Source organism: Ovis aries, chromosome 8 (assembly GCF_016772045.2).
Source record: "Ovis aries strain OAR_USU_Benz2616 breed Rambouillet chromosome 8, ARS-UI_Ramb_v3.0, whole genome shotgun sequence".
Lineage (NCBI taxonomy): Eukaryota > Metazoa > Chordata > Mammalia > Artiodactyla > Bovidae > Ovis > Ovis aries.
The window spans coordinates 60,577,525-60,865,882 of record NC_056061.1 but is presented as its reverse complement, the minus strand read 5'-3'; the positions used below and the strand labels follow the sequence as shown (position 1 = coordinate 60,865,882).

General features: G+C 38.6%; 1 protein-coding gene, 1 long non-coding RNA gene and 1 pseudogene across 24 annotated transcripts; 2 read left to right on the top strand and 1 right to left on the bottom strand.

Annotated features, from left to right (window-relative positions):
• Positions 1-51,971: 51,971 nt before the first annotated feature.
• Positions 51,972-268,486, top strand: AHI1 (Abelson helper integration site 1). 23 transcript variants are annotated; one of them, XM_060419703.1, is made up of 28 exons: positions 51,972-52,092; positions 57,100-57,167; positions 57,962-58,057; positions 58,675-58,799; positions 64,992-65,092; positions 74,870-75,426; positions 83,646-83,827; positions 93,835-94,048; positions 95,299-95,491; positions 96,911-97,006; positions 101,022-101,207; positions 103,041-103,193; positions 106,025-106,157; positions 109,710-109,833; positions 114,596-114,825; positions 116,533-116,639; positions 119,083-119,201; positions 121,783-121,913; positions 123,473-123,613; positions 136,758-136,954; positions 139,782-139,847; positions 141,736-141,762; positions 155,104-155,221; positions 191,829-191,884; positions 225,208-225,370; positions 228,735-228,835; positions 255,186-255,235; positions 262,735-268,486. In XM_060419703.1, the coding sequence occupies exons 6-28, from the start codon at positions 75,239-75,241 to the stop codon at positions 263,021-263,023; spliced, it is 3,264 nt and encodes a 1,087-aa protein (XP_060275686.1). In that variant the 5' UTR covers positions 51,972-52,092; positions 57,100-57,167; positions 57,962-58,057; positions 58,675-58,799; positions 64,992-65,092; positions 74,870-75,238; the 3' UTR covers positions 263,024-268,486. The 23 variants fall into 23 exon arrangements, 19 of the variants coding, with proteins under 19 accessions (XP_060275686.1, XP_042109437.1, XP_014952908.3 ...); XM_042253503.1 differs by lacking the exons at positions 57,962-58,057; positions 64,992-65,092 and having other exon boundaries at positions 255,189-255,235; positions 262,735-262,837; positions 267,120-268,486; XM_015097422.3 differs by lacking the exons at positions 57,962-58,057; positions 64,992-65,092 and having other exon boundaries at positions 262,735-262,837; positions 267,120-268,486.
• LOC114116210 (rho-related GTP-binding protein RhoQ-like) lies at positions 205,661-220,985 on the top strand (annotated as a pseudogene).
• Positions 268,487-276,275: 7,789 nt separating the features above from the next.
• Positions 276,276-280,677, bottom strand: LOC132660250 (uncharacterized). The gene is made up of 3 exons (XR_009601650.1): positions 280,413-280,677; positions 278,858-280,012; positions 276,276-276,476 (listed from the first exon to the last, which is right to left on the bottom strand). It is a non-coding gene; the product is annotated as an uncharacterized LOC132660250 (long non-coding RNA).
• Positions 280,678-288,358: the final 7,681 nt, after the last annotated feature.

The window sequence follows — 288,358 nt, the reverse complement described above, 5'->3', positions numbered from 1 at the left end:
GAAACCTGATAGAAGGTTCAATATGTAAACAACAAATAAAATAGATGGCAGGGTCTACCACACATACAAGTGCTCAGTAAATGTTTGCAGAGTGATTAAAGGAATCAATGAAATTAAACTATCTCAGATAAAATTTGTTAATTATCATATTTCATTCAATTCTCAGATGCACATTTTTAACCTCTTTGAAGTTGAGACTTTACTTTCTATGATGGCATCTTACAATAGCTATGGATGAATTTGGTTGTTATTTTTGGTACCATGGCTGGATAACTACAACCCCTCCACATCTCCCTCAACTGCAACCATTTCAGAAACACTTAAGAAATGCAAGTTCTACTCACTGGCTGAGCTCCTTCCACTGTCACCTTCTAGTAAGACAAATACTATCATCAAAACATGCAGAATGGGTAGAAGATACAACTTGGAAGAAACTCCCAGAGGTGATAGTAGAGTTTTATTTTATGAAGTGTTATATCTTCATTTCTCAGTTGGCACAGAAAACAAGGTTGTGTGGAAAAACATGGCATCAATGAATTTGCCTCAAAGAGTAAATCAGAAAAAGTCAGACACTGGATATCAAGTTTCAGTAACTGTCTCCAGAACCTAACTCCATTTCCTCTCCAGTTTGTTTGACGCTGTAGTCAAGTTCCTGATATGGTAACACAACATGTCTCCCAGCACAAGAACCCAAACTGACTCTTGCATTCCTCTAACAACAATTCCACAGCCATGCTCTCAGACTCAGTCTGGTGCCTGGCATTCTGTATCCTCTGGGCTCAATCCTGGAAACTGACCGCCAGAGCTCAGGATGTCTGAGTCTCATTAGTCCTTGTGTCTCCAAGGCTGAATTCCACTCTGCTGGTGGAACACCCTAACAGGACTTTGATGTCAATATATCAAACTGTTTGCCAGAATGGTGACTGGAGATGACAATATCCTTGGAGTACCAGTCCTAGCCAAATCTCCTCCATGGTCTGGACTCCTCCATGTTACACAAGACCCAATTCACTAGAAATCCTCTGGCAAGATGTGACTCTTGGCTCCAGCCAAACAAAACAGTAGGAAGGAGTTCACACTTGGCATGAGACCCACACATCAGGGGGCTGAGAAGAAGGCCCAGGAAAAAAGTATTGAAACTATTTAAGTTTTCTAGGGCTATACACTGATACTCAGGGTTCATATTTTGAGTAAAGAGTAATCAAATGTTATAGTTTTAATATACATTTTTTTGCATTTTGAGAGGTTGAAACTAAAATAGTGGGCTGTAGAAGCTGTACTTTTGATGACAAACATTCAAATTGATGAATAAAATTGAACACTTTGGTAGCAATATGACCTTATCAATAAGCTAAGCTTTGCTGATAAGATCTCTATCAAGGACAAATAAATGTAGGTTAATAAAGCAATGGTAAATATTGTTTGGGAATAGATGGGGAAACAGTGGAAACAGTGTCAGACTTTATTTTTGGGGGCTCCAAAATCACTACAGATGGTGACTGCAGCCATGAAATTAAAAGACACTTACTCCTTGGAAGAAAAGTTATGACCAACCTAGATAGCATATTCAAAAGCAGAGACATTACTTTGCTGACTAAGGTCCATCCAGTCAAGGCTATGGTTTTTCCAGTGGTCATGTATGGATGTGAGAGTTGGACTGTGAAGAAGGCTGAGTGCCGAAGAATTGATGCTTTTGAACTGTGCTGTTGGAGAAGACTCTTGAGAGTCCCTTGGACTGCAAGGAGATCCAACCAGTCCATTCTGAAGGAGATCAGCCCTGGGATTTCTTTGAAGGGAATGATGCTAAAGCTGAAGCTCCAGTACTTTGGCCACCTCATGTGAAGAGTTGACTCATTGGAAAAGACGCTGATGCTGGGAGGGATTGAGGGCAGGAGGAGAAGGGGATGACCGAGGATGAGAAGGCTGGATGGCATCACGGACTCGATGGACGTGAGTCTGAGTGAACTGCGGGAGATGGTGATGGACAGGGAGGCCTGGCGAGCTGCGATTCATGGGGTCGCAAAGAGTCGGACACAACTGAGCGACTGAACTAAACTGAAATATTGTTTGATTGATATAGGAATCATTAAAAGCAGTATCAATATGATTTATTTACTTTTTTCTATGTAGGGATTGATAATTCAATTTTAGCATTCTTAACGGGAAAATTTTGATACAATATTTGTGATGATATTTAGAAATGTCCATTACAATTTCATGTTAGTCACTCAGTCATGTCTGACTCTTTGCAATATCATGGACTGTAGCCCGCCAGGCTCTGCTATCCATGTGACTCTCCAGGCAAGAATACTGGATCGGATAGTCATGTCCTTCTTCAGGGGATCTTCCTGACCCAGGGCTCGAACTCAGGTCTCCTGCACTGCAGGCAGATTCTTAACTGTCTGAGCCACCAGGGAAGCCCTTTGACTCTGTAAACCTTCCTCTAGAAATGTATCTGGCAGAAAATATTTGCATAAGTATACAAAGATGTATGATCAACAATATTCAGTGTCAGTCATTTCTAATATAACTAAAAATTTGGAAAACAAAAACAAATGATCTCAGTTAAGGATTGGTTAAACAAGTATGCTATACTCATTCAGTAGAATACTAGGAAATCAATAGAAAAAATTAGTAGCTCTTTATGTTCTAATACCAAAAGATGTCCAAAATGCACTACAAGATTTAAAGAAAAGAAGAAGAGCTAATTGCAGGAGTATGTACTATATAATTTTCATTTTTATTAAAAACACATATTCCTATATAGATATTTAAAATAAAGATTTAAATATCTGCTAAAATTGGTTCTTTCTGTGGAGCAATATAATATTTTTGTTTTCTGTTTATAATGGATCTTTTACATTAACTTATCACAACAATTTTTAAAAAGATTCATAAATAATTTTAGACTCTATTCCACTTACCTTTACTGAGCATTTTCTTATAACCAAGATGCCTGAAAAAGAAGACATCTGTGTGGTACTGCTACTAGAAGAACAATGCTGGAAATGTCACTTCTCTATTCGAACCCTCTGTTATGGGTTGAACCGTATCTTCCAAAACTTCACATGCTAAACTCTTAACTCCTAGTACCTCGGAATGTGAACTGATTTGGAAACAGGGTCATTGCAAGAGTAATTAAGTTAATTAGTTAATATGGAGTCATTAGGGTGAGACCTAATACAATACGATGGGTGTCTCTAAGAAAAAGGGGAAGCTTGGACACAGACACATAGAGGAAGAATGCCACGTGAAAATAAAGAAAGAGAGTGGGGTGATGGCATCTACAAGCTGAGGAATGCCAAAGATTGCCAACAAACCACCAGGAACTGGGTGGGAAGCTTGGAAGAGAGGGTCTCTCACAGCCCTCAGAAGAGATTCTGCCTCCAGATGTAGAAACTCTGTGTGAGTGTCAAGGCTTTGGACTCAAGACCAGAGCATTAATTCACTGAATTCACTGAATCTTCAACTTGCCAATTTGCTCTACAGATTTGGGATTTGCCAGCCCCCAAAATCATTTGGCCCGATTCCTTAAAGTCTCTCTCTCTCCCTCTCTCCTCTAGATAGATAGATGGATGGATGGATGAAATACATACCTTAGTGTTTCTGTTTCTCTGGAGAGCCCAGCACATCCTCTTCCTTCCCCTCATCCCACTTGTGCTGTGTGGACTCAAACTCCATAATCACTGTTGAAGACCATTCTCACCTGGCCCAGGATACCTTTTCCCTAGGGATTCACTGGTCTATATAGTCCAGCTGGGTGAAAATAGCCCCAGCTTTACCACACCCATATTTGTGTTTACAAATTATTTCCACTCAGTATAAAAATAAATTATACTCTGTAAAATGAGCATGACAAACTGTGAAACAAAATTGTGGTCTTGTTTTGTGCTTTTAAAAAACATAATATTGATTTCACAGGATTTTATTCTTTCCTTAAAAAGTAGATAACAACACACTCCATTAAGACAGTCTCCCTTTAAAATTCACCTCGAATATAAAAGAATTATCCAGCTCTTCAGATATTCCCTCCTGCCCTCCTTTTTCAAGACATCTATGTACACCCTCTCAGTCTGTAATCTTCCCTACCCAGGGATTGAGCCCAGGTCTTCCACGTTGTAGGCAGACATCTTACCCTCTGAGCCACCAGGGAGGTCCTCAATCTGTAAACACCCTGCCATTACACTAACTGGCTCGAATCATAACTCCTTTCCTGATTACCTCAACCTTGGTGTCTCAACCTTGACATAATTGTTGACATTTGTTGTTCAGTCGCTGAGTCATGTCCAAATCTTTGCAACCCCATGGACTGCAGCACACCAGGCTTCCTTGTCCTGTATCAGCTCCCAAAGCTTGCTCAAACTCATGTCTATTGAGTCAGTGATGCCATCCAAATATCTCATCCTCTGTCATCACCTTCTCCTCCTGCCTTCAATCTTTCCCAGCATCAGGATCTTCTCCAATAAATCAGCTCTTTGCATCAGGTAGCCAAAGTATTGGAGTTGATATCTGGGACTAGAGAGTTCTCTGTTGGAGGTGGGGCACTCCTTTGCTTTGCAGGATGTTTAGCAGCATCTCTGGCCTCTTCCCACTAGATGCTAGTGAGACAGTCAAGTCCTAGGCAGGCTGATAAGAAGTCTGGGATTCTCGAGGAGGAGACAGGGGTCTAGAATTCTCAAGGAGTAGGAAAGGATGAAGGAGTTGGAGAAGGAAATGGCAATCCACTCCAATGTTCTTGCCTGGAGAATCCCAGGGATGGGGGGGCCTGGTGGGCTGCCATCTCTGGGATCGCACAGAGTTGGACACGGCTAAAGCAACTTAGCAGCAGGAAAGGATGAACATTTTTTTCCCTACATTCCTTAGTCAATAAAACGTTTTTTTCCTTTAAGCCCACAACTGATGTTTACACAACAAACAACTCAGTTTAAACTCTGTTCTAAGGATTATATAACAACAGTGTATCCTGCTTGAGGACAGTTTCTCCTTCCTGAAAACCTTCTGGCTAATCCTGTTATCTTAAAATGTAAATTATGGGAGTGGGTCTAGTAAGAGACCACTTGTCTCATGGTTGTCTCATAGTACAACCATGAGACATTCTTTTGATTTATTGTAAAAACTAATTTAAAAAGTATATAACTCCCTTGCTTAGACTAGCGAAGGGGGCACTTTCTGTCCCCCTTCTGATGTCTATGTCAGAAATTTTCTCTGTCCGTTTTTCACTTTAATAAAACTCTGCTACACAAAAGCTCTTGAATGATCAAGCCTGGTCCCTGGTCCCAAAGCTAAATCTTCTTCAAAGATCATGAATCCGACATCCTTCACCGTAAGCTATCACTAGTAGCAACCTCTCCACTTTTTCCCGCCTGTAGGGATGTCCAAATATGTCTCCAAAAACTGTCAAATACCCTCTTCTACAAACTAAAACTGTGAGAACACATACGTTTTCCCTTGGACCAGAATAACATCAAGGGCTCTCTTCTGCTTTGCCAAAGGAAAGCTTTACCATAGCTCACTTATTTTCTCTGCTTGCTTTTTTCTCAGGTGAAGGATGAGAAAAACAATATTAGAAAACGGAGGAGCTCTTGGCATAATCCCACTGCTCTTCAGTTGGTTGAAGAATTATTCAGCACAGCTGTTACATTAATATTTCCACAAAACCTGCTACATATTAGAAGAGGGAAACAATTATATAAGATAAATGTGTTCTTGTTCTGTTACTTCATTGGTTCTATGTTAAAGAAAATGAAAATCTCTCTCAAGAGCTTGCTAATGAAACCCAGTGATTCACCCTGTCTCAATTAAGAATAGACTTCATAATCAAATGAATAAAAAGCACTTCTTCAAAATGAACAACAGTACATTGCAATGAAGCAAAATCTAGCAACACAAAATACAAATAACCCGTTCTAACACTTGCCTGCTGTTGGCTGCTGGTGCTCAGCCAAAATGTAACCGTCGTGCTTGGGATAACTGAGAAGTGAAGTCAGCTCTTGATTTTCCACACTGACAGAAATGAATATATCTGACCAAAAAGGTCATCAGTCTTCATCCATAAACTCAGGTGTGTGAGAAACTGTTTTATTTGACTCTGCCTAATTTCTACGTCAAACACAACAAACTCTGATGCTGCAGCAGGGGTAGAAGGTTGTGAAAATTCTATTCAAGAAATTTTGAATTTCTTTGAATCTCTCCCACAGTTCTGCCCTGGACCTTCAGCAATTCCCTGGGTTTCTGCCAAAGCAGAGCTCGTGAACTCATCTGTACCACCGAGGGAGAGAAGGAGGGGGACAAATGGAGTTCTGAGGGCTACAGCCCGTCTTCCCTCCCTGCACCCTCACACCGCGTGCTCTTGCCAGCTTCCCTGGGATCCACTCAGACCTGCATATTGCTGTGCAGCCCATGCATCACATGGTAGAGGTCAGAGAAGGTACAGGAAACTTCTTGAACCCAGCCACAGAATCCAAGAAAGATGCCCCAACCAGGCGTCCAACAACGCAGAAGCCCTCTGTCTGGAGGTCCCCAAATGTACTGCTATCACCTCCTTTCTGTTTCATTTTCCCTTCCTTTACATGGCTTCCCAGGAGGCACAGTGGCAAACAATCTGCCTGCCAATGCAGAAGACACAAGAGACATGAGTTCGATCCCTGGGTCAGGCAGATCCCCTGGAGTAGGAAATGGCAACTTGATCCAGTATTCTTGCCAGGAAAGTTCCATGGACAGAGGAGCCTGGGGGGCTACAGTCCATGGGGTTGCAAAGAGTCAGACACGACTAAACATACATGCACTAACTTACTTTATATACTCTAGAGACTCTTTTCCTGTCTAGTAGGAAAAACAACCTTTATCCACAATACTTCAGTCAAATAATTTGTCTACACCCAGAGAACACCATCACCTAAAAGATGTGAGCTTTTTGCCAGAAGTTTTCTGGGTTTGTGGGGTTTTCTGGTTTCTCTGTTTTGTTTTGTTTCTACCATGTCAAAACCTTTCCCTAAGATATAGAGCAGAAAGCAGTTTTGCAGTTTAAATGGCAGGGTGTAGAATTAATAAGAGGGGAAATTTGATTTACATTTCCAAAAATATTACCTGTCTTTATATTCTTTTTTGATTATGAGCCTATATCTGATAATGTCTAGTATTTTGAATATTCAATTCAAACAGAATAATGGAACATATTACAAAGATTTTCCCTCTTGAACACCTTCATGCATTTCATTTGAATTTAAAAAATACAGTAGTGCTGCTACTGTGTACATAAAAACTGAAGAGTCTATATGAGATAAATCACATATGGGTAGTTCCAATAAGACGATATAAGAATACCAAGTCCTGAAGTCTCTTGGTATTTATACCTAGGAAAGACACAGACTTGCTCTAAACTGAAAGTCTTAGACACTAATTGCATCTCTTGAGCTTTCAGGATTTCTCCCAGAACTAGACAAAGTCAGGTCATAGAGGGTGCTATTAAGACAGATTTCCTGTCTTCCACCAGGCATCTGCTGTTTTCACCATAAGGCAAAGATCTTGGGAACTAATTAACCCTGTACCCTACATACCTAAGGTAGGATTTCTTCCAAATGGCTTTATCACTTAAGATTCTCTGGCTACAAGCAACAAAAACCAATTCCAGCTAATTTAAAATGAAAAAAGAAGGTATTCACGTGCATCACTGAGGATTCCAGAGTTGGAACAGTTTCAGACAAACTTGATTAGGACCTCATCCTTAGGGGCCACCTGGCAGTTCTCAGCACTCTCAGGGTCTCCCCTGAGGCAGCAGAGGAGATAGCTAGTTTCCTCAATAACTTGTACAAAGGTCTGGACATGTAATCCTGGGTCTTCTGCTAAACCACCCACTGCAATCATGAGACTACAACCATATACTGATAGTCTAGGGTAGGGGAGAGCAAACATGTTCTGTAAAGAGCTATTACAGTAATAGTAATAAATATTACTATTTTTTGTAAATAGTAAATATTTTTGACGTCACAGATCATGTAGTCTCTCACAACTACTTCACTCTGTCCTTTAGCACAAAAGCCACCACACAGGAATGAATGATCATGGCTATGTTACCATGAAACTTTATTGTGGACACCAAAATTGGAATTTTGTATAATTTTCACATATCAGGAGATATCATTCTTCTTTTGATTTTTTTCTGACCATTTAGAAATATTAAAGGAACCCCCTGTTGGCTCAGTGGCAAAGAATCTGCCTGCCAATGCAGGAGACATGAGCTCAATCCCTGGGTCGGGAAAATCCCTTAGAGAAGGAAATGGCAATCCACCCCAGTATTCTTGCCTGGGAATTCCCATGGACAGCAGATCCTGGTGGACTACATGGGGTCTCAAAAGAGTTGGACACGACTGAGTGACTGAACATGCACGCAGTGATATAAAAACCATTCTCAGCTAACAGGTTTTTATGAAACAGGTAGCATGGAGGGCTTAGCCCATGGGCAATAGTTTGCCAACTTCTGCCCTGGGGAACCCACTCCCCTTGAAGTACATAGACTGAGAATGTGGGTCCCTCTAAGGAAATTAGGGTAATGAGTGCTGAGCAACAAACACAATATATCTTCACCTGACTACTGTTATGCTTCACAATTTTAAGCTAGGAAGGGTTAAGAAGCTGCTGTCCAATGAACTCTTAGAATTCATCCAAAAGCTAGTAGCTTAATGAATGGCCCATCTCCAGTTCCTCTATGCTGCTTCTAAACCCCCATCAGTCACCACTAGAGTTGTCCGGGAACCAGCGCACATCTAACTGTCTATTTTCTGTGGCATCAGCAAAACAAGAAAGTCACCAATCAGAATAGCTCTGCACATTCTGGACGTGGACCACGTGGTCAATGCCCAGTTCCCAGTGTTACTGACATCAAGAATTTGAGGCTAATCCAAGTATCCTTTCATTTATCCAACAAAGAACTAGTTATTGATTGCCACTCTTTGTTCTAGGCTCTGGGAATATACCAGAGAACAAAACAGGGGAAAACCCTGCTCTCTGGGAGCTTATTAATTAACAGTAAATGGGGAAAAACAGAAAAATAAAGCAAGAATAGGAGTTAGGGAATGCTGGGTGTCATTTTAAATAAGTGGCCAAGGAATGCCTTGCTGCAAAGACAACATTCAAGCAAAGAATTGGAGAAGAATTCTCCAAGTAGCTGGGGGAAGAGTATTTTAAATAATGAGATTAGCAAGTGTAAAGGCCCTGGGGCAGAAATGTGCCTGGCATTAAAGTGGTGGGAGCACAGTGAGTGTGGGCATGAGCAAGAGAAGATGAAGTCAGAGGAGTAGAAGGGAAGAGACCACAAATCACTAAGTGCCAGGGAGCCATGGTACCAACTTTGATTTTCACTCTGAGTAGAGGTAGCATAGAAGGGTTTTGAGCAGAGAAGACATGATTTGACTCACTCTCTTAAGTGATCATTTCAACTTCTGTGTTGAGAATGAAGTTGTTGCCAGGGTGGAAGTTGAGGGGGGCGTTGGCCGGGGGTAGGGGTGGGGGAGGGATGGAAGCAGGGAGACCAGCTACCAGACTATTGTAATAACCTAAGTGCTTTGGCTCCACTCTCAAGCAGAGAAAATTCCATGGGTTGAACTATAAATCAGTCTTCAAAATAATAAGCCTCCATGTGCAACCTATCATAGACTGAGGTGTCACACAGCTTTGAAGAAAAGATCACGCACAGCTGGCCCAGACACACACTACCTTAAGCTGGATCCCATGTGAGTGGACGTTGTCAGAGGGGCCCCAGTCAACATGCCCTGGCGCTGCACTCAAGGAGCTGAGAATAGCGATATTGGTAAGCTGTTGCCTCCCATTACCCTCCGCCTCTGCAAACCTCCTCCTCCTCTCATTCTAGACTGTCTGTGGCCAGCATCGTGAACATTCCCGCAAGTTCCTCACTGAGCTGTGTTTCTCACTGCTGGGACTGAGCAAGGTTAATCAACAGGAATTGTATTTGTGTCAAAAGGTAGCAGAGATGCCACCAGTCATCTCACCATGGATGAGTGCCCACTTTCTTACCCGGCACACATATGTCTTGAGCTTAGACACCAACCTTTGGCTATTTCCCTCCCCTGGAAGAGCCCTCTACTGTGTGAAAAGGAGGAAACGGGCTCTGCTCCCTCCACCACAGCCAAACCCTGACAGGACAACTAGCTCAGCAGCACCACCTTGAGGCCTTCTATGGGAAGTGCATCTCTAAGGGCCCGAGTGTGAAAGTTTTACATCCAAAACACCCCCTAGAGAGATCCGTAATCTTAGCCTGAGAGGATTTCAAGACAGTCAGAGACGTCTGGTGAATCCCAAGGCTCACAAGATAATGGCAGAAATTCATCCCCCATTCCTGTCTACAGTAACTGCCTTCATCTAAAGGGACAAGAATGTGCTATACTTCCTCTGTGGATGGGCGCTGAAATTCACATTTACAGCTCACCAGTTGCTCATCGACCCTAGCTCACTCTGATCCTGAGCCTGTGTCTTTAGAATAAGCTTCACGGTAGTATCACTGGGGAGAGGGTAAAGAATTCCAATGCCCATGCTTCTCCCCACTGCGGAGTGAACTCGGAATTTCTGTGAGTGCAGCCCGAGCACCACTGAGGGGGATAACAATGTGCAGACAGGTAAGCTGTCAAAACTAATGCTTCCGTTCCTTAAGTGAGGCCAAACTCGCTCAGGAAAGCCCACTGAGAGAGTTACCTTTGTCCCTGAACCTAATTCAACAGAAAACCGGTTTCAGGCAAGGTCAGGTCTCCCTGTGGGCTTGGGAGCTGTTAGCTACCAAAGCTGCCTTTGAGGTATGGAGGTGCTTCCTTCTGCTCTGTAACAGCAGCAAAGGTGAAACCGCCAGCTCAGTTTCCTCTGCTTGCATCTCTGCCCTCCCTACCCATTCCCCCCAGAAAAAACATTGCTTCCATTTCTCCATCTGCTTCCTGATCAGCAGGCTCATTGCCCTCACAGTTGTAACTCCCTCTTCTCGGAATGCTCCCCTTTTGGCGGGTCCCTCTGCATCACTCCCTTCTTCACCTAACTTCTGCTCAAGGCAGTAAATCTTCCCCATGACAACAGACAAGTCTCTTCTTTGCTCTAGAGCAGGCCCCGCTTCTTGCTATTATAGTACCTAGCACACTATGTTTTGCTGCTTTTCATCAAGTCTAAGACACCATCAATTATGAGATACACTATGATTTTTAAAATTTATTTATTTTTTATTGAAGGATAATTGCTTTACAGAATTTTGCTGTTTTATGTCAAACCTCAACGTGAATCAGCCATAGGTATACATATATCCCCTCCCTTTTGAAACTCCCTCCCATTTCCCTCCCCATCCCACCCCTCTAGGTACACTATGATTTTTAAGAAATGCTAAGGAATCAAAAAAAGCTGTCAATAAAATTACAACAATGCTTTCTTGTAACTTAGAATTTTCATTTCATGCATACTGAAAGAATTATTTTAGTGCAATTTGGAGATAAATCAAAAAGCCCAGGATTGGTTAGTCTTTCTTATTTAACCAACTTTCTTTAGTAGAATCACATGTCACAGAAAGTTAAGCAGCTGCTGTTCAAACTCAGCAGGAAGTTTCTGATATTGGTGTTTGATCTCTGAATGACAGTCCTGCCTGACGAATGAATTGATCACAACTCTTTGTTTTGAAATTTCTTCCATCTCTTCAAAGAGATCAGACAATTCCTCCTTCCTCTAGTTGACGGGCTTAGCATGTGATATCAGTATTTCTTAGAATTGTATGTGCAGATGAGTTACCTTGGCATCTTCAAATGCACTTTGTGATTTTGTAAGCCTGGCATGCAGCCTGGGATTCTGCATTTTTCACAAGTTCCCTGGTAATTCCGGTGCTCTTGGTTCAGGAACCACACGAGGTGTAGCAAGGTGACAGACAATTCTTTATGCATTATCTCATTCACAACACCTTACACAAGTAGTTTAACTTGTATTTCCCATTTTTAGGACCCATCAAGCATTTCATTAATTTGCAGGAAAAATAAGATATGGGGATCATCCTTCCAATAATAGTTACCTCACTGATATCAAATAGACATCCCACTGCATAGTTTCTAGCCTTTCTATACACACAATGACTTTTCGTTCTAACAATAAATAATAGTGTAATTTTTAAAAAGCATTTCCATTGGCAGTTAGCTCAGTCATACAGTATCAACAAAGTATGTATCAGTGAAGGAAAAACAAGGAGAACTGCTGTGGCCAAGCTTTCTCTTGCCTCTTTTCCCCAACTATACTATGAGCTACTTGAATGCGAGGACTAGGAAAACCTCTGTCCTAAAGCACAGAACTCAGTGCCAAGCAGCAGGTAAGTACATGAGACGTTAATGCAGTCCTAATACTCTGTTGACCATGTTTCACAGGCTAAGAGTCAGTGACCTGTGTTTATTTGTAACATATGTATTTGAAATCTTCTCTAGCTGTGCCAACTCAGGGATTTACTGTGAGTAAACTGGGACAAATAATGTGCCTTGCGAGCCAACACTAGTTTGGGGTGGTGGAGTAGATACGAGTGGTATTTATCAATAAAGAGGCTAATTGTGTGGTTCTTTGTGATTTGCTTTCTTGCACATTACGACTGGTTCACTCCCACTCTCCCAGCTAGCTTGTGTTTCATCTAGCCTTTTTTTTCTGGATGATGGCTCCAGTCAAATAGAATTCAGCATTCCTAGTCTACTGCCATACCACCCTGAACGTGCCTGATCTCCCCTGATCTTGGAAGCTAACCAGGGTAGGGCCTGGTTAGTACTTGGATGGGAGAAATCAGCATCCCTGTATTGACTACACTAAAGCCTTTGATTGTGTGGATCACAACAAACTGTGAAAAATTCTTAAAGACATGGGAATACCAGACCACCTGACCTGCCTTCTGAGAAACCTGTATGCAGGACAAGAAGAAACAGTTAAAATTGACATAGAAGAACAGACTGGTTCAAAATTGGAAAAGGAGTATGTCAAAGTTGTATATTGTCATCCTGTTCATTTAACTTATATACAGAGTATCATGTGAAATACCAGGATGGATGAAGCACAAGCTGAAATCAAGATTCGTGGAAGAAATATCAATAACTTCAGGAATGCAAATGGCACCACCCTTATGGCAGAAAGCCATACTAAAGTTACTAAAGAGCCTCTTGATGAGGGTGAAAGAGCAGAGTGAAAAAGCTGGCTTAAAGCTCAACATTCAAAATACTAAACTCATGGCATCTGGTCCCATCACTTCATGGCAAAAAATGGGGAAACAATGGAAACAGAGAGACTTCATTTTCTTGGGCTCCAAAATCATGCAGATGGTGACTGCAGTTATGATATTAAAAGATGCTTGTTCCTTGCAAGAAAAGCTACAACAAACCAAGACAAGCAGAGAGATTACTTTGCTGACAAAGGTCCATATAGTGAAAACTATGCTTTTTCCAGTAGTCATGTACAGATGATGTGAGAGCTGGAACATAAAGAAGGCTGAGTGCTGAAGAATTGATGCTTTTGAACTGAGGTGTTGGATGAGACTCTTAAAAGTCCCCTGGACTGCAAGGAGATTCAACCAGTCAATCCTAAAGGAAATCAACCCTGAATATTCACTGGAAGGACAGATGCTGAAGCTGAAGCTCCAATAATTTGGCCACCTGCTGCAAAGAGCTGGGTCATTGGAAAAGACCCTGATGCTGGGAAAGATTGAAAGCAGGAGGAAAAAGGGATGACAGAGAACAAGATGGTTGGATGGCATCACCAACTCAATGGATATGAATTTGAGCAAACTCCGGGAGATGGTGAAGGACACGAAAGACTGGCATGCTACGGTCCATGGCGTCTCAAAGAGTCCCCATGATTAAGCAACTGAACAACAACAGTCCCTGTATTATTATTTACTTGGGGTTTTTTAGTTTGTGAGCATCTTGATACAAGTCTCTGAGTCTTGTATACTCCAAAAAGAAATGAGGGAAGAAATTATGCTAAGCATATTACAAAAGCATTTCATGAAACAGCATATTCATTAACACAGAAATTGGAAATATACATTTAAAAATTGCCAAGGAAATCACTAAACAAATCTCAGTAAGTGTAGAAAATTAGATTTTCGTGATCTGAATTTTAACTCTCAAGCCAAGACAACTTTAACTCCCAAAAAGACAGCTATCCAAACAGAAAGGCACTTCACCCAAAGCAATCTCACTGAAATGGAAATGGACATTTTGTAGTTCAAAATATGGAATTTAAATAGTTATTATATTTCCCAGCTGGAAAGGATAAGGGAAATAATCTTATCTAAATCCCTTTATGTTCATAGGGTTGGAATCTTTACAGATCTTTTCCTCCTTACAATTCTAATTTTCTTTATAATTTTAACACTATTGCTATGAAAACACTGGGTTCCCTGGTGGCTCAGATGGTAAAGAATCCACCTGCAATGCGGGAGACCCGGGTTCAATCCCTGGGTTGGGAAGATCCCCTGGAGGAGGGCAGGGCAACCCACTCCAGTATTCTTGCCTGGAGAAACTCATGGACAGAGGAGCCTGGAAAAAGTCGGACATGACTGAATGAGCACACAACACACTTATGGAAATATTAGTGTTCAAACACTTGATTCACAAAAATAAAACTTTTCATATACATTTAAATTGCACTATTTTAAGTTAAATATTTAGATAAATATTCAAATATTTATTTAGATAAATAAAGTGAAAATGTCATTAGAGTAGGTTCTGCCTGTACCCCCAACCCCATATAATATATCCATTAAAAAAATATAACCAGTGACCCTGGCTAGGAAGATGTGCAGTTAATAATGTTACTATTCAAAAGTCCTAAAACAAATATCAATTCTTCTAAGATCTGGGGAATGGAGAAAGCAAAGATCTTATTTTTATATTAGGGTTCTATGCTTATAAGGGTGTGCAGGATATATTCAAAAATTAAGCTTACTTTTCTCTAAAATGCAATTTTAAGTGTGTTTTTTCACATTCTGTTTTGCTATGAAGAAAATAGAGGTTGTTCCTAAAAGAACATCTTGTTTTAAACCAAATTCTTTATAGGAAACTGACTGCATGTCTAAAAATCCTCCCAAGAAGTAGTTAAATCTAGCAGCAACTTTCCATCACTGAGAGTACTTTCTGTATTTCTTTATTCAATCTTCCCCAGGCAGTTATTCCTTGAGTTCAGGCTTCTGTTAGATCTCTGTTCTATCTTTCTGTTATGTGCAAGAATCTGGAATGTCAACCCAGGGCCTTTAAAAGGGTCTAATTTATGGCTAAAGGAGCTGAGTTGTTGAAGTCAGAAGGTGCCTGATTGTGTTTCCCTTTCTTTTCAAGTTAGTCCCTCCAGTGGGTCTTCAGACAATGGACAGCCCCATGGAATGGCAATGGCTGGCTATACATCTCCATTAGCTGCCCTGCCCCTAACTAAACCCTGCTTCTCAGTTACTTACCTTCAGGTAAAGCTGGAACAGACTAGCAGATATGCCTACTGAGTAGGCAGAAAACCAGGAAACAAAATCATTTTCAATTCCTTTGTAGGAAGGACGAAAAGTAGAAATATCACACGACAAAAAGTAGGAGGGGGGGAAAACAAATCACACTTCAAAAAAAAACTAGAGTTTTGGTGACCTCTTGTGGGATAATTTATTAGTGTTCTTATGTTATGTTTGGAGAAGGCAATGGCACCCCACTCCAGCACTCTTGCCTGGAAAATCCCATGGACAGAGGAGCCTCGTAGGCTGCAGTCCATGGGGTCACTAAGAGTTGGACATGACTGAGCGACTTAATTTTGACTTTTCACTTTCATGCATTGGAGAAGGAAATGGCAACCCACTCCAGTATTGTTGCCTAGAGAATCCCAGGGCTGGGGGAGCCTGGTGGGCTGCCGTCTATGTGGTCACACAGAGTCGGACACGACTAAAGCAACTTGGCAGCAGCAGCAGCAGCAGTATGTTATGTTAAATTCTCAGTTGTGTCCAACTGTTTGCAACCCTATGGACTGTGTAGCCCACCAGGCTCCTATGTCCATGGAATTCTCCAGGCAAGAATACTGGACTAGGTAGTCATTCCCTTCTCCAGGGTATCTTCCCAACCTAGGTATCAAACCCAGGTCTCCCTCATTACAGGTAGATTCTTTACTATCTGAGCCACCAGAGAAGCCCCTAATTTGTTAGTAAAAGTGAAAGTGAAAGTGAAATCGCTCAGTCATGTCCAACTCTTTGTGATCCCATGGACTGTAGTCTACCTGCTCCTCCATCCATGGGATTTTCTGGGCAAAGGTACTGGAGTGGGTTGCCATTTCCTTCTCCAGAGGATCTTCCTGACCCAGGGATTGAACCCAGGTCTACCTGCATTGCAGGCAAACACTTAACCCTCTGAGCCACCAGGGAAGCTAATTTGTTAGTAGTCTATAGTAATAAAACAGTTCCAGAATGGAATCTGAGACAAGTTTTCTCTACAGGTCTAGTAGACTGATGGGCCTGCTGAGATGCAATGGTCCTGAACTACCTATACATACATGAAGTGTTAATAATTGCATTAGGTTATATGTTCAAGAGGGCTTTTCTGTATATCAACATACACAGGGGAGGGGGGCAATTTTTTTTTAAGTATTAAATGTATTAAGACATCTTTAAAACTTCTATCCACAGGATAGGTAAGAACCTTCCAATCACCAATCAAATATTTGATGTTCGTCTGCAAGAGATTGAAACACAGGGGAGTTTGGAAGGAAATTGTGAATAAATCAAAGCTGAACTACCAAGCGTAAGTGCTCAGTAAATTAATTAATAAAAATAAATAAATAAAATAAATCAGCTTCATACTTAATGTTAACATTAATATCATTGGTATCATACATGAGGACAAGATTCTAGACTCAGTGAACCAGGGTCCTAGCCAGCAGCATAATCACTACGGTAATTCTATTGTTCTTTGTGATTAGCAAAATACATGCAAAATTTAAAGAATAAGTCAAATTTGGTTTTTCTTTCAGTTAATATTTAACCTGTTTGTTATCTTTACGAGGTTGCTAAGTTAAAAAAACAATTACTGTTAATCAAGAAATTTATTTTCAGACTGATTTGGCTTAAGTATGGTCACTTGGACTTTGCTCACTGGCATTTCATCAGAATATCTCAATTTTCCATATACTCTAGAATATCACATTTCAGAATCCCCTCTCAAAAGCGTTTCTTTAAGAATCAGATTGGGTGTTGGTTTTTTTTTTTTTAATTCTTGATTGAGAAATCTAAAATATACCTAAAGTTCAAATAATTAACTCTTTCTTCTTTTCTTTTCTCCGTAAAATCCATTTTAATGTCTGCTTCAGCTTTACATGAAGGGAAGTAACTGAGAAGCAGGGTTTAGTTAGGGGCATGGACTCTGAATGTATCAAGCAGATATCTGAAATTTGAGTATTTTAAAAGAGAGATAAGTAGAAGCAAAGGCTGTTGCAAGGCTAAGAACCAATTTATCTAATAAAGTTATTCAGTATTAACAAGTTTTCCTCTATTTATACTTAATTCTAAATCTGTTTATTGAAGAGATTATGCCTTCAATACAAGCCATTAGAAACTGCCTGAAAATAATATTTTCTATTAAAGGAACCTCATTTCAACCTTGGAAGTCAGAGTGTGTTAATAATTTATAGCTTAGTTTTAGAATTAACATGTAAGAAGAACAGTTTAAGAATTTAGTAATTGCTTTTCCTTTGCTTGGAGCATTTATGTTGATTTATACCAATATAACAATTTTAATATCCTAGTACTAATATTCGTAAACCAGTTCAAATAATTTTAATTTTTAATAATCTAAACTTCCAAAATTAAAAAGATCAGTAGATTTCACCACTGAAATATAATTATCTTCACATTTGCATATTACCTTTCAGTTCTTATTCAAAGACTCTCTTGCTTTTACAAGGTTGCAGTGCTAGAGCAGATACATCCCACTTCAAATAATTTATTTCTACTTCCATATTTTCTACTGTCTTAAGTCTTACTGTGGAGACAAGTAATATTTTACCCTGTAGATATAACATCATTTATTAATCATTTACTTTATGGTTCTTGAATGTATTTGCTATTGAATAAGCTGCTACCATGAGCATCTTTATAGTTTTGGGGGGGCTTTACTATTACCAATACTTTGTGCTATATCTCTTCTGAAATTGTTTAGGAGCTGTCAGAGTCACAGCAAAAAAAGTGATGGCACACTCCAAAGGTTTTGACTCAAGAGAATTTAATGAAAGGACTATGTACCAGTGTGGGGGCAGGATTAAGGGCGAATTGATGCTTTTGAACTGTGGTGTTGGAGAAGACTCTTGAGAGTCCCTTGGACTGCAAGGAGATCCAACCAGTCCATTCTGAAGGAGATCAACCCTGGGATTTCTTTGGAAGGAATGATGCTAAAGCTGTAACTCCAGTACTTTGGCCACCTCATGCGAAGAGTTGACTCATCGGAAAAGACTCTGATGCTGGGAGGGATTCGGGGCAGGAGAAGAAGGGGACGACCGAGGATGAGATGGCTGGATGGCATCACGGACTCGATGGACGTGAGTCTGAGTGAACTCCGGGAGTTGGTGATGGACAGGGAGGCCTGGTGTGCTGCGATTCATGGGGTCACAAAGAGTCGGACACGACTGAGCAGCTGAACTGAACTGAACTGAACAAGAAAAGTGAAGTACATAGAAACCAGCAAAAGTAAGATACCATTACCAACCTACTAAAACTAAAGCGAAAAGATGGGGAGCCTAGTGAGAAGTAGGAATTGTAGACAAAGGGATACCCAAAGATGAGCTGTGATTATTGAGGAACACAGACATTACTAGAACTGTGGTAGAGGTAGGAAAGGAGGGATAAACACAGCTTTTTCTCTCTCCTGCGTTCTCATCTCCTGCTTTGCTACCAACTGGATGAACTCAAATGGAAGCCAGGAAAGTGGGGGGGTGGGGGAGGAGAGAGATGGGGCCTGGTGATGCAGTACATAGTAGTTAACTTCCTGGGGCACAGAGAATTTATTTGCATGATGAGGTGGGATGGTAGACAGCAACTACTAGTACAGAAGCCCTGTGCTTAGTCACTCAGTTGTGTCTGACTCTTTGCAACCCCTTGGGGTTGCCCTTTAGGCTCTTCTATCCATGGAGATTCTCCAGGCAAGAATACTGGAGTGGGTTGCCCTGCCCTTCTCCAGGGGATATTCCTCACCCAGGGATAGAACCCATGGATTCTTTCCCATTTGAGCCACCAGGGAAGCCCAAGAATACTGTAGCGGGTAGACTATCCCTTCTCCAGGGTATCTTCCCAACCCAGGAATTGAACCGGGGTCTCCTGCATTGCAGGTGGTTTCTTTACCAGCTGAGCTACCAGGGAAGCCCTACAGAAGCACTGTATTTTATTTATTCAAAAACTGAAGCAGAATAACATTTACATTAATTTCAAAAGTCTCTCAATGCTCTCTGTCCCCTTTCCTGATTTATTTTACTGCATTGCACTTGTCCTGCTTTAACATATTTTATAATATATTACTTTATTTTATTTTCTAACTCTCTCACAAGAAAGCTCTTTGAAGGCAGAATTTTTTTTTCTCCACTGCTGTGACCTCAATATGACTTTCTTGAATGAATGAATATATTAAATGTGCTTAGTGAACTAAAGAAGAAATCTTCAGATAGGAATCTTTAAAAATATAAATAACTAAAAAGTAAAAGTAAGACTCACTCTGAATGTTTCAAAGTTATAATATGGATTTTTCAAAGTCAAGTCATTGTATTTATGCCTTTTTCAAATGCACTGTAACATACACAACAAATAAATGGACTCAAATTTAACATAACATGTAAAAATATCTCTACTACTACTACTACTAAGTCTCTTCAGTCGTGTCCGACTCTGTGCGACCCCATAGATGCCAACCCACCAGGCTCCCCCGTCCCTGGGATTCTCCAGGCAAGAACACTGGACTGGCTTGCCATTTCCTTCTCCAGTGCATGAAAGTGAAAAGTGAAAGTGAAGTCGCTCAGTTGTGTCCGACTCCTAGCGACCCCATGGACTGCAGCCTACCAGGCTCCTCTGTCCATGAGATTTTCCAGTACTGGAGTGGGGTGCCACTGCTCTACCATAGTAAAATCAACAGAGTGCTTTCTTACTCAAAAGCAATGCCGTTAATATAACATAATGCCAAAAAGAATTAAAAACAGTACAATAAATAAATGCTTTATGTGAATTGATTGTCCTTTAGAATGGCATATCTCTGAATTGAAAGTTAATACATACAGGGACTTCCCAGGTTGTCCAGTGGCTAAGACTTCACCCTCCCAATGCAGGAGACCCGGGTTCAATCCCTGGGTTGGGAGGATCCCCTGGAAGAGGGCATGGCAACCCATTCCAGTGTTCTTGCCTGGAGAAGCCCCATGGACAGAGGAGCCTTGTGGGCTACAGTCCATGCGGTCGCAAAGAGTCAGACACAATTGAGCAATTAAGCACAACACACCACAAGAGAACTAGGTCTCACATGCCACAGCTAAGAACTGGTGCCACCAAATAAATAAATAAAAGTTAAGATACAAATCACAGTTTTAATGCTATTGCTTTTCTGTGTAAGCTCAGATCTTCTGTTCATTTGTTTTTCATATAAGATTAAAGTTTTAAGAGACTAATGGTCCAGCATGAAGCAGATATATAATGTATATCCAGTCCCTACTATGTGCCAAGCACTCTGGTGGAAACACAGCACAATTTTGTGACAGACTGATGATAATTAATGTGTTTCCCATTTCACCCCCACCTTCACCACATCTCTAGACACTAGAATTTAAGCTCCATAAAAGCAAGACCTTATCTTTCTTGTTCACCATTGTATGACCGGTTGCTCCAGTTGCATATGGCCCACAGTTGATGCTCTGTAAGTATTTGTTTGATGAAAGTTTGCACTCTTTGGCAGCACAACTATATCAGGGAATTTGTAAGTCATTTCATTAATATCAGGATAGCAAATTACTTTGTGATTAAATCAGCAATAATATAATCAGTCTATGAGACTTTTATAATACATTAGGCAATAATCAAGTGAACCAATCACATTAGTGATCTTATTTAACCCTTAAGAAGTAAAAAAAATAACTATTACCATAAACTATTACCATATACCATAGCATATTTATCACTACATTTTTATTGACATTCCTTCCACCAAACATTTGTAGAATCTTACTGCACCCAAGGTAAGTGATGAACATTAAGATTTAACAGGAAGTGGTCTTTCCCTTCAATGAGCTTCTGAATTAGTAAAGATGAGACATATTTGTGTAAGAGAAATAGAAGCAAGATGCTGTTGGTTCAGAGGATGTTGAGTGAGATTACCTGGCTCAGAATCCCCAATTACCCACCTGGTAGCTGCTTGTCCTTACACATGCTACTTTTCCTTGCAGCAAAAAGATTCAGCAACATTAAAGCAAGGATAACAATAGCACATATTTCACAGTGAGAATTAAATAAAATATAAAGAATATAATGTGCTTTTTAGCAAAATACCAAATATATAGCGAGAACCTCAGTAAGTGCCAATCAACTGTTAGCGCTTCAGTTCCTATTAAAGGATTCTTCAGCTTAATTAACTTCCATGAAGTTTGTTTTACATAAAGTCAATAAAACATTTGCTAGTATTATCTCTGATAATTGATAATCAAGACCCATTCTTATGTTACTAATTATTAATAGTCTGATTGGACAAAAAGTAATCTGCATCTCAACTTCACAGTACATGTTTCAACAAACAAGAAAATTATTACTAATTAACATTATTGAGTAAAATGTGACAATATAGGAATAAGCAGCTTTCCCCACTGAATTATGGGGAAAGCAAAGCTTTCACTAAAAAGGGAGAATCATTAATGAAACTAGGAATCTTTGCTGATCTGTGGAAATTATCTTTAATCATGAAAGTTTAGCTCACTAATCTGCAGAAATGTCAATTATGTAATACTATTTTTCATATACTTGCTTCTGGCACTATTCAAGATCAAATGCCTTCTTCTACAAGGCAACTATGCTTTGATTTATAATAGTGTCTTTAACCATAAATGTTTGGGTCAGAAAGTCTTACAGAGCAAAATACTGTAGGAAACACCTTGGAATAGTATAATAATTATATAAAACATGGACCATTTATTAGTACTTGAACAAGATACTTTTCCTGGAAAGTAATAGTCTTATAGGTTTTTATGTTCACAGATGTAACATGTAAAGTACAGAATCAAAAGATTGATATTTCTAATTCAGATATCATCACATAAATATGTAAAACCATTAAAGAGATTTATCTGTTTTCTGCTTTATCCCACATTTCAATCTGTTTTCCACTAATGAAGAATCTAAGAAACAGAAACCAAAAAGTCCTAATTATTCAAGCATGCAATTAAAATTCAACATTAGAAGCCTTCTGAAAGAAGTTTGACAGTGAAACAACTGGCCTGGTTTTAATCCTATACACACACAAAAATGTTGTCTTTTCATTTATCTTTATTATAGTAAGAGTATTAGAACATGTGGGAGGGAAATGGCAACCCACTCCAGCATTCCTGCCTGAGAAATCCCATGAACAAAGAAGCCTGGCGGGCTACAGTCCATGGGGTCACAAAGAGTTGGACACAACTTAGCGACTAAACAGAGGCATTATAAAATGTAAATATGTGTTAGAACTGCTAAAAACCCTGGAACGATATTTTTTAAATTTATTTATTTTTAACTTAAAAAGTTAAAGTTGATTTATTCTAGACATCATTGATAGAGTAAATCAAAAAGAAGTAACATATTATGAGATTCTTGTTGCAAGTCAGATTCATATATACTTTCAAAGGAAAAGTGAGCATCTTTAAATGTCTTCAAGATTAATGGTAAGACACTTTGAATTGACCATGTCACAAAATAGCAGAGGAACGTGTAACTTACACAGTCTTCACATGTGTATGCTATGGTTTTTAGAGACAGTTTTCATTTTGGCTACTTATTCATACAGTAATATGCTCTGTTAGTCGCTCAGTCATGTCCATGTCTTTGTGACCCCATGGACTGTAGCCCACCAGCCTCTCAAAAAAATAATGTTTCATTTTATCATCTTGTTTTATTCAGATTTAAGCACATAGCAATGGCATGTTGAGTTTTAAGGAGCAAAGTTGGGCCAGTTTAATGAGTTTGGGCTTCTTATTCCATATTTGAATCTATTTTTCCTGGAAAGGAAAAATAGTTATAGCAGCACCTGGTATGGTGCCACAAACATAGAGGAGGATTGATAAATATGTGTCACTGTTGAAATTAGAAGAAGTACTGATCTGTACTCTCACGGGTATGCTGGAATAGGACCATACTGCTTGCACAAAAGTATAAATGTTTGGTGCGGCATCTGAATCTTTAGACAATTTTTGAAAATCATTATTTTGCAGGAGGGCTAATCTGCTACAGAAAGTTTAAAATGGTATTGATGACTATGATTAAGATATATTAAAATACAAAGAACTGTTTAGAAAAGCAAACTCCACAGTCTGCTGAGAATTCTTACTCTTTTGTGTTGTGATCTGACGGGCCTTAGCAGCAAATCCAGAAGAGAACCCCAGCTGCAGACCTGTAGGAGAGAGAGGAGTAAGCCAAGACTGTGGGGGCAGGGCCAGCATGATGGACAGAGCTCCCCCCAATTTCAGCCTTGAAGCGGACTCAAAAACTTGAGTCCAGTCCAGATGAATGTTGATAGCTATCATCTCCAAAGTGCTGAGGGGGAGCATGGCACTGGAGAATGGTTGTGTGGGAAATGTTATTATCCAACGGATGACAGTTTTATGTTTGCAGAGGAAGGGGATGTCTGGCTTGTAAGAGGGCCTCAGCCAGTGGGCGGCAGAGAGGAGAACATCAGGATATCATCCAGATCCCCCAGAGAGAAGGAGCTGGCAAGACGAGTGAGGCTCTGAGGCCCAGACGATTTGGCCAGAGTTCAGGGCTGCAATCCATTACCAGCAAAAAACGAAGTGCAAATGCAGAACAGAGGCAAGAGTCTAGGTACACAGTGGAGCTGGAGTCAGGACCAACGAGCTTACTACTGGTGGCCACATAGAAGTTTACACGGGTTCACTCAATGAATGGCAGGCTTAGGACAACAGACAAGTTCCAGACATTGTTTACTGACAGGAATGGAACTCCTGACATCCTGCCAAGCTTGAGTCTCATCTGAGTAACAACTTGATGGTGCTGTGTCTATAGGTTGGTGTCATGTAGTAGCTGCTTGTTGGGCATAGCTATGCAGGGGCTGTCGGTCTTCCTTGGTGGCTCAGCTGTAAAGAATCTGCCTGCAATGCAGGAGACCTGGGATTCGATCCCTGGGTTGGAAAGATACCCTGGAGGAGGGCATGGCAACCCACTCCAGTATTCTTGCTGGCGAATCTCATGGACAGTGGAGTCTGGTGGTTACAGTCCGTTGGGTCACACAGAGTCGGACATGATTGAAGCGACTAAGCAGCAGCAGCAACACGCAGGGGCTGTCATTAATTGTTTATTTTGGAATAAATTTAAATAAATCAAAAACTGTATTAAAACTGGAGACTCGTTTATACACTCGAACAGTAGATACACAAAAAGAATCTTTGCCCTTTTGTTCACTGAAGTATGCCATGCGCCTAGTCGGCACATGGTTAGCATTCAACACATATTTGTCAAATTAGAGAATAAATTAGACAAATATTAGGTGCTATGCAAATGACCTGCAAGCTTCTATGTGTGCCCTGAAGGCGACCCTTATCTCCTGTAGCCACAGGGCTGAAATCGCCAAAAATCAAACTCAGAACTCCATGGACAAAAGCAACGGGAAGGCCAGGTTGGCCATCCAACCTTATGCCACCTTGAAGAGATAATCTCTGATGGCAAAGACTAGTAAGGAAGGGAAAAATTAAAAGTTTTATTCTCCCTCAAGTTCATTTCAGTTGTTCCGTTTCAATATCAGATCTTATGATCAATAATCAGTCCTCTATAGTCAATCTAAGAAATCTGCAAACTGAACTTATTGATACTCCTATATAGGGCCATTCATCCATAAGACTGAGATGGGACCAGGAGATAATTTTTTAAGTGGCATAATATGAGCTAGAAAAAAGTATCATCACTACTTTATTTATATAAATTACTCACTTTTCTCACATATAGGTTCACATTTAAATGAATGGGGAAGAAGTAAGAATAAAAACTTTTCAACTTTAGTCCCAAGGCTAACCTTATACATCTTAATATTTTCAATCCCATTTGTTAAAGATTCATATTAAGGGAGGTTGAAACATCAGGGGTACCAGGCATCAGAAGGCATCATCAACACAGATGTACGCCACATCCATTAAAAGCAGCAAAGTTTGTCCAGCAGCAGTAAATTGGACCACATGGCATTTCTTCCATATGGCCTATTTCCTGTTACATTATTTTTCTTGCTGCTTCCTATTATTTAGATCCCATTTGGGGTTTCTGTGTTTTTTTCTATTTGACTTTCAACATTGCTCCCTCAATAACATAATTGCCTCTGAATCTATCACACAGTCACTTTCCCCTTACATTATTTCTGAGGGCACCAGCAGATTGCTAGGACTGATTGCAATGTGCCTAAGTCTGGTGTTGCTATGGTCTGTGAAGTATATGGTATTAGGATCCATGAGTGTGCCATGGAAAATATCAAGATGGGCATAAAATGTGAAACTGTATTACAGTGATCATTACACAATGTATACATACCATTGAACCATATACTTAGAACAGGTGTATCTTATGATTCATAAGTTATACCTCAGTAAAGCTTAGAAGCGATCAATGCAAAGAAATAGAGGAAAACAACAGAATGGGAAAGACTAGAGATCTCTTCAGGAAAATCAGAGATACCAAAGGAGCATTTCATGCAAAGATGGGCTCGATAAAGGACAGAAATGGTATGGACCTAACAGAAGCAGAAGATATTAAGAAGAGGTGGCAAGAATACACAGAATAACTGTACAAAAAAAGATCTTCATGACCAAGATAATCATGATGGTATGATCACTCACCTAGAGCCAGACATGCTGGAATGTGAAGTCAAGTGGGCCTTAGGAGGCATCACTATGAACAAAGCAAGTGGAGGTGGTGGAATTCCAATTGAGCTATTTCAAATCCTGAAAGATGATGTTGTGAAAGTGCTGTACTCAATATGCCAGCAAATTTGGAAAACTCAGCAGTGGCCACAGGACTGGAAAAGGTCAGTTTCATTCCAATCCCAAAGAAAGGCAATACCAAAGGATGCTCAAACTACCGCACAATTGCACTCATTTCACATGCTAGTAATGCTCAAAATTCTCCAAGCCAGGCTTCAGCAGTACGTGAACCATGAACTTCCAGATGTTCAAGCTGGTTTTAGAAAAGGCAGAGGAACCAGAGATCAAATTGCCAACATCCGCTGGATCATCAAAAAAGCAAGAGACTTCCAGAAAAACATATATTTCTGTTTTAGTGACTATGCCAAAGCCTTTGACTGTGTGGATCACAATAAACTGTGGAAAATTCTGCAAGAGATGGGAATACAGACCACCTGACCTGCCTCTTGAGAAACCTATATGCAGGTCAGGAGACAACAGTTAGAACTGGGCATGGAACAACAGACTGGTTCCAAATAGGAAAAGGAGTACATCAAGGCTGTATATTGTCACCCTGCTTATTTAACTTATATGCAGAGTACATCATGAGAAATGCTGGGCTGGAGAAAGCACAAGCTGGAATCAAGATTGCCAGGAGAAATATCAATAACCTCAGATATGCAGGTGACACCACCCTTATGGCAGAAAGTGAAGAGGAACTAAAAAGCCTCTTGATGAAAGTGAAAGAGGAGAGTGAGAAAGTTGGCTTAAAGCTCAACGTTCAGAAAACTAAGATCATGGCATCTGGTCCCATCACTTCATGGGAAATAGATGGGGAACAGTGGAAACAGTGTCAGACTTTATTTTTCTGGGCTCCAAAATCACTGCAGATGGTGATTGCAACCATGAAATTAAAAGACGCTTACTCCTTGGAAGGAAAGTTATGATGAACCTATATAGCATATTGAAAAACTGTCATAAAGAAACATTACTTTGTCAACAAAGGTCCGTCTAGTCAAGGCTATGGTTTTTCCAGTGGTCATGTATGGTTGTGCGAGTTGGACTGTGAAGAGAGCTGAGTGCCAAAGAATTGATGCTTTTGTACTGTGGTGTTGGAGAAGACTCTTGAGAGTCCCTTGGATTGCAAGGAGATCCAACCAGTCCATTCTGAAGGAGATCAGCCCAGGGTGTTCTTTGGAAGGAATGATGCTAAAGCTGAAACTCCAGTACTTTGGCCACCTCATGCGAAGAGTTGACTCATTGGAAAAGACTCTGACGCTGGGTGGGATTGGGGGCAGGAGGAGAAGGGGACAACAGAGGATGAGATGGCTGGATGGCATCACCAACTTGATGGACGTGAGTTTGAGTGAACTCTGGGAGATGGTGATGGACAGGGAGGCCCGGCGTGGTGCGATTCATGGGGTCACAAAGAGTCAGACACGAGTGAGCAACTGAACTGAACTGAAAGCTTAGAAAAAGTTTGTTCAGATAATGGATGTAGGTGGGACAAGGTTGGACTGATACTGAATTCGTCTGAAGAATCAGTCAACCTGCAGGATCTATCATCAAGACAAGGGCTGACTACACAGAAATCTAGCTTGTTGGAACAAAGCATGGGATCTGTCAGTTACATCAGTTCCCAGTCATGGGAAGATTGGGGAACTATTGAAAAACCCAATTGTTTCAGTATTGGTCATTCAGCATAGTTGACACTTGGACTCCAACACTAGGTCTCCGTCGCTGGGAAGAACAATACAACAAGAATAATGCATTTGCCAGTTTGAGCTTTGGTATGTAAAGCAACACTGTCTGATGTAAGGACACACACAAAATGATTTACTACAAAGGTATGTTGGGCTTCCCTAGTGGCTCAGCTGGTAAAGAATCCATCTGTAATGCTGGAGACCTGGGTTCAATGCCTGGGTTGGGAAGATCCCCTGGAGAAGGGAAAAGCTACCCACTCCAGTATTCTGGCCTGGAAAATTCCATGGATTGTACAGTCCATGGGGTCGCAAAGAGTCAAACACGACTGAGCGACTTTCACTCTTGTTGTTGCTGTTCAGTTGCTAAGTTCTATCTCTTTGAGATCCATGGAATGTAGCCCTCCACCAGGCTCCTCTCTCCTTGGGATTTCCCATGCAAGAGTACTGGAGTGGGTTGCCATTTCCTTCTCCAGGAGATTTTCCTGACCCAGGGGTCAGACCTGTGTCTCCTGCACTGGCAGGAGGATTCTGCCGAGCCACCAGGGAGGCTCCTTGCAAAGGTATGAAGTCATTCATAGAATGGAATACAAAGCTGAACAATCAAGCACTGGTTAGAACACTACAGGAAACAGGACAATTCCAATAATCCAGTAGTCAGAATTAATGAACTGTCTCTTTGGAGTATAGCCATCAGTCTAATCATCAGCAACTGTGTTACTCCATTCAAGATTTAATTTCCAGAGAGAGGTTTGATTGCCTTTGCTTAGTTCAGATGTTCATGTCTTGACCTTAAAAGGGTAAAGTTCTTTCACTGACATCCCCTCCAAAAGCACATGCAATGGGAGAGGCATGCTTTTCCATAAAGAAATCAATGTATTTTCACCAAAACAAGAAGGGAGAGGTGTTGGGCAGAAAACACACACATGCACATGTCCTTTATTCTAAGATATTTCCAGTGCATGAAGTTTGAAGTTTATTTTCTACATAATCTGACCATGAAAGTCAGGGCCTCTGCACCTAGTATAAGATTAGAAGAATTGCTCTAGTTTCTCAGAAAAGAGGCTAGAAAGAATACAATTAGGCCTCAGTTCTGTAAGAGTACTGGAGTTACTGCAAGAAAAACTAGAGGTTGGGGATAAACAATTTAACTTTATAAATAGGGTGAAGAAGAGTCATGGGAGGAAGATTCAGATGCCCAAATCTCAAGAGAAAATAAACGAGTAGCTATGACTCAGAGAGCAAAGACAGAATATGGTGATCATTCCAGGGCAACAAGAGTGTCCAGCATACGTTAGACCGGTAGTCAGCCCAGAGCACCCACATCTGTCCTCTCTCATTACTCCCAGCCAAGCTCCCAGTGGGTTTAAGTCAGTTTAATCAAGACTTTCTTCCAGTAGAATGAGCTCAGTAATTACGGATCAGCATTTATTAGTAAATTCAGTTGTATTTCTTCCAAGAAATTTTTAATGTGTTTAAGAAATTAAAGTTCTTGAATTTCTAAGAAGTATAGATTAAAATAAAAACCAGTGGTAAGGAGGTTTTGAGTTTTTAAGAATCTTTACAGAGGCTTTGACATTTTCTGAGTGATACAGAAAGAACAAAATTCAGTCAAGATAAAATTAGTTAGTGCCTGTTGTCTATAGAGCATTTGACAGATACTGGAAATATAAAGATGAACAACCACCATCATTACCCTCAAGGTACTTGTTAGAGGCTGACTGTTGGCATGCCTGCCTCCCCCACTCCAATATTCATATGCTAAATCTTAATGTCCAAGGTGACAGTATTTGGAGATTGGGCCTTTGTGGGTGATTAGGTCATGAAGATAAAAAAAAATCATGAACAGGTTAGTGCCCTTTTAAGGAGGCTCCAGAGAGCTCCCTTGCCCCCTCTGTCATGCATGGACACAGCAAGAAAATAGCAACCAGGGAGTGGAACCTCACCAGATATCAAATCAGTCAGCATCTTGGTCTCTGACTTTCTAGGCTCTAGAATTGTGAACCAGTCCATCCTAAAGGAGATGAGTCCTGAGCGTTCATTGGAAAGACTGATGTTGAAGCTGAAACTCCAATACTTTGGCCACCTGATGCAGAGAGCTGACTCATTTGAAAAGACCCTGATACTGGTAAAGATTGAAGGCAGGAGGAACAGGGGCCGACAGAGGATGAGATGGTATCACTGACTCAATGGACATGAGTTTCGGTAAACTCTGGGAGTTGGTGATGGACAGGGAGGCCTGGCGTGCTGTGGTCCATGGGGTTGCAAAGAGTCGGACATGACTGAGCGACTGAACTGAACTGAACTGAGAAATGTGAAAAATAAATTTTTATTGTTTATAAACTGCTCAGTCTCTGAGCAGTTTATATTCAGAGGAATTCCCTACTCTGGGAAATCAGGGACCATGTCAAAGGAGAGGCAACAGGGAAACATGGCAAAAGAAACAGGCATTTTTTTTACTGAGATATAACTGATGTATAACATAATAGTAGTTTTATGTGTAAAACATAATGATTGATTTCTGTGTATATTACAAAATGATCACTATAAGTCTAGTTAACTTCAGCCACCCATGTCATTTTTGTCATGAAGTTCTGTCCGATTTTTTGCAGCTCCATGGACTGTAGCCTGCCAGGCTCCTTTGTCCATGGGATTGTCCAGGCAAGAATACTGGAGTGGCTGTCATTTCCTTCTCCAGGAGATCTTCCCAACCTAGGTACTGAACCCACATCTCCTGCATTGGCAGGTGGATTTTTTACCACTGAGATACCTGGGAAGCCTTCTGTCATCATACACAGTTACAAGAACTTTTTTCTTATGATTATGAGGACCTTTAAGATCTACTTTTCTTGGCAACTTTCATGTATGCAATGTATTATTATTAACCATAGTCACCATGCTATACATTAATACAAAGGACTTATTTATTTTATAACTGGAAAATTTTACCTTTTGACTCACTTTTAATAGGTGGACAATGTAAGCAATAAGCATTCCAGCCAGAGCAAATAGTATGAAAAATTATGAGAGCATGTGGTATGTTCCTCCTTTAAATATAAAAGAAACTAACATCACTGAAAGGACATAAAGCATAATGTTTCTGGGGAAGGGATGAGGGAGGAATGATGTGGCCCGGAAGGCTCACTGAAGGTCTTGCACATCAAGTGGTTGAGGCATGCCATTGGAAAATACAGAACAGGAAAGCGACATGTTCAAGTGCTTTCAAAAACCATAAGGAGGATATTGATTAAAGGAGGATGAGACGTTCTGTTCCCAAAGGCTTCTTCATCATGCAGGTAAGACATGATGAGTGGATACAGAGAGAATGGAATAGATATTTAGTAGGTAAAATGGACAGTCATTAATATAATAACAAAAAAGTTAACATTTATAAAACTCTATTTGCTGGACACTGACACTGTGCAGAATGTGGTCCAATGGAGAAGGGAATGGCAAACCACTTCAGTTTTCTTGCCTTGAGAACCCCATGAACAGTATGAAAAGGCAAAATGATAGGATACTGAAAGGGGAACTCCCCGGGTTGGTAGGTGCCCAATATGCTACTGGAGATCAGTGGAGAAATAACTCCAAAAGAATGAAGGGATGGAGCCAAAGCAAAAACAATACCCAGTTGTGGATGTGACTGGTGATAGAAGCAAGGTCCGATGCTGTAAAGAGCAATACTGCATAGGAACCTGGAATGTCAGGTCCATAAATGAAGGCAAATTGGAAGTGGTCAAACAGGAGATGGCAAGAGTGAATGTCGACATTCTAGGAATCAGCGAACTAAGATGGACTGGAATGGGTGAATTGTTGGCAAAGTAATATCTCTGCTTTTGAATATGCTATCTAGGTTTGTCATACTTTTCTTCCAAGGAGTAAAGGTCTTTTAATTTCATGGCTGCAATCACCATCTGCAGTGATTTTGGAGCCCAGAAAAATAAAGTCTGACACTGTTTCCACTGTTTCCCCATCTATTTCCCATGAAGGGATGGAACCAGATGCCATGATCTTCGTTTTCTGAATGTTGAGCTTTAAGCCAACTTTGTCACTCTCCTCTTTCACTTTCATCAAGAGGCTTTTGAGTTCCTCTTCACTTTCTGCCATAAGGGTGGTGTCATCTGCATATCTGAGGTTATTGATATTTCTCCCGGCAATCTTGATTCCAGCTTGTGCTTTTTCCAGCCCAGCGTTTCTCATGATGTACTCTGCATAGAAGTTAAATAAGCCAGGTTACAATATACAGCCTTGACGTACTCCTTTTCCTATTTGGAACCAGTCTGTTGTTTCAAGTCCAGTTCTAACTGTTGTCTCCTGACCTGCATATAGGTTTCTCAAGAGGCAGGTCAGGTGGTCTGTATTCCTATCTCTTTCAGAATTTTCCACAGTTTATTGTTATTGTTTTCTCATTTAACAGATGAGTAAGCTTTACTATATTTAGATTAAGTTTTGGGTTGGCCAAAAATCCATTCAAGTTTTTCCATAGCATCTTAAGGAAAAACCCAAATGAACATTTTGGCCAACACAATATACCCAAGGATAAATATCTTCTATTCAAATGTATTTCAAACTTACATTTGTCTACTCTAGAACATGAACATACAATTTCTAGTAAATGACTCCAAGTCATCTAACAGACTAGTCTCAGTGATAGAAGCTTGAGAGAAAGCAGAAAATATCTCAGTTTATTGATTATCTGTGTATGATATGAATGTCTTATTCAGGTTTGGTCCTAACATAATCTGTAATGCTAAGGATTTATTAAAATACTGACTTTACCCTCCTACCATACTCTCTTCCAAAAGAACATTCCCTCTTCTCTAACAGTCCATGATGTACCCAGTTATAAACTAGGGGTATGTAACAGACCTGGAGGCTGCATTGGACCAACTGAATTTTCTTTCTTGAATATCTGCACTGAGAAAGTTAGTAGATAACAAAATAGATGGTGGATGGAACATGCTATTTAAGGGAGGGAAGCGAAGCTCTGTTTCAGGTTAATAAGATTAAATCATAGGCAAAGTATGGAAGGCAGACTAAAAGTTCTGATCTTATACTAGCAAGGGAAAAATCACCAAAGATTCTGAGTAGGAAAGTCACACTGTGAACATAAATAAGGATATTAAATTTACAAGGTACATAAGGTGAACTAAGGCCAAAGAGGTCAAGTTTATTTGGAACATAAATTCTTGGATCAAAATACTGCTCTGATATGCAAATAGTTGCAAAGGCCTTTCTGAGGGAGAATTTATAGGACTTCGTGATAGTAAAACATTTAAGGTAATTTAAAAAAGGAACAAACAATGATTAAAAGACTCAAGTTTAAAGTGCAAATCACTATAAATATAGAATCTAAGAACCAAAGATGCTTTTAGGGCATTGAGTTAAATTTTTTGACAGTTTGAGTTTCTAGTAATACTGGAACATTTGAGAGCAAATAACTAGTGGGATGCTTGACATTAAAGCTAGAAAGTATATTAGAAATTGTCATATCCAATTGCTTTACTGCTTAAGTGAGAAAACTGAGATCTAGAAGGATAATTTATCCGACACAACACAAATAAGATAGAAATAGGACTAGAATTCAAGCTTTTGCTCTTTGGAATAGATTGCACTGCCTTCTCTAACTGATTGGTAGGAATAGAAGATATATCAAAATTACACTGAGAGAGATCTACGGTGATAAATTACACTGAAGTCTTGAGATCTGCGGAGAGTTTAGAGCAGAGATGGCAGACAATTTTCAACTTATGTGCCAGTTCCAATAAATAAGAAATGACTGCATGGATACTGCAATGAAAACAATTCTGGAATCTGTGTTCAGGCTTACTGAAAACAAATGATAAAACCAGTAACAATCCTGGCCAACAGTAAAACTGAAGAGGTAAGCAGCTTATAGGCCACCTATTGCCATCACTGGTCAGAAAGAAAACTGCAGTCATAAACATGAGAAAGAACAGAAAACATTCTTAAAAAGCAACAGCCTGAAAAATATCAAAATGATCAGCTTTACATAAGGTGATAACATTTCCTTTCTATTTTCTAGTTCCTATCCTAAATGAGAAGTATTAGATAAACTGCTGAATAAGCTTATTGGAAACATGAAGGTTCTGAGTATTTGGGCAGTTAGGATGGAATAGGCTGAAAAAGATAAAGACAGAGACAGCAATGTAAATTATTGACTGAATTTTTAACATGAATTGACTTATTTTTTTCAGTATGTATCCAATTCTGTGTGACACTATGGACTGCAGCCCAGCAGCCTCGGCTGTCCATAGGATTCTCCAGGCAAGAACACTGGAGTGGGTTGCCATGCCCTCCTCCAGGGGATCTTCCTGACTCAGGGATTGAACCTGCATGTCTTGCATCTCCTGCATTGCCAGTTAGGTTCTTTACCACTAGCACCACTTGGGAAGCCCTAGTATGTTACTAAACTTTAGCTTAATTTGATTTTATATTAGAGACTACCTAAAGGAGTCAGACAGGACTGAAGCAACTTAGCGCAGCACACACAGAACACAATAAAAATTTATCTGAAGTTTTCGGCTTTTTACACATGCCAAAGTCAAGACTATGAACTGACCACACACAATTATCCCCTTTTTTTCCTAATAACCCAGGACATAGTTATGAAGAAAACACACACACCAATACACATTTATACATATGTAATATGTATATGAATATGTACAAAAAATCAATAAAGAAGCCAGAAAGGAGACCATCAACAGACGAGAAATGTCACCGAATTTCTTAAAGAGAGTAGCATTTAGAAGAGTAGTAGTGAGTTGAATGGTGGTCCCCTAAAAGATATGTCCATATACTAACTCCCAGAATCTGTGAATGTTACCTTATTTGGAAAGGAAGGCCTTTGGAGAGGTAATAAAGTTAAGGATATTGTGATGAGATCATTCTGGATTTTCCTGACAAGCCCTAAATCTAATGACAGTATCCTTCTAAGCTTGCAGCAGATTACCCAGACAGGAAGAAGGCCATGTGAAGACAGAGATTACAGTGATGTGACTACAAGCCAAGGAATGCCAACAGCCACCAGAAACTGGACAAGGTAAGGGACATATTCTCCTCTGACCTCTGAGAGAGCAGGGTCTTATGACACATTGATTTTTGACTTCTGGCCCCCAGATGTAAATAAAGGTGTGTTATTTTAAATTACCAAGTTTGTGTGAATTCATCATGACAGCCACAAGAAATCAGTACAAGTGATTTGTAAACAAGCTGAGAAAACTGGCCTTGCAGAAATATAGACAGGCTCAGAAAACAGCAATTGGCAGCAGGGAGTGGAATGTTGAGTTAAGATGGGGGAATAAATATAAAGTGAATATAAATTATAATTGTCCCTCCCATCACTCCCTCATTCCAACAGGGGGAATGCCCAGCAGGCAGCCAGTCTTCTCTACAGAAATTCCCCTGTCAAGAGAAGCAGGGCATTCCTGCTTAGTGGTCATTCCCCAGCTAAACTCTCTAAAGCAAGGTTGGCAAGCCTCAATTGGCAAGTCCAGTCCACAACTCTAGAGAGCTCATTGCCTTATTGTTAACAGATAACAAAGAATGAAAGTACACTAGCCATTTTTAAAGATTCTAGAATTAAAGATAGGGCAGAAGTAAACAGGGGGGGAAAAGTCCACAATGAAATTTGAAATAATTCAAGTAACACGAAAGGACTAAAAAAATAGAAGGCAGTCTATTTATGGAATATATTATGTCGTTATTAACTTATCGTCTCTCAGCTCCAAAGTATGTCAACATTTGAGTGTGGCTTGCTTGCTAGAACATTTTTAGGATTTAACATTTTGCACATACAAGTCCTTCTCCAGGGGATCTTCCCAATCTAGGAGCTGAACCCAGGTCTACCTCATTGCAGGTGAATTCTTTACCAGCTCAGCCACAAGGGAAGCCCAAGAATACTGGAATGGGTAGCCTATCGCTTCTCCAGGGGATCTTCCCGACCCAGGAATCGAACCAGGGTTTCCTGTATTGCAGGCAGATTCTTTACCAACTAAGCTACTAGGGAAGCTTTGGTTTAAAACTCAACATTCCAAAAACTAAGATCATGGCATCCATCCTATCACTTCATGGCAAATAGATGGGGAAACAATGGAAACAGTGACAGACTTTATTTTGGGGGTTTCCAAAATCACTGCAGATGGTAATTGCAGCCATGAAATTAAAAGACACTTGCTCCTTGGAAGAAAAGCTATGACCAACCTAGACAGCATATTAAAAAGCAGAGATATTACTCTGCCGACAAAGGTCCATCTAGTCGAAGTTATGGTTTTTCCAGTAGTCATGTATGGATGTGAGAATTGGACTATAAAGAAACCTGAGCGCCGAAGAATTGATGCTTTTGAACTGTGGTGTTGGAGAAGACTCTTGAGAGTCCCTTGGACTGAAAGATCAAACCAGTCCATCCTAAAGGAAATCAGTTCTTAATATTCATTAGAAAGTCTGATGCTGAACTGACTCATTGGAAAAGACCCTGATGCTGGGAAAGACTGAATGCAGGACGAGAAGGGGACGACAGAGGATGAGATGGTTGGATGGCATCACCGACTCAATGGACATGAATTTAAGCAAATTCCGGTAGTTGGTGATGGACAGGGAAGCCTGGCGTGCTGCAGTCCACAGGGTAGCAGAGTCAGACACGACTGAGCGACTGAACTAACTGACGCTTGCTAGATGTAGGCTCTGCCGATAGAGTGCGCTGTAAGGAAGGGAGGGAAGGTGCTTTTTGTTCTATGTTCTTTTACTCCTGTAAGGTCCTGCTGTGTGCCACTCTGGCAACCACACCTCCTCCTCACAAGTCTGAATCTCTGCCTCTGGACATCCTCCTCTGCAGGTTCCAGGTTCCTTCTTTATTAACTATTCCTTCAACTTTGGAGTAGTATGTGCTCTGCAGTTATTACTTCTGTATACCTTAGAGTTCTCTATTACTCCTTGCAGTAGTGAATATATCTTTTACTTAGTTCACAATTTACTTAGTTCACAGTTACTTTCTTAAATCAAATTACTAGTGTGGTAATTTTTGTCCCCTGACCATACCCTAAGCAACACAACAGTAAGGTTTTGAATCTTTAAAATCCTATAAAAATAAACACTAAAGATCAGGTAAAACTCTCAGACTGCTAAAGTAAAGTTTTCAATAAATGATTAGACAATAAAATTGAGAAAAGTTTCCAGAAAACAGAATATCCAGTTAAAAGATGGAAAATATGGGAAGTGAGACTGAGGTGTGTATGGAGGAGGGGAGAGTTGAGGGCGGGGGGTGAAAGGAAAGCATAAGGTTGCCAGGATCTTCATCCTAAAAGATGTGGTAACAAGATATACAAAACATACCTGACCAAAAATAAAGGAATATGGGGAATTCCCTGGAAGTTCAGTAATTAGGACTCCAGATTCCGCCCTTTCAGCTTCCCTGGTGGTTCAGATGGAAAAGAATCTGCCTGCAGTATAGGAGACTGGGGTTTGATCCCTGAGTCAGGAAGATCCGCTGGAGAAGGAAATGGCTACCCACTCCAGTAGTCTTGCCTGGAGAATTCTAGGGGCAGAGAGGCCTGCTGGATGGCATGGGGTCGCAGAGTCCGACACGACTAAGTGATTAACACTTTCACTTTCAGCTTGGTTCGATCCCTGCTTCAGGGAACAAAGATCCGATAAGCCACAGCATGACCAAAAGGAACATGCATACTATTTAAATTTACAAAGATAACAAAAAAGAAATTAAATATAATAATAGTAATATTTTCTTAGTACTTTATATATATTGGTCTGTTTATTCTCCTAATAGTCATTCTTAGGAATGAACTCCTATTTTCTCCATTTACAGATGAGGAAAAAGATGCAGAGAGGCGGAGTAACTTGCCTAAAGTCACAGTTTATAAACTGCAGAATTCCAGGGTGTCTTATCTATTATACTCTACTGTCTTGTTGTATGATGTATTGGGAAGAGATGGTTAAGGAAAGTAGAAGGTGATGCACGTGAGTTAAACTGTCTCTCTTAGCAGTAGATTAAGGCAATGTTTAAAACTGTCAAGTTAAGAAATGGTGATAAGACATAGAGAAGTAATCGCTTGGGAAAAAACAACACAGAAAATGTTTAAAGTGGTTTACTTTCAAGAGCAGCACTTTGGGAAGAAAGTGGTGAACCAGGGATTTGTCATTTTCCTTTGTAAGTCTTTCTGTGCTGTTAACACTCTAACAATAAAGTGGGAGGAAAGAAATTTTCCTCTATCCTTCTAGGTTCTGCTGCCTGGTCCAAGAATTAAACTGAAATGAGATAGATTAAGAGGACAAAATCAAACCAAAGTTCAATAACCTTTATGCATGGGAGAGACTCAGGAAAACAGAATAACTTACCAAAATGGCTAAAGTCCTCACTTTAAATATCATCTTCAGCTAAAGACAAAACAGGATGTTGGGACAGTGTTTTGGGACTTCAAAGAGGAGGAAGGCAATTGACAGGGAGATGAAAAAGCAAATGTTTGATATACATGGGACACAGAGTATTCTCTGAACTCTAAGTCCTACCTGAGTCTCCCCCACCACACAAGTCCACACTCTTGGCAGATATGCCTGGTGATTTCTGGGACAGGCCTTCCATCTAAATTTTTTTAGGCAGTTATGGGAAAGTCAAAAAGTTCTTCCTGAGTCTTTTGGGCCTTGATTGTTTTCAGCTTGAAATAATCCCCAAGCCAAAGAGACATTTTGGGATAGCAAATTTTGCTCTCCTGTATATAAAATTATAAATTATTTTAGTAAGTAGAGAAAAATAGGATCATGAAGCTACATTATACACAAAAAATACATATTTAAAATTTTATATGTGAAGTGTACCAAGATAATCTTACATCTGAAAACAAGGAAAGTCCCTTCTCACTTGCGGTAGAGGTATCTGACCTGAGGCCCTCAGAGGAAGCCTGCAATTAGTCATAGCAGGACTTGGGAAGCCCCTATTTTCACACTTCATAAGAGAGATGAAGCTAGTTTTCAGTCTAGTAAATGGACACCATTTGAACAGTAAGATAAAAACTTAAACATTAGCAACCACTAAAGGTCTTGTAACTCATGCAGAGGAATGAGTGTCCAAAATGTGCCTTTTATCCAACCAGAGGGCCTGTGGTCATAGATGAAAGATAAGCTTAGAGAGTGATCTTTAATGACAGGGAGGGCTCTGGACTCTTGTAAGTGCTGCTTAACAGACTCTGGTGTTATAAGCACCATTCTCTACAACATTTATTAATCCAGAAATTATATTTTCAGCCCTAGTATTAAATGCATCTCATCAACTCATAAATTCAAACTAGTAGTAGGTTAAACATCAGCAAATTGAGTTTTTTTGATAACAAATGGGTGCATAAGGCTTTATACATTTTTTAAACTGGGGTCTTTTAGGCATGGGTAATAATATAATCTGGGACTTCCCAGGTGTTTCAGTGGTAAAGAATTCATCTGCCAAGCAGGAGATATGGGTTTGATCCCTGGGTTGGGAAGATCCCCGGAGAAGGAAATGGCAAGCCACTTGAGCATTCTTGCCTGGAGAATCCCATGGACAGAGGATTCTGGCCGGCTAGAGTTCATAGGGTCACCAAACAGAGTCAGGCAGGACTTAACTAAACAGTGAATGATATAATATACATCTATTTGCTGCCATCTAGTGTTCACTGCACATGGAACAACAGACCGGTTCCAAATAGAAAAGGAGTACATCAAGGCTGTATATTGTCACCCTGCTTATTGAACTTATATGCAGAGTACGTCATGAGAAATGCTGGGCTGGAAGAAGCACAAGCTGGAATCAAGATTGCCGGGAGAAATATCACTAACCTCAGATATGCAGATGACACCACCCTTATGGCAGAAAATGATGAAAGTGAAAGAGGAGAGTGAGAAAGTTGGCTTAAAGCTCAACGTTCAGAAAACTAAGATCATGGCATCCAATCCCATCACTTCATGGCAGATAGATGGGGAAACAGTGGAAACAGTGTCAGACTTTATTTTGGGGGGCTCCAAAATCACTGCAGATGGTGATTGCAGCCATGACATTAAAAAACGCTTACTCCTTGGAAGGAAAGTTATGATCAACCTAGATAGCATATTCAAAAGCAGAGATATTACTTTGCCAACAAAGGTCTGTCTAGTCAAGGCTATGGTTTTTCCAGTAGTCATGTATGGATGTGAGAGTTGGACAGTGAAGAGAGCTGAGTGCCGAAGAATTGATGCTTTTGAACTGTGGTGTAGGAGAAGACTCTGAGAGAGTCGCTTGGATTGCAAGGAGATCCAACCAGTCCATTCTGAAGGAGATCAGCCCTGGGTGTTCTTTGGAAGGAATGATGCTAAAGCTGAAACTCTAGTGCTTTGGCCACCTCATGTGAAGAGTTGACTCATTGGAAAAGACTCTGATGCTGGGAGGGATTGGGGGCAGGAGGAGAAGGGGACGACAGAGGGTAAGATGGTTGGATGGCATCATCAACTTGATGAACATGAGTTTGGGTGAACTCCGGGAGTTGGTGATGGACAGGGAGGCCTGGCGGGCCGCAAACAGTCAGACACGACTGAGTGGCTGAACTGAACAGAGTGTTCACTGCTACAGAGACTTGGATTGAGTATGTTGATTTTTTTTTTTTTAATTCTTTCCCTAGTCTCTGCAGCAGTTTGTTTTTCATGGGGCTCTCTTAGACCCAAGTCAAAACATTTTCCTAATTAAATGGTATTCGTATGCAGACAAATCTATATATAGCTTTATACTCTGTGGGAAGTTCAGTGAATTCTGATCTAACCCATATCTGCAGGTTCATTAAATTTTCTTAGCATGTCACCACACAGAAAGTTTGTAAAGAATGCTCAATTACTTCAGTAAGTCATCTGCTAAACTTGAATGACAATCAGTTTTGCAAGGTACTTACTATTAACTCATAAAATTCCCTTCAGTGTGTACTAAGAATTGAAGGGGGAGGAATTCCTTTTTTGCCAAACATGTCAAAGAGATACTCTGTGGGGAAAAACTGTGAAAATCAGTGAGAAATGCTGAACTAAATTGCATTGTTGAACTCACTGAAAAGCAGATGAAATTTTCAAGGACTCAGAGAGAAGAGAGAACTGAAACAAATGTGGTAAGTAGGCGCTGAAGACAAGCCTACCCTTGAAGCATTTGCTGATACCCTGAATGTAGTCTGAGAATGAAATGGATTCCCAGACACATGAGATGAGGCCTTCTTCAGCATAGGAAGTAAAATCTTTGTTAAAACAAGCAAACAAAACCTGGAATCCTCAAAAAGTACATTAACAAAGTGAGACGAGGCTTGAATGCTTTGGCTAGATTCTGGGTAGAAAAAAAAAAAATCTCCCCTCTGAATTATAAATATAGCCTTTTAAGCATGTGTTTTGGGTTTAAATCTAAACTAACCTGATAGAATGCATATGGAGTATAAGACAAGGAGAAAGGTCAAAGATTACCTTTGGCATTTGGTGTTTGGCTTGAGTAACTGGAAAAAAATGGAGTTGCTATTGTGTGAGACGGAGAAACTGTCAAGCCTGGGGAGGCAGAAGATTAGGAGCTCAGTGTCAGAAAAGATAAATCTGAGATGCTGATTAGACATCTAAATGGAGATGTCTAGGATGAATTTGGACATGATGAGTCTGAAGTTCAGAAGAGAAGAATGGGCTGGGGAGCTATCTTTGGGAGTAGTCTCTATGACCAGGGACTACACAGACTGAAGGAAATCACCAATGGGGTAAGTATAGAGAAGAGGTCTAAGAGGTTAGTCTAGGATGTACCAATACAAGACGTAAAGAAGATAAGTAAAAACTAACAAAGGAGACCTAGAAGGAGAAAAAGCAGAAAAATATCCAATCAAGAAAATACACTAAGAAAATTTACTGCATTTAAAATGGCACTAAAATCATATGAAATACTGAGGAATGAATCTAATAATAATGTGAAAGACTTCCATGAAATTTCTCTCAAGTTTAAAAACCCACCAACATGAATGAAATAGATATGTATTACTAACGTAAAAAGCCTCTGGAATAATGTGCATGTGAGCTGTGTGTGTTAGTCATTCAGTCATGTCCGACTCTTTGCAATCCCGTAGATTGTATGTAGGCTGCCAGGCTCCTTTGTCCATGGAATTCTCCAGGCAAGAATAATACATGCTAAACACAAAACCAACATAGCAGCTAGGAAAAAAAAATCTATAGTATGACGTTGTCTTTATAATTAATATGTTTAGTATACATGAAACAAACTCTGGAAGAATGTATAAAAGACTAGGACCAGTGATTAACTTTCAGTTTCTATTATAAACATCTGGATGATTGAATTTTTTTGTAAAAATATATCTTTTAATAAACATCAAGCAGTACAGTGCAGTTTTATCAAGGTTTTACACTGTAGTTTAGAGCAAACATATTATCTATTATAGTGTATATTTATTTACAAATGTAGTAAACTCATGAGCTTTTTTCTCCCATGGCTGGATAAGTAAATCTGGTACATCATACTACATATAAGGTTTTCCAAGCTTCTGCAAAAGGCCTTTAAAATTAATAGACTTATAACAACACACAACAAAATCCCCCATCACAATGATAGCCTGATGAATGCTCAAAAGTTAATTTTAAAAATTCATATCAGTATATGGCAAAACCAATACAATATTGTAAAGTAATTAGCCTCCAATTAAAATAAATAAGTTTATATTAAAAAAAGAAAAAAGAAAAGAAAAGAAATCTGAAAAAAAATTCTATATAAATACTTGGATTCCTTTGATGGCTTTGAAGAATGGCTCCTGATAGCAAATCTGAAATATTAACCACAACAAGGGAAAAAAATTGTTTCTCTCACCAAATGAACCTATTAAAAAAATACTAATTTGAAACAAATACTAATTTGAAATAAATTATGAAAAAAATCCAAAAAATTCTTGTAGGAAAGGTTTAACATTTGATATATATGATCCCATGGACTAAAAACTGTCTAGAATATTAATGACTGAGTCTGCTTTTAACGTTGTTTATACAAAGAACAGTGGAATTCTTGACACTTCTGGACAAATTCAGTGAGACAGGGGATAGAAATTAATTAGCAAAGAGGAAAATTAATATTAATCTCAAAATTCTACCTGCTGTTGTCTTGGAATTATCAAGGGACGAGTTGAAAGGAGAACTGAAAGAAATCAGAAGCTATAGCTAAAAAACAGAGTTTTGCATGTTTTCAGCTGATGACATTTAAAAATTATACAACTGGATATACTTGCTACATACAAAAACCAGCATTTGGAATTAGAAACAAAAGTACCGCTTACATACACAAAAGTACCAGAAGCATACTCAGATTTGCAAAAGAGGCACAACAACCTGTTAATCATGCAACTAGTCTTTTTGTGAAATTTGTAATAGGCAATAGAACAAATTCTCCATGAACATAGTACTAATGTGTAATAAATTAAATCAAATAAGTAAACAGCTCCAATTCCTACAAGTATATACCCAATATATACCCAATTCAGGGATATTCAATATCCCTGAATTTCTAAGCATTAATCTTGGTGTTAACATGGTTTCCTCTAAACATTACCCCATCAAAAGAGATTTTAAATACTCCTCCTTCTTTAATACATCATCATATTTTTGAAGGTGAAAAGGGAGCAATTAAATTTTTTTTTTTACCACTTCTTCCCATCCATTCTCAAGAATCTGATATCCTGTTATTACAGCATCAAGGCTAAGGCAGGTGCTCTAAAGGGTCCAGTGAAGTGAATTTCTGGGTTCCAAATATAGCTGGTATTTATAGTAAGCCTGTCTGCCAGACAGCCACGTCTCTGGGTGAAATATATTCCTGGATCAATGATTGAGAAGTGAAGAGCAGCTGCCATGGAATCAGTCCCTGTGTCAGGAAGATCCCCTGGAGGAGGGCATGGCAACCCACTCAAGTATTCTTGCCTGGAGAATCGCATGGACAGAGGAGCCTGGAGGGCTAGTCTGTGGGGTCACACAGAGTCCGACATGACTGAAGCAACTAAGCAGCATACAACATATATAATTGCACAAAAATGAAAATAAAACAAAATATTAATTCAAGAAAGCATAAATAAACATCTTACATATGATATGACCAAAGTTCAAATATGTATGAGAAACAGACTGTAAAAAAATTGCCAAAAAAAAAATTTGAAATTGTCTTTGAGAATGGTACTGATTATTTTTTTCCTTTTGCCTTGGTTCTATATCTTTTAAACTCTCTGTAATATGACTTTTTCTATTTTTGTTTTTCCTGTTTACTAAAAACATTTCTAAACACACAAGGAAAAAGTATAATAAAATACCAGGAATCTATCAGCCAGCTTCAACAGCTATCAAAATTGAGGTGTGTATGTCTCATCTTTCCCCCATCTGCTTTTATTTTTTCTGGAATATTTTAAAACAAATCTCAGATATCTTGTCATTCTATATACTTTAAAAGATATTCTTACATAGCCACAATACCATTTTTGCATCTATTAAGAAATAAACAAGAACTTCTTCATACCCATAGTGGAAAATCTGGGATTGCCTAAGACATGTCTTTATACAGTTGGAGTTTTTTGAATGAGAATCCAAACAAGGTCCAATCACTGGATTCTGTAAGCGTCTTGAACCCTACTCTAGCAGTGTTAAGGGCTGTGTTGTCCCCCCAAATTTATATACTGAAATCCTGGTCCACAGAATCTCAGAATGTGACTATATTTGGAGACAAGGTCTTTAAGGAGCTAAGTTAAAATTACGTCATTAGGGTAGGTTTTAATCTAGTGTGACAGATATCCTTTTAAGAAGGGATTAGGGCAAGTACACACAAGTACAGAGGGAAGACTATATGAAGACTCAGGGAGAAGGCAGCCTTCTACAAGCCAAGGAAGGGGAGAGGCCACAGAAGAAAAACAACCTCTTGCTGATACGTTGATCTTGAACTTCTAACCTCCAGAACTGTGAAAAATTAAATCTATTGTTTAAGCCACCCAGTCTGTGGTACTTTGTATAGGAGCCTTAGAAAACTAATACAAATAGTAAAACCAACATTTCTTCTGATTGGTTTAACACGGTCCTGTCCTGGGGATAGTTTATATATCAACCATATTTATGTTTTATTCAGTAAATTCACTATTTTTATTTATTTATTGTTTGTGAAGTGAAGTGAAGTGAAGTCACTCAGTCGTGTCCAACTCTTTGTGACCCCATGGACTGTAGCCTACCAGGCTCTGAGGAGCCTCTCAGTCCATGGAATTTTCCAGGCAAGAGTACTGGAGTGGGTTGCCATGTTTTGAATACCCTACATCTATTTTCATGAATGATTGGCCAATTATATGGTAATTACTACCACCACTACTCATAATCGCTCATCTCTCCTAATTCTAATAGAGTGAGTGACCTCAGTCTTAACCTTGGTTAATGAAAGTAAATAAAAGTAGCATATTTGCTTTTTTCCAATTTGAATGGGACTCATGAATATGTTAACTGTATACTCAAATGCCTACTGGATATATCCTACTGAAAACATCTTTTCCTCCATACCTGCTGTTCTGCATTTCCATTGTTAATTAATTAGCCATTCTTCAACCAGATATCTAAGCCAGAAACCTCAGTACATTAAAACCATTTTCTATAATTTTAAAATGTTGTTAAATTACAGAAAAAAATTGCAGGAATAGTAAAAGGAACACCTTTGCACAAATTCTCCAATTGCTGATATATTACACTTGTTTCATTGTTCTGTGTGTCTGTATATATATAATTTATATTTTTATATACTTATAAAATTACATTATTATTTTTCTGAACCATTTGAGTAAGTTGTAAGCCTACAGCTTCATGACCTTTAAACATTTCTCTGTGTATTTTCTAGAAATGAAGGTATCTCCTAAAATCAGGAAACTAACATTGTTAAAATGCCACCATTTAGTTCAAGACCCCATTCACATTTTGTCAATGGTCCCAGTAATATCCTTTATAACAAACAGATCCAATTCAGAGTCATATGGTCCATTCAGGAGTCATATCTCTTTAGTCTGTTACAAACTGAAGATGTTTAGGCGTTCCTTTGTCTATCATGACCTGGACACTTTTGAAGAGTACACATCTATGGCTTTGTAGAATGTACCTCAGTTTGGAGTTGTCTTATCTTTCCTCGTCATTAGATTCAGGCTATGCATTTTTTGAGCAGAAATATCAAAATAGTGTGTTCTAAGGATCTTTTGCCATATACACATATTTATGCGTGTGTGTGTGTGTGTGTGTGTGTGTGTGTGTGTGTGTATCTCTTACAACTCTCACCTTCTAGTTTTAGCATACATTGAGGATTCTTGTCTGAATCAATCTGTACTATAAAGGTTGCTAAATAGTGATGTTTCTATCTAAATCATTCTTTCTACATTTATTAGTTAGCAATCTAATGTAAGGAAGAGACTTTCTTTATCCCCATTTTAATTTTTTTATTTTTAATAATTAAATATTATCTATCATATCCTTTATTATAATAAATTCTCTTTGTAGACAGCTTAATAATATACCTAACATTTCCATATAATTTTCTCAAATAGTCTTGGCATGAGCTGCTGCTGCTGCTGCTAAGTCACTTCAGTCATGTCTGACTCTGTGTGACCCCATAGACGGCAGCCCACCAGGCTCCTCCGTTCCTGGGATTCTCCAGGCAAGAGTACTGGAGTGGGTTGCCATTTCTTTCTCCAATTATCCCCATTTTTAAAAACTCATATATATTTATGTCAGTATGGGCTCAAGTATTCTTGCTGCTGCTGTTGCTAGGTCACTTCAGTTGTGTCCGACGCTGTGCGACCCCATAGACGGCAGCCCACCAGGCTCCTCTGTTCCTGGGATTCTCCAGGCAAGAACACTGGAGTGGGTTGCCATTTCCTTCTCCAATGCATGAAAGTAAAAACTGAAAGTGAAGTCGCTCAGTCGTGTCCGACTCCCAGCGACCCCATGGACTGCAGCCTACCAGGGTCCTCTGCCCATGGGATTTTCCAGGCAAGAGTACTGGAGTGGGGTGCCATTAGTGGATCATAATTTATTAACATTATTATACATATGCGCAGATTAACCCAAAGGTGGCAATGCAGGCCCTTTCAAGCTGAATTCCCTGTCCCTTTGATATGTTCTGGGCTTCCCTTGAAGCTTAGCTGGTAAAGAATCCACCTGCAATGTAGGATACCTGAGTTTAATCCTTGGGTTGGGAAGATACCCTGGAGAAAGGAACGGCTACCCACTCCAGTATTCCGGTCTGGATAATTCCAGGGACTATAGAGTCGGTCGGAGAAGGCAATGGCACCCCACTCCAGTTCTCTTGCCTGGAAAATCCCATGGACAGAGGAGCCCGGTAGGCTGCAGTCCATGGGGTCGCTGGGAGTCAGACACGACTCAGCGACTTCACTTTCACTTTTCACTTTCATGCATTGGAGAAGGAAATGGCAACCCACTCCAGTGTTCTTGCCTGGAGAATCCCAGAGATAGAGGAGCCTAGTAGGCTGTCGTCTGTGGGGTCGCACAGAGTCGGACACGACTGAAGCAACTTACCAGCAGCAGCAGCATAGAGTCCGTGGGGTCACAAAGCATCAGACACGACTGAGTGGCTTTCACTATTGATATGTTCCATCATTTTGTGAGAAGTTTTTTCACATCCATTTTTGTTTAATTTCTAGTGCAAGAAGATTTTCCAAGATCATGTTACATTTGCCAAGCTCCTGCTCTGGATTAGTCATTTCTCCAGGGCCTCTAGTTCCTATCAATGGAGAATAGTGTTAAGAAACCAAGGTCTGGGTGCTATGTACTCATTGCTTCTAAGGTATCATTGCTCCTAGAGATTCTGAACAGAGAGCTAGGGGAAAGATAGATAGATAGGAGATATATATATATATATATATATATATACACATGTACACAAGTACTTTATCTGTATCTCTGTATGTGTTTACATATATATTGAAGACTGTGAGTTCAATTCCAATCCAACAACACCATCATAAAAGTCATTCTGGAATTTCTCTTTTTCCTATTTGTAACTCCCTTCTTCATTAAGGAGAAGATTGCCTCTCATTAGCCCCAACACACTTATTTCTTTACTCCTCTGTTATGTAACCATTATGGCCCTGACATGCTCGCTACCTCTTCATCAGGCAAGGGAAAAAACTGTTTATCATTTTTTATTCTTTCCTATCACTCACTTCTCCATCCAATCAATCACCAAGTCCTAACATTTTCTACCTTCCAATAATGTCTTCTGTTCATCCTGACCACTTCTAGTCTTGCCCCTACCACTAGCATATCTTACATAGTCTACAACAACAGAATCTTAATTAATATTGCTGGATCTATATTTGTTTTCTTCCCATCCATTTTTCTATACTGCAGCCAGAGTTATCTTTCTGAAATTAATAGCTGACCATTTAACTGCATTGTTAAAACAACCTCAGATATGCAAATGATACTACTTTAATGGCAGAAAGTAAAGAACTAAAGAGCCTCTTGATGAGGGTGAAAGAGGAAGAGTGAGAAACCTGACTTAAAACTCAACATTAAAAAAACTAAGATCATGGCATCTTGTCCCATCACTTCATGGCAAATAGAAGGGGAAAAAGTAGAAATAGTGACAGATTTTATATATTCTTGGACTCCAAAATCACTGCAGACAGTGACTGCAGCCATGAAATTAAAAGATGCTTGCTCCTTGGAAGGAAAGCTATGACAAACCTAGATAGCATATTAAAAAGCGAAGACATTACTTTGCCAACAAAGATTCATATAGTCAAAGCTATGGTTTTTCCAGTAGTCATGTACAGATGTGACAGCCGGACCATAGCAAAGAATGAGTGTCAAAGAATTGATGCTTTTGAACTGTGGTGCTGGAGAGGACTTTTGAGAGCCCCTTGCACAGCAAGATAAAACTAGCCAATCTTTAAGGAAATCAACCCCGAACATTCATCGGAAGGACTGATGCTGAAGCTGAAGCTCCAATACTCTGGTTACTGGATGCAAAGAGCCGATTCATTAGAAAATACACTGATGCTGGGAAAGACTGAAGGCAAAAGAGAAGGGGGCAGCAGAGGATGAGATAGTTGGATAGCATCACCGACTCAATGGACACAAACCTGAGCAAACTCTGGGAGACAGTGAAGGACAAGGAAGCCTGGAGGGCTACAGTCCGTGATGCTGCAAAGAGTTGGCCATGACTTAGTGACTCAACAACAACAACAACAAAACCCTTCAATAGTACCTCACTGACTTCACAATACACTGTTTGGATCGCCTCAAAATTTGCTTATCTTTTGTCTTATTTCCTCCAAAAGCCCCCTTTGTCATTCTCACCATTTCAATAAGCCATGCTGAATTTACTTCAGTTCTTGGATTACGCCAAGCTTTCTTTTAGTGAGAAATACACTCCATCTTTTTCTACCCAGAAACTCTTCCTAACCTATATAACTCTACACATTGTTTAGATTTTTACTTAAATGTCACCTGCTGTGAATTTTCCTTGACCACTCTTCCCCCCTACCACCACATACACACACCTCTCTCTGCAAGTTGTTGTAAGGTTTAGGCAAGATACTTTATTTTTCGGGGCTCCAAAATCACTGCAGATGGTGATTGCAGCCATGAAATTAAAAGACGCTTACTCCTTGGAAAAAAAGTTATGACCAACCTAGATAGTATATTCAAAAGCAGAGACATTACTTTGCCAACAAAGGTCCGTCTAGTCAAGGCTATGGTTTTTCCAGTAGTCATGTATGGATGTGAGAGTTGGATTGTGAAGAAAGCTGAGCGCCGAAGAATTGATGCTTTTGAACTGTTGAGTTGGAGAAGACTCTTGAGAGTCCCTTGGACTGCAAGGAGATCCAACTAGTCCATTCTGAAGGAGATCAGCCCTAGGATTTCTTTGGAAGGAGTGATGCTAAAGCTGAAACTCCAATACTTTGGCTACCTCATGTGAAGAGTTGACTCGTTGGAAAAGACTCTGATGCTGGGAGGGATTGGGGGCAGGAGGAGAAGGGGACGACAGAGGATGAGATGGCTGGATGGCATCACTGACTCGATGGACATGAGTCTGAGTGAACTCCAGGAGTTGGTGATGGACAGGGAGGCCTGGCGTGCTGCGATTCATGGGGTTGCAGAGTTGGACACAACTGAGCGACTGAATTGAACTGAACTGAACAGGTATACATCTCAGCCAGTCTAATATACTGTGGAATGTGTTATTAAAATGCGTAATAATGAGCTAGAATTATAACCTGTCTTTGTAAAGTGAGTACTTACATCACAGCTGTGAGGATAGATGAAAAGTGCATAAAATACCTGAATTGTAAAGCCAATATATGTCATCTATTACTCATTCAAATATGTTTATAAAGTATGAACTACTTGATATGTATTCTGGTAGACACTAGGGCTTGGGAAATTAATGTATAATGTAAACAGTTAAAGTATAACTTATAGAATCAGCGTCCAAAGCATAACAAGATATATACCAGGAATACTTGGTGAAATTAGTTAACCTGATTAAGATTCAAAGCATGGACAACATTTGGGTTGAGACATGGAGGAGTAGGATTTTACAAGGAAGGATTCTTCAAGGAGACAGGACAGCATGTGCAAGAACTAGGGCATGAAAGAGTATGAATTATCTTGCGTGGTACACACAATTCAATATAAATTGAAGCATGACTGAAACAAGGCAATGAGAGATGAAACTAGTCAGGTAGATCGTGTGTCTTTTATTCTAGGCAGAGTAACACAACTTTCTTCTACCGATCATCTTTGAACAATTTCCAGGACAGTGGTATCAAATTCACATTTTCAGTGAGGTCAGTATGACAGCAGCGTGGAGACTGGAATTCAGGGATCAAAACTGGAGTCAAGGGACTGGTAATGAGGCCATCTCACAACATTCCCAATGAGAAGTGATAAAGCTGAACAGAAGGCAGTGGGAGTTAAGATGGACAGATCTTACCCTGGGAATGTTAGAAATGTAGAATGGACATGATTTGATGTTAAAAGCCATTTGGAAGGATCTACAGGGATTTAACTAGAAAACTGGGAGGATAAAGCCAAGATAGAGACCTGGAAAGAGAATTAAATTTTAAGTGGAAAGATGGGGATCTACTGGGTTGGTTAAAATTTATCACTAACTTCTCACAGGATTTGGAGAAACAAATGAGATATGCTTTGAAGTGTGTAGAGAGGCAAATGCGAATGGAAAAGCTGGACTCCAAATAAATATGCATAATACTCTTACCACACGAAGCAACAGGTTTTAGTGTGACTGCAACTGCAGGAAATGCAAGAGTCCTGGAGTGACTTGACTAGTATTTTTCCATCCCTGGTGACTCAGAGCTAGAGATGGCGCCTGTGGCAAAAATTAGAACGTGGGAGGGGGCACTGGGTGTAGCAGAAGATGACCTTTTGGGGGTTGCTGTTCTGTTTTAAACACATAGTTATCTCACTATAACTGTGATAACTCAGCCCCAGATGAATAATTTTTTTCCCTAAGATTTGATCTGTGGTACAATTCTGTATTCTTCACGCTTAAAAGGATGTTTCATTTCGTGGGCACGATCGCGTGGGGGAGGGTGGTGGTGGTGGTGGCTTGACAAGTGTATTTCTTTGCATCATTCATGTTTCTTTGCCTTGGCGGGTTCCACGACAGCGTTCGTCTGGCTTTGCCCCCTGCCGTTTTTCCCAGAGCTGGCTACAGTTCTGAAGAGCAGAGAGCTTCTTCCGGGTGACAGACCGGACGGTAGCAAGCTCCGAGAAGCACCTGCGTATTCCCAGGGTTCCTTCCAGCTCCAAGGGGAACAGATTCCCTTTCGCGGCCCGCACGGGCCCGAGGAGTCCAACGCGCAGCCCCCGAGCGCGCGCCCCACCATAATCTGAGGGCGCGCGCGCGCCGCCTCCGCCTACGCCACACAGCAGCGCCTCCAGACCCCGGAGAAGGCGGGGCTGCGGGAGGGGCGGAGCCACGGTGGGGCGCCGAGGCCGGCCGAGGTCCAAAAGGAGAGCCGGGCCCGCATCGGTTGTCATGGGGACGGCGCCGTAGGCAGGCGCTGACGTCGGCTGGAGGCGCGCTGCCAGCCCTGCGGCACCCGGCGGGTACTCAGAGTCTGGGAGGCGGGCGGCTGGGGTGGCTGGGTGGCTATCTCACTCCCAGCCCGCCCCGCACGGTCCGGGTGGTGGCTCCCTAGGGACCCGTTGTCGGCAGTTCTGCGCCCTCTTCTGTGTGAGTAACCTGCAGGCTGGTGGTGGCGGGATCCCGGGCCCGGGAACTCGGCCTGCCCTGCCCTCTCTGGGGACAGCAGCGTGGAGGGCTGCTCAGATCCGAGGGCGTGGGGGCGGTGGGCCCAGCAGGGCGGACGGGGGCCGCGAAGCGCCACTGCAATCTGACCGGCCCAGCGCCGCGGAGTGGAGAGATGTGGTTTTGAGAGTTACCTCTGCGTACTTACTTTTTTTCTCTTGTTCTGGGCGGATCTTCTCCGGAGCGTTGAGCGTGTTGTCCTGAAAGAGTGAATGCAGTCTTTGCCTTTCCTATTCCTGATTCTGGTTTCAGTTCAGTTCAGTCGCTCAGTCGTGTCCGACTCTTTGCGACCCCATGAATCGCAGCACGCCAGGCCTCCCTGTCCCTCACCAACTCCCGGAGATCACTCAGACTCACGTCCATCGAGCCATCTCATCCTCTGTCGTCCCCTTCTCCTCCTGCCCCGAATCCCTCCCAGCATCAGGGTCTTTTCCAGTGAGTCAACTCTTCGCATGAGGGGCCAAAGTACTGGAGTTTCAGCTTTAGCATTATTCCTTCCAAAGAACACCCAGGACTGATCTCCTTTAGGATGGATTCTGGTTTAACAGCATACATTTAAATCAGATGCTACATTTATTTCCTTTTAGGGTGTCATCTTGGTGCTGAATCTTGAACCTGTGAAATGCCTTAATTACATCTGAGAAAGGGTGATCGATCTGTTACGTTTCTAAGAGTCTAGCTACATTAATAGGGTTATTTCAATATGTATACAAATAAAAGGAAATATATACTATTTAGGAATCTCTTCCAAATGGCTGTGCTACTTTTCAGCATTACTATAAAAACATCTACTGATTGGAGTATATGACTTTTCCTTCTTCTGAGAGAAGGATACTAACAGTTTTTTCACTTGTTGCATTTGTGATTGCTGTTACTGCTTGGTCTTATGGAAGAAGATTGCTTGTTATGAGGACTCTGTGAACTTAAAAAGTATATATGAAAGAAATTTAAATGCCCAAAATTTTTCATTGTATTTATAATCTTACATATTTATAAATACTATCTTGATTTATTGATTGAATATGTATACGGGTTTTTGTTTCCTTTTTTCCCATGCTGTAAAATTCAGTAAGGAGTGAATCATCCAAGCCTCTGCCTGTTTTTTCCTTGATCTTTAGTCATTTATTGGCTGATAATGAGGTGTTTAGAGAAAAAATAAAATGAGATGAAATGTAACAGTTTGTTTTCCTATTTTGTATTAATGTTTCTTAGCAGGTCCTGTTAAAGGGATTATGAGGGAGAAGTTTTTAAATATAATGACATATATGAAGTTCACAATTTCTTTTTAAGTTTGACCTTAATTTTCCTTGATGATCTTACTTATCAAATATAAGTCATTATTTAAGGTATTTGCTATAGTACACATTACTGCTTAGAGATGATTATTTCTGTAATGTATTTGCTGTGTTCATCATTGAATAATATTAGTGTTTACTAATTGGATTGTACATTAGACTATTAAATAATAGTAAATAATATAAATACATAATTATGTTTTGTCTATCACATAATTGTCTGTTTTTGCCTGGAGAATCCCTGGGACGGGGGGAGCCTCGTGGGCTGCCATCTATGGGGTCGCACAGAGTCGGACACGACTGAAGTGACTTAGCAGCAATGCTATAATAATCACATAAAGTAATGGGCCATCCACTGTGCTGGTCACTTTTCCTTTTCAGTATTTCCTCTTCTCCTTATAATAAAGGAGGTGCCATTTTCATTTACCAGGCAAAAAAAAAGAAGCCTTAGTGAGATTAAGTAGCTTGCCCAAAGCCATACATTCAGTAATTATCAAAACAAGAGCTTATGCCTGACTCATTTTGACCCTATTACTGCCCCACCCCCTTTTAAAATGGGAATACAAAGATGAAGAGAGCATAGGCCTAGCCCTCTCACAGCTAGCAGTTTGGTTGGGGAGGGGTGGGTAGTTTATCAGAGTGAAAATTCAGGAAGCAGAAGGAGGAATGAAGATCAAGGCACTTCGAGAGCACAGTGTAGACCACTTCTTTCTTGAAACTCTTTTTCCTTTGGTTACTGCTCCCAGTTTTTCATTTTCTGCCTGATGTCTTTTAGTTTATTTTGTGGGCCCCAAATTTTCTTTTCAGCATTTTTTTCTTGCAATCATCACAAATATAAATAATGCCCAAATTTTCATCCTCTGTCTCATCACTGGATTGCTATATTCTGTTGTCTACTTAACATAAATGGATTATATGTATATGTATCTCCATCCTTACACACACCCACATATATATATATATATATATAGTAATAGCTATCATTTTTGAAGAGCTTGCCATACTGTAGGCATTGTGCTAAGTGTTTTACTTGCATATTCTTATTTAATCTTTATAGTACCCGATAAGTCATTTATTACTATTATTCTCTTTTGAAAGATGAGGAATTGAGGTTCAAAGAGATTAATCTACTGACAGGTAGAACCGGGAATCTAACAATAGAGCTAGTGCTTGTAGCTGCTTAATATCCATCAGGTATCAGCCCAGCATGTCCCACCAAGTTCACTGAGTGTCCCTGTAAGAAATATCTATTATAGTTGTGGCTAATGTTGATGTCTGTTCTGAGGCACTCTTTTAGCGTTTTAATCATTTAACTCTTAACAATAGTCCTCTGAATAGTTGCCCTTTGACTTTACAGATAAGGAAACAAATTGCCCAGCCCAACTCTTTGGTGGCTCAGAGGTTAAAGCATCTGCCTGGAATGTGGGAGACCAGGGTTCAATCCCTCGGTTGGGAAGATCCCATGGAGAAGGAAAGGCAACCCACTCCAGTACTCTTGCCTGGAAAACTCCGTGGATGGAGGAGCCTGGTAGGCTACAGTCCATGGGGTCGCAAAGAGTCAGACACGACTGAGCGACTTCACTTTCACTTTCTTTCTTTCATACAAGTAACTGTGGGAGATCACAGTAATTGTGTTTTAAGCAGCTCCGCTATACTTGCCGGTACTGTTGCTGCTGCTGCTGCTGCTAAGTCGCATCAGTGGTGTCCGACTCTGTGTGACCCTATAGACAGTAGCCCACCAGGCTTCCCCGTCCCTGGGATTCTCCAGGCAAGAACACTGGAGTGGGTTTCCATTTCCTTCTCTAATGCATGAAAGTGAAAAGTGAAAATGAAGACACTCAGTCGTGTCCGACCTCACTGCAGCCTTCCAGGCGCCTCTGTCTATGGGATTTTCCAGGCAAGAGTACTGGAGTGGGGTGCCATTGCCTTCTCTGACTTGCCTATACTGTGCTATACTCCAATTAATAATACTACTGGTCTGATTATTCAAGTCTGAAAACCATGAGAATCATCCTTGATTCTTTGTTCTCTTCAGGAGTTTTAATTTAATAAATTTTCTGCCCAGGATCAAACAAAAGAAGTAAGCCTTTCTTGATGGCTCAGAGTCATAGTTCAGCTGTCTTCCTGATTGTTGAATCACTATGCTAGTCCCTCAATTTTGTCTGACTCTTTGTGACTCTCTGTAGCCCCACCAGGCTCCTCTTTCTCTGGAGTTCTCCAGGCAAGAATACTGAGGTGGGTTGCCATTTCCTACTCCAGGGGATCATCCCACAGGGACTGAACCCAGGTCTCTTGCTTTGCAGGAAGATTCTTCACTGTCTGAGCCACCAGGGAATCACTATGGAATACTTTAAATATTAAATCTTTATTTGCTTTATATTTTTTCCTATTTCTGTGCGGCCAGGTTTCAGTTACTGATGCAGTTGGCTTTGCAGCCTCTCTATTTTCTAATCTGGGGTAGATTGGAAAGTTGATCAGCCTTATTAGATCTAAATCATCTAGAAAGAGTTAATGCTGGTCTGTATCAGTAAGGAATGGGAGGTTTTACTCTGTGGATTTAATGATATCTATTTTGTCTCTGTATTGGATAGTTGTTACAGAAGTTAACTCACATAATTAGTTTATTTGTATAAACATTCTTTTTAGCATTTCTTATCAGACTTTTCTGTCCAAAGTACCACTAATACTAAAAGAAAATGGATGTGGATCTCTGGGAGTCTAGAACCTTAACTGATAACTGTTGAACCAAATAAAAAGAATTTTTTAAGTCTTCAGTTTTATTCTTAAAAATATATGCACATTATGTTTTAATGTGAGAATTAATGTTTTTGACTCCCTCATCTTTTAAAAAATAAAAAATTTAAGAATATATATACTGAGCTTATCCATGTTTTAGGTACACAATGATACACACCCAGGTATTGATCTGAGAAGATGGAATGAATGCTTGTACTAAACCTTCTGTTGTAGCAGTATTTTCAGTGGCAGGCACAGAAATATTTAAATTCATTATCTGTGAATGTGCCACCCAGAAGTATACTTTACTAGTGCAATAATGTATGCACTTGGGAAAATCAATCCTGATATGGAGTTTAGTTTCTCAGAAGTACATAGAAATGTCCATTTATTTACTTAAAATACTTTAGTGTTAGTCACTCAGTCATGTCTGACTCTGGGACCTTATGGACTGTAACCTACCACACTCCTCTGTCCATGGAATTCTCCAGGTAAGAATACTAAAGTGGGTTGCCATTCCCTTCTCAGGGGATCTTCTTGATGCAGGGATCAAACTGGGGTCTCTCGCATTGCAGGCAGATTATCTACCATCTGAGCTACCAGGAAAGCCCAAATACTTTAAAAGCATACTAAGTTAGATACTTGTTGCCTTTCAATAATTAAAACAATTTTTTTCTCAATATATACATATTTTACTCAATTTTGATCCAGTTTGCTTCACTTTAAGACTCTAAACTGATTTAGATGTATTTGAGTTGTTTGTATAAGATAGGGATAAGAGAACTTAGTTTTATTTTTAACCTGTTGAGATAGTGGACAATCACATAATGCTGCATGAAGAATATTTTATAACTTTTATTTGGAAAATCCATTTTACAAATAAATCTCTTTGTTTTAATAGGATCCTGACTGAATCAGTGCTTTATACTGTCACTCAATGCTCTCCGTAAAGCTGAGATATGCCCACTGGTAAGATTTCTATTTTTCATATGCAGTGCATATTATTTAAAGTGTGGATTCTTTTAAGGGATTCTTTAACCAATTAAGGAGTAAAGTAGATATCATCAACCAAATATAACATTTATAGATATTTCATGGTTTGATATTTCTTTCAAATGAAATGTTGGTAATTAAGGTTAATATGTGTATTCAGTGGCTGGCAATTTGGGACTCAGCTGGGCAGAGTAAATAACATATGGTTAGTTTTTATTTTTTATTATCAAATGGATATTTGACTTTAAAGTAGACTTTGGTGAACTTTTTCCTAAAAGGCAAGCTAGTAAATATTTTAGATTTGGTCTCTGCTACAACTTCTCAACTCTGCCATAGAAGCATGGAGGCAGCCATGATAATTCTTAACAGAGTGGGTATGGCTGTGTTTCAATAAAACTTTATTTATTGAAACAGTTGACTGGCCTGCAGGTAGTTTCCCAATACCTGCCCTGGGGCATTCATTCATTCAGCATTTATTTGAAACATGTTTGAGTATTTACTCTGTGCTAGACCCCATGATAATAGCTAGGGATGTCGTTATGAACTACTGGGTATAGTGGGAGAGTCACAGTGTGTATATATATATATATACATATATATATATATATAATAGATATATATGTATACAAATAATTATACAAATTCAAGCTGGGTTAAGTGTTGGGAAGGAAAAAAAGTCTGCGGTGTGAGAAATGGAGAAATATAGATGAGGTTGTCAGGAAATGTTCACTTTACAGGCAACATTTAAAACAGGCATATATTAACCCCAGCCAGGTGTGAGGAGCTAGAAGACGTCTGCACAGGGCAGAAGCAGCTTCATGTGGGAAACTGCCTGTTCTGGCAGAAGAGCTAAAAAAGAAAAAAAGGTATGTCTGGCTAGAATGTAGGAATGTCAGGGGCTATTTTTTTTTAACTGAAGCTATACAGGTAGACAGGCCAGGAAATGAGAACCATGTAGGGCATGTGAATGACTTCTTTTATTTTGTTCTAAGTGAACTGGGAAACTCACAGTCTTAAGCAAGGACTAGCCTGATATGATTTATGTTTTAAAGGGGAAAACAACTTTCAGTTTTTAATATTTGTTGAACGCTTGATTGTTGGCCAGTCAAGCGTTAGTCATTTTTCATGAAAAACTGATCTTTGACTTAGGATTTTTCTGACTTTACACATAAGGAGAATGAAGTTTAGAGATGTTAAGTGACTTGTTTTAAGGCCACATAACTAACAGTGGCAGATGCTGTGTGCATGGTAAGTAAAAAGTTAACTTAGCAAAGGAAACTTTTGGAGGGAGTAGCACAAAAGGTAAGTGGGGTATAAGTGAGTTTGGTGTCACCAAATCCAAAAGAAATGTTGTTTAAGAAAGGACTCGTCAAATGTTTTAACTAAAGCAGGTATTTGCGAGGCTGTGGGGTTTTATTTTTTATCATGATGTATGTGATAGTAAAGTTGCAGAGAAAATGACATGAGTCATTATCATTTGTAGTTGAGAGTGAAGCTAAAGTGAAGACCAAAGTTCGCTTTGAGGAGTTGCTTAAGGCCCACAATGATCTAATACGTGAAAGAAAAAAAACGAAGAAAAAAATTGTCCAATCTGGAGAAAAAATCTCAGTGAGTAATTCATCATTTGGTAATGTTGAGTTGAATATCTGCCTAAAACCAAGAGTTTCATATGAAAACTCTAAGGAACTTTGGAAATTAAAAACAGCAAAATGGTCAACCACATGGTAAAACAAAGCTTGCCTTCAAATCAGCCTTACTCTTGGAATATCGAGTTCTTGAGTGCGGCCCTACAAGAATAACAGACCAACTGGTTGAAGTGACCAGGGATACCAGGGACATGCAAACTAGCCGTATTACACGGTCTTGCAGAAAACCCTTATTTTTAACCCAGAATTGTGAAGAGTTTAGGAAGTAATATCTTATTTCAGATACGTAATGGCTTATCTTCACATAGACTTCTTCATCTGATTCTACCCAGCAGAACCAGGGGAAATCAATGGAATCTTAAAGAAAGAGTTACCCTTTTGTACTTGAGGTACCCTTTCAAATGATAGAATTTTTTGGTCCCTTGAAGGGACTGAAAATACAGAACTCAAAGAAATACTAAACAAGTCAGAAATTAACTACAGTCTGATTCCCAGGGTATTAGAGTCTGTAATGGTATCCCAGTTAAGGCACTATTCACTCTTCAAACCTGTCTCGCTATTTCCGTTTCCATTTCATACAGTCCTTTGACCATAATCTCTGTGTACTCACAGATACACACACAAGCACAAATAAGTAACTTCATGCAAGTTCTGGCAGTTGGTACTTGCATGTTCCGGTAATTGATAAAAGGAATACACGCATTCCTTTAACAGGAGTTTTATGAGTTATATACATCCTACATTTTACTTGTAGCATGTTTTAACCTAGTCTGTATTTTGTCATGAGACCTGTTCATTTTAGTGTTCTGTCTAGCAGCCATCAGTGTAATAATTATTTCTTGAGTGAAACAAAAAATGTAATAACCTTGGTTAGGATCCAGCTGCATGCATGTAAGGAGTTCCTGGCACCACAGTATACACTGCATACGTATATACTCCTTACGAAGTAAGAACCACTGACAGTTCAGTTCACTCAATCATGTCTGACTCTGCGACCCCATGAATCGCAGCACACCAGGCCTCCCTGTTCATCACCAACTCCTGGAGTCTACCCAAACCCATGTCCATTGAGTCAGTGATACCATCCTGCCATCTCATCCTCTGTAATCCCCTATGTCCTTCCCAGCATTAGGGTCTTTTCCAATGAGTCAACTCTTCGCATGAGATCGCCAAAGTATTGGAGTTTCAGCTTCAACATCAGTCCTTCCAGTGAAAACCCAGGACTGATCTCCTTTAGGATGGACTGGTTGGATCTCCTTGCAGTCCAAGGGACTCTCAAGAGTCTTCTCCAACACCACAGTTCAAAAGCATCCATTCTTCGGTGCTCAGCTCTCTTCACCGTTGAACTCTCATATCCATACATGACCACTGGAAAAACCATAGCCTTGACTAGATGGACCTTTGTTGGCAAAGTAGTGTCTCTGCTTTTGAATATGCTATCTAGGTTGGTCATAACTTTCCTTCCAAGGAGTAAGCATCTTTTAATTTCATGGCTGCAATTACCATCTGCAGTGATTTTGGAGCCCCCCAAAATAAAGTCAGCCACTGTTACACTGTTTCCCCATCTATTTCCCATGAAGTGATGGGACCAGATGCCATGATCTTCGTTTTCTAAATGTTGAGCTTTAAGCCAACTTTTTCACTCTCCTCCTTCACTTTTATCAAGAGGTTTTTTTAGTTCTTCTTCACTTTCTTCCATAAGGGTGGTGTCATCTGTATATCTGAGGTTATTTCTCATAGCAGTCTTGATTCTAGCTTGTGCTTCCTCCAGCCCAGCGTTTCTCATGATGTACTCTGCATATAAGTTAAATAAGCAGAGTGACAGTATACAGCCTTGATGTATTCCTTTTTCTGTTTGGAAGCAGTCTGTTGTTTCATGCCCACTTCTAAATGTTGATTCCTAACCTGCATAAAGGTTTCTCAAGAGACAGGTCAGATGGTCTGGTATTCCCATCTCTTTCAGAATTTTCCACAGTTTATTGTGATCCACACAGTCAAAGGCTTTGGCATAGTCAATAAAGCAAAAATGGATGTTTTTCTGGAACTCTCTTGCTTTTTCGATGATCCAGCGGATGTTGCAATTGGATCTCTGGTTCTTATGCCTTTTCTAAAACCAGCTTGAACATCTCGAAGTTCACAGTTCACAAATTGCTAAAGCCTGGCTTGGAGAATTTTGAGCATTACTTTACTAGCGTGTGAAATGAGTGCAGTTGTGTAGTAGTTTGAGCATTCTTAGGCATTGCCTTTCTTTGGGATTAGAATGAAAACTGACCTTTTCCAGTCCTGTGGCCACTGCTGAGTTTTCCAAATTTGCTGGCATATTGAGTACAGCACTTTCACAGCATCATCTTTCAGGATTTGAAATAGCTCAACTGGAATTCCATCACCTCTACTAGCTTTGTTCATAGTGATGCTTCCTAAGGCCCGCTTGACTTTGCATTCCAGGATGTCTGGCTCTAGGTGAGTGATCACACCATTGTGATTATCTGGGTTGTGAAGATCTTTTTTGTATAGTTCTTCTGTGTATTCTTGCCACCTCTTCTTAATATCTTCTGCTTCTATTAGGTCCATACCATTTCTGTCCTTTATCGAGCCCATCTTTTCATGAAATGTTCCCTTGGTATCTCTAATTGTCTTGAAGAGATCTCTAGTCTTTCTTTCTTTGCATTGATCACTGAGGAAGGCTTTTTTATCTCTCCTTGCTATTTTTTGGAACTCTGCATTCGTATGGGAACATCTTTCCTTTTCTCCTTTGCTTTCCGCTTCTCTTCTTTTCTAGCTATTTTTAAGGTCTCCTCAGACAGCCATTTTGCTTTTTGCATTTCTTTTCCATGGGGATGGTCTTGATCCATGTCTTCTGTACAATGTCACGAACCTCCGTCCGTAGTTCATCAGATACTCTATCAGATCTAGTCTCTTAAATCTATTTTTCACTTCTACTGTATAATCATAAGGGATTTGATTTAGGTCATCCCTGAATGGTCTAGTGGTTTTTCCCTACTTTCTTCAATTTAAGTCTGAATTTGGCAATAAGGAGTTCATGATCTGAGCCACAGTCAGCTCTCTGTCTTGTTTTTGCTGACTGTATAGAGCTTCTCCATCTTTGGCTGCAAAGAATATAATCAGTCTGATTTCGGTGTTGACCATCTGGTGATGTCCATGTGTAGAGTCTTTTATTGTGTTGTTGGAAGAGGGTGTTTGCTATGACCAGTGCATTCTCTTGGCAAAACTCTATTAGTCTTTTCCCTGCTTCATTCTGTACTCAAGGCCAAATTTGCCTGTTATTCCAGGTGTTTCCTGACTACCTACTTTTGCATTCCAGTCCCCTATAATGAAAAGGACATCTTTTTGGGATGTTAGTTCTACAAGGTCTTGTAGGTCTTCATAGAACCGTTCAACTTGAGCTTCTTCAGTGTTACTGGTTGGCGCATAGGCTTGGATCACCGTGATATTGAATAGTTTGCCTTGGAAATGAACAGAGATCATTCTGTCATTTTTGAGATTGCATCCAAGTACTGCATTTCAGACTCTTGTTGACCGTGATGGCTGCTCCATTTCTTCTCAGGGATTCCTGCCGACAGTAGTAGATATAATGATCATCTGAGTTAAATTCACCCATTCCAGTCCATTTTAGTTCACTGATTCCTAGAAGGTTGATGTTCACTCTTGCCATCTCCTATTTGACTACTTCCAATTTGCCTTGATTTATGGACCTGACATTCCAGGTTTGTATGCAATATTGCTCTTTACAGCATCGGATCTTGTGTCTGTCATCAGTCACATCCACAACTGGGCGTTGTTTTTGCTTTGGCCCCATCCCTTCCTTCTTTCTGGAGTTATTTCTCCACTGATCTCCAGTAGCATTTAGGCACCCACTGATCTGGGGAGTTCATCTTTCAGTGTCCTATCATTTTGCCTTTCATACTGTTCATGGGGTTCTCAAGGCCAGAATACTGAAGTGGTTTGCCATTCCCTTTTCCAGTGGACCATATTCTGTCAGAATGGAGCAGATTAGGTGTACCATAGTGGATGCTGCTCTAAGATAGAACATGATGCTTTTGGTGTATGGTACGGAATAGTGGCATATGGACAATGAACATTGCTTATTGGTATATGCCCTCACCTTGAGGAAAGTGGTTTACATTTGGCAAACCAGAAAGAACCCTGGACTCAACCGCAGAGTATTTTTATGGACTCAGACAAAGTGGAACTCATACTTTCTCTCTCTGTCAGAACTGAGCTTTGTGAGCATAAACACGGTACAGTTTATGCCAGGGATGCTAAATTAAATGGATAACCAGAAAATGGGCAGAAGATAGGTCCACTTATCTAAGATCCAGTTTAGGTGTAGGAACACATAAGGGATAGGTGATTAAAAGTAATTTACCCAGTCTCTTGGCACACACCAGGCCATCCACAGTCTCTGTTAATTCAAAGGTAAAAGTATTCAGGAAGAATTTTTCAGCCGGACAGAAACAGATTATTCCTAGAAAGCAAAAATATTTCTTAAATGCTTTATTTTAAGAAATAGAGGCGAATACCTGTTTTATTTACTAAATAACAGTGCTTTCTTTCAAGCACTTCTAAATATTCTATGTATATTCACTAGTTTTTAATACAAACAATACAATTATGAAGCTTTATTTACATTTATAGATAGGGAAACTAGATCACAGAGAGTTTGAATAATTTACCCAAAGTTGCATAGTTAGTGATAAAACCTTGATTCAAACTGACAATCTGACTTCAGAATCTACTGTCTTTACCACAACCCAATAGGACACTGTTCAATAAAATAAGTGATAGGACCTCTTTAGAACAAGAACTCCCATGTGTAGAACAGGCTGAGACTAAAAAGGAAGCAGGCTTAGATAAGAAAATTAAGCAAAGGGAAAGCCATGGAAGAATTCATAATAATGGAAGGTTTATCTTACTGTTTTTCAACAGTGTCTATCAGGCACTCTGATAAGGTTTTTACAAATTATCATTTCTGATTCTCCTGTTAATCATGAAAGTAGGTATTAGAGGTCTTATTTTGCATATGAGAACCTGAATAGAAAACCACTTACTATCTCTGCCAGGTTCATGTAGCCAAAAATAGAGTAAGTTGGAGTTATTTATTTATATGTACGTGGTGCTAGTGGTAAAGAATCCACCTGCCAGTGCAAGAGACTTAAGAAACACAAGTTTGATCCCTGGGTTGGGAAGATTCCCTGGAAGGGAATGGTTACCCATTCCAGTATTCTTGCCTGGAGAATTCCATGGAAAGAGGAGCCTGGTGGGCTATAGACCATGGGGCTGCAAAGAGTTGGACACAACTGAGCACACACACACACACACATTTTTTAATGTATTAACATGTATCAAAAATTTTATTTAGCCCACTGATTAATGAGGGAACCAGTAAGATGTTATAACCAGCTCAAATGGATGTGATTTACAGAGATTTATATTATTTACCAGACAAAATTCAGTTGCATTATATATTAGTAGAAATCATTTATACAGCTTTCCCTTCTCCAGCGGATCTTCCCAACCCAGGGATCAAACCGTCTCCCATATTTCAGGAGGATTCTTTACCAGCTGAGTCACGGGAAAGCCCATATTATTATTTACCAGACAAAATTTAGTTGCATTATATTAATAGAAATATTTTACATAGATTACATATATTACAAAACTCTTTTACGTTCCTGTGGACAGGAAACATTTGCATTGCTATGAGTTTTCTACATGTTAACCCTTTTTCTCTACCAAGTTGTAAAACAGTCAAAGACAATGAAAGCAGAAATAACCAGAATGGATGAGCTAATTTTCACCCACTAGATTTTAAAGACTTTTACTCCACTAAAGTAAAACCAAAACAACCTGAATCCTTCTATTTAGAGATAACCTACATATACAAATTTTGTGCCATATTTTTTAATACCATGTAAGAATTTTAGAATCTGGATTTAAAACTATAGTCTCCTCTTGATTCTTTCTTCATTGCTGCCTCAAAAACTGTACCTCAGGCCTAAAATAATAGAATTGACACTAAGGAAAAATTTAGTGATTGGGCAACAAATATGAGAGAAAATGGCTGAAACTAAAATGAAAGATACAGTAAATAAGGACATGTAGAAATACTTGACTTACAAGTCTGTGTTCCCAGACAGCACTAATGGAGCAGGAATAATAAAAAGAGCATGAGGAGGAAACTTTCCCGAGAATGAAAAAGGATGTGGGAAGAGATGAATCCATCTTGCATTCCAGGTAAAGTTTGAGATGAGAACTCTATCTGGAAACTTAAATTTCAAGGGAGAGAGAAATTTTGCTAACGTCTAAACAGAAGAAGAAACATCTAGTATATTTCCAGCTTCTCTCCAAAAACACTTAAGTCCAAAGACAATGGAGCAATATCCATACAATATTTAGGGAAAATAGTGTTCCAAGGAATGTACTTGTGCCTACATTGTCAGTCATGTATGAGGGCAATAGGGAGCGTGTGAATTGGGAAAGAATTATGACTTGTGTTCCCTCCTGAAAGAATCAATAAAACTATGGAAGATAGATTAGTTGAGTGTGTAGTACTATCTCCAGATACATGAATGAAAACAAAGTATTTAGGAATAGAGAATTTATAATGTGAAAATAAATTTGGATGAGCCTTGAAACCAGTTATGTATGTAGAAATTTTTCCATTGTTTCTGCCAGGTGTTTCAAGAAGCTATGGTACAGGGACTAGTACTGATAACATTGCCTTAGCTTCTAGGGAAAAAGGTCATTTACAGTTTCATTTTATCTCACATTAAATTACGTCTCAGATATCTTAAAAAGTTAAATGTAAAAAATCTAAATTAATAGACAGATATTTAAGTAAGAAAATAGGAGCGGGCTGGTTCAGTTTTCCAGTGTGGGAAGATAATCTGATCTTAAATGAAAGACATCCCAAATAATAAGAATATTCAGTCTGCACATAGAAGACCAGTAAGTACTTGTTGAAGGAATAGATAAATCTGAGGTAGAAGATACTTTGAGTCAGAAACAAATACAACTTAAAGTTAGCTAGTTCATTAAAACTATGATTTTTTTTTTTATAGTCACAGATCTAGTACTAATAGCTAAAATTTATTGAACACTTGTATTCTGGAATCAGAGTTTCTTTTTAGCATTCTATTCCCCTATCAATCTAAAGAACAACCTATGAGTAAGTTCCATTCCAAATGTTAATAAATAAAGAAATGCTACAAATAAATGCTTTGAATAGTAAGATACTATATCTCTTAGGGCTTTCCAAGTGGTGCTAGTGGTAAAGAACCCACCTGCCAGTGCAAGAGACATAAGAGATGTGGATTCGATCCCTGGGTTGGGAAGATCCCCCGGGGAAGGGCATTACAACTCACTCCAGTATTCTTGCCTGGAGAATCCCATGAAGAGAGGAGCCTGATGGGCTACAGTCCATAGGGTCATGAAGAGTCAGACACAACTGAAGCAACTTAGCACGCAGGTATCTTAAGTGAGCAAAAGGTATGAAAAAAAATTAATTACAAGAGAAAATGACATCAACTAATAAAAATACAGGAACACTTTAAAAGCTATTTAGGTTGGAAATCAGAATGGTATTTTTACTTACCAAGGAAGTATTCAAAAGTTAATTACCAGGGTAGAGAGCAAAACTTTTTAATATACTGTTCATAAAAAGATGAAGCAGTACAAGTATGGACAACTTTTTCAGAAAGTTTAACTATAAAAAGGAGTATTTTCAGTGCTGATATTAGGGAAGATGGAAAAGGCAATGGCAACCCGCTCCTGTACTCTTGCCTGGAAAATCCCATGGATGGAGGAGCCTGGTAGGCGGTAGGCTGTGGTCTGTGGGGTCGCTGAGTTGGACACAACTGAGCATCTTCACTTTCACTTTTCACTTTCATGCATTGGAGAAGGAAATGGCAACCCACTCCAGTGTTCTTGCCTGGAGAATCCCAGGGACGGGGGAGCCTGGTGGGCTGCCATCTATGGGGTCTCACAGAGTCGGACACGACTGAAGCAACTTAGCAGCAGCAGCATTGGGGAAGATAAGGGAGAGATTTGATGATACAGGACAGGACAATTTTTTAGAACACAGGTTAAGACCCACCTCTTTATAATGAGAAAGAAAGAGGAAAAGATTGTTTAGAGTACATGAAAATTTGTAGATTTGGTTGTAGAAAGTTGCAGCTTTCCATTTGATGGCTTTTGACTCACCTGTGAAAGTGAGTCAAGAAGTGACAACATTGAACATCAGAGGTAAGTGAGGATAACTTGAAATAGCCAGTGTGCAGAAGGTGCAGAATAATGCATACAAACAGATTATGCAGCGTGGGAGAATTGTTTGTAGCTTTGAGGTCTCAGTTGAATTTATTGGCCATATCTTTATAATAGTATCAGTCTTTGAAGTGGTTCAGTTTCTTCAGGCAGGATTCAACAGCCTGGTTACAGATATAGAGATGAACATCGCTTAATTTGAACAGTGCCTGGATTTTTTTCCAGACAGGTGTGATGGATAAAAAGTACATGGTAATAGCAAATGATGAATGAAGTGACAGATTATGAAATCAAAGCATTTAAGAACTAGAGACGAGAGGCATGATAGATAAGGAGGATATATTGAGTTCAAACCATAATGAATGATTTATTGTGCTATTTATTTTATACCACTAAGTGGTATTTTATATCACTAGTGGTATTTATTTTATACCACTAAGTCTGGAGTGGTTTGATACTCAGTAGTGATAGCTGGAACTAATAAGCATAAATTGTTAAGTAGAGAATAAATACTCAAACTGTGGCTATTATTAATTTTGAAATTACATCTGAATTTTTTCCTAATTTAAAGGAAGGAATTTAAATCATTATCATTGTCAATCCTTTATCATCTTGATTTCACTCTTTGATTTTCTCCTATCTCATTTTATCCTAATGTTATTTCATAGAGGTGATAACTTCTTTTATGAATAACAGTTTCTAAAAATGTTTTATGTGTTAAATTAATTTTAAAGGGTGGAAAATATGCTAGATTTTCTTGTTGTTCAGTCACTCAGTTGTGTTCAACTCTTTGTGACCCCATGGCCTGCAGCATACCAGGCTTCCCTGTCCTTCACTATTTCCTGGAGTTTTCTCAGGCTCATATCCTGAGTCAGTGATGCCATCCAACCATCTCGTCCTCTGCTGCCCTCTTCTCTTGCCCTCAATCTTTCCCAGCATCAGAGCCTTTTCCAATGAGTCAGCTCTTTGCATCAGGTGGCCAAAGTATTGAAGCTTCAGCTTCAGCATCAATCCTTCCAGTGAGTACTCAGGGTTGATTTCCTTTAGAATTGACTGGTTTGGTCTCTATACTGTCCAAGGGACTTTTAAGAGTCTTCTCCAGCACCACAGTTCAAAAGAATCAATTCTTTGGCGCTCAGCCTTCTTTATGGTCCAGCTCTCACATCCGTACATGATTACTGGAAAAGCCATAGCTTTGATTCTGTGGACCTTTGTCAGCAAAGTGATATCTCTGCTTTTTAAACATGTCTAGGTTTGTCATAGTTTCTTCCAAGGAGCAAGTGTCTTAATCTCATGGCTACGGTCACCATCTGCAGTGATTTTGGAGCCCAAGAAAATAAAGTCTGCCGCTGTTTCCATTTTTTTCTCTATCTGTTTGCCATAAAGTGATGGGACTGGATGCTATGATCTTAGTTTTTTGAATGTTGAATTTTAAACCAGCTTTCTCACTTTCTTTCACCTTCACCAAATCTCTTTAGTTTTTCTTCACTTTCTGCTGTTCAAGTAGTGTCATCTCCCTATCTAAGGTTTTTGATATTTCTCCCTGGCAGTCTTGATTCCAGCTTGTGATTCATCCAGCTTGGCATTTTGCATGATGTACTCTGCATGTAAGTTAAATAAGCAGGATGACAATATGCAGTCTTGACATACTCCTTTCCCAGTTTTGAACCAGTCCATTGTTATACGTTCAGTTCTAACTGATGCTTCTTGATCTTCATACACATTTCTCAGGATGGAGGTAAGATGATCTATTATTCTCATCTCTTTAAGAAGTTTCCACAGTTTGTTGTAATCCACAGGGTCAAAGGCTTTAATGTAGTCAATGAAGCAGATGTTTTTCTGGAATTCTTTTGCTTTTTCTGTGATCCGATTGACTAATGCTGGCAATTTGAGCTTTGGCTCCTCTGCCTTTTCTAAGTCCAGTTATTCATAATATTCTTTAGTTAGTTCATGTATTCATTCACCTTTTTCAGGCTCAACATTCCAGAAGCTCAGAGCTCTATTCTCAGGAGCCAGCCAGAGCTGATCCTGCAAACAGGTCTGGGATTTGCAGGATTTGAGGGCTGCTGAATTAACCCTTTTCTTCACAACCTCTAACCAGACTGATCAGAAAAACAAGGAAAGAAGACAAATTACTAATACTAGGAATGTAAATGTAATTCACTGCAGATGTGTTAAAGATCTAAAAAGGACAATAAAGGAGTATAATGAATAACTTTATGACAATAAATTTAGCAACTTAGATAAAATGTATAAATTACTTAAGGATACAAGCTACTGAAGCTCACTCAAAAAGAGATAACTTGAACATTTTATATCTTTTTAAAAAATTTAATTTGTGGTTAAAAACCTGTGGGAAAAACTAGGTGGCTAGTTTTCTCAGCTGACTTTATTAATTTTACCAAACATTTGAGGAAGAAATCATATTAATTCTATATAAACTCTTTCAGACTGTGTAAAAAGAGGGAATACTTCTCCAGTCTTTTAGGGGGCACAATTTTAAATTGATCTAATACTAAGAGAGAAAGACATTACAGGAAAATTACACCAGTATCCCTTTTGAACCCAGAGCAGATATCTTCCACAAAATTTAGGGAGTCAGTCTTATATAAAAATAATTACATACATTATGTAATTTATCTCAGCAATATAAGTGTTGAAAAAAATCAATGTAATTCACCATAAAATTAAACAAAACCATATGATCATCTCAATAAATGCAGTAAAAGACTTGACAAAATTTGTCACCCATTCTGATAACTAAAACGGAAAGAGAAGGGAACTTCTTCAACTTGATAGAGGGAATCTACAGTAACTTACAGTTAAGATCGTACTTAGCATTAAAAAGCTGAAAGCCTTTGCTTTAAGCTTGAGCACATCACCATAGATATTCATAATTGTATAGGTAACCAATGCAATAATGCGATTTTTGAAAAAAGTATAAAGATTGTAAAAGAAGTAAAAGAATCTTATTCGCAGATGACAGAATCGCAAAAAAATGCTATTAGAACTATTTAATGAGATAGCAGAACATACGGTCTAAATATAAAAACCAATTGTCTTTTTGTACCAGCAGTGAATAATTTAAATTTTAAAATATCATTTGTAATAGTAACCAAATATGTATCTAGGATACATTTATCAAAATATATGCAAACCTGGATACTGAAAATCCCTAATCTGCTAAAAATCAAAACCAAATAGATATATCCATGTTCATGGATTGTAACTATTGTCAGATAATTATTGACAGATTATTATTATCCATTCTCTGAAAATTTGATCTATTGATTCAATGTAATCCTAATCAACATGCCAATAGACTTTAAGAATTAAAAATCTGATTTTCAAATTTATTTGGAAATATAAACAACACACTTAGAACAGCCAAAACAATTTTGAAAAGAAAGAACAAAGTTGAAGGAATTTTATCATCTGATTCAAAACTCATTGTAAAGCTGTAGTAACCAGGACAACTTGGTATTGTCATAAAGGTGGACATGTAAGTCATAAATCAGCAGAGAGTCTAGAAATAGACCCCAGTGTATGTGGTCAATTGATTGTTGCCAAAATTACCAAGATACCTCAGAGGGGAAAAGGATAATCTTTTTCAACAAATTTTGCTAAAACAATCAGATATACAATATTATAAACTATGACCATATCATATTCAGAAATTAAGTAGAAATGGATCAATGACTTAAAAAATTTAAGAGCTAAATTCTACATATATAACTTGTAGAATAAGCAAGATAAGCTTGGTAACCTTGAGTTATGAATAGATTTCTCAGGATACAAAAGTATGAACCATAAACGAAAAGGGGGTTAAATTGGGCTTTGTGAAAATTCAAAACATTGCAAGAAAATCAAAAGATAAAATTATAAGTTGAGAGAAAATATTTGCAACACATTGATAAAATGTATTTAGAAAACTTTGGGAGCTCTCAGAACTCAATGATGTGAAACAACGTTGTGAAAATGGGCAAAACAGTTGAACACTTAACCAAAGAGATACTGATAGGAAATAAGCAAGTGTAACGATGTGCTTAGTACAGTGTGTATACTCGGTTGCTCAGTCGTGTCCAACTCTGTGACCCCATGGACTGTAGCCCATGAGGCTCCTCTGTCCATGGGATTCTCCTGATAAGAATACTGGATTGGATTGCCATTTCCTCCTCCAGGGGATCTTCCTGACCCAGGGACAAAGGTATCAAACCTGCATCTCCTGTGTCTCCTACATTGCAGGTGGATTCTTTACAGCAGAGCCACGGGTGAAGCCTGCTTAGTAATGCCATTAATAATTAATTTGAAAACAGTACAGAGTGTTATGCCCAGAGTCCAAGTCCTCAAAACTGAGAGAATAAGACGTCCACAGGAATGCAAAAGCATAAAGGGGTTTATTACTAGCTCGAGCCAGGGCCCAGGTTTCATCCAGCACAGTGGAATCCGACAAGGGCCCTGAGTTCTGAATCCCATATACTTTTATACAGACGGTTCTTTGTTTCTGTAACAGCATAGCTGATTGGTTAAACTGTACGTGCATGCAGGGCTTTTAAACCTCACATCCCTATCTGGATTGGCTCAGGTCTGGCACGGGCGGGGGGCTACGGGGATTTTTTTGATTGGTCTAGCTACACTGCCTGCGGGCCTGCCCCTTAGAGCCTGTCCTGGCTTCAGTTTGGTCCTAACAAGAGATACCATTACATACCTATTAGAATGTAAAAGGATGAAAATTGACAATGCTAAGTGCTGACAAGTGTGTTAAATAATTGGAACTCACTCATTTGAGAGTTTGAACTGGCACAGCCATTTTAGGAAGCCGTTTGGCAGTTATTTAAGAACTTAAGCGTATACTTAGCATATAGTGTAGCAGTTGCACTTGTGGATATTTACTCAAGAGAAATGAAAACATAACATGCAAAGCTAGAAATAACTCAAATGTCCATTCATTGGTATATGGAGAAATAAAATGTATCTTTCCGTACAATGAAAATACTGGTCAGCAGTAAATGGAATGTTACTCTAGATGCAAGTACATGAATGAATCTCAAAGCTTTATGCTGAGTGAAGGATACCAGAAACAAAAAACTATCTTCTATATGATTCCATCTATATGAAATTCTAGACAAGACAAACTATAGTGAAAGAAAACAGATCAGTGGTTGGGTGCGGCCAGGACTTGGAGGGTAGGGATTGATTTTGTGTAGGCTACTAGAAATGTTTAATATCTTGATAGTTGTACAGTCAGGTGGTGTCATGGCTGTGTATGTTTGTCAGAATTCATTTCAGTATACACTTTCAGCCGGTGATGGTTATTGTAATTCATATAATTTGTTATGTCTCAATAATACTTATTTTTAAAAACAGACAAGCTAAAGTAAAAAATGATGCAGAGATGGTAAAGATAAACGGATGGTTAAAGATAAATAGAACATGAACAAATGTATTTGAGAGATTGTAAAATTCAGTGACAGTCCATGAAATGTGAAATTCCATGAAGTAGACTTTTTATAGTATGACAAAACTAGAACAACAAAACTTTTAAATTCGTAAATTACTTGGTAATGTAAAATCTATCTCGTGAAGCGATTAGCAAGAAAAAGGGAATACAAACCACAAAAACAGGAATTTAAAAGGTACTGAAACTATCATCTCAATAGAATTGTGGAATGCTACCAAAGGTGCTCTAAGGATTGTATTTAAAATGATGTTATTAGTACAAAGGTTGACAGATCAGTGGAAGAGAATAAATAAACCTCTTATGAGCTTCACATGATGAGCTTCCCCAGGGTTTTCATTTTCAAAATCCTTTCGTCTAGACTATAATTCTTTCTTCTGTTTCTAATTTTTGGTTATCTTTTTCCATTTATTAGTGTCCTCACGGTTTACCTTGATTGCCACTACATTCCTGGTACTGAGAAAACAGAAAAGTTAGCATTTGCTCTGTATTGATGTAATGGAAATTCAAGGTTATTAGGTATGACTGTCTTCAGAGAAAGGAGACAAAAGTGAGTTTCTGAACAGATTATCATTGATTTTCCTTGTGTGAGGCAATCTAGGATTGAACTTTGGGTTTTCTTTTTTAAGTAATTTCTGAATTTTTTTCTATTTTTAAATTTTCTGTTTTCTTACTGTTTTATGGATATATTGCTTCTAGAAACAGGATATGTGAAAATAAACCTTTAAGAAGATATTTTTATTAAATTTGATTAGGAAAGATTTTTGGAGGCTATGGCTTCAGAATTTATCCTTAAGGATTAGGTAGAATGTGGAAATATATTTTAGGTGAGCAGAAGAGTCTTAAAGATGGTAAAATATTGGGTATGTGGTGGAATACATTTTTCCATCTTTTCACGTATATTAGATATTCTAACTACTTTGAAGCATGAGGGTTTTCAATAATTGAACTTCAGTCTTCACTGGTTCCGTCATTTCTGGGAGAATTCTCTGACTTCAGTCTTTTATCCCTATGGTTTTAGCCATTCTGTTTTTGAACGCATCCCTTCAGCTTTTATTTCTGTCACTCAAAATTTTAGTTCTAACATCTGCAGTTGTTTTCCATCTCATATCTTTTTGAGTTTCTTAATATTAATTCTACTTATTTTAAATTATTTTGTTGATGCTGTTTGTTTTTCTTCCATGTTAATTTTTCTGTTTTATTGGAGTTGGTGGACTTCTCGATGCTGCTGCTTTCCCTCAGTGTCAGTTCTCAGTTGTTAATCATCTTTGTGTTTGAGAATTTTTTTCCTGCCTGTTGGTTGTTTTCAACATAACCCGCTTCTGCTGGTGGTGAGGGTTGTGCCTACCTGAGACAGGAAGCCATATGTCTAATCTGTTCAGCTGTTTTGTTCTCTGGGTGAAAGGCACCGTGTAACACAGCTGGAGGAGGGGAACAGAGCTGCCCTCCCAACTCTTCAGTTGGTCATCCTCAGGCTTATCCCTTCTTCTCGTATTCCTTGCCTGAGGTTATGGCTTCCCCAGAACCAGCCTTTTCTCTGGAGAAGTCTTTTCCTACAGTCTGTGGTTTTCTCTGGTAGTTTCTTAATGGATTTCTTAATGGATCTAATCCTGCCTGTTTTGCATCCTTGGGGAATTTCTCAAAATATTTATTTTATTACTAGTAACATTCCTTTTTGATTTCTAGCATTATTTTCTGTTTATTTCTTATTTTAAATAAGTTTGAATGGAGAAAGTTATTAATACAAGTATGTGCTTAGTCTGTCATTTGATTTAACTTGATAATATTTAATACCTAGCAGCCTTTTCAGTGAAATGCTTAGACTAATTGCACAGTAATCCTAGAGCTGTAAACCTTTGGTTTTTGAATTTAATTATGAAGCAAGATAAACGACCTGTGTGTGTTTTCTATTAGAGAACATGAAATACTTTAACCATAGCTCTTCTAGCAATTTCACTAATATCTCTTAATTAGGTTGAAATATGGATCATTTTGCCAGAGGAAAGTAACATTTGAGATTTGAGCAGTTAATTCACTTTTAAAAAGTCATTAACATGTTCCCCATGTTAGTTAACTCCTTTGATCTGAATTTATTCTTAAGATTGCTGGTCTAAGACTGGGAGAATAAGCAGGAAAACGCTCACCTAAGGCCCTAGAATGGTGTCACAGTGCTGGAGTAAAAAGTGAAATATTCTTTCCAGTATTGCATATTGTGAAACAGTCAACATGATTTTATCTTCACAGAACTAAACTGTGATTAGTTGACACTCTGTTATTGTGTCTTTTCCTAGCTTGATGCTGTTACAAGCAGTCTTCAGAAAATCAGGAAAACTGAAAGTGATGCTATAACTGCTGCTAACACTAAGAACCCAGAGAACAGTAAAACAATAACTAAAACCAAACCGAGAGATCCACAGCCAGCAACTGAAGACCCAGAAAATGATGTTCGTGTGGAGGATGACAAGCAAGAAAAGGCAAATAAAAAGGTTACGAAAACCGCGCTCCAGGTGACTGCACGAGAGACGGAGCCAGAAGCTCCTGAGAAGGGAGATGCGACGCCTCAGAAAACACGGACTAAGCCACAGCCAGGAGTGGCTCGTGACAAAGGTGGAAAGGCCAAGGAGGAAGGAGAAGACAGTGGTTTGGATGAGGAACAGCTGATGCAGGTATACCAGCTCCAGGTAGCTGAAGAAATGGCAAAGGAGATTAAGAAGAAAATCCGAAAGAAACTCAAGGAGCAGTTGTCTTACTTTCCCTTAGATTCTTCATTGCATGATGACAAATTGAGTGGTGAAAAACGAAAGAAGAAAAAAAAGAAAGTTCCCACCTTGTCTAAATCTCAAACAAGGTATGTTACATTGATAAATATACAATGTCCTCTTAAAAAAACACTATTTTCAGCTTTTGAGTGATTCCTGGAGTTTTGTTACTAAGTCCAAGCTCATAGAGCTTGCCTCATAAAAGGCCAGTAATTGTGAGAGACCAGTTGTTGGGGCAATGAATGGCAACTTTACTCAGAAAGCCAGCAAATTCAGAAGATGCTTCATGCCCCAGATAACCATCTTGCCTGAGATGGAATTCAGGCTCCTTCTGAGGAGGAGGGAGTACTAAACACTAAAAGGAGAGGGAGTCAAGTCAAACACTTTCTGGTTCCCATAAGCCTCCAGAGAGGGTCTGTTCATTTCTTTCTCTCTGCAGTCACTCACAGGTGGACCTGGTAAGGATGTTTCCTCTGAGCTAAACAAAGGTATTTTAGCTTAATTTTCACTACTTGGGGAGCAGCGTTTCCAGAGATGGGCCATTATGTATAATTTAAGCACACAGGCAACATCCTTTTAGTGATAAACTTGTAATAGAATACAAAAGGTTCTTGCTGTTAACAGTTCGCCCTGTCGGTGTCCATACCTCAGTCTTGTGGGATAAGGGACAAAGACCATTCTGCTGAATGGAAGTGACAAATTTCCTTAGACTCTTCAGTTAGTCCTTTTTGAAATCTTTAGTCAGTCCTATTTGAACCCGATGAAACCTCTCACCACTTTGTTGTCTAATTCATAATAACTTGTGGTTTGGTTCTAGTTCCCAATACATATATCAGATTCCTATGCTATTTATTTGGACAAAACTGAACAGATTGGTTGCCCCTTCTCCAGCTGTAATGGAATTACCATCTACTTCTATTGGATAGACAGACCTGTTGGAGGCAAACTCATGAATAGTGTAGTACAGAAGTTTTGTATAATTGGCAACTACTAGGTCTTTAGCACTTTTAGATTCTCCTACCTGGGCAGACACCTGGAATGGCCTACCATACAGTATTTTAAAGGTGCTTAATTTAAGCCTGCTTCTGGGAGCCATTGATCCATAGCAGGGCAACTGGCAAGGCCTTATGCTAAGTTAAATGTCTCTTGACATTAATATTTTTAGTGACATTTATGGTTTTTCCTATTGATTGTGGTCTCCAGGATAAAGTTTTAATGCTTATCCAAATCAAGATGATTTCCCAACGGAGGGCTTTCAGAGACTCTCTGTTCATGGAATACGCTTCCACCCACCCTGAAAAAGTATCCACAGCAACACTGTCAGGTTACCTGAGATTTCTTGCAATCGGGGTATTTAAGTGAAGTCTCTTTTTCAGTGCAGGGTGGGGCAGGTTCCTCTGTGTTGAGTCCCCATCTGGGGCGGGATGACAGCAATCTTTGGGATTTTTTTAAGATCTTGGGGGAAAGAGCTCTGTGTGCTTTTCTGGGCTTTTCATGAACTCTGTAGATTTCCAGCATTCTGATGGGACTCTGTCAAACTTTTCTGGTGAAAAACTTCACCAGAGTGAGGTCTATCAGAAAATTAATCAACTTACTCCCCACTGTCAATTTTACCTGGAGTTCCTGTGGAGAATTCAATGCCTCAAGTCCAAGGGAACCCTTGGGCCTTTTCATTCAGAGTGTCCCTCTCTGCCATATAAGAGGCTCTCATCTTGTGTTGTTCTTCGTTTTCAGCCTAGAGCAGTTTCTGTTTTCCAGAGTTCTTCCTCCTTACAGTAAACGCATCATTCCTTCCCCAGTGGGGACTTACCTCTCATCCAGTTACCTTCTGGGAATCCAGTGCCTCTGCCAAAAAAGTGATGTTTCATTTTGCATCTTTCTTCTGTTTTTCCCTGTTAAATAGTTTAAAAAAGCAACATCTACTAATTAAGAAATGTTCATTCCAAATGTTCCGTCTAATTTTTATAACTTTCTCCTGATATCTGAGGCACTTTGCCCCAAAAGGTCAAATTTGCCATTCTAATATTTTCAGGATCTGTATTAGTATGATGTCTGTAGGTCTGATAAATCCTTTCCAAAAATTGAGAGGTCTTCATTTGTCTTGCTGAATTTCCTGAATATTGTTCAAACCCTTTTGCTTTGGTGTCCCTTTTCAAAGCCCTGCCAAGATGCACTAACAAGTCGTGCTCTGCTGAGGAGGGCCTTCTTCCCTTGCTGGGATCCTAAGTTGGTTCAGCTGTGGGTGCTGTCAAGTGGGCTCCATGTATAGAGGATCCTCCCTATGAGAAGGGTTGCAATCTTATGAGGGTTGGGATCTTTCCAATTAAACAAGTTTGAGAAACCCAGCCAGCTGGCTGTTTGCATTTAGGCTCCCTATAAGATAACAGCATAAGGGAAATTTCCCTGTTCCCATAGTAGCTTCTGGCCCAGTCGGGTGCCCTGTCTGGTCTTAAATGGCAATATCAGAACAAGTCCCTCTCCTCCAGAAACTAACACAGGATTTTCTAACTGATCCCTGTAAGGAGGGGAAGTCCTGAGCCCCAGTGTCAGAAATTGGGACTAGGTAGGAATGGAAAATGGTAGGAAGGATGGGTGTATTGGTATAGTGGCCAGATTGGCTGGGTCAGTTAAGGTTTGAGGAATTAGGGTTTGAAGCGACATCTCCTCACTTTCATTCCCTTCCTTTTCTTCTTTTCTGATAATAGTACAGATGCTTGCACATAAAGGATTATCATTCTTCCCTAATTTTTCACAAAATACCTGTAGAGTCATTCAAAATCCTCTGTAAAATAGCAGTTTATCATTAAAAGGATACCTTTTTGCTTTAGCATCAACCAACTGGGATTACAACATGCATTTGAATAGAAATCTGATTAATGCCATGACAGACAGTTTAAGACAACACTGAAATTATAAGTAATATCATTTACCAGGCTATACCAGAATGTTAGGAGCTGTATATAATTTATAGAATATTAATATTAATAACATTTACCCATGTGATTGGAGAGGGAAATGGCAACCCACTCCAGTATTCTTGCCTGGAAAATCCCAGGGGTGGAGGAGCCTGTAGGCTACAGTCCATGGGGTCGCAAAGAGTTGGACACAACTGAGCAACTTCACTTCACTTCTTCACCCATGTGATACAGTCTAAGAAGTGTTAAGTGTTATTTATTTAATAATGCTTCCCATGCAATTAAACGTACCAGATAAGCCCAATTAGTTCTATATTCCTCTCTGAGATGGAGAGAAATAATTTGAGATGTTCCAGAGACCCTCTGAAAAACTCCAAAGTTAGCCAGAGGTCAGATGAACTCCACCTAAAACTTGATCTTTTTGGAAGTTTGTTAAAAAATATCAAAAGTTAACCAATGATGATTAAAGATCTCAATGGTAAATACAGATCACTTAAACAAAGAAACTCACAATTACCAAAAGTAGTTCAATATTTTAATAAAACTTTATCCTCCTAGAGAAAGAAATTCAGATTTTTACCACTTTACCTTTAAGATTTCTTAATTAAGTTCAGTCTTACCTTAGAATTTGGTTTAGTTTCAAGTTATGAAAATCTGGAGAGACTATTCTAGATAGACATTTCCAAAACATTATTCCCATAGAGTTTACTCCAGAACTCTTTACTTCATTTACTTATATTTACTTAAAGCTTTGTCCCATTATTTTACTTTCTGATAAACTTTGTAACAGGAATAAGGTATTTTTGACTTCTGGTGAACCTAGAGGTACAAAAGTATTGTACTTAATGTGGATGACTCTAAAGACATGTCTATATAAAAACAAGTTTAAGCTAACTTTTCATACCAGATATTATTTCCTTACTAAGTATTCCCTAGATCATGTAAACCTGAAACTTGTTCTGGCCAGTTTCACTGTATTTGAGTATTTGTTTAAGAACTTAATTTCCATTAAGCCAATTAAATAGTGCCCCTTTACAAATTAATTTTGGCAGTGCCACACATCTATAACACATGTGCAAACACACAAACACAGGGACCTCATAGTTCCCATTCCAAAATTTTAGCCATGAATCTGATACGACAATGTAAAACCCAGTTGTAAAAGAGGGTAGATTCAAATTGGGTTTCTGGCAGACAGAACAAATCAAGGTCAGCTGTCTACCTGGTGAAACCATTTTACTAATATTTATGGAAAAGACGCTTCTGTTTCTATGTGTAGTTTTTGGTGATTTTAGGAACCAAGTACAACATCTTTCTCCTTGGACTGTCCCACTCTTGGACAGGAACAGATTTTTTTTTTTTTTTCATTTTCCCAATTTCATATCAGTAAAAGTTTTACATATCACAAACTGATAAGGCTGCAAATGGAGAAGCAAAAGCACACAAGATGAAACAAAAAACCCAAAGAACAAACAGAAAACCCAAAATAAACCCTCAAGTTTGGTCCTGGGAGTTTTACATGCAGTAACAACATAATAAATGACCAAAAATGACATAATTAACATAGCAAGAACAGCAGTATGTAGTGCACAGGGTCCCAAGATGAAGATCTTTAGAGGTACTGGGGCCACACATTGTTAGAATAAGATATCCAGAACTCTTTACTTCATTTACTTTTATTTACTTAAAGCTTTGTCCCATTATTTTACTTTCTGATAAACTTTGTAACAGGAATAAGGTATTTTTGACTTCTGGTGAACCTAGAGGTACAAAAGTATTGGGTTCAGAGCGATAATAGGATCCCTTATGCAAAATGCACTTCAGAGGACTTTCTTTAGGGATAGATGAAACATTCCTTCTTTTCCAGGACAAACAAAACACAAACAAATGCTAGCTAGCATCCAAAGAAACCAAAAAACCAATTCACAGATCAGGTAGAAGTCCTACAATTCTTTACTCTCCCCAGTGGCTACTGCTGCTGCTAAGTCGCTTCAGTCATGTCCGACTCTGCGATCCCACAGACGGCAGCCCACGAGGCTCCTCTGTCCCTTGGATTCTCCAGGCAGGAATACTGGAGTGGGTTGCCATTTCCTTTTCCAATACCCAACAAAGTAAACTGACTTATTCCTGAGGAAAAAAAAGCCCAAAGGTGGGGAGGAAATGAAGTTCCTGGCTATACACACTGGAGCAACTTACCCTACCCTATAGAGCCCTTCAGCTCCCAAATGTTGGTTCCTTGCTCCAATTGCCAGGTTTTGGGGCAGCCAGTGCCACTTAAGGGAATTTTGGAGATCAGATCCTCAGGACAGGTGGTCTTGGCAGCTACAAGGCTCCTGGCTGGCTTCACCAAAATTTGTTACCAAGCTTAAGCTTGTACTGTTCACTGCACGACAGGCCAATAATTGGTAGACAAGTTGCTGGGGCAAGGAATAATTGCTTTATTTGGAAAACCAGCAAACTGAGAAAACAGTTGACTCATACCCCCCCCAAACACCATCTTGCCTGAATTAGAATTCAGGCTCCTTTTATACTAAATGGGGAGGGAGTAAAATCAAACACGTCCTGGTTCCCATCATCCTCCAGAGGGAGTGTGTTAATTTCTTCCTCCCTGCAGTCACTCACAAATGGACCTGGTCAAGATGTTTCCGTGAGCTAAACAAAGGTATTTTAGCTTAATGCTCATTGCTTTGGAAGCAGGATTCCCAGAATCGGGCCATTATGTATAATTTAAGCTCACAGGCAACATCCTTTAGTGATTAACTTGTAATAGAATACAAAAGGTTCTTCCCTATTACAGTTTCAGAAAGAAAATGTTTAGTCCTCCTTTTGGACATGTGTACTGTGCGTGCTCAATTGCTCAGTCATGTTCGAGTCTTTGAGACCCCATGGACTCTAGTCTGCCAGGCTCCTCTGTCCAAGGGATTTCCCAGGCAAGAATACTGGAGTGGGTTGCCGTTTCCTACTCCAGGAGATCTTCCTGACCCCGGAATTGAATCTGCATCTCTGGCATCTTCTACACTGGCAGAGGGATTCTTTACTACTGCACCACCTGGGAACCTCTTTTGGAAACATGGGCAGTACAATACTAACAGCTAAACTTTATGTGGCCCCTTCTTGTGTGCTTAATGCTTTACAAGGAATATGTGCTTTTCCCCTTTCGACAACTCTGTCTGGAATAGTACTATCATCCTATTTTGCATAATTACATCCTTTATTTAGTTATAAATACTTGTTTAGATAAATAAAAATAATATTTTCCCCTTATTTTACAAATAATATTTATTCACTGTAGAACATACAGACCCAAAAAGGAAAACATAAGTAATCCACCCATCCAGAGATAATCACTGTTAGCAATTTGGTATTCCTTTAGTCTTTTTTTATATACAGTACTTATATGTATATGCTTACATATACAGTGTGAACTTCCGTGAGTAGATATGTCTCTCCTTGGGGTAAACAAGGGGAAAACTATCTTTTAACTACTGTAAGTTTGTTTTTTGTAATCTACATCTGCATAAACAACTTGAGATGGAAACACCTTTTTTTTTCCCCCTGTATTTGACAATTCTCTGATATTCAGGGTCAGTTTCCTTTAATGTCCTCATCTAAAAATAGTTCCCCTCTTATTAAAAGCTAGACAACCAGTTGTAACAAAGAGAGGGCAAACAGAGTTGCTAACAGGCACATGCATTAAAAATTAGCCCAGAATTTAACAGCTCAGAACAACAAACATATATTGTCTCCCAGTTTCTATGGTTCAGGAACCTGAGTGGCTTAGTGGGTATCTCTAACTCAGGGCCTCTCACAGGCTACAGTCAGGATGTCAGCCCAGGCTGTAGTCATCTCAAGGCTTGGATAAGGGTGGATCTGCCAAGTGACATGCCAGTTGGAAGATATGGGATGGTCCACTGCTAAACTCACTCATGTGGCCATTAGCAGGTTTCAGATCCTGACTGGCTTTTGGCCAAAGACATCAGGTCCTTACCATGTGAACCTCTTCACATGGGCTACTCACAACAGGGCCACTTGCTTCCCTTGAGCAAGGGCTCTGAAAGAGAAAATGCAAGACCAAAGTCACAGTCCTTTGGGAACCTAATCATAGAAGTGGTACCAATTACTTTTATCATAATCTGTCTATAAGAAGTAAGTTATTTGGTCCAGTCCACAATAAAGAGAAAGGATTACACAAAGATATGAGTATCAGGGGGCTTCCCTGGTGGCTCAGTGATAAAGAATCCACCTCCCAACGCAGGAGACGCAGGTTTAATCCCTGGATCGGGAAGATCCTCTGGAGGAGGAAATGGCAACCCACTCCAGTATTCTTGCCTGAGAAATCCCATACACAGAGGAGCCTAGTGAGCTACAGTCCATGGGGTCACAAAGAGTCAGACATGCCTTGGTGACTAAATAACAGCATGAGTATTAGGAGGCATGGATCATTGGAGGCCACCTTAAAGACTGCTTACTACAGTACACCATAAATCTTATTTCTTCACATAGTTACCATATCTGTTATGAACTGTAAGTCATACTCACTCTTAGTAAGATCAGTTTATGAATTTTAAACAAAACCATGCTTTACATGACAAAAAAATACAAAGGGTAACTGTTCTCTTTAAATAACAGTATTTGATGATATGATAAAATGACATGACTTTCTAGAATGACTGCTTTGAAATATTTCTTTACTCTTTATTTCTCACACCCTTTTTGAAATATGACTAAATATATTGGAAGTAAATTTTTGATTATTAGATGCAGATTCCTTGTTTATTTGGTAAGTCACAAGCATTAATAGGCTGATTTCTCCGTACAAATCAGTGTGCTTCAAGGCTGCTACCCTTTACCATTTAGTATTAATAGTTCGTGTGATGCAGATTTTAACTTTAATGATAATCTTCTGAAAACATAGTGGCACATAAGCCACTGGAAAACATAAGCAATTAATTTTTACGTAGAAATCAAAAGTTGGATATCTGAAGCCTCTTGAAAACAAAACAAAATTAGAACACCTTTTTTTTTTGCTTTTAAATAATCGATAGAGATTTGTTCATTATTCATTTACTTGTCAGTAGAGTAAAGATGATTTTATCAATCCTAAGTAAAAACAGATCCATTGATCATAAAATACAATTTCATTTTCCCCAGGAGTTTAGAGATGAGTTTAATTTGGCTCATGGGATATATAACATCACCAAGGGTAAATTAGTACACATAATACTTAGTTTGACAGCTAACCATTTTAGTGTATAACAAAATATGTGTATCTCCCAGCAGAAAATAATGCTATTTTTAGGATTATCCTTGCCTCTAGTTGCTGTTAACTTTGCTGCAGGGTAATAATGATAATGGTACATTTCCAGTGGCTTGAACTTGGATTATATTTGCAGTACATCGATCATCTCTGATGACCCAGTTGAAGGTGAACAAAAGAAAGAATCTCCAGTTGGAGCAGTTACTTCAGAGACTCATCAGGATGATGATATGAGCTCAAAGGAACAAAATGTAGAAGACAACATGCAAGATGACACAAAATCCAGACTGAAAAAAAAGAAAAAGAAGGCTAAAACAGGTTTGTTATCCAAATTAAATGAAAAATGTGTGCCTTGGTAGGCATAACTTGATTCAGGGACTTTTAGTCCTTAAAACTAAAGAAAATCTAGTCCCAAATGGTATAATTGAAAAAATAATCCAATACAGAATATTTGATACTCAGGCTTAGATTTGCCTAGATTGTAACATTCATTTATTTATAACTGTGGGTCTCTGTGATGAGTTTGTCTAACTTGAGTCATCATTAGTAATGTTGTAGTTGCTATTGTGACACAGATTTCTTCTGTATGTTATTGCCCCTAAATAATGAAAGCATTGAAAACTGTAAATAGTCAACAGCCAGTAAACATTTCAGATGTTTAAGTTGCATCCCTCTGTCAAACTTACAGTTTCTCGTAATTCAGCTTCCTCCTGCCCACTTTTTATTTCACCTCTTGCTTTCTACATTCCTTTCTGCTCATTTCTTTTATCTTATTTTTCATTACTTATTCTTGACATTTTTCTGCTTCTTACATTTTCTTCTTTTTTTTTTTTTCAGTTTCCATTTATTTGACCAAAACTTGAGATTAAAAAATGGGCAATTTTAGAATTTATGGTGCTTATTCATGCCGTTTATGGTGTTTTGTAGTTCCAGTAATTAATTTTTAAAAAAGAAAAGTGTATGTATTACATGTATACTACTTAGTGAACTTTCACAAACTGGACATGTCTATAAAGTCATCATCCAAATCAAGAACCAGATCATTAGCACTCAGAAGCCCCCCACTAATTCCCTTCTAGTTCATTGTCCTGCAGGAGTAAATACTATTTTAAACATCTAACACAAAGTTGATTTTCCCTGTTTTTCTATTTTAAGATAAATAGTTAGAATTATAAATACTATGCTCTTTACTTGTGGCTTTTTTTGCTCCAGATTATCTTGTGTGAGATTTATACTGTTGTTGCATGCGCTGGAGCTTATGTATCATCAGTCCTGTTTTTGTACTTAGATGTCCATTGTGTGAATATGCCACAATTAATTACCTATTCTATTGATTAACATTTGAGGTGTTGCTAGTATTAAGCGATTATAAGTAAAGCTATAATGAACATTCTGGTCACATATTTTAATGAGCATGCGTATACATTTTTGGTTGTTGTTGGACATATTCTTAGAGTAGAGTTTCTGTGCCATAGAGTATATATATTTTTCACTTTAACAGATACTTCTCATTTCCACACTTGGTTTATCAGTAGATACTGGCAGTATTTGAGTTTCCATTGCTCTACATCTTCACTAATATTTATATTTTCAGTATTGTAAAATTTTAGTCATTCTTTATAAGTGTTTAGTGATTATTCCATTTTGACTTTGATTTGATTTCCATGGTAACTAATGCAGTTGAGCATCTTATTCATGTTTATTGCCTACTTGGATTCCTTCATGGTAAATTTGTTCAAGTCTTTTGTGTAATTTTTTAAGAAATGGAATTGTCTGCCTTTTTCTAATTAAATTATGAGAATGTTTTATATAAATAGATAACAATTTTTCATGTATATGTAAGAATACATTTGCCATATATATGTATATCACAAATATCTTCTCTCTCTGGGTTTTATTATTTTTCTCCTACTGGTATTGATATCTTTAGTAAAACAAAATTTAAGGATTTTATATAGCCCATTGTATTCCATGCTTTTCCCTTTGGTTTTAAGTGCTGTGATATAAGAAATCTTTCCCAAGTCCTGAAGGTGTTTCTCTATATATAATTTTCTAAAAGATTTTTGTTTCAGTTTTCACTTTTAGATTTGCAGTTTACCTGGAATTGATTTTTATGTATGGGGATAGGTAGTGGTCCAGACCCATTATTTTCTCATATATGAATATGTACTTGACCTAATTCCATTTACTGAAGAGAGCATCTTTGCCCCTGCATTTCAGTGTCACTTTTATCATGAATACGGTGACTGTGTAAGCTGGTCATTTTCACTAATCTCCATTCTTAGATGGTTTACACTAACATCACTATCATGTCTTAGATACAATAGCTTTATAATAGATGTTGCTGTTAATAATGATAGTTTTATTGCTTCTTTTTTTATTCTTATGTCTTATTCCTTATTTTTACCTTGATACACTGCCTAGAATTTTGATTATAGTGTTAAATAGAAGTGGTAATAACAAATACTGTTCTCTAGCTGCCATCCTTAGGGGAGAGCATCCATTATTTTACCATTGAGTGGGACTTTGCTATAGACTTCTTTGTAAATACCCCTATTGGATTATTCCTAATTGGCTAATTGTTTTTTTGTTTTCTTTTAATCATTCATAGATACTGAATTTTATCAAATGCTTTTTCTGCGTCTGTTAACATAATCATATTAATTTTTACCCTTTTTTCTATTAATGTGATTGTTATTTGATTATTAAGCGATCTTTGTACTCCTGGCAGAGATGGAGGAGGCACCTACTTTGTTGTGATGTATTAGCTTTTTTTTTTTTAATGTATTATTGGATTTGATTTGCTAATAGTTTGTTAAGAATTTTTGTACCTGTGTTCATGAGAGAGATTTGTTTGTACTTCTCTGTTGTTGAAATACCCGGAATTAACATCAAAGTTTTGGTGGTCTTAAAAAGAATTGAGAAATATTTCCTTTTTCAGTTCTCTGTATTTGTATAAACTGGTGTTATTCTTCCTTAAATGTTTGCAAGAATTTGCTAATATTTTTCGGCCAAGATTTTCTTTGTGGGAAGAATTTTAAATCAGATTTAGTTTCTTTAAGAAATACTAGATTCTTCATATTTTCTGTTTATTCTGTCAGCTTTGATAGACTGTATTTTTTGAGGAATTTGTCCATTTAATATGGATTTTCAAATTTTTTATGTCTGTGGCATCTGAAAGGGTACCCCTTGATACTGGTAATTGGATTTCCCTCGATTTCTTCATCAGTCTCAGCATTTTCAATTTATAAATACTTTTAAAGGACTAACGTTTAGCTTTTGTTTTTATTCTATCATAGATATGTATATAATTTTAGTGATTTCTTCTGTCTGTATTATTTCCTTTTATAAGTTTCTTTGGGTTTGATTTGCTGTTGATTTCTAACTTTATAAGGAGGATTTTATAAGATTTAAGTCATCCTTTGCTTCTAATGCATTAAATGACCATCTAAGCACTACTTTCAGAGAAGGCAGTGGCACCCCACTCCAGTACTCTTGCCTGGAAAATCCCATGGGCGGAGGAGCCTGGGAGGCTGTAGTCCGTGGTGTCACTAAGAGTCGGACTCGACTGGGCGACTTCACTTTCAGTTTTCAGTTTCATGCATTGGAGAAGGAAATGGCAACCCACTCCAGTGTTCTTGCCTAGGGAATCCCAGGGATGGGGGAGCCTGGTGGGAGGCCATATATGGGGTCACACAGAGTCAGACACAACTGAAGTGACTTAGCAGCAGCAGCAGCAATCACTACTTTATCTGCATCCCACAAATTTTTGATATGTTCTATATTCTTATCATTCTGTAAAAGTATTTCTTAATTTCCATTTAAATTTCTCCTTTGATCACTCATTATTTAGAAGTGTTTTGTTTAGTTTCAGGCAGCAGGTGATTTTCTAGTTATCTTTTGGTTTTGGGTTTTATCTTCCATTGTCAGTGAACATAGTGTGAATTATTTCAGTCTCTTGAACTTATTGAGGCTGCTTTATGACCACCTTATGATGAGTTTGCTAAGTGTGCCACATGCACGTGAAAAGAATGTGGATTCTGATGCCGTTGGGTGTGGTGGTGTCCTATATATGTCAGATCAAGTTTACTTTATTCTCATCTTACTGATTTTTTTTTTTTTTTTGGTCTGCTTATTCTATCAGCTATTCGATGAGTATTAAAGTTTCTAGTATTCTTTTACATTTCTGTTTTTGTGTCATTTTTCTCTTTGCATATTTTGGAGCTTTGTTATTGAATATATATACGTGCTTAGGATTGCTTTATCTTCCTAACCAATTGACACTTTTGTCATTGTCATAGTCCATTCAAGCTGCTAACCAAATACCTTGACTGGATGCCTTAAATTGTAAATATTTATAACTCATGGTTCTGGAGGCTGGGAAGTCCAAGATCAGATGCTAGCAGATTCAATGTGAAAGAGGCAAGAGGGCTTTCTGGGTTCTGTTTTATAAGGGCACTAGTCCCATTCATCAAGGCTCTACCCTCATAATCTAATCATCTTCCAAAGGCCCAACCTCTTAATACTGTCACATTGAAGGTTAGGATTTCAGCATGTGAATTTGGGGGAGACATAAGCATTCAGTCTATAGTAATCAATATACAGTGTCCTTTTTAATCTCTAATGATGCATTCTCCATTATGGTTTGAGTTTGCATAGAACACTGTTAACCTTTCTTCATTTCTCCATCATCTTCCACACACAGTGTGCCCCTAAGTGGTGCCAACCTGGTTGGGGAGGCACAGCCTTTCTCTGCTTGGTCCATGGTCCCCAGGTCTAGGTGGGGCCAGATAGCACTCTACTCTTCTGCCTCCGCATCCCCGAGGCTCCCTGCCTGTGCTGCTTTGCACAGCCTTTGTTTGAGCCACTTTGTGTCCATATACCTTTCTTTTTTGCCTTCATTGGTTTTCCTCCCCTACTCCGGCACACGTGGGATCTCAGCCCTCAGGCAGTGACCTCCTTAGGGACACGTCCCCAGTAAATGTGAAGTGTTCTTGTGCCCCACTCCCAGGAAGTCTTATTAATACAGTTGTCTTCTGGGCTCCATCATTTTTTAATCCCAACTGTAATCTTATTTCTGTGCCTTTGAAGAGTCTGTTGTCTTTTTTTCCCCCTTTGCCTGCTCTTTAGATTTTCCATTTATCTTTGGTTCAGAATTTTATCATGCTGTGCCTAAATATAGCTTTGTTGGAAGACACCCTGCTTAGAATTTACCGACTGATATCATTTATCACTTGTGGAAAATTCTTACTCATTATTGCTTTGTATATGGCTTCTTCATCATCCTCTCCTGTTTTTCTAGATATTAATAACTTCATAAACACTGTTAAGTTTGTCCACATGTTTCTTATGATTTTTTCCTGATGTTTTTTTTTTTTTCATTATGCTTTGGATATTTATAATGATTTTTCTTCTGGTTCACTAATCATGCCTTCCTTTGCATCCAATATGCTTTTTTAGATACATCCATTGAATTCCTAATTTCAGGTGATATATTTTTCAGTTCCATAATGCCTGTTTTTTTTTAAATCAATTTCAATTCTCTGTAGAAAGTCTCCATTTTTAAAAATTATTTTGTCCTTCTTTCCTTTTTTTCTTGAGCATATTAATCATAATTATTTAAAGTCCTTGTGTGCTAACTCCAGTATACATCATCTGTGGGTCTGCTTCTGTTTTCTGTGTTTTCTCTTGGATATTGGTCATATAGTCTTGTCTCTTTTATGTCAAGTAACTTTTTTGTTATTTGCTGGACATTGTATGTAGAATTCCAGAGTCACATCTTCCACTAGAGAGGGTTTTCTCTTTCTACTCTTAGGCAGATAGAGTTCAGTTCAGTTCAGTTCAGTCGCTCAGCCGTGTCCGACTCTTTGCGACCCCATGAATCGCAGCATGCCAGGCCTCCCTGTTCATCACCACCTCCCAGAGTTCACTCAGACTCACATCCATCGACTCAGTGATGCCATCCAGCCGTGTCATCCTCTGTCGTCCCCTTCTCCTCCTGCCCCCAATCCCTCCCAGCATCAGAGTCTTTTTCCAATGAGTCAACTCTTCTCATGAGGTGGCCAAAGTACTGGAGTTTCAGCTTTAGCATCATTCCTTCCAAAGAAATCCCAGGACTGATCTCCTTCAGAATGGATTGGTTGGATCTCCTTGCAGTTCAAGGGACTCTCAAGAGTCTTCTCCAACACCACAGTTCAAAAGCATCAATTCTTCGGCGCTCAGCCTTCTTCAGTCCAACTCTCACATCCATACATGACCACTGGAAAAACCATAGCCTCCACTAGATGGACCTTAGTCGGCAAAGTAATGTCTCTGCTTTTGAATATACTATCTAGGTTGGTCATAACTTTTCTTCCAAGGAGTAAGCGTCTTTTAATTTCATGGCTGCAGGCACCATCTGCAGTGATTTTGGAGCCGAAAAAAATAAAGTCTGACACTGTTTCTGCTGTTTCCCATCTATTTCCCATGAAATGATGGGACCAGATGCCATGATCTTCGTTTTCTGAATGTTGAGCTTTAAGCCAGCTTTTTCACTCTCCTCTTTCACTTTCATCAAGAGGCTTTTAGTTCCTCTTCACTTTCTGCCATAAGGGTGGTGTCATCTGCATATCTGAGGTTATTAATATTTCTCCCAGCAATCTTGATTCCAGCTTGTGTTTCTTCCAGTCTAGCGTTTCTCATGCTGTACTCTATATAAGTTAAATATATAAGGGTGACAATACACAGCCTTGACATACTCCTTTTCCTATTTGGAACCAGTCTGTTGTTCCATGTCCAGTTCTAACTGTTGCTTCTTGACCTGCATACAGATTTCTCAAGAGGCAGGTCAGGTGGTCTGGTATTCCCATCTCTTTCAGAATTTTCCACAGTTTATTGTGATCTGCATAGTCAAAGGCTTTGGCATAGTCAATAAAGCAGAAATAGATGTTTTTCTGGAACTGTCTTGCTTTTTCCATGATCCAGCAGATGTTGGCAATTTGATTTCTGGTTCCTCTGCCTTTTCTAAAACCAGCTTGAACATCAGGGAGTTCATGGTTCACGTATTGCTGAAGCCTGGCTTGGAGAATTTTGAGCATTACTTTACTAGCATGTGAGATGAGTGCAATTGTGTGGTAGTTTGAGCATTCTTTTGCATTGCCTTTCTTTGGAATTGGAATGAAAACTGACCTTTTCCAGTCCTGTGGCCACTGCTGAGTTTTCCAAATTTGTTGGCATATTGAGTGCAGCACTTTCACAGCATCATCTTTCAGGATTTGAAATAACTCAACTGGAATTCCACCACTCCACTAGCTTTGTTCGTAGTGATGCTTTCTAAGGCCCACTTGACTTCAGTTTCCACGATGTCTGGCTCTAGATTAGTAATCACATCATCATGATTATCTGGGTCATGAAGATCTCTTTTGTACAGTTCTTCCGTGTATTCTTGCCACCTCTTCTTAATATCTTCTGCTTCTGTTAGGTCCATACCATTTCTGTTCTTTATCGAGCCCATCTTTGCATGAGATGTTCCCTTGGTATCTCTAATTTTCTTGAAGAGATCTCTAGTCTTTCCCATTCTGTTGTTTTCCTCTATTTCTTTGCATTGATTGCTGAAGAAGGCTTTCTTATCTCTTCTTGCTATTCTTTGGAACTCTGCATTCAGATGCTTATATCTTTCCTTTTCTCCTTTGCTTTTTGCCTCTCTTCTTTTCACAGCTATTTGTAAGGCCTCCCTCGAAAGCCATTTTGCTTTTTTTCATTTCTTTTCCATGAGGATGGTCTTGATTCCTGTCTCCTGTACAATGTCACGAACCTCATTCCATAGTTCATCAGGCACTCTGTCTATCAGATCTAGGCCCTTAGATCTATTTCTCACTTCCACTGTATAATCATAAGGGATTTCATTTAGGTCATACCTGAATGGTCTAGCAGTTTTCCCTACTTTCTTCAATTTGAGTCTGAATTTGGTAATAAGGAGTTCATGATCTGAGCCACAGTCAGCTCCTGGTCTTGTTTTTGCTGACTGTATAGAGCTTCTCCATCTTTGGCTGCAAAGAATATAATCAATCTGATTTCGGTGTTAACCATCTGGTGATGTCCATGTGTAGAGTCTTCTCTTGTGTTGTTGGAAGAGGGTGTTTGCTATGACCAGTGCGTTTTCTTGGCAAAACTCTATTAGTCTTTGCCCTGCTTCATTCCGCATTCCAAGGTGAAATTTGCCTGTTAGTCCAGGTGTTTCTTGACTTCCTACTTTTGCATTCCAGTCCCCTATAATGAAAAGGACATCTTTTTTGGGTGTTAGTTCTAAAAGGTCTTGTAGATCTTCATAAAACCGTTCGACTTCAACTTCTTCAGCGTTACTGTTTGGGGCATAGACTTGGATAACTGTGATATTGAATGGTTTGCCTTGGAAATGAACAGGGATCATTCTGTCGTTTTTGAGATTGCATCCAAGTACTGCATTTCGGACTCTTTTGTTGACCATGATGGCTACTCCATTTCTTCTGAGGGATTCCTGCCCGCAGTAGTAGATATAATGGTCATCTGAGTTAAATTCACCCATTCCAGTCCATTTTAGTTCGCTGATTCCTAGAATGTCGACATTCACCCTTGCCATCTCTTGTTTGACCACTTCCAATTTGCCTTGATTCATGGACCTGACATTCCAGGTTCGTATGAAATATTGCTCTTTACAGCATTGGACCTTGCTTCTATCACCAGTCACATCCACAACTGGGTATTGTTTTTGCTTTGGCTCCATCCCTTCATTCTTTCTGGAGTTATTTCTCCACTGATCTCCAGTAGCATATTGGGCACCTAATGACCTGGGGAGTTCCTCTTTTGGTATCCTATCATTTTGCCTTTTCATACTGTTCATGGGGTTCTCAAGACAAGAATACTGAAGTGGCTTGCCATTCCGTTCTCCAGTGGACCACGCTCTGTCAGAGTGGACAACTAATTTCAACTAATCTAAGCTAAGTCAGGGAGAAGGAAATGGCAACCCACTCCAGTATTCTTGCCTAGAGAATCCCAGGGATGGGGGAGCCCGGTGGACTGCCATCTCTGGGGTTGCACAGAGTCGGACACAACTGGGGCGACTTAGCAGCAGCAGCAGCAAGCTAAGTCAGATCTGTGTTGTAGTTTTGGTAAGACCCTATCTCATATTTGCCGAGTTCCTAGAATGTGGCCTTCTAGGTGTTTCAAATTGAGAGCCTGGCGGATATTTGCCTTGTTAGCCCTTGAGAACTTAGGGAGAGTCAGCTTTGCCTGTCAGAGGTTTTCAGCTTAGTCCTTTAGCCTTCTGCCAAATGTCGTGAGGGAGAGCCTGGCCATGTGGTTGAGGCCTCTCAGGTCTCCTGGTTTTGCCACTCCAGCTCCATGTGAACACCAGAATCTCCGCTGGCTTCTCTGTCCCCCAGTAGGGGCCTTCCGCCAGGGGCCATGCCTGGATTCTCAACCGCTAGATATGCCCAGAATTGGTGAGTGACCACAGGTGAAAAGTGGCTGTAGGCATAAAATCACCATGCCCTCCAGGGCTTCCTCCTTGCCTGGTTTTTTTCAGGCCCTTCCCTCTGGTGAGTCCTTGTTCGCTGAAACAAGACTGGGAGCTTTCACTCCTCTTTCGCCTCTCCCACTGGCCATGTGTTTGAGGCCACGTTTATCAATTAACCCCTGCACAACGACTGAAAATTTTTCCGGTGACTCTTTCTCCCAGTGGTGAACTTCTGCCCTTGTCCTCTTCTCGTATCCTGATCAGAAAGTGTCCCCAGACACTGAAACAGCTGCCAGTCTATCAGCTTACCCCAGATTGATTCTCCCTCTCTGGACTTTTAGTCCATCTACTGTCCATTATTTTTGTACTTTTCTGATGCCTTTAAAAATAAGGTTTTGCAATTTATTTGGCTTTTTCAAGTTGTTTTTTTACCAGAAACATTGACCTGCAACATTCCTGCTGCATTCTACCCAGAAACAGAAATTGTAGTTATAAACAATTTGAGTGATACATGTTCCACTTAGAAAATACCTAGATAAAATTACTTTTTTGTCTTTGGCTCTCATTTTTTTCTTTCTGTGTTGTTGGTCCTTGTTAGGGAAAACAAAGAAATATACCTCACCCTATTTTAATGCAGTAGTAAATAAAGCATTTACTCTCAGAGCATAGTCTGCTATTGTTTGGCTTTTTCTTTGTTTTTCCTTGAAGTGTCTTTGTGAACAGAGATAAATAAGCATGGATCATGAGCATTAGATTGTCTGTAAATTCAGTGTTTGTTGTTGAGTATATTGTTATGGGGACAATTAATTATCACATTGATAACATTGATTTTCTTCCATACATGTGGTTTCAGGTGATAACGAAGATACTGATGGTGATGGTGTTCATGAAATAACAAGCCGTGATAGACCAGTTTATCCCAAATGTTTGCTTGATGATGACCTTGTCCTGGGAGTTTACATTCACCGAACTGATCGACTTAAGTCAGATTTTATGATTTCTCACCCAATGGTCAAAATTCATGTGGTTGATGAGAATACTGGTCAATATGTCAAGAAAGATGATAGGTAATTTTTTAAATTGTACAGCCAATTCTTGAAACTGTCTACAGTAGAAGTCCTTTTTCTGCCACTGATGGTCATTTCCTGATAGCTCAGTTGGTAAGGAATCCTACAATGCAGGAGACCCAGGTTCAATTCCTGGGCTGGGAAGAGCCACTGGAGAAGGGAAAGACTATCCACACCAGTATTTTTGGACTTCTCTTGTGGCTCAGGTGGTAAAGAATCTGCCTGCAATGCGGGAGACCTGGGTTCCATCCCGGGATTGGGAAGATTCCCCTGGAGAAGGGAAAGACTATCCACTCCGGTATTCTGGCCTGGAGAATTCCGTGGACTGTATGTGTAGTCCATGGGGTTGCAAAGAGTCAGAACCGACTGACTGAGTGACTGTCACTTTCAATTTTCATACTAATTGGAGGTGTTCTTCAACTACTGATACTGATCAATATGTTTTATAGAAGAAATGAAGTGACTGTGCTAATTGAGTAATTTTAAGTGGAGGGGAGTTGAGAGAGTTTCTCTGAAGCTTAATGACTAATTTATGATATTTAGGTTACATTGTAAGTTGTCTCATGTTACACTGTAAATCCTTTAGTTGTCTAACCTCATATTTTCATATATATTTTCTTTTGAATGTAATGTATTATCTATCCCTCAGGTGAGGCAGATGTCTTGAATTTAATTTTTCCTAGTATTAATTTTGTAGCTAATACATGCTTAAGGCCCAAATACAAAGTATAATAAATGACTGTACTAGAATTCAAAAAAAAATTATTTGCCTGAAAAATGGCAGAAATTGGAAGCGAGAAAATTATCAAAAAGGTTATTCACTTCTTCATTTATCTTGGAGCATAGAAAGAAAACATAACAAACCTTGAAGTACATATCATCCTGTTGTGCTCAAATTTTGTTAATTAAATCTAATGTACTAACTTATCACAAACTCATTTAATATTCTGAAGATGTTCCTTTATTCTAGCTTTATGTGTGGAAGGACAAATCATACCTCTCACTTTATATTTAAATAATAAAATAATTCTTTGAAACTGAGAGTATGTAAATGAAAAATGAACTGAGATACTGCTGCTTTTCGGCCTCATAAAATTTGTAGCTTTCTAGATACATAACATAGTTTTTCCTATGTATCATGGCTATTTATTGTTTCTGATCACCTCACCTTGAACACTCTAGTTTTATTTTTTTCTCGCCTTCTCAAAATTACAAAGAACTGTGTTAATGGCAGTATCTTTTTTGAACAGTGAACGGCCTGTTTCATCTTACTATGAAAAAGAAAATGTGGATTATATTCTTCCTATTATGACCCAACCGTATGATTTTAAACAGTTAAAATCAAGGCTTCCAGAGTGGGAAGAACAAATTATATTTAATGAAAACTTTCCCTATTTGCTTCGAGATTTTGGTGAGAGCCCTAAAGTCATCCTGTTCTTTGAGGTATGAATTGAATAGAGCATAAGTTATAATTAATATTTTAATAGCACAAATATAAGTTTTTATTTTCGGGCTTCCCAGGCGCTAGTGGTACTGAACCTGCCTGCCAGCGCAGGAGACTTAAGAGATCAGAGTTTGATCCCTGGGTCAGGAACATCCCCTGAAGCAGAACATGGCAACTCACTCCAGTATTCTTGCTTAGAGAATCCCATGGACAGAGGAGCCTGGCAGGCTACAGTCCATAGGGTCACAAAGAGTCAGACATAGGTGAGAAACTTAGCACACGATCTATTATTTTAGTAGGTTAGTAATACAAAAAAGTGGTTGAGAATTTGAGGATAACTTGATCATATCCATCAGAAGTCCTTAAAGCCGTTATTCCAACTTTTGGTATTTCTTCTAAAGGATAAGTGGCAAGTACTCAAAGATGTGTATATAAGGATATTTAGTTAAGCACTGTTTATAATAGAAATTTTAAGGAAATAGATCTCTTCAATTAGCAAGAGGTTTGGTTAAATAAATTATGATTTTTATTAAATTTGTGATATATACATGATGATATACATATTTATATATTGACTTGAGCTGTCCACTACATATTATATGATAATAGTTTGCAAAATAGTGTTGGAATACATAGAACAAGATTTAAATACCTATAAACTTGATGTTAATGTTTGTCAGCTATGAGTCTAGGCTACAAGTTGTTTTTACTTGGGTATATATTTTTCTTATACTGTCAGTGCTTTTTTCATTGGGAATGTATTACATTGAAGACAAGTTTAAGTATATAAAAAACAGGAATAAATTGGAGTATGTATTATTTTTTACGCAATCTTCTATAGATTTGTTACCTCAGCAGACCTTTTGATAAGCACTAGTAGGTTCAAAGTGGTAGTCTCTGACAAGTACCTAGAATACATGTAATCTCTATGGCTGGCTGGTTGGTTGGAATCCGTGAAGTTTAATATCCAGACAAGATGGAGATATAAAATAAAATCTTTTGAGATGCCTAATGAAAACATATATCTAAAGAGAAAATACCCAACTTAGGAAGTTGATCCAAGGAAGAACCTGCAGATAAGGCCATGAGTTTATTAAACAAACAAGTCTTTGAAGTTTGTGCTCATACATGCAAAAATGAGCAAATCCTAAGAATTCTATGCCTGGTATACTTTTGCCAGGACTATATTTGAGATAATGCTTTGTCTTGAGTTTTAAATAAATCTTAAAAGATTGATTGATAAAAGATAAAGTGATCAGAAACAGACCTTACTAACTGGATGAATTAAAAGTGAGCGAGATGAGGTAAAAATGTTTTTCTTCTAAGTGAGGCTTTTAAAAGTTTTAGTAATATTTAGAAAATACTAAATTTTAGATAACCTAGTATACTGTGAAATAATTTTTTATGCTTACTTACAGATTCTTGATTTCTTAAGCATGGAAGAAATTAAGAATAACTCTGAAATTCGAAATCAAGAATGTGGCTTCCGGAAGATTGCTTGGGCATTTCTCAAGGTATGGTTTTCAAATCTTCAAATGTTATGGGTTATATTTTTTTTCAACTCAGTTTGGTGTCATATAAGGAGTTAGGATAAGGAGGTAAGATTGCCGTGGTGAAGAGGTATTAATTCAAACTCAAATGATGCTCATTCAGATTCTTAGATATTTGTTCAGTGCTTAGATGTGTGCCAGATACCCTTTATGCTCTGTGGACCCAGCATTGAAAAAGACACACACAGCCCTGCCCACATTTATTCAACTCAGCAAATTATTTACTGAACCCTTTCTATGTGCCAGCCACTGTTCTGTTCAGTGAACAAAGAAGATAAACTCCTTGACCTCATGGCCTTCATATTCTAGCAAGAAAAACAGGCATAAAACAGTTGATCATAGAGCTTAGCATTTATTATAATTGTTATGAATACTATCAAGATGATGAAAGCATCTGTGGTATCAGGTAAAGGTCTCCTACAGAAAGGACATTGAACCTGATCATGAGCTGGATGGCAGGAATGAGAAAGAGAGAGTTCTCAGTTGGGTGCAGAGTATGCAAAGACCCTGATGTTGGAAGGAGCAAGGAATACCGAGATAACTGAAAGAAGGCCACTGAGAATGGAGGACAGAGACTGAGGGAGGAAATGGTGCCTGAAGAGCTTGCCGAGGTAGACAGGGCCTTGATTACACAAGGTCTTTGAGCCCAAGCCATTATAGCAACTAGCCACCATTATAGACTTTAAAGAGTAATGGGAAGCCTTTTAATGATTTTAAACAAAAGGGTGAAATAATCTGATTTATTTTTTATAAAGCTTACTTTGCTGGGTAGAGAATGAATTAGAGAGGTCAGAAATGTAGATACTGGAAATCAAAGTAGGAAATTCTTGCTGTAGTCTAGGTATAAAATGATGGTATCTTTGACTAGGATGTTTCAACAGAGACGAAACATGTGGATAGATTGATGTTTAAAAAGGGTAAATTTTCATTTCATCATTTTTTAATTTCTGACTTCGAACATAAATTTGAGTTCTAAGAAGTCTTGAGTAATTAACCTATTGTGTATTATCTTACAAAATTTTTCTATTTGTGCATCCATTCATTCAACAAATATTTACTAAGTGTCGATTTGTAGATAATTAGACATTGTCCTGGCCCTCCAGTTCAGTATCTCTGTAAACTGAACTGCCCGTATGATTGTGTGCTATGGAGCAGATGCTGTGAAAACCCAGATGAGACACTTAATCCATGCTGAAGTTTAGAGGCTTTAGAAGAGGTACCGTCTGCTTGCTGAATGGCAGCAGATTGACTGTGGTGAGGAAGTCATTAATTCTAGAGTAGTTTTAGAATCCCTCGGTCCGTTGTACCTTCTAAAATCTCCCTTCTATAACCTCTTATACCTTTTTCTAGACCCCATCTCATACTAAATCAAATAAGTAAATAAAAACAAAAGACCAGAAAGGGTCGCATTCACAGAGTGAATGAACATTGCCACCTTGTGGTCTTATTAGAAACTGCTTTCATTACTTTCATGCTACAGTCTATGCAGAACTGCTGTATTTACTATCAGTTGCACTTGGGAAACAATGTATTTCACAACATTTTTATCTTTTAAGTGTTATAAAAATGTTTATTTATTTATTCATGCAATCAGAAGTAAAGGGTACCTTATTGTATGTGCGTCCTCTGTTGTAAACATGTTATCTTTCATTAGATTGTAAATTTTCAAGTCACTGGCAGTTCTTTTTGGCCAATTTGTTGAACATATTTTAGTCTGTATTTTACCAAGTCTCTTTGCATTTAATATATTACTCTTGAAATTCTCTATGATATCATTCCCTGCATATGAATAGCACACAGAAAGTGCTCCATGAGTACCTACTGAGGGAATTAATAAATATATGGAAACTGACTAAAAAAGCCTCATCTTCGAGAAAATAACATGAATCAGATTATAGTGCACATGTTTTAATACCTGTACCATTGGTTCTAGGAATGTCCTAGGTAATTGTGAAGTTATCATAGTGGTCCAAATGAACCCGAAAGAACTTTGTCCAGATATAAATGAGACTTTATCCTAATTCTCAGGTAGAGGCACTTTTGATTCTTTAAGCACATGTATATGACTAATCTGTTAAACTACAAAATAATAAAACCTTATTTGTTCATGCTTCACATTATATGTTTTGTAAATGGCAGGATTTGGCTGAATTTTAGTTGTTTACTCATACTAAGCAGAATACTTGTATAAACTAAATTGGTTAGTGAATATTAAAACAACTTATGGAAAGTATGATTTAGAATCGGGGGAATAAATAACCTTCTAAAAATGATATTATTGCCTTATGATAAGCTTCAGGCAGATAGTACAGTTTATGAAAGGAATCATGAGTGCTTAATATTTAATGACTAAACATCTCAATTGCTCAGTTTGAAACTATTTTTTTATCCCTCTATTTCATAATGTCACCCCTCAGCTTACAACCTATATTGACTTTACATCCTCTCCTACAGGAGTAGGGAAAAGATGAGTTGTATTTTTGCTAACTTCTGTTTCTTTATTGATACCTTGTTCCTGAACACAGTGCAAATCTGGGTTTTGCCTCAGCTAATAAAGCTTCTATTTGCCAAATTATTGAACATTTTCTAGTTCTTTTAGCAGTCATACTTATGTGTGTAATACAATGCTTTTGAAGCTCTTGATACCTTGGTTTTTCTTGACACCATTTTTTCCTGATTTCCTTATCGCATTCCTTCGGTTTCCTTCCTGGTCTTCCACCTATCTCTTTAATATCAATCCTGCTCATGATTTCATCTTTAATCCACTTTTCTTAGACCCCGCTTTTCCTGCATATGCTTCAAAATTCAGACATTTCAGCTTGGGCGACCCATAGCTATCTGACTCCCCCAAACTGAACATCCTCCGTAAATCTCTTGGCATCTTCCCTACCTGCTGCCTCATTTGGTAGCACCGCCATCTGCCCAGTCTCCCAGGCTTACCGCCTTACAGCTGCCCTATCTGTTTTGGTAGGTACAAGTCATATGTGGCTGTTTGAATTCAAATTAATGAGCTAAAATTAAATATAATTAAAATTTGATTTCCACAGTTGCACTAGCCCCACTTCAAGTGCTCGACAGGCATAAGTGACTAGTGGACACTGTCTTGCATGGCACAAGTTGAGAGCATGCCTGTCATCACAGAAAGTCCTGTTGGACAGCGCTATGTGAAGCATCTTTCTTGGCTCCTCCCTGTTTACTTTCCAAGTCGCATGATCAGTAACAGTTATTAAATGTCCCCTGTACTCTGTCCCTTCCTACTCTTCCAGTGTGTCACCTCCATGTTCTGCCTGAACTGCTGCAGAAGCTCTCAACTGTCTCTACTAATTTGTAAAGGACACAAAGGTTAACAGAGGTATTTTCTGCTTAACGGTCACAGTCTAGTGAAAGAGAACCTAATTTTGAGTTGGTGAGAGAATTTTTCTCCTAAGAATGTCCACTTATTTAGTTTAAACGTATGTTGCCTTGTTTAATAGTTTTTTAATTGAATAGACCTTTTTAAGAAGATGGACCAAAACATTTTAAAAACATAATATGGAGCTCTCTTTTAGAATACTTTTGACTTTTTGAAAGTTTAACCACGAAATTTTACCAGTAAAAATACTGATGTTGAACAAATGGGAAATTTGTTTCTGTGTTTAAATAATATGCATTTTGATCTTTATCAGTATTGTTACAAACAGATGTATGTTGATCACCTTATTTGTACAAAGTAACACCTGCCACAGTAATGTTAATGCTTTACTAATGGTCTGAAGTTGTATAGGGGAAAAGACAGCTCTTAGGATGTCATTTGGGTTACCTTGTCAAAATAATCTGAAACTGTGCTTAACCAACTGTGTCAGTGTTCTTTGCTTTGCAAATCTGAGGAACTTCTGCATGCCATATTAATCTTTTTAAAATGAATTTTTGACTATCTACTGTTGGTTTATTGGGCATCTTTTCAATGAGAGTAATGTTTCATTTGAATTCTCATTTTAAGCTTCTAGGAGCCAATGGAAATGTAAACATCAATTCAAAACTTCGCTTGCAACTGTATTACCCACCTACTAAGCCTCGATCCCAGTCAAACGTTGTTGAGGTTTTTGAGTGGTGGTCAAAATGTCCAAGAAATCATTATCCATCAACGTTGTATGTAACTGTAAGAGGATTGAAAGTTCCAGAATGTGTAAGTTAATAGCACATGCAAAAAATATATCTTCTGTTGTTGAGATTAAAGGGTGGGTGATGGTTTCTATTTCTATACAGATAAAAACTTTAGAATTATTATTATTATTATTATTTTTTAGTTTTTATTTTTTAAATTTTAAAATCTTTAATTCTTACATGCGTTCCCAAACATGAACCCCCCTCCCACCTCCCTCCCCACAACATCTCTCTGGGTTATCCCCATGCACCAGCTCCAAGCATGCTGCACCCTGCGTTAGACATAGACTAGCGATTCAATTCTTACATGATAGTATACATGTTAGAATGCCATTCTCTAGAATTATTTTAATAGATATCTGAAGTAGAAAGGAAACATCAGAGATTAATATTAAGCCTGTAATAGCTGATACTTAAAAGACATTTTAATGAATTGTAAGTCCTAAATATAGATTTCAATTTTAAGATTTTTTAAAAAATCATACTAATCTTTAAATATTAAAGATAAAAGAATGACTTCATGTGTGGTGGTGGCTTAGTCACTAAGTCGTGTCTGACTCTTGTGACCCCATGGACTGTAGCCCACCAGGCACCTCTCTCCATGGCGTTCTCCAGGAAAGAATGCTGGAGTGGGTTGCCATTTCCTTCTCCAAGGGATCTTCCCGACCCAGAAATCAAACCTGGGTCTCCTGCATTGCAGGCAGATGACTTAATGTGGAAAGTGACAAATAGGACCAGACAGTAAATAATTTAGGCTTTGCAGGCTCTGCAGTCTCTGTTGCAGCTACTCAACCTAAAGTGAAAGTAGCTACATACACATATGTAGATGATAACTAAACAGATGGTTTTGGGTGTGTTTGAATAAAACTTTATTTGCAAAATGTCATTGGGCTACATTTAGATCATAGCTTGCAGATTTTTTACACTATTATTCAAATAATCAACAAGTAATATTTCTACTTTTGTTGTATATAGATTAAAATTATGACTATCTTAGCAAACATTTGTCCTAAAATGAGGTGAAACTTTTGCTTTTGTCTCATTGATACAAAACATTTCAGGCCATTCTGCATATTCTGTATTGATATAAACTGAGACCACAGTGTTGGTTTTCATTGGTTTGAATGGAATTAAATCTATTTTAAGAAATAGAGGATTTAAAAACATTAGGTCTTTATGTTATGATCTTAAAGCCAGAGATGCCGTAGTGCAATGCCAGAGCCATAATATAACATCTGGTAGGTACTGGTGAAGAGGCAGAAACAAAGGGACAGAGTGACTTAAACTATTTCGTTGGAGTTCCGTTTTAGCCTTTCCCTGTTTTAAGGCTTTTGGGTTTAGGACTGTAATTTCAAGCAACTTTCATTTTATTTAAAGTGATACTGAAAGTTGTTCAGTCATCTCCAACTCTTTGTGAATCCATGGACTATACAGCCCATGGAATTCTCCAAGCTAGAATACTGGAGTGGATAGCCTTTCCCTTCTCCAGGGGATCTTCCCAACCCAGGGATCAAACCCAGGTCTCCCACATTGCAGGCGGATTCTTTACCAGCTGAGCCACAAGGGAAGCCCAAGAATAGTGGAGTGGGTAGCCTATCCCTTCTCCAGCAGATCTTCCCAACCCAAGAATCAAACTGGAGTCTTCTGCATTACAGGCAGATTCTTTACCAACTGAGCCCATTCATTTTATTTTATTTAAATAGTGTATAAATAAAAGTAGAATTTTTTCTGGATTACATTTTGAAACATTTTCATATTATACTGTTTGTTTCAATATTTTAAAAGCCATATATGCTAGAAAAGAGAAAAAGATTAACATGATACATATATTTTCTCGTTTTCTGTACATACCTAGGTAAAGCCATCTTACCGTTCTATGATGGCTCTTCAGGAAGAAAAGGGTAAACCAGTGCACTGTGAGCGACACCATGAGCCAAGTTCAGTGGACATAGACCCTGGATTAGAGGATTCAAAGGAAGTGGTGAAGTGGAAACGGTTGCCTGGGCAGGTGAAGTGTTCACTGACACTGGATTCATTTAGATACTTATTTTAAAATGCGCCATCAGCTCCTAGGGTAAATAGCTTGCTACTTAAAGCTTTCAGGTTATCCTTGTTTTTAGCCATGATCTTGTCTGCCTATTAATTCATTTGGTAAATAATAATAGAGTGCCTAGTGGGTACATACAGATATTATCTTAAGTTCTTTGGGGATATGGAGAGTTTTATTAGTTTGCCAGAGCTGCCATAAGAAAGATCACAGACAGGTTGGCTTAATCAATAGAAATTTATTTTCTGTTAATTCTGGAGGCTGGAAGTCCCAGATGAAGGGTTGGCAGGCTGGTTCATGCTGAGGCCCTTCTCCTTGGCTGGCAGATGGCTGCCATCTTACTGCTTCTTCGTGGTCTTTTCTCTGAACGTGTACATCCCTGGTGTCTCATCTTCTTCTTATTAGACTATGGCTCACCCTAGCAACCTCATTTTAGCTTAATCTGCTGTGTAAAGACCTTGTATCCAAATACTGTTACATTCTGAGGTTCTGGGCTTAGGGCTTCAATATAGGAATGTGGGGGGATACAGTTCAGGCCATAGATCGACAGTTTTTGGATTCATGAAATTCTCAGTCCCTGGCTTCTTCCTGAATCATATTTTGATAGAGACATGTATATCTATATCCTTCTAACAGAAGTTGAGCAGTATTTAAGTTTTCACTAAAATTTTTTTGTACTTGGCTATCATATTTTGCTGTGGCAAGAAGCATTACTGGTAAGGTTTTGCCAGTCTTATTTGTTTCCATAAAGAGTGGAGTGCTTCATTTTATAGACTCAGTATATACATAAGAGTGACTATTTTCCTAGACTTTTTCACGTTCTGTTTGCATCATATTTAATTTTCATTTCGAGGCCAATTTTACAGATACATCTTAAAGTCACTTTTAAACACTTTACACATAATAATATGGAGAGAATAATACTTAGACTGTGCCCTTGGGGACCTTTCACATCAGTTGGGAACATGGGAGTTACTGTGCTGTTCACTATCAGGTATGCTGCAAAGAACTCTTCAGAAAATATAGATATAAAAATAATTGTTTAGATGAGCAGTTCTCAACAGTTTGATTCAGGGACTGCTGGGAGTCCTTAGACCCTTTCAAGGGGTCTGTTGAAGTTAGTCTATTTTCAGAATAAGATTAGAATAATTCTAATGATTCTGTAACAATTTAATCTGTCTTTTTGACTTTCATTCTCTCACAAGACTTTCATTCTCTCACACTGGAGTTTTCCAGAGGCTAAATGATATCTGATATCACAAGAGGGTGAATGCAGAAGCAGTTTTGCTTTTATTAAGCAAATCCAACTACCATGTATTAAGCCAGATATTGAAAAGATTAACAAAAATAATAGAACAGTTCCATTTTATGAAATCTTTCATGAAAAGAAATTATGTTAACATTTAATGGACTTGCTCTGTTATTTTTTAAATGATTAACAAATGGCTTTTTAATTTCTCAGTTTTAATTTCTAATATAAATATCTGTAGATATAGCCACAGTTGGGGATCCTCAAAAAATTTTTAAGACTGTAAAGCACCCTGAAATGACAGCAGTTTGAGGATTTCTGATATGTAAATGGTGATCTGGAGTGATGGAAGAAGGGTTCATTCAACAGGTTGGGGGAGCCTGTGACAAACTTGAAAGAGTGGTCAAGTTAGGAGTGAGTGAAGAGGACAGTCACTCAGTAGCTTTTGACTCTTTGCCATCCCATGGACTGTAGCCCACCACATTTCTCTGTCCATGGGGTTTTCCAGGCAAGAATACTGGAGTGGGAAGCTATTTCCTAACTCCAGGCCATCTTCCCAACCCAGGGATTGAATCCACGTGTCCTGTATCTCCTACAGTAGTAGGCAGATTCTTTATCACTGAACCACCTGGGAAGCTCATGATGAATATATAAAAAGATATTTGTAATAAAAGTACCACATTCATGGCATGTCATAAGGGCCAAATATACATTTTGAATAATAAGAAAGAAAAACAGGAACTAAGGCTCACCAAAGTTTGAAAGAGGTAGAATTAGGACAAATAAAAGCAAGTAGTATTTTCTACAATAGATGTTAATACACAAAAAGTTTTGGTTTCATCTGGTAATAAGGCATGAAAACATAAAAATGATGAAGGAATTTTAATGAAAGTTGTGAATGAGAAGTCAATAGGAAGTGATTGATTTATTTTGGTCTTTATTTTGCTATATCACAGTAGTTGGTTTTACCACTAGGTGGAAGTAGAGACTTGTGTTGTTAGGTTTTACTGTATACATAACATAAAATGCATTTTGGAAGGCTTTACAAATGATGGTTATTGAAGAGAAAAAAGGAAAAAATGAATATTTATACATCCTGGACTTCAGCTTGGTCTGTATGTCATCTGTAGACTCAGGACAAGTTTATGGTTCCACAAAAATCACTTATTAGTTGCTGTCATGAAAGAAGGGTATGACACACATTCCCTTTTGTGGCTATGTGAAAATAATCTGGTAGTGACAGCTTTAGAGTATCAGATCTTGAAAGTTTGTGTTCATCTTCTAGGTGAATAGTGCTAGTTAGGCATGGGGTATAAATTCACTCAATTTTATAGAGAATTAAAACTAATTGTCTGCTTTGAAAGTGAAGTAATTTACTATGGTTTTCCATCATTCTGCTTACTTGCTTTCTTCCTCCTCTGCCTCACGATAAAGGGACCTTTTAAAAAACCAGAAACGGCACCAGCTACAATAATTGAAATTAACAACTAGCTTTCATATTTGATGTTTCTTCATCTGTATTCGTAAAATGTATGTTTTACAGGCCTGCCGTATCCCAAACAAGCACCTCTTCTCACTAAATGCAGGAGAGCGAGGATGCTTTTGTCTTGCTTTCTCCCACAATGGAAGAATATTAGCAGCAGCCTGTGCTAGCCGGGATGGATATCCAATTATTTGTGAGTAATGATCCTATCTGTTTATCCTAATATTAGACTATAAGAGGATTTTTGTTTGTTTGTTTTTTAAAATTCATTGAAATCTTAATTTGTCATCCACTCATACTACTGAATTAAAATAGATTTCCTCAAGTAAAGTCACAATTCTTTTTTAATAATTTACACTATATAGTATATGTCCAGGAATAAAAATGAGAATGATTAAATGAAGGATAATAAATTTTAAAAAATATTCAAGAGGTACTCTTTGTGTATTTTCTATTTTAAGTATAGAAATTTTGTAGCATGTAGGATTAATAAATCTCTTGAGGAATTTTAGTCCAATTTTAGTCCTTTGATAATAGTGAGAATTTGGTTATGAAAGCCCTCAGATTTGTTATGTGCTAAGACAGTAAAAATTGGCTTAGGAATACCAATGAAGAATTTTAATTACAGTAACTCAGCAGAGAGTCCAAAGACCTACTCTTAAAGTACCTTTAAAAAATGGAGAAACCACGTTGACAAGTTATTTCTGTAACATTAGAGATGTTTTTTTCAGTGGGTATTCATGCTCTTCTAGTCATAGAGGCATGAAATACTTTCCCTTCTTGTTTAATGGTGAAAACCAGCTCACCTCAGCAGGAAGTAGCCAGCTCTTCACAGGCGTCTCCCCCGAGCACTGACTTTGAGAACGTCACAGTTTATTATTCTGGGGCTGATTGGCTCTTTTTTTCAGCAAGGACTCATAATTGGCTTGATTATCAGCTATTAAATAAATATTCCTCGTCATGAAATAATGTTCACTTTAGATGTACAAAGTTATCATGTAGTTTGATTATGACTATGCTATTCTGCTATTGTTAACATTCACTAAAAGCTATGCATTGGGGTAAAAAAAGATTCTTAAGAAAACATACACCCAGAGTATTAATAGTGATTTTTTTTTCACTATGCACTGGGCAGTGAAAGAATTATTTTCATTCTGATGTGTATGTTTTTAACATTTCCAGGATAAATATGTGTTACTTCATACTTTAAGAAAAACTTAAGTTTAGATATACCTACTACTGCTTGAATCTGAAAAAATTTTTTAAAAAAGAAGAATCTTTGTCTTTGATTTTTGATTATGATGTATCTGCCTGGAATTCATTCAGCTCATAGGATGTACAGATTAATGTTTTTCACAAACTTTGGAAGTTTTTCATCTTTATTTCTTCAGATGTTCTTTCTGCTCCCTTCTGTTTCTTCTCTTCTTCTGAGACTCCCATCATTTCTGTGTTGGTGCACTTGATGGTATGCAACAGGTTTCTGCACCTTTATTCATTTTCCTTCATTTTTTACTTTCTGCCCCTCCGACTACGTAATCTTAATTGAACTGTCTTCATGTTTAGTGGTTATTCTGACAGTTCATATCTGCTGTTGAGCCCCTCTAGTGAGTTGTTTATTTCAGTTATTGTACTTTTCAACTCTAGAATTTCTACTTTGTCTTTTTTTTTTTATAACCTCTATCTATTAATTGGTAAGAAATAATTCTCACACCTTCGTTCTTTAGATGTGGTTTTCTTTAGTTCTTTGAACATACTTTTAAGAAAGGGTTTAAAGTATTTAACTAGGTGTCATAGACAGTTTCTGCTGACTGCTTTTTTTTCCTGTGTGTGGCCGTACTTTTGTGTTTTGTGTATATGTGTGTGTCTCCCTTGAAAACTGAATATTTTATATATTATAATGTGGCAGCTCTGGAAATCAGATTCCCTTACTTACCCACCTCCATCTGCCCACCTGGGATCTGTTGTTGTTATCTGTATAGTTATTTTCCTAGTCTTTATTCCTTGTGAGGTGCTACCCCTGGAATTTTTGCCTTGCTAGCTTGGTGGTCAGCTGATGGTTAGAGAGGGATTTTTAAATATCCTTGAGTAAACAGGTGTCCCCGCCAGTACCGAAGGGCGCTGTGTGTGTGTGTGTGTGTGTGTGTGTGTGTGTGTGTGTGTGTGTGTGTGTGTGTTGGGATAGGTTTCCAGTGCTAAAGTAGAGAGTTTACAACTCTACCTTAGCCTTCACTTTCTGTTTGCACAGAGCTTCCCCGGGGCAGTCACAGTAAGATACAAGGCCTTTCAAGTCTGTCTTGCACAAGTATGTGCACAGCCATTGATGTGTATGTGTTCTTCTCAATTCCCTGGAATATACTGGAGCTTTTCAAAGTACCCTATGGACATCTCATTCCAAGTATTTCCTTTTAAGTTCTTTGATCAGCATCTTCTTCCTGGTATCACTGCCTCAGAGGGCCACACTGCTGATTATTTTATGCACCCCAGGGTTAGGACTCTTCACGCAGAGCATGCTCAGAACCAGGTCAGATAAAGCCAGGCCCTGAGAATGGAGCCTTGCAGGAAGCTGCCAAACTGTCTAACAGTTTTGTCTCGGGGATGGGCTTTGGAGGTCTTAAGGCCTTTTCTGCCCCATCTCATAGATGCGAGGCTACTATTCTTTGTAGTTTCAAGGCTGTTGGTTTTCAAGGCTACTCTGGAGCTTGGGAGAGGAAAATGGGAACAGGACAACTTAAAACACCACAGAGCTCACTGTTGTTGCCAATATTCATATGTTTTTCTTTAGTAAAATGCTCCTCGGATTGTTATAAGCCTTTAATTCCCAAAATTTTGAAAAAGTTAATTTTGACAATTTTTGCCAGTGTTCTTATTGCTTTTATGGTGGAGCAGATTTTCCAAGGTCTTTATTTTGCTATAGGGGCTTCCCTGGTGGCTCAGAGGTTAAAGCGTCTGCCTCCAGTGCGGGAGACCCGGGTTCGATCCCTGAGTTGGGCACTCCAGTATTCTTGCCTGGAGAATCCCATGGACTGAGGAGCCTGGTGGGCTGCAGTCCACAGGGTCACAAAGAGTTGGACACGACTGAGTGACTTGACTTACTTTACTTTCTTATTTTGCTATAGCAGTTCTTCTGTACGTAGTATTTTAAACAGCGGTTGGTTTTACCACTAGGTGGAAGCAGAGACATGGAAACTGTTGTTCTGTGTTGTTAGAAGGTTTTACTGTATACATAACATAACAGTACCACAATGCCTTGTTTATCAGATTAAATCTCTATTAATTCCCCTATCATTTTTAGTATTGGAATTTTTCTCTCACAGTAGCTGAGTTTAAGTTTCTCATTGCTTCGAATAGTTAAATTTTGCTTGAACTTTGATTGATTTTCAGATAAAATAATACTTTTTTCATAAAAGCCCAAATTACAGAATCTTTGAAGTGAATTGTAATTTAAAAGTTATCTGTTTAATAAGTTGATTATTAATGATTATTAGGATTGCTTTGAAAAGAGATCAGAATAATGGTTAATTGTAGCATATTGTAAAATTTTAGGTATATAAGTTCTTGTATCTAAAGCAATTGAAATCTTTTAAGTAGATTTTGACCTTTTTTCATACTGAAAATGTCTTTAGTGATAATATTCTTATAGACAGTGCTTACCTTATGTACAAATTATTATAAATTATGGATTTTTATATTATTGTTAAGAATCCTCTATCTGAAAACTTGCTAATTTGGGGAATATTTTCATTAGTATACGAAATTCCTTCTGGACGTTTCATGAGAGAATTGTGTGGCCACCTCAATATCATTTATGATCTTTGCTGGTCAAAAGACGATCGTTATATTCTTACTGCATCATCTGATGGCACTGCCAGGTTAGTATACTTCAGAAGTACTCACTTCTGTGTATGCTTGTTGTTGTTCAGTCACTAAGTTGTATCTGACTCTTTGAAACCGTATGGATTGCAGCATGCCAGGCTTTCCTGTCATTCAGTGTCTCCTGGATACTCCTGGATGCTCAAACTCAAGTCCATTGAGTCAGTGATGCTATCTAACCATCTCATCCTCGGTGTATGCTGCATGCCCTCAAAGAGAGGAAGTAGAATGTAAAGTGATATAACTGCTCTTATGCTTCAATTATGTCTTTCTTATCAAGGGACTGTCATAAATATGCATCATACAGATTCACTGATTAAATAAGTTATGAAAACTTTTTCCTAAACACATGCTGTTAGATATATTTCATTTATGTGATATACAGTGTTTCTAATCCTAAGCCTTTAAATGGTCATTTTGTACAGTTTTGATTAATACTTTGAAGTTATTAAACAACTGAGATCTTTTTTCCTGGAATACAAGCTGTTGATGGCAGGGATTCCATCTGTACTGTTTAGCTGGATCCAGGGACCAAGACATGGTGCTGCTCAATGCATAATGTAGGGTCAGTAAATTAATATGCATCTTGCATTTTAAGAGTGTAATAGATTTTCAAATATTTGCATTTTTCAGAATGTCAGTCTTAAAATAATGTAACCCCTTCCAATTTAATAAGTAGTAGTGTTAGTCGCTCAGTCGTGTCTGACTCTTTGAGACCCTATGGACTGTAGCCCACCAGGCTACTCTGTGTATGGGATTCTCCAGGTAAGAATACTAGAGTGGGTCACCATGCCCTTTTCCAGGGGATCTTCCCAACTCAGGAATCAAACCTGGTCTCCTGCAGTATAGGTAGATTCTTTACTGTCAGAGCCACCGGAGAACTAGAAGCCTACTATTAATCCCTCATAGCAATATCTTCAATAACCCATCTGGTTTCTTGTTCTTTCAAGCGTAACCATTCTGTCTGACACCAGGGTATGCTAGAGAAAAAGGCACAACCTTGGTAAGACCTTGACTTTGGATTTGAGAGTCGTAAAATCCATAAATTCTCATCTCTGCTGAGCAATCCTTTTGCTTATGTTTATTTAGCTATTTTTTTCTTATTCCTCTAGCAGCAGATTTAACCAAATCTTACCGTGCTTCAAGTTCTTTGCACAGTCTTAAGTTCTCTATACAGTCTTCCCACTTTCATTAAGTGACTACCTTAAATTTACAGTGTAATTTAACCAGACATGAAATTCCTGTATTTATCTCTGGTTTGCCACCTAATATCCGTAAATTTGGGCTTCCCAGGTGGTAAAAAGCCCACATGCCAGTGCAAGAGACATAAGGGTTGTGGGTTCAATCCCTGGGTCGGGAAGATACCCTGAGGAAGGGAATGGCAACCCACTCCAGTATTCTTGCCCGGGAAATCCCATGGACAAAGGAGCCTGGCAGGCTACAGTCCATAGTGTCGTAAAGAGTTGGACATGACTGAAGCGACTTAGCACGCACATTCATAAATTTACCCTTGTGTATCTCTATTCATGTCTCTTAACAAAGAGATATGGGTCCCCACGATCCTTTATTCAGTGTGTTCTGTGGTTTGGTGTGCTTATCCTGCTCTCTCTCATCTTTTTCAGCTTTGACTCTCATTTGTATGCTAATAACTTCGAGCGCCTTCTCTTTTTCAAATTCAGCTGTTAACACACTTCTGCCTGGATTGCCCAGTGGTACCACAAATCCAAATCTGAAATCACCAAATTTTGTTTTCTGTTTTTAACCTTCATATAGTTTTTGTTTTGTTCTTTTTTTTAAATTTAAACATTTTAAAAAACTTACTATGTGGTGTTGGTTTCTACCATATAAATCAGCCATAATTATACATACATCCCCTCCTTTCTTAGCTTCCCTCCCCTCCCCCATCCTATCCCTCCAGGTCATCACATAGCACCAGACTGGGCTCCCTGTGCCGCAAAGCAGCTTCTCGCCAGCTATCCATCTTACACCTGATAGTGTATCTATGTTGATGCTTCTTGTTCTCCTCTCTCCCTCTCCACCATGGCCACAAGTCCATTCTCTGCATCTCCACATTTTTGAATGTGTCTCCTTATCTACCCTGCCTCCCAAGCTGGGAACTCAGAATAGTGCTACTCATCTTTCTTTTTCACATCTAAGTAGTTCTGAAGTGTATCAATTTTCCCTCCTAAAAGGCTCACATTCTGTCACATTCTTTCTGTCTTCACTGCTGTTGCCTTAATTCAAGCCCTTGTTATCTTTTTGCTTCAACTGTTGCTGCTAAGCTTTGCCAGTATTCACCCTCTAGCTCCTCCATCCCTGCTATGCTAAAATTCTTTCCAAAACCATCTTTCATAATGTCTTGACTTTAAAAAAATCTTTGATTGCCAAAAATTTAAATTTTTAAAAATGTTCTGGTTCCGTAGCGTGGCATGACAGACATGGCCCTCACTGACCTCCCATTTTCTCTTGTGCACTTCCCATAGTACCCTCTGCATCGCTCACACAAACTTCTGAAACGCACTTAACATCTCATCTTCTTTGGCATCTCCCTGTTACCTTATCGACTCTCCCTAGGCTTCCTGCGCTTCTCCTCCCCTTCCTGCCCAACTCATTCACCCAACAAATATCTAAGTGCCTATGGTAAGCCAAGGTGGGCTCACAGTCATCATTTAAGACCCAGCTCAGGTTTTACCTTTTTTTTTTTTTTTTGATTTTACCATTTTTTTAAGTCAACTTGGATTTCTTCACATAACATATGTTGTATAAAGTATACGTTTTCCTTTGTGTAGCTTTGGGGTTGATCCTAATTTAGGACTGTTGGCATCCTAAAATACTATTGTGAAGGATTAACTGAGTGAAAAGAGAATCACTGTGGCTAGAAATAAAAAGATAGTGGGATTTTGAAAGAGATAAGGAATGCTTGCAGAAAGCAAGGGGCAAGAAATTGGGTTTTTGGCCAGGTCTTCTGTCTTCCGTTGAGGTCACCATCACCTGTTATTGTTAGCATCTTCTGAGTAACTGTTTTCCACTGGTTAGCTCTCTACTAAACGGGTTTAATTTAAATCTCCATCTTTAGTTATCTTCAGTAAAATTTGAAGAAAAAGAAGAACAGCAGCTCCCAATATAATCAGAAAAACTTGTCCATGAGTAATGGCTCTCAAATATACCAATATGTTCTCACTCCATCCTCTCTTCACACCTACTGTCTTAACTTTGGTATATTCTTTTCTTTCCAAATTTAAATAATTTTTTGTATGTTCATCTAGTCTTTACAGATTTGTGTATAAATGTTTTCTGCTATGATCAGTCTGATTTTTTTTTTTTTCACAAACCCAGTAATACATTTCTTTTGATCTTAGATTCTCCCATTGCTTGCGTGACTAAAGCCATCACTGATACCAGTTCAGCATTTATATAAAAAGCTTCATTCTTATGTTAAAATATTGTGTCTGTTCAAATTATATTGAGCTCTTTTTACAATACACTTGTCATTTCTTCTTGTTATATAGCATTTCAGATGACGCTGCTAAGATTTATTAGCAGGCAACTGAAGTTTTACTTTCAGCATTCTCCTTAATATTCCCTCAAAATAAGTGATTTTTTTCCCCACTAAGTACTGTATTTCATGTTACATGAGTTCATTGACAGTTTCACGATGGTAAAAATGTTTATGCAGTGACACATGTGTTTTACTTTTACTTGAAAACAGTCTTTCACTTCCTTCATTACTAGTTTGGATTCTTAGTAGTTGAAGATCATATCCTGTATTTTTAAGCAGCTGCTGAGAAAGCTGATAGAATGTTATTCTTGAATAGCAACTGTAGTTTTTCTTCTATAGTTAATTTTGAAAAAAACTTAATTTGCTTCATTTCTTAGATAGTAATAAAAAGGATAAACTATAAATCCCCATGTTAAAAAATAAATTCTTCTAATTCTGATAACCTTAGTTTTTAAAAATCAGGTGCTTCACACTCATAAAGCACCTGTTTGTTCCTAGATTTTGTCTGTTTTTACACATTGACTTTGGAGAAGGCAATGGCAACCCACTCCAGTGCTAACCTGCTGGTTTAACTCTTAGGGTTTACTTTTGTCAAGACTATAGCAATAACAATATTAATTTCTTTTAAATCACCTGTTATATAAAGGAAGAGGTAATGAGTATTAAAAATGAGTACTCAATGTTAGATAACCTGTTTCCTATAAAATATTGTAATTATTTTAATGTTATTTTGTTTAAGTACTTATATAGTCATTTGAAAGTGACTTCTAAGTCTTTGAGATCTTCATGTTAATTATGCTTTGAAATTACAAATAAAAAGTTAATGGAGTACCACATTAAGTCCTCAACTGTAAGCAATTTGGAAAAGCGATATACACAACCTAAATGAGAAATCATTGAAGTTTCTTCCTCTATTTTATTTTTTACTTATATTTTATTAGATGCAATATTTTACCAGCTATGCATTGTGTTTAATCAATGTCGAGAATAGGTTGGTTTAAAAAAAATAGAGACATTTTGCAGTATAGATTGCAATTAGTAGATGAATTAACATAATACGTGAAAATAACTGTAAAAGAAATAGCTTTGTCAAAATGTACAGAAGTCTGGTCATCAAATAATGTGATCAGATTATTTTTTTATTAGAAAATTTACCATTGGTTGTTGTCATTTGCTTACTCATAATGTTCATTGCGTATATCGGTTCTTAGAGAAACGTCTGCCTTTCAGAAGCAATATGTAACATTTTCATCCTTTTCCAGGATATGGAAAAATGAAATAAACAATACAAATACTTTCAGAGTTTTACCTCATCCTTCTTTTGTTTACACGGCTAAATTCCACCCAGCTGTAAGAGAGCTGGTGGTGACAGGATGCTATGATTCTGTGATACGTATATGGAAAGTTGATATGAGACAGGCTCCTGCCGTATTGATCCGACAGTTTGACAATCACAAGAGTTTCATCAACTCTCTCTGTTTTGATATTGAAGGTATGTCTAAAATTATATTCAAATCGAAGGCTAGTTACGTGAAGAATTTTTAAAAAAATTTGTTCCACTAGGATAATAATTATTTCAGCTTGAAAGGGACTTTTTGTATTAGATAAGATTAGATATGTTTGTGCATATTTAGATTGTTTGTGCAGATCATATGATAGACCTGGTCATAAATTTGGCACTGCAGTAGTTGTTAGTTAATTTTAAAGTCAGTACATTTCTAAGCATTTTGATTCAACTAATCTTTGCTGTAACAACCAGTCCTGTTCCAAATTTATGAAAATATTCCATTGGATTGGTGATTGTTCCCTTAGTAGTTTTCTTAAAGGACCCTTTTCTGTAAATGATAAAATTGAGGAAGATAGGAGGAAAGATCCCAGAACAATGTTGAAAATATGTATTTTAAATGTGGCAACAAGATTTTTTAAGTATATAAACACATGTTTATGGGAGGGAAATTTGCAATTATTTAAGGTTTAATCTTAGAATATGAATATTATAAATGATGTTTCAAGGATATAAAATATAATTATTTTATCAGCTGAAAGACTAAAATTTGTTGTATCTATTAAATAGTCACCTTTTCTGTTATTTCAGACATTAGGTTTGTATAGCTGTAAACAATTAGTATGGGATCATATCAAAATAATAATATTTCTAATGTACTCAATTCAACCATAAGGATGTTTATAAGCAGGAACCCCTTCAGGAAAGGTCAACCAAGGATAGAAAGGCATCTGAAAACTCTGTCATAGAAGAAGTAGCTCAGATGATAAAAGGGAGATAAATAATTTCTTCAGGTATTTGGTTAAGGTGTGAAAAAAGTGAAGTCCTTCTGTGTTACTCCAGTAGGTAGAAATAGAGCCAAAGCTACAGAAAACAAATTTTCCTTTGCTTAGAATTAGAAAGAAGATTCTCACATGCAGAGCATTTCAACAGTTGAATAAGCTAAAGTGAAAGTGAAAGTGAAATCTCAGTCGAGTCCGACTCTGCGACCACATGGATGATAGCCTACCAGGCTCCTCCATCCATGGGATTTTCCAGGCAAGAGTACTGGAATGGGTTGCCATTTCCTTCTCCATGAATACACTAAATGTTAATACTTTGTGTAAAATATTGCATTCACAGTTGCTGAACAGCCATCTGTTCATATGGTTTCTAAAACATGCCTAATTGTTTATGAAGTTAAATCTGATGGCCTTTGAAGTCCCATGGTTTGACTTTCAGAATTGATGTTAAACTGGAGCACCTGTTACTTATTATTTTATTAATTCCCTAATCATTTATTGAGTTCCTACCAGGTCTCAGGTATTATTCTAACAGTATATATTAGAGCATAGATGTTTCTCCAGGAATGTGAAATGGGTTATATAGGTTAATAAAAGTGAGCAGTACAGATCATATTGGAAAATTCAAATAATTTGTTTTGCTTTGGAATTTGAGCCATGTACACATGAACTGAGATGCTCATTTCGTTTTGTTTTCTAATTCAGGTAGGTGACAGAAGAAATCACAAGCAACTCAAAAGGGTGAAAAAAATTGGGATCTGATTGTTTGCCTTTTGGGCTTTTTTTAAACTACAGTACCTTTTAATAGCACTTCAATTTTTTGTCTTACTGGGATGTGTTTGCCTAATTTCATAATAGTTGAAACAACTTCTGTGTATCATTTTTACCTACATAATTTTATTTTTTTAAATAGGTCACCACATGTATTCAGGAGACTGCACAGGGGTGATTGTTGTTTGGAATACGTATGTCAAAGTCAATGATATACAACACTCAGTGCGTCACTGGAGCATAAACAAGGTAGAGTTTCACTTCATACTTGGGGATTTATTTGAAAAAATTGGGAAAAATCACATGACTTAAAAGATGCAGGACATTCTGTTCACTCCTTTCAAAGGAATTAAGTTTTTCTCAGCCCCTCAAAAGTCAGTTATTGTGTTTTCCTGATAGCTAATTGATAACATAGTGACTTAATGAAAATTTTCTTCATTTTGGTTGGGCTGTCCTTTCACATTTTTGAGCCTTAGGTTGCACTCTGGTATTCAGGGATCCATTGGTAAAATTTATGCAAAATGAGGTATATGTTATGTTATCGTCTATACATAACAACTTATATTTTCTGCTATTCATATTCTTTTTTTAATTTGTCCAATAGCAAGCATCACTAGAAACACCATTCTTAAGGTTTTGTTAACAGTGCTATCTCTCAAAATTATGTGATCAAGATTATATATTAATAAATATGAGGAGGTCTATCATTTAATCACAGTAATTGTCTCATTGAATTATACTAAATTGGCTAAAACAAATGAATAATCTCATTTTTTAAGGAGAGTGTTTTTAAGATGGCTTGTATACCAAGCAACTTTGTTGGTGTATATTTAGTATGTTTTAGCTAAAAATACAAAACAAGTCATTAAACCTGAGTTTTATATATATATATGTCATATATATAAATACGCTATAGCTGTGTTCTTTGGTTTTCTTGTTCTTCATAACAGATTGTAGCAGTTGTCCCTGTTTGAAAAAAGACGTGTGAAAAAGAATTTCCATCAACTTTAGTTAAATCTGTTGAGTCTGTCAAGTCAATTTAAAACCCAGTCTATTCTATTTTTAGTCATTCTTATCTAGTCTGTCAGATTAATGAATGATGACTTGGGATTCATGTTGTAGCAATTTCATACACTTTGCAAAGAACTTTCTAATTACTTATATATTGATATATTGGCAAGGTTCCAAAGGCAACATTTCTAGTCATTTGTTTCTGCAATACAGAGTCTGCTATTTATATTAAAAATCATGTGTTTTCTTTCCTTCTGTGTAGTAACCAAAAGGCAAATACACCTGGAAATCTGCCACTTGGTGGTTACTTGAGACAGTCAAATATAAAAAGTGAGGAAATGAGGGATGGGAGGTCCTTTTAACAGCTTATGCCTGGGACAGATGGAGACTGCGATTTCTTACTTGGTTCTCTTCCACCAGTGGAGTGGGGGATGCTAGCTTATGCTCATTTGTCCCTTAAGATGAAGCGTCCATGTTGCTTGCTCTACTCCTTGGTGTAGAGTGTGGTCTTTAACACCAGACCTTGAGCATGAATATGAAAAAATATGAAGGAAATCGTTAACAGATGCTACAAACACTAAATCTGCCAACTCTTTTCTCAAATTTATTCCTGACACTTGTTATGCAGACTTGTTTTTTATTTTGCATGTTTGCATCTGTGTAAGTGTTGCTCCAGGTGCTCAGACCTTCATCAGTGCATCTTCACCTCCAAATCATTGTAGTTGGGCTCAGTAAAATCCCCATCTGTGGTGTCAGTGTTTGACTTTATTCTGGAACTTGTAAAAAAGTGGTTGGCAGCCGGTTTCAGCACCAAACAGCAGAACCGGGGATTCTACTGCTGATATTAGGATTATAGCAGTTTGTACCCCACCTGTATTGGTGCCAACCCACCTCTGAAGAGGAGACCTTCTAGGAGAAGTGAGCAAAATAATAAGGGGACCTCGAGGGAGAAGAATGCTATTCAGAATTCTGACTGCAGAGTAAAGCAGACCTTCTCTTGACTCTTCAGACTTTAAACAGTTTTGTATTTGCAATTGTTTTCTTTCTCCTGGTAATCCAAACAAGAAGGATTTTGGAAATTGTCCTTATTTATATATGGCTTGTTCAGGCAGATTCTGCGTCAGTGTTTGTGTCTTTCTTGACATCAGTAGTCGGGTCTACTTAGAGACTTCTTCTGTAACCAGAAGATTTAGCTGCTTTAAATATCCAGAAAAACCTAAAATTACAATCTAAACTAAATTGTTTCATAATAAGATGCTGATAACTTATCTTTTTTAGGACAAGTGGAGGTAAATACATGAAGAAATCATCTGAAACTGAAAGAGAACTGAGAGCTAATTCTATACTTAATTTTGAACTTAGAAATTGAGATTTCTTAAATGATGATAAACGGACAATGTAGTAATAAAAGACATGTTTGCAGAAAGTGCTTCTTATTTGAGAATATACTAGAAAAACACTAAATATAGTGTTACTTAGCAGCCCCAAACTACATTTTATCAGCTTTATTTTCATCCTTAACTTGAACTTACTTGGAATAATTTTGCTAACAATTTTAAAACATCTTGCATTGTGCAATTAAAAATGACTTCTTAAAATTAAATTTGTATACTTAAAAGGGCTTAACTTTAGACAAATTTTGTAGTTGTAATATTACATAATCTTTTTAAACTCATTTTAGGAAATTAAAGAGAGTGAGTTTAAGGGAATCCCGATAAGTTACTTGGAGGTTCATCCCAATGGAAAACGTTTATTAATTCATACCAAAGACAGTACTTTGAGAATTATGGATCTCCGAATGTAAGTATATTTCAGTATTTGCAGGTTAAACACTCATAGAATAAGTAATGATTTAATTCATATTTATACAATGCAGCTGTGGTTCTCAACTAGAGAATTTTGTCCCTCAGGGGACCTCTGGCAGAGTCTAGAGACACCTAAATGTTTATTCTAGTATCTAGTGGATTGTACTCAGTTACTCAGTGGTGTCTGACTCTTTGCGACCCGAGGGACTGTAGCCTGCCAGGCTTCTGTGTCTCTGGAATTATCCCAGCAGGACTGATGGAGTGGGTTGTCATTTCCTCCTCCAGAGGATCTTCCCTACCCAAGGATTCAACCCGTGTCTCCTGCTGCTCCTGCATTGGCAGGTGGATTCTTTACCACTGAGCCACCTGGGAAGTGGATAGAGACCAGAGATAATGAGCATCCTGCAGCATATGAGACAGGCCCCTGCAACAATTATCTAACCGCAAATATGAATAGTTTTGAAGCTGAGATGTAGTCAACTGCTTTTTATTTTCATATTAAAAAAGGAGAAACTTTTGCCATGGACTATCTTTTATCTCTGTGATATTGGTCTAGCATAGTAGTATGATCTAATATCATGCCTGAATGAGAGGGCTTTTGACTAGCATGACAGTGGTATGGGTGCTGTGGGAGAATGATAAGCAGAATTGGTTCATCGGGAGTTTAGAATGTAGATGTACTCTCCAAAATAACTTGCAAAACACTTAATTAGCCTACAGTGTGACATCTTCAAGGACTATTATAGAATCTGCTATTTTTTTTTCTATACATCATACCCAACATCATACCTGGAAGGTAGCAAGTACTTTATTAAGTATCTTTTAATGAATATAAATATATAGTAAAAGGATTATGTTTTTCATGGTAACAGTGAAGCTGAATAGCTATAATAAAGCCTTACGTTCAAGGCTCTATGGAGAATCTGGTCTTTGAGCTCAATCTTGAAGGGTGGATAGAATTTAGATAAGATGGCAGTGTCCTCTCTAGGGTAGAAAGCCTGGAATAAAGTCAGGATGTGGGATAATAGAAGTTGTGTTCAAAGCAGAGTGAGTTAGTCCATATGAGCTTTGGTTTCTTGCTAAGGAATGCTGAGAGACTAATCAAATAGAGATTTGAGCCAGATTTTTAGAAGTCCAGGCCTGCAGAGTTTAGTTGTTCTCTTTTTAAGCAGTATAGTATTCAGCCCATGATCATACTTAGGCTCTGGAGGAAAACTGCTTATAGTCAGATACTGCCTGTTCCATCCCTTAAACTAACTGATTAGTCTCTTTTCCTCCTCACACAAATGGAAGAGTACTACACCATCCTCGTAAGTGTTTTGTGGGTAATAAACTAGTTTATAGATGTAAAGTATTGGGTTGGCCACAAAATTCATTTGGGTTTTTCCGTAACACCTTACAGAGAAACCCTGACGAATTTTCTGACCAACCCAATACTTAAATTAACAGAAATAGCAGAAGTTTTGACCTAGTAACCTTGGGTTTAGGAATTTATGTTAAGAAAATAATTGTGAAACAGTGCAATGTGTGTGTATACACACACACACACACACACACACACAAGGTTGTTCATAGAAATCATATTCGTGCTAGGGGAAACATGTTGGATAACTCTTAGGATGCTGGAAATACCCTAAGAGTTACCCAACAATAGAAAATCTCTTAAGATACATTTAGGCAATGATATAATATATGCCTGTTAAAATGATAATGCATAATTTTTATTTTCTGACATGAAAAGCCATTATTCATGGTTCATTGTTGACTGAAAAAAGCAAATAACAGAGCAGTATATGTAATATCCTCTCTGTAAACCAATGATGATGATAGTACCTGTGCTGTGCTGTGCTTAGTCGCTCAGTCATGTCTGACTCTTTGTGACCCCATGAACTATAACTTGCTAGGCTCCTCTGTCCATGGGATTCTCCAGGCAGGAATACTGGAGTGGGTTGCCATGCCCTTCTCCAGGGTTCTTCCCAACCCAGGGATTGAACCCAGGTCTCCCGCATTGCAGGCAGATTCTTTACTGTCTGAGCCACCTGGCGCATAATAAGCACTGAAAATGTTAGCTGTTGTTATTATTCACACATTTAAAAGCCCAGAAGGGTACATGCCATATTTAAGAGATGATTCAGTAATGGTTTTTCTAATATTTCTGCAGCAATCAAGTATTCATTGATTTTAAAATTTTTTCACATGGAAAAAATATAAGAATATAAAAATTCTGTTCGTTTTTGAGTTACCAATTCAAATGCATCTTCTTTGCTCCATAGCTAGAAATCATCTCTCTCTTATCCAAATCTGCAAAGGACTTTTTCTGTTCTTCTTTTGTGGCACTTTCTACATTCACTTTCTATTCTTCTTTGGTGCATTTCTTCTCTCTCCTGCTAAATTATAAGCTCCCTGAGCTCTGGAACTCCCTCTACTTTATTCTCTATCCCTCATGGAATGTATCCTGTGTAACAGATTCTCACAAGTTGCTTGTCAAATACAAATGAAGTATTGAAAAGTTTTTCTACCACTAGTCATTGAAATGGGTAAGACAAGTTACATTTATAAAATCTTTTTGTTTCTAGATTAGCAGCAAGGAAATTTGTAGGTGCAGCAAATTATCGAGAGAAGATTCATAGCACTTTGACACCATGTGGGACTTTTCTCTTTGCTGGAAGTGAGGATGGTATAGTATATGTTTGGAACCCAGAAACAGGTAAATAGCATTTCATTGAACTTTAGAAAGATTTGTTTTGTTTTTGATGAAATATAAAAACTGCCATTTTATGGAATAATTTTCAAGGAAATTCTGATTTTAAGTTCTCAGTTATGTTTTTCAAAATTGGAAAGCTGATAATGAAATTCAGCTACAGTCTGAATTTATGTTAATTCTATTCTTTGTGGTTTTGATATCTTCATGGATTTAGAATTTTGCATTATAATTTAAGATTTATTCTTTCCTTGCTGGTAATGAGATATTGTTGATCTCACAGAAGTATTTAATGGGGACTGTAATACAAAATTCAGTTCTGAACTGAATTTAGAGTTCAACTAGGTATACAAATGGTTAACCATCTACCGTACATTTTTATTAGAAACAAACATATTCCTATCAGAGTTTTGGATATTTGAAACTTAATAGCCATTTACCTGAATTACTATAATTCAATTTATTCAATAAAATAAACTGTTACATTGGATAGTTCATTTGTGCTTCACTTTGCTTTTTTGAAAGAAAAATCAAAACTTTATAAACATTTGTTTAGCAATAGAATTATATAAAATTTACTTTAAAATTTTTTAAATGAGCATTATTTGACTTCATCTTTATTATTTTCATCTCTCCCTTTAGGCGTTTTTGACTAATCAGTTCACTTAGGATTTCGTTTTTCTTCTTTGCTTTTTGAGTTCTGATTTTCAAAACTTCTGCTGTAGTCATTAATAGTATGCTGCTGCTGCTGCTGCTAAGTCGCTTCTGTCGTGTCCGACTCTGTGTGACCCCATAGACGGCAGCCCACCAGGCTCCGCCGTCCCTGGGATTCTCCAGGCAAGAACACTGGAGTGGGTTGTCATTTCCTCCTCCAATGCATGAAAGTGAAAAGTGAAAGTGAAGTGGCTCAGTCGTGTCCGATTCTTAGCGACCCCATGGACTGCAGCCCACCAGGCTCCTCTATCCCTGGGATATTCCAGGCAAGAGTACTGGAGTGGGGTGCCATTGCCTTCTCTGCATTAATAGTGTGTATATATATATATATATATATATATATATTATATATAGTATAAATATATATATATTTAAGGCAGATGGTACATCAAACAGCCTCTGAGGGAAAAAAAAAAAAAAGAAAAATTAATTCCTCACTAAGCTTCCCCCAACCAGAGAATTTCTTTAGTTTTAGTCCTGATATTCCTCCCTGATAGTTCTCCATGGAGTTGTTTCTTAGCTGGCATTTGCTCAGCTCTATCAGATCTCAGATCTCTACTTCCAAGCTTTTTGTCTTTAGTTTGTGCCTTGAAACTCCATCAAGACTGAAAAGAAGAAAAAGGAAGTCTAAGAGAATGAAAAATAATTGTTTAATATAGTGGTTGCAAAAGTCGGACATGACTTACCAGCTAAACAATAACAGCTCAACTATAAGTATTTAATGTTTTCCTGTAAATAGCATGAGGTTTATTATTACTTACCATAAATCTTGTTTTGATAAGTTGCAGGATAATCTTCTAATGAGAAATATCTGAGATAGTACAAATTATTGAATGTCTTTTCTTATTTAGGAGAGCAAGTAGCAATGTATTCTGACCTACCATTCAAGTCACCAGTTCGAGACATTGCTTATCATCCACTTGAAAATATGGTTGCATTTTGTGCATTTGGGCAGAATGAGCCAATTCTCCTATATATTTATGATTTCAATGGTAAGTCCGCTGCTTGATAAGGGGAGAATATTTAGAGTAACCTTTACCTTTAAGCTGAATTGGAAATTATGAGCTCTGTGAAAACTGTCATTCTTTGTATTAACAAAACTCTCTTGAATGTATTATGAAGGCCAAGCAGCTTTAAAAAGATCATATTATTATAACATTTTATTTTGTCATGAGCATTTTTATTATGGAATTTAAATATCATCAAAAGTATACATAATGGTTGTGCTCTTGTATTGTAATCATAGAAAGGTGGTCATTCTCTTCATAGATCAATTTAAATAAATAAAATTCACCTAAAAACGATTTGGGAGTATCTCTAACTTTAAAAGGTAAATAACATTTAGGGTATGTGAATCTGTAATGTTTTTACTTGAATATTGAGTTAATTTCTTATTCTTTGTTTTTCTTTTTAACTAAAGCACAGTTTAAATAAGTTATGATTTTCTGAGAGTTTCTTAACATAAAAAATCAGAAGACCAAAAAATCACTTATAGTTGATTGACTTTGTTGTACAGCAGGAACCAATACAACATAGTAAAACAATTATTCTCCAATTAAAAATAAACTTTAAAAAGGAAGGGGAAAAAAGTCAAGCCTCAGCAAAAATGCCTTTTTCTACATTAAAATCACACTGTTCTTTAATTTTGCAAAATAATAAGGAAATAGACTTTGAATACATTTTTAAGGAATAGTATGGCATTATTGGCAACCCACTCCAGTACTCTTGCCTGGAAAATCCCATGGTCTGTGAAGCCTGGTAGGCTATAGTCCATGGGGTCGCAAAGAGTCGGATACAACTGAGCGACTTCACTCACTCTATGGCGTTATTCGAATCATTTGGATTTATTCGGTTTTTCATATATTTCCTTAATTTCTGACCTGAAATTAGGATTTCGTTGTTCTGTGTGGTATTGATAGTGATGACACTCTCAAAATTGCAGTTCCATTTTCTTCATGTGTTAATTCTTATACAAAAATAAATGGTTTTTATACTCTTTAGTTTGTTTAGTATACCATTCTTGCTAAGATGATTTACACACAATGTCATAAGTACATAAATAAATAAATATGCATTTAGATAATGTTGTGAAACTATTTGGACAGAATCTTTTAAATTAGTGAAATGCAAGTGGTTAAGCTTCCTACATTAACACAGTGTGAATCGGTTAATGTTTGTGATAAGTGCTAAGTTGTTAGACAATTGAATTAAGCTGTAAACCTGAAGTTTTGATCATAGTATAAATCTTATTTCTTTATAGGTGAGTTATTTTAGAGAATATATGTAAGTTTGAGATTTATCTTGTTTTAAAGAATTTTACAGAGAAGAAATAATGAATTTCTGTAACACATATTCAAATTTACAGAACACTATTACTAATGGTGAATTGTTAAACAACACAATACCATTTACTAACAGTCAATTTAGCAAAAGTCAATACTGCCTGATCACAGGAAAAGACAAGTAGATTTCTCAAATCATCCAGTGTCCAAATTTGTTGTCTAGTTCAAACATAGGTCCTGAGACAGGTCTTTCTTTTATACATTTTTAATCTTCACAGAAAAAAAAAGAGTTATACCTCATTACTTTGTAATTGGGGCTGTTATTCAGGAAATAGGTATACAGTTATTTCCTCAAACTCTTAAGAAGTTTCACAACAGTTTTCATTCAATTTCTAGTTTGCTTTTGAAATTTTCACTACAAATGCAATTTCAAGCTCCACCTCTATCTTTTTTCTTCAGTTTACTTTTTGTCTTTGATACAAGTTCATCATTAGATTAGGTTTGTCCATTTATTTTTTCAACAGTAGGTTTTTAGACTAAGGAGTCCATTCTAGAATCATATGTAGGAAGAGCCAAGTATTTGAAAGCATTGGTTTTAGGCTCCGTTCTCTTTCTTTGGTGATCTTGCACAAGCCTTCCTGGCGCTCCGATTTCCCTGTCTAGTGAATGGTCCTACTGTTGCTGTTCAGTTGCTCAGTTGTGTCTGACTCTGCAGCTGCACGGACTGCCAGGCTTCCCTGTCCTTCACCATCTCCCGGAGCTTGCTCAAACTCATGTCCATTGAGTCGGTGATGCCATCCAACCATCTCATCCTCTGTCATCCCCTTCTCCTGCCTTCAATCTTTCCCAGCTTCAGGGTCTTTTCCAGTGAGTTGGCTCTTCGCCTCAGGTGGCCACAGTATTGGAACTTCCGCTTCAGCATCAGTCCTTCCAGCGAATATTCAGGGCTGATTTCCTTTAGGATTGACTGATTTGACCTCCTTGCTGTCCAGGGGACTCTCAAGAATCTTTTCCTGCACCACAGTTTGAAGGCATCAATTCTTCAGTGCTCAGCCTTTTTTATTATCCAGCTCTCAGATCTGTACATGACTACTGGAAAAATCATAGCTTTGACTATATGGACCTTTGTAGGCAAAGTAGTGTCTCTGCTTTTTAATACGCTGTGTAGGTTTGTCATTGCTTTTCTTCTGAGAAGCAAGCGTCTTTTGATTTCATGGCTACAGTCATCTTCCACATTGATTTGGGACTGTGGTCCTACTACTACTGCTGTTACCTGTCCTGCCTCCGAGAGTTGTTTGTGAAGATGCCATGAGATAGGAACTGTGAAAGTACTTTGTAAGTTGGTAGAAAGTGAAAATGAAGTTGCTCAGTCATGTCCAACTCTTTGTGTCCCCATGGACTGTGTAGCCTACCAGGCTCCTCTGTCCATGGGATTTTCCAGGCAATAGTACTGGAGTGGATTGCCATTTCCTTCTCCAGGGGATCTTCCCAACCCAGGGATCGAACCCAGGTCTCCCGCATTGTAGACAGACGCTTTACCGTCTGAGCCACCAGCAAAGTCAGGTAAGTTGATAAGGACCATATTAAAACAAAAAAGATAAAATGGACAGTTATGCTCATCCAACCAGTATACACTTGACTTTATGGGAACTTTTGTTTTCATATGCTGATAGCATCTCTTTGGAATGAAACTGAAAACAGGGGTTTTTTTTTTCTTTCTTTCTTTCTGTTAGTCAGCCTTTTCCTTTTATATATTTCTAGCTCAGTTGTTTTAGAAAATAAATGCATAAAATTAAGAACATCATGTTATTTCCACACTGTCTTAATGTAGAGGAGGGATTTCCATGGTGTTTTAGGAATTTAAATGTTCAAATAATACACATATTAAAATTATTTTTGCAGCATCAGTTCATTTTTGATATACTGACTTATCTTTATGAGCAAAACTCAAAAGGCTTCAACACATTTTCCCAACTCATCACTGCCTATCTTTAAAAAGAAGCATCCTAAGAAAACGTTACATACTCTCAAGCAATTCAAGATTTAGCACAGTTCTCATAAATGGTATATAACTGTGAAAAAAAGGAAAGTTGTTTCAGACTCTGTTTTACTCATTAAATACAAGCCAGAATCGTGAAGTCTTTGAATTTTTTTCAGTGAAAATTATGGTATTTATTACTGATCTATTATAGTTTTACCTTATATTTTATTTATCTTTTAACATAGAACTATTTTGCTCAAATTTTCTTGTCTGAAAATAAAGTTTGCCTGTAGTTTTACATAAGTGTTTTCATGATATTAAAATTGAAAGATCTAAAACAGTTACATGATTTTTTTAAATAGTGTTTATCAGAGCCGCTGATACGTTTAGGCAATTTTCAAGGAAAATGGAGCAAGTTCTTTTTTTTTTTTTTTTTTTAAATCAGCTAAATAAGCTGTGAATGAGACCACAATGGTAGCTAAATGTATCATCCATCTTTCAGTTCTAGCAAAATCTGTGAAGAGTCAGCAAGCATCTTTCCCTGTTAAGCATATGTTCAGGTTGTGGTCTTCTGGGTCTTTCATTCTACTGACTTTTTGCTTTTTTTGGTAAGAAATATGATTTTTACTTTCAGAAGGCAGTTGTATTTGCCTGATGTTGAAAGAGTTAATCATCTAGTAATACAAAATTTAGTCACAAGGTACCACAAATAATGTACTTTTAGGATTCCCATAATAACAGAGTACTAGTCAGAGAAACGGCTTCTCCTGAATTAAATTTATGAAGCTAGACTTTAGCAATTAATGTTCTGTTATTAATCAATACTTGCCTACCTCAGAATGTAGGATCTTGTTCTACATTTATTGGTAATTACATCTGATATGAAGCGTTTTGCATGGACCTGGTACTATTTTAAGCACTTTACATGTATTTAAGTTTTCACAATAATCTTATGAGGTTGGTACCATAATTATCCCTCTTTTATGGGAACCAGGACTTGGATCCATACAGTCTGGACTTGGAATACATGCTTTCATTTACTACACAAAACTTTTTAGCAGATTTCCTGAAATATTAGCTTTTGATTGTCTAATATGCAAACCTTTTTTTGTTCCTACAAAACCATTTATTCTTCGTCTCTGTGAAACGTGATTTTTTTGTATTATCTGTACTTTGTGGGAAGTAAAGTTGGAGACCTATTTGTCTTTTTTTTAAGTGGTACCTAGGAGAAGGCAATGGCATCCCACTCCAGTACTCTTGCCTGGAAAATCCCGTGGATGGGGGAGCCTGGAAGGCTGCAGTCCATGGGGTCGCTGACGGTCGGACACAACTGAGCGACTTCACTCTCGCTTTTCACTTTCATGCATTGGAGAAGGAAATGGCAACTCACTCCAGTGTTCTTGCCTGGAGAATCCCAGAGACAGAGGAGCCTGGTGGGCTGCCGTCTGTGGGGTCGCACAGAGTCAGACACGACTGAAGTGACGCAGCAGCAGGCAGAATGCTGACATGTATTGAATATACATGTAGTATTTTATGTAGGATCAAGCCTAGTTTTCAGAGTTGTCAGCATTGTATAATAATTCCAGGTAATGAGCCTGATTTTTCTCTAGGTGGCAGTATGTCCTCTGAGTCAGCATTAACTCTGGAGTGCTTTTCTGTCATTGTGTTTGAAACAAAGCAGATCTTTATTGAGCATCTATTGTGTGCCAAGTTGAACAGGGCTGTGAAACCCAGGAATCAGAACCATGTGCTTTTCCTATCTTTTATACTTCCTAAGTAGTTCATTAAACCTCTGGGAGAATTATAGTTGAACTGAAAAGCAACCTACTGTTGACACTAAACATGATTTTATTTATAGAATTCATATTTATTAATGATCACCTCTGTTGGTCATTGTTGATAGGTGTATTTTTCACATTGTGACATGCTTTACCAGAGTTCATGTGATATATACCTTTACCTTCCTATAAAATTTTTGTTACAGAACTTGCCTAGTAACAATAAGCCCATGGTGTTTATTTATAAGGTCCTATACCTAACCTGTCATATTACTGATGTGCAGTAAATCCATAGAACAGAATTATCCACCCTTAAATTTTATAAAAATAAAGAATGAAAGACATGATCAATACGATTAATTAGTAAATTTGGGTCTAATAATAATAGTGGTAGTTGTAGTAGCTAACATTTATCAAGTATTTCTGCTATCAAGCATTTATTTGTGTATTTATTAAGTATTCCCTACTCTAATTAGCATTTTACATACATTATCTTTACAGTCTTTCCCAGTCCTCGCAAGGTAGATGCCAGTATTATCCTCATTTTGCAGATGGTAAAACTGATGGCCAGGGAAATCAACCTGAATGATGTCACACAGTTGATAAAATGATGTCACTTGCCAGACTGTCTAACTCCAGAGCCTGTGTTTTTAAAACATTAAACTATCTGCTACACTACTAATTTAGTTTTTGTATTTCGTATTTCATGAAGTAACTGAAGAAGGTAGCCATATATACCTGTGGTGAAATGTAGCATTTGTTTTCAATTTTAATATTTAGGAAGACCCCTAAAAATTAAAACTTTGGTTGTCTAGTATCATTATTAATTGTTCACTCCTTTGCAAATGTTGGAGATAATTATAATACATTAAGCCATTATATTCTCAGTATAGTCCAAAATATGAATTTTATTTATTATGTAATATTAAATTTTATTTTAATTAATATTTTAATATAACTACTTTTACAATATCTTTGCAATAAAGTAGTGTCTAGTTGAAATTTGACATCTGTGGTTTTGTGTATAAATTAATGGTGTTCTTGAAGTACAAATTATGAATGATTCAAAAATATTAATATTATACTTGGATAATATTATCCTTATATATTCTATAATATAAGGATAATATATATATCCTATAATATAAGGATAATATAATCCTTATATTTGGATAAGATTAAGCTGTAACATATATAACTGTCTGTAGGTTAACATTTTGGATATCTGTTATTAGATTAGTAGGAGAAATTAAGATCGCATGGCAACCCACTCCAGTATTCTTGCCTGGAGAACCCTTTGGACAGAGAAGTCTGGTGGGCTATGTATGGTCCAGAGCATAGCATAGAGTTGAACACGGCTGAAGTGATTTATCACGTATGCATGCCAAATGTTAAGACATATTAAAGCCACCTGTTTCTTGGTCATATCGTGAAGCATCTGTTTTGATATTACAGACACGATGAATACTCTGATAGAAAGCTTGTGTCATTTAAGGATTCAGGGCCTGTGGAAAATGTAGTCAACAATTCCTGTCCAGGCATTTTGTTATTCTTACATTGGTGCTTTTTAAAATACCCCCAAAACAAAAAAAATGGTACTGTTCGAAATAGACAACAGTGTGGAGGGAAAGGCTGAAGAAGGAACTAGAGCATTTTGGTTCTAGACAAAAGGATATCACTTTCTATTTGACACTGGTCAAAAAATTTATCATTTCTACATGTGTTTTTTCAGCTGAAAAATTAAAATAATTTTCTATCTCATCTCAGTGTTCTGTTAAAGGATAAAATGAAACTAGAAAGCAAAGATATGGAGCATTGATATACGGAGCAGTCTACAGCAGGGAAATCCTAGCTGTTTTCTGTAGCAGTAAACTATTTATTTCTCTAGTTTTGAAGTCTGGGAAGTCCAAGATCAAGGGACTGACAGATTCCGTGTCCAGTGAGAGCCCACTTTCTGATTCATAGATAGCACCTTTTAGCTGTTACTTCATATGGTGGAAGGGGCAAGGGAGCTCTCTGAGGCCTCTTATATAAGGGCACTAAGGCCATTCATGAGGGCTCTGCTCTCATGACCTAATCACCTTCCCAAAGCCTCACCTCCTAATATCATCATCATGGGAGTTAGGACTTCAGGATAGGAATTTTAGGGGAACATAACATTCAGACCACAGAAATTCTCTTCAGGAAGCAAACGTGAAAGGAAAAGGAGGAGGCTGCTACATAACTGCAGAACGCTGAGACACTAAAGCAGTAGACTCACCAGCTTATAGTAATAGTATCATAATTAGAAATAGAAATATTTATGAGGTATCTGGGCTTCCCAGGTGGTGCTAGTAGTGAAGAACCCGCCTGCCAATGCAGAGACAGACAAAGACACAGGTTCAGTCCCTGGATTGGGAAGGTCCCCGGGAGGAGAGCATGGCAACCCACTCCAGTATTCTTGCCTGGAGAGTCCCATGGACAGAGGAGCTTGGTGGGCTACATCCACGGGGTTGCAAAGAGTCGGACATGACTAAAGCGACTTAGCATGCATGCACACATAAGGTATCCAGTAAGATAATTATGTACAGTAACAGGGCTACGTGTAATAACAGATGTTGACCAAAGGTATTAAATGTTGAACCAAAAGGAAATCTTACTGTTAATATAGTGTAAAAGAAAGACTGTGCTATTTTTTAGTTATATTTTTATTATGAAGTTAATAACATAAGTACACATAAATTTTAATAATGACAAACCTTGTATTCTCTTCAAATACAAAAGGCACAGGATTAAAATATCTTATTTCCTCCATTCTTCCTCCTATAAAGATAAAAATCTCCTGAGCAAACCACTTTATTTTTTATGATTAAGCCCAGAACATACGCAAAAGCACTGAACTTATATATATAAATCAGGATAGAGTGTCAGTTGTGAAAACATTTTAAGAACTTTTTTAAATTATGTAAAATGTAGAATCCTAAATTTTATATGAAAGAAGATAAATTTAGAAGTATTTTGGATATAGGAAGGAAAGGAAATGACACAGAAGTTGTCACCTTTGTGTTCTCAGCACCTTGTCCATTGCTTTGCAGTACCACTCAGCACACAGCATGAATTTCTTGTTGACCTCCAAAACTTCAGACCCCCAAAAGGCAGGCAGTGTCTTTGTATTCCCAGGGCCTGCTCTAGTGTACCTCTCAGAGTCATGGAAGGATAGGGATGAGACTGTTAGAACTGAGTTTTCAACATAATTAGTTAGGTTAGAGCTAAATTAACATGAGAAAATGGCAAAGTGAAGAGGTACAGTTATCAAATTGCAACATCATACCCTAATTGTGGCCTATATAATAATGATTTAGAAAGCTTTAAGTGTTAGAAGCATAGAGCTTAAAGGAACTTCAGAAACCACCTATTATAATCTATTTTATAATGAAATAATCTGCACAGTCTTGTACAAATAGATATTTCTAGTGGGTGGAGAAGGGGAAAGAATACAATAACTAGTAAGCAGCCTGTTTGTAGTACCTGAGAAACTGGGTCTTTATGAATATAACTGGACTTCCCTGGTGGCTCAGACGCTAAAGTGTCTGTCTACAATGCGGGAGACCTGGGTTCGATCCCTGGGTTGGGAAGATCCCCTGGAGAAGGAAATGGCAATCCACTCCAGTACTATTGCCTGGAAAATCCCATGGACAGAGGAGCCTGGTAGACTACAGTCCATAGGGTCGCAAAGAGTTGGACACAACTGAGCGGCTTCACTTTCACTTCATATGAATAGTACTGGAGATTGTTTTATGACTCTTCTCAGAACTAGAGGAGCTAAAGATAAAGTAGGGTGTTAATTTGACTCCTTGAAATCTAGTCAGATAGCTTTTCTACAGAAAATTCCCTTTAGACAATAGAAATAAGAATTCATAATTGCATGGGATTTATTTTTGTTATCTGCATCCATTTAGGCCTTTTTAATCCTGTCTGAAAGGCATCTTAATGCTTGGAAAAATAAAGAAATACTTAGGCAATGCCTTTTGTAATTTTACTAGTTAGATAACTTTCTTTTTTAAAAAAGGAAAAATGTTTAGCATAGCATAATGCTTAAAAAATACAGTCTGGCAAAACGAATAAAATATTACCAAAATCTTACTATCCTACTATTCTGTATAGCTGTTGCTTATATTAGCATTGGTGCTTCTAATGAAGTGAAATCATGTTTGACTAATGTGTATTTGTGGGCTTCCTTGTTGGCTTAGTGGTAAAGAATCCACCTGCCAATGCAGGAGACGAGGGTTCAATCCCTGCTTTGGGAAGATCCCCTGGAGAAGGAAATGCAAACCACTCCAGTATTCTTGCCTGGGAAATCCTATGGACAGAGGAGCCTGGCAGGCTATAGTCCACGGGGTCGCAAAAGAGTCAGACACAGCTTAGTGACTAAATGACCCAAGGAGTCAGAAAATGCCATTAATTAGTTAAACCCAGTTTTACTTTCCAGTCATAGTAGCAGAACCTGATGAAACGTGAAAAGGCCAATTTTATTTTTTTAACTTTTTATTTTGTATTGGAATATAGCCAATTAACAATGTTGTGATAGTTTCAGGTGGACAGCAAAGGGAGTCAGCCATACAAATACATGTATCCATTCTCCCCAAACTCCCACCACTCAGCCTGCCACATAGCACTGAGCAGAGTTCCCTAGGCTATACAGTAGGGAAAGGACAATTTTAGAAAGCAAAGATCTTTGCTTTTTGAAGGCAAAGATCATGGAACATGATTTTTACACCTTGATTCATTCATCCCTGACTGATACTAGTGTTAAACGTCCAGTCTTTGAGCACTTTTCTTCTACAGCTTCAAAGTTTCTCTTTGTTCTTTAAACAGTCTTCTATTTGAGGTAGATAAATGTTCTGAGTATTAGGAAAAGAAATCCAAACTGTGTACCGAAAGATAATAGTCAGACCCACAAAAATCTAAGTGTTGGCACAGCTACACTTCCAACTGAGAACAGTAATTGGTGCTGAGGAATGCGCATCACTACAAGGGTAAGTGGTAAGGTGGTCTCCTTCAATTTCGTCCCCTGGTTTTACCACTATCAAAGTCTGCAGGCAGAGAGCCCCTACTGTCCTTGAGCTATTCCTCACTTAGAACCTGTGAATGAAGTAGTCGGAATGAAGTAGTACATGAATATAAAGATTAAAGACCTAAAATTGTTTATACATGCCTTCTCAAGTCCATTCTTCTTGAAACCAAGGTTGATGACTTTTTTAAAAAGTGATCATCTTTTTGTATATTCATGATACTGCTTTATAAACTTTTTTCTTCTGATTAATAATATATTGTGAGAAACTTTCCATCGTGATAATTATACATATGTACATAATTTTAGTGGCTGAATTCCGTTTCATTAAATGAATACACTGATTTATTTAAACAACTGTGGTTGCACAGTTCCACTGTTATATGTTTTTCATTATTTTAAGCAATACTTTAGTACACACCTGCCTACCCTTACTCAGTTTATTCCTTGGGAAAAAAATATCTTGAGGTACAGTGGGTTAGTGGAATAGGCAATAAAAGAAACAGAACTTTCCAATTTGCCTTTTTCTCCTTATTTCTGCTTTAATTATTAGTAAGGTTGGCTATATAGTTCTTGTTTTGTGATTTTTCTATAACTGTCATTTGCCCATTTTTCTGTTGGATTATTTAGTTTTAATTGATTTGGTAGAGATTCTGAATAATAACCCCTTCTATCACTTTCTGTTAGCAGTTTTATCGAGGTATAACTGACAATAAACTGTATATATATATATTTTCTTTTTAGATTTTTTTTTTAGTGTGGACCATTTTAAAGTTTTTATTGAATTTGTTACAATATCATTTCTGTTTTATGTTTTGGTTTTTTGGCTTCTAGGCATGTGGGATTTTAGCTCCGTAACCAGGGATCCACCTTGCATTGTAAGGCAGAATTTTAATCACTGTACCTCCAGGGAAGTCCCCCTAAACTGCATATATTTTAAAAGTACACGCTGATAGGTCAAGTCATATTTATATACTTGTAAGACTATCACCTCAATCAAGATAATGAACATATCCATCGTCCCCCAAAGTTACTTTGTGCTCCTTAGTCATCTCCCTACCTCCTCCTCCCATGAGGCAAACACTGAATTATTTTGAATTTTCTAGATTTGTATATAAGCGAAACAGTATATGCCATATGCTCATTTTGTTGTTGTTGTTCTGGCTTCTGTCACTCATACTTACTTTGAAGTTTGTATTACTTTGTGTTTTAGAGTTTATCAATAGTTCTTTTTTATTTCTGAGTATTATTTTATTGTATTGCTATATCATGGTTTGTTTTTCCATTCACCTGTTGATGGGCATTTGAGTTTTATTTAGTTTTTAGCTACTACAAATAAAGGTGCTATGAATATTCACCTACATGTGTTTGTATAAACATATGTTTTTATTTCTCTTGAGTAAATTCGCAAGAGTAGAAGGGCTGGATCTCTTTGCAGACGTATGTTTTAAGAAGCTGCCAAACTGTTGTCTAAACTGGTTGTATCATTTAATTTTCCTACCAGTAGTCTATGTTTCAGTATCTCTGTATCTTTTCAAAATTTGAAATGGGTAATCCTTTTAATTTTAGACTTTGTAACTGGGTAGAGGGCTATTTCATTTTGATTTTAATTTCCCTATCTTTAATGACTAATGATGGTAACCACCTTTTTGGTGCTCACCATCCATATTTCTTTTTCAGTCAATTGTATGTTCGAATCTCTTGCCCGCTTATAAAATGGGCTTGTTTGTTCTCTGATTGTTGACCTTTGAGAGTTAGGTTTCCTTTGTACATGTGGTGCTGTCAGATATGTGACTTGCAAGTATTTCTCCCTGTTTTTGGCTTTTCTTCTGTCTTAAGAACTTTAAAGAACAGACTTTGAAATTTTTATGAAGTCCAAAACTGCCATTTTTTCTTCTATGGATTTTTAAGTTGCATAATTATATAATCAAGGTAATACTATTTTAAATGATTACTTTTTTTTCCCTTTGTACTTACAGGCATTTAAAAAATTTCAAATCCATTTATTTTAAATGAGATGCCTGTGAAAGCATCCTGAAAATCACAGAGTTACAATAGAGGTGCTATTTCCTTCCTCCTCCTTCCACTCCTCATCGCCCCTGTCATCAAAAACATTCAACTTGTGAGCCTTCTGTTCCACTCTAGAGAATTAATCCAAAGGAAAACCTCCTTTAAAAAAACAAACTACAAAAGCACTTACTCACATACTTCCCAGGTGGCTCAGACACTAAAGAAACTGCCTGCAATGTAGAAGACCTGGGTTTGATCCCTGGGTCAGGAAGATCCCCTGGAGGAGGTCATGGCAACCCGCTGCAATATTCTTGCCTGGAGAATTCCATGCACAGACAAGCCTGGTGGGCTATCGTCTGTGGGGTTGCAAAGAGTCAGACTCAGACTGAGCAATTTAGCACTTTCTTTCACTTTTCTTTGCTACATATGGTCTATAATGAGGGAAAATAGAAAACATTGTAAGTATTTAACAATAGGAGAATACATAAATAAACTGTGGTGCTTCTTTCAATGAGATATTGTAAGGCATTTATAAATGGTAATTATGCAGTTGTAGAAATAGAAAAAAATTACATTTAAATTGAAAAACTGTTAAATTGTATTTACACTCATAACCTTACATAAAATGTACATATGGATAAAGATTAGGAGGGGCATAGAAATATGAAAACAGTTGTTTTAAAAGATAGGTTTGTGAATAATCATTTTTATTGTTTTTATATTTTCTTTAATTCTATTTTGTGTTTTTTTTTTGTACTGTGTGTTCTGTATGTATCTCTTTAAAGCTAGGATCTTATTCCAGTGTGTTATATTTACCAGTCCCAGATACTGCATGGCCTTATGAGGTTACCTGTGAAATCAGTTCGTTTCCTTCTTTATGGTTTTGTCAGTCATGTTGTATTATTATTATGCAGTATTTAAAATGTTTTATGCACTTTCTGATCATGTGTTTAATGCTTCCGTTTCATGGCTTAATTTTTCCATTGTACTTTTACTGTGATGATTAACTAATCATGGACTTGTTTTTTTTCCCAGTTGCCCAGCAGGAGGCTGAAATGTTCCGATGTTACAACGGAACCTTTCCATATCCTGGAATACACCAAAGTCAGGGTGCTTTATGCACCTGCCCTAAACTGCCTCGTCAAGGATCCTTTCAGACTGATGACTGTGTTCCCACTGAACATTCTTCAGTGAAGATGCAACAAGTGAAACAGAAAATCGATTCTGTCACAGTATGTTTATTTCATTTTATGCAGTAGACAATTTGGAAACTTTAAAACTATTTCAATCCTGTTTTACACACCCATGCCAATAAATATTAATTGAATGGAAAAAGTGAGTGTTAGTCACTTAGTCATATCCAACTCTTTGTGACCCCATGGACTATATAGCCCACCATGCTCCTCTGTCCATGTAGATTCTCCAGGCAAGAATACTGGAGTGGATTGCCATGCCCTCCTCCAGAAGATCTTCCCAACCCAGGGATTGAACTCAGGTCTCCTGCATTGCAGGCAGATTCTTTGCCACCCAAACCACTAGGCAATTCCAGTAGTTACTTAAAACTAGGCCTTCTTCTATGTGCATAGTTACTTTCTGGTACTTGTTTTAAAATCACTGACTTCAGTAAGCAAACTAAACTTAGGATAATCTATTATGTTTTCCTGGCCTGATAGATTCTGTAACTATCAGCCCAAGACCTGTTTCTCTATTTCAAAAGTATGTGTCTATAGGCACATATATAGCATATAGGCACACACGCGTACGACAACCAACCAGCCTGGAAAAATACTTAAAATATAAAAGAAACAGCCTTCTTAATATGCAAGAACTAAAAAACAAAGTAGTGAGACTTCAATTAGGAAATGGATAAAAGAAATAAACATGTACTTCCATAAAGAATAGGTACAAGTGTTTCATAAACGTATTTTACAGTTCCATCTCACTTCTAAGAAAGGTAGTGCCACCAAAACCAGATATTTGCTGCAAAACTGGAAAATAGATGATAAAAATGAGAAGGACAATGCTTGGTTAAAAGTCCTGTTTTATTCTGTTAGTGATAAATTACTATACAGTCTTTCTCAAAGTTAAGTGGTAAAATGTATTGAGAAGGTAGAACATCCTTAAAAATCCTTATACTCTTTGACCATAATAATTCTTTTACTGAGAATTAGCCCTAAAGACATGGACTTCACAGGCTTGTTTTTTGTTGTGTTCCCCCTTTTGGTGCATTGCCTGGCACTTAATAAATCATCCCTTCTTCTCCTCCTTTGATAGGAATATTGACCAGTTTTAAACCAAACATAGGAAGAACTACATTGAGACATCTTTAGTTTGGACTGTATTTTCTACCTCTCTCCTTTTCCTTTTTTATAGAGTTATAGAGTGTGAGTTATGCAGATCACACAGGCAAGGGGGATTAGGTTTAGTTGGAATATGGGGGAATTTATATGTCTCATATAAATTTTAGAATATATGACTATAAATTAATGATTTTAATGTTGTAAATCTATATATTTTAACATTTTAAAATAACTGAATAATGCATTGTGTTCCAAATTTTAAGAGGAAGTATGAATAGATAAATGGAGTTTTAAAATTTAGAGAAAAATATTTATTCAGTAGGGGGACAAAAAGGTGGCCTTGTCTAAAATATTGCATGGCAATATGACTTCATCTATAGACCTAAGAGCAACTCACAGACAGACATATAAAAAAAAATTTCCTACAGCCTGTCAGTCTTTACACTGTAAAGCTTAACATTCTGGAATCACCTTGGTCTTGGAGCTTTTTACCTGCACCATCTTTTATAGCTGTCATCCTCAGATAAATGAAAGGATGTAAGAACAAATGAAAGTAGATGTACAGGAAAAATTTTTTTTAATGTATTTCAGAAAAATATTTTTTAAGATATGAAATCAAAGGCAAGGGGGAAATAAACTGAAATAAACTGATACTTTATTATAAGCGAAAAGCTTTTTGTTTTAGAATCATTGATTTATTTAGCTTTTGCTAAACTTTACTTTTAAAAATTATTCAGATGTACGCTTTGGGATTGAGGTAGATCGAGGCTTCCTTTGGAAATGAAAGCCTTGTCTATGTGCTGTGGTTTTGTAAAACCATATATTTCCCGTGTTAAGAGAATTCTTTGAACTTTTTTTCAAATGTTCTCTGCAGATTGTTTTCTCTCAGAATGTAAGTAGTATGTATGGGAGTAAAAGCAAAATGTCATCTTTGTTCCCACGGAAGCTCCATTCTGTTTACATTTTGCAGGCATTTAGGTTCGCTAGATTCCCACCTTTGGTCACAGTGCTTTTTCTCATATTTCCTGAACTGTGTTTTGTTTGTTATTGTTCAATCGCTTAGTCTTGTCCGACTCTTTGCAGTCCCACGGACTGCAGCATGTCAGGCTTCCTTGTCCTTTCCTGTCTTCTGGAATTTGCTCAAACTCATGTCCATTGAGTCGGTGATGCCATCCAACCATCTCATCCTGTCACCTCCTTCTCCGCCTGCCCTCAGTCTTTCCCAGCATCAGGGTCTTTTCCAGTGAGTTGGCTCTTTGCATTAGGTGGTCAAAGTATTAGAGCTTCAGCTTCAGCAGCAGTCCTTCCAATGAATATTTAGGGTTGATTTCCTTTAGGATTGACTGATTTGACCTCCTTGCTGTCCACAGGACTCTCGAGAGTCTTCTCCATTTCAGTAGACCCCAGATTCCTTTTTCTGTTAGGTTTCTGTTACTTAGTTTATAAGAGACTCTGTCATTGGTCTTCTATGTAGAAGTCTAATAGAGAAAACTGTATTATTCTATATTATATAAGACTGTATCCCTGATTATACTTCATTCTTTGTAACCACAGAAGGAATGTTTTTCTAAGAAAATATAGTTCAAGTTTAGGGTGTGATTTGTGTATGTGTGAATTTTGCATAATAAGTTCAGCTCCACAGACATTTCATAGGTGTTTACTCATGAATGAGTAAAAGTTGCCAAAAATAGATAATTTGCTGTTCTTGGTAGCTTTATCATTTACTCATAATAAAACTCAGCTGTTTCATACTTAACAGAGCCAGCACTGTGCTACCGCTGCAGCATCACCTACAAGGCTCTGCAACCCAGCGAAGACCTCACAGGTAGACAGAATCTTGAGAGCAGTGACACTGCTCATTCTAAGGTTTCAGACTCAGAATTTTGGTCTTATCAGTATATCCAGAGATCCTCAGAATCTGGGGTACCTGCTAAGAGTAAGCGGTCCTACAAAAAGTTGCTCTCCTATAAACTTAAATATCTTACAATGAAAAGTATACCTCTTCAGCTGCCTGAGCACTCAAGATCACTCTCCCTTTTAGAAATTTACCTACTATCTAGGTCAGTGATCACAGAGTCATAGGGTTTGAATGGGTTTAAAAAATGTTTTAGAGACTTCCCTGGTGGCCCAGTGGAATAAGATTCTGTGCTTCCAATGTAGGGGGCACAGGTTTGATCCCTGGTTGGGAAACTAAGAATCCCATGTACTGCATATGGTGTGGCTGAAAAAATTTTAAATAGAAATTAATAACTAAAATACTGTATGCCAGTTTTGGAAAAAAAATAATTAATTTTCTCTATCCCATGGGAGATTTCATCTTATAATAATTAGTGATAGTTAACTCTTATTTCAGAGAAGGCAATGGCAACCCACTCCAGTACTCTTGCCTGGAAAATCCCATGGGACAGAGGAGCCTGGTAGGCTGCAGTCCATGCAGTTGCTACGAGTCAGACACAACTGAGCGACTTCACTTTCACTTTTCACTTTCATGAATTGGAGAAGGAAATGGCAACCCACTCCAGTATTCTTGCCTGGAAAATCCCAGGGACAGCGGAGCTTGGTGGGCTGCCATCTATGGGGTCACACAGTCAAGACACAACTGAAGCAACTTAGCAGCAGCAGCAGCAGCAACATCTATTTAATTATGGTTAGTAACTGACATAATGAATTTCCAGTACTGTGCTAAGTGTTTTACATGTTCATTGTATTTAACCCTCAAAACCATCCTATAACATAGATGCTAGTGTTATCCCCATTTTAGAGAAGATTCTAGTTGAGGCTTTCAGAGATCAAGCAGTGTTGCCAATCTTACACAAATGGAAACATTGGAGCTGAGATTTAGTCCAGGCCATCAGAATCCCACGCCCCAGTCAGTTTTACTGTGTCCTTTTAGTGACTGAGATTACTAATATCATTCAGATGTAGGGTATGTCCCTTTGCAGTTTCTGGATTTGAAAAAAAAAAAAGGATGTTCTTTTTCAGTTCTCTTTTTCTCTAAACTCCACATTGTTAACATTTTTCTCTAGTTCTATACTAGACTGATGATACATGCTGGTTAACTTTAATTGGACTTGAGTATTATTTGTATCTGTTTAGCAGCAAATTTTCAAGTCATTTATTTTATGTTGACTTTGACTAATTTCTTTTTTCAAAAGTGACTTTTTTTTGGACTTATCCCATGAGTTGTAGGCAATTCCTTTCTTTTGCTCCTCCAGTCATATACTTTGCTCTTCAGAAATGTTTATTATTAGATTTCCTCTGGAGTAAATTATTAATGTGAGAATTATATGTATGGGTATTGTTATTTATGGAGATACTTCTATACTGCAGTTCAGACTGTGTCTTTTAGATATGTCAGTGTTCCAGTACAAAATTTTAGTGTGTACGTTACGTTTATTGAGGAGACAAACTTTTCTCCTGTGAGGAGACACAGGCAGATACATGTGGGCCCTCCAGAGTCTTCTTTGTCAGTGCCTTTTCTTTTGGCAAGTTAGATTTACCAAAGTCATGTCACCGAGTCTCTTAATTTTACCCTCTCCGCAGCTCATTGGAACAGGACGGAGTGACACCTGCATGTGAGAGATTAAAAAACACTCTCCTGGATGTTGATTTTGGTTTTTAAAAAGATTAATAGTTGAATGTGTTAAAAAGAATTGATATTTTTAAATGAAGTTATGGCTATCTCTTTACTTATTTTATTGTGTTTCTTTTAGGAGGTGATACAAGCCTGTGCAGCGAAGGTAAGTGGTTTTTTATGCCAGGAAGGCAACTTCAGTTTCCATTGTGATGACCCACAGAATTGAAACGTACCATTCATAGTTTTAATAGAACTTTTGGAAAAACTTCTTCTGATACCTGTTTGTTACAATTGGTGTTGAATTTATCAAGGAATCATAATAGTAGAACCTGAGAATTTAGCAAGTAGCTTACTGTTTTTGAAGATTTAAGAATATTAAGGAATTGGGATGTATCAATACTTTGGGTAAAGGGTGAGTAAGATCATTTCCTTCTCTGAGAGAAATACAATGTGATACTTTATAGGTAAGAGACACCAGCACAGTTCCAGTGTGTGAATGGGGCGTAAAGTGTATAAGCCTTGAAATGAATGGAAGCTGTGCACAAACAGTAATAATATATTGTGCTCTGGATTATTTGTGCCTTGTTTCATACTTCCTTTCCCATTTAACTATGTAACAGTCCTGAGAGACAGGTTAGAGATGATTGTTATTCCACTTATAGAAAGGAGGAAAATGAAGTCGAGAGAGGTTTAAGTGATTTGCCCAAGACCCCAAAGTTAGTCTGAAAATGGAGATCGATATGAAGAGGCTCTTGGTTGGTAAACAATTGCAACTAAACTATATCTGAGTTGCTTTCAACCTAGCAGCTTTCTTTAGTTTTCTTCCTTTTACCAGCAAGGTTATTTTATGTACAAACTTCAACTCAGTTGTCAAGAAAATAAGTTTTATTTAAAAGAGCTGGAATGACACCACTTGTCCATTCTTCCCTCTTATTTTCTCCTGTCCATTTCCAAAATTCAGGTGAATCATGAGATATCCGTTTATTTGTCATATATGGTTATATATTGTCACAAAGTAAAAGGGTGAGGTCTCCGGAAGGGAAAGAATTAAAGTGGTATTAGTACAGTCAAAGCCTGCTTTATGTAATGTCAGTGCAATAGAAATACTGTCTTTACTCAGCGGATACCTCCTACCATGTGGCAGGTGCTTAGAATACAGAAGTTAGTAGGCTATTGTCTTGTTCCACATGAGGCATCTTGTGGAGGAAATGTGTCAGAAAACACTAGGCTTATCCCATCACTGAGCTGTCCAGTATCAGTCAGGACCCATCACTTTTTTACCTAATTATCACAAGTCAACAGGAAATAGAATAGAGACAAGGGGAAGGAAGATGAGGGGAAAAAAAGAGAACAAGCTTTATTCTGACTTGAGCTGCAGATGTTCAGGAAACTTGTTCCTGATAGCAATGATTGGTGTAATGATTGTAGCTCCAAGATTACTAAATGTTCTTAAGTATGTATAGTGTATAAAACTGGAGTCAAAAAATAGTTTATCCTCTTGATTAGCAGTTCAGAGCTATTTCTCTTTATTTTTACAAATATGTTATGTACCCCTCTTTTGTAATGCTGTCTGAATGCCCAAAGAGTAAAGTGTTCTGCACATATTTGGCAAGGCTTTATGGAGAACATCCTCTGCTAATCTGGAAACTTCCTGAGGGTAGAGGTTCATGTCATTCATCTTCGTGTTCCTAGTACTTAACAAAAAGTAGAATAAATTATGATTGCAAATATGACATTTTTGGAAATCAGTCAAGGTATGGAAAGATTGGGCTTCCCAGGTGATGCTAGTAGCAAAGAACCTGACTGCCACTGCAGAAGACATAAGAGATGCAGGTTTGATCCCTGGGTCAGGAAGATCCCCTGGAGGAGGGCAGAGCTACCCACTCCAGTATTCCTGCCTGGAGAATCCCATGGACAGAGGAGCCTGATGGGCTACAAAGAGTCGGACATAACTGAAGAGACTTAGAAGCAGTAGCAGGAGCATGGAAAGATTAACCTACTAGTGTCTTTAGTTATTTTCTTTTTTTAATGACAGTTTTATTGATGGCTTTCCTGGTGGCTCAGACGGTAAAGCATCTGCCTACAATGTGGGAGACCCGGGTTTGACCCCTGGGTTGGGAAGATACTCTGGAGAAGGAAATGGCAATCCACTCCAGTACTATTGCCTGGAAAATCCCATGGACAGAGGAGCCTGGTAGGCTACAGTCTATGGGGTCACAAAGACTCGGACACAACTGAGCAACTTCACTTTTTTTGAGATATAATACACATACCACGATAGTCATGCTTTCAAAGTGTACAGTTTATGGGTTTTATCATATACATAGAATTGGCAACCATCACTATTGTTTCTCCAAAAAGAGAGATTTTTCCCTCCAAAAAGAAACCCCATTTTCTCTTAGCAGTCATTCTCCATTTCTGGGTAAGGACATGCACACAGGCACACACACGTGCACACACACCCCACCCCCCAAACAAAGCACTCAAACTCCTGGTAACCAGCAGGAGTGGTTTATACTTTCTGTCTCTATATATTTGCCAACTGGTTATTTAATATAAATAGATTCGTAACATATATGGTCATTTATTACTGGCTTTCCATAGCTTAGAATAGTGTTTTCTTGAGTCCACTTGATAAGGAACTGATCCTGTCCTGCGAAAGTTCTCATCTAGATATTAAACTGGCATGCTGCAGGAGCAGAAAGAAGATCACTAATCTTAAGTGGGATAGTGAGCAAGTGAGGAAGAGCAGTGTTTCATGACAAGTTGGGGAGAAGCTCAGGAGATCAAGCCAGACTTTTAAACGGTCTTGTAAGCATGGTAATGTAGAGGAGGAAAAGCTTTACCTTCTGCCCTTATAGGTTCTGTGACTGGTCTAAGGATTAAATTGGCATAGACAGATTAACAGGAGAAAAAAACGCAATTTTAATTTCATACGTATGTGAGCCCCACAAAGATGTGGGATGCCAAAGACTGCCAGTTAGCTGGGACTTATATACTATCCTAAGCCTAGAAAAGGGATGGAGGACTCTGACACTTTTGGGGCAGAAGGCAACTCAAGAGAAGGTAAGAGAAGGAGCTGATTGGTAGATATAAGTCTCTCAGGTGAAAAAGTTGTTCCTAATGATAAATGGCTTTTTTCCTGGTACAGAACTCCGTTCTAATGTCTGTCTCTCTTACAAAAGATAGCTTCTACTCTGTGTTCAGAATGCCTGTGTTTATAGTTTCTCAAAGTAATCCTTATGCAAAAGAGGCACATTTTTGGGTGGCATATTCTACTATCCTTCAGTAAGGAGTTTAGGATATTAGAGAAACAAGTGACTGAGATGTTAAGCTGGAAAGAACATGAGAATGGATTTTATTTTATTTATTTATTTATTTATTTATTTATTTTTGAGAATGGATTTTAAAAGGCGAGTAACAGTCTTCAGTTCAAGGAAGAGGAGATTGTGGCCTATACTAGGATGGTGTTACAAGGTTAACTGAGGCATATTAAACATTTTAGGAGAGTTTTCTTTGAGCAAAAATCAAATTCGAATTGGTTAGGGCCAAGCCTAGGGTCATTTAGAAGCTTTTCACCAGCAGGAGATGGGGAAAGACTCCTAGAGAGAAAAGGCAGGAGCAGAACAAGGAAGTTACTGATTGGCTATAGTTTAAAGCCCAGTTGGCTATTGGGATTAGTTGTCTTTAGGTTTCAGTGTTGAAACCTCGAAGTATTTACAGGCTTAGATTTTGTTTTGCTTATGTGATCATAGGCCACCTGGCATTAAAGCCACTTCAGTCTAATCCTTGAATTGGTTTAAGAGTTGTAATAATGGGAGTGCAAGCAGTGGACAGATTTAGGATGTATTTTAGAAGTAGATTCAGCACAACATGGTGATGGATTAGATGTGGTGTAAGTGAGAGAAGGAGAAATTAGACATCACTTCTGTGTTGCTGCTTATAGCCACTGTGTAGATGCTGGTAGAGCTTTTTAATGAGATGAGGACTGCTGGAATGGAGTTTTCTATATGAATGTAGCTGAGAAGTAAGCAATTGGATATTTGAGTCTTGAGCCCTGGAGAGAGCTCAGGGTAAAAGCTGTATTTGTTCTAAACTGTCAGATTTGGTACGATCACCTGGAGAGAGAGTATAGCTAAGTACCTGAGACCCTGAAGAGAGTATGTCAGGAAATCTCACAGGAAGTATTTTAAGGAAGAGGAGTGATAAGCAGTCACATTCTATTGAGTGAATGAGTAAAACGAGGACAGAAAATTGGCAGGATGATGTCCTTTGGTTTCCTAGATGAGTGCTGTTTCAGTGAGTGGTTGAGAGAAAAGTGGGTTGAAGACAGAATGAGAGTCGATAAAGCAGAGACTGTGTAGACCATTATTTTAAGAAATTTTAACTGAGGAGCAGAGAAGCAGCAACTGGAGAACATTAGATGGACAATATTAAAGTATGTTTATTTGCTGCTGGGAATAATTCAGTGGTGACGGAGAAATTGATAACGTCTCATGGAGGTGGTTATTGCTGGACTCAAGTCCTTGAAGAAATGAGAGGGAATCAAATTCTGAATGCCAGTGGAGAAACTGGCCTTTAAGAGGAGTGTTCATCCTCTCTGATAGGCACATAGGTAGAAACTATGGGTAGATGCTCAGATAAAGATTTGATGATGGAAAGATAAAAAGAGTTCTCATCTCATTACTTCCGAGACAGTAATTGGTATTAGAAGTCTTCCATTGCTCTCACATAAACTTATAATTTCCAAATTTCCTTGCTCTTTCCTTTGTTTAGAGACGGATTGAATCATATCAGAAATGGTATTGCCTGGAGGAATCTCTTTCCATTAAGCTTTGTATGATTCCTCAAAAATGGGATTAATCTGTTTTTCTCATGTTCCCAGACACATTGATTCATACTTGGCATGTTATTTAATTGAGTTTATTCTGCCTTAAATTATAATTAATTTTGCCTATATTCTCCAGAATTAAAGTATGAATTTCCTCAGGGAGGAACAATTCTATTTTTTCTTTCCTCTCATCTTCCTCTCCTCTCTTCCTTCTTTCTGTTTTTTTAGATTTTACATGGTATTGTTTCCAGCTCTAATCTTTACATGTCTGAATTTCCCTACTTCTCTATAAGCTTCTTGAAGCCAGAGGACTTTTATCTTTTTTTTTCAATTATTAATGTCATGTGTATTCAGTTCAGTTCAGTCACTCAGTCATGTCCAGCTCTTCACAACCCCATGGGCTGCAGCACGCCGGGCCTCCCTGTCCATCACCAACTCCCGGAGCTTGCTCAGATTCATGTCTATTGAGTCAGTGATGCCATGCAACCATCTTATCCTCTGTTATCCCCTTCTCCTCCCGCCTTCAATCTTTCCCAGCATCAGCATCTTTTCAAATGAGTCAGTTCTTTGCATCAGGTGGCCAAAGTATTGGAGTTTCAGCTTCAACATCAGCCCTTCCAATGAACACCCAGGACTGATCTCTTTTAGGATGGACTGGTTGGATCTCCTTGCAGTCCAACGGACTCTGAAGAGGCTTCTCCAACACCACAGTTCAAAAGCATCAATTCTTCTGCACTCAGCTTTCTTTATTGTCCAACTCTCACATCCATACATGACTACTAGAAAAACCATAGCCTTAATTAGATGGACTTTTGTTGGCAAAGTAATGTCTCTGCTTTTTAATATGCTGTCTAGGTTGGTCATAACTTTCCTTCCAAGGAGTAAGCGTCTTTTATTTTTATGGCTGCAGTCACCATCTGCAGTGATTTTGGTGCCCCCCAAAATAAAGTCTGCCACTGTTTCCACTGTTTCTCCAGCTATTTGCCATGAACTGATGGGACCAGATGCCATGATCTTAGTTTTCTGAATGTTGAGCTTTAAGCCAACTTTTTCACTCTCCTCTTTCACTTTCATCAAGAGGCTTTTTAGCTCCTCTTCACTTTCTGCCATAAGGGTGGTGTCATCTACATATCTGAGATTATTGTTATTTCTCCTGGCAATCTTGATTCCAGCTTGTGCTTCATCCAGCCCAGCATTTTTCATGATGTAGTACCATGCATACAAGTTAAATAATCAGGGTGACAATATACAGCCTTGACGTACTCCTTTTCCTATTTAGAACCAGTCTGTTGTTCCATGCTGGGTCATATGGTGGTTTTATTCCTAGTTTTTTAAAGAATCTCCATACTGTCTTCCATAGTGGCTGTATCAACTTACATTCCCACCAACAGTGCAAGAGCATTCCCTTTTCTCCACACCCTCTCCAGCATTTATTGTTTGTAGACTTTTTGATGATAACCATTCTGACCTGTGTGAGGTGATATCTCATTGTGGTTTTGATTTGCATTTCTCTAATAATGAGCGATGTTGAGGATCTTTTCGTGTGTTTGTTAGCCATCTGTATGTTTTCTTTGAAGAAATGTCTGTTTAGGTCTTTTTCCCACTTTCTGTTTGGGTTGTTTGTTTTTCTAGCATTGAGTTGTATGAGCTGCTTGTATATTTTGGAAATGAATCCTTTGTCAGTTGTTTCATTTGCTGTTATTTTCTCCCATTCTGAGGGTTATCTTTTCACTTTGCTTATAGTTTCCTTTGCTGTGCAAAAGCTTTTAAGTTTAATCATGTCCCACTTGTTTACTTTTGTTTTTATTTCCATTACCTCTAGGAGGTGGGTCATAGTGGATCTTGCTTTGGTTTATGTCATCGAGTGTCCTGCCTATGTTTTTCCTCTAAGAGTTTTATAGTTTCTGGTCTTACATTTAGGTCTTTAATCTGTTTTGAGTTTATTTTTGTGTATGTGTTAGGAAGTGTTCTAACACTCTTTTACATATATCTGTCCAGTTTTCCCAGCACCATTTATTGAAGAGACTGTCTTTACTCCATTTAATATTCTTCCCTTCTTTGTCAAAAATAAGGTACCCATAGTGCATGGGTTTATTTCTTCCTCTCCAGTATTCCTGCCTGGAGAATTCCATAGTAGGAGGTTATAGTCCATGGGGTTGCAAAGAGTCAGACACAGCTGAGTGACTAACACTTTAGCTTTCAATTTCAGCTACGGAATCAGAGTCAAAGATAAAATAGAAGAACAAAAGATGCTCCTAGTGCTCTTATCACTTAAGAAATGACAACAGTTTTAGGAGTTCTGTGCCAAGAACTAGGGCCAGAGACCTATATGTATATATTTTTCTATTATTTCATACCCCTGTTTCTAGATTTAAATATGGGTATTGAGTTTCTTACTTTTAAGCCCATTATTCTGTAATTCTTATCATCAAAAAGTCAGTTACATTTGAGAAGTCTTGAATATAAATACCACCTTAAATTTGGGTAAGGTTTTAAAACATGCACTGCTTTCATATGTATTAATGAGTTTGACTTTTTATAAGGTTATACCAGCCATTTACTTAACAAATGTATATAAACAAAACCTGTCTCTTACCCTCAAAAAGATTATAGTCTCATGGATGATAGCTTACTAAGTAAGCGTCCTAAAGTACTGCCAGTGCCGTGATACTATAAGGTGTGGGAATAGTGGGGAGACAAAGAAGGAGGTCCATCTGGTCAACAAAGGTCAGTCTAGTCAAAGCTGTGGTTTTTCCAGTTCTGATGTATGGATACTGCAAGGAGATCAAAGCAGTCAATCCTAAAGGAAATGTGTCCTGAATATTCATTGGAAGGACTGATGCTGAAGCTGAAGCTCCAATACTTTGGCCACCTGATGGGAAGAACTGACTGATTGGAAAAGCCTCTGATGCTGGGAGAGATTGAATGTGGGAGGAGAAGGGAATGACAGAGGATGAGATGGTTGGATGGCATCACCGACTCGATGGACATGAGTTTGAACAAGCTCCAGGAGTTGGTGATGGACAGGGAAGCCTGGTATGCTGCAGTCCATGGGGTCGCAAAGAAGTTGGACAGGACTGAGCAACTGAGCTGGCTGAAAGTAGGAGGAGATAAGTTCTAATGGGAAAGTCTGAAAGACTTTTTGTGCCTGATGTAACACTTGAGCTTAGGCTTGGAGAAGAAGCCAGTATCAAAAAGGAAGATGGAGCCAGGAAGGAAGCACATTCCAGGAAACAGGAAACGCATGAACTGAGTCACAGAGACATGAAGCAGTGTGGAATGTCTGGGGATCAATATGCAATTTGTTGCAGCTGGAACATAGGAGATAGAGCTGTAAGGTTGGAAAGCCAGTAGTTGTTATAATATAGAAAGCTTTGTTTGCCATACTAAAAAGTATAGATTTTATCTGGTGGAATAGTTGATGATGGGTTTTAAACAAAAGTGTTTCTCAATCAAATTAGCATTTTAGAAAAATCACCCTGGTAGCAGTATAGAAGAAGAATCAAGAGATGGGAAAACAAATCAAGAGACTATTGCAGTGGTAGCACTGATGATGGAGATGAAGTGGAATCAGATGCCAGAGCACCTGACTGCCTAAATGAGCAACTCTGTGTGGAGTGGGAGGAAGCTGTCCAGGGTGATGCCCATCTGTCTGGCTGGAACAGCAGAGTGGGTGATGAGAGCTTTCCCCGAGGAAGTGAAAAGCATGGGAAAGGTTAGTTTGGTTCTGAACTTACTGACCAGAAGAGTTTTACATGAAAAAATTGTCAGCATGAAAGGCAGATGAAGAGATGAAACCATACATCTTTGCCTGGGATGACCGTGTGGTGTGAGGGAAGTAGAGAACCCAGTGGGTCTAGCAAGCAACACGGGAGAAGCAGTTGCAGGATCACCAACAGAAAATGGTTTCCCAGAAACAGGAGAGTGATTGACAGTGTCAGATGTCTCAGAGGCCTGAGTGAATCTGCCAAATTTGATCATTTGAAGCCCATGATGACTTTAGTTTCAGATTTAGTGTTCTGATAGATACAAGCTTTGTTGTAGCTGCATGAAAGTGAATGGCTGAGCTATATGGATAGCAGTTATTGGCTGTTTTTCCAGAACTTTAACTTTCAGTGAAGGTTAAGGAAATTTATGAAATCATAGTAAGAATTACTTGTTTTCTATTTTGTAGTAAAGTGAAAAGATTAATGCTTATAGCCTGTAGACAAACAGCCGGTAGAGAATTTGGAAGAGCCTTAAGGATAGCCACATGAAGAAGGAAATGAAACCCACTCTAGTATTCTTGCCTGGAAAATTCCATGGACAGAGGAGCCTGGCAGGCTACAGTCCGTAGGGTTGCACAGAATCAGACATGTCTAAGCATGCATGCAAAGATATCTTCAAGGGAACAGCTGGAGGATTAATTTTAAATGGAAGAGTACCTCTTTGTCTGGGCTTCCCTGATAGCCCAGTTGGTAAAGAATCCGCCTGCAATGCAGGAGACCCCGGTTTGATTCCTGAGTCAAGAAGATGCCCTGGAGAAGGAAAAGACTAGCCACTCCAGTATTCTGGCCTGGAGAATTCCATGGACTGTATAGTCCATGGGGTCACAGAGTTGGACATGACTGAGCGAATTTCTCTTTCACCTGTTTATCTGTCACTGGAAGAAAAGAGAGGAGGACAGGTTTAAGAGGTGTGTTCTTGGAAGTGAGGATTTCAGGGGATTCAGAACCAAATTTTCTCTCTGGAGTAAGGAGATATACTAAGAGAGAAAAGAGGTGAAGGTTTGTATTGTAGTATGCATCAGGTAATTGGCTTTCTCTGAGGCATATTACTACTGGGTAAGTGATTTGAACCAGTACTAGATCTGGTTTTACACAGGGGAATATATTAGTAATCTTTGAACCATCAGCCCTTATACTCAAAAAATCTTGATTAAATATTACAAAATAAAATGTTGTGATGACTGATCCCCATTTGAATTCTGGTTTAGTTAATACTGTAGGAGTGAACTAATTTGAGGAGAGATTTTCTAGCTCATTACCCCACTGTAAAAATTTATCTTTAACAGTAACAATGTTTCTTCCCTATCCCTCACTCCATTGTCCCAGTTTATAAGGGCAGTACCTAGGACCTAGAGAGATCAGGTTGTGTTTCTCTTTATGACATCACGGCCTACTCATTTCTTAGGTTTTACTAACCTAGATATCACAGAAATGTAAGCTGCTTTTAGAACTTATGAGGTGTTCGGATAACTGACTTCAGATAACTTGAATCTCGCTTTGGCTCAAGTTTTCTATTTAACTTGTTTTGTAATACTGGGATTTTAATTTTTACAGCAGACATATAATTTGCAACAAAAAATTTCCTAGGAGCTGGTTTTAGAAATGTTTTCAAGTTAAAATGTTATCTGCATTGTTGTTCAAATTTAGTTTAAAAAAAATAGCTGTCCAGAAGAAGGGGGGCACATTTGTTAACATAAGTATTATAAACAGTTCTAATATATTTTCTGTTACCATTAAAAGAAAGTTTGAAGTGTCTTCACAAGTTGAAACTTTGAAAACAATTCTTCAGGTGAATAAAGCATATAAAGTTAGCTAAAAGTATTAGACTTGTAAGTATATATGGAAATGAGTGTTACATATCTCCCAATGGTTTTACAATTTAATCACTAAAAGGTAAACTATTGCTACCCTGTTTAGCTTTGTGCATTCAATTTGAGGTTAGAGCAATGACTTTTTTAACATGAAAATTAACTCCTCCTAGAGAATTAGTGTTTGCATATTTTACCAAAACTGATTATACCCTGAAAGAACAGGCAAAACAGATTTTGTGATTAACTAGGCAGTTCTAGGTGTTTTTTTTTTTCTTTTCTTCCATTTTGAATTTTATTAAATTTTTATGCTTTTCATTTTCCACAGTATGGAGGTATTAAACTGACTTTGGCAGACTGTGGTTTTTGCATGAAGCAAGCAGAAAAGTGTTTTGTAAAAAGAGGATAGATTGTTGTAGGGTAGACTATCTTAGCCAACCTTTCTGTTGTTGTAAAATTATTAAGCAATTCTTTTCCACAGCATATGTTTCAAAAATAGATATTGCTTCACTCTGTATAATGGTTGTTATTATTTTTCTTCCTTTAAATGAATTAGTGAATATGTATAAGCTCACTTAGAAAATACTTTGAGTTCTAATTTCAGATCACTATCAGTTCAGTTCAGTTCAGTAGCTCAATTGTGTCCGACTCTTTGCAACCCCATGAATCGAAGCACGCCAGGCCTCCCTGTCCATCACCAACTCCCGGAGTTCACCCAAACTCATGTGCATCGAGTTGGTTATGCCATCCAGCCATCTCATCCTCTGTTGTCCCCTTCTCCTCCTGCCCCCAATCCCTCCCAGCATCAGAGTCTTTTCTAGTGAGTCAACTCTTCACATGAGGTGGCCAAAGTATTGGAGGATAGTGATTAACAATTATCCCACACCTTAGAAATGGAGTTATCCTCCCTGTTATGTTGCCACTCATCACTTCATGAACATTTGAATAGTCTCTAAAGATATGTCAAGAGAGGGCAGAAGTGTAGAAATGCTTAGAAAAACCATGTAATTGTAGATCATGATTGGATTTTTTAAAACAGCATTTTACTTAGAAAAAGTGGCAAGTCTCACTTTGAGTGGAGTCATTCAAGTATCTTATTTGAGCTTTCTTGGTATTCACTTTTTGCTTTAGCACAAGTAATTTTCTGAAGAGGAAGACTGAAAAGCAAATTTGTGTGTATGTGTGTGTGTGCACATGTGCGTGTCCAGCATACACCTGCTTTTTTGCACCAGATTTCAAAATGCTTTGTTTGACAGGTAGGATTAAAATTTTCAAGAACACAGAAGTAAAACTGAAAAATGATTCTAAAAAGGAGAAGTGAATTAAATAGTTAAGTGATAAATATGTCATTTTGTATATAGTACTTCCATATAAAAGCATAGCATTCTGAAAAATTTACTGCATCATCTTACTGCATTACATATTTTAAAATTACCCTTGCTTATAGTGATGTTAATAATAATAGCTAATATTTATATAACACTTGATTTGTATAGCACTTTAGGATCCTCTTTGCGGACATACTCTGTTTAATCTATTTCATTAGTGTTATTTAGTGCTTTAGGGTTAGCCTGTGTTTTAATACCAATTCATTATTGTCAGTCTTCAAGCACATTTCCTTTGAAGTTTATTTACTGTTTTTATTATCAATGTAAATAGTCAACTTTAATTTTGGTCAGTGTTTAATAATGGCTTCTTATAGAATTTTTCTAGCTGGATAGTTTTTCTTAGCATTGATGTAATATTTGACCCCATCTAATAACTAATTTGGAAAATATTTTTCTTTTTCATAAGATGATACCACAATAGTTTAGGAACCTTAGAGCTATACTCGCACATGATCTTAGTTGACTTTTTCACAAAATTATCTTTCTTTCAAAAGAAAAACTTAATCTTATATACCATTTACTGTCACTATTTGAAAGAAGAGAAGCATTTACAAATATTATGTAAATAATGAGTCAGAAAAAGGGCATGTAACCACAACCAGTACTGTTGTTCTATGTATAGAACATCAAAAGGGAATTTTTAAATACTAATACAGTGGAAGTCCTCTGTATAGTTTTGAGTATTTCAAAAAAGAGAGAGAAAGGAGCTACTTTCCTATACTAATATTTACATACCATAAACTGTCATTTTTAACAGTTTGTTAATTAACAGATTACTTTTTTTTACAGAAAATTAGAAATTTAAACATTTCCTTTTTTCAAAATTCAATCACGTTTTATCATGCTTTTTGAAAGTGGTAAAAATGATAAGATATAATGATTGATTTATTAACAATGAAAAAGAGACTAGATTGCTGCTGAAATTATCTGAATTGCAAGATGAACTTACTAATTTACTAAACATTTAAGCCTTTTTCTGTGAAGTGTATTTTTCATACACTTACAGTGTTACAGTGTAGTTATAATGTAGTTACAATGTTGCACTTGTTATGCATTTCATTTCATTTCATTTCATTTCTGAGTACAGACCATAGTACTTGGGCAATTGTAGTAGAATGGGCAATTGTAGTAGAATTTTTGTGCTGTTGAACATTGTATTTACTTATAGAAAATTTGCCTGTTCATTATTTGAGTTGTTTTTTGAAAACTGTCTTAAGAATAAGATTTTTTGATACAGTAGAAACTATTTCACTTGGCTAGTTAAGTTGCAGCTGTGTTATCTGTGTCACTGTGATACCTATAAACATGAACATTACAGGTGCTTTCTGTACAGTATCTGAAAAGGAAGTACTTGTTCTTTCAAAAATGCTAAGGAAATGTGCATGTGAAACATTTAAAAACTCTTTCTTAATTGAAAGCAGTCCAGGAGTCACTTATTTTTTGCATTTTTTTATTTTTGGCATAACTTTTAAGACCACTCTAAGTTACTAATAAAGTCAGTTCCATGATAAGCAAACTTATTTTCAAAGTAAGGCTGATTGTAAAAACTATAGAGTTTTGTAAACTCTTAAAAACTAAGCATATAAATCATTGTCACTCCTTTTGACATGTTCCCTGGTTTGCATTGTAAGCAAATATTTCTCATCCACTATTTGCATCAGTAACCCAGGAAATTACGCTTTCATTTCTGATTTGCCTTTCCTATTACAGGTCAACAAAAATCTCTCATTCACTTCGACATCAGCCTCCTCACAGCAGTCTAAGTCAAAACAATCAAACGTGCTGGACGCTCATCAGATTCTGCGTCAGTTCGGTTTCACTCAAACCGGTGAGCCCCTTTCTTACTTTGACTATTCTGTAAATGTTCAGATTCTATTTTTTAATGGATGTCATGTATTTCACTTCAGAAGTACGGCTCATAGCATTATAACGGTCAATTTTCACACTTGGTGAATTATATTCCAGCATTTTTTTCTTTAAAAATCACTAAATTATTTCAAAAGCAAATTTGAATTTGGTGACTTTAATGGTAGATACTCTCATCTTCTATTCTTTTGAGCAGATAATTGAAAAGTCACAGAACATGAGTTTTATATCTGATTCAGTTTCCTGTGGGTTAAGGAACCATAGTTTATGGATAATCAGATTTTGTAATTCATTTCAAAGAAAGCCCAGGTAAAATGCATTTTGGTAGAAACACGATGCATCCTGCCAAAATATCACGTTTCTTCAAAATTGGAAAATTAACAAAAGATGCAAAGAAGCTAGTTATTAAAATGTATATCAAGCACAGAGTTGAAACGAACTGAACAATTGCAAATTATAGGCGAATATTTTAAATTAATTTGAATAAGGTTTTCAAAGAATCTCAAAGAAGAAGCATCTAAGTGAGAAGTGTATATTTTTGGTATTGAAAGATGTCTGCTTCTGTTAGCTTTTGGTATTTTATAATTTTTTTTCTACTGTGGAAATCTTTCAGAAAGATGAGAGAACTGAGAATAACAAAACAGTTGTCTTTGACAAAGAAGAAACTTGAGCTTGACGAGATCAGCTTAAGTTATTTAGAACTTTAGGAACAATATTACTTTTCTACTTTGAAGGTTTTTGGAGTTTGCCTATGAAGTTAGTGTAATATTGCTGAGTTACATATTCGGTTCAGTTCAATTCAGTTGCTCAGTCGTGTCTGACTCTCTGCGACCCTGTGAGCATGGCAGACCTCCCTGTCCATCACCAACTCACGGAGATACCAAAATTCATGTCCACTGAGCCAGTGATACCATCCAACCATCTCATCCTCTGTCGTCCCCTTCTCCTCCTGCCCTCAATTGTTCCCAGCATCAGGGTCTTTTCAAATGAGTCAGCTGTTCACAACAGGTGGCCAAAGTATTGAGTTTCAGCTTCAACATTAGCCCTTCCAATGAACACCCAGGACTGATCTCCTTTAAGATGGACTGGTTGCATCTCCTTGCAGTCCAAGGGACTTTCAAAAGTCTTCTACAGCATCACAGTTCAAAAGCATCAATTCTTCGGCGCTCAGCTTTCTTCACAGTCCAACTCTCGCATCCATGCACCACTACTGGAAAAACCATGGCGGACCTTAATTGGCAAAGTAATGTCTCTGCTTTTTAATATACTGTCTAGGTTGGTCATAACTTTCCTGCCAAGGAGTAAGCATCTTAATTTCATGGCTGCAATCACCATCTGAAGTGATTTTGGAGCCAAAAAAATTAAAGTCTGACACTGTTTCCACTGTTTCCCCGTCTATTTCCCATGAACTGATGGGACCAGGTGCCATGATCTTCGTTTTCTGAATGTTGAGCTTTAAGCCAGCTTTTTTACTCTCCACTATCACTTTTATCAAGAGGCTTTTAGTTCCTCTTCACTTTCTGCCATAAGGGTGGTGTCATCTGCATATCTGAGGTTATTGATATTTCTCCCAGTAATCTTGATTCCAGCTTGTGTTTCTTCCAGTCCAGCGTTTCTCACAATGTACTCTGCATATAAGTTAAATAAGCACAGTGACAATATACAGCCTTGACATAACTCTCATTTTCCTATTTGGAACCAGTCTGTTGTTCCATGTCCAGTTCTAACTGTTGCTTCCTGACCTGCATACAGATTTCTCAAGAGGCAGGTCAGGTGGTCTAGTATTCCCATCTCTCTCAGAATTTTCCACAGTTTATTGTGATCCACACAGTCAAAGGCTTTGGCATAGTCAATAAAGCAGAAATAGATGTTTTTCTGGAACTCTCTGGCTTTTTCCATGATCCAGCAGATGTTGGCAATTTGATCTCTGGTTCCTCTGCCTTTTCTAAAACCAGCTTGAACATCAGGAAGTTCACAGTTCACATATTGCTAAAGCCTGGCTTGGAGAATTTTGAGCATTACTTTACTAGCATGTGAGATGAGTGCAATTGTGAGGTAGTCTGAGCATTCTTTGGCATTGCTTTTCTTTGGGATTGGAATGAAAACTGACCTTTTCCAGTCCTGTGGCCACTGCTGAGTTTTCCAAATTTGCTGGCATATTGAGTGCAGCACTTTCACAGTATCATCTTTCAGGATTTGAAATAGCTCAACTGCGATTCCATCACCTCCACTAGGCTTGTTCATAGTGATGCTTTCTAAGGCCCACTTGACTTCACCTTCCAGGATGTCTGGCTCTAGATTAGTGATCACACCATCGTGATTATCCGGGTCATGAAGATCTTTTTTGTACAGTTCTTCTGTGTATTCTTGCCACCTCTTCTTAATATCTTCTGCTTCTGTTAGGTCCATACCATTTCTGTCCTTTATCGAGCCCATCTTTGCATGAAATGTTCCCTTGGTATCTCTAATTTTCTTGAAGAGATCTCTAGTCTTTGCCATTCTGTTGTTTTCCTCTATTTCTTTGCATTGATTGCTGAAGAAGGCTTTCTTATCTCTTCTTGGTATTCTTTGGAACTCTGCATTCAGATGCTTATATCTTTCCTTTTCTCCTTTGCTTTTCACCCCTCTTCTTTTCACAGCTATTTGTAAGGCCTTCCCAGACAGCCATTTTGCTTTTTTGCATTTCTTTTCCATGGGGATGGTCTTGATTCCTGTCTCCTGTACAAGGTCACGAACCTTACCAGGCACTCTATCTATCAGATCTAGTCCCTTAAATCTATTTCTCACTTCCACTGTATAATCATAAGCAATTTGATTTAGGTCATACCTGAATGGTCTAGCGGTTTTCCCTACTTTCTTCTATTAAGTCTGAATTTGGTGATAAGGAGTTCATGATCTGAGCCACAGTCAGCTCCTGGTCTTGTTTTTGTTGACTGTATAGAGCTTCTCCTTTGTCATTTTTTTTTTTCTCTTTTGAATTTTTTTTTTAAATTTTTTAAATTTTAAAATCTTTAATTCTTACATGCGTTCCCAAACATGAACCCCCTCCCACCTCCCTCCCCATAGGAGGGAACCTGGCTCCACCACTTGATGCCTATCTTTCTGCTGAGATCTCAGATTCTTCCAGGAACAAATCTTGCCTTCCACATTTCAGGATTAAGAGTGTAAAACATAAGTCTGATCAAGTTAGCAGATTGATTAAAGTTCATTCAGTTCAGTTCAGTTCAGTTGCTCAGTTGTGCCCAACTCTGCGACCCCATGAATCACAGCACACCAGGCCTCCCTGTCCATCACCATCTCCCAGAGTTCAGTCAGACTCACATTCATCGAGTCCATGATGCCATCCAGCCATCTCATCCTCAGTCATCCCCTTCTCCTCCTGCCCCCAATCCCTCCCAGCATCAGAGTCTTTTCCAGTGAGTCAACTCTTTGCATGAGGTGGCCAAAGTACTGGAGTTTCAGCTTTAGCATCATTCCTTCCAAAGAAATCCCAGGGCTGATCTCCTTCAGAATGAACTGGTTGGATCTCCTTGCAGTCCAAGGGACTCTCAAGAGTCTTCTCCAACACCACAGTTCAAAAGCATCAACTCTTCAGCACTCAGCCTTCTTCACAGTCCAACTCTCACATCCATACATGACCACAGAAAAAACCATAGCCTTGACTAGACGGACCTTAGTCAGCAAAGTAATGTCTCTGCTTTTGAATATGCTATCTAGGTTGGTCATAACTTTTCTTCCAAGTTCATTCAAGTAGTCTCTTAAGTTTATCAGCCAATGAGGTGTAGATAATAGATATAAAATTCTTTCTTTTTCTGTAATAGGAAAGAGCAGAGAGGATAGATAGGAAGGCTTTGAAATGGAAGAGTGATTACCACTCTGACAGATAAAGAATAAAAGGAAAACCAGGTATGATAAAGGCAAGCCTTGCAAACTTCAGTTTTACCTTGGATTCCCTTCCTTTACCTTTAGCTTTCATGGTCATATACGGCTTGAGTGGGACTTTTAAATAATGCATGTCCCTCGATGTGAGCACTGTCCCAGGAGCATGACCATTAAGCCATGTAATACCTGGTAGGACTGCTTTGCTCGATTTTTAGTTATTCTCATTTTAAGGCATATCTTTCCTGTAAAATTTGTTGAGAGACTTCTGTGGAAGTCCAGTGGCTAAGACTTCAGGCTTCCAATGCTGGGGACATAGGTTCAATCTCTGGTCAGGGAACTAAGATGACACCTGCTGCACAGCCAAAAAAGAAAAAAGAAATTTTTTGAGATATCATTGTATAGAAAACTTATAAAAGCAGAGTATGTAGTCCATTGCAAGGTGGCCAAATCCATCTTATTCATTAAGAAGCCAGTCTTTGTGAAAAAAAAAAAAAAAAAAATCCTGCACTAGGAAACAGGTGAACTAGTTTCTATGCTTGGCTCCACTTCTGAATGACTAGAATTTTTAGCAGTTTCTTTAAGCTTCAGTTTTTTTCCTCCCTGCAGGTAAATGAGGACTCTGGATTTGGTGAGTTTCTGTCTTAAAAATTCTGTGAGTCTATTCAATATTCAAAACAGTTTTAAAAGGGGACAATAGTTAAGTGTTCTTGACCGTACAAATAATCTATTAGAATCTGAAATGAAGGACTATGAAAATAATATAGATAAGATATTTTAAAATAAAAATCTTACTGAAAAGCTGTCTAAATATCAAGTCTTATGTGCAGCTCTTTCAGTTTGTACAGTATAAAAAAATACAATTTAAAGACATATGGATGGCTAACAAACCCATGAAAAGATGCTCAACATCACTCATTATTAGAGAAATGCAAATCAAAACCACAATGAGGTACCACTTCACACCAGTCAGAATGGCTGCGATCCAAAAATCTGCAAGCAATAAATGCTGGAGAGGGTGTGGAGAAAAGGGATCCCTCCTACACTGTTGGTGGGAATGCAAACTAGTACAGCCACTATGGAGAACAGTGTGGAGATTCCTTAAAAAATTGCAAATAGAACTACCTTATGACCCAGCAATCCCACTGCTGGGCATACACACCGAGGAAACCAGAATGGAAAGAGACACATGTACCCCAATGTTCATCGCAGCACTGTTTATAATAGCCAGGACATGGAAACAACCTAGATGTCCATCAGCAGATGAATGGATAAGAAAGCTGTGGTACATATACACAATGGAGTATTACTCAGCCGTAAAAATGAATTCATTTGAATCAGTTCTGATGAGATGGATGAAACTGGAGCCGATTATACAGAGTGAAGTAAGCCAGAAAGAAAAACACCAATACAGTATACTAACACATATATATGGAATTTAGGAAAATGGCAATGACGACCCTGTATGCAAGACAGGGAAAGAGACACAGATGTGTATAACGGACTTTTGGACTCAGAGGGAGAGGGAGAGGGTGGGAGGATTTGGGAGAATGACATTCTAACATGTATACTATCATGTGAATTGAATCGCCAGTCTATGTCTGACGCAGGATGCAGCATGCTTGGGGCTGGTGCATGGGGATGACCCAGAGAGATGTTATGGGGAGGGAGGTGGGAGGGGGGTTCATGTTTGGGAATGCATGTAAGAATTAAAGATTTTAAAATTTTAAAAATAAAAAACTAAAAAAAAAAAATACAATTTACACAGGACTAGTCAGTATGGCCTACTGGCCTTCATCCCAGAGGCTTAAGAGGAGACCTTGATTTGATACATATTATATATGTGAGTTTATATGCTGGAAGATTAGAGCCAGGGGTGGGTTTATGGTCTGCTATCACTTCTATTTGGAGAAGGAAATGGCAACCCACTCCAGTATTCTTGCCTGGAGAATCCCATGGATAGAGGAGCTTGGTGGACTACAGTCCACGGGTCACAAAGAGTCAGACATGACTGAGCGACTTCACTCTATTGACCTCATTCCAGGTGAGTTCTGGGTAATGGAGATGGCAAGGAAAGTATTTGTTTCTTCTTTGGTCTATTTTCTTTAGAGTTTCTAGAATACTGTCTTTACTTATTCTCTAATCATTCTAAGTAACTATTTTGCTTAAGGTCCTTACTAAAATATATGGACTAAATAAGACAGTCTCTGTCCTCAGGGAGCTTACCATCTGGTTGGGAAGGCAAATGAGCATGCAGCAAATTACGTCAGAGTGTGATAAATTCTGAAATCACAGTATAAACAAAGTATTGCTGAAATATAGAGCTATAAAGCAGTGGGGCGATTTCTCGTACTTTACACGTCCAAGCAAAACTCTTGCCCCCAAACCCTTCATCTACCTCCACTTCCCCTGCCCCACACCAGGTCTTCCCACCAAATACTCAGGTACATGTACCCTGTCGTTTAGGGATCCCTCTTTTCCTTCCACTCCCCTACTTCTGCTCCTATCCCTTAGATTATTCTCCCCATAGCAGACAAGATTCTTTGAAAAATAAATTAGATTCTATTATTTCCCTATTTAAAACTCTTAAGTGGCTTTCTCCAGCAATCAGAATGAGTTCCAAAGTCCTTATGAAACCTTCCAGAGTCTTGCCTCCCGTCTTTGTCACTGGCCTCATCAGCAGGTGGGCTTTAGAAGGGCACACTAAGCTGAGATGGTTGTGCGCTCAGTCTTGTCTAGCTCTTTGCAACCCTATGGACTATAGCCCGCCAGGCTCCTCTGTCCATGGGATTCTCCAGGCAAGAATACTGAGTGGGTTGCCATTTTCCTCCAGGGGATCTTTTCAACTCAGGGATTGAACCCATGTCTCCTGTGTCTCCTGCACTGCAGGCAGATTCTTTACCACTTGAGCCATCAGGAAAGCCACACTGAGCTTCTGAACAAACAATTGGAAAAGAGCCTGACTTGACTGCTCAGTGGTATGAGGCTTAGGTTAGCTGGAGGAAATGATGAGATTGATGTATTTAGGAAGACCTGAGCTGCAAAGGTAGATGAGGTCAAATTGTGCCCTACTGAGGAATTCACATTTCATTCTCTAGATAAAATAGAGCTATCCAAAGGTATGAGGATGAAAGAGTAATGATAAAATATGTTTCTAGACATATTGGTGTCTTGGTGAGGGGTGGGTTAGAGAGGAAAAAAGCTGGATACAACACCTATGAGATACTTATTTCAGCAACTGTTTATTAGGCTATTGTTCCAGGTACCTAATGAACAAAATAATCAGCTAATTTTATTAAAATTAAAACCATAAATGTTTTCTGAGTAATTTGTGTAAGAAATTTATAAAAATATATTCACCAATTATACCTAATGGCAACCCACTCCAGTACTCTTGCCTAGAAAATTCCATGGATGGAGGAGCCTGGTTGGCTGCAGTCCATGGGGTCGCAAAGAGTTGGACATGACTGAGCGACTTCACTTTCACTTTTCACTTTCATGCATTGGAGAAGGAAATGGCAACCCACTCCAGTATTCTTGCCTGGAGAATCCCAAGGACGGGGGAGCCTGGTAGGCTGCTGTCTTTGGGGTCACACAGAGTCAGACAGGACTGAAGCAACTTAGCAGCAGCATACCTAAATAAAGCTGGGGGGGCGGAGAAATTTTAATTTTAACATTTTAAATTAAAATGTAGGTTCAGTTCAGTGTCTGACTCTTTGCGACCCCATGGACTGCAGCATACCAGGCTTCCCTGTCCATCACCAACTCCCATAGCTTACTCAAACTCATGTCCATAGAGTCGGTGATGCCATCCAACCATCTTGTCTCACCACATAATGAACATGTTATACTGTTCCTGTGCTTCCTTAGTATAATGAAGAAAATCTGTAAAATAACATGTGTGACTTCTACTTGTATCAAAAAATTTATTTATATACATCTTCATTTGATCCTCAGCAAAACCCTCTGAGAAATCAACATTAAAATCACAGAGTGTAAACTCTTTTGAGAGCTTCTTGGTAAAGAATCTGCAGGAGACCAGGTTCTATCCCTGGGTCAGGAAGATCGCCTAAAGAAGGGAATGGCAACCCACTCCGGTATTCTTGCCTTAAAAATCCCACAGACAGAGGATCCTGGTGGACTACAGTCCATGGGATTACAAAGAGTTGTACACAACTGAGCGATTATTTGTTGTAAGACCTTAAAACTTTGACTTTCAGTCCCTTTACATCAAAACTGAGAAGCAGAGGGCCTGAAATGAGAGTTCACATAGCTGGTGGCATTCGTATCTAGAGAAAGATTGCCTCTCTCCTGGTTCAGTACTTCTCACACTCCCCGCCCCATGCTGCTTCTGCCTCTGCAGAGAGGGGGTACTAGTTCAAACGTGAGGTGGATCCTTGATGATGCTGTGCCTGGATCCACCCCTCATCCCTGGCCCATTGTCCTCCCACTCTGTCCAGAGGTCCCTCTGGCCATGCATGTGACTTTTGCTCCCTAGCATTGGAGGTGTGTAATATATTGCAAACTAGTAACCTACACAGTACTGTTTGGAATAGGTGTAGTTGTTAATACTGAGGTGTCATGAAAGTAATTTTCTAAGAATTCATGAACTTATCTTTTTACTGGGCCTTGATATACAACTCTGTCTTTGCCAGTTACTAGATTTCTTAAAGCCTAGTTCCAGTGAAACTGTGGTATTCAGTCTCCAGTCATATCAAGAGATTCTCGAGAAATTTCACTCTGGTCATTGGTCTGAATCCCAGATCCCATTCAACCATCTCAAGAGTTCTTGTGATAGTAGTGAATTTTAACATGTGGATTATTCAGTAATGAGTAAAATCAATCACAGTTATGACGGTGGAAGGTAGAAAGTGCTATCATCTTTGTATGTCTATATTTGAAGGACAGCACCATTCATTTTTGTGTACCTAATGTGTCTTTTCACTGCATTGTACTAAATTTAATTCATATCAATAGGTAAGTAGAATCATGTAAAATAAAATGATTCATTTTTATTAGTATGACTCTTCATGTAATCTTTTTATCATGTTTTAAAATTGTAGACTTGGAATTTGATGGAGAGGCAGAATGTGACATGGCTTTTAAAAAACAATCAGTAGTTTCTGTCTTCTCCATAATTTATTTGCACTCTCCTTTACAACATGTTAACATATATTAATGTTTTTATCATACCCTAAACCATCAAGATATTTGACTTAAATCATAAAATAATTCAGATAACTTTAGTATTGATTGAGAGATCAGTCAAGTTAATTTTTGTACTTCCACATGTTGGATAATGTTTGAAAAATGTATTTTTCTATTTATTTCAGCCAAATGAAAAGTTATTCCCTTGGGCAGTTCTGAAAATTAGGAGCTGTTTTTCTAGTTAAATTTTAATTTTATTGTTTTCAATATGTCAATATTTTTAAGCAAGGTTTTAACTTTTTATCAGTTCAGTTCAGTTGCTCAGTCATGTCTTGACTCTTTGCAATCCCATGGACTGCAGCATACCAGGCTTCCCTGTCCATCACCAACTGCCAGAGCTTGTTCAAACTCATGTCCATCAAGTTGGTGATGCCATCCAGCCATCTCATCCTCTGTCGTCCCCTTCTCCTCCTGCCTTCGATCGTTCCCAGCATCAGGGTCTTTTCCAACGAGCCAGTTCTTCGCATCAGCTGGCCAGAATATTGGAGTTTTGGCTTCACCATCAGTCCTTCCAATGAACACCCAGGACTGATCTCCTTTAGGATGAGCTGGTTGGACCTCTTTGCAGTCCAAGGGGCTCTCAAGAATCTTCTTCAACACCACAGTTCAAAAGCATCAATTCTTTGGTGCTCAGCTTTCTTTATTAGTCCAACTCTCACATCCATACATGACTGCTGGAAAAACCGTAGCTTTGGCTAGACAGACCTTTGTTGGCAAGGTAATGTCTCTGCTTTTTGATATGCTGTCTAGGTTGGTCATAGATTTTCTTCCAAGGAGCAAGCGTCTTTTAATTTCATGGCTACAGTCACCATCTGCAGTGATTTTGGAGCCCCCCAAAATAAAGTCTGACACTGTTTTCCATTGTTTTCCTGTCTATTTGCTATGAAGTGATGGGACCAGATGCCATGATTTTAGTTTTCTGAATGTTGAGCTTTAAGCCAACTTTTTCACTCTCCTCTTTCACTTTCATCAAGAGGCTTTTTAGTTCTTCACTTTCTGCCATAAGGGTGGTGTCATCTGCATATCTGAGGTTATTGATATTTCTCCCAGCAATCTTGATTCCCGCTTGCGCCGCATCCAGCCTGGCATTATGCATGATGTCCTCTGCATATAAGTTAAATGAGCAGAGTGACAGTATACAGCCTTGACATACTCCTTTTCCTATTTGGAACCAGTCTGTTGTTCCATGTCCAGTTCTAACTGTTGCTTCCTGACCTGCATATAAATTTTTCAGGTGGCAAGGAAGGTGGTCTGGTAATCCAATCTCTTTTAAGAATGTTGCACAGATTGTTGTGATCCACACAGTCACAGGCTTTGGCATAGTCAATAAAGCAGAAGTAGATGTTTTTCTGGAACTCTCTTGCTTTTTCAATGATCCAGTGGATGTTGGAAATTTGTTCTGTGGTTCCTCTGCCTTTTCTAAATCCAGCTTGAATATCTGGAAGTTCTCGGTTCACGTAATGTTGAAGCCTGGCTTAGAGAATTTTGAGTATTACTTTGTTAGTGTGTGAGGTGAGTGCAGTTGTGTGGTAGTTTGAGCAATCTTTGGCATTGCCTTTCTTTGGGATTGGAGTGAGAACTGACCTTTTCTAGTCCTGTGGCCACTGCTGAGTTTTCCAGATTTGCTGGCATATTGAGTGCAGCACTTTCACAACATCATCTGTTAGGATTTGAAATAGCTCAACTGGCATTCCACCACCTCCACTAGCTTTGTTCGTAGTGATGCTTCCTAAGGCGCACTTGACTTCACATTCCAGGATGTTTGGCTCTAGGTGAGTGATCACACCATCGTCGTCATCGGGGCCATTAAAATCTGTTTTGTATAGTTCTTCTATGTATTCTTTTGTGTAACATTTTAGAGAAGTGCACAATTTTTTAAATAATGTAACTGAAATCTAAGGCCTGCTTGACTTCACATTCCAGGATGTCTGGCTCTAGGTGAATGATCACAGCATAATGGTTATCTGGGTCATTGAAATCTGTTTTGTATAGTTCTTCTATGTATTCTTCTGTGTAACTTCTTATAGAGAAGTGCAAAATTTTTTAAATAATGTAACAAATCTATTATTTGTGTGTCATAAATTCACCAGAGAGTCTGTGATATCCTTATATAAACTCATTATCAAAGGCATATTACATGTAAACTGGAAATATGATGGTTCTTGTATTTCAAAGGGAGAAAAATAAAACATTTACGCAAAAATTAGGTTAGAATAACTCAAACACAGGTGATGGTAAAAGGGAGTTTCCATTTTAAGGAAAGTAAAATGAGTTCAAAGTACTCTTTCATACTATCAGAATTGGCAGAATTTTCTGATAGTATTACTTAATGAACTGCAAACTATTCATTGAAAAAGAATGTTTCATTGAATTCTGCTTTCAGATCTCCAGAATTCCAAGGCTTAAGTTCAGATATGGGTTGGTGAAAGGAATTAATTCACTACTGTAGATAATTTACAGAATTAACTGATTTTCTGTAGACAGATGTCCTTCCGTTTGCCTTATGCTGCTAACCAACCACTCTTCTGAATCCAGCGCTTGTGTGTTTTGGTGGAAAAAGCACTCGACCTGGGGTCAGAAGGCCAGAAGGGTTGGGCCTGACTCTTAATTCTGCCCCTTCACAGCTGTTACCTTGGGTAGTTTCTCTCTCCCAGTATAGTGTCTCTACTTTCCTCTTCAGATGATTTTTCCACTTCATAGTACTGTGAGGGTCTGAAGGGTATTTTTAATACTTTGAAATCCATAAGATACTGTGAGAATAAACATCATAAGATTCTATGGGAGATTCTTTTTAAGTTTGAAATTATACAGTTTGCACTGTGGCCAAAGGAATGGAGGAAACCTTAAGACATGATTTAATAAAATGTGTTAAGTGATGATAGAGAAAAGAACATGTCAGAAAGGCAAACATGGATTCTCAAAAGAGAATTTTGAGAAGCATGCCAAAAAAGACATTAAGTTGAAGTAATTAGAAGACAAGTTTTCTTTTTTTTTTTGCTTTTATTTTTTTTTAATTTAAATTTTATTTTTTTACTTTACAATACTGTATTGGTTTTGCCATACCTTGACATGAAACCACCACAGGTGTACATGAGTTCCCAACCCTGAACCCCCCTCCCACCACCCTCCCCATATCATCTCTCTGGGTCATCCCAGTGCACCAGCAATAAATGCTGGAGAAGACAAGTTTTCAAACAAATATACCTCAAATATATATAATCCAACTAGAAGCTACTTAACTTTTGATACTTTGGCTTTCCATATAAGTACCAGCCCACACAAAACCCCTGCAGATGGGATTGTTTTAATATTTGGATTTTTCTGGACACTGAGAAAAAGACCTTGATCACATGGATTTTTCTCTTTAACACAGCATCACTATTTTATATTCCTTTCCACAAAGAGGAGATTTCATTTGTTAGATATTTTTGTTGTCATTAGTAATTGGATGCTCTAAAGCTGGTGTTTGATGGTACATTAAAGGTAGAAGATGCTGTTTTAATAACCAATATGAGGGTGGCTCAGAGGGTAAAGTGTCTGTCTGCAATGCAGGAGACCCGGGTTCGTTCTCTGGGTTGAGAAGATCCCCTGGAGAAGGAAATGGCACCCCACTCCAGTACTATTGCCTGGAAAATCCCATGGATGGAGGAGCCTGGTAGGCTACAGTCCATGGGGTCGCAAAGAGTCGGACACAACTGAGCGACTTCACTTCACTTCATGAGGGTTTTACTGAGTGATTCTCCAGTGATTTGAGTTAATCTACTTGTTGCATATTGAAGCATATCTGTACTTGTAATAAAAGTGTGTATATTTCTTCAGTAACATTGCTTGAATTAGTAAACTGTTTCTAACCATGTTCATAACTTAAAGTATATTCTACATATTTGTGTGTGTCTGTGCTGTCACTTCAGTTGTGTCCATACTCTTTGTGACCCTATGGACTGTAGCCCACCAGACTCCTCTGTCCATGGGGATTCTCCAGGCAAGAATACCGGAGTGGGTTGCAGCGCCCTCCTCCAGGGGATCTTTCCAACCTGAGGATTGAACCCGCATCTCTTATGTCTTCTGCATTGGCAGATGGATTCTTTACCGCTCGAGCCACCTGGGATGCCCATTCTACATATTCCTTCTTTACTAATTTGAACATCATTTTTATCAACTCAAGTGAATGTTAACATACTTAATGAATAATCTTCGTGCACAAGGTTATTGAAACTTCTCAAGGTCTGCATTGAGATTTCTCCTGATACCCTCTGAAGAGAAAATATGAATGCAAGCATTTCTCTTCATCTAAATCTGCTGATTTGAATGAGCTTAAATTTATGGACTATTTTATAGACATTTATTTTGTAAGAAGCTATTTTATAGAACATTTATATGGTATAAATGGTTCAAACTTTACAATTTTCAACCTTTTTCTCCCGTCCGTTAAAAACAGAAGATTTGCTTTATGTTTTTCTTCTTTTTAGATACATTTCTGTGTGTGTGTGTGTGTGTTTTGTTTAAGAACCTACTAAATTTAGTTGTAAAGTATACTGTGATACTTGCCCAGTGGATTAGTTTTTAAAGTAAAATAATTAAGTTACTGAAAAATAACAAGAAAGCAACTGAAAACCATAAACTATAGGAAATTAAAATGAGATCTTATGGATTTAATGAACATGAAAACTACATAATTTCATTGTAACATAGCCAGAGTACATGCCAGATCACTGAATTTGTATTTTATAGATATTCTGATGTTTACCTTTTTATCAAAGTTTTCCAATTGATGTGATAACAAACACTTGATTTGTCTTTTTTATATTTTAAAGATTTATAGAAGCTATTTGCATAAGACATCTTTTTTTAAAAGATCAAAATACAAAATTTCTGAGAGTTTAAACAAAGTTAAATAGCTATTCTAGTTTATGTGGCTCTGAAATATGAAATCTAATCTTAGAAAAGATTTGCAGCTTCATACTTGTGTAGTGAGATATATTAGGTTGATGCAAATGTAAATGTGGTTTCAGACCGTGAATTTCAAATCACTGTAACTAGGCTCAAACACATATTTATTAACCAAAATAGGAACCATTACAATCAACATATCTTTACCAATGAGAAATAAGTTTGTTTATTCCTGTAGCATAAAAGGTCCATACTTCAGGGTTTGAAAAATTCTTGGAAAGCATTTTCTGCTTCCTCTTTGTTGATGTGTTTTCCCTGCAAAAAGTTGTTGAGATGCTTGGAGAAGCGGTAGTCTGTTGGCAAGGGGTCAAGTGAAAATGGTAAATGAGGCAAAACTCCGTAGCCCAGTTCATTCAACTTTTGAAGCGTTGGTTGTACGACGTGTCTTCAAGCATTGTCATGAAGAAGAATTGGGCCCTTTCTGTGGACCAGAATCGGCTGCAGGAATTGACGTTTTTGGTGCATCTCATCAATTTGCTGAGCATACTTCTCATATGTAGTGGTTTCACTGGGATTTAGAAAGCTGTGGTGGATCAGCTGGGCACAGACAGTCAAACAGTTCAGTTCAGTTCAGTTCAGTCGCTCAGTCATATCCAACTGTTTGCGACCCCATGAACCGCAGCACAGCATGCCAGGCCTCCCTGTCCATCACCAACTCCCGGAGTCTACCCAAACCCATGTCCATTGAGTCGGTGATGCCATCCAGCCATCTCATCCTCTGTCGTCCCCTTCTCCTCGTGCCCTCAATCTTTCCCAGCATCAGGGTCTTTTCCAATGAGACAACTCTTCACATGAGGTAGCCAAAGTATTGGAGTTTCAGCTTTAGCATCAGTCCTTCCAGTGAACACCCAGGGCTGATCTCCTTTAGAATGGACTGGTTGAATCTCCTTGCAGTCCAAGGGACTCTCAAGAGTCTCCAACACCACAGTTCAAAAGCATCAATTCTTCGGGGCTCAGCTTTCTTTATAGCCCAACTCTCACATCCATACATGACCACTGTAAAAACCATAGCCTTGACTAGATGGACCTTTGTTGGCAAAGTAATGTCTCTGCTTTTTAATATGCTGTCTAGGTTGGTCAGTGACCATGACCTTTTTCTGGTGCAAGTTTGACTTTGGGAAATGCTTTGGAGCTTCTTTTTGTTCCAGCCACTGAGCTGGTCCTCACCAGTTTTCATATTCAGCCCACTTTTTGTTGCACATCATAATGTGATGAAGAAGTGGTTCGTTGTTGTTGCATAGAATAAGAAGAATTGTTCAAAACGACAATTTTTTTTAAATTTCAGTCAGCTCATGAGGCACTCACTCACTGAGCTTTTTCACCTTTCCAATTTGCTTGAAATGTTGAACAGCCATAGAATGGTCCACATTGAGTTCTTTGACACGTGTAGTTGTCAATAAACTCCTGGACTCTCTATTCAAGTTAATCAATACTGCTTGTTAATAACATCTATACAATCATGATGATGAAACATCGTGAAATCTTCAGGATGATATATTCAGGAATACTTTGGCCACCTCATGTGAAGAGTTTTTGATGATCCTCTCAGTTGGTGATGTCAGCTTCCGATGCCGGCCACTGCACTCCTCATCTTCGAGGTTCTCGTCTTCTTTGCGAAACTCCCTGAACCACTGCTGCGCTGTATGTGCATTAGCAGTTCCTGGGCCACATGCATTATAGATGTGGCTCTGCTGCTTTGCCACCCCCTTTGAACTCGAATTAGAAAATTGCTCGAATTTTTTTTTGTCTAACATCATTTCCATAATCTAAAAAAAAAAAAAAACGCAGCAAGTAATAAGTCATTGGCAAAAAACATAAAATGAGAAATACGCAGACGATGTATAACATAACCTGCATTTAAGAATATATTCCAATATCAAAAGACAGAGATCAACAAAGCACAACCGCTATTACTTTTGCACCAATCTAATATGTGTGAACCACTTTTTGTCATATATGTGATTGAATTGTAATCATTGCCATGAGTGAGGTTGAGCTTCCTGAAAGGAGTTTCTGTATTTTACTCTTGATGTTCGCATTACCATTTTCCAGGTGGAAACTTTGGACTCCTCCTTTCTCTAACTAATCAGCCCTCTCATGCCTTTATTCTAAATCTTCCTTAGTTCACCAATCATCCATTTGACCTTCATGGTTTCTTTCTTGTCCTGATTGTTCCTTTTTCCTAGTATCAAAGTTCTGCGAATGTCATTATATCTTCCTAAATCTCTCTAAGTTCTCTTCTCTGAATTGACATTTCTTCTATGTTCAGTTTTTTTCATCTGTTAATATATCCTGTGCTTTTCTTTTATGCTAGTGATTTTTCCTTTATATCTGATGATCCTTGGTATCTGTTTTTTTAAATGAAGGACTGGGTACAAATATGGTGTTCTTTCCTCTTCTGTTGTGTAAGTAACTATAATTAGCTATTTTGTCATCTAAGCAGAAAGCCTATCAAGAACTTTTCGTATGTGGCTAAAACATTAACTGGCAGCTTATATTTAGGGTAAACAGGCAAAATAAATGAATTCACCTGTCAGGCTGTCAGACTAATTGCCAGTAAGAGAATAAGCAGATCAACAGTATCCACTCTGAAGATCTTCACTCTTTCCAGATGGTTTGTTCAATATTTTTTCTCAGAGACCGTGCCACTTTTTTTGTGTGTGTGTGGTTAATGCTCAGCAGTATTCATTTTATGTGGGATCTACATCCTGTTTGGCCCAAGTGTTTTCCATATGAACCTTCGATGATTTCTCCTGGGTTATATTTTATTTCACCACCTTCCTAATACGCTGATTCAGTGTTCGCAACTCCTCTTGAGTTTTGTTGTCCAGTAGATTCTATATCTCCTTCAGCCCACGGTCATGTTTTCAGACAGATGTTTCGAATCACTTTTCATCTTCTCTAAGTTTGTTGAAATCTCTGATCTGTTTTTTCAGTCTCACCAGTGACCTGTCCACACTGCTAATTCCAGTGGTCAGCTCTCTGTCCTTATCTTGCTTGACCTGTCAGTGGCATTTGACACATTTGATGGGTTGTTAACACATGGTTTCCAGGCCACTGCATTCTCGGTCTCTTTCTCTTATCTCATTAGCCAATGCTCTTCATCCTTCTTTGCTGTTCTTCCTCTTCTCTTCCATGTCTTCTTAGACTGCTCCACTGCAATCTGATCCTCTTTCATTCCCTGTATATAATATATTTTCACTTCCTTGACGATCTCATAACTAAAGAAAACCCGCACGCCCAGTGATTCTCAAGTGTTAGTCTTCCGCCCAGACCTCTTTGCTGAATTCTAGACTAGCACAGTCTATATGGGAGCCTCCAGTCTCATGTGGAATACTCGATATGTGTTTTGTGTGACTTAGAAACTAAATTTTTAATTTTCCTTTGTTTCCATTTAAATTTAAATAATGACACATGGCCAGTAGCTGTCATTGCGCACAAGTTCAGACCTATATCTACTTTGATGTAAATCTCTATTATCTGACATCAGACAAATCAGGTGTTACAATATTAAGACTAGATTACCCATTTTTAATTAAGTACAAATAATGCTTTTAATATTAAAACTTTCCTGAATATATCATCCTGAAGATTTCATGATATTTCATCATCATGATTGTATAGATGTTGTTAACAAGCAGTATTGATTAACTTGAATAGAGAGTCCAGGAGTTTATTTTTCATATTTAAATTAGTACCACATAGTCTAGTAGCACTTAGCCAAGAGGTCAGAAACACCTGAATTTAGATTCAGATTTTGTTTGAATCTAAACAAAAAAGATTTTGTTTGCTCCAGGAGCAAGTTATTTCATCTTAGTGACTCGTCATTTGAGAATAGAGGATAGGAAAGTGTTTACTGCAAGTGAAAGTTTTTAAATACCAACCTATGTTTGACTTACAATGCAGTAGAGTTATAGATAGTATCTTTATGACTATATCCAGAACTGTTTTAATCATTGAACTTTTTGATTTTTAACTTCCCACTAAACTTTTAGAAAGAGAAATCACTATGCTCTTACAATTAAATTTAGTGAATGTCTTAAGTAAAAATCCATGTTCTTTTAGTCCATATTTTTTTTCAGAGTACAACTTCTAGGCATACTAATTAAGACGTTTCCAAGACAGAAGGAGTTTTTATTACATAATCCTAAGGTAGGAGAAGTTGAAGGTTTCAGCTTCCCTATCAGAACATAATTCATGTCATGGTGGAAATCATGAATGTTTTGTACTTTACTGCTGTGCCTCCAGGGAAAATTGATAGTATCAGCAACCAATCTACTCAGAGTGAGGATTAGAGGAAGGATTACAACAACTTTATATTGGCTGCAGCAGGCAGGGTGGGAGGGCAGGTTATAAAATGGCAAAATTATTTTTGACCAGGCCTAATTTATGGTCTGTTTCTTATAGTTTCAGAAAGACTACATTTAATACTGTTTAATATCAGCCATAAGATACATTTTACTATTTTTATAATTTCATACTGAAATTGACAGGTTTTCCGTTGTTTAGGTAGTTAGGCATACAAAAAGATGTTGTGGGATATATTCCCGAGTATGTTCTTGCAAGGTTTTTTGTACATTTTTTTTGTGATAATAAACTTAGTGCCTGGTCTTAAAGAAAATGAGTATTCTATAATTTCAAAGCCTTTCTTCAGTTGCTAGATCTTATGATTATTTTTAGTTTTTCAGCACTATATAAATATATCAAATGTTGACCATATCTCTGACAATGAAGGATAGTTTAGTTCATGTTTAAAGTAGAATAAATTTTACTCCATGTTAATCATGTATGTGCATTCCTTTCCTTTATATATCTATACATTAGCATTTTCTCATATTTCCCAACACTGTCCATTTCAGTCTTTATGTTTTGTTATTCTGTGAAAAGTTATGACTTTGAAAAATTAGTTATATTTTTATTGACTGATCTTGCTTAGAGTAGGCACTACTTAGAATGAAGAAAGCAGCTCTTTATGTTTCCCTTCCCCTGATGATGGGAAAAAATGAAATACCATTTATATCATAAAAATGATAATTTTTATTTAAATTTCCACCTCCCAAAGTAACTGTTTTGTGATTTAAGTCAATGACAAGAAATAGGTTAGTTTTTAAACATTTCGGTTGTGTCTGCTGAAAGCCCTGGAAATTCAGAGAAGGAGGGTTATATAAATGAAATTTTCATTTACTCTTACTCAGTTGGGTTATACTTTTCTAAGCTGTACTCAGAATAGCCTAAGGCTTCTCATAGAGAAGCTAACTGCATGCTTTTGCATTTTGTGGTTTAGTCAGTTTGGTCTGGATAGTGAAGAGACTGTGATATCATAGAATTTACTGGCAATGTTTTCTGGAAATGAATATCCATCATTTATTGAAAATGTCAACTAACAATGGAAATTAGGTTGAGGAATCAGACCTTCTGGTAATGATAGAGATGTCTAGATAATGTTGATTTGTATTTTCCAGAATTTTAAACATGTGTTTTCAGGAAGCTTTTTCCTTGAGTAAAAAGTGAATGAAAATGTAAAGAATTACTCTGTGTTTTTTTTTTTTCTGCACATCTGAGAGCAAAGTTGATGACAAATATGGAAACTAAGAATTGACTAAGTGGAATGACTGGTCATTTTTTTTAAATAATTTAAGCGGTTTTTGCGATGTAAATGTTTGAGAAGTAAAAAGAACATTTTTCTAATGCTCTAATTTCAGTCAATTTACTTTTTTTTTCAACTTTCTTCTCTAAAAAAATTCAAATAATAATAATAATATAATAAAATTGAGGATGATTTTTGACTAGTGTCCATCTTTTCCCTGTTTTTTAAAATCAAAACCAGAAATACTATATTTTAGTAGAAGCACTCTTAAAAAAGCTGTTACTGAGTTTAAAAAATAAAAGATTTTTTATACTTTATCAAAAATTAATTCATATAGTTTATCAACCAGTGTATATGGTGAGTTTACTATGTGTTAGGGACTATGCCAAGCCCTAAGGAAATGGAAGATGAAAGACTACCCTCAAAGTCCTCCCAGGCTAGTTGGGGAATATAGCAGGCAAAGAAATAGTTATAAGATATTGGAGAGATGATTTCAACAGGAGATAAGTGTAAAACACTCAGGAAACACAGAGAAAGGAATCGGCTTAATTAAATGTATTAATTCTGTGTTGTCTTTACAGTATAGAACAATATTATCCATTTAAGACTGCTCTAAATGACAGCTTAGAGTTAGGAATCTGAATTTTGTTGCTGGCCTTTTATATGACTAATATGTCACAAGTCATGTCATAACCTTAATTGCTATGTTACTTCTTTCAAATGTGTCTCCCAGGACTATTCTGGGAATAAGTGAGTTAATACATAGAAAACCCTCCAGTTTCTTTTATATTAATGTGTATGAGTGACACTGTATATGTGTGTGCTGTGTATATTTGCCCTTTTGAAAGAAATCCCAGTCTTTCACATCTCAAAGCTATTAAATCTAATTAGGCAGGTTTTGGGGTGTTTTTTTTTTTAATCAATTTAGAATTAACAAAGTTTGGGAATTTTTGCAGAGGTGGTTTTGTTTTCCTTTTTTCTTAATTTTTCCTTTTGTAATAATGTTATGAGACTTGATACTTAATGTCATCTCAGGCTTTTCAATCTGTATATTTTCAAGTGAAGATTTAATAAAGAGTTGAAAATAAAACACTTTAATGTTAAAGGCAGTTATAAATGCACAGTATAGCAATTAGGCAAGTTAATGTACTTCTTAATATTCATTGGACTTTGAACAGGGAAAATATTAATACAATATAATCATATTTTTAAAATGACTTCTCATTGCTTTGAGTGGTCAAAAACATCTTCTAAACCGTCGTGCTTATGTTCAAAATTTTCTTATCTCTCCCTAAAATTTAAATTGTATCTTTTATGACTAGACCTGGGAAAATGAGTTCTCTCTTTCTTATATTCTCAATACCATACCACTGTAGTAGATGAAAATAGCTTTCCATTATTAAATCCTTTCTAATGTTAATTTTCTTCTTTTGTATATGTGCTTTGTTTTTTCAATTATAAGTGAAAGTGAAGTCGCTCAGTCGTGTCTGACTCTTTGCAGCCCCGTGGACTGTAGCCCACCAAGTTCCTCTGTCCATGGGATTCTCCAGGGAAGAGTACTGGAGTGGGTTGCCATTTCCTTCTCCAGGGGATCTTCCCGACTCAGGGATTGAACCCAGGTCTCCCGCATTGCAGGCAGACGCTTTAACCTCTGAACCACCAGGGAAGGGTGTTTAATTCCTGTACATGCAAAAACTGGGAATGCAAGATTCATTCATACATTCAATAAGTACCCAATGCGTACTTACTTTGTCCCAGGCACAGTTCTAAGTGTTAGTGAATACATCAGTGAACCAAATAGATAATAATTCATGTGAGATAAGCTAGAAGAGACTATTGAAGAAACTAAGAACCATTAGGATGACTGTGAGATCAATAGCTTCGATATTTGCTGCCTCAAAAGACAATAAAGGAAACACTGAAAATACAAGCACGTACAGAAAGCTTTTTTTTTAATGTTAAATGTCTTTTTAAAAATTCCTCTTTGCAGCAACAAATCTGAATAAAAAAGAAATAAACTGAATTGTATGATTACCCTTCATCTTTTTGTAGCTGTACTTGTGATTTGCAAGAGACTACATAACATTGTTCAAATAATTAATAACAGTATTAAAGACAGATTAAATTATATTTTAATGATTAAATACCAGAATTGAAGTGTTTTGTCCTAGTCTCAATTTGGTTAGAAACATACTTGACTGTCCTCAGATTGAATATCTAGAACATGTCACAAAAGATATGATTTGCACAGACTTCAGTCTCTTTCATCAGAAATTGATGAAATACTAAAAATTCTGTTCAGTTCGTAAGTAGAAATAAGAACTGTGGGATTTTGAGGAGTGATTAGCTATCATAATTAAATTATTTGTGTATCAGTTTATGAGTCAGTTAAAGAAATACTAGCTTTATATATTCATTGGATCAGTAAATTTAATTTTTGACTGATATTTGGGAATAAATAGCACAGATCACTTAGAGACTGGTATAGCCAGGAAATCTTCCCACAGGGTATGAGATGGAACTGAAGCACAGAAAGACTGAATTATACCCACTGTTGGTGGTGGGACTGAAGACATGAGTCACATTGTCTGAGCGATGTATTCTTCACCATATAGCTACTCACTTCTCCTTGCTTGCTTTATACTCTTTCACAAGCATTAATTTACTAGTCTCAGAATTTATGGACCTCTTTTACCCTATTCCTAGTGTCTTAGGTGCTCATTCATGTTTACATGCTTCTGGTGAGTGGCTTACTACCTGATGCCATGACTGACACAGGAAAGCCTACTAATTGTGGTTTGAATATTTGCTGCTCTACCTCTGTCTGTGATGTACAGATATCCAAACATTGTGGATTCAAGGGCTGTAGGCTTTGATGTTTCTGAATTTGGAGAAGTTTTTCCATATAATAAATGAAAAATGCAGTTTTCAAAGAATATTCTCTTTCTGAAATCTTTAAAATATGTAGAGGGCTTTCCATAGCATCCTGAAAAATCTGATATGAAATAAATATAAACATTTTACCAGGTTAAATGAGGATAAGCCACTTTTAAAATTCACATTTATGATAAATTCCATTTTAGATGAATATTTAGAAAAATATGTGGGATATGGGATGCCTATACCTGTGGAGAATCTGTAGCCAGTTCTGCTGCAAAATGTTTTTGTAATTCTCATTTTCTATATTCATGTATTCAGTCATTCAACACACGTTTATTGAAGATGAACTGTATGATGCAAGAAACTAAAACAAGTTTTATTAAGTACAGTGATGGAAATGCTGCGATAGAGGATTGCACAGGAATACTAAGGGAGGGAGACATGTCGGAGGGCATCTAAATCAGTAGTGGGGTGAGGAGAAGAAAATCACCTAGTGTTTCCTGGAGAGCACAATGCTTGCTCTGACTTGAAGGGATGTCCGAATGGCTTTGCAGGCTGGTTTGAGTTAAGCAGTTCTCTGGCAGTGTGGGATGTCATTGGAAAGTTCATGGAACAAATCAGGGAGTTGGATTAGAAAGCTGTTTCAATAATTCAAATGATGAGTGTCCCAACAAGTAGTGAGATAGAGAGGAAGGAGCAGGCTTTATTTATATTTATTTGTATATATGTATATATACACATACACATATATGTGTGTGCATATATCTATATATATATATGTATGAAGTGAAGCGAAGTCGCTCAGTCATGTCCGACTCTTTGCCACCCCATGGGCTGTAGCCTACCAGGCTCCTCTGTCCATGGGATTTTCCAGGCAATAGTACTGGAGTGGATTGCCATTTCTTTCTCCAGGAGATCTTCCCAACCCAGGGATCGAACCCGGGTCTCCCACATTGTAGACAGACGCTCTACCGTCTGAGCCACCAGGGATATTTTATAATAAATTTTTAATAATAAAAATTTTTAATTAAATGCATGATAAAGTCAATATTTTCTCCTTAGGTTTTATGAGGCAAGCCATTAAGTTCTAACAAGAACTCATTATTAAAATTGCCAACCTTTGTCCTATAAATACTTAATTATATTGCTTGAAAGTGAAAGTGAAAGTCACTCAGTCATATCTGACTGTTTGAGACCCCATGGACTGTAGTGGAGTCCAGGCCAGAATACTGGAGTGGGCAGCCTTTCGGGGATCTTCCTAATCCAGGAATTGAACCCAGTTCTCCTGCATTGCAGATAGATTCTTTACCAGCTGAGCCACAAGGGAAGCCCTAAACCTTAGTTCTACATGTATTTAAAGGCTGTTGAAAATATATGGCAAATATAGAATTTTTTTAATTGAAGTATACTTGATTTACAATGTTATGTTGCAAGTGTGCAAAGTAATCATTCAATATTTTTATAGATTATATTCCCTTTAAAGTCATTATAAAATATTGGCTATCTTCCCTGTGCTATACAGTATGTCTCTGAGTGAGTGTGAGTGGTAGTCGCTCCCTTGTGTCTGACTCATTGCGACCCCATTTGCTATATAGCCCACCAGGGTCCTCTGTCCATGGAATTCTCCAGGCAAGAATACTGGAGTGGGTTGCCATTTCCTTCTCCAACAATATATCTTTATAACTTATTAATTTTACACATAGTTTATACTTCTTAATCCTCTCTCTCTTATCTTGCCTTCCCCTCTCTTCCCTCTCTCCACTGATAACCACTATTTTGTTCTCTGTATCTGTGAATCTGTTTCCTTTCTTTATATTCACTAGTTTGATTTACAGTTTAGATTCCACATTTAGGTGATATGATACAGTATTTGAGTTTCTCTGACTGCCTTATATATTAAGCATAATATCCTCCACATCCATCCATGGAAATTAACTTGTTTGAGGCTGGGTAATATTCCATTATACACACACACATATACATACACCACATCTTCTTTATCCATTCATTTGTTGATAGGTATTTGCGTGGCTTCCATACCTTGGCTAGTGTATATCATACTGCAGTAAATACGAGGGTGTGTGTATCTTTTTGAATTAGTGTTTTTGTGTTTTCCAGGTGTATACCTGAGAGTGGATTTGCTGGATCATATGGTAGTTCTAATTTTAGTTTTCTGAGAAACCTCCATACTGTTTTCCATAGTGGCTGCACCAATTTACATTCCCACCAACTATGTACTAGAGTTCCCTTTTTTCCGTATCCTCACCAACATTTGTCCTTTGTGGTCTTTTTGATGATAGCCATTCTGACAAGTATGAGGTGGTATCAGATTGCAGGTTTGATTTGCATTTCTCTGATGATTGGTGAGATGGATCATCTTTCCATGTGTCTGTATGTCTTCTTTGGAGAAATTGTCTATTCAGGTCACCTGCCCACTTTTTAAATCAGGTTATTTGTCTTTTTGATATTGAGTTGTATGTGCTGTTTATTTATTATGTATATTATTTATTGGTCATATCATTTCCAAATATTTTTTCAGTAGATAATCTTCTCATTTTGTCAGTGGTTTCCTTGGCTATGTAAAACCTTTAAGTTTAATTAGGTTCCATTTATTTATTTCTGCTTTCTGCATCCTTTGCCTTAGGAGAAGATGGGGAAAAAAATTTGCTTCAATTAATGTCAAAGAGTGTTCTACCTATGTTTTCTTCCTGGAGTTTTATGATTTCCAGTCTTTAATTTAGGTCTTTCATCTGTTTTGAGCTTTTTTTCTATCTGATGTGAAGAAATGTTCTAACTTCATATTTTTTTACAGTTACCTGTCCAGTTACCCCGTGTCACTCATTGAAGAGTCTGTCTTTTCTCCATTGTTTATTCTTGCCTCCTTTGACAGACCTGTCTGTTGTAGGTCAATTGATCATAAGTGTATGGGGTTTCTTCTGGGCTCTCTATTCTGTTCCATTGATCTATGTGTCTTTTTGCGCCAGTACTATGCTGTTTTGATTATTGCAGCTTTGTAGTATAGTCTGAAATCGGGGTGTATGATACCTCCAACTTTATAAAGATTACTTTGGCTGTTCAGGATCTTTTGTATTTCCATATAAATTTTAGGATTATCTTTTCTAGTTCTGTGTCATGGATATTTTGATGGGGATTGCTTTAAGTCTGTAGGTTGCTTTTAGCAATATGGACATGTTAACAGTATTATTAGTTCTTCCAGTCCATCCATAGTATCTTTCCATTTCTTTGTATCATCCTGAGTTTTCTTTATCAGTGCTTTATAGTTTATAGAGTGTAGATCTTTTACTTCCTTGGTTAAGTTTATTCCTAGGTATTTTATTCATTGTGATGCAATTTTAAATGTCATTATTTTCTTGCTTTCTCTTTCTGATAGTTCATTGTTGTTGTTTAGTCACCAAGTCATGTCCAGCTCTTCACGACCTCATGGACTGCAGCACACCAGGCATCCCTGTCCCTCACCATCTCCTGGAGTTTGCCCAAGTTGATGTCCTTGAATCGGTGATGCCATCCAACCATCTCATCCTCTGTCACCTTCTTCTCCTTCTGCCTTCAGTCTTTCCCATGAGGGTCTTTTCCAGTATGTCAGCTGTTTGCATCAGGTGGCCAAAGCATTGGAGCTTCAGCTTCAGCATTAGTCCTTCCAAAGAGTATTCAGGGTTGATTTCCTTTAAGAGTAACTGGTTTGATCTCCTTGCTTTCCAAGGGAATCTCAAGAGTCTTCTCTAGCACCACAGTTTGAAAGCATCAGTTCTTCAGTTGATTACTACAGTATGGAAAATCAACAGATTTCTGTATGTTATTATATCCTGCAACTTTACTGAATTCATTTATTAGTTCTAATAGTTTTGGGTGGAGACTTTAGGATTTTCTGTTTATAATATCATGTCATATGCAAATGGTGACAGTTTTACTTCTTCCCTTCCAATTTGGATGCCTTTTATTTCTTTTCCTTTCTTTTGCTTTTTCTGTTTTGTTTGATTGCTGTACCTAAGACTTCCAGGTGAGGTGAAGTCGCTCAGTCGTGTCTGACTCTTTGCGACCCTGTGGACTAGCACCTACCAGGCTCCTCCGTCCATGGGATTCTCCAGGCAAGAATACTGGAGTGGGTTGCCATTTCCTTCTCCACGGGATCTTCTCAACCGAGGGATCGAACCCAGGTCTCCCGCATTGGAGGCAGACGCTTTAACCTCTGAGCCACCAGGAAAGCCCAAGACTTCCAACACAATGATAAATAGAAGTAGTAAGAGTGGGCATCCTTGTCCTGTTTCTGATTTTAGGGGGAAAGCTTTTAGCTCATCACCATTGAGTATAATGTTAGCTGTAGGTTTATCATAAATGGCCTTTATTATATTGGAATATGTTCCCTCCCATGTGGCACAGTGGTAAGAATCCATCTGCCAATGCAGCAGACACAAGAGATGCAAGTTCAATCCCTGCATCTGGAAAGATCCCTTGGAGTAGGAAATGGCAGCCAACTCCAGTATTCTTGCCTGAAAAATGCCATGGACAGAGAAGCCTGGTGGGCTACAGTCCACAGGGTTGCAGAGTCAGACATGACTGACCAACTGACCATACACACACACACATACACACACATACATACACACACACACATACACACACACACATACACACACACACTAATTTTGATGAGAGTTTTTATCATGAATGGTTGTTGAATTTTGTTTTTCTTTTTGCTATTCTGATTGGATGATTTGCATTGTTCTAGCTTTCAGATCCTTTATGCATTCTTCTACATTACCTTGTCTGCCGTTAATTCTTTCGAGTATGTTTTTCATTTCAGTTATTGTATTCTTTAGTTCTGACTGGTTCTTTTTTATGATTTCTAGTTCTTTGTTAAAATTCTCACTTGTTCATCTATTCTTTCCCAAGTTCAGTTAGTATTCTTATTACTAATAATTTGAACTCTTTTTCTGGTAAATTATCTGTTTCATTAGTTGTTCTTTCAGGGTTTTTTTATCTTGTTCATTCACTTGAAATAAAAACGTCTGTCCTATTTTGCTTAACTTGCTATGTCTGTATGAAATTAGGTGAGACAGTTAACCATTACAGTCTTTAAGTCTTGAAGAGGTGTTCTTAGATGCGAGCATCCTATGTACTATGTTTGTGCCCACTGGCTTTGATGTTAGACTTGGATCTGAAAGGAGCAAGGGCTGTGCTTTGCCCTAGGGTATAGCAGCATCTGTCACCTTGGTGGGAACTGGGGCTAGAGATGCAGGGGCTAGAGCTAGAGTCACATGTGAGCATGGGCTTCTCCTTTGCTCAGTGGGCATCACCACCGTATCAAGAGTGGGGATGGGTCCCAAGGTTATGGAACAGAAGCCCTAAGGGGCAGATCTGAGCTTATTCTATTTCAAGTACATTCTCCCCACTACTGGCAATGGCACCTTCTTCCCGGAAAAGAGCAGTGCTGGAGCAACAGGAGCCAAAGCAGACATCCACTGCCCCAGGCTTGGGCACGTGCTGGGATGGTCACGGGACACCATTCAGAGCTCCAGACCACGCCTGATCTGCTGCCTTCGCGAGTGTCAGCCACGGTAGCCTGTACCTGTTCACATGTGTGTCGGGTCCAGGCCAGCTCCATCCCGCCCAAGAAACCACTCTCCTCAACATGAGCACCTCTGAAAGCTGCACCAGACAAAAGGGGCTGGAGCAGGCATCCGGGGTTGGCTGGGTCAAGCGCTGAGTCAGTTGTGAGCCCTGGGCGGTTTCAGTCGGGTTCCTCTGCCTTTTTCAGGGAGTAAACACACAAGCGCATACTCTTCCTGAGTGAAGCCTCAGTTTCTTACAGTCCTCCTGTGAGTCCCACTGGTTTTCAAACTCCGCTAAGGGGATTCATCTTCCTGATTTTGAACCTAGAGGTGGGATGCCCAATACATGGTTCAAACTTCTTACTCCCCAGGGAGGATCTTTGAGTTGCTGACATCCCCCTCCTCTTCTGTGTCCCCTCCTTGGGGCACAGGTTCCAACCTGACTGCTTCTTCTCCCTTCCTCTGCAAATCTGTGTGATCTTTCTTTACAGGCTTGGGTGTAGAAAACCAGGCTCTGGTTTTCTTTCAATGAGAACACTCCACGTGTAGATGCTTTTTGAGGTGTTCATTGGCAGAGGTGAACTCAGCATCCTTCTGCTCTGCCAGGTTGATCTCCTTCTGGCTCAGATATTTTAAACATTAAACTCAAAACAATCATCCTGAATATATACGATTATGTTTAGTGTTCAGTATGCCAGGTACAGTTTGAAGTATGTTTTATATTAATTAGCTAGTTGAATCCTCCCATCAGCCAGTGAGCTTCCCGTGTACTGAACGAGGAAATGAAGGCATAGAGTGGATAAATAACTTGCCCAGTTATCAGATATATCACATACCTGATCATTGCAAGAGCCAGTCTTTCTCTGAATCACAGAATAACTCCAGAGTTAGAATGTAGTATACTAATAAATTGTCCTTTAGAATGGATTTTTTTCCTAATTGTAAAGAAACAAAATGTAATAGTAGAGAATTATAAGAAACTCATATCTCTGAATGGGACAGTGATTTTCCCAGAAAGTTATTATTTTTAATAAACATAGTAGATTTATTGAGTGGAGCTATCAACATGTAAAATATAGTACATTCACGCATTAATTGTGAAGTTTTCTCTCATTTTTAGGAAGGTGTTGTAATCAATCCAGAGTGAGTGTTTTGATTTTTTGTTGGCTCTTTGTTTTAAATAATTCCAGGAAATTTTTTCGGTAAAAATTTTAAGCCTGTTTACTCTGCTTATATGGAATACTTTATAATTTTCAAAACCATTGAAAACTTGCTTGCCTACTTAAAGTCTATTAAGAGCCTACAATCCTTTCTCAAACTTCATTTTGAAATATTTTAAAACCACAGAAACGTGGAAAAAAATAGGTAAAATGAAACTTGATTTGCATCTTCTGTTTTAAAACCTCATTCATATATCTGCCAAATAGAAGGATATTATTTTAAATAACCATAGTTTCATCATCTGGAGAAGGCAATGGCAGCCCACTCCAGTACTCTTGCCTGGGAAACCCCATGGACGGAGGAGCCTGGTAGGCTACAGTCCATGGGGTCGCTATGAGTCAGACACAACTGAGCGACTTCACTTTCACTTTTCACTGTCATGCACTGGAGAAGGAAATGGCAACCCACTCCAGTATTCTTGCCTGGAGAATCCCAGGGACTGGTGGGCTGCCGTCTATGGGGTCACACAGAGTCAGACACAACTGACATGATTTAACAGCAGTTTCATCATCACATCTGGGAAAATTAATGTACTATAATATCATTTAATAAGCAGTTCATATTCAGATTTTCCTAATTATGCCTAAGATGTCTTAAGTAATTTTTTAAATTAACTTACTTATTTCATATAACATCTAGTCCAGATTAGCACTTACATTGGTCATTATTTCATTATAGTCTTATTTAATCTCAGGTCATCTAGAACCTCTTTTTGTTTCTTTGTTTTTCATGAGTTTAACTTTTCAAAGAATCTGCCCAAGCCAGTTATCCTATAGAATGTCCACCATTTTGATTTTGTCTTGATTAAATCCAGGCAATACCTTTTTTGACAAGAATACTGTGAGTGGCATGCCTTCTTACATCATTGTCCTACTATTGGGTTGCTATATTTAGGCTTGCATCTTTTTCTGAATATTTTACTATATCCTGTTAGTCTATGTGTCTATTCATGTGTCATCCCCACATTGCTTTAATTACAGAGGCTTTTATAATATATATTGATAGTATTTTTTTTTCAATCATTGCTCTTCCCCACCCCCCGCCCAGATTTTTCTAGCTATTCTTGCATGTTCTTCTATATTTTTGTTTTATTTATTCATCTTGGCCTCACAGCTCTGCATGCAGGATCTTAGTTCCTGGCCAGGGATCAAACCTGTGTCCCCTGCCGTGGAAGTACAGAGCCCTAACCACTGGACCATCAGGGAATTCCCTGTTCTGTATGAATTTTAGAATCAACTTGTCCAGTGCTAGGGTAAAAACTTTTTACTGAAATCACCTTAAATTCACGTGCTGTTACATTGTCTTAGAACAAGGGATGTCTTTCCATTTGCTTAAGACCACGTTTATGTATGTTAGGACTGCTCTAACATTTTCTTCATACTGTTTTCTCTGGAGAAGGGAATGGCAGCCCACTCCAGTACTCTTGCCGGGAGAATCCCATGGACGGAGAGGCCTGGTGGGCTACAGTCCACGGGGTCGCAAAGAGTCGGACATGACTGAGCGACTCCACTTTCACTTTTTTGGTATTTATTCTGGTGTTTTCTCTGTTATGATAATCTTGTAAATGGGATATTCTTTTTCATTGTGTCTTCTAATTGGTTGTTTGAATATATAAAGAGTATTGATTTTGTATATTAAATTTCATATCGTGCTGACTTTCTGCTTTATTAGTTCTGTCACTGGCTCTGTTTTAGCATTGGTTCTTTTGGACTTTTTGGGTGTGAATTGTATCATCTGAGTAACAGTTTTACTTCTTTTCCACTTCTTGAGAAGGGCCTGCAGTTTTCATACAACCATCTTTATATTAAATTTGGCAAGAAAGATCTTTGCCTTTTTAAACTGGTGTATTTTACTGGAATATAATAAACTGTATTTCATTTTCTCCTAGCCATAGATAATCAAAGCATAATTCTCCCTCTGCCCTATGTAGAGATTAATGGCAGTTTCCATAATTCATTTAAGATGATAGTTCTAGCAAAAAAAAAAAAAAAAAAAAAACTGTTTAGAAGGCTTCATAGAAGGGAAGGAGAGGTTCTCCTGTCCTCAATGTGGTGTCTTGTGCTTGATGGGTTGCCAATAATCATTTGGTGATGATACATAAGATTGCTGGAAATATGTTCTGACTTTAGAATTTGACGTTTATTCCTGCCTGCTTTGTTTTTGCAATAAATCCAGTCATATTTTTCCTTCTTTCCTTTGATCATGGTCCTGACTTGAAGGTTGATAGAGTTTAAGGAAACTAAAGAATATATAATTCTGCTATTGGAATCAGTCAAGTACGAGTGGTATGAAACGTCATGTCCTGATTTTCCACTGAGTAAAATACCTAAAACATCTCTAGAAGCGTAAAATTTCTTTATTATCTTTCTAGGGTATATTAATGTCTGGAAAATCAGGAAAAATTTTAAGTGATAATTTTCAGTTTTACAGTAGGTAAGGAAGTAGTTAATTAACCTTTTTAAAAAGAGTTCTAGAACATCGATTCAAACATTGTGATGACTAATGTACACAGTTAACACTACATTGTAGAATTTTAAGCCAGTGGCATAGCTTAATTCATTCGGTTAACGTCTGAGTTAACTCTTGAGCACCTTCTGTGTTTCAAGCGGTTGGACCAGGCCCAATGGATAGAAAAATGAATTAAATCAGATCCTGACCACAGGGTCTAAACAAACACACAAATGGATCTGGAGGGCGTGTGACTTAAATACCTGGGTTTCAGCAATTGTACTGCTGCTCCTTGTTTTTGTACCCCATCTTCAGATTTGCTCTCTGAAAGCAGCTGTTTCTTCTCTTTAAAATGGGGTTATCTTTGTTGTTTATTAGTTAACTTTGTTAAAATTCTTAATAGTTGTCAAGTTTTGTTTTGTTTTGTTTTTTTAATTTAAGGGATTCTCTAATTTTCCCATTGTTATCAGTGGCACTATTAGTTGACTTCCCTGGTGGCTCAGATGGTAAAGAATTTACCTGCAAGGCAGGAGACCTTGATTCAACCCTTGGGTTGAGAAGATCCTCTGGACGAGGAAATGGCTACCCACTCCAGTATTTGGCTAGCCGCTCCAGTATTCTTGCCTGAAGAATTCCACGGACAGAGGAGCCTGGAAGGCTACAGCCCATGGGGTCGCAGAGTTGCTCAGATGACTAAGCGACTTTTACATTCACCAGCTGTGTAGGGTTATTTGCTGCTTCCCTGGTAGCTCAGCTAGTGAAGAATCCTCCTGCAGTACAGGAGACCCTGGTTCGATTCCTGGGTCAGGAAGATCCCTTGGAGAAGGGAAGGGCTACCCATTCCAGTAATCTGGCCTGGAGAATTCCATGGACTGTATAGTCCATGGGGTTGCAAAGAGTCAGACATGACTGAGCGACTTTCACTTTCAGTTCAGTTCAGTCACTCAGTGGTGTCCAACTCTTTGTGACCCCATGGACTGCAGCACGCCAGGCCTCCCTGTCCATCACCAACTCCCAGAGTTTATTCAAACTCATGTCCATTGAGTCAGTGATGCCATGCAACCATCTCATCCTCTGTCATCCCCTTCTCCCCCCACCTTCAATCTTTCCCAGCATCAGGGTCTTTTCAAATGAGTCAATTCTTTGCATCAGGTGGCCAAAGAATTAGTTTAGCATTTCAACTTCAACATCAGTCCTTCCAGGGAATATTCAGTACTGATTTCCTTTAGGATGGACTGGTTGGATCTCCTTGCAGTCCAAGGGACTCTCAAGAGTCTTCTCTAACACCACAGTTCAAAAGCATCAATTGTTCAGCACACAGCTTTCTTTATAGTCCAACTCTCACATCCATACATGACTACTGGAAAAACCATGGCCTTGACTAGCAGACCTTTCTTGGCAAAGTAAAGTCTCTGCTTTTTAATATGCTGTCTAGGTTGGTCATAACTTTTCTTCCAAGGAGCAAATGTCTTTTAATTTCACGGCTGCATTCACCATCTGCAGTGGTTTTGGAGCCCCCCCAAAAATAAAGTCAGCCCCTGTTTCCACTGTTTCCCCATCTATTTGCCATGAAGTGATGGGACCGGATGCTATGATCTAAGTTACTGATCCTTACCAGAGTTAGTTTTCTCTGCAGGCTCATGACTGTGGTCCCAACTGTACTGCTGGATGTCTGAGCTATAGCATAACAGTGAAAGGGAACCTGTGCCACTGTTGCTGCTCTACTGAAGCACAGGAGTAAGCGTCTCCTCTCAAGTCTCATCAGTGGCAGATTCAGCCATCTCCCAGTAATTGGCCCTGGAAGCAGATTCCTCCAGGTGGATGGAGCCCTTGGTACATTTGGCCCCCTTTGAGGACCACTGCGGTCCATAGGATCTGCCAGACCCTAGGTGCACTACCAACATTAAACTGACAAAATAGCCAGTTACCCAGAGAAAAAGGGGGCAACAGAGGATGAGATGGTTCAATGGTATCACCAACTCAATGGACATGAATTTGAGCAATCTCCAAAAGATAATAAAGGATAGGGAAGCCTGGGGTGCTGCAGTCTGTAGGGTCACAAATAATCAGGCACAACTTAATGACAGAACAACAACAGAGGATTTATAGCTTCTGCTGGCTGAAAGACCTCAGTGAACTCTGGAAATCCCATTTTCTGCCCACATCTTGAGAAGAGGCCTGTTTTCTGTGCACAGGTCTTTGCTCAGCACCAAAGAGGATGCAGTCCTCCCATCCCACCCCCCTGCCTGATCCATAGGCTGTGAGATCCCAGAAAATAAACTTCATCCTCTGAGATATGTCCACTTGTGCCATTCCTTGTGCCTTAGTCTTTGTAGGCCTCTGGAAGGGAACTAAACATGATTTCAGATTTTAAAAGCATTAAGCAAAGTGAAAAAGAAGATGCTCACCTAGAAGATTAAGTGAACGATTTTCAAAAGATAAGAATTAAGAAGGTAAAAATAAAATGAGGTGAAGAATTAAATAAAATAAAGTTTCCCAGAGAGGAATGATAAGATTCTGCAGATTAAAGGGCTTATCAAGTCCCCAAAAAGATTAATTATAACAAAGACATGCTTAGACACACCCTAGTGAAAGTAGTTAGTCTTTTTTTCAGGCCTTCAGCTGGCTTGGTGAAGCCCAGTCACATTATGGAGGGCAATCTACATTATTCAAGGTCTGCTAATTTAAATGTTGATTCCATCCAAGAAATACTTTCACAGAAACATCTGGAATGTATGACCAGATGAAAGTGAAATAAAATATAAATATAGATATTTTAGGTAAGATTTAGTTAAAACAGCAAACTATTTGGGATTGTTTTTCCTTAAGCTTATTCCTTTCTGTATATTCTCTGTTGAAAGCTTGAACAAACATGTATGATTTATTTCCAAATGACATAATTTTTGTAGGCAATCTAAATTGAAAACTAAGCTTATGTCTATAGATAATCCATTTTAAAATTCTAGTTTTCAACACATTCTTATCCTGAAGTTGAAACTGTAAAATACGCATTTTTTTCTTTGTACTTTCATAAGCTAAGGATGTAGATTTTAGGGGGTTTTAGTTTTTTTATTTTTTCCATCACTTTGAAATTACTCTCTAATTGGATAAGAAGTTTAAAATCAGTAATCAGCCAAGGCCTGTTTTATGGCAGTCAGGTTACAGTAGTGAGAACACATATGTAAGATGTTGCTAATTCCTGAACCCTGTGGTATGACCACTCTCATTTAAAAGCCAGAGTGTTGTGCCACTGTTCTTAGTGGTTGCAGCTAGAGAGGATTGTGAGAATGTGGGGGCTGGAGAGATGAGGATTTCACCATTAGTTCTGTGTACTTCAGTGTCATTAAAGTCTACAGTAACAGTCAGCATTATTTTAATATTTTCAAATGTTTTACTTGGGTTTTTAAATTGTTTATTCAAGGCCAGTGTTATCTATAAGTAAATATGTCTTTCCATCAAAATTAAAGACACAGTTATTAATACATTTAAGACAGAGCTGTTAACTTGCTATCTAGCGTTTCTTCAAAGAAGGACACCTGTTTTACTAGACTCTTAAGGTCAGAAATCATAATTTATCCTTTATAATCCTATCTTTTTTATTTTTTATATGGTTTTTTAAAAATCGGAACATAATTGCTTTACAATGTCATGTTAGTTTCTGCTGTACAACATCTTGAATCAGCCACATGTGTACATATATCCCCTCGCTCCCACCCTCCCATTCTACCCCTCTAGGTCATCACAGAGCACCGAGCTGAGCTCCCTGTTATAATTTATCTTTTACCACTGAGTTCCAAATTATTTTTTAAATCATGTTTAAATCACTTTGTTCATTTTGAACATACTCTTGCAAAAGTGATCAAAAGCTATTTCTTTGTGTTCATCTCACTTATTTGTTGTCCTTAAAGAAAAATGAGTTGAAGGCCTACAGATGAGAATATCAAGTGTTTTCTTTCAGCTAGGAATTGTGCTATTTGCTATTGACAGTACTTTGCAATTCTCACTTCTAAGCTGCTCTGCATGACAGCTTTTAGCATTATTTAAACAAACTATTAAACTCCTCTCATGTTGGTTTGCTGACTGACAGAGATTGAAAAGTAAATGAGAGCCACACCTGCGTTCATTTTAAACTTGACCTTGACTTTGAACCAGTATCTTTACAGATGAGATGCAGTATGTTACATCCTTAGAAGATGTTTATTACAAAGGAAGGTAGTAGAGGACAGTGGGAACAAAAAGATAAATCTATGCATGATAAAATGATTTTTCTCAAGGTTAGCAGTCTATATTGTCATTTTAAAGGAGAGAATGAAGGGAACTTTTTTTCTTCAAGTACCTCTGTGGTGATTGAATAAATAGCTGACTATCATAGTAGGAAGTCAGATGATCAAAGGGAAATTTGAATAGATTTATTTATTCTTTTTGAGAAAATAAGAAAGTGATTCTTTTCATAGACTTTTCATATTTCTCTATGAAAACTTGATGACCTCAAGACAGAAGCAAAACTTTGATCTAAGAAACACAGCAGAGGAAGATAATGGTATAATTTTTGAGCTGAGAACAGTAAGGACACATCTTGTGCTATTGCTGTATGACAGCTGAATGGGGACATTGGCTTTGCTCTCCTTAAGTCAGGTCTCTTAGTTAACTAAACTCTCCAACTGTTTCTGACCAGAGAATTCATGATGCCACTTTAAAGGATTCTGCCATCCAAACGAGGTTTTTTCCTTGTAAGCTGTAGGAGTTATGTCTTGCTGACATAAATGTTTTTAAAATAAAATGTTTAGGTGTAATAAGCAAATATTCACAATCTTTTCATTTCACAGGGATTATGAGCATAGAAAGAAAGCCTTGCAACCACCATGCAGATACAGCACCAACGGTAAGGCAGTCTGTTTCTACATTGCTAAAACTGTTAAGAAAGCACAAAATGATGCTGGTTGTAGTGACATGAAATGTCATTGTAGAAAACTCTTGTAACCTACCTTTTGCCAAGAGTTCTATCTCTTTAAAAATTAACCTTAATGAAGAAAAACTACCAATTTTTGCTAAGATACAGGAAAGTAAGATGCTCTATCAATTTTATAAGTACTTATTTATATTAGTGTTATGAATAGAATGGTTTTTAATTTAAGAAGCTTTATACTTTTGATAAAGTACTTAACATCTTTATGCAAATTGATTTACACCCTTGTGAAAATGAGCGTTATTTTGTGCACTAGCATCATGATTTTTAGAGTGAATGTTTTGTAATAGTGAAAGTAGGCCATTATGCTTCATTTCTCCTGTAGATTACTATGCTTTATTACTATAGAAGTGAAATCTAATCTTTCACCCCTCTTCTATTATGACCAGACAACAAAAGACGTTTGATAATTATGGTGTCTATTTACTATATTAAAAAGAACTATAGAAGATAGTATTGAAGAAAGACAATTAAATTTCCCTTTTAATCTCTGTACATAGTATTTGTATGTATGAAATATACATCAGTTGCTGGTTCCCACTTCAAAGATTTATATAAAATAGACTAGAGTGTATCTCTTACTAAACACATTATTGTTTCTTATCCTTTCGATATAATAAATCTTTCAAGTACTCCATACAATTCAGCATTTCCTATTGTGAGGAAAGCTTTACTAAAATACCGTTTTTAAGAAAATAAGAAAGTATTAAGCTGTATTTTATTGATAATCAATATTTTTCTCACAGACAAATTGATTCCATTGTCTGTTTGTAATAAATCCATATAATTGATTCAGCATGTTTGGTAACTTAATGTGTGGGACTTCAGAAAAGACTGGTGTTTGAGGAATTAATCATGAAAAGTACATGTGCATCGTGTGTTCCACTTATCCTTTAGTGAGTATGCTAAAACAATTACATTATGTAAATTTTATTCATTAATATTAAAAATAGAAGGCTATAGCAGCCAATTACTCAAAACCCCCTTCTTCAGTAGGAGCAAGGAAATGGGTTGAGAAGGGCTCACAGTAGGCAAAAAAAAGATGGCGGCAGCAAGAACTAGAGTCACCAGATCATTGTATCAAGTAATGCTACTTTTGCCCTTTGCATTTAAAATATTGGGAATAAGAAAATGGTGTTTTAGCCATATTTCTAGATACATCATCGGTCTGGGATGAGAGGTGCTGACACCACAGCTGATTCTACCAAACTGAAGAACATTTAATAAAACTAGACCCTGTATGGGATGAACAATGAGGAATGAACGTTGTGAAATTAGCCAGTACCTACCATGATGCTGGCATATTTAGGACATGGTCTGTTGTTTGAACTTAAAGATTAAAATGGGTCATGGACTAAAAAAAAAAAAAAAGGAAGGCTAGCAACTGTAGAAAATTATTATTTTAAGCTATTTGAATAATCTACTCGTTTGGTTATATACTTCTGACATTTATTTTATTCCTGTAGGCTGCTCTGCAGCACCGTGTTTACATTTCTAGGTGTTTTGTACATTTTGGAACTCAGAAAAGTGCAACCTGTAAGGTGTTTTTGTCTCACTCTGTAGGCTGATGGGAGATTCCCATGTTAATTAAATGATAATAGAACCAAATATTCACGAAATCCTGAGAAATAATGATAGCACCATTTGCAGAAACGCCCTAATCTCAAAATGACACCAGTGAATTAGGAACAAAATCGAATGCATAATGGTTTAGATATTGTGGGTCTTTGATTATGTTTGTCCAGTTGGATTATTAAATGGTGGCTCCTAATATATTAATAACATATATATTCTGTGTAGTCAGTAAGTTTGAAAATACTTCATTTATACAGACACTCTCCAAACACTCATTACTTCTCCAGGTTCGATTTGAGCCAGTCTTCCTTTCTGACATCTCTTTCTGAGCTCTTCTCCTCCTGTCTCTCTTTGGCAAATTAAGCTTTCTCCTCTTGCCCACAGTTCCGCAGCTTGCTGCCTTACCAAAGTTACCCTTGGCCCTTTCTCCATAACTGCTAAACAGAATCACAACTCTGTTCATTACCCAATCTCTTCTGGGCCCCAGGGTAGGTAAAGTCTAATTTTCATAGAAATATAATTTTACCTAATTTCCATCCTTTGTATCAGTGTGCCCTTATTTTCCCTAAAGAGTTTAAGAGAAGAAAATATTTAGAGATAAAAGAAATAAGAAAAAGTCTGTCTGAAAATTTAACAAAATGTGATACATATAAATTCAGAGATACTCCTTGTGCCTGGGGGAAAAAGTAAAGGGGGAATGGGCTAGGATTTCAGAATGGCTGAGGCTTCTGACTGACCCTTGGTCTCATACCTAGCCACCAGTTTCTAGCCAACCTCTCTACGTTTTCTCTTCATCCAAGTACTACCATGAAATGGCTGGGGTCTAAGGGGATGCTAGATGCTAGGTATGACTATTCAGCAAGGGAAGGAAACAAGATTTTCTCAGGCCTCCTTGAAGGAGAAAAATGTGTTTCTTAATGTTTCAAGTTGGAATGAACCTTTCTGTAAATATATGGTTACAGAGAACCTGTAACCAAGTTGATGCTGTAGCCTTATAGTGGGATGCACCTATATCAAGTGAATATAGGTTAGCCTAAGAATAAAACCCCTTTTGTCCCTTGGTTCTGCATTCTTTCTCACTCAATTTACTCATTTCCTTTTTCCACTTATTACATGAATTTCAATTTACTTAGATTTTTTTTTCTTTTTGACATGCGTAATACCGTATCTGTGTTTGGAGGTGTCTTGGTGTCTTTGATACAAAGTAAAACAGAATGTCCCCTAATGGCATGACCTTGTCCACCAAGAAGAATCAAACCTCTCTTCTTCACTGACTATAATCACTACTGTTTTTTTTTTGCAGAGTTCTGCATTTTTTCATATCCAGGAGTATATTTTCAAGTTTTTTTTTAAGAAATATAAATTGAAAGTTATATTACCTCAGTCTGCATATTTTAAAATATCTCTCATTTGTCTTTGTACAAGACAGCTTGCCAGGGGTTTTAGTCCTTTTCCCTTCAAAACACTTGGAAACTGATCATCTTAAGATGCCTTCTGTCATTTAGTATCTTGGGAGACAGTAAATATCAGTATGATAGTTATCCCTTTGTATAGGTAGTCTGTTTTGCCTGTTCACATACTACAGATTTTCTTGTATTTTCTTTATATCGAATATCTTAGCTCAGATTTGATGCATAAACATGTGTTTTTCTTTTCACTGATTTTTGGCCTGAATGGTATTCACTCAGATATGTTAAGTTACTATTATAGGAAAAGCAAATAAGACATGATACAATCATAATATTAAGATCATTGTTATTGTTTAGTCGCCAAGTCATGTCCAACTCTTTTGCAACCCCATGGACTGGAGCCCTGCCAGACTCCTCTGTCCATGGGCTTTGCCAGGCAAGAATACTGGAGTGGGTTACCATTCCCTTCTCCAGATCGTCCCGATCCCAGCTCAAACCCGAGCCTCCTGCATTGGCAGGCAGATTCTTTACTACCGAGCCACCTGGGAAACCCTAATATTAGTTTATGTGAAAATAATTAGATCATGCCACTTTAAGAGCTAGTTGCTGCACCTGCTTATAGCCTATAGCAAGTTAAGGATAATATCAAACTCAGATTAATCAGAGGTCATTGTCCGAACTCTGAAAGGCAGGTGTAAAAGTTAGTTAATAGTTAAATCAGCATAGGCTTGAGTCCCTGTGTTACTTTAAAGTCCCATAGTTACTTTAAATAAAGGACTTATTTGCAAACCAAAGAGAAATAGCAACTAGCATAAGGAAGTCTTCCACCCACATGTTTGGTCTTTTCTTATTGTAAGTTGTTACATGAGAAACATGGTTAAAACCTACCTGCCCTTTAATGTGCAGTCATATGCACAGCAGTTCCCGTAGCTTTTCCTATTTTCTAGTGGAATTAAAACATGGTAAACCATGTTGAACATATAAAGAATTTTTAGTGATTTGAGGAAAACTGTTTTTGAATCTCTTCCAGTGAAAACAGGTAAGATAAAATTCAAATAACATCAATATGGCCTATTGTAGTCAATCATTTTTGTAAAGTTTCTCCTGAGACGTGAAAGTATTAGTCTAGTCGCTCAGTGGTGTCCAACGCTTTGCAACCCCATGGACTGTAGCCCACCAGGCTTCTCTGTCCGTGAGATTCTCCAGGCAAGAGTACTGGAGGATCTTCTCCAGGTAATCTTCCCTACCTAGGGATCAACCCCAGGTCTCATGCATTACAGGCAGATTCTTTACTGTCTGAGCCTCCAGGGAAGCCCAAAACTTCTGTTCATACATTCCAAACATGTAATGCAAATACTATTTCTTTTTTTTTAATTTATTCAGTGATCTCACAACCTGCATTAATGAGAACCACTTTTCTTTTAACAGGGATTTTTTGTCCATTTACAAAATTACAGCTTATGTTTTTGTAGAAGTCTGCACGTCTACCACAAGTTGAAACAAACTCCAGGCTGTCTCATAAGAATTATACCAGTTATAGAACACTGTTGCCATCTGTCTAAGTGTTGCATAAATTATTAAGAATTCAAATATCCTAGCTTGATTGGAAATTTAAATGTTGATTCGTTTTTCTTCATTGTTGTAAGACCAATTTAACAAGCTATTCATTTATTCCGCAGTTAAACTCTCTCTAGGTTTTCTAAGAGTTTGATTGATAAACTTTCATTACATGATTTTTCATCAGTGGTTAACTTTACTGTGTTTTAGAGTATTTTCCTATTCTGAAAATATATCTGGGATATTTGCAGTATTGCTTGCCCTTAACAGTACACTTGTTAATAAATATACATACAAATTAAACTTTTTTCTGAGCTTCCTTTGGATTATATGACTATGGTTTGTATGATATTAATTCTACAACATTTTGAGTTGTTTTTGTTGTTAGATTATTATCGTTGTTTATCTCACTCTGTGTTCACAAGATTGCTACATATTGCATTATCACATATTAGCTTAATATACTTTATACATATGTTTACATAAAATATGTCTTTCACATTTTAACATACTGTCAGAGGCAGCTTGTTTATAGATAAATACATGAGTTCAAGTGAAATGTCTTTGATCCAAAGAAGCACTTTATTTTCTCTGATCTATAGAATTTTCCAGGAATTCATAGTATGTAAACTACGGTGCATGTGCCCCTATAAAACTCATAAAATACAGCCTATGGCCAATCTCTTCCTGAAGGTAATTGCAGGGTGGAGAGGGAACTGATAAACTGTAAGCTTTTATAACTTAAGTCATAAAAGAATCTGTTTTCACTTATCAATAAAGTAGCAATTCAGAGCAATTCTATTGAAATTCAAGTGTAAGTCCAAAATAAGTTTCTCTAAAGACCACTTGTGAGTTGTCTATAACATTTTTCTTAAGTATCTGCATGTTTTTCTCCAGACATTGTAAATTATGAAGCTTATGTTGATTTTTCCCATTAGCATACTCTACTGACATCTGTTTTTATCAGATTTTTCCCCAAATCTCTTTTGACTTTGCAAAATTCCTCTACCTGACAAAGTTTTAAAATTCTGAAAGTGTCATATTCCTGGAGAACTGTCATACAACAGTGGCATAATAGGAATTTATTTCCTAAACCATCAACAAACATTAGGTATACAGTACCCATAGAACAGTACAATACCAAGTGCTGGGTGGTTGTGAGAGTTGTATGGGGGAAGTAGCAATGTAGAAAAGTATAAACATGTTTTGTGTCTCTGAGTAACTCTTGGTCTAATTTGAAAGTGAAGTGAGATCAAAGTGTTAGTTGCTCAGTCGTGTCCAACTCTGCAATTCCATGGACTGTAGCCCACCAGGCTCCTCTGTCCATGGAATTCTCCAGGCAGGAATACTAGAATGGGTGTCCGTTCCCTTCTGTAGGGAATCTTCCCAACCCAGGGATTGAACTCGAGCCTCCTGCTCTGCAGGCACTTTCTTTACTGTCTGAGCAACCAGGAAGGCCTGTAAGCAGTTAAACCTCAACACATGAATTGAATATAAGTTCAGAGCAATGAATACAGATGTCATGTCACTAAGGCAACTTGTACTCAAGTACAGGAATATGGTATGGGATTCCCATAGGAATTCCCAGGGCTTGAGTGGTTTGGGAAGGCTATTTAGAGTAGGAAAGTGCTTAACTGAATCATAAAGGAAATATGGGATTTTTAAAAGGAGTAGGATACTGGAGTAACAGTGTGACTGAAGATAGAAGGAGAAGGGAAGTACACAGTTTATAGATGGAGACAGTTGGCATGAAGCAGAGCTTTTCAGAACTCTTCTTAATCAGAGATAGATTAAGAAAAGGTAATTGGGGCATGATTTATCAAGATCATTGGATATTAGACAAAGAATTGAGACTTTTATCAGTATAAGCAACAGTAAGGCATTTGAGCATGAGAATAATATGACCAAGGGGTGATTTTTTTTTTTAATTAAAATAAAAGCACACATGAAATTGTAGGTGGTGGAGACCAGAAGAAAGTAGGTGCTCTGTGAACCTATTATAATCCACTTTCCAAGGTGTTAAGGATCTGAACAAGGAAGGAACAGTGGAAATGGAAATAGAAGTATGCTTATGAGAAATATTTGGAAACTTAGAGTCAATGATGGAAACTCAAAAGAAAAGAGGTAACATAGACAGACATAGGTTACTGAGAGAATGATGGCTGTTAACAGATTTTTTTAAAATAGGGATACAGGATGATGTTTAGAGAAGAATAGATTCTGTATTAGACGTGTTAAATTTCACATAACCATAGGCCATGTACAGGTAGAAATGTTTAGTAGAGAACTGAGAATATAGGCTTGGACCTCAGAAAAGAGGATGCGTTTGAAGATCTGCATTTGTTCTGATTGAGAGAGCCACACTGTACAGCTCTGGGCTCCAGAAGGGAGGTCCAATGGTCAGAGGGCCCAGGCCTCAGTTGTGGGAATCCCATGCATCATCATGGATAGGGAGCAAGCAGACTCTTCACAACAGGTGTCCAAAGGCCTCGTCCTGGAAGGAGGCAGATACCCAGTCTTTAGAAAAAGCTCGGTCAGAAACCAGTCTGTTTCTACTCATTTCCCAAGTTTGTTCTCCACAGAGTTATTTATCTGTCCAAGGCATTGGTGGTGGTGTTTAGTTGAGAAATTGTGTCCAACTCTTTGTAACCCCATGGACTGTAGTCTGCCAGGCCCCGCTGTCCATGGGATTGTCCAGGCAAGAATATTGGAGTGGGTTGCCATTTCCCTCTCCAGGGGATCTTCCTGACCCAGGGATTAAACCCACGTCTCCCACATTGGCAGGAGGATTCTTTACCACTGAGCCATCAGAGAAGCCCATATCCAGGGCATAAATATGATCATATGTTAAAGGTCTTGGGGTGCACCCCATCTCCAACCAGTTGAAGGCCAAGCTATGTAGCATGTGATTTGAAGCCTTTTGCTACCTTTTTAGACTTACTTCCAGCTTTTTCCTCATGCTCACGCTGACTGCTCTGAGCTACTTTTAGATCCCTAAACATGTCCAGGTCTCTTGCAATGAGGAGTAATTTTAGAAGAGGGCTTAGAGAACACTGAGTCCAGACTAGATGTCCTGGCTTGAAGTCCTGCTTTGGCCACTTTTACTCCGTGTGACTTCAGACAAGATTCTTTATCTCTTTATCTGCAAGTGAGGGTAATACCTACTTCAAGGATCATTGTGAGGAATGAATGAGTTGAGACACATTCCACTCAATATGTTTCTGTATAACAGATATTGAATATTATTTCATCACAGGAGATGGCCAGATAATAAGAACAAGACCATGTCCCAAACCTAAAGTCAAGAATCCAAGGGAGGACCCCAGAGTCCCAGCTAGAGCTGGGAAACCAAGAGCAAGGAAATCTGATAAATGTTGCCTCAAAGGCCTACCTGTGTCTTGATCAACCTCCTTTCTTTTTCTCTTTTCATTGTTTAAAGTTTTTTATGTATGTATGTATATATTTGCATATTGTGGCTTTTTCTGGCAGTTAATGCAGAAATCCAGTTACACCAGGACACAAACATATAAACTAGAACTGTCTTGGGCAATCCTAAATGTGTGAGCACCTTGTCCATCCATTCTGTAAGTCATAGCAGCCAGAGTGATCTTTCTAAAATGAGAATCAGAATGGATTATCCTTCTCCTTTTTAACACTCCTCAATAACTTCCTCTTACATGTAGAATAAACCCCAGATCCTTTCCTGGGGCTTACAGGGCCTTGCATGATTTGGTCTCTGCCTACCTCTTCAGCATCAACTTATGATCTTCTCTGCTCTGAGTTTCTGGAACACAGCCAGCCTTACTCACACTCACCTATCAGCCTTGAACATTTGGCCTTTCTGCCAGGAATATACACACCCTTTGGCATAATGGGCTTTTTCTTTAGATCCCAGTAAATGTCAGGCGTTCAGAGGATCTTCCTTCAGCACTCTATCTGAAGTAGATGTTCCCCACTTAGTCTTTTTCATTGCACTTTTTTTCCCTTCTTAATGCTTATCTCAATTTGTAATTTTTTGTTCAGTTATTTTCATGTTTATCTTTTTGTCTTCCTCAGTCAAATGGATGTAAATTTCCTGAAAGTAGGGGCCATGTCTGTTTTCATCACCGTTTCTTACAGATTGTCAGCATATACAGTTTAAATGAGTAAAGGCTGAAACTATAGAAATAAGTGCAAAGAGCTAGACTAGACCTCAGGGATGTCCTTATTCAGAAGGTTGGAAAAAGCCCCGTGGAAGACAGATAGAGAAGCGAGACATAGAAAGTCAGGAATCGTGTGGCATCTTGGAAGCCAGGGGACTCTAAACAGAGGGTGTTTTTGTGCTGTCATGGGTAGTCAGAAATGTTTGGGAGACTGGGAGCAGAATGGAAGCATGATAAACTGGAAGCAGTTTGGGAAACTGTCTTGGGAGGAGGATGGAAAATGCAATAGCAATTAACATAGCCTTGTGTGTATATTGTTGACTTACGCAAAAGAAAGTAATGTTGTGTCAAAGGGCTGCCATGAAAGGAACCTATGTAGAACTATTTAGTAAATGTTTCTTTTTCAGTGTTCCTTTTTCCACATTCTTCAAAAGTGAAAAGTTAAGGTTTTGTATTTATGCAACATTATTACTTTAAAAACATTTCTCAGAGGAAAGGAAAAATCCAGGAACCTCAATGAAGAGAAAGATGCAGACTGTATTTTGGCATTTGGCAAAGGAGTAGTGTGAGGGCAGTTGTAGCAAGATTCCTTTATTGTGTAGTTCAGTCACTAAGTCAAGTCCAACCCCATGGGCTGCAGCACACCAGACTTCCCTGTCCTTCAGTGTCTTCTGGAGTTTGCTTAAACTCATGTCCATTGAGTTGAGTGATGCCTTACTAAGTACTTAAAACTTTTCTAGTTGGTAAAATGAGGATGTTTGAAGAAGCTGATCTTTTAGGTATACTTCTGGGTCTTTTTTATCTGCTCTTACTGTTCCAAGAAAACATATTAAAGAAGAAAATCTAAGCAAATTTCTGATAGTCATCACTTGAATAATCACTGATCATTTCTCTCATTCTTTCTGTTCTCAGGACTCAGAATTCACACATTTTCTGTATATCTGTAATATATACATAGAACTCAGTTGTGTCCACTGGATCAACTGACAAGTACGCATTACACCATTGCTACTAGAAATTTCATGCTGCTTAATTAATGGACGGTTAGTTATCTTTAGTAGGTCAAAAACCTAAGTCCTTTCACTACCAACCAAATCTCTCCACTTTCGTGAGCCCAGTGCTTGGTGAAATGATGCCAAGCAGTAGGATATGGTGTTCAGATAACTGTTTAACTCAGCAGGGGTTGGAGAGTATGTGCAGTACAGCAGGGAGAAGAAGGGACACTGGTCCTGCTGCCTGGGGCTCTACTGAAAGAGCGTCCCGTAATCTGTTTTGCCCTTTTCAGTCACTGACTATCTTTCCCATACAAATAAAAACATGTTCAGTTATATAAACTGGTAGAACTTGAGGAATCGGCTCATCAAAACTATGAATCAAGAATAATTCAAAAGTACATAAATCTCCTAAAACAGTACATCCAAAGCATTAAAAAAAAAAAAAAACTAAAATGAAAATCTTTCCATTTTAGATTCTAGCTGAAGAACTTTCTTAGTTAAGCTAGTGAGATATCTAGAAGTGTGAACACATGGTTCCCTTGAGACCTGACTCCAGAGGAATTATTTTGGTCATATTTTTCCCCCCTGAAAACAGCAAAAAGAGCAAGTGCTGGAAAGGTGTCTGTTCCCTTGGGAACTTAAACTGGGAAGACAGGAAGACAGGAGCTCTGTTAAATGCCATAAGGGGAGGTGGCGATATGTCCCACTCGAAACATTTGCTACGCCCTCTAACCTGTTTCTTTAGAGTAGTACTTACTGTCACTGTAAGTGCAGTCTGTGTTTCTGTAAACAAATTAGCCAACGTGCAGTTAGTAAATAGACGAACGATGTCAATACGATTGCAGAAGACTTTTTCCTGCATGGTTTGAGTTCACAGCCATCAAAGGCAGGCTTTTCTCATAACCAAATGGAAAGACTGAGTAATTTTAGAAAAAAAGCTGAAATGCCTTTTGCTAGTAGCTGATTTAATAGCTTCAATAGCTGCTAGTATAAATGAAGAAGCTGCAAAAAACATTTCCCCTAATTTCAGAAAAATTGTTTTGTTTGAGAGATGAAGAAATCTAAAACCTGTTTGGGTTTTTAATTTTGATTAACTGGTCTCTACTGAAAGTAAATTTTTTCATGGACCTGACTTAACAGTAATGCTGGGTGCAGATACCAGCAGAGGTTTAATACTATATCAGTGCTTTGGTTAGAATTGTTAGTTTCTATCAGCACTCTAGTTATAAGTTCCATAGATTTTAAGTAGTCTGCAACAACTGCATTTTTCATAAGCCTCATTCTACAGAATGCAAGGCTTTATAGCAGAAAGGCCTATAAAAATTATGGAATTTTGTCTCCCGTAATAAAATGTGAACACCACTAAAAGAGAGGTTTTCCATGTTCTTGTTCAGCGCTACAATATGAGAACTGTCAAATGCATTACACATGGTATCACTAGCTATTATTTATATTACTAGTGTTCATAATGATCCCAAACCTCCAAGATTGTTCATCATAATTATATGTGTATTGACTACTTACTGTGTTGCCAGTGTATCTTTATATTTACTTTCTTTTCATCTGTGTAATTCTTCAATAAGTACTATTATCCCTTATTATTATCCCAATTTCATAAATTACAAGTCTGAGGCACTGAAAAGATAAGTGTCTTCCCTGCTGCTGCTGCTCCTGCTAAGTCGCTTCAGTCGTGTCCAACTCTGTGCAACCCCATAGATGGCAGCCCTAGGGTCACATAAATAGTAAATATAGAGCCAGGAATTTCTTTTTCTTTTTAGTTAACATGTTACCTAAGAGCCTCTGGAGTTTTTCATATTTGCCAGAGACCGCACTGTCTGCTAATCGTGGGATATTTTGATGAAAGCATTGCAGTGTTTCTAATCTCTACACGTTTTTAGCCATTTAACTTCAACATATGAGAAGGATGAAAAAAAAAAACAACAACAGTCCCCTAGCTTGTGGATACATTCTTTCCTGGAAAACAAAAATTACTTCTACTTTAGAAACTCTATGTTTTCGTTAATTACTCAAGTTTTGTGCTTTACTACAGAAGATTAGTATCTTGATTTTGCTTTGCTTCTAGATCATTACAGAACAAGTCAGTTTCCTCTTCTATAAACATGGCTGTTGAGATGCTTGGGCGTGTCTGTCTTATCTTGACTTTTTAAAGATAGTTCCATCCACTTGATCCCACTTCACCTATACTGAATCCATCCAGTTTGTTCACATTCTTTAGAAAGTAGCATCCAGAACTGAACTTATTCTAGTTGTAATATGAAGAAGAGTGATATTTTGGGTTTCTGTCATCTGGATACTGTGCTTGATATTGATCTTAAAAATAATTTCTTGATATTTTAAAAATTTACTGTCAAACCTGTCTTCCCATTATTTACCTGTTTGTCCCTCAGTATGCCCATCTCTTGAAAAGAGGTAATAATAGCACCCACCTCAGTGGGTGGTGCTGTTCACAGTACTGAGCTCAGTACTGTCTAGCTCACAGTAATCTCTCAGCTTTCCACTATTATTGTTTAGCCCTAAGTGCTGTGGTCCATTTATCCTTGTTGAATTTCAACAGTTTATTTTTTACTCACTATTCTTTTGAATCCTGATTATTTTTTTCAGCTGTGGTCACTCCTCAACTCTGTAACATGAGCAGATTTTGTAATGCCCTTTAACTGTCTTTATTCATAACATTAGAAAAATATTGACCAAACAAACAAAATCAAAAAGGCAAAATTTTCTCTATCTATGGTCAGTTAAAGTTTTTATTTATCAACAAAATGCCATGTAAATAAAAGCCATTTTCCTTGGGGGATCAGTTCAGTTCAGTTCAGTTGCTCAGTCATGTCCGAGTTTTTGTGAGCCCATAAATCATAGCACGCCAGGCCTCCCTGTCCATCACGGACTCCCAGAGTTCTCTCAGACTCACGTCCATTGAGTCAGTGATGCCATCCAGCCATCTCATCTTCTGTCGTCCCCTTCTCCTCCTGCCTCCAATCCCTCCCAGCAGCAGAGTCTTTTCCAATGAGTCAACTCTTCGCATGAGGTGGCCAAAGTACTGGAGTTTCAGCTTCAGCATCATTCCCTCCAAAGAAATCCCAGGGCTGATCTCCTTCAGAATGGATTGGTTGGATCAACATATTATATAACTGAAACCAAAACTTGAGTCGATCATGCTATAAAATGAAGCAATTACCTAGAAAAAAATTTCAGACTTATCATTTTTATGGGATATTGTTTTCTATTTGGGGAAAATTTAGTCAGAAGTTATCAAACTAGTCCTCTATGTTTTCTGCCTAGATGGACATTTGCTATCTCCCACTGCTCATCTTCCATAGATTCTTTCATCACCTTGATAAACATACATGAGTTCACCAGGTTTTTTCTTCCTGTGACACCCTTTATCCTCCCAGTTTCTCAGTGTCCCCAGAGATCAGTCTTCCAAGAATGCAGACACCTTTTGTTGTAACCACATTATTGGGTCACCCGTTAGTTTGTTACATAAAGATTAAGTAGATAAGTCCCTAGAGGGATTGAAACTTCTTGTTCTGTGTTTTTAATTAAACTTTATAAAATTTTCTCGTCACCATATCTTGGCCTGGTAATGTGGTGACATGAGCAGACTTCTCTTAAGGGCACTTTTTGGATTCAAAGCTTTTTTGACAAACCGGGAAATAAATTTCCTTTTCAGAAATGGAGTTGGAGTTCATAGATCTATATTTTGTTTGGAAAATATGATTATATTTAAAGTACTACAGAAATATTTTGCTGCAAAATACCATTGCTCTTTGATAAAGAACTTTAGGAGCTGAGTAATAACAACCGTACCTAACATTTGTTGGGCACTCACTGTGTACCAGTCACTATGGAAAATGTTTTATGTAGGTTGCTTCATGAATGTCATAATTCTGTAAGATAAAAGCATTATCATCATCATCATCATTTGCCAGTAGAGAAACTGAAACACAAAAGGCCTTTAAGAGTCTTCTGGAAACATTTTAATTGAATGCGTTAATGCACTGTGGTAGACGAGCCAAAAATATTAACTCCCTAAGAGCAGAATCATTTTATACTATTAAACCATCACACTCAAATGTCAGTCAATGGCACAAAGCAGATTCTGTGGAAAGTGGGAGCAGCTCAGGTAATATTAGCAGCAATTAACACCTATAAAAATAATTTTTAAGTTTTTAAAACCCTGCTCTGTAGTGTGTATTATCTCATCCTATCTTAGTATCATCACTGTAGCTTGTAATGGCATTAGACAGGGGTGGTAACGAAGAGAGTAGACAGCTGAGCAGTACTGATAGAACTGACCAGAATGACAGCCAAGAAGAGTCATGAGGACCTTGAGGATAGGAAAGAGCCAAATACAGATTCCTCCCTCTTCATCATCTACCATGGATGTTACCTAAGAAAGCCAATTGCAAACTTTGTTTCTTGGAAAACATCCCATCTACCCATCAAGAAGTTTTAATCAGATATGATTTGAGGTTAGTGGATAGGGCCTTAGATTTCCTCAGAATAGTGGCACTTCAGTTCTCATAGCTGTGAGGTGGGTTAAAGACACATAGTAACGAGAGTAATCTGGATGTGAGAAGGGGATCTTGGGGTTTGGTGGGAAGAAAGGGTCCCAGAAGCTGTGGTTTTTCTAGTGCACTGGCAGAGTCACCTGTGACCTTGAGAAAGGAAATTACAAACACCTGCTATGCTTCAAACTATGCTACCCGCATGCCACAGACAGCTGTTTGAAGAACTGGACTAAAAAGAACAGGAATGAAAAGGTAATCGCCCAAGAATGAGGTGATTGGACTTTTTCCTTCTTCCTTGAGACCTACTTTTAAAACTCAAGTGTCAGCTGGTACTTAAGCATGAATGACTCCTTAGTTGATGTTTCTAATCTTAATTATTCTTTTCTTTCTCCATTCTACTAGAAGATCTTTATAATAAATATATAGGCTGTTAACCATTTGGTAACCAAAGAACCTGAAAATGAGTACAGCTCAATAAAATTACCACCTTCCTTGGGACTTATTTAGGTCATACCTGAATGGTCTAGTGGTTTTCCCTACTTTCTTCAATTTAAGTCTGGATGAAGCACAAGCTGGAATCAGGTTTGTCAGGCAAAATATCAATAACCTCAGATATGCAGGTGACACCACACTTATGGCAGAAAACAAAGAACTAAAGAGCCTCTTGATGAAAGTGAAAGAGGAGAGTAAAAAAAGTTGGCTTAAAACTCAACATTCAGAAAACTAAGATCATGGCATCTGGTCCCATCAGTTCGTGGCAAATAGATGGGGAAACAATGGAAACAGTGACAGACCTTACTTTTTTGGGCTCCAAAATCACTGCAAATGGTGGCTGCAGCCATGAAATTAAAAGATGCTTGTTCTTTGGAAGGAAAGTTATTAAAAAGCAGAGACATTACTTTGCCGACAAAGGTCCATCTAGTCAAAGCTATGGTTTTTCCAGTAGTCATGTATGGATGTCTTTCTTTGGACTATAAAGAAAGCAGAGCACCAAAGAATTGATGTTTTTGAACTGTGGTGTTGGAGAAGACTCTTAAGAGTCCCTTGGACTGCAAAGAGATCCAGCCAGTCCATCCTAAAGGAAATCAGTCTTAAATATTAATTGGCAGGACTGATGCTGAAGCTGAAACTCTAATACTTTCGCCACCTGATTCGAAGAACTGACTCATCTGAACAGACCCTGATGCTGGGAGAGATTGAAGATGGGAGAAGAAGGGGATGACAGAGGATGAGATGGTTGTCCAACTCAGTCACGTCTGACTCAATGGACATGAATTTGAGTAAGCTCCAGGAGTTGGTGATGGACAGGGAAGCCTGGCGTGTTGCAGTCCATGGGGTCACAAAGAGTCCCACATGACTGAGTGACTGAACTGAACTTGGGACTTACATGTCGCTGGAACTACCAGCTCCCTAGAGAAGGGAGTGGCAACCCACTCCAGTATTCTTGCCTGGGAAATCCTATGGACAGAGCCTGGTGAGCTATAGTCCATGGGGTCGCAAAGAGTCGGACATGACTGAGCAACTAACACTACCAGCTGCTTAGTTCTTACTGAGAAAACCTTGGTGATATATTAAGCTTATCTATTTCTCTTATGTTCGACATATATTGTTTACTCCTTCTGTTACATTTTCACAATATGACCTTTTTTGTGCATTTTCACAGCCAGAATCAAGGCTCTTCTCTCTGACATGAGTTGCTGTGGTCTCCATCTCTGTGTTGCTTGTATCTGTTCCTTTATTCATCATGGCTAACTTCACTTTTTGTAGCCATAATTTCTATGATGTTCTTTTTTTTTTTTTTAGTATCAGCTTTATTTGGATATCATTCACATAGAAAAATGTTTATTCTTTCACAGTCTCCAGTTCATTGAATTTTAGTCTGTTCAGTTTTGAAAGCATCATCAGTGTCCAATTTTAAAACATAATGCTCACCCCAAAAAAGAAATCCCATACCCAGTAGTAGACACTGCCCCACTCCATTGCCTTCTCTCCCTAGCCCCTGGCAAATAATAATCTGATAATAATCTCTGTGGATTGGCCTATTGTGGACATTTTACATAAATGCAGTCATAATATGCATGACCTTTTGTATCTAGCTTCTTTCACTTGGCATGTTTTCAGAGTTCATCCATGTTATAGTATGAATCAGATTTTCATTCCTTTTTATGGCTGATTAATAGTCAATTATGGATATGCCGCATTTTATTTATTCTTTTATTCATTGATGAGCATTTGGGTTGCTTCCAGTTTTAGCTGTTTTGAATAATGCTGTATGAACATTTACATACAACTTTTTGTGTGGACATAGGTTTTTCATTTCTCTTGAGTGTATATTTAGTACTGAAATTGCTGTGTCATATAGTAACCGTGTTTAACATTTTGAGGAACTGCCAAAATGTTCTCTAAAGTGCCTGAACCATTTTACAATCCCACCAGCCAAGTATGAGAGTTTCAATTTCTCCACATCCTCACCAACACTTGTTAGTGTCTTTTTTATTATAGTCATTTTATTGAGTGAAAAGCGATATCTCCTGATTTTGATTTGCATTTTTTAATGATTAATGAGGTTAGCATATTTTGTAGTGCTATTTGTATCTCTTATTTGGAGAATTCATTCAAATTCTTTGACCATTTTCTAGTTGAGGAAATTATAATTATATTTTACTATATAATTATCTAAGTTAGATATATTTTAATGAATATGATATATATGTATATATGTAGGGGATTCAGATCTTATCATACCAAGGGTAGAAATACAGTTTTGTTTTTAGAAATGGAGTTGAAGTTAGCACATCTACATTTAATTTGGAAAATAGGATCACATTTATAGTTGTGATTGCCCTATAGAAATATTTCTATTTTAAAACACCGTGCCTCTGTGATAACTCAAAGAACTCTAGCAGTTGAATCATAATAATTATACCTGAAACATACTGTATGCCTTTCATATGCCAGGAATATAGCATATAAATCAGTTCAGTTCAGTCGCTCAGTCATGTCCGACTCTTTGCGACCCCATGAACTGCAGCACGCCAGGCCTCCTTGTCCATGACCAACTAATTATGTAACTCATATATATAGCTATGATATAGATATATTCACATTATTTATATCTAGTTGGGTTTGCTTTTTATTGACTTCTAAGAGTTCTTTATATACTCTGGGTACAAGTCTCTTCGTTCTGTAGGTTGCCTTATTCTGTTTCTTGATCATGTCCTTTGAAGCACAGAATTGTTTTTTAGCCTTTACGAAGTTCAATTTTCCTATTCTTTTCTTTTGTTACTTTTGCTTTTGGTACCATGTCTAAGAAACCATTGTCTGATCTAAGGTCACAAAGATTTGCTCCTATGTGTTCCTGGAGAGATATATGCATTTAACTCTTACCTCTAGGTCTATGTATAATCCATTTTGAGTTAATTTTTATATATGAGTTAGGGTTATAACTTTATTTTTTGCATGCATCTATCCAATTTTCCTAACACCATTTATTGAGAAGGCTATTATTTCCCTATTTAACGGCCTTGGCACACTTTTCAGTTTTTGACCATGAATATAAGGACTTATATCTGGACTCTTAATTCTATTGCACTGATCCATTTGCCTTTCTTTACGTTAGTAGTCTGCTGTAGCTTTGTAGTAAGTTTTAAAAGCAGAGTTTGTCCTCCAACTTTGTTCTCTTTCCATATTATTTTGCTATTCTACATCTCTTGCATTTCCATATGAATTTTAAAAATCACCTCAGTTTCTACAAAGCTTTTGATAGAGATTGTGTTGAATCTGTAGATCAAAATTGAGTATAGTATTTTTCCAATCTAGTAACATGGGCCTTGCAATTTATATAGGTCTTCTTTAATTTCTATCAGTGATACTTTGTTTTCAGTATATAAGTCTCGAAATTTTATTTCAAGTATTTTCTTATTTTTGATACTATTGTAAATGGACTTGGTTTTATTATTTAGATTGTTCATTCCATGGGTATAGAAATATAACTCACTTTTTATATTCAACTGTATTCTATAACCTTAGTGAATTTGTTTACTACTTCTAAAATATGTTTTGAAGTGTTTTTTAATGGATTCCTTGAGGTTGTCTATACATAAGACCATGTCATCTGCTAATATAGCTCTACTTCTTTCTTTCCATCTTGATGCCTTTCTTTTCTCTTGCCTAGTTTATTGGCTAAAATCTTCAGTATGATGTTGAAGTAGAAAAAGTTGTGTCTTTGTCTTGTCTTGCTCCTAATCTTAGAGGAAAAGCTATCAGTCTTTGACCAGTAAATATATTGTTAGCTGTGCATTTTTGTGCATAACCTTTCTTGTATTCTTACTTTATTGAGTGTTTTTATCAGGAAAGGATGTTGGATTTTGTTAAATGGTTTTTCTATATTTATTGAAATGGTTATGTGGGTTTTCTCCTTAGTGCTATTAATATGGTCTGTTACATAGACTGTCATATGTTAAGCCAGACTGTCATTTCTGAGATAAATCCCACTTGATCATAGTGTATAATCTTTTTATATGTTGTAGATTCTGTTTACTGGTATTTTGTTGATGTTTTTACATCAGGATTCATAAGAAGTGTGTAGTTTTCTTGTCCAGCTTTGGGATCATGGTAATACTGACTTCATAAAGTGAGTTAGAAAGTGTTCATTTCTCTTTTATTTTTTGGAAGAATTTTGTAAAAGATTGACATTATTTTTTTTAACCTTTGGTACAGTTCACCAGTGTTTCATTCTGTACTTAAGCTTTTCTTCATGAGAAATTTTTGATTGCTAATTCAGTCTCTTTAGTCTTAGGTCCATTCAGATTTTCTTCTTCTTCAGTCAGTTTTAAGTTGTGTCTTTCTAGGAATTTGTCCCTTTCATCTGGGCTATTTAATTTGTTAATGTACAGTTAATAATAGCACTTTATTATAATCCTTTTTTTCTCTAAGGCCAATAGTGGTATCTGCTCTCTCATTCCTGATTTTTGTTATTTGGGGTGTTACCTTCCACTCCACCACCTTTAGTTAGTCTAGCAAAAGTTTTAATTTCCTTGGTCTTTCAAGGAACCAATTTTTGGTTTTGTTAATTTTCTCTTATTTTTCTGTTTGCTGTTTTTTATTTCCATCTTAATGTTTGTCATTTCCTTCCTTCTGCTTGCTTTGGGTTTAGTTTTATTTTTCCAGTTTTAAAGTATAAGGTTACCTTATTGTTTTGATTTTTCCTCAGTGAAAACATTTACACTACAAAATTTCCTCAAATCATTATTTGGCCACTCCACATACATTTTGGTATGTGATGTTTAATTTCCCTGGTGTTCTTTTTTCTCACCCATTGGTTATTTAGGAATATATTGTTTAATTTCTATACCTTTGTGAATCTCCCAAGTGTCTTCCTGATTCTGAGTTCTATTTTCATTTCATTGTGATTGGAGAACACATTTTTATGATTTCTGGGTTTTTTTAAGGCTTATTTTATGGCATCAGTTCAGTTCAGTTCAGTCGCTCAGTCGTGTCTGACTCTTTGTGACCCCATGAATCGCAGCATGCCAGGCCTCCCTGTCCATCACCAACTCCCGGAGTTCATTCAGACTCACGTCCATCGAGTCCGTGATGCCATCCAACCATCTCATCCTCTGTCGTCCTCTTCTCCTCCTGCCCCCAATCCCTCCCAGCATCAGAGTCTTTTCCGATGAGTCAACTCTTTGCATGAGGTGGCCAAAGTACCGGAGTTTCAGCTTTAGCATCATTCCTTCCAAAAGAAATCCCAGGGCTGATCTCCTTCAGAATGGACAGGTTGGATCTCCTTGCAGTCCAAGGGACTCTCAAGAGTCTTCTCCAACACCACAGTTCAAAAGCATCAATTCTTCGGTGCTCAGCTTTCTTCACAGTCCAACTCTCACATCCATACATGACTAGTGGAAAAACCATAACCTTGACTAGCATATTGTTTATTCTAGAGATTGTTCTACATGTACTTAAGAAGAATATGTATTCTGCTCTTATTAGGCAGAGTATTCTATAGTTGTCTGTTAGATCTAGTTGATTTTTAGTGTTGATCAAGTCTTCCGTATTGATCTGCCTAGTTCTATTCATTATAGAAAGTTAGAGTATTGGAGTCTCAACAGCTTGTTGTTGAATCATCTAGCTTACCTTTAAATTCTGTCTTTTTCTTTATGTATTTTGAGACTTTTTAGTTGCGTATATATTCATACTTATTTATGGCTTCTTGATTGATTGACAATTTTATCATTCAAATGTTCTTCTTTATCTTTACTGACAATTTTTGTCTTAAATTATATTTTGCCTTTTATCAGAACAACCTCTCCAGCTCTCTTTTGGTTTCTGTTTGTATGGCCTATTTTTTCTTTCTTTTCAACTTTATTGTGCTTTTGAAATGTTCCTCTTGTAGACAGCAGATGATTTGAATATGTCTTTTTTCCATTCTTATAATTTCTGCATTCCATTTGGAGTGCTTGATCTATTTCCATTTAATTTAATTATTGATAAGATAGAATTCGGTCTATAATTTGGTTTGTTTTTCTGATGTATTTTTTGCTCCTTTCCTCTTTAATTACTCTTTTTTGATTAAAGTAATATTTTTTAATACACCAATTTAAATCTCTTTACTTTTTGTGTTATACTTGAGTTATTTTCTTAGTAGTTATCCTGAAAATTGCAACTTACATCTTAATATAGTTTAGATTAGTACCAACTTAATTTCACTAGTGTGCAAAAACTTTAATTCAGTTCTTTTCCTTCCTGCCTCCTTTTTGCTATTATGGTCCTAGAAATTGCATCTTTATACACTGTAAACCATCAGCACATTTCATAATTCTTCATGAAGTTACCTTTTAAATCAGGTGAAAAGTTGCTTGTAAGAAAGGACACATACTGTCTTTGCATTTACTTCTGTAATTACCTTAATCAGTGCTCTTTATTTATATGGGTTTGAGTTCCTGTCAAGTGCCCTTTTATTGCAGCCTGAAGGACTCCCATTAGTTTTTCTTAAAGGGCAGGTCAACTAGCAACAAACTCTGTTATCACTTATCTGGGAACATATTAGTTTCGTCTTTTTTTTACATGGTAATTTTGCTGGATATTGAATAGTAGATCAAGTTTTCTTTCCACACTTAATGTTGAAAGCATCATCTTACTAACTTGTGAACTCCAAAGTTTCTGATGAGAAATCTACTGATCATCTTGTTGAGAATCCCTTTTGTGTGATGAGTTGTTTTACTTTCACTGCTTTCAAGATTCGTGGTCTTCAGTAGTTTGGCTACGATGTATCTAGGTGTGGATCTTTCTTACACCACATGGATTTTGTGTAAGCTCTTGAATGTGCAGATTAATTTTTTAAATCATTTTTGGGAAGTTTGTGCCGTTATTTCTCTAAATCTTCTTTCTTCTCTTTTCTCTCTTCTGTGCTGTGTGCTAAGTCACTTCAGTCGTGTCTTACTCTGTGCTATAACCCTATGGACTATAGCCCATCTGGCTCCTCAGTCCATGGGATTCTCCAGACAAAAATACTAGAGTGAGTTGCGTTTTCTTCTCCAGATCTTCCCAACCCAGGGACTGAACCCACATCTCTTAAATCTTCTGCTTTGGCAGGTGGGTTCTTTACCGCTTGCGCCACCTGAGAAGCCCTGTCTCCAGGCAAGAATACTGGAGTGGGTAGCCATTCCCTTCTCCAGGGAATCTTCCCAACCCAGGAATCAAACCTGGGTCTCCCACATTGCAGGCAGGTTCTTTACTGTCTGAGCCACCAGGGAAGCCCCTCTAGTGAATATTGTACTTTTCAACTCCAGAATTTCTATTAACTGATTTCTATTTTGCCATTTGAAATACCGTTTGGGACATTTTAGAACCTCTTACTCAACCATCTTCATCTTTGTATGTATCACAGTTATATTTATATGCTAAAGTACATTTTCCACCCAGCTTCTTCTTCTGTAATTATATTACTATCTTCTTCCTCATTAAACCAAATACTCACATGTGTATACATGAACTTTTCTGAGAATTTTTGGATTATCATTGGAATTAGAAATAGACAAGCCTCAGTGTTTAAATAAGATGAGCAGTTACTTATTGATGTCTTACTATCAGCAGCCTAAAAAGCTTTTCTTTTTTTTTTAATTTTTATTTTTACTTTATTTTACTTTACAATACTGTATTGGTTTTGCCATACATTGACATGAATCCACCACAGGTGTACATGCATTCCCAAACATGAACCCCCCTCCCACCTCCCACCCCATAACATCTCTCTGGGTCATCCCCGTGCACCAGCCCCAAGCATCCTGTATCCTGCATCGGACATAGACTGGCAATTCGTTTCTTACATGGTAGTATACATGTTTCAGTGCCATTCTCCCAAATCATCCCACCCTCTCCCTCTCCCTCAGAGTCCAAAAGTCTGCGCTACACATCTGTGTCTCTTTTCCATTTAAATTTATTATTTAAGATTCCTGTACAGAGTCTTCCCAAATAAACTGAGCCTTATAGTCATTTCAGTATAAATATAAACTGTAGTGATCAGATGGACACACATGTTAGTATACATACATCAGCTGTCACTTTGGCCTAATTTCTGTTTACCATATAACTTCCTAGTTTGATGGCTTCAAGAAATTGTAACTGAGAAGCTAATGTAAAGAAGAGTGCTTTGATGATCTTCTTCAGGTGCCATCTGGAATAGAAATACCAAGTCTTAAAGATCCTCCTTTGGGCATAAATCTTAGCGAAAGCCGAAGTCAGTGAACCAGACATTTATTTACTTGGTTCCACGCAGCCCTCTAACTTCAAACTTAAATATGTAAGGTTAGTGATTAACAGCGTAGGCTAAGGAGAAAAGCAAACCTGCTAACATTTAGAATCTGCCAAACTCTGTGATTTAGACAAATAATAATCTTTTAGTTTATAATTGAGGAAACAAAAGCATATGTATGAACATGAAAGTTCCTCAGTCATGTCCGGCTCTTTGCAACCCATGGACTGTAGCCTGCCAGGCTCCTCTGTCCATGGAATTCTTCAGGCCAGAATACTGGAGTGGATAACTGTTCCCTTCTCCAGGGGATCTTCCAAACTCAGGGGTCGAACCCAGGTCTCCCACATTGTAGGTGGATTCTTTACCAGGATTCTTTACCCAACTCACTCCAGTATTTTTGTCTGGGAAATCGCATGGACAGAGGAGCCTGGAGGGCTCCAGTCTATAGGAACGCAAAAGAGGCGGGCACAACTCAGCGACTAAACAAGAAGAAGCAATTATACAATGCATACAAAGAGTTATAGTACTTAATATTTTTGAGAACTATTCAGGCATGTGCTAAGCATTTTACACTACATATGTACGTGTTTGTATGTGTACACACACAAATACATGCACACATTATATATTTGTGTGCACACACATGTTCACATATACATCCATAACTACCCTATTTAGTACTTATCATGCCTTTGTATGGGCTTCCCAGGTATACCACTCAGCTGGTAAAGAATCCACCTGCAATTCAGGAGACCCCCAGTTCAATTCCTGAGTTGGGAAGTTCCCTTAAAGAAGGGATAGGCTACACACTCCACGATTCTTGGGCTTCCCTGATGGCTCAACTGGTAAAGAAAAGTGAAAGTGAAGTTGCTCAATCATGTCTGACTCTCTGTGACCCCACGGACTGCAGCCTACGAGGCTTCTCCATCCATGGGATTTTCCAGGCAAGAGTACCGGAGTGGGTTGCCATTTCCTTCTCCAGGGGATCTTCCCGACCTAGGGATCAAACCCATATCTCCTGCATTGGCAGGCAGATTCTTTACCACTGAACCACCAGGGAAGTCCTGATTTATTAGTATAGTAATAAAACAGTTCCAGAATGGGACAGTACAAGTCTGTTTGAAGAATGCAGAATAAAAAAATAATATTCCATTTTTCATAAGGAGTATAATTTCTGTGTATAATCTTTATAAACCACTGCTTTGAAGTATGAAGTATAAAATTTATAACTACTAAGACAGTGCATAAAACTGAATAATATGTTTGCAAATACTCAGATTTACATTTGTTTAAAAATATTGTCTTCAACTAGTTCTTTTTTACTGATTTTACATTTACTCATAGCTCATGGTTTGTTAGGAGAATTTTAAAGTGATTATACTTTTTAAAGTAATTCATAAATTATTATTTTAATATTCATTATTAGCAGGCACCCTAGCACTCTTTATTGGCAGTTTGAAAGTAGAGAAACAGCAGAGTGACTTATGCAGATATTAAAGGTATCCCTTTTGTCAAAAGGGCCACCAGACCAAAAACAATGACACATAAAACGGAAACTCCCAAGGACAGGGCTGTGATCACTTTTTTCTCCCCAGCCTGTAAGAATAGCTCAGACACAGTTGTATCTAATAATTATTGCTTGGTGAATAGGTTTAATCTTTCAATTTTGCTTGTTTTTCTATTTTAAAAATTTCTCTAATCCTTAAGAGGTTGTAGGGAAACCTAAGAAATGTTTACTATGACTCCTAGTTGCAGTTTGAGCATGAGCTTGTTGAAAAAAATGATGAAGTAGATGTTAAAATTACTCAAATCTGGAGCTAGTCAGCATTTCAGTGAGACGAGGGAAACTGAGAAAGATAAGTAAAATAAGAAAGGAGAAACAAGTTTACTTTTTATAAGTTTTTCCAGTAACAGTTTATTATAAAGCTTGATTTTATATTTTAAAATGTTTAACCAAGTGTTTGTTAACCATGTAGTCGCATATTTGATATGTGCAGAAAATAAACATACATGTTTTATAAAGTAGGTCATCAAAATAAAGTTAACTAAACCTTAAAGTACATCAGAATCACCTGGCAGGCTTCTTAAAACAGATTTCTGGGTCCATCCCCAGAATCTATGGTTTTAGTTGGTCTGGAATGAGGCCCAAGAATTTGCATTTCTAACCGGTTTCCAGGTAATGTTGTCATTGCTAATCTGGAGGCCACACTTTGGGTTGGATACCCTCATCTAAGCCGATGACTCATAATTCTCCTCTTGTTATCCCTCCCAAGAAAAATAAAGTGCATTATCATTTTTCTTCACTAACAACAACAAAAATAATCCGCAGTCCAATCTATGAAAGTCTGCATCATTTTCTTGATTTTTTTTAAGGAAATAACCAATACAGAGATGTATTTTAGAGCCTTTTTCAACAAAGCACTAATAATTCACTGTAACAAGGTATGTGAATGGTGATGTCCAATAAGGTGTTTAATTAATACCAATCATTGTAAAAAACCAGTAGCTTTATTTATAAAGTCCAAAATCTCAGTCATTCCTATTTGTCAAAGAAGGAAGAAGTATTTCCAACTGGTAAATTCCAAAGAAATGCTTTATCACTATTCTTCTTTAATTATGACTAGCAGGATTTTCCTGTGTGGTATTACAGCAATCAAACAAGCTTTTCTGGTTCATGTGTGATCACAACGAATACAGTCACACTGTTATCCACAAATCAGTGTTTTGAATTCATATTAAAATTTGTGAATGCTGTTCATTTGTAATGGGTATTTGAATACCTGGCATGATAGAGTTTTAAAAATGGAAGGCATACCACCTAGCATCTGGCCCAGAACCCTTAGTTTACACACATCCAGTTTGTGTTTTGTGGTATGTTTTAGCTTTGGAGGCCCAGTCAGGACTGAAAACTCACTATCTTGATTCCTAGTTTAGTATTTTTTCCATTAACCTTTACCAGAAGGTATTAGAAATTAAATATTTTCAGTTGTCTGTTTAATGAAGCATTTAAGATCCATATATATTTATATAGCAGATAGTTTGATACAGAGACAGTAAACTTTGTGCAATTATTATTTGCTTTCTTTATCTGTTTTCTTAATCATGCTAATCTTTCTTATTATCCAGATAAGATCAGTTAAACATAATAGGACTTTAGTTTGTCTTATTTAGTGTTCATGGAAATAATTGTAAGAGACTGTGTATATTTCTACCACATGATGCTAGAAATAGGGCTGTATGTTTTTCCATTTATCTCATTAATAAAATACAATCCCAGTGTCACTATTAGTAAAGGAGTCATTTGAATGTTTAGTAATGTACTTCTGTACAATTGAGGATTTATTGTTACATTTGATTTTCTACTAAAGTTTTTAATCTGCTCTTTTATTCTGTTTTAATAATAAAGACCAAATAGTCCTTGTCATAACTGAGAAATGAGACTTTCTTACAGTTTAATTTCACTTGTTAACTGCTGGGAGGCAGCAGGCATGCACAGCTGGTGAGGGGACCACCGGTAGAGTAAGGGGGCCATGCCCAGTACGGCTCATGGGCCGGGGCAGTGATTCTCAGGTGTGTAGTGATTGGCAACTGGGCAGTGGGCAAGACGCACCTATATAGGAACTGTGCCAACAGCATCTTCCTGGAGAATTACGTGCCTGCCATCTTCAACTAATACACAGTCAGCGTCACCATAGGCGACAGCTAGTACCTCCTGATTTTCTATGACATGGCTAAACAGGAAGACTAAGAACAGACAAGACTGATCATCTGAGGCTTTTATCTTATCCGATGCCTGATGTTCTCCTTATATGCTTCTCTGTGGTAAATGTAGCCTTATTTCAAAATGTGAAAGAGGAGTGGGTAACAGAACTTAAGTAATACATGCTAAATACACCCATTGTATTAATAGGAACTCAGATCTCCAAGGTGATCCCCAAACAAGACAAAGATATGAAAGAAAAACCTGTGTCTGGAATAAGGGTGGAAACTAGAAAAAGAAATGGGAGCACACTGGCTATGTGGAATGTTCAACTTTAACACATCAGGGATTGAAGTGTTTAGTGAGCTATCATAGCCATTTTAACTTCAAAGAAACAGTAAAAAAAAAAAAAAAGTTCAAGATGTATAAATTGTTTCATTTCATAAGAAACATTTCCAGTGGCCAAGAAAACAGTCCATTTCTCTCAGAAAGCATATGAAATGCTACAGCTATCCTCAGACCTCTTGTATATAATGAAGCAGTTTAAAACTTGAGAGTATTTAAAAAACCCTTTTGTCAGAGTTCTATAAAATTCATTAAGAATGTTTCCCTAAAAACTGAAAAAGCAGCAAACCCATCTAAAGCCACAATCTATTCTAAATACTGTATTTCAAGTAGAAAGTACTGTCTCAGGAGTTTCCTAGTTAAAAAGCTACAATCCCCTCATGTTGTAACTAGGTGGAAAACAGGCTATAAAGATAACAACCTGGCTTACACCATCCATGGTTTTGCATAGTCCTTCTGGAATCTACACAAAGAAGCATCTTCTCCCTTTGCTCCAATTACTTTCTTATGTGTAAGTTGCTTTCTATTTTAATATATACAGAGTGGTGAAATAACAAGGCCAACCATGTAGCCAAAGGTCACTCCAGGCCTGCAAGAGATGGACATCCCAGAGGAAACAATGTATAAGATCAGAGAAGAATAAAGGTTTTATCGTCACTTGAGCCAGAAGTGTAACCTAAATATTTCTAACCCCTGATGTGCTTTCTTTGAGAATACCAAGAGTGTAATAAAGTCCCAATTGCATTTATCATAAAAACTAAAAATGTACACATTTTAGTTAATGTGCATTAAATACCTGTAACGAGGCTTCTGTCAAGAAAAATAAAATAGTTACTGAGGTGTTTCTTTTTATTTCATCTTATATTAATTGATAATAATGCTGCCCATAACCATAAGAAGTGCCCTTAATAAGTCTTTGGCTGAGTACTGATCTGCACCTGCATGGGGCAAAACCCCATAAGGAAAGAACAGTCAGAAATGAATAGGCTACCCAACAGAAAGAGGATAGTTGTCAGTCCTGCCAGCCAGATGGAAAAGTCTCCTAATATGTGGGGCGTCGAGGGAGAATTATCAGGAGAATCATGCCTTGGTAGTGGAGCTTATTGAGCCCTTAGAGAAAAGTCTTCCTGAATATGCTCTAACAAAACTTGAAAGCAAACCTGAAAAGGGTCAGACCAATCTCAGGTCACTACCTGCCAGAAAAATGTCCAACAGTCTTTAAAAGAGCATGAGAAAATCCAGCGCTCACCATAGTAAGCTACATACACATTAGTTTTCCAGGACTGTTCGTCAAATTACCATGAACATGGTGCGGTTTAAAACAAGAAAAATTTATTCTTTCACTGGTCTGAAGGACAGGATTCTGAAATCAAGGTAGCAAGTAAGAAGCAAAGGAAAGAGGTGCCTCATTGGCTGCAGTCTGGCACGAAGAAACTTCCTGACACTTATGGACCCGCAGGAGCAGCGTTGGAGGAGAAAGTGCTCAAGTGTATGATTTATTCAATGTAGCTTAGTTGGTTGCATGACTTGGGGTCATTGTGAGTATTAATTTTTGGATTGCATCACGGATAACATTGCAAGGAACATCGGCTGTTAAGAAATACTAGTTAATGTTCCTTCAGCACAGTGGTATCCATTGAGAAGTCTTCAAAGGCAACTATTTTCATGAAAAACCTTGCAGAAGATAATACCAAGAGGAATTCACCTAAATGTCTTATGGTAGTCTAGCAGACTCTGCCTAAACCAAGATATAGTATCTGGCAAGCACTGCTAAGAAGTCTGAGAAATATGTCCAAAAACAACAAAAAAGCTTGCCAATGACCCTTCTGCCATGAGTGATTATGCCCAACCAACTCAGCAAGCTTTAAGTAAGGGAGAGAGCTCTGTTTCAAATATGTCAATAATAGTCAAAATGTGACCAAGTGGATTTTGTGGAAGATTTTATTTCCTAAACTTGTCATTACCAGTATGAGCACATAAACACATTTTAAATTTCTGTCAAAAAAGAAAGATTGCTAAAAGATTTCATAAGTCAAGATAATTTCACAAAGATTTCATCAGTTCAAGATTTGGGTCATAGGTGGCTCAGAGGGTAAAGTGTCTGCCTGCAATGCAGGAGACCTGGGTTCAATCCCTGGGTCAGGAAGATCCCCTGGAGAAGGAAATGGCAACCCACTCCAGTTCTCTTGCCTGGAAAATCCAAAGGACAGAGAAGCCTGGTAGACTACGGTCCATGGGATCACAGAGTCGGACACGACTGAGCGATTTCACTTCACTTCACTGAGGAATGAGGGGTTTCCCAGTGGTAAAGAACCCTCTTGCCAATGCAGGAGACGTAAGAGATGCAGGCTTAAGTCCCTGGGCCGGGAAGATCCCCTGGAGGAGGCCATGGCAACCCATCCAATAGTCTTGCCTGGAGAATCCCCATGGACAGACAGGCCTGGTGGGCTACAGTCCACGGGGTCACAAAGAGCCCGACATGACTGAAGAATGATATTTGTCACACCTATGTGCAGACTACCATATGCATAAAATGGTACATTATAGAAGATCCTTTATAGGAGAAGAATAGAAATAGTATTAATTCATGACAAAGCTGCATTAAATTGTGTCTTCCAATGCTTGGAGAATAAAGCTCCCAGTATGGCTTTACTTTATCCTAAAACAGTGAGATGACAATGAAATCTAATTGGAGATGGGGAAGACATACATGAATTCTGCCGAAGCCACTGCCAAATTAAAAGAAGCAAACTTTACTGTGTATACTGTGATGCTCAGAAGAGAGTAGTTGTGGTGAAAGTGTTAGTTGTTCAGTCATATCCAACTCTTTTTGACCCCATGGACTGTAGCCCTCTGTCCATGGAATTCTCCAGGCTAAAATACTGGAGTGGGTTGCCATTTCCTCCTCCAAGGGAATCTTCCCAACCCAGGCATCAAACCTGGGTCCCCCACACTGCAGGCAGATTCTTCACTGTCTGAGCCACCAGGGAAGCCTCAGAAGAGAGTAAGCGATCTTCAAATGAGAAGCTAATGATAAAAGCACACAGTGGGACTTCATTGGTGGTACAATGGCTAAGACTCTGCTCCCAATGCAGGGGGCCTGAGTTCAATCCCTGGCCAGGGATCTAGATCCCACCTGCTATGACTAAAAGATCCTGCCTGCTGCAACTGAGACCTGGCACAGCCAAATAAGTAAAGAAAAATAAATATTTCTAAAAGAAAAAACCACACTGGAATACAAGCAGATTCTCACAATCCACGTGACTTTTGTCAGGTGTCTTCAGCATGATGATAGAATGGTCAATATTATAACTCCACTGCTGCCCACATGTGGGCTGTTGGCATGTGAAACACACTGAGTTCTCAGTGGACAGCAATTTTTCACCTAAATGTCAGTAATGGTGTGACAAAACAGGGCAGCTTTGGGAAATGTAGTCTCTGTCCTAAGGGTGGTGGTAGTTGCAGAGTTTAGTGATGAGGACATTGTTTCTATACCAGGAGATAGATTATAAGGGTGTGGAACACAGTGCCGTTAGCTGGGTGCCAATGAGGTATTGCCAGTTTGCAATACCATGAGAGGTTGGTAACTCATGATTCGCTTGACATCATCACCTTATGCGACTGTAACAGCTGTAACATAGAAGGGTACCTAAACAACAAAAATGTATTTGTTCACAGTTCTAGAGGCTAGAAGTCCAAGATCCAGTAGCCGGCCAGGCTGGTTCCTCCTAGCCTCTCTCCCTTGCTGGTTCCTCCTAGCCTCTCTCCTTGCCATGCAGACGGCCACCTTTTCGCTGTGTCCTCAGGGGGACTTTTTCTCAGTGCACATGTGCTCATGGTATCTCTTCCTCTTTCTACAGGCATGTCAGGATGAAGAACAATAGGAACAAATCCCCAGGCGGGTTCTGGGACGGGGTCTTAGGTGCCCTGAAAGGGGCACGGTGGGCCTGCAGGTGACCCAGGGGTCAGTCTTCTCAGCACAGCCAACTGCCCATGTGCTGCTGTTGAAAAATGTGCCTTATCTCTCATGAGTGATTAGGGTATCATGTCCCTCGTCCTGTCCTCTGCTGCTTCTTTCCCATGTTCGATACTAGACAAAGATGGCCTATACGTGTATTTCGTTTAAAAAAAAAATACGAGTTTAAATCCTGATTCTGCCACTTAACTAGTTCACTTTAAGCAAGTTACTAAATTTCTCTGTATATCAAATTTCTCATTTATGAAACTGAAATAAGACTTTATGCCCTCAACAGGATTGTCACAAAGGTTGAGTAAGAAAATTCACATAAGCAGCTAGCAAGGGACCCAGCACATGGCAGACACATTTTAATTAGCTTTCCTCTTCTGTGATAGGGCAACACAGGAGAATTCAGGAGAAGAGGTTTGGAGAAGGAAGAATGGAGGAAAAAATTAAAAGTCTCACTTGTACCTGAGTGAGTTGGCATCAATATACTGAAAGTTACAAAAGATTTGTCAACTTTAAACAATATCCTACATAACAGGTTTAAACTAGGGCCTATGCAAAGCAGTACAATAGGAATTGTATTTTTACCATTTAATATAATCATCATTACTGCCCTTGTATTGTATATCATTACTGCCCTTATATTGTATAGTGACAGCAGTCAATTGCAAATGTATCCATTAAAATCTTCTGGTTAATATGTTAATAAATATTTTAAATTAATTAAAGGCACCACAAAGAGTTTTATAAGCTGTTACGGAATTTCTAGCTTCCTATGGCCCATAATGTAAGTCTGAACCTTCCAGCATGTATGATCTGGCACCTACTTACTCCTGAAGCCTCGGCCTTCCCACTTTCTATCCAGATTCTTCCCTCTAATGCCAGACTCCCACCATATTGAACTATTTGGGGTTTCTGTTCCCTGGACTCTCACACATAGGGTGCAGTGCCTGGGACATACTTTTCCATCTTTTCACCTGGCTATTTCCTGATTATCTGTCATTCTCGGCAAAGCCTAAGCAAGGTACCTCTTCTAGAAGTTATCCTATTTATCACTGTACGTTCAGTCCCTAACACAGAACCAGGCACATTAGGATTTCAGTAAATACTTGTTAGGTGAATAAATCAGTACTCAACCTAAGTGCTATGAGTCGGACACGACTAAGCGATTTCACTTTCACTTTTCACTTTCATGCATTGAAGAAGGAAATGGCAACCCACTCCAGTGTTCTTGCTTGGAGAATCCCAGGGACAGGGGAGCCTGGTGGGCTGCCATCTGTGGAGTCGCACAGAGTCAGACATGACTGAAGCGACGCAGCAGCAGCAGCAGCAGCAGCAGCAACCTAAATGCAAAGGGTCGTAATGATAGTTTTCCATTACATTACAGTTGTATAGCCTGTAAGTTTTCAAATTCTATTTGCATAGGGAAAAAAGTGGAAGTAGTCTATTCTTTATATTATATTATGTGCTACTTTATACACTGCATCATGTCTGAAGTGGGTTGAGGTTTGCTTCCTTCTTGAAACTGCTGTAAGGGATTTGTAGATGCCTCTGCAGCCATTCATTTTGAATTTGGTTTTTCAAAAGAAAAAAGAATCAAATATAGTGACTACTGTAACATAACAGAGAAAGAGGGTTCTCATAGGAAGGCCTTTCCTCTTAAATTTGTGTCTCTTGAAAATAAGCTTATCAAGGTATTTTTAAAGGTAGATTTAGATTGTTGATATGAAATACCAGAAAAAAATGGTATTTGCATAGAAATACATCACAAAAAGATACATTGACAGTAAACCCAGATGATCACAATGAAATTATGTAATCTGGTTGTTCCATTGCATTTTTCCTATTGTATAGAAGTGTTGACCTTCTGGAGATTTTTTTTTTTTTTTTCTGATGCCTCTGCTTAGCACAGGGAATGAGACCAAAGGTAGAATGAAACAATTTTAACAGTGAATGATGTGTGAGCTTCTTTTTTTTTATTTGCTTCACAAGTAATTTACTTAAAAAAAAAATTAACATCTGCTATTTTGAAGCTAATCTTAGTGTATTGAATGCGCGTAACCATTTCTCAATCCCACAGCCTTTTATCTTGCTTCTCCTGCTGTGTTCCCACCACCCCTGATCCCATTAGCAAACCTTGAGACAGCCTCAGACTCACCAAAGTACTGCTTTGGTTTCAGCTGCTCTTCTGCAAGAGGAAGTGAATGTTGGGGGTTTTCTCTGTGGTACAGTTGTGATAAAGCTGTGGTGGTCTTATCTCTCCCTTAGGTAGTGGCTCTTTATGACTACACAGCGAATCGATCAGATGAACTAACCATCCATCGCGGAGACATTATCCGAGTGTTTTTCAAAGATAATGAAGACTGGTGGTATGGCAGCATAGGAAAGGGACAGGAAGGTTATTTTCCAGCTAATCATGTGGCTAGTGAAAGTAAGTTTTATGCTCCCTTCCTGGTTTACTAATATGGTATAACTGATAGTCCCAGATTTTATCATCTTCTGCTCTTTAACTTGCTGTCTTGTTACTTTTGCATATGTTTACCAATGGGGTATTGCTCTTCATTCTCATGTTGCAAAAAAAAAAAAGAGGGGGGCATTAGTACACTCAAAAGCTATGACATTCTGAGATTGGAATGCCGGCTTCATGGACTTGCCTTCCCAGGGGACCTGCCCATCTCGCTACCAACCTCCTTCAGCCCCTTTCCTGGCCACCTGCTGCACACACACTGACGTCACCCTTCCTCCTGCCACTCCTAGGCTGACAGGCACCTAAGAACCTCTAGTTCTTCAACTCCCATTCTTTTTACGTTGTATCCCCAGGCTTAACTGGCACCTGATCAAAACGAAAAAAGGCTGCAATAGATTGTTCCATTCTCAAGTAAATTAAGCCCTCGTTTGTGAAAGGAAAAAGAAATGAGCTGGAGAAGAAATTCTAAATCCGAGTTTCTGAAAGCTGTAGATTTGCTACCAGGCCTTGAGAAAAGAAAATAGAAGTAACACAGACAGCTTGAAAACAAAGGGTAAAGACTATGAAACAAGGGGATAGTGTAGCAGCGCTTCTTCAGAGAAACACATCCCATGGATTGTCAATTCGCTGTGGGGTAGGAAAAGCAGAATGCTCAGGGGTCAGGAGAGCTGAGCGCTAATCCTGGCGTCACAGCTAAGACTGCCATACCTTCGTTTCTTCCCACAGAACAAGGAAGTCGAACTCCATTATCTCTAAGCTTTCTTCCAGAAGCACTAAAATCATATCGTTCTGTTAATTAAAAATAGAATAGAGGCAGCCAAGAGAACACTCTCCATTTTGAATATTTACCAAGTCTTTTGTTTCTGCAAAGTAATTATTAAAATAATAGTTGGTTTGGGGCTGGTCTCAGAAACTCCATTCAGTCCAAACTATGGCTGAACAAAAGCACTATTAATTTCTAACGTCAGTTCTAAATTTTTAAAGGAAAAGAAATAAAGGAAAGGAGGAAGAATTTCTTCCATGAATCCTGGGTGCTGGGGGCTAGGCCCAGATAAAATTATTTCTCTTGGGGCACCACCTTCCAGGTCTGCACCCAGCCCTTCCCATGGCTCCCTCCCCAAGAGCCCTGAATCTCACTATAACTCCTTCCCCTCCCTTGTTTATCTGCAGCTTTCAGGAAACTCCTCCCCTCCAAAGTGCTAAGTGTCTCGAAAATTACCCACTCTTCTCTCCCATAAAAAAATTCTTAATTTCCTGTGTGCCATGGTTTTAATTCTTTTTCTCTGAGCATTAACGGTTAATGACTCTTAAACTCTATCTGAAATATACTTCTATGTTTAAAGGAGTATGCAGACTGGAGAAAAGTTACGGCAGTGTGGAAGGAAGAAATCTGGAGACAGGTTAATTCCCAGGCCTCTCCCCTCCCCTCAGCACTTCTCACTTCCCGGTCACCTCGGACAGCCACCTGGATGTCCCAGTGATGGCTTCCCACAGCAGCTGGAATTCTGCAGGGGTAGCTGCTGTTTTTAAACCAAGAGCTTTCTGCACAGTCTTAGTCACTCTGGAGAATATCTTTCATTTTAACTAGATATTATAATCAGTTATTTCTTCCAGATATAAGTGGAAACATTTAAAGTATTTTTCCACTTGATGGTATAAAATGATTGTGTATATCCAGGCAGGAGGGTATTAGATGCTAACTTTAGAATCTAGTTAGTTTGCAGGAATAACCTCTTAGGTTTGCACATGTTGAAAAACTATAGATATTTGATCCACAGGGGATTAAAGATTCAATAAAACTTGGTTTTCTTCCATAAGAAGCAAAGTGGGACTTACCAAGCATACTACAGTAACCATGCTTGGTGGCTGTGTGCAGAAAGCAGTTCCATGTCTCAAGAAGTGGATGTCCTTCTGATGCTGTGATTCCTTATTGTACTTCAGAATAATTGATGGGGGGGTTTTGGCATTAGTCACTGCTTATTGAGAAAGGCTTGCAAAGGCCAGAACAAACAAAAAGTTTTCAGAAAACCTGAGAATATGACTGAATTCTCAGTTCATCAGGTGTTCTTTTCCTTTCCTTTTATCCTGCTTTTTACGTGAATGTAACAAAAACTCACCTGCCCAGTTTTAACATTTGAGGGAAAATGACTGTCAGCAGCATATTCCACTCTGAAAATAGTAGGAGAAATTCTCCTTTATCCAAAACCAGTTATACAAAGCAGATGCTCTGAGGGAGCGTGTGTATATGTGTGTGTACATACACACATAACCTCTTTCAACCATTCAGTTGGAAGCCCTATCCAATAAGAGAATGATATAATAGAAGACATTGGTACCTTGTTATCACAAAGGACATTTCCCTTGTATCTTAAGCCACTGGAAAGGGAAATTAGATCAGCCTCCATTAATCACATCTAACATCCTTTCCAGTAAGAGACAAACGCATAATAAAATCAACCTATACACAAAGCCCATTAATGTAGCTCATAATTTTAGAATTTTGATCAGGTTCAATTTTGGTTCAATTTTGAACTCTTTGTCTCAGTTCAGAGTTGCCCATCATTTAACCAAAACAGATTTCCTTTTTAGCCTTTTAAAATTCCCACGTAACTGTTTAGATTCAACACCATGCATATAAGTGGATTATACCTTAGATTATAAGAACTTTAGACCAAATACCATGAGTAGATTCTGTGTCGTACATACTCCCAGTCCCATGTTTGTTTATTTCATACCATATTTGCAAATTATCCTTTATCCACCTCCGCCTGGCAAAATCCTACCTATCTTTTAGTCTGACAGCCCTGCTGCTTTTTCCATTAAGCCTTTACCCTCTGCACATCAGAACTTGTCTTTGTTACTGTCTCTGTTCAGAACAGTATCACACTCTTGTATATTGCAGTTCATTGTGAACACATCTGTCTCTGACTAGATTGTAAGCTCCTTGAGAGCAAAGACTGTCCTTGGTCATCTTCAGAGCTCCTCCAGCAGTACCCGGCTGATGATCTTGCATATAGCAGGTTCTCGGTAAATGTGTATTAAGATAAAACGAAATAAGCAGCTACATGACCGCACACATAGTCAGTAAAAATGAGACTTCCTACACTTCTGAAACTGGCTGATCAAGACTTGCCTATCGTAAGTTGTGCTCTTTGGATAACGAAGACTGTGAGTGGCCTTAATGACAAGTGCTGGGACACCTTATCGTGACACCAAGGACGTGAATAGCAATGTCTTTAGTAGCCTGTCTGCTCCTCTCCATTGTTGTTTTGCCCCCACGGAACGGCGCTCCTCAATTTGATGATGTGGATTCTTTGTTCCATTCTAGCACTCTATCGAGAATTGCCTCCGGAAGTAAAGGAGCGATCCCCTCCTTTAACCCCTAAGGAGAAAGCCAAAATGGAAAAAGCTCTTCCAGCTCCGCAGAAGGTAAATGTTTTTGAGTATATGTATTCCATGTACTTTGATTTTCACCCTCTCTGGATGAAATACTACTTCATTTTTCATGCTTATACCCTTCATTGTTTATGTTATTATTTCTTCTAATATTGCCACCAACATTATGAAATATATAAGGCAAATCTTTATTATAGCCATTTTCCAGATAAGGAAACTGAGGAGGCTCAGAGAGATTAAAGTAAACCCCTAAGTCACAGCCCAAGTGGTAGGATGCGAACCCAAAGCAGAACTTGGAACTTTTAGTATCATGCTATTTCCACTCAATGCACATCTCTGTAACTGTGATACTGGCACTGTCAGCAGCCTCACCTGAGGGGTCCACAATTATGCTAAGAAAACACTGGGGCCCACAATAAAGATGCTCCATCTTTCTAGAGCATTCCTCTTACTTGTTAGTAATTTTAAATGTTTTCAGGTTAAAATAAATATGGATATATAATCAGCCAGAGAAATGTCATGATTTTTTAGCCTGTGTGATCAACTCCTTAAGGATATCAGGCGGAATTCTAATGCTGGTAGTGCTTTGGTAGAAAAGTTTATAAGCACTGTACCACCATATATATTACTTATTTAACTTATTATGAGACATTAACTCTTACCTTAGGCTGAGTAACTTTGGTTCTTTTTGACTCCATAAACTGGCAGGCATGTACATGTATATATATATACATGGAGAAGGAGATGGCAACCCACTCCATTGTTCTTGCCTGGAGAATCCCAGGGACGGGGGAGCCTGGTGGGCTTCTGTCAATGGAGTCGCGTAGAGTCGGACACTACTGAAGCGACTTAACAGCATATATACACACACACATGTATATAAATAAATACCATGTCATGATAGGCTTTCTGACAGTTGAACCTGTCATGTATTTTTCTGCCATTCATTCTGTATTTGTTGAGTGCTTACTTCTGTGCTAAGCACACTTTAGTCCTCACTGAAACAAGATTGAGTAGCCAAGGCACCTGCCCTTAAGGAGCCTACAGGCTGATGGGTGAGACCTCTGCAAGCAGGCGATTTCAGCAGACTATGGTGGGAGCTATAATGAAGATCTAATCCTCTAAATATGCCCTAGGGAGTCCAGGAAGAGTTCCCGGAGGAAGTCAGGCTTGAGCTGAGGCTTATAGGATGAAAAAGGATGTGCTAGGTAAATGATCTTAGAAAAAACATTCTAGTGGAGGGAATAGTTTGGGTAAGGTATGATATGGGATAGTTGTGTGTAGGGAGCACAGGGCCTGATGAAAAGAAGGGTAAGTGAAATATAGGAGCCAGGCCTAGCATGCTCTGCTCAGATGCTGAGACTGTAGCCTTCAGACAGAGGGGATTCCCTGGAGAAGGAGTGACTTGTACAGATTTGCAGGAGAAAAATACCCTTCCGGTGGCAGCATGGCGGTTGGATTAGAGGGAGCTGGGAAATTGGTGAAGAAGCCATTGAAAAGAATACATAAAAACCTGAATTACTAGAGATGGAGGGGAGATGTCATAAGGTAGAGTTGACAGGATTTTATGATTGATTAGATATGATTAATTAAGTTGGAATCTAGGATTATGCTAGGGCTTATTATACAGCTACAGGGATAGTGGTACCACAGAAATAATAAAGGAATAAGGAGAATTTGGGGAGATAGAGAAAGGGAATATTGGGAGTAGGATGTGATGAGTTGTTATAGGTATCTTGATTTGTTAGTGGTGTCTCTAGAGCTCCAGATAGAAATATTCACTGGGGAGCTAGTAATTCAGGACTGGAATTTGAGAGACGGTAGAGCTTCAGAATAAAATGAGGGAGTTAATGTATTCATTGCATTACATGAAGAAAGTTGAAGTTTGTAATAAAGGAGATAGCATAGAGCAAAGAGTTCTGAGAGAAGGCAGCCAAGGACAGAATCCCAGTTGAACATTAACTAGGATTTAAGGGACAGTCAGGTGAAGGGCTTCCCTTGTGGCTCAGCTGGTAAAGAATCCACCCACAGTGTGGGAGACCTGGGTTTGATCCCTGGGTTGGGAAGATCCCCTGGAGAAGGGAACGGCTACCCACTCCAGTATTCTGGCCTGGAGAATTCCATAGTCCATGGGGTCGCAAAGAGTTGAACATGACTGAGCAACTTTCACTTCACAGGTGAAGGGAAGATTAAGAAAGAATAATCAAAGGAGAAAGAAGGGGAAAAAAGAAGTGGCCTGGAAGCCAGGGGGAAAGAGAGGTTCAAGGAGGGTACAGTCAAGAGTGTCAGAAACAGCTAGTCATGTGGGGGTCTCAGCATGTAGTCACCAAGGACCTGGCACACAAGCGCTAGTGTCAGGGACTGACAGTTCTGTGATGAGGATTGATGAATAGAACAGGCCTCCGCAAGTGAACCTGTGGAAGACATTCCCAGAGCCTCACTTGGAGAAAACCAAAGTGGTGACTAGAAGGATGACCTGGTTCCAGGAGTTACTTTCTAAATACTGGAATGACATAAAAGCACATCCGGAGTTGTCAAAGCCAAGGGGACAGGTTCACATTGAAGGCAGATAAAGAAAGCACACGTGGATCTTAGCAGAAGCAGGAGCTTTCCATTGGAAAGACCAGTTGATAGATTAGTCTTGGCTTAGAGCAGTGGTTCTCCACCGAGGGTGATTTTTGCCTCCCAGGACACATCTGGCAATGCTTGGAGAAATTTCTGCAAATATCAGCAAGGTGAGGGGTGCTACTGACGTCTAGTGGGTGGGGATCACAGATTTGGCTAAACATCATAGCATCCCCAGGACAGCCCCCTCCATAAAGGAGTGTTGTCTGGCCGTGCTGAGCATAGAGCTGCTGCTGCTGCTACTAAGTCGCTTCAATCGTGCGACCCCATAGATGGCAGCTCACCAGTCTCCTCCGTTCCTGGGATTCTCCAGGCAAGAGTACTGGAGTGGGTTGCCATTGCCTTCTCTGGAGCATACAGCATTACCCCTCTAAAACAGGTAAACATAAAAGAGGATACAGGTAAGTTGATAGCATGGAAGCTTAGAAATTGAGAAGATCTCCATGTTCTCCAAACCAGGAAGGCGGGTCTGCTTCCAGTGTGAGGGTCATAGGAGTGAGACAGGAAGAATAGTGACTGTGAGAATACCTGTAATAACAGCAGGAGCAGGGCTCACTGGGGACAAATAAAGAGATTCCTGAGTAGTTCTGAGAGCTACTGTTTGAATACCGTAAAAGCCTTGGTGGCATCTTTCCGTGTTGTTGGGTTATCCCCTCAGTAATCCTCAGCCTCTAGGCCTGGCAGTGGAGAAGGCAGATTTGGTCTGATGCATAATTGGAGGTTTTGTGGGTGTGACGGAGAACAAGAGGAGAAGAGACTTGATAGCATTGGTCAAGCAGTCGCAGGAGTGACCCACCACAGAGGATCAGCCAGATAAGAAAGGACGTGGAATTGAGAGAACACTGGCAGACTTAGCAAGGTTGCAGCAAGCCACCCACACCCCAGTGGCAGCATAGCGTGAGACAGGAAAGGAATTAGCCAGCTGAAACGATGACCTGTAAATCCAGGAGCTATCTTGCTTATTTAATATATCAGATGCCAGGCAGCTCAAAGTTATGATAAATCCACAGAGTTGTGTATAAGAGCTGGGGTGAAATTGAAGAACATGTCAATAGAATTGAGCTGGTCAAGGAAATAGAGTTATTGGTTGGGCAGGTTGTTCTCTTCGACGTTAAAATTCCAGGACAGTCATAAGAGTTGGGAGGAAGAGGGTACAGGTGAACCAGGAGTGGAAGTTCTTAATTCTTGTGTAAAGCAGATGTTTCAACCTTGGCTTCACATTAAAGTCACCTGAGAAATTAAAAAAAAAAAAAAAAAAAAGCCTGCGTTCACATCCACAGATTGATTTAATTGGGCTGGAATAGGGCCTTGGCATGGGTAGATTGCAGAAACTTTCCAGGTGATTTTAATGCACAACCAACATTAAGAACCATTGTGTAAGAGTGACCACAAGTCTGAAGGTAAGAGCTGCAAAGATACATAAAGGATGTTATAGCCAGATGTCAAGGTATAACATAACAACCTAAAATTAGCAGTGGAGAGCTAAGAGGAGGCCACTGTTAACTCCAGCCCCCGTGGTTCATGGCTAGCTTATGTGTGAATGAACAGCTTATGCTGCAGAGAATTGAAACACAAACAATTCTTGGTAAAACTCCAGTTACAGATCCAGCAAGGATTTATGGCAATGGTTGCCTATAATAGTATGGGGAATACAGTGGATGCAGTTGAAAGAACTGGCATGGAATTTGGCTGTGGGCAGATGTCGCATGTGTAATAGTATCCATTGTTTGAAATTCACCGTATTTGAGAATTTAGGAAGATGCTAATATAAATTTAACCTAAAGACATACATGCAGTGAAAGCATTTAACACATCGGCATGGAGTCATCGTAACAACTAACAAGATTTGTATTCTGTGTCAGGAACTGGATGAGATGCTTTGAAAGACACGGCCTTTACTTGTGTTGGCTTACTGGTATTCCCACCTGTGCCTCAGGCTGAACTTGGACACTGAACGCACCTTAGTGTGTTCCTCTCCAACAACCTTGAGCTACTTCTCCCTCAGCCAGAGGAGTTACAAGGAACTCCAGCAGTGCCTCACTGGCGGCAGTGCCTCACTGGCTGCCGCGCCCTGATGCGCCTGTGCTCCTATGGAAGGAGACCTCTTCCTGCCTCTGAGACTCCCCGGTTCTCACTGCCTGCCCCGCGCTTGCCGCACCATAGTCTCAGTCTAGACTGTAACTGATTTTTTAAATTGTGTGTGCCTTGTCTTCTCACAGACTGATCTTCATGCTTGAAATAGACCTTTATATTATATCCCAACAGACAGTTCTTCAGATACCCCACTTGACCCTTGAGATCTGCTTCAGGCTGTACCACTGCTGCCCAAACCCTAATTCTGATAGATCCAAAGAACTTGTAGATGTGCACGTAAAACATTTAAAAACATAAATAGGTAGAGTAAGGATGTGTTAGAGGCTAGGAATACATTTAGGGAAAGAAGAAGAAAAATTCTCCTGGAGAAGATGGAGCTCAAATAAGGCTTTAAGGCTTAAGATACAAGGATTTCTTTTGTTGAAGAACATAATTTGATCTACTTTATCTGAATCCATGTATTAGACTACCAACCAACCAGTGAAGTTGCTCAGTCGTGTCCGACTCTTTGCAACCCCATGGACTGTAGCCTACCAGGCTCCTCCATCCATGGAATTTTCCAGGCAAGAGTACTGGAGTGGGTTTCCACGTCCTTCTCCCAACCCAGGGACTGAACCCAGGTCTCCCGCATTACAGGCAGTCACTTTACTGTCTGAGCCACTAGAATCTTACATATATGTATTTGTCTTCACATGTGGAACATACCACATGAATAGTTAGACACTGTTTTACATCCCTTTTGGAGAAAGTATAAAGAATGATCTAAGCTTATATGAGAAGTCCCCGGGAAACGTTAATGCTGTCCCAGGTAACCAAAATGCCTTGGGTATACTCTTGAGTCATGATGCAAACAGCCAGCCCTTGAGAAATGTGTAACTGGGCTTCCTTAGCACCTGGCATAGTTGCATTTCTTCAGTTTAGTTTCTTTATCAAAGTATGTATGGTTTGATTTTATCAAGATCCTGCCTTATAAACCTACCACAAATTCTATCAGATGTTTAATTTCATGTGCAAGTTTTATTTTTATTATCATATATGAGATAAGTTTTTTCTTGAAAAAAGGACATGAAAAGTGATCTCTGATAAGCGACTAGAATTGAGGGCGAATTGGAGAATGGGTCCTAAGTTCATAGAACTATAGAATTGGTGACATGGAAGGAACCTTAGAGATCAACCCTGGTGATTCTAGTCAGCTCCTTTTTGTAGATGAGGAAACCAAGATAGATCCAGAGAGGTTATAAGGAGTTCGTTCAGAACAACCTTGCTGGTAGAAGCCCAGCCTCCATGCTCTCAGGCCAGACCCTTTGACCTCCACGTCTAGTCAGCAACACAGGCAGACAGCTGCTGCTGCACAGCTAGCCACGTTTTGCATTACATTGCCTTTTTTTAACATGATAAGTTTGCTTATTGGCTGTGCTGGGTGTTTGTTGCTACATGGGCTTTTCTCTAGCTGTGGAGAGCAGGGGCTACTCCCTAGTTGCTGTGCGCAGGCTTCTCGTGGTGGCTTTGCTTGTTGAGCAGTAAGGGCTCTAGGGTGTGTAAGCTTCAGTAGTTGTGGCCCATGGGCTCAGTGGTTGCAGCTCCCAAGCTCTGGAGTGCAAGCTCAGCGGTAGTGGCACAGGGCATTAGTTGCTTTGCAGCATGTGGGATCTTCCTGGATCAAGGATCTAACCGATGTCTCCTTCATGGGCAAGTGGGTTTTTTACCACTGAGCCACCAGGGAAGCCCTCTTGCTGCATTTTTACATCCCTTTTTATGTTTGCTTCATTGTACCCTTTCTTCATGTGGAAGCCTGTAGAATCATATTGTCTGTACTTCTTAAGAAAAAAAGGAAAGATACCCCTTCAATAGTTTTTTTTTTTTTAATTTCTATTCAAACTATAGAATAAGAAGTAAAATTATACCATTTGGCAGCTGCTAAATCTTCTAAGTCCTTCCAAGTGGAACACACCTGTCGTGTCGCTCAGTGTACCAGATACCTTCCAACATTTCATCTCGTTCATTGAAGTGTTGGCAGGTGATGGCAGCATTTGGCTTTTCCTCTGCAAGAGGAGAGGATGAGTCTTGTTCATTACACTCCACAAATGGCCAGCGATTCCCCAAATTAACATGTACCACAGGGGTATAGGAGAATGTTTTCTCAACCTCATTCTAGAAAATCTTCATCGTAGCATGCTGTAAATTTACATCTTATAGAAGGAAGAGTATTGGTGCTATCAGGGAGAAAAGCAACTCAGGAGGTTTGGGAAAACAGAAGTGCTGACAATTTTCATTTGTGTTTATACTATGAACTCTTTTTAGGCTTTTTATTTTTGCTAGCCTAAGTACTAACCTGCATCATTCATGTATTAGTGGAGGAAAGTTGTAGTTAAAGTTCCTTTTGTAAAATTTTTATTTATACTATAAAAGTAATATATGCTCATAGTTTTAAAAATCCAAACAATAGAGAATAGTATAAATAAATGAAAGATAAAAATTCCTGTATCCTGCTAACATTCATCTTTACTCTGTTTCTTGCATACCCTGTTAAAGATGTTATCTGAATATATGAATACATGTCTGTTCATGTCTGTTCTTTGTTTTGATGAAACTAGGATCATAATATTTTTATTTCACCAATATATCTTTGACATCATTTTTAATTAATTTTTTTGAAATATAGTTGACATACAACGTTAGTTTCAGACGTGTGACATGGTGATTCAACATTTAAATATATTATGAAGTGATCATCACAGTAAATCTAGTAACCATCTGTCACTATACAAAATTATTATAATCTTATTGACTGTATTCCTTATGCTGTAATTTATTTCGTAACTGGAATTTTGTGCCTCTTAATCCCCTTCGCCTGTTTCGCCCATCCCCCCTCCCGTATGTATCTGAGCCTGTTTTTGTTTTGTTTGTTCATTTGTTTTGTCTGTTCGATTCCACATGTAAGCGAAATCATAGGATATTTGTCTTTCTCCGTCTTACTTACTTCTCTTAGCATAATACCCTCTAGATCCATCCATGTTTTCACAAATGGCAAGATTTTATTCTTTTTATGTCCATTATATATACTATATCATCTTTGTCCATTCATCTGTCCATGGACACTTAGCTTGCTTCGTATCTTGGCTATTGTAAAGAACGCTGCAGTGAACGTAGGGATACATACATTTTTTTGAAATAGTGCTTGTGTTTTCTTCAGGTAAATACCCAAAAGTGGAATTGCTGAATTATATGGTAGTTCTCTTTTTAATTTTTCGAGGAACCTCCCCTATTGTTTTGCCACAGTGTCCGTAAAAATTTACATTCCCACCGACAGTGCACAGAGGTTTCATTTTCTCTGCATCCTTGCCAACACCTGCTATTTTTTGCCTTTTTGAGGATAGCAGTTCTAATGGGTGTGAGGTGATATCTCATTGTGATTTTGATTTGCATTATCCTGATGACAACTGATATTGAGCATCTTTTCATGTACCTGTTAGCCGTCTGGATGTCTTCTTTGGAAATATATCTGATCAGATCCTCTGCCCATTTTTCATTGGATTGTTTGTTTGTTTATTAGATATTAAGATGCATGTGTCCTTTTGAATATTAACCCCCTATTGGATACATCACCAAACTATCTACTCCCATTCAGGATGCTGCCTTTTCATTTGTTAGTGGTTTACATCACTGCGCAAAAGCTTTTTAGGGAGATGCAATACCATTTGTTAGGGCTTTCCGGGTGGCTCAGTGGTAGGGAGTCCACGTGCAATGAAGAAGACGTAGGTTCAATCCCTTAGTTGGGGAAGATCCCCTGGAGGATAAAATGGCAACCCACTCAAATATTCTTGCCTGGAAAATCCCATGGACAGAGGAGCTTGCTAGGCTACAGTTCCTAGGGTCACAAAAATGAAGTCCATAGCATAGGGTCACAAAGAGTCGGACACAACGGAGCATGGAGTACATTTGTTAGTTTTTGCTTTTGTTATCCTTGCCTGAGGAAACAGATCCAAAAATATTACTAAGACCCACGTCAGAGTGTTTACTGCCAGTATTCTCTTTGAGGAGTTTTATGGTTTCAGGGCTTACATTTAAGTCTTTAGTTCATTTTGAGTTGTTTTTTTTTTTAATAAAAATATCTAGATATCTGTTCTTATTACCAGAGGTAATTCTGTTCTTTTTATAGTTTCAAGATACTGAAATACCTAGTTATCTTTTTTTAATACCTAAAATGCCCAGGGTATTTTTTTTTTAATTTCTGAAAGTGCTTAGTTTTCTTCTTTTTTTAATTTCTAAAAAATGAAACCTATGATAAAAGAGTACCTTCTAATATCAGTACATTTTCAATGGTAATGCAACCAATTATGTTTTTGTGTAAGTACCAGGCATATAGTAACAGTTATGCATAGGAATATTAGATTATTTCTATGAATGTGGAGAAATTACTGAGATGTTTTATGTCTTTCTCTAAAAACTCATTAAATGAATAATTTTTTTTTATTTTAAGATAATTGTTAAAATATCCATCATAGTTCATCTCTTCATGAGAGAAAAGTGTTTTAATTATTTTCAAAATTTTACGTTAGCATATAGAGTCAGAGAGAGCAGGCTTGGTTAATTCAGAAGAGCTGACTTCCAAACTGAACTGCATGCTCCCCTTATATTCAGGAACAGCTGTTTTCTTGTCTAGTCCAAAATAAGAACAGAGAACCCCAAAGCGTCAGATAACTCCATGGTAGTTCCTCTTCCAGCCAAACACATGCACACAAAATTTTACACTGATTATTCTGTCAACCTATCAGGAAAATAGTAGGCAGTGAATAAGTTGCCTTCGGTGTACATGTTTGTGCCTTATTCTACAAAATATCTGACTTTTATTTACCCTCTTCATCCCCAAAGTAGACTTTATTTTTTTTTTTAACCATGTAATCAGTATGTATTTATTGAACACCTATAAGATATCCTTTGCACAAGTTGGACCACTTTGGTTTGCCAATGACTGAATCCTAACTTGCCGTTCCAAAAGGCTAGTATAACCCAAACACAGGATGTAGCGAACTGGTTCTGGTGATGTCTGGATTCTGTGGCAGGAACACTTTATTAAACCCTGGATTAATTATGCTCTGTATCACTGTTTTTAAAAATCACTTCAAATAGAAAAAAATTTTCTGTTTACTTCTCCTTGTAACAGAAGTATATCCATATTATTCTTAAACATAGGAATTATATGATTTTATTACTGTGCTGATGTCCAACAGCAAATTTATAATAGACAGTGGTAGATTTTTCCAGCTACCTAAAAGTTAGTTAATATACATTAAATCATCGAATACAATTGTAACACGACTGAAGTGACTTAGCAGCAGTAGCAGCAATGCTAAAGAATAAAATCAATTTACATCTTTTTCACTTTAATAATTCATTTATCAAAGAAAATACAGTTGATTAAACCTCTAATTTATTATATCAGATAGACAAAAATTACTATATGCTTGATTCACTTTAAAATTCAGGGAATATTTGAACTTTTCTTTCTTTATCTGAAGAGAACTAAGTCAAAATTTTAACTTATAAGTAAATAAGCATTCAAGTGCTTGTTGGTTTCCCCTAAAAAATCTCAGTGCAGACACTGATATTTCTTTTTCTCTCCATAATTTGGTTCAATAACTTATAAATATTTAAAGGAAAAAGATGTCAATTGTTTTAAAAAAGTGTTATTTACATTTGAAAAATATATTTAGTCTAGAGAGATACGATGCCCTGCAAAGAAAGTGAGTGGACGACTTCCTTGGTGGTTCAGTGGATGAGAATCTACCTGCCTGTGCTTGGGACATGTGTTCGATCCCTGGTCTGGGAGGAGCCCACATGCCATGAGGCAGCTAAGCCAGTGGGCCACAACTACTGGAGCCCGTGGTCCAGAGCCCTCGAGCCGCAGGTGCTGAAGCTCGTTCGCCTAGAGCCTGTGCACCACAGTGAGAAGCCCATGCACCACAGTGAGGAGTAGCCCCTGCTTATCTCAACTGGAGAAAGCGAGCACACAGCCACAAAGACCCAGAGCAGCCAAAAATAAATACATTAATGATTTTTAAAAAGCATTTTTTAAAAAAGGAAAGTGAGTGGGATCCCCCATGATATTACAGTAGCAAAGCCAGCGTGAGTCTCCTCACAAGCACAGATTCCACTCCCAATAATAAAGTCCCTAAACGTTCTCCATACCATTTCTCACCTTTATCGAGCCCATCTTTGCATGAAATGTTCCCTTGGTATCTCTAATTTTCTTGAAGACATCTCTCGTCTTTCCCATTCTATTGTTTTCCTCTATTTCTTTGCATTGATCACTGAAGAAAGCTTTCTTATCTCTCCTTGCTATTCTTTGGAACTCTGCATTCAGATGCTTATATCTCTCCTTTTCTCCTTTGCTTTTCACTTCTCTTCTTTTCACAGCTATTTGTAAGGCCTCCCCAGACGGCCATTTTGCTTTTTGCATTTCTTTTTCCTGGGCATGGTCTTGATCCCTGTCTCCTGTACAGTGTCGTGAACCTCCATCCATAGTTCATCAGGCACTCTATCTATCAGATCTAGTCCCTTAAATCTATTTCTCACTTCCACTGTATAATCATAAGGGATTTGATTTAGGTCATACCTGAATGGTCTAGTGGTACTGGACATGGAACAACAGACTGGTTCCAAATAGGAAAAGGAGTACAGCAAGACTGTATATTGTCACCCTGCTTATTTAACTCATATGCAGAGTACATCATGAGAAAAGCTGAGCTGGAGGAAGCACAAACAGGAATCAAGATTGCGGAGAGAAATATCAATAACCTCAAATATGCAGATGACACCACCCTTATGGCAGAAAGTGAAGAGGAACTAAAAAGCCTCTTGATGAAGGTGAAAGAAGAGAGTGAAAAAGTTGGCTTAAAGCTCAACATTCAGAAAACGAAGATCATGGCATCCAGTCCCATCGCTTCATGGGAAATAGATGGGGAAACAGTGGAAACAGTGTCAGATTATTTTGGGGGGCTCCAAAATCACTGCAGATGGTGATTGCAGCCATGAAATTAAAAGACGCTTACTCCTTGGAAGGAAAGTTATGACCAACCTAGATAGCATATTGAAAAGCAGAGACATTACTTTGCCAACAAAGGTCTGTCTAGTCAAGGCTATGGTTTTTCCAGTGGTCATGTGTGGATGTGAGAGGAGCTGGACTTTGAAGAAGGCTGAGCGCCGAAGAATTGATGCTTTTGAACTGTGGTGTTGGAGAAGACTCTTGAGAGTCCCTTGGACTGCAAGGAGATCCAACCAGTCCATCCTAAAGTAGATCAGCCCTGGATGTTCATTGGAAGGACTGATGCTAAAGCTGAAACTCCAATACTTTGGCCACCTCACGCGAAGAGTTGACTCGTTGGAAAAGACCCTGATGCTGGGAGGGATTGGGGGCAGGAGGAGAAGGGGACGACAGAGGATGAGATGGCTGGATGGCATCACCAACTCGATGGACATGGGTTTGGGTGAACTCCAGGAGTTGCTGATGGACAGGGAGGCCTGGCGTGCTGCAGTTCATGGGGTTGCAAAGAGTCGGACACGACTGAGCAACTGAACTGAACTGAACTGAAACGTTCTCCATAGAGGAGCTCTAAAAACCTCCAGAATCTCTCTTGCCCTGCAAGAACCCGTGAAATCTTAATTCTGTTGAAGGTCTGTCACAAGTTTTACTACTCATTCTCCTCTTGCACCTCTTCTGCAGTCAATGTCTGTGACGAGGGTAACTTAGCCTGTGCATTGTCTCTTTCCCTGCAGCTCTGTTTCTTGCTACTTTGGGCAGTGCTCTTAACCCTCCACAGAGTGAAGGTGAAGGTGAAGGTGAAAGTGAAGTCACTCAGTCGTGAGACCCCACTAATTCCTTGTCCTCTTAATTTCTCTCTTCTAGATAATTGCCAGTGGTTTTAGTCTCATCCCCCCAAAGTAGGTTTGGGAAATATTTCATTTTCCGAGGGCTTCCCTGGTAGCTCAGCTGATAAAGAATCCACCTGCAATGTAGGTGGTTCAATTCTTGGGTTGGGAAAATCTGCTGGTTCAGTTCTTGGGTCGGGAAGATCCGCTGGAGAAGGGATAGGCTACCCACTCCAGTATTCTTGGGCTTCCCTGGTGGCTCAGCTGGTAAAGAATCCACCTGCAGTGTTGGAGACCTGGGTTTGATCCCTGGGTTGGGAAGATTCCCTGGAGAAGGGAATGGCTATCCACTCCAGTATTCTGGCCTGGAGAATTCCATGGACAGAACAGTCCATGGGTCACAAAGAGTCAGACAAGACTGAGTGACTTTCACTTTTCACTTTCATTTTCTTTGATGTCTTCCTAACTCCCGTCACTTAAAATGTGTACAAAATAATGTAAGGGCAAAGTTGTTTTGCAGTGTAGCAACCCACTGATTTTCAACTGGTTTGAGTCTCTGAGCCCATCTCATTTTCTTATACAGATCCTCCATGGAAACTTAGTTTAGAGAATAATATAAATTCTCGATTACGTCTTCATAATTGTTTCAATAAACCATTGATAAGTATTTGAAGGACTCTTTCATGACTCTGAGAAGGCAAGTTTAGATTCTAATCTTTGAACAATGAGACACATAAAAGTATAAAATACGTGATGCTGTGCTGGATGAAACCAATGTTCTTCTTGGCCCACACTTTCTCTGACAGTGACTTTAAGGTCTGTTTGATAGTATAATACAGTATTTGCTCTCCATGATGATCATAAGTTAACCGTAACACCCCTCTTATAATCTATTACAGATCTAAATTTTGAAAGATGTCATTGGGAAAACTTCCCACCGGTTATTCCAAGCTGTAAATTGCCCTTTAGATAGTGGTGGAATTGATTGCTATCACTCCCCCTGTCTTCTGACTTGACAGTCAGCGTGATCCTTGTTTCAGAAGTTCTGTGATACCCTAACTCTGCTGTCCTCTTGTTTTGTCAGGCAATTATGTGTTTCTCAGCTTGGGCACAGTTGGCATTTGGAGCCAGATAATTCTTTGTTCAGAGGGAGTGTGTTGTGTATTGTAGGATGTTGAGCAGCCTTCCTGACCTCAACCCTTTAGATTCCAGAAGCACTAACCCACTCCAATTGTGACAATCAAAAATGTCTTCCAGACATTTTCCCTGGGGATCAAAATTACCCCACCCATACCTGAAAGCAACTGCTCTGTTTTAATAGAAATATATATAATATTTTGTATACATATGGTTATATCTGTTTTTCCTCAAATTACAATTTTGATTTTAAGATCTTGATAAGGAAACTTTGCTTTTATTTTCCCATTGCCTGCAAGTATGTAAGTAGTGTTGTTGGAGTTACATACTACACAACTTAAAAACAACAGCTTCACATAAAGATGTATCTAGGTATGTGAGGCTCAGTGTGATGAATGAATATAAAGTGTGTCAATTAAATTTATATGTCACTTGACTATCTTTTATTTCCTTTGCTTAAGAAACTTGGCTGAATGCTAATCTTTACATCAGCTGTGGAAAATTAACTATTTGCTAATGTTCTTATTGTTGCCCTCTCCTCCTCTTCATATGGTAAAGATTCTGCCTGCAGTGCAGGAGACCCAGGTTCTATGCTTGGGTCAGGAAGATCCCCTGGAGAAGGAAAGAGTTACCCTGCTTAAGTGTTTTTGCCAGGAGAATTCCATGAATAGAGAAGCCTGGAGAGCTGTAGTCTATGGGGTCACAAAGAATCAGACTTGACTAAACACACACAAAAACATTGTTCTTAATTGTTGCTACTTAGCAATCCCAATAACATGATCATGGTTGTCCCTGATTTTAACATGGTTCTCCAGTTGACATAAAAAGGAAAGAGTCTTTTTCTATTTGAATGTCTTTTTTTATTCTCATAAACCATGTGTACAATGGAAGCCCTCTGAACATATTGGAACAGATTTGTTTTTTATCACTCTCTTACTAAACGTTTTTGCACTTGATGAGTCTTTTCTTTCTTTTACTTCTGTTTCTGCTTCCTCGTTACTTTGTGTGTGTTTAAACAGCACCCTCCTACCCACTGCTGTATCTCCCACAAAGGAGAGAGGGTGTTTGATCAACCTCCAAAGGTTGGCATCTCACTTGTAAGAAAATGCTCTCTCCCGCCAACTTGCAGAATCACTGACCGAAAAGCAGTTTCGATCCCAAGATCACAGGAGAAAACAAGCCTGGGCCAAGACCATGAAGGCTATATATTGCCCTGTCCTTAAACTCACTGGCAGGTACAGGTCTAAATTGCACTTCAGATTGAATTTTTCCATGTGAATCATATTATTATATGGGTCACATTTTTTATCACAACTTTTGTAATTACCTCAAATACCATGTATGTTTATTCAGTCTGCTACAGCCAATAAATGTGTACCTTATAAATGTCAAAAAAAAAAAAGTGTGGTTTTTACCTGGGTACACATGGGTGAAGAAGACAACAAAAGAACAAATTTAAAAGCAGCATGACCAAGCAATTGTGTTTAAACTAACATGAACAGATATACATAGGTACACATACTGAGATAATGAGGAAGAGGAATCAGACTGAGCTGCAGAAAGGCCAGCTGGAACCTCCATTTGTTCAGAGAAATCACATTTTCTCCCAACGTCTTGTAGCATATTGTTTGTTTCTCATTTTTCACCTACATCCTTAGTGCCAAGTCATTTATATGTATATTTGCCCTCAATAAATTATGAGCCTGATAGATACTGTGTCTGTGTAATGTTGCTTATTGGGAGGGAACTTGAACTCCTTGATGGACAGTTCTGGTAAGAAGTGAGATTCCAACCAGAGGAAGGGAAGAAGGCAAGAAAGGGAGGAGACCATAGAGATCACAGCAATCCATGCTTACTGGCTACTAAGCCAAGTCAGCCTCATACACACAAGTCAGGAATTAGTCCTGAGCTCTCCAAGCCCTGCAAATTACTGGTTTGATATATGCTAGAGTAATAGTTCTCAAACTGCTAGGCTTCAGAATCTCCCTGGGCACTTACGTAAAACTACCAGTGCCCAGACTCTACCCTAAATGTGCTAATCTTTGCAAGATAATCCTTTACATTTCTGAAGGCCCCTTTGTAGTCACAGAGTTTCGGAATTTGCTAGAGAATGTTCTTCCAGCCTCATCGGTGGAATAACGTATCTACTTCAGGCTCTTTGACCTCGGGGTATAAACTTCCAGTTGACCTGACTGAATAGAAGGAGTCTATAAGCCCTTACACACAGCCATGTGAAACCAACAGGAATCAACTTTCCAACATTTGTATTCTTCCCAAAGTCCCCATCTTAGTACTGTACATGTGGGATATTCTCAATGAATGATTATGATTTGATTGAGACAGAGCTCTCCAAAACTTCATACATTTGTCAAGGAATAAGATTATGAAAGGTAGCAACTAAGACTAGTAAAATAGTAATCTGGTGGGTGCACAGAAGCCATGCTGGAAACTACACAGTCAGTTCTCCTCATTTACAGTGCTTATGTTCTATAAATTCACCATGAACACTGAATTACTGAATTCTAAACCAGCGCTCCTAGAGCAAATGCAGGATTAGGTTCTTGAGAGCCTCTGGTCACAAGATTTTCATCAACCCACCAGTACATAACCTTGTTTTATATGTATGTCGGTCTAAAAACACTTTATCTAATATAGTCAAGTTATTAAAATTGAACTCATGGAGTACAACTTGCACCTGAACAAAGCGTAACTAGCACACAAGGTTTATCTGTGAAGCACCTCAGCCCTCTTGCACTTAGTCACATGGGTCAGCACTGCAACAATAGGCTTAGGGTTCCTTTAAAATGGCAGAATCACCAACAAAAAGCACAAAAATGTGAAAAACATGTCACTAAATCGATCAGGAAAAGGACGCTTGTTTTCTGTATGAGAACTGATGCAGTAAGTCAGAGCATTAGAAACGTGCCAGGCATCAGGAGGTTCTAATGTTCCTCCCTCATCTGGAACATGTGCCCTGGGCAGCTCACATGTATCACCACTCGGCACCAGTGCATGTGTTCAACTGCAGAAGCACCACACAGGTCGATTTGGAGATTACAAATAAATTTTAGTGAGTAGGAAAATTCTCAAATAGGGATCCACAAATAATAAGGATTAGCTGTATTTTGAAACCTTAGTAAAAGTACAAACTCAGTCGCTTCAGACTCTTTGCGACCACATGAACCGTAGCTTGCCAGGCTCCTCTGTCCATGGGATTTTCCAGGCAAGAGTACTGGAGTGGGTTGCCATGCCCTTCTCTAGGGAATCTTCCCTACCAAGGGATCAAACCCACGTCTCTGGCATCTCCTGCATTGCAGGCTGATTCTTTTACCACTGAGCACCAGGGAAGCTGCTAAAAATACACAGTCATTTTATAAAACCTATTAATCCTTATAATAAAGACAGAGACAGAAAAGGTCAAGCATAGGGTCAAACGGAAAAATGTAACCTACAACTCCAGCATGGTTCATGTGTATGACTTTTGTCTTCTATTCTTGTCTTCCCTTTTGGATGTAAATAAAAGAGCTAAAAGTTCCTTGAAGGCAGGGACTGTGACTTATTTAAAATTGAATTCCCAGCATCTAGCACAAATCAGGTATTCAATAAATGCTTATTGAATGAAGGCTCAGATAAAGAGGAGCAGCTGTACTGAGATGTAATACTGAGATGTATTAATCTTCCAAATCAAACCTGACCCTGTCAAACATCAGCAGTGATGATGTTGCTCATGAGCAGATGGTCAGCAGTGTGCAGAGGGCTGCAGTGGGCTTGATAAAATGCCATGTCTCCCTCAGTCTCCCAGTTTTCTTCCCACATCACTCATCTAGGAAATAGTTCAGTCCCCAAAGAGGCAGTGGCTGACTCAAATGATTCTTTAGTTTGCAGATTTTTTTTTAAGAGGGAAGAGGTGGCATTCTGATGTTTCCTGCCTTCTTGGTTATCTGCCATTGGTTTTTTGTTTGTTTGTTTGTTTTTAATTTTATTTACTTTTGGTTGTGCCAGGTCTTCTTTGCTTCTCGAGCTTTTTCTCCAGTTGCAGTGAGAGGGGGTTTTTCTCTGGTTGTGGTGTATGGGCTTCTCATTGCTTGGGTTCTCTTGTTGCAGAGTAGGCACTTGGGCTTTAGTAGTTGCAACGTAGGCGCTCAGTAGTTGCGGCTCCTGGACTCTAGAGCACAGGCTCACTGCTTGTGGCACAGAGACTTAGTTGCTTCACAGCACGTGGGCTCTTCCTGGACCAGGGATCGAACCAGGGTCTCCTGCATTGGCAGGCGGATTCTTTACCACTGAGCCACCAGGGAAGCCCCTGCCGCCAGTTTTCACTTTCCCCAGACCAACTCTTAGACCACCAGGAAATAGATGCATGAAAGCAGCAGTCATTTAGCAGTTTGATGTCGTACACATAAATGGCTCTCCAAGTGTGTGACTTGGCATACAGGGCTTCCCAGTCCCCAGCCCTGAGAGTAAACCAGTTGTCTGTTTCTTTCACTTCTACTCTGGAATCTCATCACTGCTGAAGAACAGCACCTAACTGTGGTGGTTATCTGTCATATTTGATTCCCAGCCTGAGTGAGGCCCATGGTCTTGATCGTCTTTTTGTTCTTCCTGACTCCCTACACCATTCTTTACAGAGCCTGGTCAAAATAAGGTCCACACTCCTCAGAGTCTTAAAACAGGCTGATTTTGTGCTTTCTCTGTGTTTCTGTTACTTCCCCTTCCTTCTCTAGCGGCTTTCAGATCTCAAAGAAAGATGTGCCCTCCTTTCTACGGCCGACCTCTCCACTTGTGTTTTGGGTCATTTTCCCTCCCACGTTCTTCTGGCCCTCACTCAGCCAATGATCCGCATCCTCATCCCTCCACCCCTCTGGAGTCTATGATGTTTATTCACTTAACACACATACATTGAATGCCTGCTGTTGTCCCTCGGAACTGTGGTAGAATGTAGTCTGGGTAGTGTAGTGGTGAATTAAACAGAAAAGGTCCCTCACCTTACAGAACTTACAGCCTGATGAGTGAAAGTAACTGTAATTAATGAGTCATAAAACTAAACATAAGCAGTGAAAGGACTGAAGGGAAGCTGTGAGGCCTTGTGGTGAGAAGTGGATGGGTTAGTTTTTATGAAGGGCGGAGGCGGGGAGACCAGGAGGATACATTTGAGACATTAGAAGCAGCTTGTGCAGAAGCCCTCAAGTGGTCAAAAGTGCTCCTCAGAGAAACTGGAAAACCAGCTGGTCACAAGGGAAGGAGACTCGGGATAAAGCGCAGGATGGAGGGAAGGATCATTTTCAGCAGTTTACAGGCCATGTAATGAAATGCATAGGCCAGCATCCTGGGTCATTAACACCTCTGCTTTTTTTTCTGTTTCCTTAATGTTTGTAACAGTGCGCTTACCTCTCCTCTGTTTGTATCTCATTCTCTAACTTTGCTTGATACCATAATACAAGCCTTCATGAAGATATATATGGTACATCTTTTTTTCTCTAATATTTCTTTCTCGATTATCCTCTACCTCTATAATTTCAAATAGTTTTTTTTTTTCTGGAGCAGAATGTTGTATTTTATTTTTTTAAAGTAAACTTTTAGTTTTGTATTGGGGTATAGCCAGGAAGATCCCCTGGAGAAGGGAAGGTCTACCCATTCCAGTATTCTGACCTGCAGATTCATTCACTTACATATCATTCTGGAATCTCTGGTCCAATATGCCCAAAACCAAATGCATTTTTAAAAGCCCAATTTTTTCCTCTCTCCCCTAGTGTGTCAGTGGAATTGTCATCTACCTTCACCTTTAAGTAAGGAGTTCTCTCTCTCTTCAAAGAACAAATAGTCAAACATCAGGGGTTTTTGCAGCATAGTAGTCTTAAGTGTTTTGATAAATTTCTATATGAAATGCAGGAAAATAAATAGAACTGGCCCCTGATGACCTAAGCCTAATGAGGTCAGGAAATGCTTTCCAATGGGGTTGATTTCTAAATCGAGTTTTATGGGAGGAAGGGCATTCCAGGCAGACTGAACAAATACTAAGGCATGACACACAGGCTGTCACAAATATTTCATCATGGCTGGAGCTAGGCTACAGAGTTAAAAAACAGGTAGAGCTGAACCTGCATAAGGGGACAGGATCAAGAAGATCCTTATATGGCCTGTGAAGGAGCTGGATGTGATCCTGAAGGCGCTAGTGAGCCACTGAGAGATTTAAAACATGGCGGATGGCATGATCAAGTCAGTTCTTTCAAAAAGTCATTCTAGAAGGTCTGAGACTAGAAGAAGGAAAATAAAAGCAGTACTGTATAAGAGCAAGAGACGCTGTTGTAGCAATCCAAACCAAACATAATGAGAAAGTAGGAGGTGGTGACAAAGTCCACATGAAGGAAAAGGAACAATCTAAGTTTCTAAGGTGACCACCTCTATATGTGAGAACAAAAGGGGGCTTCACTGTGAGAGGCACAAAGTGTTAGTGCCCCGTGCAGCCGCCAGTGCAGCAGAGACTGGCTGAGAACTCAGATTGGCGAGGTAGTTCTGAGGCAGATGTATGGTTCCAAGTGTATTTTTATTTGCTGAAAACTAATGGAACTGCCAAACCATTTTGAAGAAAATTGAAGATTGAGGTTCAGGGTATTGATTTAAAAGTCATTGGCATAAACATATGGGTTGAATCCATGGGAACAGAGGAGTATACGGAAGGAAAGGACAAAGACTAGAAAGTGAAGAGGCGCCAGTTATTTTAAAGTGCGCACTGCAGGAGAGGAGCCTGGGAAGGATGACGTGAAATACCCGCAACCCCTGCCTGGGGAGGTCGCCAGCTCCCATATCCCAGTCTTTACTGCACTGTTCACCTGACTACTGGAAGTACACCATTTTCTGTTCCTAATATAGAAGTCGAGTCATGTGGTTTATCAGCTCAGAAATCTTAGTTGGTGCTCTATTTGCCTTTAAAGTCCAAATCTCACAAGTTTTAATCTAGCTCTCATCCTTCAGCATTTGAATAGACGTTCTGACCAGTTTTTCCTCATCTCCCAAATCATCCTCCTTGAGTACACTGCCTTGCACACACAAAGCCTCCAGCCTCTGCTTACCCCGGTTTCTCCAACTGTATAGTTTTTGCACCACTCCAATGATCACAGTTTCAATTTATTCCGTGGGAATTAGGCTAAATGTTTCCTCCTCTGAGAATGCTCCTCTGAAGCCTCCAGTTGCAATTCAGGGCTTCTGTTCCTTTATATCTGCACATTTCTTTTTATCGCAATGTGGATCTTCCTCTGCCTCATTGCTTATCTCCATGCCTTTCCCTGTTAGAGTGAAAGTTATTAGAACCTGCTTAGCTTTGCATTTCCAGGGTGTGTAGCATACTCCTTGCCGCTAGAGTGGCATTCTGTTAAGTATTTGGCATAACATCTTACAAAAAAGCCCAAATTTTTTTGCCAACTCAATATTTGTTTTTCCTACCTGGCATAATTAGTATCCAAAAACTACAAATCATGAGTCAAGATGAAGGCTTTCACTTTTTTTTTTATATACTTCTAGAAGGGGCTTCCCTGGTGGCTCAGTGTTAAAGAATCTGCCTGCCAATGTAGCAGACGTGGGTTTGATCCCTGGGTCGGGAAAATCCCCCGGAGAAGGAAATGGCAACCCACTCCAGTATTCTGGCCTGGAAAATCCCATGAACAGAGGAGCCTGGCAGGCTACAGTCCATGGGATCACAAAAGGGTCAGACACGACTTAGCGACTAAACAGCAACATACTGCTAGAAACAACATCTTAATACAAAGGAATATTTTATTCTTAAGGAAAAGCATAATTGGAAGATTGAGTGCCAAATACAGCTCATAGAACCAATAATAAATTCTAAAATCAAAGAATCAACAGCAAACTTATATGAATATTTAAAATCATAAAAGTATGCCCCCCCATCCAAACACAACTTTCAGTTCATTTCCGTTCAGTTGCTCAGTCGTGTCCAACTCTTTGTGACCCCATGAATTTTAACACGCTAGGCCTCCCTGTCCATCACCAACTCCCGGAGTTCACTCAAACTCATGTCCATCGAGTCAGTAATACAATCCAGCCATCTCATCCTCGGTCATCCCCTTCTCCTCCTGCCCCCAATCCCTCCTAGCATCAGAGTCTTTTCCAATGATTCAGTTCTTCGCATGAGGTGGCCAAAATACTGGAGTTTCAGCTTTAGCATCATTCCTCCCAAAGAACACTCAGGACTGATCTTCTTTAGAATGGACTGGTTGGATCTCCTTGCAGTCCAAGGGACTTTCAAGAGTCTTCTCCAACACCACAGTTCAAAAGCATCAATTCTTTGGCGCTCAGCCTTCTTCACAGTCCAACTCTCATATCCATACATGACAACTGGAAAAACTATAGTCTTGACTAGACAGACCCTTGTTGGCAAAGTAATGTCTCTGCTTTTCAATATGCTATCTAGGTTGGTCATAACTTTCCTTCCAAGGAGTAAGCAGTAGAGAAAACCTGAAAGAGCTTGTCTAGTTGAGCAGTTTGTAAACTCTTCTCTGTAGAGCCCTGTTCCTCCCGGCTCTGGAGAGTCGATCTAGGGAGGCAAGGTTTCCCTGGCCTCCAAACCTCAATTCACCTAGAGAAATTCTAGGTGTTTAAGTGTTTGTATGTGAGGCTTTCAAACAAAATTGTATTGAAAAAGAGCTTAGCTGTTAAACTAAACTGTTAAATCAGTTTGAATACTGGATTATAACCTTCAGGCTACTTCTGTAATCCAGGTGACTCTGGGCCTCCATTTCCTCATCTGTAAAATGCAAGAATGGTGCTATGATAGTTCATGCTTTTATTCTGAGCACCTTCTGTGCTTTTTCAAGTAGGAAACAGGCCTCAGGAAAAGTTAAGTGGCTTCCCTGGGCCACATAGAGTTAAGGACAGAATCAAGATTATAATTTAACCAACAGCCCTAGTTGTTGGGCTTTCTTCCTCTTTAAAAAAAAATTCCTGGAGACTTCCCTGGCAGTCCAGTGGTTAAGACTTCACCTTCCAATGCAGGGACTGCAAGTTTGATCCCTGGTCAGGGAGCTAAGATTCCACATGCTTTGTAGCCAAAAAATCAAAACATAAAAGAGAAGCTATATTGTAACAAATTCAATAAAGACTTAACAAAAACAAAACTTGAAAAAAAAATTCCTACAAAGTGAGTATAAAAAGAAATTGCTGTTATTAATTCTTTGGAAAAGGTAGCTATCAGGAGGTATATAAATAGCACATAAAAATAAAGCTATATTGTATCATAAATTGGCTTATTTAAAGCTGGTGTGCTGCTGCAACAAACATTGATCAAATATCTACTTAATTTTATATTCATTCTTCAAGTTTATAAAAATGTTTGGGTGAGTTGTTTGCATGGCCTATCTCTCTTTTGCACAGTTTTTTATGAGTTGCTCCTCGGTAAATCTCCGTGTAATCAAGGGAGGCACTGAAAATCATTCCATTAATCATTCCTTTCGTGTTTGTCTCACTGCATCTAAATTTACGAACATCACTAGAAATCGTGAGGGTTTGGGAAGCAAGAGTCTATAGATTCTGATCCTTTCATTCATCTCCTCTGCTTGGTTCATCTTCCTCTCTTCATCCCCTCCTCTCCATATCAACGGTATCCATGAAGAGGAAATTAAGTCCCCAGACAGGTGAGAGGTGTGAGTGGACAGGAGGGAAAGAAGGGCAGTCATGCTCCTTGGCCTTGATGGTTGGCGGTGTTTTTGGACTGATTGTCTAATAGCTTTGGGGGCATTTTTGTTTAAAGACAAAGTGAAACAAAACAGCTCACAGAAACACCTCCTTTTTCCCCCTCCTTTTGCCTCCATGAATAACTACTCATATGGCATGCTGGTGCTGAGACCAAGGATTGAGTGAGTAAAGGTGTTTAGAACTGAAGTTTTGGTCCTAATTAAATAAGTGTCCTTTTACAAATCAGTGTTAAAACTTTACAATGTGGTTCCCCTACTAATTTGTGGTTAATGGAATTTGAACCCAGGATGTGCCCACTATACTAATGCAGTAATACAGTAGGAATCAGGGCAAGGACATGCTTAACCTGCTTCAGACAGATTCTGAGGACATCGCAGCACCCATTTTATAGGAAAAGTCTATTAAAAACAGGTTTGCTAAGACCTGCATGTGGCCATATGCTGTTACTCGTTTGTCAGGTCACAGCACACAAGGAAAAGTAACACTGACTTGACAGTGATGGATAATTCAGTCTGACTTCTCTTCCCTCAATCTCTGGAGTAGACTCAAATTTTGATTAGAGCCATGATTTGGGTTTGTTTTTTTTTTTAATCCCCTGGTTTTACAACATTTCATGTACACAGTTGGCCTTCCTTACCCGTAGGTTCTGCATCTAGAGAGTCAACCAATCATGGTTCACAATTACATGGGAAAAAATTCCAGAAAGTTCCATAAAAGCAAAATGAATTTGCCACACTGGCACCCATTTACTTAGCATTTACATTGTATTTACAACTATTTACATAGCATTTATATCATATTAGTTATTTATATGGAGAAGGCAATGGCAACCTTCTCCAGTACTCTTGCCTGGAAAATCCCATGGACAGAGGAGCCTGGTGGGCTGCAGTCCATGGGGTCTCGAAGAGTCGGACACGACTGAGCGACTTCACTTTCACTTTTCACTTTCATGCATTGGAGAAGGAAATGGCAACCCATTCCAGTGTTCTTGCCTGGAGAATCCCAGAAGCGGGGGAGCCTGGTGGGCTGCCATCTATGGGGTCACACAGAGTCGGACACGACTGAAGTGACTTAGCAGCAGCAGCAGCAGCAGCAGCAGGTATTTATAAGTAATCTAGAGATGAGTTTACGTATACAGGAGGTTGTTAGGTTATATGCAAATACTACACCATTATATAAGGCACTTTTAGGATCTGTAGATTTTGGTATCTGGGGGGTAGAGTGTCCTGAAACTAATCCCCCTCAGATACTAAGGGACAACTGTATATATGTACGTTTATTTAAGATGTTACTCTTGCATTGGGCAAAGAGATAGAAGTAATACTTAGACCATGTAAAAGAAGCATCTTACCATGAATTTGATTGCACTGTTTGGAATTTATTCCTTAAGCCTGAGAAAAAACTGAAAAAATTAGGTTATAATTGATACTTTCTGAGAGGTTTTGATAGTTTTCTTCTTGATGGGTTGGCTCGAGGGCAGGTAGACTATTCTGCAATCTGTGTTTGTCGTTGAATTTAAATTTTCTGTGTACTTGTACCTTTTTTCCCAAACACATTTTAACTGAGTCAGATTATCTTCAAATAGTTGAGAAAAATAAAAGATTGGTTCTTTTGATGTTCTTTAAAACACTACAACATCCACCTTTCACCACTAAGCCTCCTTGTCCTTTAACTCTTGCTTTTATTACGTGCTTGATTTAAAGCTATATAGCCAGCAATAATATCACATTATTATGGTCCAGAAAAGTACAAAATCCTCTTGAAATCTTTATGATAAGAAAAGTAATACTTGTTTAAAGGTGCTCAGTGCCAAATCTTGCTGAAATCTGATTGTGAAGGAGGAAATCTAAAAAGGCAAAGCAAGTTTCAGTAGAGATAAGCCTGGGAAAGCAGTAGTTACTCAAAGAAGTTAAGACTGAAACAGAAAGTTTTACCCCTTTCCTTTCACTTCATTTTGTTTGTTTTTTTTTGTTTTCTGGACTTTTAAGAATTTAATTAGAGAGTTATGGTATATCTCTTTCATTCATATCTAATTCAAAGCTTTAACACAGAAACATTTATATTTTCTACGTGAAGTTTAAGTAGATCATTTCCATAACATGTAATTATCTCTAAATAAAATTTCCAAGTCTGTTTTATGGCAACATTGAATTGATTTCTAAAATACTGTCTTGTATCAAACACGATTGCTCCACAGTATACTTTGATTTGGAATGGGGCTTCCCTGGTGGCTCAGGTGGTAAAGAATCTGCCTGCAATGCAGGAGACCTGGGTTCAATCCCAGGATCAGGAAGGTCCCCTGAAGAAATGAATGGCTACCCACTCTAATATTCTTGCCTGGAGAATTCCATGGACAGAGGAGCCTGGCAGGCTACAGTTAATGGGGTCACAAAGAGTTGGATACGACTGAGCAACAAAGAACAGACAAGCAGAGGAACCCTCTAACTAACTCTCAGTGTGTACTCTGGTACCACTCAAAGTGCTTATTTGATTTCCTCATGGAGGTGCCATTAGTAAAGCAGACTGAGCAAAGTTTGTAGAAGATTTAAAGAGCTTGGGCAGATTCAGAATTTTATACATAGTTCAGTGTGTGGCTTCATGAAAATAGAGTATAGTGGGAAGATTACAAAGGAAAGATGCAATGGTGAAAGGTAAACGCATAACTTGAGTAATATAACACAGCATTACTGACTTAATATAGGCTGATTCACAACTGACTCTTTTTGACACACACCTAAAAGCTCACTTCATTTACAGAGAGTGCCTAACCAATCTGAAGAGCTGTTTCCTTGGTTTTCTATGGGAGTGAATATGTTATGCTGATAAGACACTTGTGCTCAGAACAGGCCTGCCCTCTACTCATTCAGCCAGTTGGTGGGTTTTCAGCATGTGAATATTCCCAGTGTTGTCTTCTATAATTTGTGACTTACTCTTTGTTTTTCTTTCACAGCAGTCATTCAAGTCCCAGGATTTCAGACTGAACTCAGAGTCTTTGGCACAGTAAGCAGCTTTTCCTCCTAAATAATTTGCAGTGATAAATAGTTGGTGTTCCTTTTAAGGACAGTTTCTCCATTTCTCTCTTTATAGCACCACACTACAAAAGTTACGAAACACCCATTTTAGGGCATTAATGTATAAAGGCTAATACCTGGGACATTATCCTTGTATATTTCTTACAAATGCCTTAAGTATTTGAGCAGTTTTTAAAGTGTTTATTTTAAAAAATCTCTAGGAAGTTTTTATATTTTTCTTGGTACTTGCTATTAATTCATTACTTAATACACAAATGGAAAATCTCTTTTACCTCAAAAAAATATTGAAAACCTTTGCAAAGTACGTCTCAGTTTTTATCATTGCAGAGCATATTTGTACCTAATTTGAGGCCAAAACTTCATATTCGTACATCACCAGCAAACTGTCACCTGAATGTAACAACCTTGAGCAGCTCAGGTATCTGCCATGCCCTCCCATCCCACATCACTATTCCCACATCTGGGTACAAAACCCACTCCAGTACTCTTGCCTGGAAAATCCCATGGATGGAGGAGCCTGGTAGGCTGCAGTCCACGGGGTTGCGAAGAGTCGGACACGACTGAGCGACTTCCCTTCTACACACAGGGAATCCCTACTGAGTGTCCTCAGGAAAACATTTATTCAGGTTAACCCTGCTGAACCCACTCCAATATTCTTGCTTGGGAAATCCCATGGACAGAGGAGCCTGGTGGGCTATAGTCCATGGGTGGGGTCGCACAGAGTCAGACATGACTGAAGCGACTTGGTCCTTCTGCATTGGCAGGCAGCTTCTTTACCACTAGCTCCACCTGGGAAGCCGTCTAGGACTGTATATCATTATATGTCATATATGAAGCCCTGTGTTGCTTCAGAGCACAGTCACTCATCGTCACATTTGAGTCTCCGCATTTCCCTGCAGACCATGGCTCTCACCCCTCCTCTGCATGTGGAGGAAAATGGCCTCAGAGGTAGGAGGAGGCAGACCCGGTCCCAGCACACAGATCCTCTGTTTCCTGATCTGTGTTCTTCCCATAATTCACTCTGCCTGTCACATGACACAAACACATGTTCCAGGTCTTTCAGTTTTTTGTATTTTATTGTATCTGCAAGGTATGTTTTCAGTACCAATCCCTGAATAATTGAAAGTTTACGTTAATAGTTGATGAGATAATAACTGACTCTGAGGAGTGTATACTCAATGACAGATCACACATATGAAAAAATATGCTGGATCAGTACAGACAGAAACTCTGTTTCAACAACCAGAAGTGATCATATTTGAATACATTATGGGAACAGTGCTGTCTTTGAACATGTTTTATAAAATACTTTAGAACTTTTACCTAAGATGTGAATGAAAGATTCTGTCCTCCCTCTGATCACTTTGGATACATATCTTCAGATGATGTGAAGATGCCACACAGTGCTCTCCAGATGAAAATTCAAACAAGCCTCAAAAAGCATCCCAGCATGTCAGGGTAGCTTGGCTTCTCTTTTTGAACACAGAGTACTTAACAAGCTTCTGAAAATAAATCTTCATGAGAAGTTCAGTTATGTCTCAATGCTCAGGTTCATCTAAGGCCTTTGGGCTTTCCCTATACTCATAATTTCTTAGAAGTAAGGATGAATTAAGATACATTTCTCATTATTTCAAAACTGTAGGCGACTTGAAGATGGAAATGCTATAGCCCAGTATGTAACAAAGTCATTTCTTTATTTCTCTAATTTACTTAAATGAGTTTTTTGGAGTAAATGGATAGAAGTTAATTTTTTTTTGTTTCTTTGCAGTGTTGCCATTCAGTTCCTAACATGTGCTTATTAGCTGATTGACCAGGCTATGTAAATGAGCCACGTTAGGACTGCCTCTCACCACTTTCCACTTGAATTTCTTGTCTCATTTATACTTAAAAAAAACCTTTTTAAGAAATGTCAGTCACTTCTGTGCAAACAATCTTTACACATTTTACTTAAAGCTACACTCTTGATACTAAGAAGAAATTGTATAGGTTAATTTTAAGCCTTTTTCTTGAAAGTCTTAAACTTTTACCTTTTGTATCTCATGTGTCTATGACGTGTTTATCTGCTGCCCAAGTCAGAGTTTTTTATGAAGCTTCTACAAATATGTTTTAATCCTTAAATAATATTAGTGTTCCCTAGTTGCTAATGTTTCTTATATTGAGTTTGGGGGTTTCTTTTGAAACATAGAATATTTTACTTCATTAACAGCTTTGATCAGAGAGAATTTAATTCAGATGATCAGTAATATTAAAGGCCTTTATTTGTCAACACTCATGTGAACTGAATGAATAAATGAAATCTCTTCTTAATATAATGTAGTCATAAGTGTTAACTCTGATTATCCAATCTCTCCTCCACTATATATTTTTCCATCTTTATAATCACCACATTCCAAACTCCTTCAATTTCTTCTTCTTTTCATGAGAAGAAATTAATTCTTGCCAAGTGTCAACCATTCTTGAATAAACATTCTCCAGGTTACTACAAGCTATTGGCTAATTTCCAAAATTTTTAAAAGTTAAGTTTTAAAAAACCATTTTTGCCAGTTTTCCCATAGCTTATTTGGAGGAGAAGTTTCTCAGAAGTCCTTCCACCACTGTTTTTGCTGATATAACTCTTTCTTCTTCACATGTTGAGTAGACTTACTAGTAGAGCTATCAGGGCCTGGAGAAGATTTCTAACTACAAGTTCAATGTGTCTAATGCAAGTGCGGCCATTAAGATTATGTATTTCTTATATTGCTGATGTTTAGTTGCTAAGTCACGTCCAACTCTTTGTGAATGCATGGACTGCAGCACTCCAGGCTTCTCTGTCCTTCCCTGTCTCCTAGAGTTTATTCAAACTCATGTCCTTTGAGTCAGTGTTGCTGTCCAACCATCTCATCTTCTGTTGCCCTCTTCTCCTGCCCTCAGTCTTTCCCAGCATCAGGATCTTTTCCAGTGAGTAGGCTCTTCACATCAAGTGGCCAAGGTATTGGAGCTTCAGCTTCAACACCAGTCCTTCCAATGAATATTCAGGGTTGATATCCCTTAGGATTGACTGGTTTGATCTCCTTGCAGTCCAAGGGACTCTCAAGAGTCCCAGCACCACAATTCAAATGCATCAATTCTATGGTGCTCATCCTTCTTTATGGTCCAACTCAACTCTTACATCCATACATGACTAGTGGAAAAACCATAGGTTTGACTGTATGGACCTTTATCAGCAAAGTGATATCTCTGCTTTTTAATACACTGTCTAGGTTTGTCATAGCTTTTCTTCTAAAAAGCAAACGTCTTTTAATTGCATGACTGCAGTCATCATCCACAGTGATTTTGGAGCCCAAGAAGATAAAATCTGTCACTGCTTCTACTTTTTCCCTTTCTATTTGCCATGAAGTGATGGGACTGGATGCCATGATCTTAGTTTTTTGCATGTTGAGTTTTAAGCCAGTTTTTTCACTCTCCTCTTTCACCCTCATCAAGAGACTCTTAAGTTCCTCTTCACTTTCTGCCATTAGAGTGATACCATCTGCATATCTTCTCCCAGCAATCTTGATTCCAGTTTGTGATTCATCCAGCCTGGAAATTCACATGATGTACTCTGCATACAAATTAAATAAGCAGGGTGACAATATACAGCCTTGGCGTACTCCTTTCCCAATTTTGAACCAGTCCATTGTTCCATGTCCAGTTCTAACTATTGCTTCTTGACCTGCATACAGATTTCTCAGGAGACAAGGTGGTCTAGTATTCCCATCTCTTTAAGATTTTCCAAAATTTGTTGTGATCCACACAGTCAGAGGCTTTAGTGTAGTCAATGAAGTAAAAGTACATGTTTTTCTGAAATTCCCTTGCTTTCTCTATAATCCAACGAATGTTGGCAATTTGATCTTTGGTTCCTCTTCCTTTTCCTTTCTTCTTATATAGGCATTGATAGTCTGTGTCTTTCCCAGAACTTCTCCATTTCATGCAAGTGACTGAATTTATTGACATAAAATATTCATAATATCCCCTTATTATCTTTTTAATATGAATAGAATCTGTAATAATGTTACCTCTTCAATTCCTGGTGTTGATAATTTATTTCTTTACTGTGGTTTCCCCAGTCGGCCTGGCAAATGATTTATGAATTTTTTTGGAAATAACAAGCTTTTTTTCCATTGATTTCTCTTTATTGTTTATCTATTTTCTGTTTCACTGATTTCCACTCTGATCTCTATTTCTGATAATTTTGAGTTTAAGTTGTGCTTCTTTTTAGCTAGATTTGTTAGGTGGGACTTGAACAGTGTTTAGTTTTAGACTGTTTATTCCTCACCACTGATAAAAATCCCTTTTAGATATTCTACCTAATGCTTTCTGAGTTGTGAGATTTTCCATCCTGGCTGATGGAAGTAGGCACTGTCCCTGGCCTCAGGACATGTCCTCAGATGTATACGTTCACCTGTACTCTGCTGAATATTCGTATGGGACCCTGACCCTTGCAAGTCTTCACGTTCTCCTACTCTCTCCTCTGTGGCAGTCTGTGAACTATAGCCTTCCTGGTCTCCTCAGACTCCGAGCCCTCATTCAGGGAGTCCACCACATTCCACACCATTTTCATCATCCTGTGCTGCAGCCTGGAAACTCTCAAGGCAGTAAACTAGGCGATCACAGGGCTGATCGCATTTATTTTCCATTTCTTTGTTATCACTTTCTTTTGTTGCCTATGGTTCAATGTCTTGAAAATGGTTTCATGTGTTTTATCCAATATTTGTGGTTGTTTTAGGTGAGCAGTTTACTTGGTCCATGTTACTCCATCTTAGAGGCAAGCAGAAGTCCAAATGTTGTATTTTTCAGGGCAGCTTTCTGTTAGATTGTATGTACATTATAAGGGAAAAAAAGGTCGAAAGGATCACTCAGTCTGATTTTTCTGCAGTGGTTAGGAAAAGCCAAAGATGTAAGAGCATTTAAGTCTTAAAAACCACGTAAAGACAAGGTGAACAAAAAAGAAAAGGACCTAGAAATCAGAAGAGGGGCAGGAGCTAAAGCACAATTGCATGGAAGTGCCTGGAATACCGGGAAGCCAGCAGGGTACCCTATGACTGGAACAAAGTGGGGTAGGGAAATGTACAGAGCAACAATATTTAAAAAAATGTTTTAAACAATTTTTAAAATAATATTTAAAAGACAGAAAAACAACTGCTAGCAAGATACAGTCCAGGTCCACTGTGTCATATTTCTTTTGAATCTCTGGACCACAGCTCCACTTCTTCCCGGGCTTCCCTCCCTTGGTACTGGGATGGTGGTTGCCTCCCTGAGATGAGTCATCCACTCTCCAGTTTACCGAGTCCTGTTGTGTCATTCCTGGGCTGCTTCCCTCATTCTCCTTATCACCCTGGCATCACAGACATTTGAGTTTTTTCTGTGACGCTAGAGTGTAGGTTCCCTGAAGATAGTAAGCTATCAGTGCTTTTTGGGTCAGAGCTCCACCTTTCCTTTCTGTCTCCTCATTGTCCACTTTCTGCTGCTAAGTCGCTTCAGTCGTGTCCGACTCTGTGCGACCCCATAGACGGCAGCCTGCTAGGCTCCTCTGTCCCTGGGATTCTCCAGGCAAGAATACTGGAGTGGGTTGCCATTTCCTTCTCCAATGCATGAAAGTGAAAAGTGAAAGTGAAGTCGCTCAGTCTCTTAGTGACCCCATGGACTGCAGCCTACCAGGCTCCTCCATCCATGGGATTTTCCAGGCGGGATTTCCCAGGCAAAAATAGTGGAGTGGGTTGCCATTTCCTTCTCCTACTTTCTAAATGTGCCCTATTTGTTCTTTTATCTTTGTGACTTCTCATCTTTTCCTTCTCAGTCTTCTGACTTCACTTCATTTACATACGTGTGTGCTCAGTCATGTCTGACTCTTTGTGACCCCAAGGCTCATAGCCCACCAGGTTCATCTGTCCATAGAATTTTCCAGGCAAGAGTACTGGAGTGGTCACTATGCCCTCCTCCAAGGGGTCTTCCTGACCCAGGGATCAAACCCACATCCTCCTGCATTGGCAGGTGGATTCTTTACAACTGTGCTTGCTGAGAAGCCCTTTACTTACACGTCTCCCTATAGATTTCTCTAGCTGCTGTAACAATACCAGAGGCTTGGTGGCTTAAACAATGTAAATGTATTTTCTCATAGTTCTGAAGGCTGGGAATTCAAGATCCAACAGGGCTGAGTGCTGGTGAATCCTCTCTTCCTGGCTTGCAGGCGGCCACCTCCTCGCCATGTCCTCACATGGCCTTTCCTGTGTGTGTGTGTGTGTGTGTGTGTGTGTGTGTGTGTGTGTGTGTGTGTGTGTGGAGAGAAAGAGCTCTCTGGTATCTCTTCCTCTTTTTATAAGGACACCATCCTGTGGCTTAGGGCCTCACCCTTATGACCTCATATAACTTCAATTACTTCTTTAGAGGCCCGACCTCCTTTGTAAGATGTATTAACTTTGGGGGCTTCACCCTGTGAAAGACACAATTCAGTCCACAGCAGTCACTGTTCTGTCCTCTTTATTGCCTCATTTTTAAATTCTCATACCGTTTTTGAGCTCTGTCATGATGTCTTCCCTGATAGCTCAGTTGGTAAAGAATTTGCCTGCAATGCTTCTGGTTTGATCCCTGGGTTGGGAAGATCTGCTGGAGAAGGGATAGGCTACCCACTCCAGTATTCTTGGGGTTCCCTTGTGGTACAGCTGGTAAAGAATCCGCCTGCAACTCGGGAGACCTGGGTTCAATGCCTGGGTTGGGAATATCCCCTGGAGAAGGGAAAGGCTACCCATTCCGGTATTCTGGCCTGGAGAATTCCATGGACTACATCCCATGGGGTTGCAAAGAGTCAGACACAACTGAGTGACTTTCACCTTCACTTTCTTTCGTGATGTCTACCACCATTCCTGGACATCCTAGAGAGGAGACACTGCCTTCCATTCTTTGAATTTCCCTTTTTCCATGATTTCTGTATTTTCTTTTCTCTAACATAATTTGCATTACTATATATGCATCCATAAAATATTCGTCTTCTATGTTACTGCATTTGAAACACTGCATTCCATTTGAAATACAGGTTGGGATATCACTGTTTTCTTTATGTAAACTTCTTCATCCCTTCTTTGTCACTAAGGGATCTCCTGAACTTTTACACACACATACACACACACACAATTTGATAAATTTTCTGGTTTTTCCAAGGCAGCTAATATTTTTCTGAGATAAGTAGGTTTTATTTTATTCTTGTCCCTTCATACAGTAGAAAAAGGAGCCCAAGCAGCTAAGGTTTGTCATCTCTACATTATTTTCAGCAACTCCCTGCTTCCCAGACACATATATAATCACTCAAGTGGTCTGCCGAATGTTTTTCTCTCAGATCCTCCCATTTGTCTCCCCTTTTCATTCCCACTGCCACTTCGCTGACTCAGCGCCCCGTTTGCGCTGTTGCAGCAGCTTTCTCACTAGCTCCTTATCTCCACTCTTCCCCTCCTGCAGTTCTGAAGCGGGCAGAGAACGGAGCCAGGAGGACCGAGGACAAGTCATGGACACACAGGGGAAGGAGACGGAGCAAACCAGCCGGAAAGTCACCCTCATCGAGGTGAGAGGAAACCAGGAGAGAGTCACGTCACGGAGTCCACAGGAAGGTTTAGGAAAGGCACAGTCAACAAGGCCACATATCAAAGAGAGCAGAAGCAAACAGGGACTGAAAAATGCCTTTGGGTTTGGCGGCCAAGAGGCTGTGGCCTGGGAGAGGCAGGTTTTGAATGAGAATCCTGGAACGTGAGACAGATTGTCTCCAGCCCACGGGGAGAAGGCCTGACAGAAGAGGCCACTTCTCCCAAATGTTGGACTTGAAAGAAAAGGCTGAACAGTAGGTAGTAGAAATCACAGGATATAGAGAAAATCTTTATATCAGAGGGAATTACAAGAATATTTATAAACCCAGAGCCAAGAGTCCCTTGAGAAGAGCCGGTCAACATATATAGGATAAGGGGAATAACTAAAGAGGAGAATTTGAGACAAGAAGGCAGGCCTACTTTTTCCACTGAGAGAGGTGAGTGGGACACAATGATGATGTTTTCTGGTGAGAGATGAAGAAGGACAGGAAAGGGCTTTCTAAAGAAGGTGACCTCTGTTTTCTCTGTTAGTAGAAGAGAAGTTTGGCTACTAAAAGTGAAATGTTAAGCTCTATCACATTACTCTTCTCATCATACAGAAAGCTTATAAATCAATAACTGTAGGATCATGAGTGTTAAGGAATGACGTTTTATTATTGATATCAGAATTAGAAAACATATTTTGAAGCAGGTTTTTAGATCTAAATAACAGAACCTTTAAAATCATCTATGTCAAAGAGAAAAAAATGCATAAGCAGAAGCTGTAAACAACCAGTGACCTGGGATCAGGAAGAATTTCACAAAATGTATGACAAAGGGTTAATATCCTCAGCATGTAAAGCTTGAAAAATCATCAGGGAAAAGATTATCAATAGGAGAACTGACCCATAGGATACATAGAACATTCTTAAAGGGATATTGATTGTGAAGTCACTCAGTCGTGTCCGACTCTTTGTGACCCTATATATATCAGTGAAAATCTGAAATATGTCCAATTCCAGTGATCAAAGTAGTAGAAATTAAATCAGTAAATGAGATGGTATTTTCCCTTCATGAAATGGCAGCAAGCTTCAGACTTACACAGCCTTGTGTTGATGAGAGTGTGGGGAAGTGGGTTTTCTCATATACTGCCGGTGATAGCATTAAAATAATCCTTTGTGGGGTATAGCTTTTTCTTAAGTTTTCAAATTGTTCATATATTTTGACCTGACAGTTCTACCTCTAGGAATTTACTGCAGGAAAGTATTTAAGTATATATGTAGAGATTTAATTAAAAGGCTACTCCTTCAAGTTTTCAAAATCTAAGGGAAAAAATCAATTTCTATGAATAAAGGATTGATTATGAAATAGAATACCATGTGACTATTACAATAGTAAAAATATTATAGAAGTATTTTCATAGACATGAAAAGATTGATGATAAATTTGTAAGTTAAAAATGAAAGATTATAAATTTCTAAGTTAAAAATGATTATAAAATAACTTTTATATAATATACATAAAATATGGGACAATATACATCAACAAATGTGGGTGGTTATCTCTAAATGATGGAACTGTAGTGATTTTTTTATCCTTCATTTTACTGTGTGTATTTTCTGAATTTTCTACTCAGCATATTTTGTTATATATACTACTTGATCATTTCTTTTAAAACAAAAATAATTTCAGAAATTTTCTAATACAGCCCTTTCTTTCTACATGTAAAGAAATTAAGGTCTCAGATCCAGAGTTTAAAAGTGTCTGAGCTAGGACTCGATCTTCTGGCTCTGAGTTCAGAGTTATTTCTGCTACACAATGCTTTGCCTTTTAACTCTGATTAAATGGTAATATTTGGTTGGCCAAAAAGTCTATTTGGGTTTAACCCAATACTTCAAGGCAGGGGCTATAATATGCTCACATTTTCTCCCCCGGGTAATTATCCTGATGTCTAGCCGCACAACAAACCTTTGGGGAATACTCACTGGATTGAATTTCTTGTGGAATAGGGTGCAGTATTTTTATGAATCTTATTTTTCATAACATACACACAAAGAGTGACCTGGTTTCCTATTCATTTTTAAAACCTTGCTATGAAATCTTCCTTTCTCTTTGTATATGATTTGCCTTTAAAAGGCCCTCACTTTGTTGCTCTGTCTCTGTTACGTTATGGGGTTCCTTAATGAGGAGATGCGCAAAGAAAGCCCGGGTTCGCATTCATTCCAGTCTCTTGGTGAGATGGCATCTACCCCCTTGGCAGCAGGCCTCCGCCGTCTCCCAGGCGCTCAGTCCCTGTGCCGTCAGCAGCCAGCCTTGTGCTGCTGAGGCCCCCTTGCTGGTGCCCTGTTATTTGTCCAGGGTGTGCACCTGACTCTCTCCTCCCCTTTCCTTTTATTCTGTCCCCTTGCTCCCTTTCATAGACAGTCTTTGACATTCTGTGTTCAGTGTTCCTTCCTCTTCTTAATCTGAGTCATTTCACATAAGTGTGCTGTCTTCACTGCCTACTTTAGCTTATTCTAGTTCAGTTTCTCCTCGGGTTCCATCTCCTGAGGGTCTTCCTGGCTCCTCTATTTATGATTTCTCACCATGCAGTCTTGTCCCATTGTACACAGCATCCAGCTCTCTCATTTCCAGCTGTTCTCCTCTCCACTTCCCTTTTCTGTTTTTCTTCCTCGTTTTTGTCCTGCCGGTATCATAAACAACTCCTCTCACTCTGTTTTGCCTCGTTACCCCTCTGAGATCCTTTACCTCTCTCACTGTTCCTTACAGATGTTTATAGGGTCTCTGGGTGACTTGTGCTCAGCCTCCGTTTGAGCCTCAGCCCTTGCTATCAGACCCTAATCTGAGGCAAGCCTTACACACTGTACCTGTATACCCACCAGGACAGAATGATACCCTTTCTCGCCCCTGGTGAGATTGTACCTTGGCGCACCATACCTGCACCAGTTGAAACTCTACCTCAGTTGCATTTGTGAGCATGTTCACTGGAAACATTTCAGGGCTTCTGTACATAGTGCTAATTTAGCAAATTTAAAATCAGGAAACAAGGACTGACAGAGGGTTTTTCCCCTCGTGTAAATGTTTTTCATATGAAAGGGTAGTACAGCCATTTATTTAAGATTGGGCCATAAACTGTAATGGAAAAGAATATGAAAAAGAATATATGTATATATATATGTGTGTGTGTGTGTGTATAACTGAATCACTTTACTGTATAGCAGAAATTAACACAACATAGTAAATCAACTATGTTTCAATAAAATAAATTTAAAAAAATACAAATAAAAGATTGGGCCTGACCTTAAAGGCACAGATGTTCCCTAATCCTTCTGGTTAGGGTTCAGCAATGGTTATTAGCACATCCTTTTTTCCAACATAATGCTCTAGCCTCTGCTTTTCTCAGGAGTGATCAGTGGAATTGACCACACCTAAGCAGTTGGCCATCATCCTTAGACTGAAGTTTTTGTCTCCTGAGAGCAACCAAATGTTAAGCCATTTCTGCTTAGAGGGAAGACAAAACAATTTTGTGTAAGTCCAGATACTCATTACTGATACATGAACAATTGCATTAAAAAATTTCAGGTTCAGTCCCTCGTTTATCACCCTGTAATCGTGGTATACTTACCACATGGCCTCTAAAGAAGCAGCTTCTTGTTTCATCTGCCTGTTGGTTCTGGATTTTTATTAATAGTATAATTTGTTTTAGTTCAAAGCTGCATCTAGATATATAGTTAACCATCACTATCTTGCTCAATCAAAAATGGCGCATGCCATTTTGGGGATTTATTGGAAAAACTATAATAGTTAACCCACTTCTAAAAGTAGACATAGTCATGAACTGAATGAAAGAGTGCTGTTGAATAAAATGGCCTGTGTGCTTTCCAGTCACTTACCCTGAAGCAGCATCCATGGCAGTTTTTTTTCCAGTGAATGGAGAATTTCATAAACTGATGGCCTGCACTTAATTTTGGAAGTTACCCAGGGTTTGGAATGCTTATTGTATATATTTGAGAAATGTATTTCTTTCTTGCTGAAATTAACTGATCGGTGCTGGAGCAGGCCATAAGCAACTGCTGATGATACTGAAAGACTCACAGTTTGTTCAAGAGGCAAGCTAGACTTTAATTCAAGAAGACAAATCAGTACTTTGGTCCTCTGGTTGTGTGTGCACGTGTGTGTCTTGCACACTGCTTTATTACCTGTGCTGTTACCTGGGCACGCCAAGATTATTGTGATCAGAAGACATTAAGTTCATGTAGTCCATTGTGTGTCATTTTCTCCTAGTAAAGAGTTGAAGAATGAAGAGGAAAAGAACCAAACATATAGAAAGGAAGTGACAAATTAAACCAGATGGAATTTCTCTTCAGAGTTCAGAAATTTCAGATGGCCAGGAAGAAAGGCTCTACTACGTTTTATCCTTATGAAAGAATCTAGAATAATCAGAAGCAAGGTATGGGTGGAAAGGTAAATGTGGCCTTTTGAGCTTGTTATAAACCACCGTGTTTGTTGTTGATCTAAATAATGGCACTTGTGTTTATTAGTAATTGCATCAAAATTACATTACCATTGTTGGAAAATCAATAAAGAAAAACTATAATTGCTACTCAGCAAATACGAAGAAAAAGTGTTGGTATTGCTAGAATGTTTGTTAAGTAATCATTTAATATTATTATATCTGTAATGCGGTTATATGTGTGATGTTATGCTCAGAATTGAAATATATGCTATTGAAACTTAACTTTATTTAAAATAAAGATAAGCAGCTTCAGGATATTGTGTATTCAAAGTGTTCCGAATAAGAAAGGCATTAAAAGGTAACAAATGTGTTTGTTTTGAATGAATCGTATGTATTAACTTGATACACATAAACTAAAAGTGACTTTTGGCTAGACTGGCAAGAGTTTTCCAAATATTTTTTTACTTTTTAAAAAAAGGCATTTCATGTTGAAGCATGTGAGTGATTTGTAGACTTAAATTGTTTTAATATTTATTTTAGTCTTAACGCTTGTTTTTAAATTTTTACATTGGATTATTTATTCCTTTAGTTCCAGAGTAACAGTGTCATATTTGACTATGTATTTTGAAGTGTGAGGTTATAAAATAGGAAATTTCATCTCTTTGTGTTTTACTTGGCTCTTCTTTTTCAACTGTGTGACTGTAAGTCTGTCAATAAATATTTAACCTCGAGAAGGTCAAGACTAATATAAAATTAGAAAACTTATTTACCAAATTAGACAACTGATTCCATTAAAATAAGAAGTGAGAAAAACAGTGTTGGGCACTGAGGTGTAAATTTGGCCCAGATGTATACCCAATGTGAAGAATCTTCTAGTAAAAATATATTTGACTCTTCCCCTGCACATGTTGTAAAAGTATGAAAATTGGTAAATGTGCCCCCACTGTACAGAACTCGGGGCAGGGGGGTTCACTGGTGAAGTGATGAGTGGCAGTGATAATTACTCGGGCCCTCGGCGATAAGCACAGAAGTGTGTTCTGATAGCACCAAGCTCCCCTGTTCTGGATGCATGTGTCTCTGCTTCAGGTACAGCTGGACCCAGGCAGCCTAAGTCACCCTTGCACCAGCCTGTTTTTTCTGTCTTATGAATGTACTTGATAATTAAAAAATAAAAACGTGGCTCTCTGGAATTTTAGCTCATAGTTTTGAGATCGTGTTGGTTCTCTGATTTGGGCTTTAACCAAATTGCAAAGAATTTCAACAAGTTGCAAAAAGATTCTAAATCAAGATGATAATAAACTAATATGTCAGAGGACCTAACATTTGCTGAGATCCCAACGTTCATATGAAAACTAAAGAATTATTTTTATATTGCAATGTCTAAAGACAAACTAACAATTATGACAAACACCAGGAAAAGTTGTTTCTGCTCAAAGCCCATTTCTTTTCTTTTCTGTCCTGTTGACAAGACAAGACTTGGGTTATCCATGAAGACATAACAAAAAGTCTTCACCACCCTTGCTAACGTGAGACAGAGTAGGGTGGGGGAGATAATAAAAGTGTCCTCCAAGTAATAAGTCCAGATTATAATTAAGCAGAGAAATCAGACATAGGAATCCATTTGAAGGGCTTCCCTGGTGGCTCCGTGGTAAGAAATCTACCTGCCAGTGCTGGAGACATGGGTGTGATCCCTGAGCTGGGAAGATTCCCACTTGCCACAGAGCAGCTAAGCCCATACACCACAACCATTGAGCCTGCTCTCCAGAGCCTGGGAGCCGCGACTGCTGAAGCCCACATGCTTCAGAGCCCGTGCTCTGCAACAAGAGAAGCCACCGCAGTGAAAAGCCCTCACACTGCAGCTAGAGAGTAGCCCCTGCTCACCACAGCTGAGGAGAGCCCACACAGCAGTGAGAACCCAGCACAACCCAAATAAGGAACAGTGATTAAAAAGAATCCACCTGAAGATTCATAATGCTACATATTTCAGTTCAGTTCAGTTCAGTCGCTCAGTCGAGTCCGACTCTGTGACCCCATGAATCTCAGCACTCCAAGCCTCCCTGTCCATCACCATCTCCCAGAGTTCACTCAGACTCGCGTCCATCCAGTCAGTGATGCCATCCAGTCATCCCCTTCTCCTCCTGCCCCCAATCCCTCCCAGCATCAGAGTCTTTTCCAGTGAGTCAACTCTTCGTATGAGGTGGCCAAAGTACTGGAGTTTCAGTTTTAGCATCATTCCTTCCAAAAGAACACCCAGGGCTGATCTCCTTTAGAATGGACTGGTTGGATCTCCTTGCAGTCCAAGGGACTCTCAAGAGTCTTACAAATTAGTTTTATTTTTATTCTAAAATTACTAAATTTTATCCCATTTTATAGTTTCTTTTCTCCAAATAAGTAACAATTTGACACTATCTTTTCTAGATATAAATAATGTCATTCTTTAAATTTATTTCCCGATTATTCACTCCACTATATGTTGAAGATTCAAGTTTCTTCAGTACCAAAATTATACAATGAATAAGATTTGTAAAGCTAGAATAAAAAGCAAGTTTTATAAAGATTTAAAACATAAAATATTTTATACGTATGAATGCAATTCATGTTTAAAATGCATCTTTTAAATATTAAATTAGTGTTTTTAAATGGCAAACACTTCATAGTTTTGAAACATTGTGTAAGGTTTCTTTCCCAAAAAAATGAATACTTGACCTTAATTTTATTTCTGTTATAGAAATGTTTTATCAAAGAAAGATATTTTTCTCTTTAGAAAGTTCAGCAAGACTATCTGGGAAATAATTTAACATTTTGTAACTATATATGACATGTTATTTTAGTCGTATATTTAAATGACAAATACTGTTCAGAGGGTTAGAACATTCTAGAAACTGTAATAAAAAGTCATGACCTTACACATAATTTCAATGATTTCCACCTGAGGTCCATATCTGTTAAGTAAATTATGGGAACATTTTTCACCAGTCCAACTTTTTAAAGCTTGTATTTACTGATTTCTACCTCATTGAACTTAACTAAAGAAGAGAGTTCCCAGATCTGCACTTCATGTACATGACCTCATTTACTCTTCACTTTAAACCTAGGAGGAAGATAAAATCTTCCTTGCTGCAGATAAGGAAACCAGGGCTTTGAAGGTTAAGTAACTTGTCCAAGTGCACATGGTCAGTAAATGCTCACTGTCCATGGAAGTTTGCAGACTCCACTGGGAGGTCTTGAAGTGCCCCACCCACCTCAGGTACTGGGTAAAGTGAGGCAGTCACACCTAGAGTCTGTCTGCACCCACACAAGATTAAGGAAAGCACCCTGATGCACCTACAACCACACTCTGGGACTGGAAACATCTCCTGCATCTTTCATGCAGCAGTGACCTACATAAAGTGAAATACCATCGTTGAGTAAAATTAAGAAAAAAAAAGCCCTGATAATGTCTTTATCCCATAAATGTTTTGCAAGATCCTTACTCTGTACTATAATTCTTACTTTTTTCTAAGAAATCAATTCTATGGAATCAAACTTATACATGTACAGTAACATATTCTTCAAGAAAACAGAAAAGGCGCCATCCCAGTCACATAAGAGAAAATAAAAACATCAAGAGTCACGTCAATCAAAAGGCTCTGTTGAGTGGCAAACTCAGTCTATGGATGGACCCAATTATCTGCAGGAGAATTGGATGTCAGCATCATTTAGGGTTAACAATGGACCTACTAGGCAAAAGTAGACAGCTACTCTCTTCAGAGACCCGGAAAGCGAACTTGGTAATGAGGTACTGCATTCATCATATCTTTCTGCTCTAGTTATTAAAATGAATAGGAAATACTTTTAAGTTAAGGCGGGAACTGGATAACATAAAAACATCTGTTTTGTAAACACAAAGAATGCTTTTTTCTAATGATCCTCTTCAAATCTACATCAGGCATATGTTGTGAGCCCCTTCTTTTCGAAAGTTGCTCTTCTAACACCTCAAATTCATGCTGATTATGGATGGGTTATTTTGACAGTCTCAGAACAGGGAGGATAAAGCTGCCAAGAATGTACAGTTTTACTCTCTACTCACAATCTAAAGGGGGTTCAGAAGTAAGTACGTATAAAAGAACCATGCATATAACACGTTCTCCCTCTATTACCAAATGGCCCAACTTTATATACTTCAATGTCTTTTCTGTCTAAAAGTACTAAACAGTTTGATTTTTACTCATGATAGTTCACTTTTTCTTAAATCATCACTGGGTTCCTTGTGAAGAACTGTGAAAGAATTTTGTAGAGGAAAATACAGGAATTTGTTTTAATGCAACAGTTATATTAAGTATACCTACGTTGCCAGTCTTTAAAGTTGCTTGAAATGAGATGACTTGAGAGGGGACAATCATAGTTAAGGAAAAAAAGAAAGTCAAAAGGAGGAAACAGTAAGCAGGTGAGGAAAACAGATTGTTGCCATGTTAAAAATGAACAACTGAAGCTTGTGAAAAAGCAGTCTCGAAACCAAAGGAAGAAGGTTCCCTGAAGAAAAATGTGGTCGCTTCAGTTGTTCAGTGTTTTCAATTGAGAATCAATAGTTAATTTTTTTTCTATTTGTTCCTGGGACCATTTTATAGAAACACTCCACACAACTTTTTACCGAGATGCAGTTCTTCAGTTTCAAATAAATGGGAGGTGGCTAAGCACTGTGATGTTTTTAACCATCTCTGCCTGTTTTACAGAAGTTAATGTTCAGAAGTTTCTGCAGATGCTACTTTTAGCAACTAAATATTTCCATAGTGGTAAAGAAATGTCAGTGAAATCTATGTACTTTAAGAACATCAAATTCTTATTATACTTATCATGTGTGCAGGCAGAGTACATAATAAACTAGTCTATAGCAGCTGTAAATTTCTGAGGATTTATCTAACCACAAATACATTGAAATGGGGAAATGGGGCTATATTAAACTATGCAAGATGCTGCTGGAGCTTTGCCATTTCTGCAACATCCTGTAATTAATTTCTCATGACAGGTCTGGCAAACTGAAACATCCAATACACTTGCGACAGACTGTTAGACTATAGTTGCTGCAAATCCTACAGTTCCATGAAGTGAATGTAGTTTCTTCTTTCAAACATGAATGTAGATAGAGTGTCCTGTGGCCAAGGACAGACTTGTCACTTTTTAATTTTAAAATAAAAAAGATCTAGAATATAGAAAAGATCCTGAGCTGAGAGATTGGCCTGTTCTCTGAGTTGTGTGCTCTTTTTCTGAAGACACAGCCCTGGGCAGGGGAATTATACAGTCAGGTCACCCTTGGCATGCATGTCTGGAGTAGATACGACAGGATTCTCTCCTGGGAGATTTGAGGTCAGTTCTGTCTTGAACTCATCCTCTGCCTATAAACAAGACTCACAAGAAGTCCTCTTCCATCTATGTGTCATCCTCTTCTGATAGCCACACTCCTGCCATTTTGCAAACTTTGAGCACAAATAAATACAGGAATTATCCCTGCTCGAACCTAGAGAAAGAAAAAAATTTTCTTTTCCAAGAAAAGTAATTTTTTTCCAAAATAGATTTTCCTGTATAACAATAAACTCTTTGTTCATATTGGTGTGAAAGAATTTCCTCTCTACTTGATGTGTATAATTTGATACAGGTGTTAAGTGATTGGTGTTAAGGATGGACCCTTAGCAAACAAGGGTCCTTCTTTTGAGGGAGTGGAGATTTTGCACCTAAAAAAACGAAATCAACAGTGTATCAGTGTCCACAGTCCTTCCTTTGGAAGGTCAGAGTTTCTCAGACTACAAGCAAGAGAACCCAAGGAAGTCTGGGAACCTTGAATCTGGAAGTTTTCATGAGAAGGGAAAAGTTCCAGGTGGTAATGAATAGGATGCATCTTGCTTGGTGGAGAGGTGTTCTCACCTCTCAGGCAGGCAAGGGGCGGTGGTTCCAGCCCAGCTGCCAAAGGCTCCCTGTAAACACGATGGCATTTGTATCTTCTCCAGTGATTGTGTTTCCCTTTATCCTTGCTACTGAAAACATATCCTATTCAGAGGACCTGAGAAGTCTGTTCCCTGGGCCAGGTTTTAGAGAAGAGCAACCATAGAACCCCAAACTGAATAACCGGAAGGGGAAAATGAACAAGAGACCATGCAAGAATGCTTCCGTATCCTTCCACTCTCCTTTCCATGAGAAAAACTCCCTTCAGAGCTCTTCTATGTAGAGCTCTGGAAATGGAAGAGAGAGGGATCAGAACATAAAAAGAAAGATCGTTCTTTCACATACTTGTCCAGGGTCACAGAATCCAGGGGTAGGACCCCACCTTTTCCTGTTTGCTTAAGAATTATTCCTATAAATTCAGTCCTGTGCTCTCTGATATCACAGCAAACTCTCAAATGAAATTCAGTCACCTCGGAAGTGACAGCAAAAGTTAGAAGCATGGTTGATATCTGAAAGTCCAGACAACTGAGCATAGCAGAGACCCCCCCTTACCCTCAGTTATTCATGTCATGACTGCACATGGACGCCCTCAGTTCATACTGCAGTGAGACCATACTGCTGTCCCCCAAGGACCATAGCTTCCTCAAACCCTTGACTTGTTCTCGACTTCAAAACCCTTTTTCCCAAAGCCTCTGCTGAATATGTATATGTTTCCGTTTAAGTTTCATCTCAACTTAAACACTAAGATTCCTTTCCTAATTACTAACAATGGTAATTATATCCTTGTAGTGTCCTATATCTATTGTCTATAAAAACACTTAGCTCATGACATGGAAACTGATAATCTATCGATCAATGTATTATTTGACTTTAATTAATACATAATATATCAACCAATGTAGTATTTCTTGTGGGCCTGAGATAATGCTTTTTTAAACTGAAGTAAAGTGAAGAGGAACAAAAAAAGCCTCTTGATGAAAGTGAAAGAGGAGAGTGAAAAAGTTCAGAAAATGAAGATCATGGCATCTGGTCCCATCACTTCATGGGAAATAGATGGGGAAACAGTGGAAACAGTGGCTGACTTTGTTTTTTGGGGCTCCAGAGTCACTGCAGATGGTGACTGCAGCCATGAAATTAAAAGACACTTACTCCTTGGAAAAATTATGACCAACCTAGATAGTATATTGAAAAGCAGAGATATTACTTAGCCAACAAAGGTCCATCTAGTCAAGGCTATCGTTTTCCAGTGGTCATGTATGGATGTGAGAGTTGGACTGTGAAGAAAGTTGAGTGCCGAAGAATTGATGCTTTTGAACCTGTGGTGTTGGAGAAGACTCTTGAGAGTCCCTTGGACTGCAAGGAGATCCAACCAGTCCATCCTAAAGGAGATCAGTCCTGGGTGTTCATTGGAAGGACTGATGCTGAAGCTGAAACTCCAGTACTTTGGCCACTTCATGCGAAGAGTCGACTCATTTAAAAAGACCCTGATGCTGGGAGGGATTTGGGGCAGGAGGAGAAGGGAACAACAGAGGATGAGATGGCTGGATGACATCACCGACTCAATGGACATGAGTTTGAGTGAACTCTGGAGTTGGTGATGGACAGGGAAGCCTGGCGTGCTGTGGTTCATGGGGTCACAAGAGTCAGAAACGACTGAGCGATTGAACTGAGCTGAACTGACTGATAGTGCTTTTATGTATATATTTAACATATATATATAGTTGTTTTATACATATATATATTCTTATAAATCTGTGCTTGTGCTCAATATCACAGGATAGTCTCAAGTAGAATTTAATCTTTTTAAAGATCTTAAATGCCCAATAAGACTCGGCAATTTAGGAAGGAATCTAAGAAGGTAGCCCAGGTGGTAAAGAGTCTGCCTGCAATGTGGGAAACCCAGGTTTGACCCTTGGGTCGGGAAGATCCCCTGGAGACGGAAATGGCAACCCTCTCCAGTATTCTTGTCTGGAAAATCTCATGGACAGAGGAGACTGGCAGCCTACCTCCATGGGGTCACAAGAGCAACTAACACTTCACTAGTCATTCTTCCACAGTCACAGCTGTCTTTATCTTTTTTTTTTCTTTTCTCTTTCTCGCTGAGTGTGCGCTCCGTCACTAGTCGTGTCCAACTCTTTGCAACCCACCAGGCTCTTGGGTCCATGAGATTTTTCAGGCACGAATACTGGAGTGGGTTGCCACTTCCTCCTCCAGGGGATCTTCCTGACCCTGGGATCCAACACGTGTCTCCTGTGTGTGTCTCCTGTACTGCGAGCGAATTCTTGACCGCTGAGCCTTTGGGGAAGCCCTCTTTTTCTCATACTCTTCCTTTTTCTTCTTCTTTTTTTTTTTCTGGCTCCCTTTGTCCATCTTCCCTGCCTGACATCAGCAGTGGCATTCACTGAATTCAACATTAAACCATTAGAACCATAGCTGGCCACCATCTCAAGTCTGCTGCTGAAACTGGGAATCCAAGATGGAGGATCCCTCCTGGTGGTAGCTTTGCCTACCTCTTCTCAAGCCCCAGTGCACTTTGAGCAACACTTTATTTACATGAAAACACAGTCTTTAAATGTGAATGTAGTCTTCCTTTCATGTCTTTAGCTTTTTTTATTGAGGCAAATTATCCAGAAGATAAAATCTGATTTGCATAATATTTTGCATTCCCATTCACCTGAGGGGGGACAAAAATCCTCCAAAAGCCTTCTAAAATCGGCCTGTCTGAGTCCCGTTGCCTGTGAATCTGATATCTTTGCCTCTCTGTTCTTATAATCGTGATAGTTTCCTGTAGAAAAGTTTCCTAGACTCATAAAGTCCATGGTGTCGCTATGCCTGAGTCTAAGCGTCAATTTTAAGAATTCACTGCTTCATGTTATGTATGTTTATGCCAGGAAGTGAATCTAGGCATTTTCATTCCCTGTATTTTTATCATCTAAAGCATATCTAAAAGTTTCAAACAACTCTTTGTTCAACAAGACCAATATCCAGCCCAGCCGTGTTTACATTAGAAAGTTCCAGGAGCCCCCCAGTGCCCCAAGGCAGAGGTGTAAGAATCACACACAGACCTGGCTGCCTGGGGTAGATGGATGGGCTCGACATTTCTTGGCTTGGGTTCAGTGAATTCAGGTCTGCTGATGGTCATGACAATTTGCATTCAGATTTCTAAATGATTGACGTTAGAGATGTTATTGAACATCCTTACCTTTTACTCCTGATGTGCTTTCAAGTTTAGGATCTTCCATTTCTCCTTTGGATTAGTGGAGCTACTCCTGAATGTAAACATTAGTCTGGTCAGCTTCTTGAGAATACAAGCCATTGTGGGTAACCCCATTGTGACACTCATGCTAACTGCACAGCCAGGGAAATGTGATTTTGACATTTATCCTCTTAAATAAATCATTCTTCAGCCCTATCAGATCATGCCACTCAAAACTTATTTAACCTTTTTAGTAGGCTGTAGCCATTAAATGTACCCACAGAAGAAATGATCATTATTTCAATTCACTTTGTCCTGTGTAGAGTCATAATTTAACAGGGAAAGGAAAAGTATTTATTACTAGAATTATTCATGAATAGGCTAATTTTAATAATAGCCACCATTTGCTGAGCATAGGCTAGCTACTAGGCTCCTTGTCAGGGACTTTATATGCATAATTATCTTATTTAATTTTTAAAATAAGCTTACAAATTAGATATCATTATTATTACTCCCATTAAAAAAAAAAGAAAAAACAGGGACTTTCCTGCTGGTTCGGTGGTTAAGACTCTGCACTTCCAATGCAAGGGTGTGTGGATTCAGTTCCTTGTCAGAAAACTGAGATCTCACATGCCATGCAGCATAGCCAAAAAAAAATTTTTAATAAAAACAAAAACTCAAGTTCAGGAAAGTAACACTATGTGTCAGAGATCACACAGCTTATAAATTGGGATGTCAGGATTTAGATCTCTGGTTTGTCTGAATCCAAAATTTCACTGTTAATTATTATACTACTGCCCTTGAGTTTGCCAAACTACAGATTGTATTTTATTTTAAAATGAAATGGCTTCTTTTTAGAATGCTTTTCCCCCTCACAGTTGACAAAAAGTGACATTCTGTTATTTAAAAAATGAAAAAGTTAAGCAGCATAGTATTTTCCAAATTTCTACTGCCTTTTGCAGAAAATTTTTTTAAAAAATAGGTTGATAAAAAATTAATCTAATGCACCCTAATGTTCACAGCAGCAGTATTTACTATAGCTAAGACATAGAAGCAACCTAAATGTCCATTAACAGATGCGTGAATAAAGATGTGATACAGATATACAATGGAATACTACTCAACCGTAGAAAAGAATGAAATAATGCCATTTGCAGCAAGACACATGGACCTGAGATTATACTAAGTGAAGTAAATCAGACAGAGAAAGACAAATATCATATGCCATCACTTAAAAGTAGAATGTAAAAAAATGATACAAATAACTTTATTTGCAGAACAGAAACAGACTCACAGATATAGAAAACAAATTTAGGGTTACCAAAGGGAAAAGATGGGAAGGGAGAGATAAATTAGGAGTTTGGGATTATAGCCCTACTATATGGGCGACAGTCCATGGTGTCGCAGAGTTGGACACAACTTAGTGACTGAACAACACCGTATATAAAATAGACAACCAACAGGACCTACTGTATAGCACAAGGGACCCTACTCAATATTCTGAAATAATCTATATGGGGGAAAGAATTCAAAAAAGAGTGGAGACATATATATATACACACACACACACATATGTATGTATAACTGAATCACGTTGCTGAAACTAACACAACATTGTAAGTCAGCTATACTCTGATATGAAATAAACATCTTTTTAAATAAAAAAAAAGAAATCTCAAGTTGCATGTTGCCTTGGAAATATTCACATCAACCTGTAGCATTTAAGAAAAAGGTTTTCTTTCCAATGTTTATGTTCATGGCAGCACCGTTTACTATAGCTAAGACGTGGAAGCAGCAGAGATGTTACCCTAGTACAAAATGAATGAATAGGAAAAGACCATCACCAATGCATTCCACATTTTTGTCTCTTGGTGTTGCTTTTGGGGTGAAGAAGAGGTTTGTGTAAGGTCTTCTCTCTCGTTTCCTCTTTAGTCTCCCTTCACCATTCTAAGGGGAAATAGCTGGCCCTTTATGTCATCATGGCCCACATCCATCATCATGGCAGCCGTCTCAGAAGTGATAACTTGCCATCTGACTATAGGATGACAATATCTTTTCATCATTTATCCCCAGTGTTTACTTTAGTACTTGGTGCATAATAGGCACATTCAATACTCAGCAAGGTGGATCACAGGACCAAAGGCTTATTTTCTGTATATCATTAAGTTGAGGGTGAAATGTAGGTAGGTATACTAACAGATCATGGAAAATACATATCAAGTATCACACCTACCCAAATTTCTGTGTATTTTTCTATTTCCTCTAATAAATCTATTTCCTTTCCCCTCTTTTTCCCCCCTCACTCCCTCGCCTCTACATGTATCCTGTCTTTTAAACTCTTCAGTTCTTTATTTAAGTTAAAATTGTTTGCAGTGCCCCACACCTTCTGGCTTCCAGCTGGTACTTGTATTCAGGTGCAAACAAAAGCAAGACAAACACAGGTTGCATCTGTACCTTGAAACAGCCTCAATTCCAGGTGGTTGAAAGGACTCCCTGGGGCACCTGAAACTCAGGTGGGGCCATAGCAGTGTTTCAAGTCCAGCCTGTCTGTAATTCCCCTTTCCTCTTGGCTGCCAGGCAGGCAAGAACTGGGTGTGCAGGACTGGTGGCTCGAGTTCTATCAGGCGTCGGCTTCTGGCGTGTGCAGTGGTGAGAGACAGGCTGATGCTACAAATTGTCTTCAGCCTGCACTTCACTGAGGTCACAGCCCCAGGACCTCATGTGTCCACATCCATTTCTCAAAGAGCATTTTCCTCCTGGACTGAAGAGGAAAATCCAACTTCCTAGGGTTTTTCTCCTGAAGTAGTGTGCAGTAGGGGCTTCCCTGGTGGCTCAGTGAAGAATCCACCTGCAATGCCAGAGATCTTGGGTTCAATCCCTGGATCAGGAAGATCCCCTAGAGAAGGGAATGGCAACCCACTCCAGTATTCTTGCCTGCAGAATTCCATGGACAGAGGAGCCTGGCAGTACACCTACTGCTAGAGAGGCTGCTCTCTGGGAACCAGTGCGCTCACTCATTCCAGGCCAGGCTGGGGTGCTCGGTGGGCCCCAATCTCCCTGTCACTCCTCTCCTTCCCCTTGCAGTGCCTGTGGATTCTTGAAACATGTCTACGTTGTCATTACAAGTTTTTCTTGTCGCTGATTTATAGTATCAGCATGAATAATCATCTGGCCTTCATCCTAGCAAGAATAAAAAGATATGGGGTGGTTGTCAAAAAGGTAACGTGTGTGAGTATTTCGGGACTAGCTAATTATTTTCTAACTGGAGAACCAGATGGACTGCAGCAACACTATTTCTAACCCCACGGCCTAACCACTTTCCTAAGTGGACAAGTGGATGTGAATCAGAAAGAAGAGTCAAGTGAAGTGGGCTTGAAACATAAAGACCTCTTTTTGTGTTTGGCTTTAGTTCCTTTCTGCCAAGAAATGAAGAAAGCTTCAGAACACCTTACACAACATTTCCCGTTTTCTTCATTCTACCAAAATGCTTTTATTTAGAGTTCAGTTTTTAAAACTGGCAAATCGAGTAAGAAAGAAGTCTATTTCCTTATGGCACAGCTTAACAGGAGACCCAGGATGGCAACCTCTGCAGAATCTTCATTCTCAGGACTATGGGGGGAAAAAATTTACAAGATTTATGCAAAACTTCAAAGCAAGCCCCTCCCTGCACACACCTCCCCCTTACGTGGGTGTTTCCTTCACCCACTGCCACCAGTGTTGGTTTTTATGTGAGCATAATTGTGCTTTTGTCTTGGAGTTGGCTCACCTCAATACACTCTAGTCTGAGATCCCCTGGCCTCAAGCCCAGGGTGGGGCTTTGCCCTCAGTACGGTAAATAATGGTAATTACCTTTACAAACTTAAAAAAAAATTTTTTTCCCAAGGCCAAGAATATTCCAAAGTCTAGGGCATTCTGTACAACCCGTTGTGTGTAAATCTGCTAGAATCTGTGTGATGATTAGGAAGAGTTTCTCCCTCATGGAATGAATGTCTAGAGAGAAAAGACTTACCGGTGCTCAGCTGCCCCGTGGGTCACTCTGGGCCCATGTGTTCGCTGCTTCCAGATTGTAATGGTGACATAAGTCCAAATGAAGGGAGTAAATATTGAAGGAGAATTTAGTGTTGATTCTCACTGCTGACGCAGACGTTTTTGTGAACCAGCTTGAACAGAAACGTGTTCCATATGCCCGCTATAAACTCAGATGGAGAGGAGTAAGGCCGCCTGATTCTAGACTGTGCTATTTCCAAGGCATCACTTCCAACAGTGTCCCTGTCTGCTCGACAGCACCTATTGTTCGGATGAAGTTGACATGCATCCAAGCTTTTGCCTCATTAGATTATCACCATGGCACTGAGGCTATAATTTCTGCATAATCTTGGGATTTTATTTCATGCACAATCACTAACTAGCAGCTGTTATCCACATCTAAGATCAAAATAATTAATGAAAATTCAAGAAGTTTAAACTCACTAGTTTTTGGCCACACAGATATATCCAGACTTATACGAAAGGTTTGATTTATGAGTGAGATAGATTGGTTTCCAGGTCACAGGGTTTCTTTGATTATTTTACTTCCAGATTAACTGGTTTGAGTGTGGAGACCTGAACATCTGGACAGATGCCCTCAGCTTAGCATGCACTCTTTTCAAAGGCATGTCAAGGCCAAAGACACAGAGTGGGAAGCTTTGGGGGCATGTGTAATAGTTGGAAATTTACAAAGACTCTCAAAGGAAGTGTCAGAGTTGTCTGCATGTCATTTTTTCCATTCAGAAGTCAAACCATTTCTCCATGGCTATGAGAGTTATTGAGGTCATGCTCTGTGCTCATGTTGTGGTGTATTTTGGACATTTAAATGATCAAGAATATTCATCAGTGAGGTTTCTTGTGCTAAGAGAAGGTGATTTATAATGTACTTATCAGAAAATGAAGCTATCTGATCTGTAATAGCATCACTTCTTTAACAGTTGTTTTCCCTTGGCTCAGGACCCAGCTGAAGATCCAGAAGTGTCCACTTGTGGGCTCTGGAGCCTTCTCCCCAAGGGCTAACTTGTAATCAGCAGTAACAAACTTCCCTTCTCACTAGGCGGGCTTGATGTTTAGGAGGTAATTCCTCTTTTGCACTTGGCCTCTTTCCACATGTTCAGAACATCTTGTGGAGGTTCTGAAAGCTATTCGTGCAGCCTTCCCAATGTTCGCTCTTTTGTTTGTTAAAGACTGCCCTCGTCCCCACACAACCCCTCAATCCATCCACCATGCAAGTTCCAGAGACTGCTGGAGAGAAAACCACACAGATGGCCGTCTGTCTGGGCTCTACACAAATTCAGCCCCTCCAGGGGGACTCCCCAAGTGACTAATGTCCTTGTGCACAAGTATGAAAAGTAACTCCGTGTGAGGTACACTGGTAGTTGTTGTGGGGGAAACAGACACATCAGCACAGAGCTGATGAGGCCAGGCAGCCCCGTTCACCATCTTTGGAAATTTTAAAGCTGGGCTGCGTGACAGTGTCTCTTCTCTCTGCTGCATAGCCTCTAAAATAACTTGTTTGATGGTGATGGAAAAAACCTGAGGGCAAACAGGAATTGGTTTTCTAGGTCAGGTACTCAACACCTAGAGAATTACAACACACAATGTCACCTTCATTCTAGAGGAGCATCCATCAAGCACCATCTCTGAGGGTCTATCAATACAAAAGGAATATCTCTCAGCCTTGGCATCAAAGCTGGAAATACCTAAGGATAATTTTTCAAAACTTCTGTCTGAAAGTGTTCTGTTCTTTGTTTCTTAACATTGGTTCGAAGTACTATCACCATCCATTTGTGTTGCATTTCTTTACAACAGACAGAGGGGTAGGAATTGTTTTCTGAACCATGAGACTTGACTCTGGTTCACTTAGGAGAAAAAGGGTTAAGTCCTCTGGGTAAAACATTGTCAATCACTAGTGACTGCCACCAAGATGAAAAACAAGCTGCACCTGTACATGGGCAATTTAAGAGATTCTGGTCAGCTATTTTTCTCTGCTGCTTTGTTCTGCCAGCTGCCTCTGCTTTGGATGCAGGTGGAAGCATGGACTTTGCTATCTATAAAAAAATTTAATGGTGAAGATCAACTTCCGCTTCACCTCCCCAGGGATCAAAGTTTTGGGGCTCTTTTTTTTTCCTTTCCCTGAAAGACTAGTAGAGCAAAGCTCAGATCAGACAATGGATATTGTCTGTTGAGAAGCCCACTCTCCCCTGAGAAGTAGCAGATCTTTGGTGGGTTATTTTTTTTCCTTCCCAGTTTGAAGAAAATAATAGAAGCAGGAGATGCATGCCTCCACAGGGTGAGGTCAAGCATCTGCTGAGAAGAGGGCTGGGGAGTGACAGCTGGGGGAACCTCGTTACACCGACCACCGTCGTGAGCCTGATGGAGAGCAGTCAGATGTGACATGGAAGTGACAGGCTCGGTGCCTGCAGTGGGAGAGATGTGCTTCCGGGCAGCCTCATCTCTATGGAATTGGGTTGTTACAAACCTCATATGGGTCAGATTACTTTCTGTTCCACAATCAGTGACCAGAAAAATGTGTAGGTAGAGAAGAAGCTTAAAAATCAAATGCTCTGGACTAACCCATGCAAGAAACTTTAAGTGACATGCCTCACCAATGACATTCTCAAAGTTCTGTCATTCATTCTACAAACATTTATTGCTACCATGTGTCAGGTGCTAAATTAGTTACTGGACACACAGTGGTTGTTATGAGCTAAACTATGTCTACCCAAAATTCATATATTGAAGTCCTAACCTCACCCCCACCCCTGGCACTGTATTTAGAGGGAGAGCTTATAAAGAGGTACCTTCAAAGTGCCTGCATACCTAGTCATGTCCAACTCTTTGTAACACTTTGGACTGTAGCCCATCACACTCCTCTGTCCGTGGGAATTTTCAAGCAAGGATATTGGAGTAGGTTGCCATTTCCTCCTCCAGGGGATCTTCCCAACCCAGGGATCGAACCTTTGTCTCCTGCGTCTCCTGCATTGCAGGCGGATTCTTTACCAACTGAACCATCTGGGAGAGATAATTAGGTTAAAATGAGGCCATTAGGATGTGTGCTAATCCAATCTGACTGATGTCTTCATAAGAAGAAGAAATTTGGACATGCAAGGAGACACCAGGGGCTCACCCACAGGAAAGGCCAGATGAATACACAGAAAGAAGGCGGGTGGCCATCTGCTCACCAAGCAGGAAGACCTCAGTAGAAACTCAATCCGCCACCATCTTGACCTTGGACTTCCAGTCTCCCTGAACTCTGGGAAAACAAATTTGTGTTACGTAAGCCACTGTAAGTCTGTGGTGTTTTGTTATGGTAGCCTGAGTAGATGATGACAGCAGTGAGTAAAGCCAGGTCCACTGATCTATCAATCAATTGAAGAGCTCACATCTCATGCTTATTGAGCAAAGTGACTAGGGTGCTTTTAGACATTGCCTGGCAAGCTAAACTTGGTAAATGTACCAGGACCAGGAATTCCAGCTAATCTTTGGAACTATTTTGTTATGGCACCTACAGTCATTACCCTTTGTATTTGAATTAAGGGCAAACAGAATTGTCATTGGCTTCTAACATACGAAAGCAACAAATACTGCCCTGATCATGTGGTGGGGAAGGGAGAAAACCTAACAGATCTGACCTAAAAGGTTAAGTGGAAAAGAAGCATGTGGCTAGATGAGCATCACATGCAAACACATCACAAATTGTGTGGGCTTTGACATTACCAGTAGAAGGAAAGGAAATCTGTATATTTTTATAATCACTACACAGGTGCTTATTTTAGATTGTTTTCTTGAAAGCTGTTATTCTTTTTTTTTTTTTTTTTTTTTTTTTACCTCACTGCCCTATACTTGTTGCCTCAAAGGAAGCATAACATGAGATAAAAATACAGAAGCTGCTCTCTGGAGTTCAACAGGTTAAAACAGAGCTGAAAATAGCTTCTAGGCATGTCATATGGTTGGCTGACTATTTAATCCTCTGATAAGTATGAGACATGGAAGCCTTCTTTTATCTGCACAACTACCAACTGTCCATGAAACTTTACTGTCCTCGGGATTTTTGAGGACATGGTCATGGGGAAATTGAGTTTACTAAGCCGGTGAAAATTACAAAGTTCTCCTCTGCTGATGGACAAAACCTGTGGCAGAATGTGTACTTTCTGTTTTGTGGGTGAGACACACCTTGTATGTTCAGATATTGTGATTCTGTTCAGACAGAAAAGAAGCCCTGCATGTGTAGAATTGGAATTAGGTAGGATCTCAGATTCCAATTCTATACTCACAGAGGTCCGTGACTGGGCAGAATCACAATACTGGGCTTCCCAGGTGGCTCAATGGTGTAGAATCTACCTGCAGAGCAGGAGATGCAGGAGACATTGGTTTGATTCCTGGGTCGTGAAGATCCCCTGGGGGAGGAAATGGCAACTCACCCTAGTGTTTTTGCCTGGAAAACCCCATAGACAGAGGAGCCTGGTGGGCTACATAGAGTCCATGGGGTCTCAAAGAGTCGGACACAATTAAGCGATAGAGCACTTGCAGCAGAGGGTCTCAGATAAAGGATGAACTCACTGGGACAGTTATAAAAATACCACTCAACCCTGAGGGTGGTGTGGAGACCTCAGGTTGGAACCCAAAATAAGGATCTGATGGAAAAATCTTAGGCAGGTGACAGAGTTAAAATCTCTCTCCTGGTCTTAAGTAGGGTTGCCAGATAAAATAGGACCTGCCAGTCAAATTTGAATTTCCCATGAACCACAAAAATAATTTTTATTGTAAGTATTGTAAGGATATCTGATGCAATATTTGAAACAAACTAAAAAATTCTGTTATTTCTCTGAAATTCAAATTTAACTGGGCATAAATATTTTACTTGCTAGATCCAGCAATGCTGTTTTAATGGCACGTACTAGTGTGGAAAGGAAGTAAGATTTTGTCATCTCTGTTTGGGGAGCTGGGCCTAGACCTGGGTCATGTCATCTGTGAAACTATGAGCATCTTTCTGGATTGGAACTGAGTAGCCTTTCTGCATTATACATGCCACCAGAACCAGGAAGGATGAGAAGATAGGAAAACTATGCAGCATACACCTAACAGCTTGTTCTATTGAATTCTCTTTATATTCCCTCGGCATGCAATGCATCTGCAAGAATCCTCAGGCCTGCGAATTCCCAGCTCTGTCAGTTACAAACTTAAGGAAAGAACTTGGGACCATACTTGGCAGGAGCATTAAAAGCAAGTCCCCCCGGGGACAGCAATTGCTGAAATCAAGGAGATAAAATTGCAGTCAATTGGCCAGTCCCACCTGGGAGTCTCCGGGACTTGTTTTATGGAGGGAGGCCAGTATTGCTCTCAAGTGTGAAGAAATCTGGCAGAATGCTAAGGCTCCCTGGTTCTGCAGTAGCCACTCCCTCCCCTTCAGCTGAGGGATTCCTTGAGTCATCAACCAATACTTATAGAGGATCTACCCTGTGGGCCAAGCACTGTGCTGGGAATATAACTCCCCCCAGGCATCACCCTCACTCCAGGGAGCCTCTGGTCTTAAAGGGAAGATATTCATGCTGCTGTTCATAAACTCAGCCCTGGGCCCGGCCTGGCCATCCAGCTTGCAGCTCCATTACACAGGCTCATTTGGTTACAGTCTACCCCTCTTCAGCATGAGGAATCAAGGAGTGCATCACGGATGCATCGCACTGTGCCTGGGGTCCCTGTAATAACTCATCACATGGGTCTGGAGCTCTTTACTTTCACTTTTGCTTGCAGCCAAATGCAAAAGCTTGCCCCTCACCCTAAGGCTGTCTGTCTGGTCCCTACATTTAAATCGGTTCCAGATGTGTTCAAGTTGATAATCAGATCTGGGGTAGACCTCACTCCCTACTCCATCACATTGCCCTGTTTCATGGTCCTCACTGCATCTATCACTCTCTGGAATTCTTTTCTTGGTTCATTTGTGTACTTTTTAGCACCTCTTCCTAAACTAGAACAAACACATTTTGAAAGAAGCAGACTTATCTCTCATTCACCAATGTACCTCCAAAACTCAGAATAGTATCTGATACTGGTGGATACAAAAGTCTATTGAAGGGGTGAGAAACTGACTGAATGAATGAGCAAACAACCAAATTACCTGTTCCAGGTCACCTGTGTCGTGCATGGAGAGGGTCTCATGCACGGGGACAAGCCTGCATGTAGAATGCATTAAACTGTGTCTTCCAAGGATAAGCATGTGCTATGTTTTCTTATGGGGTTATCTGCGGCTGTATCTGTCTTCCTTATCATGGTCAGGGCCATGAGATGGTCACCCATGCTGGGAAACTAGAATCAGTACAATCTCCTCCTCTCTTTTCCTACCTCTACAGTGACACTACAATCGAGTACAACTGAAACGTCAGTAGTGGGAGTTAGTGAACCTGCTCTCCGCCTCCCCTCCCACCTCCTCCTAGTATTCTAGCCATGGTTCTTCAGAGAAACAGAACTGAGAGGGTCACTAGGAGTGTTGTACCGATATGTAAGTCTGTTTTTTCTCTTTTTATTTTTTGTATTTTTAAAATTATTTAATTGGAGGCTAATTACTTTACAATAAAGACAAGCTACAGAGGAGCAACCCCACATCCAAGGAGCGGTGGCTGCGCGGGCACAAGAGGGCCGAGAGGAGCTACTCCACATTCAAGGTCAGAAGGGGTGGCCCTAAGGAGATACCCCTCGTCCAAGGTAAGGAGCAGCGGCTGTGCTTTGCTGGAGCAGCCGTGAAGAGATAACCCTACGCCCAAGGTAAGAGAAACCCAAGTGAAATGGTAGGTGTTGCAAGAGGGCATCAGAGGGCAGACACACTGAAACCATACTCACAGAAATCTAGTCAATCTAATCACATTAGGACCACAGCCTTGTCTAACTCAATGAAACTAAGCCATGCCTGCGGGGCAACCCAAGACGGGCAGGTCATGGGGGAGAGGCCTGACAGAATGTGGTCCACTGGAGAAGGGAATGGCAAACCACTTCAGTATTCTTGCCCTGAGAACCCCATGAACAGTATGAAAAGGCAAAATGATAGGATACTGAAAGAGGAACTCTCCAGGTCAGTAGGTGCCCAATATGCTACTGGAGATCAGTGGAGAAATAACTCCAGAAAGAATGAAGGGATGGAGCCAAAGCAAAAACAGTACCCAGCTGTGGATGTGACTGGTGATAGAAGCAAGGTCCGATACTGTAAAGAGCAATATTGCATAGGAACCTGGAATGTCAGGTCCATGAATCAAGGCAAATTGGAAGTGGGCAAACAGGAGATGGCAAGAGTGAACGTCGACATTCTAGGAATCAGCAAACTAAAAATGGACTGGAATGGGTGAATTTAACTAAGATGACCATTATATCTACTACTGCGGGCAAGAATCCCTTAGAAGAAATGGAGTATCATGGTCAACAAAAGAGTCAAATGCAGTACATGGATGCAATCTCAAAAATGACAGAATGATCTCTGTTCATCTCCAAGGCAAACCATTAAATATCACAGTAATCCAAGTCTATGCCCCAACCAGTAACACTGAAGAAGCTGAAGTTGAATGGTTCTAGGAAGACCTACAAGACCTTTTAGAACTAACACCCAGTAAAGATCTCCTTTTCATTACAGGGGACTGGAATGAAAAAGTAGGAAGTCAAGGAACACCTGGGGTAACAGGCAAATTTGGCCTTGGAGTACAGAATGAAGCAGGGCAAAGACTAATAGAGCTTTGCCAAAAGAAGCATTGGTCATAGCAAACACCCTCTTCCAACAACACAAGAGAAGACTCTACACATGGACATCACCAGATGGTCAACACTGAAATCAGATTGATTATATTCTTGGCAGCCAAAGATGGAGAAGCTGTATACAGTCAGCAAAAACAAGACCAGGAGCTAACTGTGGCTCAGATCATGAACTCCTTATTGCCAAATTCATAC

Bases quoted from the DNA above. Each gene is read 5' to 3' on its own strand.
- AHI1 (XM_060419693.1), top strand. The intron at 95,492-96,910 runs GTATGAATTGAA...GCTTACTTACAG, and splicing joins AAGTCATCCTGTTCTTTGAG to ATTCTTGATTTCTTAAGCAT. The intron at 136,955-139,781 runs GTATGTTTATTT...CATACTTAACAG, and splicing joins AGAAAATCGATTCTGTCACA to AGCCAGCACTGTGCTACCGC.